Raw genomic sequence first — 288,358 nt, forward strand, 5'->3', positions numbered from 1 at the left:
TCAGTTGGTTAGAGCATAAGTAGTTTGATTATTTGAATAAATTTCACATTGTTTAAATTTTTTATTACAACTGCTAGATGATTCTACTTCCTGGTAAGAAAAGGTATATGCAACACTGACACTATAGAAGCCCAGTCACCAGCAGTTTTTAAAAAGGTGATTACTGTTTTATCAGCTCTTGTGGGCTATCAAGAGAATTAAAACAAAACCTTATGACTTTTAGATAAAAATACTTAGACATGCTGATGAATTATGCAGATTATTAAAATGCTTGATACATTTTATTTTCATTACACATGCCATTCATATCAAGTAATGCTCAGTATGATAAAATTATTTTGGTTGTTTTAAAGCATTATTTCTCAAATCCACCTGATAATAATTAACCAGGAGGCAGGGGAAAGCTACTTGTTTAAAAATCCACATTCTTGAACCCAATCCTCAGATGTATGGATGTAGTCTTCAGGAAAAACTGTTTTAAGATATATGTTATAATCTACAGTTATCAGTTCAGAAGGTGTTGATAGGTTGATCTTGTGCGAAGGTACTGAACCTGCCATCCATATCACGTATAGCAACTAATAGGAAATCAGCTTTCATGGGCCTATTTTTAGAAGTAATATGAAATTTAATTCTATTTTGATAAAACTAAGACTGAAAATAACCACTTGTAAAAATTCCCTTTATGATTGTCACTAAAAATGTATTTTCATGTTTAATATGTTTTTTGATATTTTCAGATTTATAACTACTACATTGAATGGCATGTTGGTGTGCAAAAATAACACATCAAAAAATTTTCACTTTAAATTAGTTAGTAATATTGAAGCACCCACCCTGTGCCTAGCCTTGTACTAACCATTAACATCACATCATTTCAATTCTTTTATAAAAGCATTCTATACTGCAAAATCAATATGATTTCATAAGGTGCAAATAAAAATTGGTGACAGGTTTAATATATTTTTTATCATACCTTACAAGTGGTCTTTGCAAACAGTGGTCAGAGGGCATTAATTTTTCCCTTAGTTAAGCTAAATTAAACATATTCCTTCCTGTCGTGATTATATTATTAAACACCATTATTCACATTTAAAATAATCACAATACTTCTTTGTTTTTCAAAAATAAAATGCAATGTTATCCAAAGCTATAAATTTGAGTTCTTTATTTTATCTATGGTGTTTTAGCAGAAACTCAGGAATATAACATATAAGGGAGATGTTAATTTAAAATTTTCCTCTAAATTTAATATCTATTAACCAAAGCCTAAAGTTTTATATTGTTCATAAGAGAAGAAGCTAGATAAGAACTTTTACCCGTTTAACTTGTCTTTAAGAATAGTCATTTGTCTTTTGAAGGTTTGAAAGTAATTTTAAAAATAAGTAGTTCTATGATAGTTGTTTCTATAATTCTCAACTTTGACAGTAATCAGAATGTACTACATTTCATTTCTGAATAGCTTTTGAATTCATGAAAAATGATTAGTAATTTTATTAAGTTATACATGTTTGAACATTATATAGCTTATTTCTCACATTAGTACCGCTATTTTCGTTTTGCTTCTGTATATTTATGTCTAGCTTTTGTATGTAATTTATCTAGTGTTTATAAAACGTGATTTGTAATAAATGTTGTTAAAATGAAAATGGCTTACCACTAATTTTTGAAGAGCACTTCTATAACATACATTTACTCATACGTGTGCCAAAATTTGACACAATTTTTTAAGGTTAAAAGTAAAATAAAATGACCTAATCTGCCTTATGTTAATGAGAAATGAACTGTATGCAGTGTGTGTGCATGTGCAAGCACACACATGCAGTTGTATGCATACCAGGCACTCTGGGGAAATGCGAAGGAAGTAGAAAACCTATTTTAATCTAAAGGATTTCCAATATAATGCTTCCTTTGCTAAAAGGAGTCACATTTTATTATGATTGGATACTTACTAAGATTAGGCATCTTTCTCTTCCGTATTTAAAAAAAAATGAATTGTGATATACTTTCTTTCAGTATACAAATGAACCTTATTTTTTAAGTTCCTACCAAATTTATCAGCCTTTTGTACTCAACTTCTCCTAGCCTATTAATCAGAAGTACTAAAACTTTAGATTGGTTAGTTTTTAAAATAACATTTATTATTTTTATTTCTACTTATAAAGATTCTACACATTTGGAGCATTGGAAAAGAACAGAAATGCACAAGACAGTAACAGAAATTCTTATTGGATAGTTCTTGATATTTAAAATTTTTCTCATTTAGAAGGGACCTATTTAACTGTTCTCTGTAGGAAGAGAAGGTACTGTAATTTGGTATGATTACTCCTTTAAAACCCATTCTAAAAAATACTTTATCCTTCAAAAGTATAACACTAAAAAGGCCAAACCTCATTTGAATTTTAGTAATGAAAACCTTTTTTGTGAAAATGGAGTCATTCACTGTTGACTTATTTTTCTCTTTTGGTAGATGGGGTGTTTGAGGGGGAGGTAATAAGCCTTTATAATACTTCATTTCTTAGATGACATTTTGGCTCTTAGTGGCAAGCTTCAGCAAGATGTTCAGACATGGTAATTTCTTCCTTTTCTAGTGTTTTAGTGCTTTCTTTGTGAGGGCTGGTTCTCAATTATAAGTAGCATAGGTAGTAGAGAGCTCCAGCATGCTCACCTTGGTTTTGATCCTCCCTCTGGGGCCTGCCTTCACAGTTTCTGTTTAATCTGGTCCACTTGTAATTGGACTAATGAAAATTAACTTGCAAATTGTGTAACAAGTAATTAACTGATGTTTGTAAAGTGCCTTGAAAATAAAATGTACTCTATAAATGTTAAGTATTATTGTGTGAGCAAAGTGAGTATGGTGTTCTTTTAAAGTAGTTCATCTGTGAAGCCATACACCCAGCTACAAATATCAACTAAATAGGGAAAAAGTGTAAGAGGCTGTTAAGGCTTATGAGGGTACTTCAAAAACTTCATGGAAAAATAGAATTAAAGGATAATATGAATCTTTCCATGAACTTTTTTGAAGACCCCTCATAAGTGCAGTTTTCTTATTGATTGATGTACTTGAATTTGTCAAATATAGGTCTGTTAGGTGTGTTAATAGGACCTTTTATACTATTTCACCCTAATCTTCAAACAGATCTTATATTAAGGGATTTTATTTTATTTTATTTATTTATTTATTTATTTTGGCAGCTGGCCAGTATGGGGATCCGACCCCTTGACCTTGGTGTTATCAGCACCATGCTTTACTGAATGAGCTAACTGGCCAGCATGTGATTTTAAATTTTATCTCATTAGAGTCATCAAGTTTTAGGACCGTGAAGGGTCTAGACATTTTCAGTCCCTCATTTTACAGATGAGAAAGAAAACAGAAAGTTTAGGTGGCCTGTCCAATTCACACCATAGTCACTGAACTACAATACTGGCCTCTTGGCTTTCCCCCTCTGATTACCAGGAGAACAAGACTAATCTCATCCATCTCCTCCTATATGAATCCTTTCCTAACACTCTCAGGTAGAAAGGCTCAGTCCCTCCTCCGTGCGTACACGGTACTCTGTATAGATTTCCTAGTACCTGTAACACTTTATTCCATTTCTCTATTCATGCCCCTCTTGCTACTCAAAGTGTGGTCTGTGGACCAGCAGCATCAGCATCGGCATCACCTAGGAACATGTTAGAATCTCAGGCCCCACTCCAGATTTGCTGAATAAGCATCTGCTTTTTAACAAGATATTCAGGGGATTCATATGCACATTAAAGTTTGAGAAGCTCTGTCCCAGACTGTTAGCTCCCTAAGCTCTTGAATCGAGGCTGAGAAATCTTTGTATTCCTAGAGAGTAGCTTAGGGTCTAGTAATGTGATCTGTGTTTAATAAAATTTTTTTTTTTTTTCAATTTTGTTTATATTTTGTCGGGTACAGTGTGTCTTTTCAATACATGCATATCCTGCACAATGATTCACGTAAGGTAGATAGCATAGTTTTGTCCCCATTAGTTCACCCCTAATCTCCCACCCCACCCCTCCCAATCTCTGCTAACCATTACTCTCTACATTTTTTTTTAAAGCACACAAAGATTAACATCCTTGTTGCAAAAAGAACTCTTAAGAATGAATTAGAGAAATCTAAGCAGAAATTTGATGAAGTACATGAGCAGATAAGTCACACACCCCAAAGAAACACATATGGTTAATAAGAACATTTCAGGATCTTGGTTGCAGGTGGGGGCAGGGTTGGCCTGGCCCCCCTCTCGGGATCCTGGGCGTTGGCTGGTACCATTGCTGGCCTGGATGTCAATAAATGTTTCTGATTGGATCACTCACAATCCAGTGTTTCATTCTACCCCATCAGACTTTAGTCTCTTCTGTAATTCCTCCCTTCGTGTACTCTCCTTGATTGGTTTTGGAATAAAAAACATTCTGCAATATCGAACTACTTTTTTTTTTTCTGTTTTGTGTTGAAATAGCAATTATGGTCTCTGCCCACTGGGAAGAGAAGAACTGGGAAGCTTTAAGAACATCAGTGGTGGTCATTTGAAACAGAGATAAGAGCACAACAGTTTCTGACTTAAATTTTCTTCTGATGTGTTTTCGTATTCAAGCTCGTTTTATTCAATTAGGAAACATATTACATAAAGCCTGAGTGATTTGTTGATGCTGGGGCTGAGTTAAAATGAAAAAGCAGTAAGCTGCTTGCTTTGGGCTTGTGGGAAAAGTTAGTCACTTGGTCCCTCTCAGATATGTCATCTTCCCTCTTTACCTCTTGACATCTTCCCACTTCTAGTGTTCAGGGATGATCTTGGGCATCATCAATTAAACATGTGCAGAATTGTCCAAGAAAGTGTTCAGTGTTGCTTCAACTTTGAGGGGGAATATGGTGGTACCTATGGCTTTTATTTCTTTTCTGGAATAAAGGCTTAGTTGTAAATCCAAAATTTGAAAGAAAAGTAAAATACTAAATACACACTCTACCTGTATTTTATTTACTTTAAATGGTTTTTCTTTGTTTCCTCAGTACAAATGCATTGATGTCTTCATATGAGATTTAATTGTAACTTCTTATTTAGAAAGTATTTCTTTGCATGTAGTCAATGGTAGCGGTAGACCAGGATTCAGGTGTAATATTATTACCCCTTTCCCATTACTGTTATAAAGGTAGCATAACACAGAAAAAAGAAAAACATGCATAAACGTGGTGCTTAGATTTTAAGAATTGGGTATTTCTGACTTGAGCCAGTGCTCAGCTGTTTGAAATGAAAAAAAAATTCGGACCTCATTTACACATCTTTGATCAGGTAGGTGTATAATATTACAAATCCTTTGGTGGTGACATGTATTGTGAAGCAAATAAATGATCAAAAGTTATGGCCAAAGATAAGGGCAGCATTTGAAGCTTATATTCTATTGTTCATACTGAACCTAACAACCCTATATATATATATAGGTGCTGTTTTGATTATTCTTATATTAGCATTAAGTATAAGGAAAAATGTAAACCACAGGACACATAGTAGATGCTCAGAATGTTACAGAGCCCTTCCTTCACGCTTAAAATTTGTTTCTATGAGTGAAATTTTTTTTATTAGGAAAAACACATAGTACAAGATCTACTCTATTAAATTTTTAAGCATACAATACTTTGGCGGCTGGCCAGTACAGGGATGCAAACCTGTGACCTCGGTGTTACCAGCACCACGCTCTCCCAAGGTAAGTGTACAATACAATGAACACATTTTTATGGGTAAATATTGCACATTTACATTCCTTCTCCCCCTACCCCATTGACCAAGTATATGTGAAGAGGTACCTCCCACCTTATCAGAAGGGGCAGAAATCATTTAAGTGTAGTTGGGTTTGGGTTTGGGTTTTAAAATGCTGTTAAGATATAGCAGCTACTTATATGTCAGGCTCTGTGTTAAGCACTTTATATATGAAATCTTATTTAATCCTCTCAGCAACTCTAAGAGAGAGAGACTATTGCTCTCTCTGTTTTTATGATTGAGGACATTGATGCTTACAAAAGGTTAAGTAACTTGCTGCCTTAGGTTGAATGTCCCCCCAAAACTTAATCCCCATTGTAACTGTTAAGAGTGGGAAATCCTATTATGGTAATTGAAAGGTGGGGCCTTGAAGAGGTGATTAGATTGTTGTAGTGAAGGGATTAATAATGGTGGTCGGGGCATGGTTTGGAGGGCTTTAAAAAGAGAACCTCTCTCTCTGCTATGCCGTTTTTGCAACGTGATACCCTGCCATCACTGTTGCCACCACCAAGGCCTTCACCAAATGTGTTCCCTGGACTTTGGACTTCCCAAGCCTCCAAAACTGTAAGCAATAAATTTCATTTTCTTTATAAGTTACCCAGTTCCATGTGTTTTTTTCATAAGCAACAGAAGTGGACTAATATACTTGCCTAAGGCCAGAGATGGTAATTTAACTCCAAAACCCATGCTCTTAACCACTCCACTACACTGCTCAGCAATAACAATCGTAAAAATAATAGCAATCATTTATGGAGCACCTGCTATAGTAGCCAGGCACTATGTTAAGTATTTTGCATACATTAAGTCATTTAACCTTCACATCAAACATATGAAGACCCTAGTATCCATTTTGCCAAATAAACAAATTGAAACTTACGTTAGGCACCTCATTTGTTCAGGGTCACATGTTTGAAATTGGAAAGTGGAAATCTATTAAAGGATCTATTAAAGGATGAGATCAATATGGTTTAGGATGTATTTGGCCAAGAGAGCAGAACATGAATCCTGCCCCCATTGCCTGTTTCCAGGAGATCTCAGGGAAATCTATGCCCAGACTATAAAACAAACCACTGGCCAGCTGCCAAAAATAAATAAAAATAAAGCAAAGTCCCTCTTTATGATTAGCTGGGGCTTTGGCCCCAAACTCCAGTGTAGAACTGCGAGGACTGAGGCTGACCCATAGCAATTTTCCTATGCTAGACAGGCATGACAACCCCAAAAGCCCACATTCTAGGCTTGATTTCCTCCACTGATGTGACAAGGCCCTGCCTACAAGTGCTACAGGCAAAAAAATGGAAAGACAAATGGTTTGTTTTGATACCTGGGAGCCTCTACCCCAAGGAATGGCTGCTGCAAAGCAAGGGTGAGCAAAAGGGCACTTCCAGACAGAAGATGGAGACAACCACTTACCTCCTTACTCCTCTGAAAGTTCCACCTTCTGTGACTGTGGTTCAGCCTAGTGTCATGGAGTCTTCTCAGTCCAGATTAACACTCCTTTTAGGTAAGGGGACTTGGGTAGAAGAGATGAGAAATCCTGAACTTCCTGTCCCCTAAAGACCAGCATTACTAGAGCAAATTAGTATATGATCTGGGGTCTAAACTAATGTCTGTTCTTTTAGCCACTATTCCAGAGGGAAGGGCATATCAAATTACCTCAGGGTATTTTTCAAAATACAATTGACCCTCCAGGCAGTTAGGAAGCTTAAACACGGTGACTGTGCAGAGCATTAAAGGTGAAAGAAAAGATCAAAGATGAGCAGAGAAACAACATTCAAATAAGCATGAAGTTAAAAACAACAAAAGCAAAGATCTATTTCTATTAGGAAGCTTAAACATGGTGACTGTGCAGAGCATTAAAGGTGAAAGAAAAGATCAAAGATGAGCAGAGAACCAACATTCAAATAAGCATGAAGTTAAAAACAACAAAAGCAAAGATCTATTTCTATGTACTGATAAGGAGAAATCTTACTGTTAGGTTCCAAAACCAAGATCTGGAACAGTGTACCCACTATGCTACCTTATGTGTAAGAAAGGAGAGATAAGAAGTGTGCATATATATGCTTAATTTTGCATAAAGAACCACTGAGAGGACAAATAAGAAACTAATACAAGCTACCTATAAAAGGCAAGGAGAGGTCACATGTTTGGATCCCTGTACTGACCAGTCCCCCCCCACCACCAAAAAAAAGAGGCAAGGGGAAATGAAGGGGATGGCATCTGTATTAGTCTGTTTCTGTTGCTTATAACCAAATACCTGGACCTGGGACTGGGTAATTTATAAGAAAATGAAACTTATTGCTTACAGTTTCAGAGGCTGGGAAATCCAAAGTCCAAGGAATACATCTGGTGAGGGTCAGGGTCTTCTTTGGTGGTGGCTTTACAGCAATGTAGGGGTCTCACATGGCAGAGGATGGCAGAGTGGAGAAATGGCTCCTCATGTGCTTTCCTTTTAAATCCCTCAGAACCACATCCACAACCATCACTAAACCATCACCTTAATCACCTCTTCAAGGCCCCACCTTTCAATTACCATAATAGGATTTCCCACCGTCAACAGTTATAGTGGGGATTAAGTTTTGGAGAGACATTCAACCAAAGGCAGTGTCAGAAGTGGGAATGAGACTTCTGATTGTTGAATTTTGTAAATATATTATCTGTTTTAAAATAAAAGTTGAAGGTAAAAAACAAAGAAGGTGGTAGAGAGCAAAAGAGAAAACAATGAGAGTGGTAGAAAAAAATCATGGCAGGAGTTAGCCATGCCAGAACAGGCAGGCACCACAGGACCCCCAGCCCAGGCCAGTGCCTGCCACCCAGAGAGGCCTGAGAGCTGCCGGGCCCACATGCCCCGAGTCAGCCACACCAGAACAGGTAGGTGCTGTGGGACCCCCCAGCCCAGGCTAGTCCCCGCTGCCCAGAATTGGCAGTTCCTTCAGGATCCCGGCCAGACATCAGGGTGGAATAAGTGGACCATGATACCCCCTGCCGCAATGACTAAACACCAGAGGAAAGATACCAGAAATATGAAAAATCAAGAAAGTACATCACCACCAAAGGAAAATAATAACTCTCAAGCTCTAGATCCTATAGAACAGGAAGTCCTTGAAATGACTGACATGGAATTTTGAGCAACAATTCTAAAGAAACTAAATGAGATACAAGAAAACTCATTAGACAACACAATGAAATGAGAAAAAATATACAGGACCCAAAAGAAGAAATGTATAAAGAAATCAATGCCCTGAAAAAGAATGTAGCAGAGCTTGTAGAGCTGAAGTATTCATTCAACGAAATAAAAAAACACAACAGAGAGTCTAACCAACAGACTAGAACAAGCAGAAGAGAGAATTTCTGACCTTGAAGACTGGCTGTTTGAAGTAACACAGGCAGACCAGAAAAAAGAAAAAAGAATTTAAAAAACTGAAGAAAATCTAAGAGAGATAAGAGACAACCTTAAGTGCTCAAATATCTGAATCGTTGGTATTCCAGAAGGGGAGGAAAAAGGAAATGGCATTGAAAACATATTCAACAAAATAATAGCAGAAAACTTCCCCGGTATAGGGAAAGTCACATCTTCAGATTCAGGAGGCCCAAAGATCCCCAAACATATTCAACCCAAAAAGGTCCTCTCCAAGACATGTTACAGTCAAACTAGCAAAACTCAAAGACAAAGAATCTTAAAAGCTGCAAGAGAGAAGCAGCAAGTCACCTATAAGGGAGCCCCAATCAGACTAACATCACACTTTTCATTGAAAACCCTAAGAGCCAGAAAAGAATGAGATGATATATTCAAAATACTAAGGACAAAAATGCCAGCTAAGAATACTTTACCCAGCAAGGCTATCCTTCCAAAATGAAGGACAAATAGTATATTTCTCAGACAAACAAAAACTGAGGGAGTTCACTACCACACGACCACCCTTACAAGAAATTCTCAAGGGAGTACTGGGTTTGATACCTGAAAAATAACTACCACTGCCATGAATACTCAAGAAAGAACAAAACCCACCAGTAAAACAAAAATGCTAACAATAAAGAGAAAAAAAAAGTTTATCTTCCACCCCAAGAAACCAACAAACACAGAAGACAAACAGAAAATCAGAAAGAAAGGAACAAAAGATACTTAAGACACCTAAACAAAAATCAATAAAATGCTAGGAGTAAATAAACACCTTTCAATAATAACCCTAAATGTAAAAAGATTAAATTCCCCACTCAAAAGACACAGACTGACTGACTGGATTAAAAAGATGTACCCAACAATATGCTGCCTTCAAGAGACTCACCTGACCTGTAAAGACACACATAGAATAAGAGTGAAAGGATGGAAAAGGATATACCATGGAAACAGAAATGAAAAACTAACTGGAGTAGCTATTCTTATATCAGATAAAATAGACTTTAAACCAAAAACCATAAAAAGAGATAAAGAAGGCCACTATATAATGATAAAAGGATCTATCCATCAAGAAGACATAACAATCATAAATATATACACACCCAATGTCAGAGCAGCCAGATTTAGAAAGCAAACACTATTAGATCTAAAGAATGAGATAGACACTAATACCATAATAGTGAGGGACCTGAATAACCCACTCTCAACATTGGACAGATCATCTAGGCAAAAAATCAATAGAGAAACACAAGATCTAAACAAAACCTTAGACCAATTGGACTTGGCAGATATCTACAGAACATTCCACCCAACAACCTCAAAATATTCATTCTTCTCATCAGCACATGGAACATTCTCCAGGATAGACCACATGTTAGGTCACAAAGCAAGTCTCAACAAATTCAAAAAATTGGAATTATTCCATGTATTTTTTCAGATCACAATGGATTAAAATTAGAAATCAATAACAAATGAAACTCTGGAAACTATACAAACACATGGCAATTAAAGAACGTTCTACTTAATGACATATGGGTCCAAGAAGAAATTAAACAGAAAATCAAAAAATTTCTTGAAACTAATGAAAATAATGACACATCACACCAAAACCTGTAGGATACTTCAAAGCAGTACTAAGAAGGAAGTTTGTCACAATAAATGCTTACATCAGAAGAATGGAAAGATGGCAAATAAACAACCTAACACTTCACCTTAAAGAACTAGAAAAATAAGAACAATCCAAACCCAAAGATAGTAGATAGAAAGAAATTAAGATCAGAGCAGAATTAAATGAAATAGAAACCCAAAAAACTATACAAAAGATCAATGAAACAAAAAGTTGGTTTTTTGAAAAGATAAATAAAATTGACAAACCTTTAGCAAGGTTAAGAAGAGAAGACCCAAATAATAAAAATTAGAAATGAAAAGGGAGACATTACAACTGATACCTCAGAAATATAAGGAATCATTAGAGACTACTATAAACAACCATATGCCAACAAATTTGAAAATCTGGAGGAAATGGATAAATTTCTGGATACACACAAACTACCAAAACTGAGCCAAGAAGATATATAAAATCTTAACAGGCCAATAACAATAAAAGAGATTGAAGCTGTTATCAGAAGGCTCCCAACAAAGAAAAGCCCAGGACTGGATGGGTTCACTGCAGAGTTCTACCAAACCTTCAAAGAGGAACTGATACCAATTCTCTACAAACTATTCCAAAAGATTGAAAAAGAGACAATTCTCCCAAACTCATTCTATGAGGCAAACATCACCTTGATACCAAAACCAGACAAAGATACATCAAAAATAGAAAACTACAGAGACCAATATCCTTGATGAATATAGACGCAAAAATCCTCAATAAAATACTAGCTAACAGAATACAGCAACACATACGCAAAATTATACAACATGATCAAGTAGGATTCATTCCAGGGATGCAAGGTTGGTTTAACATATGCAAATCAATAAATGTGATACACCATATCAGTAAAATCAAACACAAGGACCATATGATCATCTCTATAGATGCTGAAAAAGCATTTGATAAAATTCAACAGTCATTCATGGTAAAGACTGTCTACAAGTTAGGTATAGAGGGAAAGTATCTCAACATAATTAAAGCCATATATGATAAACCCACTGCCAATATCATCCTGAATGGGGAAAAGCTTTCTTCCCTTAAGAACAGGAACTAGACAAGGATGCCCACTCTCACCACTCCTATTCAACATAGTGTTGGAAGTACTAGCCAGAGCAATCAGAGAAGAGAAGGAAATAAAGGGCATCAATATTGGAAAAGATGAAGTCAAACTGTCCCTGTTTTCAGATGACATGATCCTATATATCGAACAGCCTAAATCCTCTACAAAAAAAACTCTTGGAGTTGATAAATGATTTCAGCAAAGTTGCAGGATACAAAATCAACACACAAAAATCAGTAGGATTTCTATACTTCAACAGAGAACATGCAGAAAAAGAAATCAAGAAAGCTAGCCCGTTTACCATATCCACCAAAAATATAAAATATTTAGGAATAAAGTTAACCAAGGATGTGAAAAATCTCTATAGTGAGAACTACAAACCACTGTTGAGAGAAATTAAAGAAGACACAAGAAGATGGAAAGATATCCCATGCTCTTGGACTGGAAGAATTAACATTGTGAAAGTGTCCATATTACCCAAAATGATCTACAGATTCAATGCAATCACCATCAAAATTTCAATGACGTTCCTCTCGGAAATGGAAAAAACTATCCAGACATTTATATGGAATAACAAAAGACCATGCATAGTATAGTGGATTGAATTATGTCCCCCCAAACTCACTGAAGCTTGAATTGTGTCCCCTAAGTTTTATGTATTAGAAACTTCACCCCCACTGTGACTGTTAAGAGGGTGGGAAACCCTATTACGGTAATTGAAAGGTGGAGCCTTGAAGAGGTGATCAGATTATAGAATTAAGCCATAGTGAATGGATTAAAAATGGTGGTCGGGGTGTGATTCTGAGGGCTCTAAAAGAAGAGGAGAGTCTGCCTTTTCCTCGCTCTGCTCTCTCTGCTTCTACCATCTTGTAATGTGAGAACCCTGATTCACTGTCACCACCAGCAGGTGGACTTTGGACTTCCCAGCCTCAGACACTGTAAGCAGTAAATTTCATTTTCTTTATAAATTACCCAGTTCCACGTATTTTGTTACAAGCAACACAAAATGGACTAATACACATAACCAAAGCAATCCTGAGCAAAAAAAGTAAAGCTGGAGGCATAACACTACCTGACTTTAAACTCTACTACAAAGCTATAATAACCAAAACAGCACGGTACTGGCATAAAAACAGACACACGGATCAATGGAACAGAATAAGGAACCCAGAAATCAACCTATACACCTACAGCCATCTGATCTTTGACAAAGGCACCAAGTGTACACACTGGGAAAGAGACTGCCTCTTCAGCAAATGGTGCTGAGAAAACTGGATATTCATATGTAGGAGAATGGAACTAGACCCATACCTCTCACCATATACCAAAATCAACTCAAAATGGATTAAAGAATTAAGTATACATCCTGAAACAATAAAACTCCTTAAAGAAAACAGAGGAAACACTCCAGGAAGAAGGAGTTGGTACAGACATCATGAATAAGACCCCAAAAGCACAGGCAACCAAAGGAAAAATAAACAAATGAGATTATATCAAACTAAAAAGCTTCTGCACAGCAAAAGAAACAATCAACAGAGTGAAAAGACAACTGAGTGGGAGAAAATATTTGCAAAACATACATCTGACAAAGGATTAATATCCAGAATATACAAGGAACTGAAACAACTTTACAAGAAAAAAACAAGCAACCCAATTAAAAAATGGGCAAAAGAGCTAAATAGGCATTTCTCAAAGGAAGATATACGAATGGCCAACAGACATATGAAAAAATGCCCAACATCACTCAGCATTCGGGAAATGCAAATCAAAACCACACTGAGATACCATCTCACCCCAGTTAGGATAGCTAATATCCAAAAGACTGTGAATGATAAATGCTGGCGAGGTTGCGGAGAAAAAGGAACTCTCATATATTGTTGGTGGGACTGCAAAATGGTGCAGCCTCTATGGAAAATGGTATGGAGGTTCCTCAAACAATTACAGATAGATCTACCATATGACCCAGCTATCCCACTGTTGGGAATATACCCAGAGGAATGGAAATCATCAAGTCGAAGGTATACCTGTTCCCCAATGTTCATTGCAGCACTATTTACAATAGCCAAGAGTTGGAACCAGCCCAAATGTCCATCATCAGATGAGTGGATATGGAAAATGTGGTATATCTATACAATGGAATACTACTCAGCTATAAAAAAAGAATGAAATACTGCCATTTGCAATGACATGGATGGACCTAGAGAGAATTATATTAAGTGAAACAGGTCAGGCACAGAAAGAGAAATATCACATGTTCTCACTTATTTGTGGGAGCTAAAAATAAATAAATAAATAAATAAATATACAAACAAATAAAGGGGGGAGGAGAAGACACAACAATTACAATTCCTTGAAGTTGATATGACAAGTGAACAGAAAGGACATTGTTGGGAGGGAGAGGGGTGTCAGAGTAGGGAGGGAGGCTTCGGTAATGGGCCACAATAATCCACCACATTGTATATTGACAAAATAAAAAAAATAAAAAATAAAAAAAATAAAGATTTTACTTCCTTTCTATAATGTCTCCTCTTCCCTTTCTTTAGTCTCACCTGTTGCTACTTCCCCATCATTTAGTAATACCCATTATTAAATGAAATTCAGAGTTGTTATTGTTATTGTCATTGTTGTTTTGAGTTGCAAGATATTTGCTGTAACAGAGACAAGGAGGCAGCAGATCTTACATCGTTTTCACACAGCACGCAGTGAGGGGCAGGATGTCTGATGGGGTGGCTCCTGAATACTAAATTTTTAAGACTTGGGAATGGCAACAAAACATTTCAGTGCCTATGTCTAACATAAAAAAGATTGAAGACATGCGCCTTCATCTAGTTGACCACTTTGACAACTATGATGAACTAAAACCAAGATGACACTTTCAATTATTTTTTAATTGTGGTAAAATATACATAACATAAAATTGACAATTTAAACCATTTTTTTAAGTGTACAGTTCTGTAGCATTAACTATATTCACATTGTTGTGTAACCATTACCACCATCCATCTTCAGAACTTTTTAATCTTCCCCAGATGAAACTCTATTCACTAAACACTAACTTCCCACCTTCCCTCCCCCAAGCCTCGGGACACCACCTTTCTGCTTTCCGACTCTATGAACCTACTACTCTAGGAACCTCAAATAAGTGGAATCAGTGATACAGGAGGTGCTGAGTTTCCCTGGGCTAGGGTTTCAGGACATGCCTCTGGGTTTCCAGCCACTCCCTGAGGTCTCAGACTCCCTCCTCCAAGCTGTCCCCTGGAGGAAAGTTACTGTTGCCAGTTAGACCTATTTTTAGCACCAACAGGGGACTATGAGCCCACAAATGCTGGCTTATACAAATCCAGCAGCTAGGCAGGCTCAATAGAGAGCACAGAACATTCTTGAATATGCCTGGTGCATGGGATAGGGTCTGACCAATGAACATGCTCCAGGAAGTGACTGAGCACGTGCAAGACTAAATGTTACATAACTGGGAGCCACCCTCTTAATTGAATATTCATTAAATAGAGAAACTGCAAAAGCTAAATCCCAGCCAAAGGCAGGATTGTTGCTCACTTTCCTGGAGGCAACCTGCAGTTTGCTGGCTGAGGTGTGTATACTTTACTTTGTATCAAACTTACTTTCAACAAGTGGCTGCTCACTCTGTTGAGCCAGCCTGCACTTTGTACAGAACTTAAAGTATGTTTTTCTTGCTTTTGTGTTAGACTGTTAGACTTGATGTCTATAGTGAACTTACTTTTGTGTTAAACTTGGTGTGGGCCCTGCTCAGTCTCTGGAGCTGGGCTGCACTGTCTCTGTGGAACCTGAATTTCTTATCTATTATATTAAACTTGTCCTTACTTTCTCTCTTTTTTTTTTTTTTTTTAAAGATGACCGGTAAGGGGATCTTAACCCTTGACTTGGTGTTGTGAGCACCACGCTCAGCCAGTGAGCGAACCGGCCATCCCTATATGGGATCCGAACCCGGGGCCTTGGTGTTATCAGCACCACACTCTCCCGAGTGAGCCGCGGGCCGGCCCAAACTTGTCCTTACTTTCTACTGTGACTCTGTCCTTGAATTCTTTCTGTTGGTGGAGTCAAGAACCTGATAAGAGGATAGGGTGGGTTGAGGCCGACTATCAGGCCCCCTGGACCCTACCTCCAGCATCAATACAATATGTGTCTTTTTGTGACTGGATTATTTCACTTAATATACATCTTTAGGATCCACCCATGTTGTAGCATGTGTTGAAATTTCCTTCCTTTTTAAGGCTGAATAATATTCCACTGAGTGTGTATACCATATTGTGTTTATCCAGTGGATGCATTGATGGACATGGGTTGCTTCCACCTTTGGCTGTTGTGAAGAATGCTGCTACGAACATGTCTGAGTCCCTGCTTTCACTTCTTTTGGGCATATACCCATAAGAGGGAACTTGCATGAATAGGGAAGACAGGAAAAAAGTAAGATTTTTGGCAGTGTTAACAATTGAGACTATATTGTAATGCCGTGAGGTTGAACTTTTTCTTAGTCTCCCCAATCTGTTTAGGATATATATGATGACGTTGTTTAGGTTAAGTAGCTTATCTTGGTAAAATTCATTTGTCATAGTATTGTCTCTTTAACAATGTGCTTTTACCAGTTTTTTTTTTACACCAAGAATTTTAAAATAGCTGATATATTGTACCTGAGCAATTTGTCTTTCAGAAATCTATCAAAGGAAATCGTTTTAAATTCAGGTGTTCATTGCAGTGTTATTTATAATAGTCAATAGTGGATTCTACCTAAATGTCTAACCATAGGGGATGGTAAAGCACATTGACAAAATTAAGAATACTATTAGGACATTAAAATTACGTTTATGAAATTTAATCATGTGCTAAATGCTAATTGTGAAAATATATAAAGTTGGATTTACACAAAGATCTCAGTTATACCAGTACATATGTATCAATACTCGGTTAGGTGAGGGGAGGAGGAGGAAAAAAGAAAGAAGATAAAAGATTGGAAGAGAATCTGCTAACATATTAATAAATACTATTTTTGTTTAGTGGCAACATTGATGGTCTTCCTCTTTTTTTTTTTTTTCTTTCGCTTTCAAATTTTCCTCCAATCAACTTGTATTCTTTTCATAGTAAAAAAAGTTTTAAAAAAGAAAAAATCATGGGAATACTTTTCCAAAGACTAGTTATGATTTTTTTTTTTTTAACTTGAGATGGAGTTCAGGGGAAGCAAAATATTAGTGCTTAGAGATGGCTGGAAAGAGATGACCTTTGGATTGATACCATAGACTAGACCTGGGGCCCAGAGAGAAAGATGTTTCCTCAGTGTCTGAGGGAGTTGAGGAAAAACTGCAACTTGATTAAGGGGTAGCGAGCGAACAGATATCAAGTCAGCTGGCACAATTTTATTGCTGTTCACGTGCATTACTCCTCCTTTTTACCACATAAGAATGCTACCAGTGTCCGAACAGATATCAAGTCAGCTGGCACAATTTTATTGCTGTTCACGTGCATTACTCCTCCTTTTTACCACATAAGAATGCTACCAGTGTCAATACCACTTATACTTCAGAAGGGTGCTTGTAAGGGCTGGCCAGTTAGCTCAGTTGGTTAGAGTGTGGTACCGACAACACCAAGGTCAAGGGCTTGATCCTTGTAGTGGCCAGCTGCCAAAAGAGTGCTTCTAAATCTTGTCGAGATGCATAGGTTTTTATTTTTGTTTTGAATCACACTTTGTTCTTCTTGTTAGTGTAGTGGTGAGATAATAAATAAGATTTTAAAAGTCACATCTTGTTCCCTGTAGTATTTCTTGCTGATACTCACTCCCTCGGTCTTTCTTTTTGTTATTTGTTTGACAGCTGGCTGGTACTGGGAACCGAACCCTTGACCTCTGTGTTACAAGGCTGTGTGTGAACCAACTGAGCTAACCAGCCAGCCCCATTCTCTTGTTCTTTAAAATCTCTCCCAACTTGGTTCCTGTGATGTTGAATGCAATTGTCCACCATCTGTGAATTCACTGAGCATTTCTTCTTGGGCCAGGCACTGTGCTAGACTCAGTTTTTCCTACTTCTTTGAGACTTAGTCTCTTTGGCTAGCTCCTCATTTCTTTTTTTCCTCTGCCTTTCCTCTATCCTCCTCTACCTCAGCTGTCATTGTGGTACAAGATTCAGTCTGGAGTCCTCTGTTTTTATCTCTATGCTCATTTTTTTGGGGGGGGGTTCCAGATATTAATTTTAGTTACTTTGAAACAACATAACTTAGTACTAAATGTTTAACAAACATCCATTATAATTGCTAAACTAGGAAATCAATATTATTTGTATCCGACCAGCTATACTAAACTCATCAATTTTTCTTTTGACAAAAGGTAGTAGAAATCCCAGGAAGTAAGGGAGAGACTACTAATTAAAGGCCATGTTTACTAATCTGGCACCCTAATTCCATTTTTAGAACCTCCCAAGCAGCTAGAAGGAGAATGGGAAGAGGTGAAGATGTTGGAAAAGTAAGGGCCTTGTGGCCCCATTTTTGTTCTAAGGCAACACAGGGTCTAGCAAAGAAGAAAATCGCTGAGGCTGGAGATGAAAACAAAAGCTTTTGGTTCATACGGTAAAGGAGGTCCTCAAGCACAGTAATCAGTATATCCAGAAGGCACTGCTCGAGTGGACCTCATGAACTAGGGGGTGTCTTTTTGGCATCCAAGTCCTTTTTGATTTCTTCAAGTTTTTTACCAGGTTTGGTTTGTTATAATTCTGAGCCAGGGACATTCCAACCACATTGCCAAAAGTAAATCCAGGTTAGTTCAGTTGGTTAGAGTGTGGTGTTATAACACCAACGTCAAGGGTTCAGATCCTCATACCAGCTAGCGGCCAAAACAAGAAAAGAAAGGACAAAAGTAAATCCAAGCAGGAACTGGAGCAGGAGGAGGGCACGAAGGGCCGCTGCAGTTCCTGTGTCTTTTCCTTTAGGGACATGAGCCTCTCTCACAGCTTCAACTGTCACTACTGAGCTCAGCAGTTCATCTGACTGCCATTCCTCAATCTTCAACCTCTGCCATATATGTTCACTTGAATAATTAAATAATCGTTCTCCTGGTCTCACCATCTCTAAACTGGATTCATCACATTCCTCCTTCCCAGATGGTCTCCCCGACCTGGCATCTCCATTTCCATCAAGGATATGCAATTATCTCAGTTATACCACTGACATTTTGGGGTCATCATAGGCTGTTCTTTTTTCACCCTGCTAAGAAGCTTTTAACTGGCCCTGTTGAAATGTTTCTCTTCCTCATCCTCCCCTTTTCGTGCCCATCTTCATCAACCTAATGTGTTTCACGGACCCCACAGTTACTATAGCAGCCTCCTCTTTGGGGTCCTCACTTAAGATCTTTTCTGCTTGCTTCCTCCCATGCATCTCACACACTGCAGGGTAAAAGAGCATAGTATTTATAGTCTTTGGAGTTGTTTTGTTATCACTAGTCTTTTATCCTTTTGTGACACTTTCTATTCTGGAACTCTTAAATAATTTACCTCCCTAGCTAGACTGTCAGCTTTCTGAATAATCCAAATGATGAGCACCTTCGGTTTAGGAAAGGGAGCAGTTTCTTAAAGAACAAAAACCACACTGAAAACTGAGCAGCAACTACATGCCAAGTACTTTTCACAAAATTGACTTTGGTATATCCCATAGTGACTATCACAGGACGTTGAGATAAATCAGCAAATATTTGTTTAAAGAACTCAGTCCCCCACTTTAGCCAGTTGATCTCCTTTCATCATCATCAATGACAAGGAGTTTTGGCTGATGTTCCTTTCCATGTCTAGAATCCCTTTTCCCACTCCCACTCCAAAGTTTCGAATTTTGCCCATCCTTCAGGACTGGCTGAAGTTCTACATCCTCCAGGAAGCCACTGACCTCTGATCACTTGGACTAATTATGTCAGAGTTGTAAAGAACAAGTGTAGTCTTGAGAGTCATCAGACCTGAGTTTGACTTACATTCGGCTACATACTCCCTGTGTAGCTCTCCACCAACATGCAATGTTTTAGTTTCCTCATCTGTAAAATGATAGCCATTGCCTGCTTTGCAGTTATTTTGAGTGTTCATTGAAATAAAGTAAAAGTACTAGCACCAGTGTTAGTTCTCCTCTTTAATCATATAAAACCCTGAAGTATTACTTTTCATGTGTCTTATTTTTCCAAAACAACACAAAACGTTCTGTGGACAGACACCAAGACTTCTTCTGTACCCGCCCCTCTTGACCTTAGGCAGCCACATAACAAGTACCGCCTGAGGCAAAAACTAGCTGGATGAGTGCAAATACCAACACGTTTGAGGGCTCTAGTACCCTAATGCCACTAAATCAGTAACTTACTGAATACCTCTTATGAGCTGAACACTGTAGGATGGGGAAGGAGGGTGGAGGGGACTGGGAGCCGGGTCCCACCCCCGCCAGCCCCCTGCAAAGTAACAACATGCTGGTTCTCATGTAACACAAACTCTGAGGTAGGCAACCTGGCAGCTCCACAGTGCCTTTAAGGTCCTAGGCTCGCTCTTCCTGCTTTGCCATCCTCAACATGTAGTTTTTTGTTGTCGTTGTATTTTGTTTTTTGTTTTTTTGTGATGTTAAGATAACTCTCATACCTCTATTTTGACTACATTCCAGGCAGAAAGAATAGAAAAGGTGAGTGGCAAAAGGCCAGCTAGGGCTGTCTCTTTTCATCAGGAACCTCACTCGGTAGACTTGTACTTCCACCTCATTTGCCAGAGCTGGTTCACATGGCCATCCTAGCTTCAAGGGAGTGTGAGCGGGTATTTTTACTAGGCACATTGTCTCCCTGAAAAATTGAGTTTCTGACAGCAAAGAGGAAAAGAATGGATATTGGGTAAGCAACTATCAGTAAGTGTTGCCACATGAAGCTTACAATCTGTTTAGTTTAGAATATACCATAAACAGATGGGAGGGATTCTTTGCCTGACTTGAGCTCCAATGTCCCAGGCTGGGGAGTGCCCCTCCCCACTACCCTGTGTGGGGACCCTCCTTGTCCTGTTTGAACTTTGATATCCACACCAAGTCAATACTTCACTGGACAAACTAAGTTCTTGAGTCAAACATCAAGTAAGGAATATGAAGATATCACCATGTTTGTGCAGTTGCAGATAAATTCTTTCCAAAGTTAGGAGAGAGTTTGGATCCCCTTATTGGCCAGCCGCCAAAAAACAAAACAAACAAAAAAAGTTAGGAGAGGGAAGAATAAAATATGTAATTGGAATCAACTGCTACCTGGAAATGTGTTTTTTAAAACCTCCCCACGGTGCCTGAGGTTAGAGGCATTGCTTTGTCTCCTGTTTTAAAAAAAGCAATAGGATGAGAATGGTATAGCAAATCCTTACGGGAATTCCTGTCTTTACACCAAAAATAGTTGTAATTCTCTTAAACAGTTTGGTTTTATCTCACGGACCTTTTGAAGTGTGTGGTTTATCTTATTTCTTTCCTTCTGACCACTAGAGAATGTTTGACCCATCTAACTTTAAAGACAACTATACTATTCATTTTTGGCAGCTGGCCAGGACAGGGATCCGAACCCTTGACCTTGGTGTTGTAATACGGCACTCTAACCAGCTGAGCTAACCAGCCAGCCCACTATACTATTCATTTTTAATCTGTTTCCCTTTTTTTCTCTTCACTTTCTCTTTTACCTCTTACTCTTCTCTCTCTCTTCTTTCCCTTCTTTACTTTCTCTCTTTTTTCCCCTAGCAACTCTAGTTTATATGTTCATGCTGTATTTAATGAATCTTTATAAGCCACATTAAATAATTTCTGAAGGAAGATCACTTTTAAGTAAATAGATGAATTTCAAAAAACAGTTTAAAAAATGGAGGGAAAAGATTAAGAACATTTCCAAAAGTTTCTTTTTCTTTTTTTTTTTTTTTTGCAACCACTAAGGTCTTCAAAAATTTCTTTAGGGGGATAAAGAGTGAGATGAAATAATTTGGGTCATGTCTCCCAGGGAAGTAAAAATTCCCAAGAAATTTCTGGAGAACTTCAGGAATAAAATTATTACGCACACACACACACAAACTGGTTCTAGTATCACATTGGACATGTGGGGTTTACAGATGGATGTGAATAGAGCATAGAAGGCCTGGAGCAATTTTCATGGGCTTTTGTCCCATGAGGCCCTGGTGCTTCTATCTTAAGAAAGCTGAATACAGAGATTTCTGAGAACTAACTTAGATGATGGTTCCCAAGAGAAACAACTCTCTCCTAGGCCACACACAGTGCAGTTTACTTCTGATATAGAAAATGATGGTTAGTCTCTGAAGTTGAGCATGCTCTGGAATCAGACACTTTTTAAATCCCTTTTAAAATTTCTGATTCAGAAAAATCCAATCTAAAGAGAGAATACAAAATTCAGGGAAAATTAATTTTTTTTCTTAAGTACATGCAGGTTCTGGATGTATATATAAAAGTAAAGATAGTGACTGTATCAGTCAGGATTCCACCAGAGAAACAGAACGGGGGCCGGTGGGTTCGGAGGGAAAAGAGAAAGAGAGAGAGATAGATAGAGATAGAGATAGAGATAGAGATAGAGATAGAGATAGAGATAGATAGAGAGAGAGAGAGAGAGAGAGAGATAGAGATAGATAGAGATAGAGAGAGAGAGAGAGAGAGAGAGAGAGAGAGAGAGAGAGAGAGAGAGAGAGAGGCTAACATGATTGTGGGACCTGGCTAGGCAAGTCTGATATCTGAAATGCTTAGGGCAGGCTGGAGCTTCTGGCACAAGCTAATGCTGCCGCCCACAGGCAGAATTTCTGAATTTCTTCTCCTTCAGGGAAGCCTCAATTCTGCTATTAAGAGCCTTCAACTAATTGAATCAGGGCCCACTAGATTATCTGGATAATCTTCCTTACTTAAAGTCAACTGATTACAGACTTGAGTCACATGTATAAAACACCTTCACAGCACCCCCTAGATTAGTGTTTAATTGGATAATAGGGGACTATAGCCTAGCTATGGTTGACACATAAAACTGACCATTACAGTGACGTTTCGTGTTTCATTTCGTTTTTAACTTCCATCAGTGAACACTTTGTTCTTTGTGAAAATAAATCAGAAGTTCAGACAGGATTCCAAGAAGAGAGAGAGTCAATATTACCTATCAGTGGCCTCAGCTTTAACACATATTTGGTCTATGAAGGGCTTTAACCATCTGGTAAAAGGAAGCTACACTTATAACTCATCCTTTGGGCGTACGCTATTGCCTGATTCCACGAAACAGTTTTCAGCTCATTGGTAAGAAAATTAATTCTTCAATTCAATTGAAATTAAGACTTGAGAAGGGAGGACTTTAAGGAACAGGTTTGTATAGTATTTCATTTGTAAAAATCATTTTCTCAAGCTACAGATGTTTAATGAGTACTGAGCTAAGTTAGTTGGCTATTTCCACTTTCCCTTGGCATAAAAATGGCAGATGCTTTGAAATAATCAAACCTACAAAAGAGTAGAAAACATTTTGTTTTGAAGTGTGCCTGCTGCCCACAAAGGATGTTGGGCAAGTTATTTTCTCTCCAAGCCTCAACTGGCTTATCTGTAAAATGGGAATAATGATTACTATCTTGTGGGTTTGGGGAGGATTAGATGAGAAAATATGTTAAACACTTGGAACACAGTAAATGCTCCACAAATATTGATTTTTTGCCTTTTTCCATGAATGTAGCCTTCATAAGTAAAGTCTTGTGAGTTTTATGTTCTCTCCATTTTTTTGCAAATTGTCTCTATCTGGTAGAATTATTTTAGATATCAATATTATAGCAAAGAATCAAGTGATGTTTTCAGTGCTCATTAATTTACTGTATTGACTACTTATATGTATATAAAGACCATTTTTATATTTTATCATTTCAACTATGAATGCAGATAAAATTGCTGTGTTTTTACAATTGCTTTTTTACTTGAGAAATCATCAATTTTTCTAATTTTATCTGAAAATGTTCTTGTGAGTCATGGTGGTAAGGTTCTGAATAAATAACAGGTGTCACCAGGTTTCATGAGTGCAAAATTGGTGTTATAACATGGTGCTCTAACCAACTGAGCTAACCGGCCAGCCCCTAAGAAATCGTACTTCCCTGACTGGGAAACTAATGAAATAATTTTTGACTGACAAAAAAGGGAGCATATCTTAAATTCTTTTCAGTATCAGACTCAGGTGGCTTGGCAGATGCACAGGTTCTTTTTGTTTTATAGAGTTTTATTATTAATTGTTAATTACACAAATAATACAGAATTTTATCTTTCCTGAAAAATAAATTGGAGATATATCTAAAATCCTCTTCGATCCCCATTCCCCATTGGTAACTATTATTATCAATTTGGTCTGTATCCTTCCAAACTGTTTGTCTATGGATTTACATACATATTACAGTGCACAGACAGATGAACTCAAGTGGAAAGTAGGTATTTCACTTGTCTAAGGAAGATGGGGTCTGTTATTGATTTTTATCATGTGAAATTTGGTGTGATGGGCAAGAAAGAGATTGGAGAGAAAGGAGAAAAAGGAAGGGAGGTCTTGCCAAGAGTAATCATCTACTTCTCTATATTGCTTTGGCCTTTTCACTTTTGTTCCCCTGAGCCCATTTTTGGCAAGTTACGCCACCAAAGTTTCTGCACAATAGCACAAGCAGTTTAAAGATCTTGCATCCAGTTTCATCAACCAATGGCTCAACAAAGACATGAAACAATCCCCTAAGCCTTCTGAAAGTATCTCTCCACCAGAATCCAAGAATTATCGGTTCCATTTTAAATGAAAAAAGAAAAAAAAAAAAAGTTTTGGCTTTAAAGTGCAAACTGAAGTCATGACTCCCGACGTCAAATTCTTTCTGTTTTCCAACTGAAACAGAAAAATCTCTTCGTTAATCATTCCATTAATTTCTTTTAAAATATCAGGTACCTTCAAGTTTCAAACAAGATGACATACACTCATTTCTCCTTGCTCTTCTCTGTTAAGTACAACTAAAATCCCTGAAAATAATACAAAGGTCCATCATAAGGGGACCCTGGAAGGTGGAAAGAGAGGAAAGCGGTCTGGCTAAGAGACCTCGGGACGTGAATGACACTGCGGTGAGCAAACTGGCTTTTCTTTTTATCTTCCATATGTCCCAGACTGGGTGCTGGAGACACCTGCCACCTACAATCTCCAATCAGAACAGACAAAAAGCAAAACAAAACAAAGCCGAAGAAAAACCTGTTCGTTGTGGCCAAAGACCGGGAAAGGACAAAAACTCAGCCCAGTAGAAGAAAAACCTTTTTGCCAACATCCGCCCTACCCAAGCCGAATACGCCTGTGTCAGGTGTCAGCGGAGGCTGAGTAGGGACTAGATACTTCCCGTTTAGTAGCCGCAGGAGGCTGGGGGAGACGCGTTCCTCCCTTCCGTGAGCACCAGCCGAGATGGAGTGGGAGTCCCAGCGGCACCAGGCGGCCTGGGGAAGCTCTTTCCTCCCCTGCTGGCTGCATCAGCCAAGAGCGAACGGGAGCCCCAATCACACTAGGCAGCGGGGGGTGGCGTGCCCGTTCCCCACTGGCGGCATCAGCTGATACTCGGCAAGGAGTCCAGACTGCTATCCCCCACCCAGCAGCAGCAGGTAGCCAGGGTTAGTACTTTCAGCCTCTGCAGGCCTGGCATTTCCCAACCCTCCACCCGGTGGCACCATCAGGGGGACCAAGTGGGGAATCGGATCTTCAGACCCCCACCAAGTGGCAGGTGTCCGGGAAGGCACTTTCCTCTCCCGCCAGTGGTGTCAGCAGAGAACTGCTGGCGAGTCTGGACATCTGCCTCTCCCCTCCCACGAGGCATCAGCAGAGGATGCAGACAGGTAGTCTCTCTCCCCACTGTTGCCATGCCAGTGGAGACTGAGTGAGGATTCTGGACTTTCACCCCTACCTCAGCTCGTGCTCCTCACCCTCCCAATTGGTGAGGGAAGGGATTTTTTAAATCTGCATAGAAAGTCCTGGCAAGACACCTGTCTGACCAGACGGGAAACGAATAAATCAACACGGAGAACTGAACTACAGTGTGCCATACCACTCAGGTTAACAAAGCGACCAGAATAGTACTGCAATTGTCCCTTGACCTTGTTGTCCTTAGAGTTTTAACACCGCCCTAAACAGCTCAGCTAACTGGTCGGCCCCCTGCAAGGGTTTTAAAAATTAAAATGTTATTGGAACCACAGCCCACAAAACTAGGCCAGGAAAACCCAAAAATATGCACACCAAGATACATCCTAACCAACTTCTGAAAGCAGCTAGAGAGAAAAACATACATTACCTACAGAGGAACACTGATTTAAATGATAGTGGATTTCTCATCTGAAACCGTAAAGGCCAGAAAGAAGTGGTACATTTTTCAAGTGATTAAAGAAAAGAACTGTCCGCTCTGAATTCCATGTTCAGTGAAAATATCCTTCAGAAATGAAGGGGAAAAAAGACATTCTCAGATGGCAAAAAATTTGTAAAATTTTCTCTAGCAGACTTACCATTAATGAGTGAGATCCCCACATCAAAAAAAAAAAAAAAAAAAAGAGGAAAGGTCTCAAATTAATCCAGTAAGCTCCCACCTCAAGAGACTAGAAAAAGATCAAAATAAAAAACTCAAAGCAAGCAGAAGGAAGAAAATAACAAAGAGCAGAAATCAACAAAATTGAAAATGGGAAATCAATATATAAAATCAATGAAGCAAAAAGCTGTTTCTCTGAAAAGATCGATACAATTGATAAATCTATAGCAATATTGACTAAGATAAAAAGAGCGAAGACTCAAATCACAATGCCACAAATGAGACAGGGGATCTTACTACATACAGATCCTGCAGCCACTGAAAGAAAAATGAAGGCATTCTATGAAGAACTCTACGCACATAAATTCGACAACTTAGATGAAATGGACAGATTCCTTGAAAACCACAAACTACTAAAATTCAACCAATACGAAATTTATCATCTGAGTAATCCAATAACTATGAAAGAAATTGAATTTGTAATGTAAAAGGCCTTTGAATAAAGAAAGCTCCAGGTCCACATGGTTTCACTGGAGAATTCTACCAAACATTTAAAGAATTAACACCAATTTTATACAATCTATTCTAGAATACCAAAGAGGAGGGAACACTTCTGTGCCAGGAGTCCCCCAAACCATTCCCAGGCTTGATGATTCACTACAAGGACTCACAAAATACAGCATATAGTCATACTCATGGCTATCATTTATTACAGTGTGAGAATACAGTACGAAATCATAAAGGGAAGTCCAGAGGAAACCAGGTACAAGCTTCCAAGAGTCCTCTCTCAGTGGGGTCACATAAGATGTATTAATGCCTCCAGCAACATGTTGTCACAACATGTGTGAAATGTTGTCTATCAGGGAAGCTTGTTAGAAACTCAGTTCCTAGGGCATTTACTGGGGATTGGTCATATAGGTACCCTCTGCTTAGCACTAACCAAAATTCCAGACTCTGAGAAGGACAGCAGGTGTTCAGTATAAACTATATTGTTTGTACAAACAGTTTAGGCACAGTACACAGTTTTAGTCCTAGGAAAGATGGGAACCCTCTCCAAAGCCAATTTCTAGATGCCATCCAAGGACTGCCCTTGCAAGCAGGCCTTTCAAAGGATAGCAGACATGTCTGCTGTGTAAACTCTTTTCTGCACAGCTTGGGAATCAGGAGACTTGAGTTCTAGTCCCAGCATAAATCACATTTATACAAACAGTTTAGGCACAGTGAGCCACTCATCAGTTCTGGGAATGGTGAGAACTCTCCTAAGATGCAAGTTCCCAGATGCCCACCAAGGGCTTGCCATGTTAACTTCTTTTCTGTTCAACTTCCCAACTCACTTTATGAGGCTGGAGCCAATAGTATCCTAATACCGAAACCAGGCAAAGACAGTGCCAAAAAATCCCCCCAAAACTACAAACTTTTATCTTTCTCACAAACTTTGACACAAAAAAATCTGCAACAAAATATTAGCAATACAGAATCCAGCAATGTATAAAAATAATTATACCATGGCCAAGTGGGGTTTATTCCAGCTGTGCAAGGTTGGTTCAAAACTCAATATTCAATCAATGTAACCTACCATATCCACAGGCTAAAAAAGAAAAATCATATGATCATTTCACTTGATGCAGAAAAAATATTTGACAAAATTCAGCATTTATTCATGATAAAAACTCTCAGCAGACTATGAATAGAGGGGTACTTTCTCAACTTGATAAAGGACATGTACAAAAAACCTGCATCTAACATCATACTTAATGGTGAGAGATGGAATGTTTCCCCGTAAAATCGGGAACAAGAGAAGAATGTCCACTCTCACTAGTGTTATTCAACATAATACTGAACACTCTACCCAGCATAATAAGTCAAGAAAAGGGAATAAAAGGCATACATATTGGAAAGGAAGACATAAACTGTCCCTATTCGTGGGCAACATGATTGTCCAAGTAGAAAATCTCAGAGAGTCTACAAAAAAACTCCCAGAACTAATAAGTGAGTTCAGTAAGATCATGGGATACAAGATCAACACACAAAAATTAATTGCACTTCTATATAGTAGTGTGGAAGCTGAAATTAAAAGCACAATACCATTTATAATCACTCTGAAGAAAATGAAATACTTAGGTATACGACTTAACAAAACATGTACAGAATCTGTATGCTGAATATTCTGAAATACTATGAAAGAAGTCAAAGAAGATCTAAATAAATGGAGAGACAGACATTATTGCATTCGTAGACTGGAAGACTTAATATAATAAAGATGTCAATTCTCCCCAATTTGGTCTATAGGTGTAATGCAATTCCTCTCAAAATCCCAGCAAGATATTTGTAGATATAAAATAAGCACATTCCAAAATGTATATGGAAAAGCAAATGACCTTGAATGGCTACAACAACTTTGAAAAAGAAGAATAAACACCATGGTCAAGGGTTCAGATCCAGCCACCAAAAAAAAAAAAAAAAAAAAAAAGGCCAACACAAATATGCCCAACTGGTTTTGATAAAGGTGCAAAAGCAGTTCAATAGAGGAAAGATAGTCATTTTATTTGAGCCATTGGACATCTGTAGGCAAAAATATGAACCTCAACCTCTCAACCTTAGGTTCACATCTTACACAAAAATTAATTCAAAATGAACTATGGGCTTAAATGTAAAATATAAAACTATAACACTTTTAGATGGAAACATAAGAGAAAGTCTTTAACACCTAGGGTTAGGCAAAGATTTCTTAGACATGATGACATAAAGCATGATACATAAATGCAAAAATTGACAAATTGGACGTCATCAACATTAAAAATTTTGGTCTGCAAAATCTCTTGTGAAGAGGGTGAAAAGACCAACTACAGACTGGGAAAAACTTTGCAGATGACATATCTGACAGAGGACTTGTATCTAGAATCTATAAAGAATCTTCAAAACTTAACAGTAAGAAAATGCAATTAGAAAATGGGCAAAAGACATGAACAGACATTTCACCAAAGAGGATAAACAGATTGCAAATAAGCACATGAAAAGATGTGCAACCACATTAGCCATTAGGGAAATATAATTTAACACAACAATGATTACTAGAGGCTGTGAAGGGGAGGGAGGGGAGAAGGTAGGGAGAAGTTGGTTAACGGGTGCAAAATTACAGCTAGGTAGGAAAAATAAGTTCTAGTGGTGTACAGTAGTGCTAGGCATCTATAATTAACAATAATTTATTGTATGTTCTCAAATGGCTAGAGGAGAGGAGCTCAAATGTTCTCTTCACAAAGACATGATAAATTTTTGCAATGATGAATATGCTAATTACACTGATTTAACCATCACACATTGTATACTTGTATTGAAATATAACTGTACCCCATAAATATGTAAAATCAACATTTCAATTAAAAAATAAATCCCTTTAAAACCAAATAAATAAAGCAAAAATAAAACAATGAGATATCACTACGCATCTATTAGAATGGCTAAAAGAAAAATATAATGACAACACCAAATGCCAAAAAAGATGTGCAGAAACAGGATCTCTCATACATTGTGGGTGAGAATATAAAATGGTACAGCCAGTCTGGAAAAGTCTGGCAGTTTCTTATAACCCTAAACATACACTTACCATCTGACTCAGCAATTGCACTCTTGGGCATTTGTCGCAGAGAAATGAAAACTTATGATTACACAGAAACCTATACATGAATGTTCATAGCAGTTTTATTTTTAATAGGTAAAAGTTGGAAACAACCCAAATGTCCTACAATGAACAGTTAAACAGACTGGTACATCCATACCATAAAATACCACTCTTTACAATAAAAAGGAATGAGCTATTGATACATGCAACAACTTGGGTGCAACTCAAGGAAATTATGCTGAGTGCAGAAAAGCTAATTTCAAAAGATATGATTCCATTTATGTAACATCCTTTTTTTTTTTTTTTTTTTTGGGCAGCTGGAAGGTATGGAGACATTTATGTAATGGTCTTGAAATGACAAAATTATAGAGATGGAGAACATGTTAGGGGTGCCAGGGATTACAGTAGGGGAAGAATGTAATTGTGACTATAAAGGGTAGCAGGAGGAATCTTTGTGGTGGAGAAATTATGGTGATTACGAGAATCTACATATGTGGTAAAATTGCATAGAACTGTATACAAGGGTACTTCAAAAAGTTCATGGAAAAATGGAATTACAAGACAATACAAATCTTTCCATGAATTTTTGTTGTTGCTGTTTATTGTTTTTTCCAGCGGCTGGCTGGAACGGGGTACATGAACTTTTTAAAGACCCCTTGTACACAGACTCAGAAATGAGTGCATGTAGAATTGGTGAAATCTGAATAAGGTCTGTGGATTCTACCAATGTCAATATATTGGTTTTGATATTGTATTATAGTTATGTAAGACACTATCATTAGGGGAAAATGGGTGAAGGTACATGGAATCGCTCTGTAATATTTTTTCACAACTTCCTGTGAATTTATAATTATTTCAAAATGAGTATAAGAAAGTGAGGTGAGTCTGAAGGACTTTTGAATATTTTAGACTCACACATTTGGGTATTATTACATAGAACTACATCTTTAATATGGAAAACAGACAAAATACAAAAGAGCCTACATTCTTGTTTATCTTAGAAATGTAAATGAAAATGACTGTATGAGTTCATTGCAATTGTACATGGTACATTTCCAAACCCATTTATTCATTCATTGGAAGCTATTGTTTTACACAATTGTGGGGCTAGCTAAGCCAATCTAAAATCTGTAGGGCCGGCAGTCAGGAAGGGAAGATCAGGAGCAGGCTGGAACCAGTGGGCACAGGCCAAAACTGCCATCCTTAGGGAAATTTCTTCTGTCTCACTTTCTCAGAAACCTCAGCTCTGATTTAAAGGCTTTCCAACTGATTCAGTCAGTCCCACTCAGATTATCCAGGATAATCTCCCTTACTTTAAATCAACTGATTAGGAGCTTTGATTACATCAGCAACATACCTCCACAGCAACACCTGGATTAGTGCTTGAATAACTGGAGGTTGTAATATAACGAAGTTGACACATCAAAAAAGCCACACAACGTCATAAATCATTTGTGCTTGTCATTAAATAAATGCATTCTGTTGATAGCCACCTTGACTTTATTATTATACGTAATTCGAACAGTAACGACGTAAATCAATAGTGGCCGACGAGTTTATGTATGAGAGTTCCACTCACAGAACTTTCGAGTTGGAAGGGGCCATGACATAGCTCGTATTTCAACCCAGCCAAGGCATCTCCACCTCGTCCTCTCTAGCGCTTAGCGGGGCTGCGCCTCCCGGTGCAGCAGCGCGCCCAGCAGGAGGGGAGGAGAACCCACCTGGAGCCACGCGCCGCGGGCGCGGGAGCTCTAAGTGGGCGGGGTTTCGAGGCGGGCGGCCGTAGCAACGGCTCCCAGTCCGCCAGAAGACTTCGCGGCGGGCAGACGGAGGGAACCAGTCCGGTAAGGCAAGCGCGGCCGGCGGTGGGGGGTGGGGGGAGTGGCGGGGGAGGGAGGAAAGGGAAGAGGCGGAGCGTGGGAGCGCACAGTGTCAGGAATACAATAGTGCTCCGCGCCGCCTCAGCCGCCGCCGCCGCCCAACCGCCTGCCCAGCTCTGAGGCCTGACGGGCCGGGCGGGCGAGGCCCGAGGGCGGGAGCCGGTTCAGGCGGCCGGGGCGGGGATGCGGGGGTGCGGAGGGGATTAGGGGGCAGGTGCGAGGGAGGGAAGAGAAGAAAGCGAGAGGTTAGGGGGGCGGTTTCCATCCCTACCGGACTCGCCCGGCAAATTGCCGGGCCCCAGTGTGGAGCCGGGAAGAAGCCGCGACCCAGCTGGTAGGCGCCACGGAGGCCAGACGCGGCGCGAGCGAGGTTGGGGGCGTCGCGCCGGTTGTGCCGCGGGAGTGGCGGCCTCGGGGAGTGCGAGCGGGCGGCGCGGAGCGCAGTGTCCCAACCCGGCCTCACGGCGCTCCGGGTCGCTTCGGCTCCACATCGCGGTCGACTTCGGCGTCCCCAGCGCCTTCGGGCCGAGAGCGTGTGTGGGCTGAGGTAAAGTGCCTGGTGGCCCGAGCGGGGGGCGGGGGCGGACGCACGAGCTCGGCTGCGACTCCCGGCTACACCGGGCAGGAATTGAGCGCCATAACTGGTGTGGCTGTTACCTCCAGTGTCTTCTCTCGGCGCCCCTTCCTTCCCTGTCCTCTGCCTGGTTTCGGGGCTCACGGGGCCAGACCCGTGGCGGGAGGACCTGCTGTGCGCGGCCGCTTGTGGCCGGAGGCTCCCGGGAGCGAGGGGGCGCCCTGGCTGTTTGGCCGTTGGGGACTTGAAGAACCGAATGCCTGGAGAGGGGAGGGCTGACAGTGCGGGGAGCGGCGAGGCACCCCGGAGGGTCCGGGTGCCCACCGTGCAGGAAGGCGGACGCCCCGCGGGCCGCCGAACTTTCCCTCCCCCTCCCGTCATTGTTCGGACGCTTCGGGTCCGCGGCCGCCCAGCTCCGGGCAGCCCTGGGGGTGGGAAAAAGGCTTTGCAAGTCTTTGGGGAAATTTTCCCACCGCTAGGCACGACAAAGTTGTTAACTTTTCTTCAGCTCTCGAGCTCGTTCTATTTCCTCCGCCTTGGGGGCCATAGATTAAAAAAAAAAAAAAAGCCTGCAGTCTTTTTCTCCCGCTGTTCAGAGTAGAGCCACAGCTTTGCCGGAGTCTGGCTTTAAATTGCACGGGGCAACCTGCGTTTATTATTTGTGAGGAGGGAAGTGGGGGCGGGATCTCGAGTGACTGACCCTAATGGTGGTATGTGAAGGCATGTTTAAAATTTAAAAGTTTATATCACTGATGGAGCCCTGGGACATACGTAGCTCCTAGGGATTTGGCAAGAAACTTGTTCGGCCGCTTCTCTGACTTTCTAGTTGCGAGGAAAATCCATGGCTCCAATTAAGCGCGAGGGGTTTTTTTTTTGTTTTGTTTTTTTGTTTTTGTTTTCCGTGAGACGCGTTTATCTGTGAAGCTGAGGATGAGATCCCCACCGCCCCTCCACCGTCTGACTGTAAAAAAAATCAAACCCGTGTTAACGGTGATTGCAGTGGCCTGGAAGGAAAGGCGACCTCAATCCCTGTATTCAGTCTGATAAAGATAACTGTCTGCTGCTCTCCAAACTAGGAAAATAATGCAAAATAAGTAAAAACAGGTTGCACATCTTTGTTTAGTTTAAGCAACCCAGAATCCACATTCCCAGAGTAGTTCTCTTGTCAGCACCATGCTCTAACCAATTGAACTAACCGACCAGCTCTTACTTCTCTTAAATACCTTCCCTGCAGCCACTTCTTGTCAGCCTGGGGGTAGGATTAGGGGTAACAGTTGGGATGAGAGAGAAGTCGGCCTGAATAAAGCATTGGGGTTTCTATTTATTTTAATACTTTCATACATCTGTAACTACGGGAATGTGAATCCTGGTCTCTGTACCAGGATTAGTGTAGTTCTCATGTGATGACTTTCTAGATAAGTAAAAATAGATTTTTTTCTTTTTTCTTTAGACTAGGAGTATTCCACCTCCATAACGTATCACTTTCTCTTTCATTTAATGTGAGCTGTGAGCTTAAATACTCGAACTGTAAAGGATAATACTCTCTCTTCAAGGATTACCTGAGACCTTTGGGAAGTGCTTCTCAGTGCCCAGCACATATTGAGCTCTCAACCAGTGTTAGATACCCTCATTGCCACCTTTTTTTCAGTTGTGCTCTTCTGTACACTTTTGTTTACTAGAGAAGAGCTCCTAACCCACTATTGTTGCCTTGAAACAGTTCTCTGCATTTTCTGTCCAGTCAATTCTGGAATATTCAGGGGTGCAGGTCTGGCTCTAGAATCCACACTTTCTGTCTTCCCTCTTTTCTGAGTCATGTTGCTCAGCCTTGGCAATGTGGTGTGAATCTTGGTCACACATAGGGAAAAGTGGAGAAGGGCCTCCCACTCCTCCCTGAAGTGTTTGTGATCAGTTGGGAGTCAGGAATGACTTGGAAGCAGCCTTGAGGTACCCGTGACCCACCTTCTGACCTGTAGAGGGGTTTCCAGGAGCAGGACAGGTGATGGTATAGGGCTGAGAAGTATGGGTTGGTGAAAGTTAAAATAAAGAACAAAGGATGTTGAGGGCTGGTGGTTTTAGTATGGCCCTCTCCTTTAATAATGTTTGACTTTGGGCCGGCCTGTGGCTCACTCGGGAGAGTGCGGTGCTGATAACACCAGGGCCACGGGTTTGGGTCCCATATAGGGATGGCCAGTTGGCTCACTGGGTGAGCGTGGTGCTGACAACACCAAGTCAAGGGTTAAGATCCCCTTACCGGTCATCTTTTTTAAAAAAAAAAAAAAAAAAAAAAAAGTTTGACTTTTCCCTCTCTTGTGTTCCGCCACCCATAACAACCGGTTTCTCCCCTAAGCTACATAAAGCCATCTTTTCTTTTCGCCCACTTCTTTGAGGTCTCGCTGGAACGAGGCAAATATTTTGGGGTAAATGGGGGAGGCAGGAGGCATCAGGTGTTTGTGAAGACATGGCATTACAGAAGGCTCTTATAAGCCTTGATTAGGGGTACAGACAGCTGGGCCAAAAATGAGGTTGGACATTACCATGGGACATAATACACCTACCTCCTCACGGAGCTTACATAAAATAGGAGCTGAGGAAGATAGTGGACATATGCTGGCTTACCTTATGAAAATCTCTCATCAGGGGATAATTTACTATGACCTTTACTTACCTCACCTTATAGGTGAGAGGTGGGTGTTGGGTGACTCTCCTGAAATGGGGACACTTGAATGGCTCACAAGTTTCTGCTGTTCCAGGTACAGTGCCTGGGAAAGCTGAAGCATTCTGGTTTGCCAGGTGGGGAAAATCTAGGATGAATGGGTAGAAGTGATGAACAAATAATAGGGTGCTAGCAAGTGGTCATTACAGATCAAGTAACTACTGCTTTAAGTTTTGTTTTCTCGAATCTTGGCGACTCACCAATGGTTGTTCTTTGCCTCCTCCTTGTAGGTCTTTCCGTAGACAATAGCAACAAAGCTCTTACCATCAGAACTGCTTCTATGCTTCTCTTGGGGGAGAACAAGAAAGAAGGGTCCTGGGAAAAACTTGCCTAATCTCATAGCTAGCCTTGGGAAAAGGAAGGTAAGAACTCCGAGGGTAACTGACTGAAGAAAGTAAGGGGCCTGGGGTAGGGAAATAGTACTGGGGTTTTCACCAATAGGAGACACCAATGAGTTCATAAACACTCTTCAAGTAGCAAATAATTTAATCTCTGCTCCAACCCAGAAGCCATGGCCAGGCCCTGCTACCCAAGGAATTCCTTTTCCCTTGATACTGGCTGATAGGCCAGGAAACCCGAGCCTGAACGTGTTTTTTGGGACGGCTGACAAGAGATTATGGTACCAAATGTCCAGTACATTAGACCTTGTGTGGTGGAATCTCCTGGGAAACTTATTATTATTCCTGGATTTTAAAAACTTATTTTGATATAATACTATAATTATAAAAATGTTGCAAGAATAGTACAAAGAATTCACAGTATTCCCAAGGTCATCCATTATTAACAGTTTGCTCTCACTTGCTTTATCATTTGCTCCTTCTGTTTCTTTTTCCAAACCATTTGAGAGTAACCACTGAGAGATTGGTACTTGTCAAGGGCATACTGTTATGGAGAGTGGCTTTGGTGCAGCCACCTGGTATAGCAGAACATTGGTAGTAAAGGAGAGCCCCAAAGGTAAAGTCTACCTAGAGCTGTGAATTACATATTTGTAAATCATGTGGACTTTAGTGCTAGATATAGAAATCACTGTCAGTTGTAAAAGTGGTTAACATACCCCCCCTTCTCACTATTCTTGTCAAGTTTATTTCTAACTGTACCAGACTTTAATACTGTTGTGAAAATTCACTCCACTCCCCAATTTTGCAGCCATAATATATTCACCAACATTTTTATTTAATTCACTCAGCAAACATGTATTGAGTGCCTTCTATTTGCTAGGGATATAACAGGTGAAAGATATTCATCCCCTTAAGAGCTCTGGTAGAAAGGAAGTAAGGAATTTTCTCATAGTCAGGGAAGAGTGCTCTGCTGAAGTGGTTTAGAGGAGGTGATGGGAATACCAGCCCGGTTAAGAATCTGAAGAGTAGATATCTAGGAGTTGTTTAAGATGGATGTAAATATGAAGATCCATCTTCTCTGAGACCTGCTGATCTTAGATGACAAGGTTCATAAGTTAGGGAAGCCTTTGGTGTCATATACCTAGCACAGGCTGTGGAGTCGGGCCAACTTGGATTTGAATTCTGGTTCTACCGCTTGGCCAGTAACTTAACTTCTCCATGCCTCAGTTTCTTCATCTGCTAAACCACATCTCTGAGGGTGATAGTGAGAATTAATGGAGTCAGTAGTTTCTCTGTAAACATTCATTTCATCTTCCTCTACAAAAACACAGTGTGTGGGGAAATAGCATGAAAAGTATTGGGTATTAAGGTGGGGGGTCCAAGGGGGCATTTCTGTTTTTTTAACAAATATCTAATTGCTAATTGTACTAAGAGCTATGATGGAGATTACCATATGGGATAATAATAACAACAGCAATGATTTGTTAACCATTTCTTATGTGCCAAGCACTGTGTTAGGTACCTAACATAGAATGTTTCTATGAGATGTGAGGCTCAGAAAGGTGAAGCAAAGGTAACTTGCTCAAGGTCATGTAGCAAGTAAGAGGTGAATGCCTCTGTGAGGGAGACCAGCAGGGTGCTCTGGGGTCTCAAGAATGAGCAGTAATAAACAAGGAAGAAGGTAAAGAGAAGGGATTGCCAGGCAGAGGGAATAGCAGGTGTTGTGAGGGCACTGAGATGGGAGAATGATGTGGAAAGGATCCACAGGGGTTTGGCTAGGACCTGGGGAAGGAGATGAGGTAGGCAGGGAAAGATTGACAGGGCCTTATGGGATCTCATTAAGGAGATTGTGTTTTATTCTAAGGACAATGGGAGGCTGCTGGAAGGTGTTTTTAACCTTTTCTTAAACCACAGCAATGTGAGTGAGTGTGTTTAATCCAGAAAAGTGTCTAGTGAGGCCTAAACAAAAATGGTTTAAGAGAGTCATTTCCCCTTCAGTGTCCCAACTTGCGATCCAATAGAGGCAATGTTTCTGGCCCAAATGTGTTGATCTTCAACAGTTCTTACTGCCCACCATAAATATAGCTAAAAAGAGTTGCTGTGATGCTGGAAGAAACTTTAGAAATGCTTCTGGAAGGAGATTTAATTAGGCTCATACATCTGATGCTTTTTAGGCTGCATTAAGGGAGTTTTTTCAGCTTTCACTGAACCCTGTCAAACGGGGAAAAAAGTAGAATTGGGAGAAAAAGTAATTCCTGGAAACCTGAGTTGTTCAGTGTTAGACATGGAACTCTTGACTAATAAGGCTTTGGTTTAAATATGTCATGATAAAGATACATACTTCAGTGACTAAATGGAAGTTTTTAAATGTTTTTTTGTATGTATGTGCCATCTGTGATGGCAGACAGCACATTTGTGAGAATCTGGGAAGACTTAAACATTTTTTTCAATACTTATCTATTTATTTATTCTCATCCAGATACTGTAAGTTTTTCTGCTTGAAACTTTTTCTTATGTACAGAGTAAACTTCACAGGAGAAAAACCAGTGTTCTCTTCCCCTTCCCATATGTACTGGGCCACAAACATATTTACTTTTAAGTAGCCTTTTTGGGGAGGAGGGTGGTTACTTGATGGCTGGATGATTTAGAATGGCCTCACCCACACATCTGGTGGTTGGCAGGCTGGTTGGTCCGAGAGGTCCTAGGCTGGGATGGCTCACCTCTGCTCCACGTGGTCTCTCCTCCAGCCGACTAGTTTGGACTTGTTAACATGGTAGTCTCAAAGTCACAAAGAGTAGTAAATGAGAGCAAACGCCAGTGCACAAGCACTTTTCAAGTGTCTGCTTGTGTCACATTTGCTATTGTCCCATCAGCTAAAGCACAGAAGTGCTTCCATGGCCAAGTCCTGGATCATTGTGGGAAGGGACTATTCAAGGGTGTGGATACAGGAGAAGTGAAAATATTGGAGCCATTTCTACAATAATGCATAATAATTAGTAATGAATGTAAGCTTTTAACCTTTGATAAGTTTTGTTAAACACCCATGCATGAATGTGGTGCATTTTAGAGACTAAGTATGATTGTGCTATTAGAAAAACCTTCTCTTTTACCAAGTGTGGAACAGAGTGATGGTTTTTCTAGAAGTAAGCCAAAGGGAGACTGGTTTTGGATGTAGATATTCTTATGAGTGGCTTAACTGCTCACGCATCTTGTGTGTCTGTTACTGAAGAAACCTCTTGATTTCCTCAACCTCCTGCTCAAGCTTTATTACCAAAACCCTAGTGTACTTGACTGTGCTAGATTTTATAGTCAAGCAGAACGACTGTTATTTGGGAATCCACCACCACCTAAGACATGAGAGAAACATTTGCACCTTTTCCTTGAAACCTTTATGTGATTTATATTTTTTACCTAAGAGAAGAAATCCATATTTGGGTATTGTAATAATGACAAATGATTCTTTGTAGATACGTTTTCTTTGGTCAAGATTTAAATATTTCCCTGTGGTTGCAGTGAAGAATCCAACATTGTACTGTGAAGTGAGTGGCTAGGAACCACCGTTTTGGGGCATCAGCCTGTGACCGTTGTTCATGAAGATCTGAGTAACACTTTTCACATAATTGAAATATGTTCTACAACAGCTTGTGGCCTGAAATATATTACGTAAAAATGCAACTGGACCCTAGGAGGCACATGTGGGAAACCGAGTACAAGGCTCATTTTCTACATCTTAGAGATGTACATTCCTCTGTAAAATTGCCTGGTGATAACATCTTAGCTTCCTTTCTTTCCTCCTAAGATAAAAATTAAAAATGAAAAATCCCTGACATTTTAAAAGTCAAGGACTTGGAAAGAGCCATCAAAATTTATTTGTTTTGGGGTTTTTTTTTGGTTTATTTTATTTTATTTAGCATTCAAAATTTATAAACATACATATCATTTGACCCAGCAAGTACTTCCAGAAATTTATTCAACAAATATTTGCATGTTAATTGGAATATTGTTTGTAATAGCAAAAGATCTATGTGACAGTTGAGGCTCGATTATGTAGTGGAATATTACACTGATGTTTCTTGATCTCTTAAGCTGTACAAAGTGAAAAAGAAGCAGAACATTGTGTGCCACCATTTATGTAAAATAGACAGTGAATGGGTGCAATAATATGTACATTTTTGCTTATATAGACATAAAATGTTTCTGGAAGGATATTCAGGACACTGATACTTTTGGGGCATACATGGGTAGGGAATGAGAGAGAGACTTTTCACTGCATAAACTTTTATATATACCTTTTTAACTATAGTCCTGCCTTTTCCAGAGTGTCATATGAGTGGAATCATACAGTATATAGCCTTTTTTTGTCTGGCTTCTTTTACTTGATTCATCCGTATTTTGTGAATTAATAGTCTGTTTCTTTTTATCACTGAATAGCATTCCATTGTATGGGTGTACCACACTTTATTCATTCACCTGTTGAAGGACAACTTGGTTGCTTCTAGTTTTTTGGTGATTATGAGTAAAGCTGTGGTAAACATTAGTGTATGGGTCTTTGTGTGGACATAAATTTTCCGTTCATTTGGGTAAATACCTAGAAGTGGGATTGCTCAGTCTTGATTTGACAGAAGATCTGCCAAACTATTTTCTAAAGTGGTTCTACCATTTTTCATTCCCCACCAGCATGAATGTGAAGTATGTGTTGAGGTTCATTTTCCTGCATATGGATGTCCAGTTGTCCCAGCACCGTTTGATGAAAAGACTGTCCTTTCTCCATTGAACTGCTTTTGCACCCGTGTCAAAAGTCAGTTGACATCTTGTATGGAAGCTGTTTCTGGGCTCTCTGTTGTATTGATCTCCGTGTCTATCATTTTTTCATTAACATACTGTCTTGATTACTATAGCTTTCTAGTAAGTATTGAAATCAGGTAATATGAGTACTCTGGCATTTTTCTTTTTCAAAATTATAGTGGTGACAGAGGATATCTTTAACTTGTTCCAATCTTTTTTTTTTTTTTTTTTTTTTAAAGATGACAGGTAAGGGGATCTTAACCCTTGACTTGGTGTTGTCAGCACCACGCTCACCCAGTGAGCAACCGGCCATCCCTATATGGGATCCGAACCCGTGGCCTTGGTGTTATCAGCACCACACTCTCCCGAGTGAGCCACGGGCCGGCTCAAACTTGTTCCAATCTTGAAAAGCATTCCATCTCTCACCGTTAATTATGACGTTAGCTGTAGAGATATTTTGTTTTGTTCTCTTTTTTGCATATACCCTATTTTGTAGAAAAGTGTCGTTAACACTGGGCCTGAGGCTGCTACCTTTAGAAAGCTTGCTTACTAGATTGGCCCTTGGCTGGTGTCTGGGTTGGCTTTTCAAACATTTTTAAAAATGAAAGATTATATTCTACCTTTATTTATTCCTTTTCCAGTGCTCTTCATTTCTTTATGCTAATCCCAAGTTTCCCACCTAAATCATAAACTTTCTGCTTGAAGAATTTCCTTTAACATGTCTTTTAGGGTAGATCTCCTGGCAGTTAACTCTGTTTTTGTTTGTCTAAAAAAATTTTTTATTTTTCCTTCTTTTTTTTTGGCAGCTGGCCAGAAGGGGGATCTGAACCCTTGACCTTGGTGTTACCAACACCATGCTCAAACCAAGTGAGTAACCAGCCAGCCCCCTTCTTCACTTTTGAAGAACATTTTTGTGGGATATAGAATTATTGGTTGACGATTTTTTTTCCTCTTTCAACATATTACTCCATCATTGCCTTGCTTGCGTGGTTTCTGATGAGGAGTGTGCTATAATTCTTATCCTTGTTCCTCTATAGTTAATGTGTCTTTTTTCCTCTGTATACCTTCAGGATTTTCTTTTGATCTTTAGTTTTCAGTGGTTTGAAAGTGAAATGCCTAGGCATGACTTTTTAAAATTTTTTTCATATTCTGCTTGAAGTGTGGATCTGAACTTCTTATATCTGTGGTTTCTATCACTAATTTTGGAAGGTTATCAGCCATTATTTCTTCAAGTAAATCTTATGCCCCAATCTCTATTTTTTTTTCTTTTTCTGGAATTCCAGTTGCAAGTATGTTATATTGTTTGTTATTGCTCCATAAATGTTGGGGTTTTTTTTGTTGTTGTTGCTGTTTTACTCTTTTGTCTCTTTTTGTTTTAATTTGTATGGACCTGATCAATAAACTTGATCTTCAAGCCCACTGGTTCTTTCCTTGGCTGTCAAGTCTACTGTTGAGCCCTTTGGTGTTTTTGTTTTGTTTTGTTTTGTTTTGTTTTGTTTTGGCGGGGGTGGCTGGCAGGTATGGGGATCTGAACCCTTGACCTTGGTGTTAACAGCACCATGTTCTAACTAAGTGAGCTAACTGGCCAGCCTGAGCCCATTGCTTTTTTACTGTGTTTTTTATTTCTAGTGTTTCCATTTGATTCTTTCTTATAGTTTCCATCTCTTTGCTGAAGTTATCTGTCTCATGTTGCATGTTATCTTCCTTTTCTATTAGAGTCTTTAACATATTAATCATAGTTCTTTTACATTTCATTTCTGATAGTCCCAACATCTGTGTCATACTCATTCTGAACCTGATGATTGCTTTTCACTTGTAGGAAAGCACTTGGAGTGTTTTCTTGCCTTTTGTTATGCCTCATAAACATGCTGAAAGCTGAACCTGGGCAGGAGATGCTGAAGTAAATATTTGATATGTTTGGAGAAGAACATGAGTTTCTTTTTGCCTTTAGTGTGAGGATTTTTGTTAATCTAGTCAAGAGTTGGCCTATGTTCTATGTTTGTTTTTGCTGTGGACACCAGAGATTTCGTTCTTTTTGACTTGCATTGGGGTTTTCCTTTGTGCTGCTTCCCAAGAGCTGTTTTTTACAGCTCTCCGAGTGTTATTCCACTGTTACTAACCACATAGCTGGTTTGCCAGGTGGTGGTTGGTAGGGGAGGAGGGAGTTCTCTGAGCTGATTAAGCCTCAGACATAGGCAGGTGCTGGAACCTGGTTTTTGAGTGTGTCCTTGATAAGATTTTCTGTTCCTCCTCCACAGGTGGTTTCTTTTTCTTTTCCCCCTGTTCCTTTTCCCCAGCTGTAGTGGATATCCACGAGTGTTCTCAAGCCATGGGTTTTAAGTCTTTCCCCCTGAAGATGAAGCCTTTTGTTCTGTACTAGAGATAAAGGAAAGGGGTCTGGGTGGGTTTCAAAGTGGGTGCTGTTCTCCTCAGCCAGCCAGCACCATGGTGGGAGTTTTCTCTGAGATTTTCCTTGATCCTCCCTGTGAGAGCTTGGTGGGATTCCTGTAGGAAAAGCTTATGAGGGTGGGAACCCCCTATGTGGAGCCCAGGAGCTTCACGCTCTCATTCCAGCCCATACTCTGGCCTCCAGTAATTTGTCAGAATTTTTAGTTTAATCTTACTACGGGCTTATATGCTTGGATCCTGAATCTCCTTGTAGGCACCTGTAGTGCTTTGTCCTGTAACTTCAGTTCTCTGACAGCTCCAAGAAAAGTAGTTGCTTTTTAGTTTATCTAGCTTCTTTCTTGGTATAAGGGTGGAAATGATGACATCCCAGTGCTTTCACATGTCTGAGCTGAAACCTGAGTCCTAATGTAAGTTTTAATCTATATAAATGTCTAATGCATTGCATGGCATAGAAACTCAGTACAGATTAGTTTTCCCCATTTCTTTTTCTTTTTTTTACCCCCTTGAATTTTATAATTTTGTAAATGGCTAGGGAGCCAGGAATAATTTATTCTGATTTGGGTTCTGTCTGTTTTAGGCTTTAAAAACCTCTATACCACTGGCAGTATGTTATATGTTTGTCTTGCTCTCTTCCAGAATTCTATGTATGCCTTTGTAATTACTGAGCACATTATTAGCACTCAGTAATAATTTGCCTCATTCGAGGTTAGAGCATGATTTAGTTTATCTAGATTATAGGTTTTGTTAGTGACCATGCGTTTGTCATTTTTGTTCCCCACACTGCCAGGTGCAATTCAGTTCAGCAAACATTTGTTGAGTGCCCACTGTCCTATTAGTGAGGCAGTAGGTATTAAGTAGGGTATGAGCCTGACCTGATAAGTGGAGTCACCAAGAGGTCCCCAAAGGTAATGGAAGCTCTGTGAGGTTAGGATATTGCAATTTGCAAACTATATTCATGTCAATCTAGAAAGATTTTTTTATTCTTTTAAGAATTCTATTTTTAATTATACCAGTCAAACATGAATGAATTTTAATAAAAATTGTAGAAAGAGCCATCGTTGTGGTATTTTTTTGTTTGTTTCTTTTTTTTTTTTGGCGGTTGACCAATATGGGGATCTGAACCCTTAACCTTGATGTTATAGCACTGTGCTCTAACCAACTGAGCTAACCGCCAAGCCTGTTCTTGACATACTCATTCTGTCCACATTCTCCTTCCCACGTTTAATTTTGATTGCTTATTTTTGTTTTACTGTGCAAATTGCTATATGAAATATCATGCCATCTAATTTAGTGAAATGCTTTTATTTTTAAAGAGATAAACACTCAAATTCATTTAAGTTTTAAGGAATGTTTACTTAAAGAGATGACTGTCATTATTCAGTTTGAACGTGTGGCCTGATAATGGTTCTTTGTTTCACATTATAGTGTAATTATTTTGATTTTTAAGTCCTATTGTTAGTGGTAAGTGGAACTGTTATAGTAAGTGTGTATAGTAAGTGGGAAGTACAGAAATTAGTACTGGCCAAAAAGAAGAGGACCTATTGACTTAAAAAAAAAAGTGTACAGTAAAATGGACTTTTTTGGTTGTATATGGTTCTGTGGATTTTAACACATACATAGATCAGTGTAACTACCACCACAGTCAAGGTACATAACAGTTCCATTACCCAAAAAACTTCATTTGAGTTAGCTCTTTAGTTATAATCTCTTCTTACCCCAACCCCTGACAGTCACTAATCTGTGCTTTATCACCATAGTTTTGTCATATTGAGAATGTCACATAAATGGAGTCAAACTGTGTATACTATTTTGAGTCTTGTTTTTTTTTTTTCACTCAGCATAATGCTTTTGAGATTCATCCAAAGTTGTAGTATGTATCAATAGTTTATCCCTTTTTATTGCTGAGTAGTATTCCATTGTACAGATGTACCACAGTTTAATCATTCACCATTCAAGGGTATTTGAGTTGTTTCCAGTTTTTGGTGATTATGAGTTAGAGCAGCTATTAAAATTCATGTGCAGGGCTGGCCGGTTAGCTCAGTTGGGTAGAGCACAGCCTTGTATCACCAAAGTCACAGGTTCAGATCCCCGTACCTACCAGCCATTAAAAAAAAAAAAAAAAAAATTCATGTGCAGGTATTTGTGTGCACAAAAGTTTGCATTTATCTAGGGTAAGTACCTGGGAGTGAGATTGCTAGAATTATACTACCATTTATGGTAAACTAGTTATCTAGAGCTTGAATGCTAGAAGGGATAGAGAAGCAGAGACCCAAGTTTGAATCCTGCTGCTACTTTTTTACTAGCCATGCAGCCTCGAGTGAGTTTAACCCCTATGTACCTCAGTTTCCTCATCTGTAAAATTAAGTTGTTAATAACCACTAGGATTGTTGTGTGGCATGAATGGTATATTAAGGATAAAATGCTGAGCAATGTCTGACATACTGAATATATTATGTCATGTTTAATAGAACCCTTTCTTGTCTTTGATTAATTAAAATGGAGAAATTAAGTAATCCATAAGTGTGATATGTTTGGTAGGCAAGCCTTCAAAGCATGCTGTCTACAGGAAAAATATCAAAACTTGTTCTCTGTGGTTCAAAAGTTTAGAGACATAGATGTATGGGAGTCCTATATAACATCCAAAGGTTGGCCCAGATGTCCAATTTTGATGGTTTGACTTGCCCTCCCAACAATGAAGAATCATATTCACCAAAAATTGAGTGCATTGCTAATATTTCATACAAGAAGATGGAAAAAGTAGCTCAGAATCAGCTAACACTCATTGAGTGCTTGCTATATACCAAGCCCCAGGCTAGGTATCCGTTAAGTGTATAAACCTGAGTAACTTCCCACAAAATGAGTAATTTGTGTAATCACTAGCCTTTATTTTTACACTTTTTTTTTTAAAAAAAGCTAACCGTTGGCAACACTGATAAGGCCTGATTTCTTAGAGCTCCCATGATGTGAGAGCCATCTATGATTTCTCAAATTCCATTTTAAAATACATCTTTTTATAGGAAATCTCTCCAATTTTGAGGAGCACGTTGAGAAGGGAGTTGGAAAAACTCATTATGCCCACTCAAATCTCTCCTAGAGCACTGTATCATTAGAAAATGCAACAGAGATCCCTTTCTTGCATAGCTGCTGTATAGTATGGTCTGGCTCGCTCAGAGCAGGCACCAAGGGCAGAGGGTATGCATTTTCCCCTGGAGAGTTTCCCCCATCCTGTGAAGTATGAACTGAGGGCCACGCAGGATGAAATCTAGTATGTGCGACAAGGAACCTAAATGTCCTTTCTTTCTTGTCTGTTATGTTTCTTTCATTTGTATGTTTTCACATGACACAATCTCTGAGGACAGTTCTTCACTTGGTATTTCAGGAGAACTAGGTGGAACAAAGTCTCGAGCACGTAGTCTTAGGGATGTCATCTCTGGACTCTTTCCCCACTGCCTCCTCTTCCCCCACACCACCAACAATCTAACACTCATATTTACATGGAACCTTTCGTCACAACTGGAGCATCCTTCCCTCTTTGCCCTGCCAATCCTTCCTGGGCCAGTTCTTCCAAATTCCTGCAAATTGTATCTCAGCAGGAGACACCACCACCCCCATCCCAGTCTCCCAAACTCTACTCTTTTGGACATCATCTTTTACTCTTTATTCCCTCATCAAGTCCTGTCTTTTCTATTCACTTTGGCATCTAATGCCATACTTACTCTGTGACCTATTTTGTATACACATGACGTACATGACTTGAAGGTATATAATTAAACTGCCACTTGCAGAGTGGTAGGAAACCCTCAAGTTCTTTACCTCTTATCTCCCACAAATACTTGAATTGCTGCCTACTATTCAATTGACAAATCAAACATCAATTCTCATTTTGTATAAAAACAATTACATGTAATAAGTTCTAATGGCCACGTAAGTCCAGTGGAAAACAATAGTTTGGAAAAGAAATATGCATTTTGCAGACTTTCAAAAGAAAACTACTTTTCCATACTGCCACTGTGAAAAGTGTGGCTATACTGTCTGCCTAAGCAGAGCATGGCTTCACGGTGTAGATTGCAGGCAGCTTTTCCCTGACTCTGTCATGGTTTCTAGCCTTCCCCATGATTCTTTGTCCACTTACAATGTTAAAGAACACCAGGAATATTGTCTTTTCAAATATAGACAGAACTTTGACTGTATCCTACTTGTCTTACATGAAATGCCCATCCTATACAGGAGAGGGATGCATGTGTGTGTGTGCGCGCGCGCATGTGTGTGTGTTATGAACCTAAATTTAGTTCTGAGATGACTAATTTAAATCCAGAAGAAGCATTTTTTTTATACTTATAAATAAACCTTCCTGCAAAAGCTCTAATCATGCCCTTTACCTCCTTAAGGAGAATCTGTATAGGCAACTTGCCTTTAAGGAAACTGTCTCTAAGCTGCTTTCTTGCCATGATCTCTGTACCACCACCTTCCAGGTCCAATTCAACTTCCTTACAGACTGCGATTCAGAAACATGCAGCCTCTAAGGACCTCTTCTCTGTACCCTCATCCCCACCCCCTGCCACACAGTAGGCAGTGTCCGTACTCCTGAAAGAGAGCCTAGCAGTCAAGGTTCCTCGCACCTAGTCAATAACCTTTCCCACCATCTTTACCTTTTACTTCTCAAATTTTCTTTTCTACCCACTGCATCCAAGCATGCATTCACTAGAGTCTAAACATACCATGAGTCATCCTGTCCCCGTCTGTACTGCCTCTGTCTGGAGTGTTCTCCACGTTCCTTTTTTTTTTTTTTTTGGTGGCTAGCCGGTAAGGGGATCTTAACCCATGACCTTGGTATTACCAGTACCATGCTTTCCCAAGAGAGCTAACTGGCCAGTCCCCTCCACATTCCTCTGGGTTTGTTCCATCCCATATGTTCATTAGGACTGCTTAACAGCTCATCTTTTTCATCTTGATGATTCCTCCCACTTCTGAAGGCCCCACAGGACTAAATGTGCTCAACATTCATCTACGCAAATGGGATGGTGTGGTAAAGTGCTCAACGGTCTGAGTCCTTTCATCTCTATATGCACACTCCTTTACAGTGTGACTTTGCAGTTCTTCCTGTCAAGAGATGGAGTCTGTTTTTGTACTCCTTGAATCTCTGCTGTCCTTCTGTCTTGCTTTGGCCAGTAAAATGCAGCATGAGTAACTTTGAGTGACTTCTTTTTATTTAAGGAATTTATTTATTTTTTAGTTGAAATGTATTGATTGTATATATTAATGAGGTACAGAGTTATATTTCAGTGCAGGCGTACAATATGTAATAATCAAATCAGGATAGTTAGCGAATCCATCATCACAAAAATCTGTTGTTTCTTTGTGATAAGAACTCCTCTCTCCTAGCCATTTGAGAACATACAATAAATTATTGTTAATTATAGATGCCCAACACTACTGTACACCACTAGAACTTATTTTTCTTATCTAGCTGTAAGTTTGTGTCCATTAACCAACCTCTCACTATCCTGCCTCCCCCATCCTCTCCTCTTCCCAGCCTCTAATAACCACAGTTCTACTCTCTACTTCTAAAAGTTCAACTTATTATTATTTTAGCTCCCACATATGAGTGAGAACATGCAGTATTTATCTTTCTATGCCTGACTTGTTTCACTCAGCATATGTTTTCCAGGCTCATCCATGTTGCAGCAAGTGACAGGATTTCACTCTTTTTCATGGCTGAGTAGTATTTCATTGTGTATATGTACCACATTTTCTTTATCCATTCATCTGTCAGTGGATATCTAGGTTGATTCCATTTCTTGGCTATTGTGAATAGTGCTGCAGTGAAGATGGGAGTGCAGATATCTCTTCAGTATGCTAATTTCCTTTCCTTTGGATAAATATCCAGCAGTGGGATTGCTGGGTTATATGGTAGTTCTATTGTTAGTTTTTTCAGGAGCCTCCATACATTTTTCCATAATGGCTGTACTAATTTATATTTCTGGATGACTTCTGAGCCTAGATCCTATAGCTTCCCTATTCCTCCCTGGTAACCCTGAGGCAACCATGTGAACAATCCCTAGCTAGCCTACATGGGAGAAAGAGATTATGTGGAGAGAGAGGCCCAGTCAACAGCTAACCATCAGTCATGTGAGGGAGGCCATCTTAGAACATTCAGCCACAGTCACATTGCCAGATGACTATAACCACATGAGGGACCTTAGGAAAGTCCAACAGAACAACCACCCAGCTGATTCTAGCCCAAATTGCCAACCCACAGAATTGTGAGCAAATAAAATGGTTGTTATTTTAAGCCACTAAGTTTTGGGGTGATTTATACAGCAATAAGTAACTAAAAGGGCAGGATTTGTGCTGCTGTATCCCAGGACGTGGAGGGCATGTCCACAGCAGGTTTTCAGTACAAGATTGTTTATGGGTCATTGTCATTGTGGTGTCACTCTCACTTTGCTTAATAGACAACCAAGCTTCCCAATCCTCACATCTCTTCCTGGCTCTGACAAAGTTCAAAGCGTGGTCTCAACACATTCTTCCAGAATAACACCTTACAGTTCTTCGTTGCTCTACTGGACCAACATTTATCCATTTGCCTCTGTCACAGCCTCATGGCAGTTTGTACCCCTCCTTCAGCTCCGTGTTGCATTCCTCCAACTTACACTTTTTTACTAACTCTTTGTGGTCAACCCATTGACCACCTCCATGCCGTAAAGCTGTTCCCAACTTCCCAGTCGTCCGTCAGCTCTAAACCCTCACTACCTGAATCACATGTGCTTATAATTGGGACAGACCTTAGAGATTGTCTGGGACAACCCCTTCCAGTTATGAATGAATGAAGGAAGACTCAGAAAAGAAATAATACTAATAAATGGCTTATTCAAGCTCACATTATGGCAGTTTCAAGACTAGAGCCCACATCTCATATAGGTTATTATGTAGTGGATTGCCTGTTTTGTTGTATCTCCTGCTTGGTTCATGTGTGTAAAACTGTCTGGATGATTAAACTATGAAAGTTCTTGGAGGCAAGCATAATACCTTTTACTTCTTTTGCCTTTTCACATTCCTCTCCTAGTCCCCAGCAACTACTAGTCGCATCAGTAGTCAATAAATACTTACAATTGACATTTAAAAAGCAGTTATGCTTGGAACTATTCTATGTATTGTTTGTGGTGGTAATTACAACTGTATGCAGTTGTCGAAACTTTAACTGTGCATTGAAAAGAGTGAATTATGCTTTACGTAAATTTTTTAAATTAAGGTATCCATTCAAAGCAATTATGCTGATGAAATCTGTTTACTTGATAAATGTGGCTAAATGTATTGGTAATATGTTACTGTGTGAAAAGAAATTTGGCCCTCTGAAAATAAACTTGCACATAATAGGCATTCAGTACTGTTAGTTTCCTTCTTCCTTGCGCACAAATGCTTCATGGTCACCTGTCAAGGCTGCTAAAGAAAGCATTCTTGTCCTAGGAGATTTCTAGATCTCAGATGATTTCTAAGAGCCTATGCTTGGTTTAAAAGGTAAATAAATGTCTGGGAATGCTTGTGCAAAGTAAAAATATATGTGCTACCACACTAGTCTAAAAGATGGCCCCCTAGGACCTTAATTTTACTTTCAAAGACTTAGATTCAGATACAAAATAAACCATTAGTCACCTGTTAATAGAAATTATTTAACCCTTAAGAATAAGGTAAAAGGATGACTGAATGTCCTTTCAGTGTTATACTGGAGCATTGACTGAGAGGCCCATGGAGAGATTATTTAGTTCTCTAGGAGATCGCATCTTTGGCTCATTGTTCACTAATGATTGGGGTCTAGACTTCTTCAAGTAACATTTTAACTTACAGTTTTGTCTGATAGAGATGCAAAAATTTCTGTTTGGTAGAAGAAATAATCCTAAAGACTACAGATTAATTTTCCTATAGGGCATAACCACTTTTCTATCTAATTTAGTAATCTTATTCTAGCATTCCTACTTTTGATGCCTGTATATACTAAGTCGCCTGTATATACTAAGTCTCTCAAATATTCCTTTTTAAAATTTTTTTATGTTTTCAAATATTCTTTGCTTTGCATCCTGTTGATTTCCTCACTGATAAGTTAAATAAGTCTTTGGCATGCATTCATTCTGTATTTGTATATGAGTCATGTTTTTAATTTTGAAAATTATATTTTGACACCCTAACATCCTACAACATTGCTTGTGGGTCATGCCCTATCCTGTATAAAATCCCTGAAATCCACTACTTATTGCTGGTTTTGATGCTGCTGTATCAGCACCTTGAAATACGATTGTGATCATGCTAGTACCTGAAAAGGTCTTCAGAGGAAAAAGACTGGATACCTCTGCAGGTACTCAAGAACATTGCAGAAAGACTTTCTGGAACTACTCTCACAAAATGAGAAACTGATGTTCCTATCATGTTACTGTTCTATCTATAAGCCCAGAAGATGACATTAAGAACCGTTGTTTTGGGAGATCCAGGGCAAACAGCGCCCTTCTTTCCTGTCAAACACTATTCCTATAATCCAATTTTGCTAGTAATGGCCATAAAATAACTGTATTGTAGCAATAAAAATTGATAAACTACCAGCTGCCTCAAAAATCTAATAGCTTTGGCAAAATATACTGAAGCTCATGATATAGCCTTCTTTTCCCTAATAGGTTTTATTTTAACACTTTCCTTTTCACACTAGTGAACAGCATAATCAAATCAACAAATTCAGTAAATACCCAGTTTGTTGCAGGCACTGTGCTCAGCCCTGTGTACTTCCACCTGCCTCCACTGCCAGGCAGTCTCCACTAGCAGTCAGTGTCAGTCACTGATTTGCAGTTGTCCAGGATGAAAATGGAGAACAGAGCCCAAACAGAGGGTTGCAGTATGCCCTGTCAGCACCCAAAGGACTCAAAATGGAGTCAAGCAAAAGAGTGGATCTCTTTCACTTAATAAAATCTTAGTTATCTATAAGACCAGTGAATATTACATACAAATTTGAAACATCCTGAGAAACACGGAGAACAAGTTAAAACAGAGTTCACTTACGCTGGTATTTATAAATATTCTGAGTCAGCTCGACAACTTTGTTGAAAGAAGCATAAAACAAATATCTTACAATAAAAATGCAGACTCAGAAATAATCCAGATATGGTGTCCATTCATACAAAAAGACCAAAGTGCCAACTTTCCATGGAGCATAGAGAATCTTCTGCAGAGGAAGTCTGAACCAAAGTTCTAAAACATCAGGGAGGAGTGGGTGGAGTGGGTTGAGGATATGGAACAGGAGTGGAAAAAATTTTTTCAACCTACCTTTTTCCTGGTGATTATTTAAAAACAAAACAACCCCCCCCAAAATCTCTCTTTAATGTTGCGCAGTAAAGTGATTTTGAAAAATTAATCAGTTGGGCACGCTTCTGCCCAGTGATGTAGAGAGCTGGAAGGAGCATTGCTCCCATCCTTACAATAAAAATAAAAAAGAAAAGCCAGACTAATTTCAAATTCACGACTTTTATTGAACCCGTCAGAGAGAAGTATTTTGCCCAAGTAGTTGAGAGAAGTATTTGTCAAGTATTTTGCCCATTTTTAAATTGGGTTGTTTGTTTTCTTACTGTTAAGCTTTTGAGAGTTGTTTTTTGGTTTTTCGTTTTTTCTCCCAACATTCTGGATAAAAATCCTTGGTTGGTTAACTGACTTCTCAGCAAATATTTTCTGTCTGTAGCTTGGCTTTTCGTTGGTTTAATGGTGTCATTCACGAAGCAAGATTTTAATTTAAATGAAGTCCAATTTACCATTTTTTAAAAAGGATTTTGCATTTGGACTCATTTCTAAGAACCCTTTGATTAACCCTAGGTCATGAAGATTTTCTATGTTTTTTTTCTAAAAGTTTTGTGGTTTTATATTTACGTTTAGGTCTCTTTTTAAGTTAATCTTTGTAAATGGTATGAGGTTTAGGTGGAGGTCTGTTTTTGTGCATATGGTCTTTAAATTGCTTTTGTATCTACTGAAAATCAGTTGCTTATATTTATGTGGGTCAATTTCTGGACTGTCTTTTGTTCCTTTGGTCTATGTTTTTATCACTTCGACAGTACTACTTTCTTGATTACTATAGCTTTAAAGTAAGTTTTAAATTCAGTTAGTGTGGTTCCTTTTAAAAATTGTCTTTAGATATTCTAGTTCTTTTGCTGTTTTTTATAAATTTTAGAATCAGTTTGTCTATATTTACAAAAAGTCCTGTTGGGATTTTTTTATTGGAATTAGGTTAAATCTAATGATAAGTCTAATGAGTTTGGGAGAATCAACATCTTTAATATGTTGAGTCTTCCATCACATGAATTTGGTATGTTTTCCATTTATTTAGATTTTCTTTGTAGTTTTCAACATACAGACCCTGTACATGTTTTGTTAGATTTGTACCTAGGAATTTAATTTCTTTGGAGCTATTGTAAATTATTTTTTAAAATTCAGTTCCCAATTGTTCATTGCTAGCATATGGAAATATGATTGATTTTTGTGTTGACCTTATATCCTGCTACATTGCTAAGCTATTAGTTATAGGAGGTTTTTTGTTTTTTTTTTTAATAGATTCCCTGAGATTTTCTAAGCAAACAATCATGTTGTCTAGGAGTAGGGATAATTTTATTTTTTTCTTTCAATATGTATACTTTTTGTTGTTTTGTATCCCTTATTGCACAGGCTGAGACTTCTAGTGTGATGTCAGATAGTAATCATGAGAAAGGACACTTTTTTTCTTGTTTCACCTTAAGTGTTTTACCTTTAAATTCTTAATCAAGAATTGAGGAAATTCCCTTCTATTCCTAGTTTGCTGAGAGTTTCTATCATGAATGTGTGCTGAATTTTGACAAATGCTTTTGTCTGCATCAATGGATATGATCATGTGTTTTTTCTTTTTTTAGATTTAATATGGTTGAGTACATTGATTAATTTTCAAACACTGAACCTGCCTCTCATTCCTGGGATTCCCCCCTTGCTTGTGGTGTATTATTTTTACATATTGCTGTTAGATTTGCTAATATTTTGTTGGGGATGTTTGCTTCTATATTTATGAGGGATATAGGTCTATAGTTTTCTTTTTTGTACTGTATTTGTCTGGATTTGGTTGGGGCTTCATAAAAAGATTTGGGAAGGATTCCCTCCTGTTCTATTTTCTGGGAGAGATATTACAGAATTGTGGGGTTTTTTTCTTTAAATGTTTGTTGGAATTTGCCAGTAAAACCATCTGGGCCTGGACACTTCTTTTAAAATTGTTTTAATTCATTTGGTTAGAGCAGGGTGTTAGTAACACCAAGGTCAAGGGTTCAGATCCCCATACTGGCCAGCCACCAAAAAAAATAAAACAAAACAAAACCAATAAATGAATAAAAAGGTTTTAAACTGTGAATTCACTTTCTTCAGTAGATATGGAAATATTCAGGTTATCCTTTTCATCGTCAGTGAGTTTTTTGCAGTTTTCAAGGAATTGGTTCCTTTCATGTAAGTTGTCTAATTTATGTGCATAGTTGTTCATAGTATCTGCTTATTATCCTTTTAATATCTGCAGGATCTGTAGTGATATTCCCCTCTTTCACTCCTGATATTGGTCATTTGAATGTTTGCCCTTTCTCATTCATGCTAGAGATTTATCAGTTTTGTGGATCTTTTCAAAGAGCCAGCTTTTGGTTTCATTGATTTTTCTCTGTTGTTTTTGTTTCAGTTTCATTGATTTCTGCTTTATCTTGATTATTTCCTTTATCTGCTTGCTTTGAATTTATTTTGCTTTTCTCTTTCTTTCCCTTAGGTGGAAGTGTAGAGTATTTATTTGAGACCTTTTTTATCCCTCTAAAAGAGCATTTGATGCTATAAATTTCCCTCTAAGCCCTGTCTCAGCTGCAGCCAACAAATTGGATTATGTTGTATTTTTGTTTTTCTTCAACTCAAAATATTTCCTAATTTCCTTTGAAACTTACTCTTTCATTCATGGATTACTTAAATGTATGTCATCTAATATTCAGGTGTTTGAAGCTTGTCCTTTTGGTTGATTCTGTTTTAATTCATTTATGGTCAAGGAACATATTCTTTATGATTTCATTTCTTTTATATTTGGAAAGATTTGTTTTATGACCTGGGATATGATCTATGTTATGAAAGAATACGTATTGTGCTATTTTGGGGTGGAATGTTCTATACATGTCAGCTCATTTTACTTGGTTGATGATGGTGTTCAGTTCTTATATATTCTTGCTGATATTCTATCTACTAGTTCCATGTATTAATTAGAGAGGAGTGTTGAAACCTCCAAGTATATTGGACTTTTTTTTTATTGTGGCAAAATACACATAAGATATGCCATTTTGACCCTTTTTAAACATACAGTTCCATGGAATTAATTACATTTACAATGCTGTGTGACTATCACCTCTATTTCCAAAACTTTTTCATCATCCTGAACATAAACTCAGTACCATTAAGCAGTAACTTCCCATTGTTCCTTCCCCTCAGTTTCTTGTAACCTCTAATCTACTGTCTCTGAATTTTTTTCTTTTTATTTATTTATTTTTGTAATTGACATGATAATTCTGTATATCTGGAGTACAGTGTGGTATTTGGGTACGTTTATACAGTGTGCAATGATCATATAAGGGTAATTAGCATCACCCAAACACTTGTCACCTCTTTGTGTTGGGAACATTCACAATCCTCTCCATTAGCTGCGTGAAGTTATACAATAATTTGTTGTTGACTATAGTCTCCCTACAGTGCTATAGAACACTAGATCTTATTCTTCTATCTAGCTACAATTTTGTATCCATTGACCACCCCCACCCTTTGCCAGTTTCTATAAACCACTATTTTACTCTCTACTTATGAGATCAACTTTTTTAACTTCCACATATGAGTGAGAACATGCAGCATTTCTCTTTCTGTGCCTGTGCCTGGCTTACTTCATTTAACATAATTTTCTCTAAACTCATCCATCTTGCTGCAAATGGCAGAATTTCATTCTTTTTAATGGCTGAGTAGTATTCCACTGTGTATACATACATTTTCTTTATCCAGTCGTCCATTGATGGACATTTAGGTTGGATCCATATCTTGGCTATTGTGAATAGAACTACAATAAACATGGGAGTGCAGGTATCCCTTCAGCATGTTGATTTTCTTTCCTTTGGATAAATCAAGTATATTGGATTTTTCTTTTTCTCATTTTAGGTCTGACAGTTTTTGCTTCACATATTTTGATGCACTGTTAGGTGTTTGCACATTTAGGATTAGTAATAGTCTTTTGGGTGAGTTAGCCCTTTTAGTTTTATATCATGTCCTTCTGTATCCCTCTTTATCTTTGTAATTTTCTTTGCTCTGAATTCTTTCTTTTGATCAATGTTTGCATCATATATCTTTTTTCATCCTTTCACTTTTCACCTACTTATTATTATTATATTTAAAGTGATTTCTTATACCTAGCATGTAGTTGGGTCATGTTTTTTAAATCTATTCTGATAATCTTTTAATTGGTATATTCAGACCATTACATTTAATGTAATTATTGATATGCTTGGTTTAGGTCTACCATTTTATTATTTCTTTTCTTTATGTAGCCTCTGTTTTTATTTCCTGTTTTCCATTTTCCTGCTTTCTTTTGGGTCATGTGAACATTTTTAGTGCTACATTTTAATTCATCTACTGTGATTTTTTTTAGTTCATCTCTTTGAATATTTTTTGTGGTCACTCTAGGGATTAAAATATACATACTTAGCTTTGCACAGTCTACTTAGAATAAATACCTTACCACTTCAAGAGGAATGCAGAAACCTTACCACCCTATAGGTCTCTTTATTCTCCCCCTTTATCTTATAGTTGTCTTACATATTTTATCTGTACCTATTGAAAATCTCTTCACACATTGTTATCATTTCTGCTGTCAGCCACAAAACATTTTAAAGAACTCAAGAGAAAGAATAGTCTGTTCACCCAAATATTTACCATTTATATTGTTCTTTTATTCCTAATGTTCTAAGTTTTCTTCTGATATCATTTATTAACTGTCTGAAGAACTTTCTCTAGCATTTCTTTTACAGTAGGTCTGATGGCTAGAAATTCTCATTCCTGAAGGACATTTTCACTGAACATAGAATTCTGTGTTGACATTTCTTTTTGTTCCTAGCATTTCAAATATGTTGTGCCACTTCCTTCTGACCTCCATGGCTTCTGATGAAAAATCCACTGTCATTCAAATTTTTGTACCCCCATAAGGTAATGTTTTAGCTGCTGCTTTCCAGATTTTTTTCTTTGTTATATTTAGTAGTATGATTTAAATATGTCTGGACATGGATTTATTTGGGTTTTTCCTGTTTGGGATTTTTCACTGATCAGGCATTGAAAGTATAAGTAGGCTCTAGATTCCAGAATAGACTGGAATAATAATGATAAAAGACTTCTTTTGAAAGTGACTTTGCATCATAGGGACCTGCACATAGTAGAAATATAAATATTTGCCATATATCCCAGATGGAACTTAACATTGATTTAGTAAATTATAGTTGTAGCTTCCGTTTCCTTTCAATGATGTGGAAGATTGTTAGAAATGGACTAAAATGGAGGGAATTGAGCTCCAGAGAGAATAAAATTTTGTAGCTTTACATACCTAGTAAGTTGCACGTCTTGATTTTCAAGTGCTGTTTCCTCTGTAATGTATTGTTATATACTTAGAGAATTTTACCCTCTCCCAAACCGAAACATTAACATAAGTTTATGGTGATGTGCTGGTTTGAAATGTCTACTTTTTATCAGAGAAAGTCTGAAATTTTAAATTCCTTCAGAGAGGCATCAAGTCTTAGTTAAGAGCAAGGATTTTTATTTTTTGGACCGGTAAGGGGATCGTAACCCTTGGCTTGGCATCATCTGCACCATGCTCAGCCAGTGAGCACACCGGCCATCCCTATATAGGATCCGAACCCACGGCATCAGTGCTACCAGCACCGCTCCCTCCCGAGTGAGCCACAGGGCTGGCCCAAGAGCAGGGATTGGCACTCTGTGGCCTGCCAGCCAAATATGGTTCACTACCTCTTTTCCTATAGCCTACAAGCTAAGAATGATTTTTTTGTTTGTTTTTAAATGGTTGTTTTAAAAGAAGAATATTTAATGACATGTAAAAATTATATGAAATTCAAATTTCAGAGTTCATAAGTGAAGTTTTATTGGAACACAGCCACGTCCATTTGTTTACATATCATCTGTGGTTTCTTTTCCACTACAGTGGCAGAGTTGAGTAGTTAGTACAGAGACCGAATGGCCTGCAAAGCAAGAAATAATTAATGTCTAGCCCTTTATAGAAAAAGTTTGCTAGCTCCTGGTTTAGGATAATGTCCAGTGAATTGAATTAGAGTGTCAGTGATTTGAACTGTGTGAAAAGGGTACCTAGAATTCAAACTTTGCTATTTGAGTAAGTATCCTAGGTGGTAAGAAAAGTAGAAGATAAGAGTTAACTGATTTAAGTCCTAGTCTGTTAACATATATTAGACATTTTCGACTCTGCAGCAAAATTCCACCTTATCTGTACTTTTAATATTAGCCCTTCAGATAGGAGAAATTGTTTGGAGGAAAAGCCAGAACCGTTTCTACCTAGCTATTTGAAGAAGATATTTGAAGAAGTTGGAGGCACTTGAGGCCTGAGTGTGAGGGACTCAGGAAGATTTTCTTGGCTAGAGGAGTTGAAGGTCCTTATTTAAAAATCTATGTTTTTCTAGTTATGAGTTGGGCTTTTTACACATCTAAATTACCTAGTTGTCTTTTGGTAGGCTTCTTCTGTAAGGATATTTCTCTGTGGCTAGTGGGAGGAAATGGCTGGTCACTTTTAAATGAAGAAGAAAGCCCAACAAACCAGGAGCCCAGCCTGCTGTTGCCCCTCACCCCTATAGCAGGCCTTTCCTCTGGGTCTGCAGACCTGCCTTGCCAGCTGGCATCAGAAGTCCACTGAGATGTCCATAGCCTGTTCATCTTAGTAGCTTGAAATTGACCATGGTGGGAGATAAGGTACAAATTAGGGCTTTTCCCCCCCTTGGAGAACCTGATGGTAAACATTTATCAGCACACCACTGATACTATTTTCTCTGTCTTTGGATGAGTTGTGTTGGGGGTAGGGGGCAAGCCATCTTCACAGGATTACATCACAAGTGTGGACTTGGACCAGGGACTTTAGTGTTGTAATTCTCGTGTATGATGTCATTAGCATGAGAGCTCCTTTTGGTTCTTTTCTGAAACTGGAGTGTTCTTGTCCCTGAGCCCAGAGGGGTGGGTACTTGAACATTGTCTCTGTCTCCTCTGGCCCATGCTTAGATGGGAACTTCTGCCTGTGTGGCTTTCCTTTTTTTAATCAACTTCAGACTGACCCACCTTTTACTCTCATAGTTTTTCCATCCTAAGTAGAATATAAAGTATAATTGTTCGTTTTACTAAATTGTAGTCATGTTCCAATCCTGCCTCCCTGACATGAAGTCAGACTCACTTTTCTTTGTATCCATGCCATTCCCAGATTAATTTGTTTGGAGTTTTGGGTATTGGTGAGCTTTTTGGTTCCCTATACAGGCAGTATCATGGTTTGCCTCCATAGATGTACAGTCACATTCCAATGTGGATTGACTAGTTTTTCTCTCATAGTAAACATCTGCATTTTGCTCATCTCCAAGTTCTTGAGAGGTACCATGCTGTTTGGTTCATGTCCTGCTAATGTGTCACTCCCAACATGGAGCCTCCATGCCCTCTCTGGACAGATTTAGTTACTATCCTTCCATGCTTCCAGGAAATTTGGAGCCTTCCTTTCTTCCTCTGTTATAAAATCTGTCACCTTGGATTATGGTGATTTGTTTTCCTCTTATCCTTCCATCAGAGCCCTGAGGTCCTCGAGATTATAGATCTTGCAATTATCTGTCCCTGTATCTGCAATACCAACCATGGTGTCAGAACTCTAAATAAATTTGTAGTGTGGATAAATGAATTAATAAGATTCTGTGAAATTAAAGGAGGGAACGTGAAAGTTAAGTTAGTCTGTGGGAAATTTTAAGATCAAGTTCTCTGTCTGAATTCAAATTTTACTCTGTTGATTAAGAATCAGTTCCTGGACAGCCTTTTTGCCCCCTTTATACTGTTTCTCAGCTCTGATGATTGCTAAAGTATGTGAAAGTGTCTTTGGACAGATTCCCTATACAGGAAGGAGCACATAAAAGAATGTCACTCCTGGCCTACAGCTTTGTCCTGGAATTATGTGGGTAAATGAACTAGTCCTTCTGTTTAAAGGATGGTTTCCCCTCTGTGGGTAGACAGGGCCAGCTTCTTTGATGCTAACTCATGAAATTCTGCTTGTGTAAAGGATGCCTGTGTTCTCCTTGCAGTCATTTTGTGGACTTACTTTATTCGCCACAGTTTTGACTTTTAAGTGTTCCTAGTCACTGGTAATGAAGATGAAAGTTAAGTGCCACATGTTATTTATAGTTCAGTAGACAAGAATGCAGAGAGAAAGGGAAGCATATGTGCTAAAAAAGGATAACGGGGTGGTGGTGATAGTGAGCAAAGAGGGAAAACCTTAAATATATGAAGGTACTTCACAAAATTTGTGGCAAGATTCTTATCTTTTAATTCCATTTTTTCGTGAACTTTATGAAGTACCCTCATATGTACTTATAGCAGAAGGGAAAGAATTTAAAATATAAGTGGAACTATAATGTACCTGAAGAAAAAGTGAACAAGTCATAATCTCAAAGTGAACATACCTATTCAACCAGTGGCCAAGTCAAGAAAAAGAACATTACAAGCATCTCAGAGGCCCCATTCCCGACTAACACCTTCCTTCTATCCCAGAGGTTACCAGGTTACCACAATCTTGAATTCTATCACTATAGATTAATCCTGTTTTTGCACTTTGCATAGATGGAGAGAGAGAGAGAGAGAGAGAGAGAAAGAGAGTGTGTGTGTGTGCGCGTGCGCGCGTCACAGTTTTAAAAAAATCTACCCTAGTATTGATGAACATTTCAGGGGTGTTTGCAGTTTGGGGCTATTACATATAGTGCTTTTCTGAACATTCTTTTTCATGTCTTTTGGGGAGCATATGTGCACATTTCTTTTGTATATTTAACTATGAGTGGGGTAGCTGGGTCATAGGGTATGCATATGTTACACCTTAGGTAGATAAGCCTTTATCCTAGTTTACATTCTCACCAGCAGTATATGAGAGATACCATTTTTCCACATCTTTGTCAACACTTGTATTGTTGATGTTTTGAATTTTAGCCATTCTGATGGGTGTTATCTCTTTGTGGCTTTCTTATTTCTTTTTTATTAAGGTATAATTTACATATAATAAAATGCAGAGATTTTAAGAGTACAGTTTGAGTTTTGACAAATGTATATACCCATGTAACCAACAGCCCAATGAAGATATAGAACATTTCTATCACCCCAGAAAGTACTATGTTTCTTTTCAATCGATCCCGTCCAACCAGAGGCAACCACTATTCTGATTTCTTTCACCATAGATTATAGTTTTGCCATAACTGAACTTTATGTAAATGAAATAATACAGCAGATATTCTTGTTTCTGGCCTGTTTTTGGCTTATTTTGCTAAATATAATATTTTTGAGATTCATCCATGATGTCTTATGTATCAGTAGTCCATCCTATCTTATTGCTTAATATTTCATTTTATGAATGTACCAGAATTCGTTGATCTGTTCTCCTGTTGATGGATATTTTGGGTTTTTTGGAAGTTTCATTGTGGGTTTAATTTGTAGTTTCCTGATGACTAATACTATTGAACATCTTTTCATAAGTTTACTGCCATTTGAATATCCTCTTGTAAAAAGCCTGTTCAGGACTTTGGCCATTTTTCTGTTGGGTTGTCTGGCTTCTTATTAATCTGTTGGAGTTCTTTATATAGCCTGGATATGAGTCCAGTTTAGTCTGAGGCCTGACTTTTCACTCTCTTAAATAGTATCCTTTTCACACAAAAAATCTGTACAGGAATGTTCATAGCAGCATTCTTTGTAATAACCAAAAACTGGAAACAGCCAAAATACCCTTCAGTGGCTAAATAGTTACACTTTGGTATATGCATATAATGGAATTAAAGGAATGAACTATTGCTACATAGAACAACTTGGATGTCTCTCAGGAGCATTATGCTGAATGAAAAAAAGCCAATCTCAAAAGTTTACATAGTTTATGCTTTCATTTATATAGCATTCTTAAAAATGAAAATTTTATTGAGGTATAATTTACTTACTACAAAATTCACCTGTTTAAGTATATAATTCAGTACTTTTTAATAAATATACCAAGTTGTGCACCCATCTCCACAATCTGGTTTTTAGAATATTTCCATCATTCTAGTAAAATCCCTTGTGCCCATTTGCAGTTACTCCACTCTCCAACCCCCAGCCCTAGGCAACTACTAATCTACTTTCTGCCTCTCTAGATTCACCTTTTGAGGACATTTCATGTAAATAGAATCATACAATATATGGTCTTTTTTGTCTGTTTTCTTTCATGTAGCATGTTTTTGAGGTTTATCAGTGGTTGTACCATGTATCTATAATTCATTCCTTTTTATTGCTGAATAGTATTCCATTATATGGATATACCACATATTGATTATCCATTTGCCAGTGGATGGACATTTGGGATGTTTCCAGTTTTTGGTTCTCATGAATAATGCTGCAGTGAGCATTCATGTACATTTCCTTGTGTGAACATAAGTTTTTGTTTCTCTTGAGTAGATTCCTAGGAGTAGAATTTCTGGGTTGTGTGGTAAACTTATGTTTAACTTTTAATTTTTTTATTTATTTTTGTCTTTTTCATGACCGGCACTCAGCCAGTGAATGCAGTGGCCAGTCCCATATAGGATCCGAACCCGCGGCGGGAGCGTCGCCGCGCTCCCAGCGCCGCACTCTCCCGAGTGTGCCATGGGCTCGGCCCATGTTTAACTTTTTAAAAGAAACTACCAAACTGTTTTCTAAGATGGCCGAACCATTTTATAGTCTCACCAGCAATTCCTGGAGAATGTAGTTTGTGTGCTTGAAAAGCACATCTATTTGGCCTGTCTTGGAAGGAGTGGTGTGTTTTTTTGTTTGTTTGTTTGTTTTAATTTTTATTGAATCAACATTGATTACATATATTTTGGGAGTTCAACATTGAGATATGTTGATCAAATCAATATTACTAGCATATATATTGTTACAAATCGTAATTATTCTTTATGCCCCTTGTCCAATCTCTCCCCCCCCCCTCTAATTACCCTAGATTTCTTCTCTCCTTCTGAAAGAATAATGGTTACTCTGTTGATTTGTTGCCTAGATGATCTGTCCAAAGCTGAGAGGTGTGATCAGGTCCTCCAATATTATCATAGAGCAGATGCTTCTTCTGTCACTCTGAAACGGGCTTTGTAGAGAGAGACATCCTCTTCTTTTCTTTATCTCTGTTGGTGACTCTCCTTGTGTCAATGCATTCCAGTGGCTGGTGGACCATCTGCGTGGTGGTTGTGACGTCTAGCTGCTTTTCTGATGGCCATGGTTATGGTGGTGGCTGTGGTGGGCCGACCACATGGAGGTGATGTTTTTGGCATGCTCCTTGGTGCTGGTGCTGTGCCTGGTTGTGGGGAGTGTCTGGTCCCCAGATCCATGCCTCAGGTCCACGAGCAGGCCCCAGGTGCTGGCGTGGTGTGCCTGGATGTGTGAGGGGGGTCCAGTCCCCTTCTCCATGTCTTGGTTCCCCGGGCAGGTCCCGAGGTGCTGGCATGGTGTGCCTGGTTGTGGAAGGGGGGGTCCGGTCCCCAGCTGTATGCCCTGGGCCCCTGGGTGGGCCCCGAGGTGCTGACGGTATACCTGGTTGTGGGAGAGGGGTCCGGTCCCTGGCTCCATGCTTCACGTCCCCTGGTGGGCCCCAAGGCACTGGTGGTGTGCCTGGGCCAGAACTAAGTTTTTGTCCTTTGCTTACTTCTAAAACGGAGGAACTTTCTGTGGGAACCAGTACTTGAGCTGTGTGGTTGAACTAAATTGCTGCTTTGCTGCTGTTTCCCTAGGGAAGGCTTTTTGTGTAGCTCAGGGTTTAATGGTTGACCTTATAGGTACTTCCGGCTCTCCATAGACCTGGTGCACCTGGGTTGTGTAGAAGCTCTGATCTAAGCCTGAGTTTTTTCATCAAACTGCACCCCCATGCAATTCTGCATTCCCGAAAAGTTTCCTCTGAGTGGTCCTGCACTGATTGGGGGGCAGATTGGCTGTCCTTGCTGTGTCCCAGTGTTCTCCCGGTGGGCCTGTCTCCCCCACTGCCCATGCTCCAAACACTTCCCATGGGACGAGCCCTGTGCCAGTCCCGTGCAATGACTCACCAGCCTCTGAATGGCTCCCCATTTTCAGCTGTGTTCTGGCTCCTTGCTCCTGCGTGGGTCCATGGGAACCCTATTAGTGGTCTTGCTGTCCTGAGGGCCACCAAAGCTCTCTTCTCCCCTGCTGCCTCCAAGTAACTCCATCTGAAGTTCACAGCTGCAGCTTCTGCTGGCTCCTGCTCCATGCGCTCAGCAGCTGGAGCCTTAAAGTGGCTGTGGCCCAAAACACTCAGAGCAGTTTTTTCTTTCTCTCATCGTGGTTTCTCCCACCTTCATGAACTCCATAGGTCTCTTCTCCTCCTCTTCCTCTGAGCGCCAGTGGCCCCAGCTTGGCTGTTACATTTTTATAGTTGTAAATTGGTTGATTTTTGGGAGAGAGTGATGCTAGGGACCGTCTATTCTGCCATCTTGACCAGAACTCCCTTGGAAGGAGTGTTTTGTAGATGCCAGTTAGGTCTGATTTTTTATAGTGTTGTTTAAGTTTTCTATATTCTTGCTGATTTTCTCTCTAGTTCTATTATCAAGAATGGGATATTAAACCCTCTCTTAGTGTTGTCTATTTTTTCAGTGCTTTGTCTTCACTATTCAGCAGTTTATGATGTGTCTTAGTGTGGATTTCTTTGTATTTATTCTGTTTGATGTTCTATGTTTCTTGGCAGTTTTCAACTATTTTTAAGTATTTTTCATTATCACACACTTTTTCTTCTCTGTGTTGGATTCCAGTTACACAAATGTTAGATCCTTTATTGTTGTGCAACTGATCCCTAAGGCTTCATTACTTTTTCCCAGTCTTTTTTCTTTCTTTTATTTAAATTGGCTGGTTCAAGGTGGCTCCGTGGCGCAATGGATAGCGCATTGGACTTCTAAATTGGCTGGTTCATTCATCTGTCTTCAAGTTCACTGCCTCTTTCGTTTTGCTATTGCGTTCTTCTAGTTAATTTTTATTTTGGTTATTTTATTTTCCAGTTCTAAAGTTTACATTTGGTTATTATTTATATTCTCTCTTTATTTTGCTGATACTTTCTATTTTAACTTTGAATAGTGTTCAAGTTTGGTGATTCCATGAGCATTTTTATAATAGCTGCTTTAAAGTCCTTGTTAGATAATTTCAACGTTTGTGTCATCCCATGTTGGCATCTGTTGTCTTTTCTCATGTGACTTGACATTTGTATGGTTCTTTGTATACCATGTAATTTTGGATTTTATCTTGAACAGTTTGAATATTTGGAGACTCTGGATCTTGTTTCAGTCCTCCAATGGAGAATGTTGATATATTTGTCTTAGTGGCAGTCAACCTGGGTAGGTTCAGACTGCAGGTTCCACCTCACTTTCTGTGGGCTGTAATTCCAATAGGAGTATCAGTTCAGTATTTGATGCCTTTGCAGTGCTATTCAGATCTGTACCATGTGTGCCACCCACTGGTCAGTTGGGACTGGATGTTTAACTCATTTCTCAGTCTTTGATATACTAAGTAGGATCAAATCCACAGATGAGCAGGTAGGGATGATCCCAGGAGTTCATAAGCAGCTTTATGGATTTGCTTTCTTGAGCTCTTCCCTCTTCACTATTTTCCTGGTACTTTCTGCTTTCCTAGGGCTTTCTTTTTTGGTTCTTCAGTCAGAAACCACCCACTTTTGACACCAGAGTCAAGGGTTCAGATCCCCATACTGGCCAGCCACCCCAAAAAAAAAAAAAAAAAAAAAACCAAAAAAACCCACTTTCACAATGCACTGTCTCTGGGGCACAAGGGGAAAGTAGACAGAGAGAGAGAGTAAGAAAAAACAATGGGATTTGGCTTTGCCCTTTTAGAACTGTAGTTCTACCAAATGGAATGGAAGATTTCTCTGAGTTTTTAGCTCCTGCATTCTCCCTGTGCTAGTCATTTTGTTTGCTGCTGTCACAGCCTCCACCATGACATTTTTCTAGGCATGAGAGGAGAGAAAAACCCAGGGGATTTCCCCCCAGTTTCTCTGAGCTTTAGTAGTTCCCTTTTCCAAAAAAAGCACTTTGAGCCAGAACATGTACTCTAACCACACTGTTCACTTTCAAATTTTATTATGTTGAGTTTAGGCCAGAGAATACTAGAGGGAAAAAAGTGGTAAAGTCACTGCCAGTTCAGTTATAGTTTGCATTCTGGTGTTCTTTCCTGATCACCTGCTGTTACGCACTTTTAAGAGTTCTCTAATAGCTGGCTATGCATTCTTTACAGATTTTATAGTTGCATCTGTAGACAGATGAGCGTGTGTGTTTATTCCATCTTACCTGGAACCAGAAGTCTTAACTGATATTTTAATGGGTGTTTTGAGTTTGATAACCCCTCCCCCCAAAGTATTTATATCTCCAAAATAATACTTTCAGAGATGTAGTGTTTGTTGTAGGTGGACAAAAGTTGCTAAGGGTAAGCAGAGGAGCTGCACTATTGACTGAATACATAATAAGCCCCTGAAAAACAGAGCCACTTTTCTGAAGTCATGCATGGTAATCTCATGCAGAAGTACAGTTTTTTGTCCTCATGTAGCATATCATTGACCTTGTTGTGTTCCTTGGCCCTGCCTCTCTGTCACACTCTGTTGCTTCTGTCCTGCTGTTTTCTAGTAACTTTTGCCCTCTAGAACTTCATTCATCATCCCCTTTCTCCTCCCTCCCTCCCCTGTTTGTCTCTGGTTTTCCCCACACTCTTTCCTTCCTAACATTACAGTCTTGCATTTTATCACCAAACTCTTCTGTGGATAAATGCACTGCTCTGTGACATTTTAGGATTTAAGTGCTTGCATTTGAAGGATGGAGAAGCTAGGCTGGGAGGGCAGAGGGCAGGTAATCAGTTTTGCTCATAGAGTAGGGCCAGACCTGTGTCTTTGCAAGGCATTGTGATGGTCTAGGGCTGCTTTTCCAGCATAGTAGGGCTTTTTCTCTCACACAGTATTTCTGGTGGGTAGTGGGGGCCAGGCTGTGTGAAGCCCCAGCACAGCCAGGAATGTGGGTCTATAAAGAAGGTAACATTCAAGCCACACTAACCTCATTATCATGGGAATATATAAAAGCATTGTGGGCTGTTTTTTGGTTGGTTTTGTTTGTTTTTAGTCTTGAACTTTATTAGAAGTAACTACTAAATAACAGTTACTTTTATATAAGTATTTCCTATTGTTAGTTATGTGGTACAGAATCACCGAAGGAAGGGGGCTGGCCTGTGGCTCACTCAGGAGAGTGTGGTGCTGATAACACCAAGGCCGTGGATTCGGATCCCATACAGGGACGGCCAGTTAGCTCACTCGGGAGAGCGTGGTGCTGACAACACCAAGTCAAGGGTTAAGATCCCCTTACCAGTCATCTTTTAAAAAAAAAAAAAAAAAAAAATCACTGAAGGAAGGAAATCCTAAATGGGCAAAGCACATGTTTTTATGTTGCAGCGTGCTTTCAGTATTTTTATAGTGGAAACATGCATTTTTTAAAAACCACAGTGGGCTTCCCGGGTGTCTGTTCAGATCCATCAGGTTCCAGGCATGCAAAGGCTGTTCAACCCATATAACCTTCTGGGTATTTATTAACTATGTACAGGAAAAAAAAACTTGTTAGTACAAAAGGCATGGTACCTTTTGGAAAGAAAATTCTCAGGTACAGCATGTTGTATCATTTGCTCCTATTAAAACCCATTATCTTCTTGGCTGGGAGCAGGGCAGCAGCAGGGTGCTGCCTGAGTTCTGACCCCATTATCTTTGTCAGACTGGCTCTCCTCACGGAACGACAGGTCAGTGATACTTGTTCTCCATTGCTAAGATTTTTATATTTTCTTCTGGCAGTAGCCAAAGCGACTAATTTAAAAGAAAGCACACTCATTATTCTTACTCTTCCATTTTACAAAGAAATGTTTAGTAGGGTGTTTCTGTGGAAATCTCTCTGTGCGATCGATTTGACTTTGGTCCTGGGAGAACAAATAAAAAGTCACAGAAAGTGATTAAATAGGCAGTAATTCTCCAAATAATACTGATTTAATTATGTGCATAAGGTTAACCAAGGCATGAGAATTAAAGGTAGTTTTATTCAAGGCCAGCATAATTCTTGTGACCCCCTACCTATGATAATTTTAGGCTCAATTAAGTAAATTATTCCTTATTGATTGTGAAATAGTCCCAGGTAACACAGTTAGTTCAGGGCTGCACTGAATTCAGATTGTTGCATTATTTTTTAAAGTTTGTCTTGGGATAATTATGCTGCATTTCCCAGAGCATGTAAGCTCTAAACTGAGTGGTCCCAGTCCAAGGTTAACAAAACCTGAGAATTGGAAGGACCTTGGAAATCACCAAATCTAGATGCCTTCTCAGTACAGGAATTCTCTCTATAGTATTCTTTCAGACAGGTGGTTGTCTGACTCCTCACCACTTTTTTGCCCCCAAAGAATACATATTTTTCCTCCATATGTTTTTGAGGCTACTCACTTATCTTTCCTTGATAGGTTGTTCTTTATTCCCAAGCCAACATCTGCTTCTAGGAATTCTCACCATTGTTCCCAGCTCTTCCATTCATAGCCACACAGAGCAAATCTCCTTTGTCCAAAATATTTAAAGCCATCTATTCTCCTAGCTTCTCATTTCCCTTTCTCCCACCTGTGGTCTTTTAGGCTAAAACATTCTTGGTTTTTTCAACAACTTATTTCAAGGATTTTAATACAATGGAAAAATTCAAAGAATAGTATAATGAACACTCATATTCTCTACCAGCCAGAATTATCAACAATTAAGATTTTGTCATATTTTTCTTTTTCTTAAATAAAGAAATTAAAACATTACAGAAATGGTTATTTCCCCTTTGGTCACGTCTTCTACTGTCATTCTCCTCCCTCCTAAGTTTTATACATATGTAGGTAAGTATAACCAATGTTTAGATTTGTTTTGCATCTGTGTTTTAATGTACGTAAATGGTATTATGGATATGTATGTTTTTTCCATACAACAAAGGTCTTCAATCTTTTTATATGTTTTCTTTTTTTATTATTCTATTTTATTTACTTATTTTTTTGGCAGCTTGCTAGTATGGGGATCCAAACCCTTGAGCATGGTGTTATAACATCACACTCTAACCAGCTGAGCTAACTGGCCAGCCCCTTTTCATAAGTTTTCTATTAATCTTTCCATACTATGTATTGTATTGATCATTATATATAACATATTATTATAATGTTTTTGGCTGTCTGCCATTTGGGCATATGGTAAAGTGTAGTTCCTGTCCATTTTGAAGTTAGGTGTGGCCATGTGACTTGCTTTAGTCAATGAAATGTCAGCAAAAGTAATGGGCACACTTCCAAATGGAAGTTTTAAGAGCCAGTATGAGATTTGCCACATTCCATTCGCCTGGCAGATAGAGATGGAGACTTTGACAACTACAATAAGCTGTCCTGCCAACTCACTATAATCATGTAGCATAAGGAATAATTAGACTTTGGTTGTGTTAAGCCGCTCAGATTTTAGGTTCCTTTTGTTACCTTGCCAAACTCAGCCCATTGTGATTGATATGTAGACCTACTTCATTGTTTTTGTCGTTGTTGTTGTTTTGGTTTTTTGGTTTTTTGGGTTTTTTTTAAAAAAACATGACTGGTAAGGGGATCTTAACCCTTGACTTGGTGTTGTCAACACCATGCTCTCCCAAGTGAGCTAACCGGCCATCCCTATATAGGGATCCGAACCCATGGCCTTGGTGTTATCAGCACCACAAGTGAGCCATGGGCTGGCCCCTACTTCATTGTTTTTAACTGCTGCAAAATATTCCAGAGTTTCTACAGACCTCATTCTGTCTAGCCGTTCTCCTATTGAAAGAAGCCTAAGTACTTCCTGAATTTTGCTTTTATCAACAATTCTGTATTGGTCATTGTGCAAATTTATGAGGTTTTCTGGGATATATATCTAGAAATAGGATTGTTGGGTCATAGAGTATGGATATTTTCAGTTTTACAAGATTCTGTTTTTGCTGTTCAAAGTATCAATCAAATTCTCACCCTTTCAACTGTCATTTGTGTTATATGATCCTCAACCTTTTTCTATTCTTGGTTCCCCTCTATGAATGCACTTTTGTTGGTCATTGTTTCTCTATGATACTCAGATTGGAACATGATTGTCCAGTTGTCCAAATGAGGTAGAGATTATGTTTCTGAATTCAGCCCAAAGTTTAGTAGCTGCATCACCCTGTGGTATTTGCTGGCATCAAAGACTGAACTGCTATTATCCTGTATTTAGGAAACAGGTTTTTTGTTTTATTTTGTTTTTTAATTCTAGTGACTTTACATATGTTCTAGTTAAATTTCATCCTGCTTTTGCTTATCATATTAGCTTTTGAGTTCTCCCCTTTCTTTTGATGGATATTATCCCTCCTATGGTCAATAATTCTAGGTTCGTCTATGTTACTTATCAAAGTTTTGGTCAAAACAGGGCCAAGGACATAGCGTCCCACCACAAGACACTTTCCTTCAAATTTACCTGTCTTCAGCCTGGATTATTTATTTTATCAGTAGGAAAATCTTGATAATCCTGATAATCCTGATAATCTTTTGTCAGCTGTCTCCACATATGTTGTACCTATAAATAATTTTCTCATTAAATGAATTGAGTAACTAGAACAGAAAGGAGTCTGGAGTAAATTGGGTGTGTCATGTTTTCAGAGAGCTGTGCTGGCTGCTGGTGGCTACTTTTTTCTTTCTCAAGTGCTTATCCAACCAATTCTTTATTAATCTTGTCTAGACTTTAGTTTGGAGTGAGATTCAAGCTTTTTATTTGTAATGGTTATACCCCTTTGAGAATAAGGGAGGGGCCGAACCTGTGGGAGAGTGCGGCCCTGGGAGCGCAGCGGTGCTCCTGCCGAGAGTTCGGATCCTATATAGGGATGACCGGTGTGCTCACTGGCTGAGCGCGGTGCGGGCGACACCAAGCCAAGGGTTGCGATCCCTTACTAGCCCCCCCCCCCCCAAAAAAAAAGAGAATAAGGGAGATTTTTGCCTCTCTCCAGCCTGTTGGGAGGTCTGGTTTCTGTGAGTTTCCATGAATAAGGTAGTTTTTAGCGTAACAACCAGACTGTGTTCTACTCCCCAGCCAGGGTGTCTTTTCTCCCTGCACCAGAACCAAACCTGTTAGTAATTTAAGGAACTGTAAGGACTCCCAAGATCAGTAGCTCGGGTCATCACCCAAGTTTGCTGATAGTCTCTTTCTCTTGATAGTTAGGCTTGCTGATAGTCTCTTTCTCTTGTTCTTTGGGACCAACCACTTGTCTAATTCCAGTTATGTTTTTGTATGAGGACTCTTAATTACACATGTCAGAATCCCAATTTAAATTAGCCTAAGGAACAAAAAGAGAGTTTACTGGTAAATGAATAGTCCATGGGCTGCTGCCTTTAGGAATGGCTACATCCAGGCACTCATTACAGCCCTGAATCTCCTTCCTTCACCTTTGCTTTCCTCTGATTTGGTTTCACCCTCAGGCAGTCTATCTACAGCAGATGCAGTACCTCTTTCCCAATACTTGTGCCAAAACCCTTTGTTGACTTGTTGATGTAGCCTGGGTCAAGTGCCTTAGACAGAGGAGGTCTGTATGTGTTGGGGAAGGGAAGGTTGCCCTCACCCAGACCACATGGACTGAGAGTGAGCCCTCATGCATACGTTTGCCGAGTGCCCACTATGTGCCAGGCCCTGGAGTTATTACAGCGAACAACACAGGCATGGTCTCTGCCTTCTTAAAGTGTAGGAATGTAAAAAATGGCCTTTTTTTTTTTTTTTTAAGTTTTATTTTGTCGATATACATTGTGGCTGATTATTGCTCCCCATCACCAAAACCTCCCTCCCTTCTCCCTCCCCCCCAACAATGTCCTTTCTGTTTGCTTGTCGTATCAACTTCAAGTAGTTGTGGTTGTTATATCTTCTCCCCCCCCCCCCGGTTTTTTTTTTTTTTGTGTGTGTGTGTGTGTGTGTGTGTGTGTGTGTGTGTGTGTGTGTGAATTTATATATTAATTTTTAGCTCCCACCAATAAGTGAGAACATGTGGTATTTCTCTTTCTGTGCCTGATTTGTTTCACTTAATATAATTCTCTCAAGGTCCATCCATGTTGTTGCAAATGGCAGTATTTCATTCGTTTTTATAGCTGAGTAGTTTTCCATTGTGTAGATGTACCACATTTTCCGTATCCACTCATCCGATGATGGACATTTGGGCTGGTTCCAACTCTTGGCTATTGTAAAGAGTGCTGCGATGAGCATTGGGGAACAGGTATACCTTCAAGTTGATGATTTCCATTCCTCTGGGTATATTCCCAACAGTGGGATAGCTGGGTCACATGGTAGATCTATCTGCAATTGTTTGAGGAACCTCCATACCATTTTCCATAGAGGCCGCACCATTTTGCAGTCCCACCAACGATGTATGAGAGTTCCTTTTTCTTCGCAACCTCGCCAGCATTTATTGTTCAGAGTCTTTTGGATTTTAGCCATCCTAACTGGGGTTAGATGGTATCTCAGTGTGGTTTTGATTTGCATTTCCCGGATGCTGAGTGATGTTGAGCATTTTTTCATATGTCTGTTGGCCATTTGTATATCTTCCTTAGAGAAATGCCTACTTAGCTCTTTTGCCCATTTTTTAATTGGGTTGGTTGTTTTCTTCTTGTAAAGTTGTTTGAGTTCCTTATATATTCTGGATATTAATCCTTTGTCAGATGTATATTTTGCAAATATTTTCTCCCACTCTGTTGGTTGTCTTTTAACTCTGTTAATTGTTTCTTTTGCTGTGCAGAAGCTTTTTAGTTTGATATAATCCCATTTGTTTATTTTTCCTTTGGTTGCCCGTGCTTTTGGGGTCATATTCATGAAGTCTGTTTCCAGTCCTATTTCCTGAAGTGTTTCTCCTATGTTTTCTTTAAGAAGTTTTATTGTTTCAGGGTGTATATTTAAATCCTTAATCCATTTTGAGTTGATTTTAGTATACGGTGAGAGGTATGGATCTAGTTTCATTCTCCTGCATATGGATATCCAGTTATCCCAGCACCATTTGCTGAAGAGGCAGTCCCTTCCCCAGTGAATAGGCTTGGTGCCTTTGTCAGAGATCAGATGGCAGTAAATGTGTGGGTTGATTTCTGGATTCTCTATTCTATTCCATTGGTCAGTGTGTCTGTTTTTATGCCAGTACCATACTGTTTTGGTTATTATAGCTTTGTAGTATAGCTTAAAGTCAGGTAGTGTTATGCCTCCAGCTTTATTTTTTTTGCTCAGCATTGCTTTGGCTATGCGTGGTCTTTTATTGTTCCATATAAATGTCTGGAGAGTTTTTTCCATTTCTGAGAAAAATGTCTTTTGAATTTTGATGGGGATTGCACTTTGGGTAGTATGGACATTTTCACTATGTTGATTCTTCCAATCCAAGAGCATGGGATATCTTTCCATCTTCTTGTATCCTCTCTAATTTCTCTCAGCAGTGGTTTGTAGTTCTCATTATAGAGATTTTTCACCTCCTTGGTTAACTCAATTCCTAAGTATTTTATTGTTTTGGTGGCTATTGTAAATGGGCAGGCTTTCTTGATTTCTCGTTCTGCATGTTCACTATTGGAGAAAAGAAATGCTACTGATTTGTGTGTGTTGATTTTGTATCCTGCTACTGTGCTGAAATCATTTATCAATTCCAACAGTTTTTTTGTAGAGGTTTTAGGCTGTTCGATATATAGGATCATGTCATCTGCAAACAGGGACAGTTTGGGGCCAAGCCCGTGGCGCACTCGGGAGAGTGCAGCGCTGGGAGCGCGGCGACGCTCCCGCCGCGGGTTCGGATCCTATATGGGAATGGCCGGTGCACTCACTGGCTGAGTGCCGGTCACGAAAAAGACCAAAAAAAAAAAAAAAAAAAAAAAAAATTGGGCCGGCCCGTGGCTCACTCGGGAGAGTGCGGTGCTGATAACACCAAGGCCCCGGGTTCGGATCCCATATACGGATGGCCGGTTCGCTCACTGGCTGAGCGTGGTGCTGACAACACCAAGTCAAGGGTTAAGATCCCCTTACCGGTCATCTTTTAAAAAAAAAAAAAAAAAAACAGGGACAGTTTGACTTCATCTTTTCCAATCTGGATGCCCTTTATTTCCTTCTCTTCTCTGATTACTCTGGCTAAAAAATGGCCTTTAATGTGTTTGCAGTGATAAAGGAGGAGTTACTGGTGTTAGAAAGCAAATGAAAGAGTCCTGACCTAGTCTGGGGCAGGTGAGGGAAGACTGCCCTGAGGAAGTGTTGTTCGGACTGAAATCTGACATGAATATGAGTTAGCTATGTGAAATAGGGTAGGGTTATGACGAGCAGTCCTGAGTAGGAGGGTGGGATAGTATATACAGAGTCTTGAAGGTAGAAAGGAGCATACTCCAGGCAAAGAAAAGAGGCCAGGATAGTTGGATCACAGAGACAGAAGTGGGGCAGAGAGGAACAGGTGGGGACAGCACCACCTATGACAGAGCCATCTGTTTTGCAAGAGGTTTGGAAGCCATGCAACGTTTAAGTAGGTAATCAAAGTGATTAATAGTCCTGGTTCATGTGACTAACTCAGCTTAGTCTAGTCAATTAACTAGCCAAGCCCAACCACCTGGCTGGGATTTTTAAAAAGGCATACCACAGTATCTGTTACGTGTCCAAACCTGGCTCAGGCATCACCTCTCCCAGGAAGCAGTCCTCATTGTTCCTTCCTTCTTGCCATTGGAAGAAGAGGGTGGATATTCTTTCATTCCTGTTCCCTTAGTCCCCTGTTTAGAGCACCCTCACAGTTTTGTTTACCCCATCCAGGTCTGGGCAGGACATGTGGGTGCCCAGCGAGGCTAATGATTGGCATCTATGCAAAAAAAAAAAAAAAAAGTGTTAGCAGACCTGACTTTGAAAGGCCTGCTTACAAGGTTGGCGTTGGGCTGGCATCTGGGAACTTGATTTTCAGGAGGGTTCCTACTATTCCCAGAACTGATAAGGGTGGCTCATTGTGCCTCAACTGTTTATACGAGCACTGTGGTTTATACTGAATACCTGCTTTCTTGGAGTCTAGAATTTTGGTATGTGCTAGTCAGAAGGCACCTATGTGACCAACCCCTAATAAAAACCCTGGCCACAGGAAGCTAATGAGCTTCCCTAGTAGACACCATTTCACAGGCGTTGTCATAACTTGTTGCTGGGGAAATTAAGTGTGTCCTGTGTATACACTGGGAGAGGACTCTTAAAAGCTTGTGCCTGGTCTCCCCTGGACTGCATTTCATGAGCCTTTTCCTTTTGCTGATTTTGCTTTGTATCCTTTCACTGTAATAAATCATAGCCATGAGTATCATATGCTGAATCCTGTGAGTCCTCTGAGTAAATCACAGAACCTGGGGGTTGGTCTTGGGGACTGCTTACATAGCACCCTCGCAAGACCATTTTAAAATATTTATTTAATGCTTAATTAAAGGAGAAAGTGAGCCTGGTGAGGAACCAGGGCAGAGAGAGAGGCTCTCTGGTGGTAGCACTGACTCTCCCTTTGAGGCAGTCAGTTTTGGTCCTAAACTTGCACTCTGCGCTCTATTTAACTTCAGTCCTGTGGGGGCCTAGAAGAGTCTGTGAAAATTGGGGAACAATAGAAGGGTTTTACACCAAGTATCATGGTCATATTTGCATTTTGGAAAGAATAAATGCCCAAGAGTCAGGAAAATTTTGTGAGGGGAGTTTGCTTTATCAGATTAAAACTTACAATAAAGTTACTATAATAAAAATAGTGTGGTAATAGACTGGAAATTTTGTCTAACATTCAGATTTCCCAAATTTCAGCCCAAGTTCCTTCATCAAATCTTTACTGAGTTCTTCAGTGGGCCCTGTGAGAGTGAGCATGTGAGACTCAGTTCCTCCTTGGCTCCTTGACTTCTGAGTCAGGCTATGCAAAAACAAGCATCATTTATACTGTCTACAATGGAATACTCTGAACTTGTTTTTAGGTGGTTGTGATCTGTCAGCTGTCAAAGTAGCAATGAGGGGTTCTGAATTCAGCACTTAGGAAAAACAGTAAGTAAACAAAGAACTTTTTACCATTCTCCTGTGAAATGCTGATATTTAAAATCACTGTATATTAATAGTTTAGGAATAGTTTTGGCACTTTTAATTTTATAGTTTTTCAGTTGGTAAAAATGAAATGCTCCTGTTTCCACAATCTGCCACCATTGTTTTGTCTTTCGTTGTGTGTCAGGGGTGGTGTTTCCTAAGGGAAAACTTAATTAGATTGTGCAGTAATCTTCTTGGGGAAATAAAGAAAGCTGGTTCTATAAAATACACGGGATGAAAGATCTTATTAAAAACTTTTGAAGGAGGAAAATATTCTGTGCTGAGGGAACAGAGGTGGGATGATGGACTTTTGCTGTCCCTGTTTCGCATTTCTAACAGTAAGCTCGAAAGCACAGGATCTTCTGACCATTGAAGCTGAAATTATGTATGCAGTGTTTCTCGTGAAATAACATTTACCATAAAAAAAAAAATGATTGTATTTGTACTTGTCTTGGGTAATTCTAAAGATTTCTATACAGAAAATTCTAAAAATGTGAATGCAGAAAGTTCACCAGCTCAAAACACACACAAGCACACAAAAACATTACATTGATTACATGTGTGTGTATTGGCCAATCCCTGAAATGGTGTCTCAGAAGGATTAAAATCAAGCCTCTGTTCTGAGCATGTGGTGTTGGCTGTGGCCTGGGAGTGTGCCAGTTAGTCAAAGCACCTGTGCCTCTTCATAGGGTCTTGCTGCGGCTACCCAGGAAGATAGAGGGGAACTGCCTCACGACTCCTGCCTGTGAGGCTTCTCCTGCTCTGACAAGACACCCCGAGCTGCTGGTCTAGCCATCTGGCTGCAACGCTGGGGCAGGAAAAGCAGAAGAAACTAGAATAAAGTCAAGCGCGTGCACACACATACCCCCACTGCCTCCAAGCCCACGCTGATAGTAATGATCAGAACACCTTTTTGTCAACAACTTCCTCTTGCATTAAATAACACTCAGGAATCCAGGGTGCGATGGCCTATTTGCTGTGTGCAAATGGAACATGGGAAGAAGGTGCTCACATCTGACCTAGAAATTTGAGATGTAGGTGGAGAGACCTAATACTACACTGGGGACCTACAGTCCAATTACCTTGAGTCTGATAAGTGGAATACAACTCCTAAAGGAAACTAGGTGTTTTGAACTAAGATAAAACTTATGAGAGGCTTCATGTATTTCTTTCTTTGTTTATTACTAGTTCTTAAAAGTTCATAGGAATTAAAGTTCTCTAGAGTATGTGAGAGCTTTGGAGACAGAGAGAGAAACAAAAGAAAGGAGGCTTTTCTTTTTTGCTTATTTTTGTTTGTGAGCAAAATCCTGCAGTATTAGATTGAACCATATGAAATTGCTGATATGCAAACATTTTGACCTAAAACCATGGCAGTTTCATCTGTTTTAACATAACGTAAACTAATTTCACCACACAAATGCTTCAAAAATATTCTCAGCTTATTATTGTATTGGGCTTAGCTTCATTGGGAGGAAAAGTTCTCATTCTTACAGAATCTTTATTCTTTATAATAATTTGTGACATATCCATCTCTTATCAAAGTATTGTATTTTTAACTTGGATATTTTTGAGAGAGAATCCCAAAGAAATCCACAACCTCAAAGTCTGCTGTCTAAAATACAATGGCATTGTGATCTATGGTTTAGGTTGGGTGAAGTAGCCCAGAATGTTTATTTAGTTCATTTCTGGCTCAGTTCTTGATTCACTAGGCCTTCTTAGGCAGTCATTAGGCATGGCATGATTTACAAAACAGTTGCTTTTCCAACATTTCATAACCTCATCATTAAAATGCATGTTGGAAGCTAGATTTTACTCACTTGCTCAGAATGTTTTTGGAACTCTCCTTTTGGAATTACCTTCAGAACCATTTATAAGGCACCTGAGGAATTAATTATTCACTTCACCCTGTACTGGCCAGCTGCAAGAAAAAAGAATTTTTTTTCACTTTATTCATTAAGTATTTATTTGAGTCACGTATAATGCCGGGCATTACAGTGGGGTACAGACAGATGACATGCGAGGGGTGTGAACAGAGGCATGCATTCGAGAAAGTACCAGGACGTGTGAGTAGGAAGCAGTAAGGAGCTTAGCTTCACTGGCGAAGAGACTTGTGCAAGGAAAATAAGACTGGAAAGGTGAGCTGTGGCCACATGGTGGAGTGCCTCAGATGCTAGCCCTAGATGTTTGAAATTTGCTTTGTGAGCAGTAGGGAGCTATTGAAGGTTTTTGTGCATTTGGAGTTTTAACCTGCCGGCTAATGACATTAGAATTGGAATTATAAATCAGCCTTGCGATTTCTTTTCCCAGCTTGTTTCTGACTAAAACTGGTTTCACACACCTCGATTGCATGTTCACTTGAATTGACTTGGAATAAAATTTGATTGTTTCCAAAAATCAAATTCACTCTCAAAGGAAAAAATTGCCTCCGTTGGCTTTATTCGAAGAAACATGATATGCCAAAGGAACAGAAGGCAAATCCAAACAAAACATGTATTTTGAGAAATTGCATTGTTGGAATAAACATTTGCTGCCCCAGAGGGTCTCTTGGAAGTCTGCCTGTAATTGGATGTGTGAGTTCTGGTATATTTGTTTTTTAAAAATTACTTCATAGTTTTATGTGTATAATTAATCTTTTGAATTGGTATTTGCCCTGCCTTTAGTGGAGTGCACTGAAGGGTAACACTGGTACAGATAAAGAGGATGGAATTATAACTAAAAAGAATAGGGATTCTAATAGCAATGTTAAGTTGTTATTAAAGAGTTTTGAACTTCAGGAGTGAGGTAGTAGGGGTGCTGTGATCTGTTACTCTGACCTTCCTATGTAACTAGTTGCAGGTGCCACTTATCTCTGGTCTGGGGAGGTACCTTATGGCTGGCTGCCTTGGCATCAGATAGGATGAGAGGCTTGCAGATAGAGTGACACTTGTTATTTGTATGACTATTACTACATGCTTTTTCTTTTGGGTCAGGTACTTGACCCCTCTGTGACCTTGGCATTAGCTAGAGTGTCTTCCTCAGTGGAACCCAGCAATAGCAGTGCCTACTTTGGAGATCTAGCTGGTGCCTAAAGCAATTCAGTGTAGTAGGACTGAGGTATGTGATGAAATTTCCATTCTACAGTTAATCATCAAAAACTGCTTTCCAAATTCTCTCAGTTAACTATTGCTGTATAACTAGCCACTTCAAAAGTTAGTGGCTTAAGGGCCGAGCCCGTGGCGCACTCGGGAGAGTGCGGCGCTGGGAGTGCGGCGACGCTCCCGCCGCAGGTTCGGATCCTATATAGGAATGGCTGGTGCACTCACTGGATGAGTGCCAGTCACGAAAAAGACAAAAAAAAAAAAAAAAAAAAAGTTAGTGGCTTAAAATAGCAATTATTTATTTAGTTCATTCTGTGGGTCAATCATTTGGGCTAGCTGAGCAGTTCTGCTCTTCTCAGCTCTGGTCTCCCTTATGCCTGGGTTAACTACAGGTCAGGAAGGAGCTCTGCTTCTGAGGTTGGCCTGCTGTCAACTGTGAGACAATGGGAGAACTGGGTTACACATCTCATCCTGCAGCAGCCTAGCGCACACTTGCTCTCATGGCAGCTGGGCAGGTTTCTAAGAATGATTAGAAGCATCAAGGCATCTTGAGGCCTAGGCTTAGAACTGGCACAACATCACCTCTACTGCATTCTGTTGCCCTAAGCAAGTCACAAAGCCAGTCCAAATTCAAGGAGCTGCAAAGTCACCTTGAAAGGGCATGGTAAAGAAAAGGGTGAAAAATTGGAGCTGTTTTTGTCATCTATCACACAAATGCAGATTACTCTTCTTGAAGGCTACAGTTACTCCTGAAACGCTTAAAAACTGTTCTATATGTTCAGAGTTAAAGATGGTTCAGAAACAATTAGGAAAGTATTAATATTTGCATGTTAGGACCCTGATGACAGTCATTTTGTGAAGATGAATTTTTCTGAAACTTGGATGCTCTGATACCTGGATGTACTTCATATTTTAAGTCAGTCATTAATTCTGTATCCTTGCTACAAAATTACATGAAGTCCATAAATAGAGGTTTAAAACATGGCTGCAAATTCCTTGACATTCCTCTCATCAGGAGGTGGGGCCTATGTCTCTTTCCACTTAAATCTGGGTGAGCTTGTGTCTAATTCAATACAATAGAGTATGTGCCTTCTGAGGATAAGTCATAAAAGGTAATGCAACTTCTGCCTTGTTCATTGGAACATTCATGTTGGGACCCCTGAGTTGCCATGTTAAGTCCAACTACCCTGAGGCCACCCATGTAGAGACCTCATGTAGGCACTCTGAAGATAGTCTCTGCTAAGCCCAGCCATACCAGTCAAAGGCATCAGATGAGTGTAGAAGCCTCCAGATGATTCCAGCTGTTTGAGTCTTCACAACTGAGATTCCATACATTGTAAAGTAGAAAAAAGCCACCCTCCTGTGCCTTATCTGAATTCCTGATCCACAGAACTTACGAGGTGATAAAGTGGTGGTGGTTTTATGTCACAGAGTTTTGCAGCAGTTTGTTATATAGCAATCAATAACGAACAGCATAAATGAATGGGCATGGCTGTTGTAGTCTAATAAAACTTTATTTATGGATGCTGAGATATGAGTTTCACATAATTTTTACATGTCACAAAATATTCTCCTCGGTTTTTTTTCCAACTATTTAAAAATGTAAAAACAATTCTTATCTTCCAAGCCATACCAGAAATAATCAGTGATCTAGTTTTGGCCTATCAGCTGTAGTTTGCTGACCCCTGATCTAAAAGATCGCATGGTACTTGTAAAATTTAAATTTAAAGTCTTGTGGTCAGGATGGCTCTGGTTTCGTACTTTAAACTCATATCTCCTTTCTAAACAAAGTTATAACAGATAAAATAAAGAATTAGAAAGGCATATCTGTGATCAAGAAAAGATAAATCTCTGGACCAAAACTTGATCAGACCATAAGTAGGGATTGTTAGTCACGGGCCTCTAGTTACTGATGTGCTGGACTTTTAGGTCCAGAAAAAGGATAGAGATGACTGGGAATTGTATTTCTGTAGATAATGGGGATTAAAACATTCAGTAAATGGAGGAAATAATCCCTGACTGTGTGAAGTCAGGAATTGCCCATGAACAGAGGCAGAAAAAGACGTTACTTTTTGTTCAGAGTGGCAGGCAGGAGAGCAGAGAGAGACTCGGGGGCAGGATCAAATGTATTACTGTCTCACTGTCTAAATCTGTACTTTTCTCCCTATTGGTGGGATGGGACTGAGAATCCTGGGAGGAAGTGATTCAATGGAGAGGGTGAATGAAGAGAGAGAAATAAATGTTCTCCAAACCTGCAAACTAAAATTTCAAAGTGGTGAAAACAGTCATCCATATTAGCAACCAGTAAATAAATTCACTCTCAATGAGAATCATTTTATGATGACTGAAGTTTAAGGATTTCAAAGAGATAAAGGAAGAATAATATCCATTACAAAATTTTTAAAAATCGAGCCCATACCTGGCAGGAACTCATATTCTAGTTGGAGATTTTATAACATATAGTATGTGGTTAAGAAATAGTTTAAGTTAATGATAGTGCTATACACAGGCCACTCTTAGAGCATACTGCTGTTGGGATTGTCAAGGTGTGGCTGAATCAGGCAAGGGAAGCTTCCTAGAAGAGGTGATGTGTTTGATTATAAGGATGGGTTTATATGTTTTAATAGGGCTGGCCGGTTAGCTTGGTTAGAGTGTGGTGTTATAACACCAAGGTCAAGGGTTCAGATCCCAGTACTGGTCAGCTACCAAAATAAATAAATAAATAAAATGAGCAATAAAAGTGCTTATAAGGACCAGTTTATATGTTTTAAAAGTGAGGAAGCAAAATAAAAGGAAAGTAAGAAAAGAAAATGATGGCCAAGATGGGAAAGGAACATTGGTTTAGAAGAATATTTTGGAGGTTAACTTGGCAGGATTTAATGATTGGTTAAGTGTTTCAGGGTGAGATAAAGGAAAGAGTTAATAGATTTTTCTAGATTTCTGTGACTGCATAGAGCAGGGTGCCAACTGAGACTCCTAGAAGGGAGGAAGAGGCAGTATGGAAGGGAACATAGTCGCCTCAGTGTTGATCATCTTCCAGGTTGATGTACCTGGTTGGCAAGATTTTTCTTCTTTTCTTTTTGTGTTCTCTTCCTTCCTTTCTCCTTTTCTTTTCTGTTCTTTTCCTTCCCTCCCTCCCTTGCTTTCTTCCTTTCTTTCAAATCTGAAGTTGTACAAAAAGTTTGGACTGCGCGGGGGGACCCTGTTGTGGGAGGTATCAGCATCGGGTAGGGCACTTTGGAGAACCACCATCCTTACAGGACTGTTAGAGGAATTAAAATATGTTAGAGAGCATCACATGGAACCTGAAAAAAGCTTTTAGAAGCCAAGGGAGTTGTTTGAAGAGGGGCAGAGGGAGTGATCAGCATGTCAAATGCAGCATACAGGTACTTAGAGATGAAGGTTGGGAAATATGCACAGACTAGTGACCTTTTTAAGAATTCTGGTGTGGTAGAAGTCAGTTGAGGAGAGACTGAGAGTAAGGAGGGGGAGATATACTGTAGACTACTTTTTGAGGAGTTTGCAAGAGAAGAGAAAGAAAGAAATTGGATATTAGCTAGACAGAAATGAAGTAGGGTCAAGAGATGGTTTGGGGATAAAGCTAGAGAGAGATTTGAACCTTTCGACAGGTACAAATTTAGTATAAAGACAGAGTTTCGAAGTCAAAAGGCAGATTTTTTTCTGTTTATTGAAAATCATTCCTTTGTTTAGAGCTGTCTAGACATTGGAATGGATTGCCTTGATAGATAGTGAGCTCCCTGTCACTAGAGTAGTCAAGTAGAGGTTAGATGTTTTCTGGTCAACTATGTAGAAAAATATATTGGTGAGTCCCTTCAGGAGTTTTAGCCTGTGTTCAGTTCCCAGCAGTTTTCCCAAAGTTGCCTTAAGTATTATAAACTAATGAGTTATTCTGTGGACCTGCCTTGCCTGGCAGCTCTCCAGAGATTTGTTGAATCACTGGGCTAAGTTAATTTATTTGCCTTTGATCTTGAAGGATGAAATTAAACTGCAGATTCTCAGATAAGAAAATACTGAGGCTTAGGGTTTAGAAAAGTTTCATCACATGAACAATCAACCAGGCTCTGGGCTCACAGGTATTTTTTGACAAGGTAGTCACTTTCCACACACTCACAGCAACAATGAATCCTTGTTTTAAAATTTTGGGAGTATTATTTTTTATCTGTCCATCATTTTTGTAAAACATCTTTACTCAGAATAATTAAAATAATTCTGAGATAGCAAGAGAAATGGATAGAGGAAAAATCTGCTTCCTTTTCTCTGTTTCATATTCCTATCTAGATGTTTTTTAGTTTACATAGAATTTTGGTTTTCTAGGACCAAGAGGAGGAAATTAGGTTCAATCCATGCTCTGTAGTCCTCATCTTAGATCTTTTAGTGATCTTTCCAGTTAGCATGTAAAACAATTCAGGGGTAACTTTTGCTGTTTTTTCTCAAATGACTTATCTGTATCCAAATCTGGCTTCCTGTGAGTACTAGAGCATGAACAACATAAATGACTGAACTCAACTAATTCTCAGAAAGCCACATTTTAGTCAGTACTTTCCAACTTTCTCACTCATCTTTTCTTTTTTTTAACAGAGCTAACACATGATATAACTAATTGATTAGAGTTTTATTTCTTAAGTTATGCATTATCTGTTAACCTTTAAAATGCTAATAAGTAGTAAAATGACTAAAATCCAGGCAGGGGAAACTAGAAAATGCAAGTATTGGAAAACAGCTCCCCATTCCCAAAGAAAAACCAGGAACATCAGGTGTGGTGAATATTTATCTTTTGAGGAAAAATAGATACATCCTTGTTACCAACTGACTTGCCTTCTTATGGGCCCACAGATAGTACCCAGGCCTGTAAGTTTTACCTGTTTTTTAGCCTGTTTGCTTCCTTGCTCTGGGAGAGTATAGTAAGTGAAAAACTCACAAGACTACCATAGGTTGTTTTTTTTCTTACCTCAAATTAATACTTTCCAGATATGTTAGGAACATGAATAAACTGTCCTTTTTATCATATACTTGCTTTTTTAAGTTAATTTTTTTTTTTTTTTGAGATAAGAAATTTAGGCAGGAGTTGCGAGAATGGCACAGAGAGCAAACTTCCTGTTCCAGACAGGATGGAGTAGAAACATTTCACTCTATTCCAGTTAAGTATAGTGATATAGGGAGTTTAAAAGTAAATGGATGGAAAAAGATATTCCATGCAAACACCAATCAAAAGAAAACTGGAGTGGCTATACTAATATCAGACAAATTAGATATCACAGCAAAGAAAACTATCAGAGACAAAAAGAAGCACTACATAATGATGCAGAGTGTCAGTTCATCAAGAAGACATAGCAGTCTTAAATGTGTGCGCACCAAGTAACAGAGCTTCAAAGTATATGAAGCAGAACCCAGCACAACTGAATTGAGAAGTAGACAAATCCACAATTATAGTTGAGAACTTCAGTACTTCTCTTTTAGTAATTGGTAGAACCAGTAGACAGAAAATCAGCAAGGATATAGAAGAGATAACACCGGCAGTCGACCAGATCTAACTGACATTCATAGAATACTCCATCCAACAATATACTTACTTTTCAAGTACACACACATTAACCAAGATAGACTATATCTCAGGTCATAAAACAAACCTCAACAAATATAAAAGAATTGAAATCATACAGAGAATCAAAGTAGGAATCAAAAACACTACAGGAAAGTCTCCAAACACTTGGAAACTAAACACACTTCTCACTAATCCATGGTTGAAGGAAGAAGTCTCAAGGGAATTAAAAAAAAAAAAAAATAGACTGCCCTGAATGCCAAAATGTAAATGAAAATACAGCATATCAAAACTTGTGGGATGTAACTTAGTGCCAAGAGGGAAATTTGTAGCACTAAATGCTTATATGAGGAAAAGATGAAAGGTCTCAAGTGAATATTCTAAGCTTCCACCTCAAGAAACTAGAAAAAGAAGAGCAAAATAAACCCAAAACAAGCAGAAGGAAGGAAATAATAAAGAAAAGAACAGACATTAATGTAACTGAAAACAAAAACAATGAATCTAAAAGCTGGTTCTTTGGCAAGAGAGATTCTGACTTAATTGATAATGGGTGCAGTTTGGGCATTGGGATTTTTACAAGCTCCCCAGATGATTCCAATGTGTAATGGGGGTTGAAAACCTCTGCTGGGGAAGCCAAATAAATTTTCTTGGGATTTAACCTGCCATTGGCATCTGTATCCCATACCCTTTCATTTTTCCTTGTGGGCATTTATTTTCACTCATTTTTTGGTGCCCTCAAAGTCAGTACTGACTTGTATGTTAACTTCCATGTCTGACTGCTCCTTTGCAATGGGCATTGCTCTGACCTGAGGTGAACATTTAACAGCAACCCATCCTTCACACCCACATGCACCTTGATTGATCTTGGGATTAACCCTGAAACCCCCCCTCTGATTGGTTTATCACACAATCATTGGTTACTAGTTTTAGGCTGTGATCACCCAAGCCATAGTGACAATGTGTCTGGTGCACTGGTCCTGTGACCCTGGCTCTGAGAGAGCTGAAAGACTTTCTTAGTTGTTTCCTCGTCTGTCCCCTTTCTGGTGGCCAGTGCAGTGCCTGCCCATTAGCACAGTATTAACAGTTGGTATGCGGTGGATTTGAACTTGCTCAGTAAGTTTGGGATTATTTCTGGGTGTTTGACCTTATACGTGAGGCTTACGTGCCTGTTATTACTAAAGCTTGGGATAAAGGTTATTTTTCCTCCTAATAAATTCTGATGATTACTCTAGATCAGATGTTATTATAAATGTTTTGGGGGTACATGTGGGTAAAAATTTCAGTATGGAAGCAACTCAGCAGCAGATAAGACATAATGGAAATCATTTTAAAAAATCATTTCTATCTGGGGAAAGAATTATATATTTCACAATAAAAGCAATTTTTATTGATTTACTTTATTCTTAAGAGGTTTTATCTGCAAAAGGGATTTATGTTTTGTACATATATATCTTTTCTCTTCTTAAGATGTCAAGCCTACGTATTTATCTGGGTAGCTGAAATTTCTGAATATACATACGTAAATTAAAAGGAAAACGTATAGCCAATTTTTAAAAAGTTATTGGAACCCAGGGCCTTTTTTCTTAAAAGGCATAAAGCAGACTTTAATTTTAAAAGGGCTAGGACCATTAAAATCTGTCAAGATAACATTACAGAATAGGCCACTCATGCTAAAACCTTCTAGTGATTTCTGTATCAGCCAAACAGTGGGCTGAGAAATTGCAGGCGGGGGTGGGGGTGTTAGGAGAGTGATAATTCAATTGTATGCTTCCAATTTTGTATATTCTTTCTTTCATTAAAAGAAAGGTTTTTTGTAGTTTAAACCAGAGGTTGACAAAACTGGCCTGAGCCAAATCTAGCTTGTCGCAGTATGGCCACTGAGCCATACAGAATGGTTTTTACTTTTTTTTTTTTTTTTTTTTTGGCGGTTGGCTGGTATGGGGGTCTGAACCCTTGACCTTGTTACAACACCGTGCTCTACCAACTGAGCTAACCAGCCAGCCCTTTATATTTTTAAATGGTTGAAAAATAATCAAAGGAGGAATAATATTTCATGACATGTGAAAATTATATGAGATTCAAATACCAGTATAATAAAGGTTCATTGGAACAGAACCACACTCATTCGTTTACTGTCTATGGCTGCTTTCATGCTACAGTGGCAGATTTGAGTAGTTGCAACAGAGACCATATGGCCCACAAAACCAAAAATATTTCCTATTTGGTTCTTTACAGAAGAAAATTTGCCAATCCCTGGTTTAGACTCACTTCCCAACCTGACCTTCTCATACAAGGTGATTTCTACTCAGGGGCTTTGAAAGTCCCAAATAATTTGTTGAAAAGTCTGTATATTAAAGAGGGTGAGTCTGCTTCCCGGTGACAGGGATAATTGTGGTTGACATACAGATACTTGTCTCAGTGGCAGGAACCTACCTAGGTAAATTTGTATTTTCTTCTTTCTTCTTTTTTCTTTAGTGCTTTTTTGAGGTCCTTGTAAAAGAGTTGACCTCCAGACTTCTCATCTGGCCCCAGGGGACTCGTGAGTCATGATGTGTCTTAATTTTAAAAAACAAACTTTAAAATGCTGAGATGAAGGTGGTCCTCATTTAGGAAGTACAGGAAAGTTTATCTACTTCAGCTTCTAATATCTCTTCTCTTTTAAAGACAAGGATTTGTTGGGAGTGAGGAGAGGCAGTAAAATATGTAGGATATATTCTTTTTCTTCTGATTAATTTTGTTTACTCTGTCTCTAGTTAGATGTTTATGTTTTTAATCACTGGACTACTGAGATGTGGTAGAAATGCAAGGCGAATGGACTTAAAGGGAAGAGTTTTGTTTCCATGACAATGAAGCAGGGATAGACTGAATTGTTTTGTAGAGAGGGATGAATTCTGAGTTAAAGCATAAGGCACTCCGATAGGTCTCAGCGTGGAGAGGGTTAGTATTATTTACCCCAAAGCGAAGATAATCATTTCAGGAAACACATAGCATTCATAACTTCTGTTTAAGTAATAGTGTGGGAGGTTCTTTGCCCACATGGATGGGAATTGACCCTTAAGTATAAAAAAAAAATGTGCTGCCATGGTCTGACCAGTGGCATAACTCAAATGTCTGTCTGTGATAATGACTCTGAAGGATATTTTCCTGAAAGCCTTAAGGGAACTGGACTTTCAGATGCTTCTTTACTTAAAGATTACTTCTAAATACCATTATGGATTTATCCTCCCTGATTTTATCTGTCCTTTTTGAACCTGTTTACATTTTCATTCTGTTACACTTTTTGAGCTGATGAGTTCTCTAAGTTCACTAAGTATTGTTGAAATTCCTGACTTCCTTTTGATAAAATTGCCTTTAGGTTTCAGGGAGTGCCCCTTTGTTACTTAATCACATGGTTGGGTGAATTAAGCTCAAGTTGATCATTTTTGCACTCTTCTTGATGCTTATCGACTTCTGTTTCATTCCTTTAGAGCAAGATTTCTTGACCTTGGCACTATTGACATTTTGGGCCAGATAAGTCTGTGCATTGTAAAGGACTACCCTTTGCCTTGTAGGGTATTTAGCAGCATCCCTCCTGGCCTCTACCCCCTAGATGCCAGTAACACTGATTATTGTGACAATATATGTCTCCAGATATTATCAAGTGTCCCCTCAGGGATACAGTTGCCTTCAGTTGAGGACCACTGCTTAGATCTTTGGCTTTTCTAAACCGCAAAGTTTGTATTTTTTGGACTATCTTTATGATATGGAGTCTTCTGTATCCAATTGATTATATTGTGCTTTGGATTTTTTCCAGCTCTGGTTAATGTCCATCTTGAATGACAGTGACAATTACTTTTATAGTTTCAGTATTTAAGGTCAGCTGCATCATTTGAGGGTGGCATGAGGACAGATACCTTGAAATCTTAAAAGTATGTTTTTCCAGTTGTAAATGCCCTATATGTATACTATAAAAATATGGAGGATGGAAAAAATTGGAAAGAATGTTTTTATCCAGAAATCTACCACTTCAATACAACTGTTAGTAAATTGGCTTATGGCCTTCATTTATTTTCTCTATATTTTATTTCATGGATATAATTTTGCTGTAAAACAAATCTTTAGGGCTGGCTGGTTAGCTTAGTTGGTTACAGCGCAGCCTTGTAACACCAAGGTCAAGGGTTCGGTTCCCCATACCGGCCACCTGCCAAAACCAAAAAACAAATTTTTATATGTTTTTTTCTACTTAATATTTTAGCATAAATGTTTCCCTATACATCTTGTTTAAATGGCTGAATGAAGTACCATAATATACATGTACTTTAATTATTCCTCTTTTGTGTGATAGCTAGGTTTCATCTATTATTTTTATTATGGTATTTTAATGGACATTTTTGTTCATAAATCATTTTCTGTGTTTTAGATTATTTTTCAAAGATGAATGTTGGAAGTAGAATTCCTGGTTCAAGGGGTGAATATGTTTAAAGTAGAACTTTAGATCATTTTTTAAACTGCTGCGTGGCCCCACAGAAGACAGTGAATAGTGGCTCCTTGGACTGACCGTGCACTTCAGAAGTATGTCTCATGGGTATATAGTCGGAAAGGAAAAGGCTGTGTTTGAGTTAATCACTTTTCCTTGCCTGTAGTTCTGTGGGAGTAGTAATGGGGAGTCAGGCAGCCACCAAACCATAGACTTAGGTTCCAGTCCCAAACAATCCCAGTTGGTTTGATTTCCAGACAGTGCTCCTTTAAAAGAGTGTTTCACCCAAGGAAGACATTTCCTTCAGACATTTGTATTTTGCCTGGCTTACAGTCACTGTTAGAATAAATCAGCCTGCTGTTAATCATTGTGGTTGAGATTATAGTAGGTATAAGATCTGAAAACTGCCATGAAATTACTGTTCCCAAGGGTGCAAGGTGAGGTCTGGTGCACATTTCATTTCTGCCAAAACAAAGGAATACTCATTTGTGGGAGATAAGGTGGAAAAGAATGCCTTGTAAAATCTGTACCCTGAATAGAGGACTAGAAAATAAATAGCTGAATAATATACCTAAATGTAAGACATTGAGACACATCACAAAGTTGCTCCAAGACTGCACTATACCTACTTATGGTTTTGCTTAATAAAACATTTTATTTTAAGGTAATTCTTTTTATGGTACAAATAAAAACAATTTATCTGTTTTCCTTTTTTTCCCAAGGAGGTGCTTTGATGATCACAGACCTTATCAGACCTCTTTCGCTTCTAATTCTTAAATGAATTTTTGTGACAGGGATATCACAGAAAACAATTATTTGCCTAAAGCGGTGTATGTTTTCTGGGTGTCATCAAGCATCAGGATCAGCCCCTGGGCTGTTCTGACTTTGAGGTCTACCTTGTCAGCTATATAGAGAGCTAGTCCTTCTATGGGGCTTTTTTTTTTCTTTAAAAAATAATTTTTTTTGACATACAAAAAGCTGTATATAGTTAATGTATACAACTTGATGAGTTTGGAGATAAGTATATACCTGTGAACCATCACCATAACCTATGTCATAAACCTATCCATCACCTCCAAAAGTTTCCTTCCACTCTTTTATTTTTATGATGATTATTATTATTTTGTGATTTAAAAAACCCCACTACATAAAGACCTATTCTCTTAGCAATTTTTTTTTTTTTTTTTTGGCAGTTGGCCAGTATGGGGATCTGAAACTATGACCTTTGTGTTACAAGGCTGTGCTCTAACCAACTGAACTAACCAGCCAGCCTCTTAGCAAATTTTAAAGTATACAATATAGTATTGTTAGCTATAAGCACTATGCTGTACAGTAGATCTCTAAGACTGACCTTACATGGTAATTTTAAAAATGTACCACTTAATAAAAATTCACATATTGTCTTAAGTAGGGGTACCTCGAAGCAGAACCTGAGACAATATTCAGATGTACATGATTTACTGAGGAGTGCTCTCAGGAGAAACCTATAAGAGAGAGAGGGCAGCAGGGTAGGAAGGAGCCAAGTAAGTATATGTATGGTCTTTGGGAAGTCTAACCTTAGCCTGTTTGGGGCAGTGGCAGGGTAGGAGATGGAACAATTATTAGCTGCTGGCTGCCCCTGGGAGGGAGCTGTGAGCCATTAGCAGCCAACAGGCAGCAGCTGGGAGATGTGTACACTAGCTAGGTAAAGGGGATCTGGGTGGGCTCCACAGTGTCTGTTACTCTTTTGCACGTTTACTTTTGCAGGACACTGTGCTAAGAACTGGGGTTAGGAGATGAATGTGACACAGTCTCTGCTTTCAGGTTACTTGTGGTCTAGTGACAAGTATGAAACAAGGTGATGTCCTCACGGAATCACATGGAGCATAGCATATGCAGGATGATTGCGGGAAGCAGGGGAGCAGCCCCTGATGAGACCTGAAAGACTGGAGCCAGAACACTGTGGTTTCATAGGCTATGCTGAGGAGGCTGGGCTTAGAAGGGGCAGCATTCCTGCTGTCATCCCTTCAGCTTCCTTGGGCTTTGGGTTCAACTTGGAGTGCCCATTGCCAACATATCTGCCAGCTCTGCCTTCTGGTGGCCATGTGGTTCCAAGCATGTCACTTTAACGTTTCTGAGCCCTAACTTCCTCATCTGTAAAATGGCTACTGATGATATGTATAGGACTGTTGTTGTGATTAGAGATAATAAATAAAGACATCTAAAGATTTACCATCATGGAATCATTCTTCTGATATTTACTGTTCTCTGTCATTTTCCTACAGTAATTAAAACAGCAGTGGTGTCACAGAAATGGACAGAAAGATCAGTGGACTTTAACAGCCAGCTCTGAAATTAGCTTGCTTTGTTTTCTAAAAATTTGTGGTGACTCAGTTTCTTGTTTCCCAGGACTGGTGTTACTGATATTAGATAATCTGTTTCTTAGGCTCTTTATTGATAATATAAGATTTTTTTGTTTCCATCTATAATTTTTTTTAAAAGCTGTTACTGTAATAGTTTAAAGAACACACAATTTTGCAGATTTTTAAAAATCTCCATCTGTCATGAATAATCGGGTAACTCTTTCATTTAAAGAACAAAATATTATTGAAAATGAAGAAACTTTTATCCAAAGATCATAAGCCCAGAACTTAAAGTGAAAGGAGTATCCCTCTCACAAGAAGTCTAAGACTAAGGTCTAAGACTAAGTCTAAGGTCTTCTGAAACTATCAGGGAGGTGGGGAGAAAGGATCCATGCTCAGTTTACTGAGCTTTTCTGAGAATAAAAGTATTTCTTCTATGGCATTTGTTGTCCTCAGTGCTGTCTTGAGTAATCCATTTGAAGGCTATATTCAATAGATACAGAATTTTTCTATTGCTACTCTTCTTAACACCACCTAAACAGTTCTCATTGGTAAAATGTTTAAAAAAAATTTTTTTAAGGGTTTTTTTTGTTTTGTTTTTTTAGCTTTATTGAGGTATAATTTACATACCATAAAATTCATCCATTTTAAGTGTACAATTCTGTGGGTTTTAGTATATTTACTGAGTTGTTCAACCGTCACCACTATCCTATTTTAGGACATTTCCATCACTCCAAAAAGAAGCCTGGTGTCCGCTTGCAGCCAGTTCCCATTCTCCCAATCCTAGGCAACCACTAATCTACTTCCTGTCTCTATTGATTTGCTTATTCTGGACATTTAATATAAATGGCATTACAATAAGTGGTCTTGTGTGTATGACTTCTTTCTCTGAGCATGTTTTTGCTAAGTTTTTTTTTAACTTGTATTACAATTGTTTTTCATGTATCACTATTGTTCCTTTTTATTGCTGAGTAGTATTCTATACTGTGAATGTACTATGGATTGTTTAACCATTCATTTGTTGAAAGACATCTCAGTTGTTTACAGTTTGAGACTACTGTAAATAAAACTGCTATAAACATTTGTGTGAATATAAATTTTCATTCTGTGGGATAAATGCCCAGGAGTGCAATTGCTGAATCATATGGTAGTTACATGTTTAATTTTTTTTTTTTTTTTTTAATGGCTGGCTGGTTTGGGGATCTGAACCTGTGGCCTTGGTGTTATAAGGTTGCACTCTAACCAAAACATATTTAATTTTTAAAGAAATGACCAAATTATTTTCTAGAACAGCTGTACTGTTTTATATTCCCAACAGCAATGTATGAATAATATAGTTTCTCTACATCTTCTCCAGCATTTGGTATTTTCACTATTTTTAATTTCAGCTGTTCTAAGAAGTGTGTAGTAATATTTTATTGTTTTAATTTGCATTCATTTCCCTATTGGCTAATGATGTTGAACATATTTTCATGTGCTTATTTGCCACTTGTGCTCCTTTTTGGTGAAATGTCTGGGGTTTTGGGGGGGGGGTTGTTTGTTTTTTAAGTGGTTAGCCAGTAAAGGGATCCAAACCCTTGACCTTGGCGTTACTAGCACCACGCTCTGACTATGTGAGATAACCAGGCAGCCCTATCTGTTCATTTTTAATTGGGTCATTTGTTTCTGGATATAAGTTTATTGTCAGATATGTGCTTTGTAATAAATATTACATATGCATAATATGTGTAAATACTTTGTCCCATTCCAAAGCTTGTTTTTGCCTCTTCTTAACAGGATCTTTCTCAGAGCAAAACTTCTTAATTTTGATGAAGGCACATTTTTCTTTGTGAAATCATGCTTTGGGTATCAAGTCTAAGAACTCTTTGCTTAGTCCTAGATCCCAAAGATTTTCTCCTATGCTTTTTCTAAACATTTTACATTTTACATTTAAGTCTGTGATCCATTTTGAGTTAAATTTTGTATAAGTTGTGAGACTTAGGTTGAGGTTCATTTTCTTTTTTTGCCTATTGCTCTAGCATCATTCGTGAAAAAGGCTATCTTTGTTCCATTGAATTACTTTTATACTTTTGTCAAATATATGTTGGGCATATTTATGTGAGAGTATACTCATTTATTTTTTAAGACTAGTCAAGCGCAGTAGTGAGAAGTGGGGAAAGAGTAGAACAAGGAATTCGATCTGTGACTATAAACAGTCAACTGAGATAACTCACCTTCAGACCAGCCTACTCTCTTTAAATAAGGCAAAAAGTATATTAAGATGTGATAGGCAGAATAATGAGCCCCCAGAGATGTCCATGTTCTAATCCCTGGAACCTATGAATATGTTAGGTTACATTGCAAAGGGGAGTTAAGGTTGCTAATCAACTGATTTTAAAATAGTGACATTTTCCTGGATTATGTGGGTGGGCCTGATGTAATCACAAGGGTCCTTAAAAGTGAAAGACGGAAGCAGAAGGGAAGGGTCAGAGAATGAGATGTGATGAAAGAAACAGGATCAAAGAGATGAAACATGGCTGGCTTGAAGATGGAGGAAGATGGCCAGGATCCAGGAAGTGTGAGCATCCTCTAGAAGTTGGAATAGGCAAGGAAATGGATTCTCCCCTAGAGCCTCCAGAAAGAAATGGAGCCCTGTGGACATTTTGGTTTTAGCCCAGTGAGACCTGTGTCAGACTTCTGACCTGCTAAACTATAAGATAATAAATTTGAGTGGTTTTAAGTGACTGAGTTTGTGGTAATTTTTTTACTGCAACCTTAGAAAACTAATAAATAGATATTTTAGAAAAGCTCTCATTAATAATAGGATTTTAAATGTTTGGACATCCATTTATCTGGAAACTTACATACATGGAACATCCCTATGATAGCAGACAAAGTGGTACTCTAGGTAGATTTGTACATTCAATAGGGAATAGTTAGGAAACATATTACTTTCATTTCTATTTAAACTACATTTATTGTGACTTTAAATTACACATTACTTTTTGATGGGAAGTGTTTTGTTGTTGTTGCTATTGTTTTTATTTGTATTTCAGAAGAGTATTTGAATGTCTTAAGTTTTGCATCAAGGAGCCAAACGCAGCTCCCAAAATTTATGTGATGGGAGGCCAATATTCTATTTAAAGAAAAATTCAGTTGACTTTGACTGTAGGACAAACAGAACTTTAATGATCCTGATACTTGTACTAATCTTATTAGTTTTTTTTTTAAATAAGAGCTTTATTAAGCTATAATTCATACACCATACAATTCACTCATTTAAAGTATACAGTGATTTTTAATATATTCACAGATATGAGGATACTTCAAAAAGTTCATGGAAAAATATAATTAAAAGATAATTTGAATCTTTTCATAAACTTTTTGAAGTACATTCATACATGTAAACAGAGCACTTTGAATATGTTATCCCACTGCCTTTTGACTTCTGTTGTTTCTAATGAGAAGTCATTTGTTAATCTTATTGGGGTTTGTCTATTCTTTGGCTTGCATATAGTCTCTACTGATCTATTTCAAGTTCACTCATTTTTTATTCTTCCAGTTTAAATCAATCTACTGTTGAGGCCTTTTAGTGGTAATTTCAGTTACTATACTTTTCAACACCAGAATTTCCATTTGGTTCTTTTTTATACTTTCTATTTTTTATTGGTATTCTCTATTTGACCAGACATTGTCATCATACCTTCATTCTTTAATCATTGTTTTCTTCAGTTCTTTATATGTATATGGCTAATTTGAAATCTTTGCCTGTTATTTTGTTGTTATTTGTTTCTTGCTTTTTTGAATTCTTTGCCTGTTAAATCAACATCTGGTTGCTCTCACAGGCAGTTTCTGTTGCTTGATTTTTTTTGCGAGTGTATGGGTCATACTTTCCTGTTTCTTTGCAAGTCTTATGAATTTTTTGAACAGAATATTTTAGATAATATGTTGTAGCAACTCTGGGTCCTCCTCTCGCCCACAGTTCTTCATTGTTATCTGCTTATTTACTGGATTATTTTATTGAAGTCTGTTTACTCAACCCCTGGCCCTGTGAAGTCTCTGATGCTCCTCAGGGGCACAACCTTGGATATGCCCACCATCACCCTGGAATGAGATTAGTGTTTGAGATTTTGTCTGACCCCAAGAGGCTCCTGCCTGCTATCTCTTTCCCTAGTTCTGTCTGGCATGTTAGCCAGCTAAGGCTTGAACTTCTCCACACTCAGTTGCAAATGTGGTCAGTTTTATTGCGGGGGAGAGTTGGGGCCCTCTATTCTATGGTCTGCCTCTCTCCCGGCGGGAAAAACAATTTCTGAGCCACTGCTCTGGTGCAGGGGATGGAGACAATGGTGTGTTTCCCTTTGAGTGGCAGCCTCAGGTCTCCTAGGTTTGCCTGTCCTGGTATAGAAGCCCCACCTCATGAGTTGGGGTCGGGGCAATCAAGGTCTTAGTATTCTTGGTGGCGCCATATCCTCTAAGGCATATCCTCCATCCCATGATTAGGAGTTGGGTGGAAGAAGCAAGCCTCACATCTCACCACAAAGACCAGGAACTTAGCCTCTGCAACAGGTAGCTGGGGGCAGGATGAGAAATGCTGACATCCTGCTCCTCCCAGGAAGAAAAGCTTCCAACTAGGAGCTGGGGGAAAGGGAGCTCTGTGTTCTTGGCTGCAGCAATCTTATGTGAGATCTCTGTTGGAAGAGGAGATGAAGGGAGTGGGTCCAGGTCCAAATACCACAGACTCTCACTTTACTTACTGAGTTTTAGTAGATTTTCTTGAATAAATGCTTCTTTTTTCGTTGTATGCTCTTAGGACCATTTCCAGAAACTTTAAATGGCTGTTTGGGTTTTTTTGGTTTTTTGGTTTTTGGTTATTTATTTATTTATTTATTTAGGCAGCTGGCCAGCATGGGATCAGTTGTTTTTTTGATCAAAATAACTTTTACCAGTTTCACTGGAGAGTGGATCTGAGGATCTCCTCACAATGTCTTGCCAGAAGTGGAACTCTATAAACTTTTTAGCATAGAGTTGTGTTGCTGTTACTCATAAGTGCTCAGAGTGGCCTTGTAATTGGATTTCTACCTCCTCGGTAGTTTTTCAATAGCTTAAAGGCAGTAGCCCTGACCTTTGTTCCTTGTGAAATTGTGGTAGCCCCTAGTAGCATTTTATGTTGTGACACATACAAGAATGTCAGTCACTGACCACATATCACTTTCTTTTCTAGTTGACATTTTCAGCACTTCCTTCATGACTTAAAATGTTTAACTGTGTCTTCCTTTTTTCTTACATTCTAGTGGTGGTGTGTTCCCAAAAGGGCAGTGCCTCTTTTTTTATCTGTCATTGGCCACACCCAGAGAAGGACACTTGAGCCTTTAGAAGTCTTAATGCAGGACTAGCCAGTTAGCTCACTTGGTTAGAGCTCAGTGTTGATAACACCAAGGTCCAAGGGTTCGGATCCCTCCTGACCAGCTGCCAAAAAACAAAAAGAAGTTTTAGTCCAAAGGATTGTTAGTGCTTCACAACATAGGAGCTTTCTATAACATTCCGTATGTTGTTTTTCTTTTCTTTCTTTCTTTCTTTCTTTTTTTTGTGGCTGGCTGGTACTGGACCTTGGTGTTATCAGCATCACATTCTAACCAACTGAGCTAACCGGTCAGCCCTATATTGTTGTAATTTTAGATTAGACTACCTGTTTAGGAGATGGGGATAGGGAGAGAGTGAGAAAGGGGGACAGGGGGAAGCAGGAAGAAAAGCAGTGTGGTCATGCTTTTAAAGGTGGGCTATGCCTCACTTGTTCTTTCCTCAGCCAACAGTGTCTCATGCCTTTTAACCTTGGCCCTTGACAGCTCTGCCTTCACAACTGTTCTTTCCTTTTCTGCTCCTCCCTTATTGGGGATCCCTGGCTGGTGACAGCCCTGTGGCTGTCCCCCTTTGTTTTGGTGCACAGTGGACATGTAGCCACATCTGAGGCTCCAGCCAGTGCTGTACCACTCATCCTCTGTGGCTTGGCTAAGGCGCTAATGTGTGGCCTCATCCAATGTTTGGCACACTTTGTATTGGAGGATTTGATAGTACCCTTCTCCCAGTACTCTAGGTCATTTGAGAATGTTCTTGACAGAAATTATTCCATTTGTGTGATTTACCTTCTGCTACTCCTGGGATCTGTGGTACAGTGTTGACTGTTTCATTCAGTGTTGTTCTCTTTCCCAGGATGCTCCAGGATGAAACGCCATAGGCCTCTCAGCGGCAGTGACAGTTCAGAAGAGAGTGAGTAGAACCGGCTGGCGCTGTTAACCTCTATATCTATACCCCTCAAAGATTTCTTCTTTGACTTGAGGATAAGCAATTTTATGCTTCCCTCAATGGTTAAAAGATAATGTTTCTGGGAAGGAAAGTGAGGGCATCGTTTTTCTTACTCATTTAAATTTTGTTAGAGAAAGATAAATTAGGTAGAAGACTTGATTTTGTATGGCATACAACATTTTGTTTTTCACTGTTCATTTACTTAAACAACAAAAGTCAAACCTAGTAATGCCTTAACAGAACTTCTCTATAAAGGAAGAAAAGTAGGAGAGCATAAATTGTAGGCTCTGGTTTCTAATTGTGGCTCAAGTACTAAATGTTTGACTGTGGGTCAATCATCATTTGTAAAAGGCAGCAACCTTATTAACAGTAGCCTTTGGGGAAGTGCTGAAGGATATAGATTACTTGCTCCACATTTTTCGTTTTTCCAGTTGTTTTTTCAGATACTTATTCTCCAGGTGGAACATGAGTTGTGTTATTCCAAAATATTTTGAGGTATGATTTCACCAAATCAGATCTTCTCAGCCTTAGCATTGTTGAAGCTTTTACACTCTGGAAGGTCAGCTATAAATGTTAAACTCCATTATGAGGCTCTTTTGGGTGCAGTTTAACTGTTCTCTTCAATGGTATGAGATTTCTGTGGTAATCTCCATCATATCTTTCATATTCTCTTGGATGACATCTAGTTTTATAGCATTTAGTTATGTTAGTGGGTAATACGTCTCAGTATTTTTTTCTAATTATCTTTTGCAGGTCCTTCTACTTCCTTTACTTCTGCCTCAATGTATAGGAGCAAGTCAAAAATTCCAAATGAACACAAGAAAACTGCTGAGGTGAGATCAGATACTCAATTTTTAGATTAAAAAAAGACAGATAGTTGCCTCCTGCCCACGTACCTATAATATCCAGAATCTGAAGATGTGAAGAGTAAAGTATGTGCCAGTGAATAGACTTTTTTTCTGATGAACTTGTTTTCCAGGAAAGATTCCATTTTCTTTCCCCTTTAGGAGAACAATAATCTTCACACTGTGATTTTATTTTGGTTCCTGGCTTTAGAACATTCCTCCCCTAGCTGGGAAGTCAGAGAGCTGTACTTGGGGAATTGGGAATGATCCAGAGATCTTCTGGCCTATGATTGGAAAGAGCTAAGTTAGCAGGCAGGAGATAGTACAGGAAGGGATAGGTGAGGAGGTTGTGGATGGAGAAGGGAAGGACTAGGTTAGAGATCTGGGCTGTGCTCTGTGACGGATCCTCACAGCTTTCAGAGCACTGCTGGCCCAGGAACAATGGGTCACTCTTTGTGCGACTGATCATCTTCTGCCCCAAGGGCAGCAAAGTGCCAGGGTTGCACTTGCTAATGGTTTAATGGATCCTACATACTTTCCTCTGTCTGTGATAATTAAATGATGAGAAACTGACCTTGACCTTGTGTATCTTTCTTTCTTTTTTTTTTTGGTGGCTGGCCGGTATAGGGATCTGAATCTGCAACCTTGGTGTTTCAAGGATGCTTTCTTACTGACTGAGCTAACTGGCCAGCTCCTGTATCTTTATTTCTACTATGAGTAGGCTTCCTTGGCTGTAAAAGAAAGGAAAATGTATTAGTTATCTATTGCTGCATTACAAATTATCAAAAAATTAGTGGCTTAAAACAGCACACATTTTATTATTTCAGTTTCTGTGAGTCAGGAATCTGAGCACAACGTAAGTAGGTTCTCTGTTCAGTCTTTCAAGGCTGTAGTCACTGTTCTGACTGGGATTTGTTCTCATCGGGAGGCTCTACTAGGGAAGAATCACTTCCAAGCTCATTTAGGTTGTTGGCAGAATTCATTTCCTTGTAGCTAGAGGACTGAGGTCTCTGTTTTCTTGCTGGCTTTTGGTGGAGAATCACTCTCAGTTCCAAAGGGCCACTCACTTACACTTCCTTGCCCCATGGCCTTCTCTGTAGGTCCTCTCACAACATGGCAGCTTACTTTTTCAGAGCCAGTGAGGGGAGTGTATTTCCCTCTAGTCTGCTAAGATGGGGTCGTATATAATAAAATCATGGGAGTGACATTTCATCACCTTTGCTATATTCTGTTGGTTAGAAGCAAGTTATAGGTTCCACCTGCCCTCATGGAAAGGGGTTACTTTCCTCATTGGGAGTTAATTTCGTGTGTGTCCACCAGTGAGCATTTCTCCCTTCATACGAAGTTGCTTTTCATTTCCTTTTTTTTTACCAGGGATCTTTCTGGGAGTGGTAGAATATCAGCATATATTTATATGTGTCTGCCATACAGAAAAACTTAGGGAATATTATGTACATAAACAGGAGTGGAAGAAATTTCCTACCTATCCAAAGGAGGCTTTGACTATGGAATGGTGAGAAAGAAAACTTGCTACCTTCTCCTTTAGTGGGACAGCTGACCCTAGGACATAAAGTAACTCGAAGGTCTTGAGGTCTTCTGCCTCCAAGTCAGTGGGAATAGCAGTTGTCAACATAACGTGGACATCATCGTACCTACTTTTCATAGCTACCATTTACTGAAGTTTTATGTATCAAGAGCTTTACATTAGATAATCTAATTCTTTCCTAAATTTAAGCAATTATGAGACTCTAGTTGGACGTTTGTTAAATTAAAATACAGATTCCAGATCCACCTCACCCTGTGACACTGGCGAATTAGTATGTCCAAGGGAGGAACGTGGGATCTGGTTTTTAAAAAGTGACTCAGGTGATTTGTATGATCAGGCACATTAGGAAAATAATATACTCTTGTTTTGTTTCCCCAGTAACACTATAAGGTAGGTACTGTTCTTTTTGCAGGTGATGAATCTGAGGCTCAGAGAAGTTGTTACTTGTCCAGGGTCATAATAGCAGAGCTGATATTCAAGTTTTGATTTACCCTGATTCCTGCTTTATTAACCAGTACAAATTGGATACATTATGCAGGATACTAGAATTGTTTAGTAAACATTTGTTGAAACTTTGGCAGTTAAGAAATATGGGACAACAGCAGTGTTTTCTCATGAGTAATTATAATCAAAGTTTCCGTAATGAGAGGGTAGCAAAACGCAAGAATAGAGAGAACAAATGCCTGGATTCGAACAGGGGCTGGGAACCCAGGCCGTGAGGAGAACATGGAAGGAACCCTTGGTGGAAAAAAGAGAAGTAGAAGCAAGTAGAAATTGGCAGAGGTGACAAGCACACATTGCCCACAGGTGAGGCTGAGGGCAGACTTCAAGGAGTCAGGTGGGACCACTGTGAATTCTTTCTTCCTATTTGGCTCTTGAAACTGAGGCAATATTGCCTTTTGCTGCTTTTGTCAGAACGCCAGTTTATGTCCCATTTCTAATAGCAAGGTATCACTTTTCTGTCAATTTCTGGTTTTCCTGGTTCTACTTGCTGCCCCTGTTTGCGTCAAACAGTGTTTTAAGGTTCACTTAAGAAATGAAAATAATTTCTTGTAATGGGTAAACAGGAACAAAACAAAATTAGACTACATTTTTTTTGTTTTATTTCATAGCCTTAGAATTGAATGGAATCTTCAAGGGCCATCTTAGTCTAGCCTTCTAACTACAACCCATACGAGCCCTGATATAAGAAAACGTATTCCATTTACAAAAAGGAACTCCAGATACTTGTATAATTAAACATAGTAAACTTTTCTCGTATTTCATCTTTTATGTCAATTTCTATTTGTCTGGAATACTTAGGGAAATTGAAGATAACTTATCTTTCTTACTCAATATTTCTGAAAGCTATTGTTTTATCATCTAAAACACTAGTGGTCACCTAGATATAGCCTTGTGGTTTTTTCTAATAAACTTTTTATTTTGTGATAATTTTAGATTTACAGAAAAGTTGCAAAGATAGAACTGAGAGTTCCTGTGTATCCCACATTCAATTTTATTTTCCCTGAATGTTAACATCTTGCATTGCTGTAATAGATTTGTCAAAACTAAAAAAAAAAAACAGTATTGGTGCATTGCTATTAGCCAAACTCCAGACTTTATTGGGATTTCACCAGTTTTTCCATTAATGTTCCCTTTTTGTTCCAGGATCCAATCCAGGGTACCAAATTACATGTCTCCCCAGTCTCTCTGGTCTGACATTTTCTCAGTTTTTTCTTGTTTTACATTACCTCAACAGTCTTGAAGATTCCTGTCAAATATCCTGTAGAATGTTCTCCAGTCTGGGTTTGTCTCATGTTTGTCCTATGATTAGATTGGAATTATGGTTTTGGGGAAGAATACAGCAGAGATGAAGAGCCCTTCTCATCACATTCTATCAGTGAGCCTGACATTTGGTTATTTATAAGGTTTCTCCATCGTAAAGTTACTATTTTTCCCTTTCAATATTCTGTTTTTTGAAAGCAAGTCACTAAGCCTGGCCGACCTTTAGGCAGGAATTAAGCTTCCTCCTGAAGGGAAAAGTTATTTAACTTATATTATTTGATAATATTTTGTAAGGAATATTGTCTCTTCTCCCCCATTTAAAAAAGTTATTTAATTTATTTATATCCATATAGACTTGTGTATATTTATTTTATACTTTGGGTTATAATCCAATACTACAGTAACTTATTATGTTGCTCAAATTGTTCCATAAATCGGTGAAATCATCTCTATTATTTTTCTCTTTTTAATTTCATTGATTTCTATTCTTATTTTTATTCTCCTTGTTTTGGGTTTATTTGGCTCTTTTTCTAAATTCTTGATGTGTGGGTGCTTGCATTATTAATTTGAGATTTTTCATCTTTTCTAATACAAGAATTTTAGTGCTATAAATTTTCCTTTAAACAGTGTTTTAGCTGTATCCCATTAATTTTGATATGTTTATTTTTATTTTCATTCAGCTTAGTGTATTTTTTATTTCCCTTGGCCTATGGATTCTTTAGAAGTGTGTTGTTTCATTCCCAGTGTTCAAAGACTTTCCTGCTGTCTTTCTGTTATTGATTTCTAGTTTTAGTCCGTTTTTGTCATAGAACATAGTCTGTGCTTTCAGTTCTTTTACATTTGTCAAGGTTTGTTTTATGGTCCATGATATGGTTTATCTTAGTGAATGTTCCATGGGCACTTGAAAAGAATATGTATTCTGGTATGATTTGGTTTAAGTCTGTCAGTTTACTATTTGTTTTCTATTTGTTGCCTTTCTTTTTTGTTGTTGTTATTGTTCCTCTGTTTTATTTTCTTTCTTTCTGTGGGTTACTTGAACAATTTTTTAATTTCATGTTGATTTATCTGTAGTAACTTTGAGTAAATATCTTTGTACAGATTTTTAGTGGTTGCTCTTGGTATTACCTTTTAAATACATAACTTACCTATCTACTGATCTCTACATTTTACCACTTTACATGAATATAGAAACCTTACCACCATTTAGGTCTGTTTATTGGCCCCCTCCCACCTTTATAATATAATTTTCTCTACATGCATTGAGAACCACATTAGACAATGTTATAATATTTGCATCAAACTTTATTTAGAAAACTCAAGAGAAAGATAGTCTATTATATTTAACCATATTTGTACTCTTCTTTCTTTATTCCTGATGTTCCAATTTTCCTTTTTTGTTTATTTCCTTTCTGTTTGAAGAACTTCCTTTAGCCATTCTTTTAAGGTAGGTCTACTGTGATAAATTCTCTTGGTTTTCCTTCAGCTGAGAATGTCTTGATTTCACCTTCATTCCTAAAGGATGTTTTTGCTCAATATAGAATTCTGGCTTGATGGTACTTTTCTTTCAGCACTTGGAAAATGTTGTGCTACTCCCTTCTGGCCTCCATGGTTTCTGATGAGAAATCTGCTCTCATTCAAATAGTTGTTTCCTTCTAGGTAATCAGTCATTTATTTTCCAGTTGATTTCAAAATGTTCTTGGTCTTTAGTTTTCAGAAGTTAGGTTATGATGTATCTGGGCATGGATTTCTTTTGATTTATCCTGTTTAGGATTTGGTCAGCTTTTTGAATCTGTAGATTTATATCTTCCACCAAGTTTGGGAAATTTTCAGCCATTATTTCTTCAAATATTTTTTCAGCTCCACCTTCTCTCTTCTCTCCTTTTGAGACTTCAGTTGTGTGAATGTTAGGTTATTTGTTATTTTCCTACAGGTCCCTCAAGCTCTTTTTATTTTTTTCAGTGTATATTCTTTCTATTGATCAGATTGAATAATTTCTCTTCACTGGTTTTTTCTTCTGTTAATTTCATTCTTCTGTTGAAACCTATCCATGAGTTTATTTCAGTTATTGTATTATTTCATTCTAAAATTTCCATTTAGTTATTCTTTATATCCTCTGTTTTTTTGCTGAGACTTTCTATTTTTTTGTTTATTTCAAACCTGGTTGTAAATTTCTCACTGAAGCATTTTTATCACAGATGTTTTAAAATCCCTGTCAGATAATTCTTTTTTTTAATTTTAACTTCTCAATATACATTGTATCCTTTACCCATTCCTCTTTCCCTACACCCTCTCTATTCCCCTCCCCCCAACATCATATCTGTTCACTTGTTTTAACAAGTTTAAGGAATCGTTGTGATTGTTGTGTCTTCTTTTCCCCCACCCTTTATTTGTTTGTGTATGTATGTATGTATGTATTTATTTATTTTTAGCTCCCACAAATAAGTGAGAACATGTGGTATTTCTCTTTCTGTGCCTGACTTGTTTCACTTAATATAATTTTCTCTAAGTCCATCCATGTTGTTGCAAATGGTAGTATTTCATTCTTTCTTATAACACAGTAGAATTCCATTGTGTGGATATACCACAGTTTCCTTATCCACTCATCTGATGATGGACATTTGGGCTGGTTCCAACTCTTGGCTATTGTAAATAGTGCTGCAATAAACATGGGAATACAGGTATCCCTTTGGCATGATGATTTCCATTCCTCTGGGTATATTCTCAGCAGTGGAATAGCTGGGTCATACAGTAGATCTATCTGTAATTGTTTGAGGAACCTCCATACCATTTTCCATAAAGGCTGCACCATTTTGGAGTCCCACCAACAGTGTATGAGAGTTCCTTTTTCTCCACAACCTCTCCAGCATTTATCATTCTGTCAGATAATTCTAACATCTGTGTCATCTTGGTGTTGGTGCGTGTTGTCTTTTCTCATTCCTGGTTTTTAGTATGATGAGCGATTTTCTCTTATACCCTGAACTTTTCTGGTATTATGTTATGAGACTCTGAGTGTTATTTTAAATCTTCTGTTTTAGCAGGTTTCTGCTATAAACAGGCCAGCAGGGAAGAAGGGTGCTGACTCTTTACCACCAGTTGCAGAATTTCTGGGCTTCCTGTTCTAGCTCTGTTATCTCTCTGGGAAGCATGGAGTAGGGGATATCATTACTACTTGACGGGAATGGAAATCCCCTCCGTGTTGCCACCACTGATGGGGGTGGGGGTGTGGTAAGGGGTACCACATTACTGATGGGTGGTGGTGATAGCCCAGGCTCCCTACCCAGTCTGCTAATACCACGTTGAGGAGGAGGGGCGCCTCACGTTGCTAGGTGGGAGTGGATGTGAAGGCCTCTCAGGTGGTGTCCATTGACACCACAGTAGTCACACCTTTTAAAAAAACATTTTTAACATCTTTTTTGAAATAAAATTCCTATAGCATATAGTTCACCCATTTAAAATATATTATTCAGTGGGTTTTAGTATATAGTCACAAAATTATGTAACCATCACCACAATCTAAATTTAGAACATTTTCATCACCCCAGAAAGAAACCTCCTACCCATTAGCACTTAATCCCCAATCTCCCTACCCTTAGCCCCTGGCAGCTCCTCATCTACTTTCCATCTCTATGGATTTGCCTTTTATGGACATTTTATATAAATGGAATCGTACAATATGTGGCCTTTTATGTCTGCCTTCTTTCATTTAGCATGATGTTTTCCAGGTTCATCCATGTTGTAGTGTGTATCAGTACTTCGTTGTCTTATGACCAAATAATAGTACATTGTATGAATATACACATTTTGTTAATCCATTCATTGGCTGATGGACATTTGGGTTGTTTGCACTTTTTGGGTATTATGAGTAATTCTGCTATGAACATTCACGTACAAGGTTTTATGTGGATATGTTTTAAATTGTCTTGGGTAAACACCTAGGAGTAGAATTGTTGGGTCATATAGTAACTCTATTTAACCATGTAAGCATTTGAGAAACTGCCAGGCTGTTTTCCAATGTGGCTTCATCGTTTTTCAGTCCTACCAGCAATGTATGTGGGTGTTTGAAATTTGTTATTGCTATGGACACCAGAGACTTCAAATTCTTTTAATGACCTTGTTTTTGTTTTCCCTCTTGGCTTAGGGTCTTTTTTGTACTTGTCCTCAGAGAGATTCTGTCTCTTGCAGCTCTCCCAGCTGTTAGCCACTGTTATTATCACTGGAGGCTTAAGCATGGTGGTGTAGGGTATGGGGGAGGGACAGCATTCTCTGATCTGATTAAAACTAAGTCTTTGGAGCACATAGTGGTCCTGTGTCTGGGGGTGGGGGAGGTGGTGTTCATGGGTAGAGCTTTTTGCCACTGCCCCCACTCCCTTATCTGCCTGCAGCAGATATCCTCTGGGGTCCTTAGTCTTTGTCCTCAAGGTTCTCCCTCCTATAGATTAAGGATTTTTTTACTTTAGGTAACACAAGGGAGGCTGAGGCTGGGTGATTTTCCCTCTCCCCAGCAGTAGTGAAATTACACCATTGCCCTCATTTGATGTCCTTCTCCTGCAGATGAAGCCTTTTGTTCAGTAAGGATGCCAGCGTACTAAGCACCAGGGACCAGACAGAAGCACTTGGGGAACTTTCTCCAGGTCCCTCCACCTCCATCTTCCCTGCGTGAGCCTATTTTGGTTCATTTGCTGCCTTTCCTGCATTTTTCCTCTTGTAAAGATGGGAGTTCCTTTGTCTGACTCTCCACAGATCTGAGATGAAACCAGAAGTCTTAAGCCTTTTGTTTTTACTAGGAGTTAGTCATTGAAGTGCAACATAAATTATCCTTTTTGGTGGGGCTTAATTGGCTGCATTAATAGATATACTAAATACCAAAGAAAATATGTATCAGTGAGATTCCTGTGCATTTTCCCCCACCACCAAATTATCCTCCAGAAAAGTTTCGTAGGGGTGTATGAATTCCATGTATGGTTCAGGGGCTTTACATATCTTCTGAAAATCATATGCAGATTTTTAAGGGTATGTTCTTGTGTATATTTTTCCCCTGAGCTAGTAGCCTTCATCTGATTCTCGAAAGGGCCTATACTCTTAAAGATTTTTTAAAAAACAATTCTTTAGAAAAAGCACATAGTGCTAGATGACCAATTGGAGTGTATTAAAAAGACTTCATTCTTTCTCAAAAGCCAGATATTTTCACCTAATATTAGTCTGGTCTGTAAAACCTGTCAACCTATCTTAAAGGTTTGAGTGTATACCATCTATAGGCCTGGAGTCTCATTTATTATTATCCGAGACGTTCATAGCAATAGAGTGAACACTCATATATTTTAATTCAGTGGAGAACAGTATATAGCCTTAAGTGTAGAGCCTGTTTACATCATTTTACCTGTATTTCAAACAAGCTTGACTATGGTTTTCTAACCTACAGCAGATAAAAAGTACTAAGCAGCAAATGCATATTTATTGTGCAGAAAAAGGACATCAAGGGAAGGGAGAATAACCTGCAAAGCAAACCTCAAATGCCATCTCACTTGTGAAAATTGACCCTATCTCCAAATCAGACTCAATCGTTTCCTCCCCATTACCTCTGTTTGGTACAGGGTGAGGGGAATAATCCAACTTACCTAAGCAACCCCAATGTACGTTGCTTTATGGTAATTGATGTTTCAGTTGGTATCAGCCCATAGCCATCAAAATGTTCTGTTTATTTTTTATAAGAAACCTGAGAATTATTTTAAACTATTCGAAAAATATTTTCATGAAAAATACTTACATGATTTTTTAAAGTTTTAAATTTAGAAATTGAGTAAGCTTTAATTCATGCGAAAAAAATCAATGCAGGATACAGTGTCTTAACAATACTGGGTACCTTTGTTATTATATGAGAACAGGCTTTAAGGGTTTTAGGCATGGTATTTTTTGTTAAGTTTTCTCTGCTTTTAAGTGGTTGATTCTTCTAGATAATGTGAAAATGTTTTGGGGCATTAAGATTGTATAATTATAGTTAAATCCTTTTTATTAAATGTAGTTACCATCTTTGTAGCTGCTTTGTGCTTTGGAGGTGACACATTAGTTTGTGGTCAGTTATATATAGTTTCAGATTTAAGTGAATATGAATTAAAATTGATCAGTCTCTCTGCTTCATTCACATCGACCAGACAGTATTCCCCTTTGTGTTACAGGAAGTAAATGTTCTGGCTTTTTCCCTGAAAAATATCACACAACGTTTAGACTAGCTGTGCTTTAAGAAACTGCTCACTGAGAGATGTTAATGAGAGCAATAAAAGCCAGAGTTGTCCATGAAGGACATTTTCATTTTGTGGCTCTAGCAGGTTAAGCATTGATGTCCTAATTGAATTCATAGTGAGGCCTTCTTTGTTTCTGCAAGCATCTGAGAGGCCAGATGTGCATACAGTGTTGGACTTGGCATAGCTTCTAGACTGTATGTTAGCCTGTGAATCCCCTCTTTGACCATAAATGAGCAGTTATCTGGTAAGTACAAAGCCTTTTTGTTTCAGGAACTTTTGGGGAAACTACCAGTGCATATAAAATAGGCACACAATTAAGAACTTGTAAAACTTTTCAACTTTATTACCTAGAAAGGTCAGTGTCGACATCCAGATCCCTCATTCATGATCTTTAACAACAAATAGCCATGTTTTATTTTGTAAAGTTTCTGCATTACCTTGTGGCCTCTGGAGTGTTTGTTAAAGTTCTTGAAAGGGCTCTTGCTTGGTAACCCTGTCTTTGTGAGCCAAACCATGCACATTTTAGTTGAGCCATGAACTCACATCTCTCTTACCCCATCAACAGTTACTTTATGGACTGGACAGAAGAACTCAGCCATCAAGGAAAGCTGAGACGATGATGATAGTAAAATAACTGCATCTAACGTTTACTTAGCAATTGTTATGAGCCCAATACTGTGCAAAGCCCTTTATACAAGTTTCACCCATTCGTGAGGTGAGTGTTGAGACAGAATTTAGATAACTTGCTAAAAGCTACCAAGTGGTGAAACCAGTAGACCAATCCAGGCATTTTGTCCCAGAACCCATATTCCTTTCCTTAAAAAATTTGCCTGGTTCAAACATCAAACTATGAAACAAAATACATTCAGAGAGATCTAACTATTATTTCTCTGTCTTCCCTGTTTTCTTCCCCCTCTACAGAGATAACCATTAAGTTTTTGGTTTATTCTTTTATCATTTATTTATGAAAATATTTACAAATACGTGTATATGTGTGCCACTGTATAAAACTTTCATCACTAACCAGAATACGCTGTAGCTATTTTGTTTATATTACCTTAAAAATGCCTTTTCTTATCAGAAGCAGGTTCATGAGATCAGTCTGGTAAATATATTTCATATCACTTTGTAAATATCTGCCTGAGTGCTAAATTTACATTCCCATCCCCTCTTCAACATTTTATGTTCTGCCTCATGCTTAAGATATTTGAGTTCTATAGCAAGGTAAGGCAGATTCTTGTAATCTGCCTTGAGTAAAAATGCTTCTCTAGAAAACTTGGATCTGATGCTGTTTAATCTGGCTAGCTTGTAAAATTAAAATCAGGCTTATCATATGAGTCTACACTTTTTCTCTAAAGGGGAAAGGAAAATTATGAGAGTCAGTGGATTTAGCTTTCATTTGCTTAAGAAAAACAGGTATGAGTTGGTTGGTGTTTTGCAGTTCTGGATTTCCCAGACTTGCCTGTTCTTGGAGGTTTGGTATTTCTGAAGCCATTGGCAAGGGTCAGATTTCATTGGCCTCTGCTTTTATATCTCTTTGTCTATAGTCATCAAGTTACTCTTCTGTTCAGTAAATATGTGTATTAGTTTCCTAGGGCTACCATAAAGATTACCACAAACTAGGTGGCTTAAAACAACAGGAATTTATTCTCCCATGGTTCTGGAGGTGAGAAGTCCAAAATCAGCCAGTCTGCACTCCCTCCAGAGGCGTTAGGGGAGATTCCATTCTTTGCCTCTTCTCCAGCTTCTGGTGGCTCTCCGCATTCATTGATTTGTGAATCAGTGAATCACTCCAATCCCTGCTTCGATGGACACATTTCCTTCTCTTCTGTGTCAAATCTCCCTCTGCTTTTCTCTTGTAAGGACACTTGTCAATGGATTTAGGACCCACCTGGATATTCCACAATGATCTCTTCATCTCAAGATACTTAATTACATCTGCAAAGACCCTTTTTCCAAGTAAGATAACATCCACAGGCTCCAATAATTAGAATGTGGAAATATCTTTTGGGGGGCCACCATTCAACCCACTATAATGTTTGCAGGGTACTTAGGAAACTATATAGAACAGATTTTCATAAGCAGTTATGTCAAGTGTGAAAACATGGCTATGCTATGTGATTAGATGGTGTGATATTATTAAGCTCAAAGCATCATTTTGCAATCCATTGATTTATTTTATAAAAAGTATCACTTGGAAAATAATATTTTAGGATGTTGACAAATATTTGGCTCTAGTATTCTTTCCAGATTTCCCACAGGGTTTCCCACAGCACTGTCTTTCCCCAAAGACAGTAGTGTAGCACAATTGTAAATTGCTACCACTACTTAACCACTGGCTCATTAAAGGCACTCCAGTAATTTTATGAAAATAGATCAAAATGGTGATTGTGTCCCTGAGAACACTTAGTTCTGTGTAAAACATGTTAAATGGATATGTCAGTGATCTCCTCTTACCCACTATATAAAGCATTGTGGAATAAACACCAGTTTTTGTCTCCTGTAGACTTAGCTTTCTCCCTGTATAGCACCCAATTAACTTTAATTGATCAGAATTCTTGGCAGGAAGGTCATTTTGTTGCCACCTGGCCACCATCATATTTAAGGTAGATTTCTTTCTCTATTTGCTCTGGTCACATTATTAAATCTTAGTCTTCCCTAAGTAAAACCAACAAGTATTTGCAGAGTTGTCCCTGCAAAGTAGCAAATGGAATTAGCAAATGGAATGAGTCCTTATTCATTTAAATGACATCATTTGTTTATGTGATAGTTCAGCCCTATACTCTGTGAAATGATGTCAGTTTAAATAGAACTGCACCCACTGAGAATTAATTGATTTATGAGAGCATGCTTTGTGCCTCCAATTTCATGTTACCTCAAACTTGGACAGTGTTTCTCCTCAGAGAACCTTTATGAACATTAAAAGCTAAAATGTTTGGGCCGGCCCGTGGCTCACTCGGGAGAGTGCGGTGCTGATAACACCAAGGCCCCGGGTTCGGATCCCATATACGGATGGCTGGTTCGCTCACTGGGTGAGCGTGGTGCTGACCACACCAAGTCAAGGGTTAAGATCCCCTTACCGGTCATCTTTTAAAAAAAAAAATAAAAAAAAAAATAAGCTAAAATGTTTACCTAATAGCATCTCTTCCTTTGATCTTCTTGAAATGTGGGCACATTTATCTTCAACCTGTAAGTGGTCGTTGGGTTGCTTTCCGAGTAGAGACTAGGTGAGGTATAGACTAATGTATGTATGTATGCCTTTATGTGAAGGTGTATTCCCTCATTTCTTGAATGTTAACTGGGCTTTCATCACTGAAATCATTGCCAGATAGCTTAAGAATTGATTATGTACTTTTTTTGTTTTTGTCGAGGGTTTGATTTTATTTTATTTTTTTAAATTTTATTTTGTTGATATACATTGTGGTTGATTATTGTTACCCCTTACCAAAACCTCCTCCCTTCTCCCTCCCCCTCCCTCCCCCCAACAATGTCTTTTCTGTTTGCTTGTCTATCACTTCAAGTAATTGTAGTTGTTATACCTTCTTCCCCCCCTCCCCCCGGTTTTGTTTTTTTTTTGTGTGTGTGTGTGTGTGTGTGTGTGTGAATTTATATATTAATTTTTAGCTCCCACCAATAAGTGAGAACATGTGGTATTTCTCTTTCTGTGCCTGACTCTTTTCACTTAATATAATTCTCTCAAGGTCCATGCATGTAGTTGCAAATGGCAGTATTTCATTCGTTTTTATAGCTGAGTAGTATTCCATTGTGTAGATGTACCACATTTTCCATATCCACTCATCCGATGATGGACATTTGGGCTGGTTCCAACTCTTGGCTATTGTAAAGAGTGCTGCAGTGAACATTGGGGAACAGGTATACCTTCGACTTGATGATTTCCATTCCTCTGGGTATATTCCCAGCAGTGGGATAGCTGGGTCATATGGTAGATCTATCTGCAATGGTTGAGGAACCTCCATACCATATTCCATAGAGGCTGCACCATTTTGCAGTCCCACCAACAATGTATGAGAGTTCCTTTTTCTCCGCAACCTCACCAGCATTTATCGTTCAGAGTCTTTTGGATATTAGCCATCCTAACTGGGGTTAGATGGTATCTCAGTGTGGTTTTGATTTGCATTTCCCGGATGCTGAGTGATGTTGAGCATTTTTTCATATGTCTGTTGGCCATTTGTATATCTTCCTTAGAGAAATGCCTACTTAGCTCTTTTGCCCATTTTTTAATTGGGTTGCTTGTTTTCTTCTTGTAAAGTTGTCTGAGTTCCTTATATATTCTGGATATTAATCCTTTGTCATATGTATATTTTGCCACTATTTTCTCCCACTCTGTTGGTTGTCTTCAACTCTGTTAACTGTTTCTTTTGCTGTGCAGAAGCTTTTTAGTTTGATATAATCCCATTTGTTTATTTTTCCTTTGGTTGCCCGTGCTTTTGGGGTCGTATTCATGAAGTCTGTGTCCAGTCCTATTTCCTGAAGTGTTTCTCCTATGTTTTCTTTAAGAAGTTTTATTGTTTCAGGGTGTATATTTAAATCCTTAATCCATTTTGAGTTGATTTTAGTATATGGCGAGAGGTATGGGTCTAATTTCATTCTCCTGCATATGGATATCCAGTTATCCCAGCACCATTTGCTGAAGAGGTAGTCCCTTCCCCAGTGAATAGGCTTGGTGCCTTTGTCAGAGATCAGATGGCAGTAAGTGTGTGGGTTGATTTCTGGATTCTCTATTCTATTCCATTGGTCAGTGTGTCTGTTTTTATGCCAGTACCATACTGTTTTGGTTATTATAGCTTTGTAGTATAGCTTAAAGTCAGGTAGTGTTATGCCTCCAGCTTTATTTTTTTTGCTCAGCATTGCTTTGGCTATGCGTGGTCTTTTATTATTCCATATTAATGTCTGGATAGTTCTTTCCATTTCTGAGAAAAATGTCATTGGAATTTTGATGGGGATTGCATTGAATTTGTATATCACTTTGGGTAGTATGGACATTTTCACTATGTTGATTCTTCCAATCCAAGAGCATGAGATATCTTTCCATCTTCTTGTATCCTCTCTAATTTCTCTCAGCAGTGGTTTGTAGTTCTCATTATAGAGATTTGTCACCTCCTTGGTTAACTCAATTCCTAAGTATTTTATTGTTTTGGTGGCTATTGTAAATGGGCAGGCTTTCTTGATTTCTCGTTCTGCATGTTCACTATTGGAGAAAAGAAATGCTACTGATTTGTGTGTGTTGATTTTGTATCCTGCTACTGTGCTGAAATCATTTATCAATTCCAACAGTTTTTTTGTAGAGGTTTTAGGCTGTTCGATATATAGGATCATGTCATCTGCAAACAGGGACAGTTTGACTTCCTCTTTTCCAATCTGGATGCCCTTTATTTCCTTCTCTTCTCTGATTGCTCTGGCTAGTACTTCCAACACTATGTTGAATAGGAGTGGTGAGAGTGGGCATCCTTGTCTAGTTCCTGTTCTTAAAGGAAAAGCTTTCAGCTTTTCCCCATTCAGAATGATATTGGCAGTGGGTTTGTCATATATGGCTTTAATTACGTTGAGATACTTTCCGTCTATACCTAACTTATAGAGGGTCTTTGTCATGAATGACTGTTGAATTTTATCAAATGCTTTTTCAGCATCTATAGAGATGATCATATGGTCCTTGTGTTTGACTTTATTAATATGGTGTATCACATTTATTGATTTGCGTATGTTGAACCAACCTTGCATCCCTGGGATGAATCCCACTTGATCGTGGTGAATAATTTTACATATGTGTTGCTGTATTCTGTTTGCTAGTATTTTATTAAGGATTTTTGCATCTATATTCATCAAGGATATCAGCCTGTAGTTTTCTTTTTTGGTTATATCTTTACCTGGTTTTGGTATCAGGATGATGTTTGCTTCATAGAATGAGTTTGGGAGATTTGCGTCTGTTTCAATCTTTTGGAATAGTTTGTAAAGAATTGGTGTCAATTCCTCTTTGAATGTTTGGTAAAATTCTGCTGTGAATCCATCTGGTCCTGGGCTTTTCTTTGTTGGGAGTCTTCTGATAACAGCTTCAATCTACTTTATTGTTATTGGTCTGTTCAGATTTTCTACGTCTTCACGGTTCAGTTTTGGGAGCTTGTGTGTGTCCAGAAATTTATCCATTTCCTCCAGATTTTCAAATTTGTTGGTGTATAGTTGTTTATAGTAGTCTCGAATGATTCCTTGTATTTCAGATGAATCAGTTGTAATATCACCTTTTTTGTTTCTAATTTTTGTTATTTGAATCTTCTCTCTTCTTTTTTTGTTAGCCATGCTAATGGTTTGTCAATTTTATTTATCTTTTCAAAAAACCAACTTTTTGATTCATTGATCTTTTGCATTGTTTTTTGGGTTTCAATTTCATTAAGTTCTGCTCTGATCTTAATGATTTCTTTCCGTCTGCTAACTTTAGGTTTGGATTGTTCTTGTTTTTCTAGTTCTTTTAGGTGAAGTGTTAGGTTGTTCACTTGCCATCTTTCCATTCTTCTGAGGTGAGCATTTAATGCAATAAATTTCCCCCTTAATACTGCTTTTGCAGTATCGCACAGGTTTTGGTATGATATATCATTATTTTCATTAGTTTCAATAAATTTTTTAATTATGTCCTTTTTTTTCTGTTCTTGAAAGGCAGAATCACAAAACTGAGGTTGCCACAGCCATTTAAGTCATGTTTTCAGGTTGGTGAGCACATTTCTGTGCCCTTTAGTCACTCAGGGGCCCACTGAACCAGAAGATAACACAAGTCCAAGTTGTAGCTGTACCCATAACATCATCCCCTACCTCTGACATTTGAACTTTCCACACAGCTGGGGCTCCCTTCCAGGGAAGGGGTTTGGGCTCTCACTGGGAGCCTCTTGGCTACCACAGTACATTTATCATTCCTGTTCTCCTCACCCCTGAGAAGTTCACTGATAGCCAATAAAATGGATAAACCAGATAATGGAAGGTTAAAAAAGAAAATGAGACTAAGGGCATTTTTAAAAGTTCCTAGTATAAAGATAACAACTAGAATAAAACTACAAACCTTCCTAAATTAAAAAAAAAATTATAGATTAAAAGAACAAAGAATACACATCTGGTAGAGAAAGAAACAAGCATAGCAGATATAACATAATATACATGATTATAAAATATGACAGAGTTGAGACCAAACATATGAGTCATACCAATAAACATGAATGGGCTTAACACCTATTAAAGAAAATGATTTTCATTTTGGCTCACAAAACAAGGCCCTACTATATGTTGTATATCAGAGCTCACCTAAAACAACTCTTCAGAAAGGCTAAAAATAAAGAGATGGACAAAGATATACCAGGAAAATGGAAATGAAATAGCAGCAATAGTAATCTTGATATCAAAGTAGAATTCAAACCCCCAAAACAAAGAAGACTTTTAATGCTAAAAGCTACAATTCACCATGAAGATATACTTCTGAATATTTATGCACTCAATAACACAGCAACCATCTTTATAAAGCAGAAATGATGGGAAATGAAAGATGCAGGGAGGATAGAAACACACCAGTCATAGGAGACTTTAAAACACCTCTTGCAGCATCAGACAAATTAAGTGAACAAAAAAATTAGGAGACAGAACTTCTAAACATAAGCAGTAAGGTAGATCTGACAAATATCTATCAAACTCTACACCTTGATTTTAGAGATAATAGACAATACATCTTCTCAAATGCCTATGGTACATACACAAAAGATGATCAAATATTAAGTCACAGAAAACATCAGTAATTTCTATTAAGTAGAAATGTTATAAACAACACTCTGATCACAATGCAGTAAATCAGAAATTATCAACAAAAACAGAAAGGTCCTTCTACATGGAAATGTAAAAACCTTCAATTAAACAGCTCTTGGGTGAAAGGGGGAAATACAAACTGAAATTATAGATTTTTAAGATAATGAAAATGAAAACATATCTCAGATGTTTGTTTCATATCATATGTTATATGATAAGGAGGCAAACATTGTTCAATCTACTCTTTAAGTTTTTCTACAAAGAAATAAAACACTTTAATTCTCAGTGTTTCTAATGTTTTCATTAGAGTACACTAAATATTCTATTTTTTTCATTTTTCCATATATTTATAGCCAGCAGTAAGAGAATTTCTAATGCTTTGACAAAAATGTTTAAAGGTCACAAAACAATCATAATTTTCCCCATTATTAAGATTGCTTTTCATGGTTTCAGTGTGCATTGTCATTTTTATGGTCCCACACTGCTGTGCACAGTGGGACTATCTGTACTTTGTAGGCCTCTGTGTAAATAAATTTGAAAACCTGGAAAAGACAGATAACTTCCTATGGAAATACAGATTATCAAAACTGACCCCATTAGAGGTAGAAAGCTTTGAAGAGATCAATTTTCATAGAAGAAGTAGAGAAAATTATTAAGGATCTACCCCACAAAAGAAGCACCAGGTTCAGATGATTTCACAGAGACCAGATAGTCACAGTAATTCTCACATTATTTCACAGCTTTAGAAAGGAAGGAAAATGTCCTAATTCCTTTTATGAAGCATACGTAATACTGATACCTAAACATGATAAAGACAATACGTGAAAAGAAAACTACAGATTAATATCATTCATGAATATGATATACAAATAATAAAATATTAGAAAACAGAGTATAATGTACTAAGAAAATGATATACCATGACCAAGTGGCATTCATCCCAGAAATGCAAGTTTATTTCAGTATTAGGAAATCTAATAATATCATACAGTGTATTAATATATCTAAGGAAAAAATTATATATCAATATTTTCATTTACACTGAAAAAGCCTTTAACAAAATTCAACACCCAGTCATGATAAAAACATTAAAGAAAATAGTAACTGTAAGATACTTTCTTAACAATACAAAATATATATACACCATGGTCCTAAACCTAGTGTTTTATTTGATGAGGAAACACTTTCCTCATTAAATTTCCACTAATTTCAGAAAGAAGACAGGCATGCCCACTATCTCCATTACTATTCAAAATATTAGAAGTATTAGCCAATGCAATTAGACAAGAGAAACGAATTCGAGATATAAGACTAGGTAAAGAAAGATGCAAAACTATCTGCAGATGATATGGTAGTATATCTGGAAAACTGGGGGAAATCAGTGATAAACTAAAGCAATAAAAGACTTTGGTAAGGTAGTAGGATATGAAGTTAACATATACAATCAGTACCTTTTATATTAGAGGACATAAACATGCCTGAGGCATGTTGTAGTGTTAGAAAGTAAGGAATTGTTCAAGAAAGGATGGGACATGTCAAAAGAACACAGGCACCAACCTGAAAGAGCTCCCAATGGCCAAAGGTGGAACAACAGTATAACAATACAGACAGTCCCTGGACTTAGAAAAATCGTAAGTCAAACTATTCTACTTTATGATGGTGTGAAAGTGATGCACATTCAGTAGAAACTGTACTTTGAATTTTGATCTTTTCCCAGGCTAGTGATATGCAGTATGATACTCTTTCGTGATGTTAGCAGAGGCAGCAAGCTGCACCTCCTAGTCAACCACGCAATCAGGAGGGCGAACAACCAATACTGTACTCTAAAGTGTACTCTGTTCACTGAGTTACATGAGATATTCAGCACTTTATTATAAAATAGGCTGTGGTTAGAAGATTTTGCCCAACCGTAGGCCAATGTAAGTGTTCTGAGCATGTTTAAGGTAGGCTAGGCTAAGCTGTGATGTTTGATAGGTTAGGTGTATTATATGTATTTTCGACTTAACAGTATTTTCAACTTAAGGTGGGTTTATCGGAATGTAACCCCATAGTAAGTTGAGGAGCATCTGTCATTCTGGATTTTACCCAAAGAATAAGGTAGATATCTACAACTCTATAATGATATAAATAATTGAATAAATAAATGAGGGAGAAGGGACAGATCTTTCTTAGACAGGAATTTCCACTAATAAATGTAGAAGGAGTAATGGAAATAGAAAATAACCGTTAGAATACCACAGTAATAATTGTTGCAGGCAAGATATCCACCAGTGGATGCTAAAATTAGTCCATGGCACTTTGAGGAAAAACAGAATATTTTTATAATTTCAAAGTATCTCCTCCAAGGTATTTAATTACAAAGGGTAATATATAGTAGCCTAACAGTGGAGAAAACCAGCAAGACACTACCTGAACCAAGTGATCACCAGTAATAAGACATAAACATCATAATGGAATGAGAAGGGCACAGCATCATTTCTGTGGTATTCTTGCCAAAAAAATTCATAATCTCAATCTAAACACAAGAAAACATCAGACAAACCCAAATTGGAGGGACATAGTACAAAATACATGACAAGTACTCTTTAAGAGTGTCAAGATCAGCAACATGGATGAGCTTGGAGAAAATGTTAAGTGAAATAAGCCAGGCACAGAAAGAGAAATACCACATGTCCTCACTTATAAGTGGGAGCTATGAAACGAAGAAAGACAGTAATAAAATGTTGAACTTTCAGAAGGAGAGAACAGACCTATGGTTACTAGAGGTGGGAAAGGGGGAGGGAGAGGGGAGACAGGAAGTAACTGAGTAAGGGACGTAAAAAGTAATTACGATTTGTAATGATAAACATACTAATAATACTGATTTGATCATCACATACTGTACACAAATACTGATAGGCAACTCTGTATTCCACAAAAATGTATAAATAAAAATTATAAAATAAAATAAAAGGGGGAAAAAGTGTCAAGGTTGTGAAAGACGAGGAATGACTGAGAAACTGTCCAGATTAAAGGATATTAAGTAGAAATGACAGTTAATTGCAATGTGGAATCCTGGATTGAATTCTGGAACAGAAGGACATTAGGAGGAAAACGAGTGAAATTTGAATAAAGTCTTTAGTTAATAGTATTAAAGCAATGTTAATTTTCTGGCTTAGGTAATTGTACTCTGGTTATGTAAGATGTTAACATTAGAGGAAACTGAAGGATATATGGGAACTGTACTATTTTTGTAGCTTTTCTGTAAATCTAAAATTATTTCTAAATAAATAATTTTTTAAATAAGGTGATGACTAAATAATTATAAGTTATCAGTGGATACTTGTTGCTTAATTTAAGAGAGTTAAGGATTGTTTGTTTTATACAAACAATATAGTAACCTATATTGTTGATTTAAATTCACAGAGCTCAAGAAAATAATTCAGGAAGGACTCCTTTACCCTTTATTAAATCCAGAATAAACTGGCTTCCCTGTCAGTACTTCAGACCTTTCCAAACAGAAGCTGATCTGGCTATTTAGGAAGTCAGAGATGTTTCTATTTTTGGAAGTAGAGAGTGGGTGGAAGTGGTCTTTTTAAGAGGAGAAATTAAATGGTTTTAGTTCCATAGTAATGGTCTTCTCAAGGTATATGCATTATCTTCCAGGTGTACCGGAAAGACCTCATCAGTGCCATGAAAATTCCAAATTCTCGGCACATGAATCCTGACAGCTATTACCTCTTTGTGGATACATGGAAGGAAGAATGGGAAAAGGGAGTCCAGGTACCAGCCAGTCCGGACTCTGTTCCACAGCCTTCCGTCAGGTATTTGCATGTTTGCACCTTTGACTTACAGAATGAATGCTTTCAGGGTTATCTGTGTGCTGCTTGGGGAGAAACTTAGAGTAGCTAATTATATATTGATAATACAAAGTCACATACCATGTTCACCAATTCATTCAGACCAGTGGCATATTGTACCAGGTTATGATAGGTCAGTAAAGTCAAGCTCATTTACTTGGCATAGTATGTGCCCATTCATAGGATGAAACTGAAGTCCAGTCTGAAATTATGATAAGGTTTTGGAGACCAGGATTTCCAAACCTGACTCAACAATCAATAGCATTTATTAATCTTCAAAAAGAAACAGAGCATTAATTAATTATATAATGCCCATGGGAAGTTGCTTCAGTATTGTGGGAGTCTCACTCATAGTGATGGTATCTATAAATAGAGGGCCAAAATAAAGAGTTTGTAAAATGCATAAATTGAGATGAAAGAGGATTACTGGAATAATTGGATTGACTAAAACCACATAGCCTTCATTTACAAAGACTTGAGAAGAAAGATGAAGTAAGAGAGGGCTTTGGTTTTGTGGAAAGAGGAGAGAATGACTTTTTTGTCAGAGGAAGTAGTAAGTTCAGCTCCTCAAAAGTAGTGACTGATTTTGGAAGCCATTTTTTCTTACTGGTCTTTGTGTTCCCAGTGCCTTACACAAAGGCTGGTATGGAATAAAATGTTCAGTACGAGTGAATGAAGGAATGAATGAATAGATTGTAGAGCACCAGATAAAGGTGCTGGTGGGACCTGCTGGTTACTGTGAGAAATTGTAGATCTCATTGTATATCTGTGTATCTCTACTACGTGTTAGGTTCTTAAAGGGCAGAGATAACATCCTTGAATTCTCTGCTCTTAGCACCAGGTCTTTAGGACCTAGTCATGCTCCAGAAGCGCTTGTTGAATTACTTCTAGAAACCTAGGCCATCCCACTCACAAAGAAGCTGTTTATGCTCTGTTAAGGAAAGCTCCACAGCCTTGCTCAACACATGTCCTGAGCCCTCACTAGCTCAATCATCACCGCCATCTGCTGCTTTCTAAAAATCAGAATAGCATCATGAATGAACAAAAGAGTCAGACATTTTCATGTCCTTGCTGTTGGTATTTTTATATATAACTGTTAACAGCCCTGGTGCTGAGCTGACCATCACCATTCCATTGACACTCCAAAGATTGTTGAGAGTGACTAACATCTTGACTTTGGTCTTGTTGGTAAGTCAGTATCAATTGTCTACTCACTGAAGGTGATTTTAATCTTTCAGGTTAAGTGGAAAATATCCCGTGTACCACTTTAGAAATGGTATCTATCTGATGAGTGAGCCATAGATAAGTAGGGTGACAAGAATGGAGCAACAGTTTGGGAACAGTAATTTTAGGGACTAAAAGAGTTAGCTTGTTCTCAAATGAAGAGACATGAACTCCCTAATTCATGAGACTTCAGTGCTCTGATATTTTCTCTGAGGGTTTAATTTCTGAATTTAATGGAAATGATAGTTTTGTCAGCTTCCTTGGATTTCCCTTTTGGCTTTCAATATGAGTCAACCATGTTAGACACTCGACTGGTTTAGGATTAAAACTTTACGTTTAGGGCCGGCCCATGGCTCATTCGGGAGAGTGCGGTGCTGATAACACCAAAGCTGCAGGTTAAGATCCCTATATAGGGATGGCCGGTTAGCTCACTGGGTGAGCGTAGTGCTGACAACACCAAGTCAAGGGTTAAGATCCCCTTAATGGTCATCTTTAAAAAAAAAAAAGAAAGAAAGAAAAAAGAAACTTTATGTTTGGAATACCTAATCTCCTCAACTGCAATTGCTTATAGCAGCTACTCTTAGCTATCATCATTTTGCAGGGGTCAAACTGTGTCTTATGATTTTCACTTTTTGGATTCTGTAGACCATCTTAAAAATTAAATCCTTGCAGAAATAGAAATACTGCAAGTCCTCACTCATAAGTGAGAGCTAAAAATAAATAAATTAAAAAAAAACAGAAGACACAACAATCACAATAATATGTTGAACTTTCAAAAGGAGAGAACAGAACTGAGATTACCAGAGGTGGGAAAGGAGGAGGGGGAGGGAGGGTTAGCAAGAAATTGGTAAAGGGCCACAAAAAATGATTACATTGTGTAATGCTGAATATACTAATTATTCTGATTTGAGCATCACATATTGTACACAGGTATTGATATTCAGCACGGTACTCCACAGATATGTACAATTGTTTCAATAAAAAATTTAAGTTAAAAAAAATTAATCTTCATGATATGAAATAATTTGGAGCATTGATGAAGAATGTTTTTATGTCCTTAATCAAATTTTCGAAATCAAATGAGTTCAATTAACATTTTTTGATGCTATATAAATTCAGGCTTATTTGTTTAGCCCCATGGTGTGAAGTTACTCCCAGACTGGCCTTTTATTAGGACCTAGTCTTAAGGTTTTTTAACAGAGCTTCCTCTTTGCCATCCATATATCCTCTTCAGTAAAATGTATTTCATATCTTTTGCATATTCTCTAATTGGATTCGTTGGTTTTTTTACTATTAAGTTTTGATAACTATTTATACATTTGATTTTTTAATTTTATTATTTTTCTGTCATTTGAGATATAAACCAATCCATTGTCAAATATGTGGTTTGTAAATATTTTCTGCTAGTCTGTTATAGACTGCTTTTTCATCCTCTTAGCAGGGTCTTTCACAAAGTAAAAGTTTGTGATTATGATGAAGTTCAGTATATAGATTTTTTTTTTCTTGTGGATCATGCTTTTAATGTCTTGTCTGTGAACTCCTCACTTTGCCCTTTGTCCCAAAGATTTTCTCCTATGTTTTCTTTTAAGAGTTTTATAGTTTCATATTTTACATTTAAATACATGATCCATTTTGAATTAATTTTGTATAAGATGTGAGGTTTAGGTTAAAGTTCAAGTTATTCTTTTTTCAAAGTTGCTGTGGTTATTATAGTTTCTTTGTCTTTCCATAAAAATTTTATAATAAATTTGTCTATATTTACCAAAAAAACTTGCTAGATTTTCATAGGAGTTGCATTAAACCTATATATCATTTGGGGAAAATTGACATCTTTGTTGAGCCTTTTGATTTTTCATTTATTTAGATTAGATCTTTGATTTCTTTCATCAACATTATGTAGTTTTCAGCAAACAAGTCCTATGCATGTTTTGCTAGATTTATACTTAAGTGTTAAAAATTTTTTTTGAGCAGTTGTTAATGGTATTGTATTATAATTTTGGTTTCCATATGTTCATTGCTAGTACATACAAAAACAGTCAAATTTTGTATGTTGATCTTGTATTCCTGCAACCATGCTCAAGTATTTAATTCTGGCAGGTTTTTTTTTTTTTTTTTTTTTTTTTTTTAAAGATTCCTTGGGATTTTCTAGTAGACATTGTGTCATGGTTTTATTTCTTCCTTTCCAATCTGTTTACCTTTTATTTCTTTTCTTGCCTTATTGCAGTGGCTAAAATTTTTAGAGCTTTATTGAATAGCAGTGGTGAAAGCAGACATCCTTGCCTTGTTCCCAATCTTAGGGGGAAAGCACTCAATCTTTTGATATAAAGTATGATGTTAATGGTAGGGTTTTTACATATGTTCTTTATGAAGTTGAGGAAGTTCACCTCTATTCCTAGTTTGTTGTAATTTTTATCATGGGTATTGAATCTTGTCAAATACTTATTCTGTGTGAAATATCATATGGTTTTTTCTTCATTAGCCTGTTAATATTGTGAATTACACTGACTGATTTTTAAATTTTAAACCAGTCTTGCATTGCTGGAATAAACCTCTTCTTAAAGTCTCGGAGGCTGGAAGTCCCACATCAAGGTTCAGCAGGATTCAGTTTCTGGTGAGGGCTTTCTTCCTTTCTTGCCACCTCCTGGCTGTGTGCTCACATGGCCTTGCCTTGGTACATGTGCAGAGAGAGAGAGAGCTTCCTCTTCATATAAGGCCATCAGTCATATAGTTTAGAGCCCCACCCTTATGACCTCATTTAACCTTAATTTACTCTCTATAGGCTCTATCTCCAAATAGTCACCTTGGGGGTTAAAGCTTCAAAATATGAATGAAGGGGGATGTACCACAATTCAGTTCATAGCACCCAGTTGGTCAGGGTTTATAATTCTTTTTTATATACTGCTTGATTTGATTTGCTAATGTCTTGTTGAGAATTTTTATGTCTGTTCCTGAGGAACATTGGACTATAGTTTCCTTTTCTCGTGGTATTTTTATTTGGTGTTGTATCAGGATAATACTGGCCTCATAAAACTAATTGGGGAGTATTCCCTCCTCTTTTATTTTTGGAAGATATTGTGTAGAATATGTGTCAATTCTTATTTAAATGTTTATTTGTTGTTTTGTTTGGTTTTGTTTGGTGGCTGGCCAGTACAGTGATATGACCTTTCACCTTGGCGTTATAACACCACACTATAATCAACTGAGCTAACCCGCCAGCTCTTATTCAAATGTTCGATAGAATTCTCCAGTGAAACACACTGGATCTGGAGACTTCTCTTTTGGGAATTTCTTAATTATAAATTTAATTTCTTTAATAGTTACAGGGCTATTTAAATCATCTATTTTATATTGGGCGACTTTTGGTGGTTTGTCCTTTAAGGAATTGGTTTGTTTCATTTAAAGTTGTCAAATTTATGTGTATAGGATTGTTCATAGTATTCCCTCTGTTGCTTTCATTTTAAAATTCAGCAATCTTGGCCAGGCTTCCACTTGCAGAAAGATGGAGTAGATGTACTTTTCCCTATGCCTCCCACTAAGCACAACTAAAAATCCTGAGCATTTATATAACACAGACATAAGACTTTGAAAGGTCAAGAGAAGAAGGCAGAACAGCTAGAGTCCTTGAGATCTAAGGAACAACATATATATCTGTGTGTTCCCCTGAGTTTTCTGCTCTCAGACTTGGTGCTGGAGAAACTGGCAACCCAGAGTCACCAACCATTCAAAACTGAAAACAATAAATAAAAATAATAAATAAAAAGCCTTCTCTTTCTAGCCAAATGACCAGAAAGGGACAGCCTATTAAAACAGAAAACTTTTAGATAACACCTGCTCTTCTACAGCCAAATACCACAGAAAACCACTTTGACCTATCCCAGCCTTCTCCCGCAAAGATGGAGTGGAGAGCCTAGACTTCCATCTCAAATTGGCAGTAATGATATACTCTATCTGGGGTTGTCAGAGGAGACTTAATAATCAGAATTTTTACCTCTGCCCAGTGTTAATGAGGTCACTTCTTTCCGTGTGGTGTCAGTGGAGGCCATGCAGGGAACATTAGTAAGGCACTCTTACCAATCCCAGCAAGGGGAGGTATCAGTGGAGGCATAGTGGGGAGCCAGAACTCCCAGCCCCACCAAGCAGCAACAGGGAGTTTCTTCCGTTGGGTGTTGACACAGGCCATATGGTGAACTAGAACTCTTATAACCACCTGGAAGTAACAAGGCAATGTCCCCCACTCTGCCCCTGATCTCCAGCCAGAGTAGTGTCATAGGAAGCCAGCCAAAACCAAAGGTTTAAATAAGATCCAGAGTGTCATAACATAATACCCAAACTGCCCAGGTTTCAATTAAAAAAAAAAAAAAATCACTCATCATACCAAGAGTCAGGAAGATCTCAACTTGATCAAAGACAGTAAACACATGCCAGCACCAAAATGGCAGTGATATTAGAAATGTCTAACAGATTTTAAAGCAGTCATCATAAAAATGTTTCAGTAAGCAATTATAAACACACACTTGAAACAAATGAAAAAATAGTATCTCACTTTCATTCCTGAAGTTGGCAATTTTTGTTTTGTCTCCTCTTTGCGTGCTACAAGTTGGTCAATTTTATTAATCATTTCACAGAACCATCTTTTTCTTGCATTGTTTTTCTATTTTTCAATTTTAAATCTCATCAATTTCTGCTCTTGATTACTTCCATCCTTTTGCTCACTCTGGGTTTATTTTGCTCCTTCTTTCTAGTTTTTTGAATTAAGAGCTTAGCTTATTGATTTGAAACTTTCCCTCTTTCCTAATGTAAGCATTTAGTGCTATAAACTTCCCTCACAGCACTGGTTTAGCTGTCTCAAAAATTTTGATATGTTGTATTTTAATTTTAATTCCCTTAAATGTATTTTTTCACTTCTCTTGAGACTTCTTTCACCCAGAGATAATATAAAAGTGTGGTTTTTAGTTTTCAAGTGTTTGGAGATTTTCTTATTATTTTCTCTGTTATTGATTTCTAGTTTTGATTCCATTGTGATCAGAGAACAATTCCAGTTCATTTAAATTTGTTGAGGTTTATTTTATGGCCCAGGATATGGTCTGTCATGGTATATGTTCCATGGATGCTTAAAAATAATGTGTATGTTGCTGCTATTGGTTGGAGTATTCTACAAATGTCAATTCAATTGATCCTGTTAGTTGATGTTGTTGAGTTCTTCTATATCCTTGATGATTTTCTGTCCATTGGTTCTGTCAGTTACCAAGGGAGGTTGATGTCTCCAACTATAATTGTAGATTTGTCTGTTTCTCCTTAGAGTTCAATCCATTTTAGCTTCACATCTTTTGAAGCACTGTTGTTTGGTGTACATACATTTATTATTGCTATGTTTTCTTGGTGGAGTGACACTTTTATTGTTATATAATGTTCTTCCCCATCTCTATCAATTTGCTATTAAGTCTACTTTATCTGATATTCGTATAGTCATTCTGCTTTTAGTAATGTTTACATCATATATCTTTCTACATTATTCTACTTTCAACCTATTTATATTCTTCTATTTTAAGTGTGTTTCTTTTAGACAGAATGTATTTGGATTATGTTTTAAAATCTACTCTACCAATCTCTGCCTTCTCATTGGGACCATGTATATTTAACATAATTATTGATATGTTAGGGCTTAAGTCTGCCATTTTATTTTTTGTGTCTGTTATGTTTTTTTAATTTCTCTGTTTTCTTTTTTCTACCCTTTTGGGGGCTACCTGAACAAACTACCAGACTCTCCCAATGTGGAATAGATCATTTGAATAGTCCCATAAGTATTTAAAAATTTGAATTTGTAATTTTAAAAATCCCCCTAAAAATATCTCTAGACCCAGATGGTTTCACTAAAGAATTCTACCAGACGTTTAAAGAAATAGAAAGTGATAATGCTAGAATAGAAATTTGAATCAAACATAAATGGAGTTATAGAAGAAATAGCCAACCATACACACTGCTGCTGTTTGAGAGGCTCTAGATTTGCAACCAGAAGAACTCAGTGAGGGCAAACTTATGGACATAAATGAAGAAAGTGGTTGTGATGAAAAGAATGAAGATGTCCCAGAGAAAGTGATGCCAGTGAAAAACTGCACATTAAAGGAACTCTTGGAAATATTTTATAACATTGCAAGCACAAAGGATAAAATGTTGGAAACGGATCCAGACTTAGAAAGGAATATGACAATTTGCCAAGGGATGGAAAAGGTACTTGCTCCATGCATAAATTATACAAGGAGAAGGAGGCAAGTGCTGTACTCTTGATAAGTTTTTACAAAGAAATAAAAGTGTTTTCAATGATTCCAGTGTTTCAAATTACAGTACAGGTTGAGTATCTCCCTTATCCAAAATACTTGGGACCAGACTTGTTTCTGATTTGGACTTTTTTGGATTTTGAAATATTTCATATACATAATGAGATATCTTAGGGATGGGTCACAAATCTAAACATGAAACTTATTTGGGTTTCATATCCAGACATAGCCTGAAGGTAGTTTTATATAATATTTTAAATAATTTTGTGCATGAAACAAAGTTTGTGTACATTAAACCATCAGAAAGCACATGCAGTCAGATGTGGAATTTTCCACTTGTGGTATCAGAAAGTTTCAGATTTTGGAGCCTTTTGGATTTTGAATTTTGGGATTAGGGATGCTCAATCTGTTAAATATTATATTGGTTTTATTATTTTTATTTCCCTGTATATAAGGGTACTTCAAAAAGTTTGTGGAAAAATAGAATTCAAAGATAATATGAATCTTTCCATGAACTTTTTAAAGTACCTTTTTATTTATAGACAACAGTAAGAGAGCTTTCAGTATTTCAATAAAAAATTTTAAAGGTCATTGAACTATCATAATTTTTCTTGTTGATTATTAAGATTGCTTTTCATGGGTTCAGCTTGCGCAGTCATTTTTACAGTACCATACCATTATGCACAGCAAGGACTGCATGTAATCTTTAGTGATAGGAAGCATATCAGTGGTTTTTTTGGAAGGAGACAGGGGATTTAAAATATATGCAATTTGTTGTATGTCAGTCATACCTCAATCATGTTAATAGACGTGAATGTCATTTATATATACATTATAAATATATATATGAACAATTATCACAAATAGAGGTTTGTATAGATTGGTAAGAAAATGTGATAGTGGGTACATGAAGGCACAGCAGTTTGTGATTAGAAAAGAAAAAAAAGACCAAGATGTGACTGTAAGCTACCTAATTGCAGAACCCCTACAAATAGTAGGTTTGCAATAAACATTTATTGTTGGAAGGATAATTGTCCTAAAGGAAGCAAAAAGGAAAATGGGTGGATGTTAATAAAAAATTAAGGGAGAATGAAAATATAGGTAAGAAAAACAAAGATGAGGATAGAAGGGGAAGGGCATAAAAACAAGGACAATTAGAAGCAAGCAATGGAGTATGCCACCTGTGGGCCAGCCCCCCACCCCCACCCACAACCAGGCAAGCAACGGAGCACAGCAAACCCATAGTGGTTAAAGTTCTTGAGGAGGTAGACCAGTGCAGCAAAATACTTACCACCAAGCTCCACTCCCTGGAAGAGAAGTTCCAAAGCAATTAACTTGAGACACAACAGAGAATGTATACCAAATCCCTTCAGAGAAGAAAAGGCATTATATATCAGTCCTGAAAAATGAGCAATTCTAAGAAATATGTCTATCCTGTTGTCTTTCTGTTACTTTCTCTTTCTCAACAATCAATAGCAGTATCTCCCCATTCATCTGGAAGAATGTTATATACAAATATGATGACTCATTTGATTACCCTATAGAGATATGTCATATTCGGTAAACCTCAATCCTTAAAAAAAAAAAACAAAAAAAAAGGATTAGGGAATAAGAGCAAATAGGAATGGCTGAACCTTCCATTTTCACCACTTGCCTTTCTTAGTTTTTTGTTTTGGGATTTTTTGTTTGTTTGTTTTTAATTTTTTGGTGGCTGGTCAAGCCCTGGAACTTGGTGTTACCAGCACCACACTCTAACCAACTGAGCTAACCAGCCAACCCCAACCATTTGCCTTTCTTATTATACTAAAAGTAAAAAGATTTTTTTACTTTCTAAGCAGTGGATTAAAAGAGTTTAGTATTAAGTAAATATACATTACAACCAACAAGTGATGTTATAAATCAGAATAGGAAAGCAGGAGGTAGGAGAATTTTACTAAGTTCCCCAATCATATTAAGTTCCAAGTTTGTCACATGATCACCATGGGCTTCCATAAATGTGCAGCTTGCTTTTTTCAGATTTTTGAAAATTGGGATATAATTCACATACTTTAAGTTTTTTTATCAAGATAGAATTCACATATCATAAAATTAACCCTTTTAAATTATTACAGTGATTTTTAGTATATTTACAGAGTTATGCAACCATCACCACTATGGAATTCCAGAACATTTTCTTCAGTTCAGAAAGAAATTCCACATCTATTAGCAGTTACTACTCACTTCCCCCTTCTTCCAGCCCCTGGCAACCACTGTACTAGTCTGCTAAGGCTGCTGTAACAAAATATGTAGATTGGGTGGCTTAAATAACAGAAGCTTATTTTCTCACAGTTCTGGAATCTAGAAGTCCTAGATCAAGGTGTTGTCGGGGTTGGTATCTGGTGAGGGCTCTCTTCCTGGCTTATAGATAGCCACCTTCTCACTGTGTCCTCACATGACCTTTCCTCTATGTGGGTGGCAGTGGGATCTCTGTTGTCTCTTCTCTTTTTATAAGCACACCAGCTTTATCGGATTAAGGTCCCATCCTTATAATCTCTCTTAACCTTTATTACCTCCTTATAGGCCCCATCTCCAAATATAGTCACATCATGAGTTAAGACTTCAAAATATGAATTTGGAGGGCCAATTCAGACCATAACAACTTACTTTGTTTCCATGGATCTACTTGTTCTGGACATTTCATATAAATGGAATCATACAATGTGTGGCCTTTTGAGTCTGACTTCTTTCATTCAGCATAATGTTTTGGAAGTTCATTCATGTTGTAGTATGAGGGTATTTCAAAAAGTTCATGGAAAGATTCTTATTATCTTTTAATTCCATTTTTCCACAAACTTTTTGAAGTTCCCTCATATTTATCAGTATTTCATTACTTTTTATGGCCAAATAATATTTCATTTAAATTATTACAGTGATTATATGGATATACCACATTTTGTTAGTCCATTCATCAATTGATGAACATTTGGGTTTCCACATTTTGACTATTATGAATAATGCTGCTATGAACATTCTCATACAAGCTTTTGAGTGGATATATGTTTTCATTTCTCTTGGGTACATACCTAAGAGTAGAATTGTTGGGCCATGTCTAACTCTGTCTTTAACATTTTGAGGAACTGTCAAACTGTTTTCCACAGCATCTGTAACATTTTACATTCCTATCAGCCTTGAACGAGGGTTCCATTTTCTCCACATCCTCACCAACATTAGTTATTGTTTGTCTTTTTTATTATAGCCATCCTAGTGGGGTATGAAGTGTATCTCATTGTGATTTTGATTTGCATTTGCCTAATAGCTAATGATGTTGAGCACTTTTTTTCATGTGCTTATTAGCCATTTGCATATTTTTTTCTATTTTCTGAGCCATTCTCACCAGAATGTTTTTTTTTTTTTGAAGAGAGCGTTTCTATTTTATTACAAAGAGAAGAATCTACAAAATTCATCTTTTTTCCTCTCCTATGAAATGCTGTTGTTCAAGCAGCCAGAGTGAATTGTCTCAGTTCACTTAATGTCCCATCACATTCACTTTGGTATGTATATCCTTGACTGCTGAGAATCTGACCCTTTAGTGAGCATGACAAAACACCATTATGTATTTTTTTATTGGTTAATCTCATAACTTTTGTATCAGTGTTTCTTTTGTATAAATCTGTTGTTTTTTTCATAGATTACAAAACTCCTGGAAGTTAAAGAAATGCCATGTAACGGTATGGCTATTTACACTACTGAGAAAGTGTTTAAACAGTTTTTGAAATTAAAAGATAGTAGCTTTATTCTCAAAAGCCATAAATCACTAGCCTATTAGCTCAGCTGGTAGAGTGTGGTGCTGTTAACACTAAGGTCCAGGGTTTGATCCCTGTACCAGCCAGCTGCCAAAAAACAAAACAAAATCAAAAGCCAGAAATTAAAGTGTTTTCTTCTAATGTAACTGCCAAATTTAAACAAATGCTATTGTGAGATGCTATAAAATTCTTTGTTAAAAACCTTTAGCACCGACCAACCAGGAAAATAGTTCTTTATCCTTATGTATTAGTCAGGTTATGCCAATTGTTATAAAAAATAAAAATTAAAAAAAACCCAAAAAGTCTTAGTATCTTAACACACTGAAGACTTTATTTCTTGCACATGTCTCCATCCAGTGCGTGTTTAGGATGTGGATCACCTCTGCTCCACGCAATCATTCTGGGATGCAGGCTCTTTTTTATGACTGGTGCCTCTCCTGAGTCTTTTCCCATTCCCTTCTTCACCCTCAAACTTCTGAATCCATCAGCAGGAAAAGATAGTGTGAAAGGTTATGCAGTTGGGTTTTGAGGAGGCTAGGCTTTGAGGAGGCTTATCCACCCACATGTCATTAACCAGAACTCACTCATATGGCCCACCTAACTACAAAGGAGGCTGGGGAACGCAGTCTTGCTGAGTGCCCAGATGGAAATGGAAACAGGGTTTGGTGAACACATGGCATTTCTCTGCTACTCTTTGATAGTGGGTTTATAAACTCGAAGCTACATGAGCACACAGACCTTATTGGTTTTATTCACCACTGTAATCCTGTGGTTGATGCTATATGATCTGCACTGCCCAGATTCCCATATAGTCTTAGGATCTCTACATGGTCTCTCAGCAGAATAGTCTGACTTCTAACATAGCAGTTCAGCGCTCCAAGAGTGAGTATTCTAAGAGTTAAGGAGTGGAAGCTGCTAGTCTCAAGGCATAGGTTCAAAACTGGCACAATATCACTTTCACCATATTTTATTAAAGCAGTTGCAGGGAGCTTCCAGATTGAAGGGGAAGGAAATAAACTTCATCTCTCAGCAAAAGAAATGTCAAAGGATTTGTGACCATCTTTGATTTATCACAGTAGTAATATTTCTAATGTTTGTATTTGAATTACTTATTGCCTGTAGACAGATTAATCAGCTAGAGAAACTTAAATGCTAATGAAACTGAAGTGTACACCTGCTTTTTATTTATTACCTAATCCACAAGGTTATCAAAATGCTTTAGTATTTTATTTCCTGATGGACTTAGAGAAGTAATTTGGATGTATAGAAATTAATTGACCTGATCCTTGCGTGCTAGAATTACTCTACTCATGCCATAATAACCGAAAAGGGAAAAAAAAGATACAAGAGTGTAGGTAGAACAAATCCTTTCAGAATCTTCTGGTTTTCAGACTAGGTTTTTCCCTCTGTTTCACTGTCCTTTCTGCCGTTCTCCTCTGTTAGTGTAGTGTAGTGTGTGTATGTGGTGATTGAGTAGAGGGGTACAGAGAATTACAGAGCCAGCTTGCACTATAAGTTATAGCTGCTTAAGTGGGTCTGTTGACTACCACGGGATTTTTTGAAAGTTCAACAAATAAAGATGGTGTTAATCCCATTACATGTTTCTACGTAGACTTTGGATGATTTTGACACTAGGCAATAATGAACAACAAACTTAAGATAGTTTTCTTTTAGGTTTTCATTTGTATGTTTTAATCAGTTTCTTCTGTAGCAAGATTCCAATGGAAGAAAAACAATGCTTCATTTTTGGTTGAAAGCAAATATACGTTATAAATTGTATGATACACAAGATTAATGATGTATTTGTGTGTATGTGTATGTGTTTAAAATTATAGATGAATTATTGACTTATTATAAAAGCAAAAATAATCAAAATACAAACATTAACTGGTGTGTATGTTTATACATACATGTATATATAAATAAATGGGTTCATTCTGTAACTTGCTTTTTTCACTAACAATATATCATCATACACTTCTGCATCATGAATGAAACTGAAAGTGGAAATGATTAGATATAAAGGCAGACCCCTATCTTCCCTTAGAATGTAAACTCTGGACTTGGGCTATGAGGAGCAGTACTTTCTTCACTAAACTCCAGACTCAAATATACAACTGCCAATTCAACATTTCCACTTGGATGTCCAGTAGACATCTCAGACTTAAAATGTCCAAAACTGAACTACTGATCTTCCCAAACCAGTTCCACATGTAGTTTTCCACATTTCACTGATGGAAAATCCATCCTTCCAGTTGTAACTCTGTCTCTCCCATTTTTCAGGCCAAAATCCTTAGAGCCCTCTTTGATTTTTTCATTGTCTTATACCCATATTCAGTATATCAGGAGATCCTCTTGACTCTACTTTCAAATTATATTCAGATTTCATATAGTAAGTCAAAGGAAGAATGGCCCCTAGTAACAAACAGGAATGCACATCTGCCTCCCACTCCACTGCTGTATTTGGTCATCTAGTCCTCTCTCACCTCTCCCTACTTTCCTCATCCTACTCTTCCCACACCTCATTTCCCATTCCGTTTTAGACAGCAGCATTCTACCACTCTTCCTTTCAATTATGAGAATTCAGTAAAGAATACAATGTACAGAGCTCTTTCATATACATGTTTATTTTATTTAAAGTTTAAAGCAGTCCTTTTGGCAGTTTTTCTAGTTACTATTGCTGGCAATAAATTGCCCCAAACTGGCCAATTAGCTCAGTTGGTTAGAGCATGGTGCTGATAACAATAAGGTCCAGGGTTCAATCCCTGTCCTAGCCAGTTGCACCCCCACCCCACCCCAAGAAAACAAAACAAAAACAGAAATTGCCTTAACTTAGCAGCTTAGAGCGACTATGTTATCATACTCATGGATTCTGTGGATCAGGAAATCAGAGCACAGGGATGGCTTGTCTCCATTCCACAATGTCTAGGGCCTCATCTAGGAAGACTCAAAGTTTGGGGGTGACTCAGCAGCAGGGACTGGAATCATCTGAAGGCTTATTCACTAACATATCTGTCTAAAAGCTAGTCTCTGGGCTAGGATGATATAAAGAGTACATGTGGCTTCTCTATGTGGTTTGGCTTCCTCATGGCCTGACAACCTCAGCATAGTCAGACGTCTTACAGGTGCTTCAGGTACAGGGCCCCAAGTTGCACATGTTTCTGCAAATCCAGTGAAAGCTGCATTCCATTTTATGACCCAGCCTTGCAGATCTCATAGCATCACTTCTGTTGTCTGAAACCGTCACAAGCCTTCCCTTATTCAAGAGGAGGGGAAGTAGACTTCACCACTTGATAAGCATGTAGCAAAGTCAAATTGTAGAAGAGCACGCGGAATTTGGAAAATACCATCTGTCACAGAGGTGATAAGTGTCCTTTGTTTTGTAGATTGAGTCATGGAGGCTTGGAGAGAAGTGGTCATCCCAGAGTAGCAAGATTAACAAGGGCATCTTGGGAAACTACTCCTAGAGATATTATTATAAGGGGCCACTATCTAGTTAGTTTTTAAGACATTTATTTTAAGCCTTTAAAAAAAACTATGATGTTGTGATATTTATATGTTCCGTTTCTGTAATGTTCACAAATGACTCTAATCTGCTCATTAGGAAATGTAGCGTAGTCTCTACGTGTCAAATATTTAGATTAACTGAAAAGACACAGAGGACTCACTGTGCATAAGACACTGAAGGGGGCCATAGGTCAGGTTAGAGTGGTAGCAGTTTCCTTTTCATTGCCTCCTCAGTGGGACAGCAGTGTCCATATGGACCCGAGGTGGTAGTGTTTCAGCCGCTCTGGCCTACCCTGAGGAATAGGTGAATAGACCTTTCTCTGGAGCTAAGCAGGTGAGGTTGTGGGTCCTTTCACCTAAGGCTAGTCATCTGAAAAGTTATTACAACGTTGTTATACTTACGCATCCAAATTGAAAGCTGCAGTCACCTCACATTAACGAAATTGCTCATACCTTTAGGCTTGTGAGAGTTTACTGATTTGGTCAGCAGTCTGGTGACCATTCAAAGAATGTCTTTGTACCTAGTACAGAAAAGAAAATCACCCAGCGATAATCCTGGGATTTCCTCCAGCTTAGTGGTGTTATATATACTTGAAGATATTAAAGCTTCATTTAAAAAGAAATCCCAAAGTAACATTTTTTTCACTAATTTTACTAGACCTTCCCCTCTATCATTATAACTACAATAATTTCTCTTTGTGAGTTTACCTTAACTTCACCTTTTACCCACATGTTTCCTTGTATTTGGTTTTACTGTTTCAGTATGTAATTTTTTTATTATCATAGACTCAGTCCTTAGATTCAAACCTTTAATTCAAGATACATATAGAAAGACATCGCCGTCATCATTATCAGTATTATAAACTTTTCTCTATAGATTGTATATTATACTTCAATGTAAAGTACACAAAGCATAAATGTATAACTTTTCACTAATTAAACACACGTTTAACTGCCACCCAGATCAAGAAATAGAGCATTTCCAACACCCCAGAAGCCCTCTTTCTGTTCCCTGCCAGTAGCTGACCTCCCTCACCCTAGATAACAGTTTTACCAGTTTTTGGATTTCATATAAATAGAATCCTACAGTTTGTATTCGTTTGAGACTGGGTGGTTTTGTTCATCATTATGGTTCTGAGACCCATCCCTGCTGTTGCATATAGTAGTTCATTAATTTTCTCTTTTGTGCCATATTACATTGTGTGAATATGCCACATTTTATTTATCCATTCTGCTCTTGATATTTGGGTTATTTCAAGTTTTTCTCTATTAGAAAAATGCTGATATGAGCATTGTTATTCCTCTTTTGGTATACGTGTGTACATTTTTGTTGAGTATATACCCAGGAGTGGATTTGCTAGATGATACAGTATGTGTATGTTCAGCTATAATATCTGTTGCCAAAGTGGTTGTACAAATTCACACTCTCACCAGCAGCATATGAGAGGTCTGTTGGCTCCAATTCCTCATCAGCACTTAGTATTGTCAGTTTTGGGTCAGTCTTTTTAAGTTTAGCCGTGGTAGATAATAGGGATTGTGGTTTCAATTTGCATTTCTGTGATAACTAATGAAGTTGAGAACCTTTTAAAAGTTTATTTGCCATCTGGATAGCCTTATTTGTGAAGTGTGTATTTAAGTTTTTTGCCCTGTTTTTAATTGGGTTGTCTTTTTCTAATTAATCTGTAAGAGCTTATTATATATTGTAGATATGTCTCTTGTTGTTTATATGTAATTGCAAATATTCTCTCCTGTTCCATGGATTACTTTTTTACTCTCTTAATTGTGTCTTTTGATAAACAGAAGTTCTAGTTTAGTTTTTCAATCTCTTCCTTTATGGTTAATGGTTTTTGTGTCTTATTTAAAATATCTTGCCTAGGGGGCCAGCCCGTGGCTCACTCAGGAGAGTGTGGTGCTGAGAACACCAAGGCCACAGGTTCGGATCCCTATATAGGGATGGCCGGGGTTAAGATACCCTTACCGGCCATCTTTTAAAAGAAAAAATATATATCTTGCCTACCCCAAAGTTTTTTCTCCTTTGCTGTTTTTCTAGAAGATTAATAAACATATTAGTTTAATTCACAAACATTTATAGTATTTTGAGGCAATTGAGATGAATAGCTAGCAGAATAGTCTTCCTTTTAGAAAAAAATGAATTTTTAAAAAAATGGATATTCTGTAATTACCTTGTAGGCCATGCAGTGAAGAAGCACAGCACATTTAATCTCATATTCTCTGGAGAATTCATTTGTATGTCTTGTCCTTTTCAGTTGGGTTTGTTTCAGTTGGAAGCAGGCCTCTGACAGCAGTTCCCAAAATTTTAGCTTCAAATAATATTTGAGGTTTCTGCATTTTTCCTCAAATATTTGTTGCCTTTGGCTTTAAAAACTCCATATGGTAGACAAATTAAAATGTGCAAATGTGTGTAGTTATTAACTTTTATTCAGGATATGTTATTTGGAATCATAGGGTTTTGGAAGAGTGCTTAGGAGGAAATATTTACATTTATAGGATGGACTATGCCTATATATATTTACATGTATTCATAAGAAAATGTTTATGAATCCTTTTACATTTATAATGACCTAGAGTAAAGAAGCTAGCTCCAGAAACCTTCCAAAGAAATGGTTTTCATTATTTTATGATGAGAGAAAGAGAGAAAAAGGAAGGAAGGAAAGAAAGAAGGAAAAAGGAGGAAGGAAAGAAAAGAAAGAAAATAAATTGCCAGGGAATAATAATAACCTAGATTTCCTCTTGAATAGGCTGACTAGCTCAGTTGATTAGAACGCGGTATTATAACACCAAGGTCAAAGGTTCAAATCCCCATACCGGCCAGCTGCCAAAAAACAGATTTCATCTTGGTTATATTTTCTGATGCTTCATGCAGTATTTAAATCATCAATTGTAGAATTAAGTTGTTGGCATAAAATACTTTTGTTTCTTCCCTTGCTTGGTTTCCTTGCCTTGGGCTTTTGAGTGTCAGGAGGGGTGAGGGAAAGTATGAGAGGTCTTCAAAAACTTCATGGAAAGTTTCATATTATCTTTTAATTCTGTTTTTCCACAAACTTTTTGAAGTACTTTCATATGGGTTTGCTCAGGCCTGCTGGAGAAATTGATACGAGAGTAGGAATCTTTCATTCCATCGCATTACCCTGGCTCAGATTTATGGTGGCTATCATTTATGGTTGGGCTTGAGTTTCTGTAACTCCATGACCTCTTGACCTCTTGGCTTTAACTCATCTGCATAAATAGTGAAAATAATGTCTCCATGGCAGAAAATTATGAATTTGGCTGAAATATATCTTTGATATAGGATCTGGCCATGCCTTTATGCAGATATCACCTCTTCCCAGGTTCCCCCTTCTAAATAAACTTGGTGGCCATTATACCAAGCACAAACAATAGCATAACAATGTTTTATCAGAATGAATGGTAATAAGGACCCAGGATTCATGAGGGTGAATGAAGCATATTGTTAGCAGTGAGTGAGTTCACAGTAGATGACAAAACTGAATTTGTAGAACCATTTGTTTTCTAGAAAGGGATCTGTCATACCTCCCAGAGGGCAAAGCAGGGCATTTACCCAGGGTGGAAAGGGAAAGCATCCAGTTCTACTGTACAGCCTGAGTGCTGTTGGGCCCATCCAGACAGTGCCTGGAATCTATCATTTGTTGATCATTATCAATGTCTTTCTTTTGCTTTTCTAGGATCGTAGCCGAGAAGGTAAAGGAGGTTCTGTTTACCCGGCCCCGGAAGTACATCCGCTGCTCCAGCCCAGAGACTGCAGAGCTTGGCTATGTCAACTTCCTGGAGCTGGCAGCATCTGTGTGCCGCTACGACCTAGATGACATGGACATAGTCTGGCTTCAGGAACTCAATGAGGACCTCGCACAAATGGGTAAGTTGTTTTCTCACAAGTAAGTTGACCTTGACTTGACTTGTGGTTGTTTTTTTTTAAGTTGTCAGGACCCTTTAACTTGCTTTCATCTTGTTGCTTCCTTTCTTTTATGGCCTTTTCATTTATTTTTCTCTTTGATCTTATTTTAATGAGGTATTTCTGCAAATGCATAAATATCTTGAAGTAGAGCAACAACATTTAAATCTGACCTTTTCTTTCCTCATTCACGGTGAATAACACAGATCAGGGGATGGCATGTAGGTTTCACAAGGTTGTTTCCCAGTTCTGAGTGTGAGAATGGTCATGGCTGATTGGACTTCTGGCTAAGAAGGATTCTGAGGCCAGTTCCTCGCCCAGCCCTAAAACGCACTCTGATCAGTAGCAGGTACAGGGGTAGAGGCACCTCTGCCCGGGGGTTGGAGAGAAATTCCAACTTCAGCATTGGGCTGCACCACTACAACTGAGTTTGCTATGACCAGTACCCCTTAATGCTGGGCTTGTCATTTTGCTACCCAGAAGAAGAATGGCAGGCCTAGGACAAAATATTCCCAAAGTAGTCCTTAGCTACCTGCAGTGAATTCTAGAGTTGTCATACAATTTTCAAAAAATAAAATAAAAATGAAGCAAAAATAAGCAAACAATAAACTTGGAAGTAAACATATAATCTTAAAATAAATGTACAGTACCATACCAGCAATACTAGGAAATGCTAGGCTGAAAGGAAACTCATTTTATACTTACACACAGCTCTTTTTCACCTTTTTTCAGTCTAAGTAGTATTTAGATCCAAGTTTTCCTGTGGAACCCACATATGGGTTGTTTTTAGGTCTCCATATGAGATATGGCGAAAGGTGCATTTGATTTCATTTTTGTTTGAGTCACATTTGTTCATTGTTAGTACAAGTGGGTTTTTCGTTCCCTCCCTCCCATTTTTACTTTCTTTCTTTTGAGGCTAGTATATGAATGCACATGAATAAAAAATTTAAATTACACTAAATCCTATTTGGCATGGTAATGGTAGTTATTCTTCCAGTGACCAATCCTTAATCCTTGTTTTCTAAAACTTTTTGTTTTATGTCTTCTCTTGCCCTGCCCTCTAAGAGGGGAGGGGATGGTTAATTTAGGGTAGGAACCATAAAGAGAAAGGAATAAAAGACTGACAGAGAAGGAAAATCAGAGTTTGAGGGCATAATGAAGTGGACTGATGGCTCAATATGTGGTTGTGTTTTATGAAGCACATAGCCTCCACTGACATTATAGTCATTACAGTGCTGCCTTCAACATGAAACCACCTCATAAGGAGATCCCTTTGGTATTTTGTAATTAATTCCCTTTGGATGAATTTTTTTAAATAAAATTTTTATTTTGGAATAGTTTGATTTATAGTTCCCTTATACACTTCATGCAGTTTCAGTTCCCTTAATGTTAACATTTTACTTTACCGTGGTACATTTGTCAAAACTGTGAAAAACCAACACAAGTACATCACTATTAACTAAATTCCAGACTTTACTGGGATTTCTTGGGTTTTTCTGCTAATGACCTTTATCTGTTCCAGAACCCCATCCAGGATACCTACCATATTGCGCTTAGGCTTGGAAGAGTTTTAAAAGCAGAATGCCTTATCTCACGTTCTCCTTTAGGGTGAATGATATTGTAGTGAGACTTATAAGAGCTTAAAAGAAACTTTTTTAAAACAACATTAATCATTTTTTGGTTCAGATTAAGGAATTTTTTAAATGAGTGCTTATTACATACTAGGCACCATCCTAAGCAGTGCAGAAGCATTACCTATCTCAGTCTCACAACAAATCAGTGAGTTTGGTATCATTATCCTTATTTTACAGATAAGAACACTAATCCCTAAAGAGGATAAATAACTTGTAAGTTTACATAGCTAATATGAGGTGAAGTTGAAATTTGAATCCAGGTTTTCATATAACCAGACACTATACTCCTTTACTCCAAAAAATATATATGTGTGTGTAATTTGTCTTGGCTGGAAAAATGAAACATAAGGCCTGAGTAGTTTGTGGTTTCATAAGTAGCCACAACATTAAAAAGGTAGTTTATGTGGTATTCCAAAGTTCCTTAGGATATTTTATGTTACAAATGAAGTGGAATACCTAGGATAAATTTATTTTGGATCGTTTTATTCCTGAGTTTACAAGCTGTTAGAATAAATATGTATGTGCTCTCACAAATCATTAGTCCTCCTAAAAAGAAAAATGCTTAGTTGTTACCAACATCCACCATATGAATCTTTTAATTGAGTTAAATGTGGAAGGCTAACAGAAAATGAAAGTATGGAAGGGAAAAGGAATCAAGAAGCAAAAAAGGTAATTTCAGAATTGCAGTTAGACCTTTGCGAATGCTAATAGGTTTATATTATATTGTAGTTTGCCACTGAAAAATATTACTGGACTTTTAAACAGTCATGTTTGAAAAACCAAATATTTTATATGTATAATCATGTACACGTAGTACCTAGAATTTTCTTTTATGGCTTAATACATTTTTGTATGGAAATTTCCTTGTATAACCATTAAATGTGCTCATTGAAGCTAATTTGCTAAGAATTAATTATTATTTATGTCCAAATAGTTATGTGATTTTAATTATTTTATTATACTTCAAGTTAGATTGTTCAAAATTACAAAGTTTGGTGAAAGTCTTCCCACATTGGGAGTAAGAGAAAATGGAGAGATTTAGGAGGAGACTGGCTAGGATTTAGACAGAAAATTGAAAAGGCCAGTAATATATCTTCTAAGGAATATGTGGAAGGTATTTCTCCTTTAATGTGTCAAACATTAATGTATGATTATACGTAAATGTTAGAGTAGCTCTAGTAAAAGATTCTTTGAAATCTGGTTGTTTTAGAACAGGGAAGGGATGGTTTTATCCTTTAAGAATCCCACCTGCCCCTGCACTGGGCTCACAGTAGGTGATTTGGGAATGACTGACGGGTTGATTGATTGTTTGTATTTCTGTGCAGGTTGTGAGCCAGTTGATGAGAATCTTATGGAAAAGACAATAGAAGTCCTGGAACGTCATTGCCATGAGAATATGAACCATGCTATTGAGACAGAGGAAGGGCTAGGCATAGAATATGATGAAGATGTGATCTGTGATGTGTGCCGGTCTCCAGACAGTGAAGAAGGGAATGATATGGTGTTCTGTGATAAGTGTAACGTCTGTGTGCATCAGGTTAGTGAGAGTGGAGACCACCACTTCCCCACGGCAGCCTTTCTGAAGCTCAGTGATGATCTCCAGCACCCATATCTGGATAGCAGCTTGCATTTAAGGGTAAAGAAAAAAATTTGGTCTGGCCATTCTTCAGTGTTTCCTCTAGAAAAAATACTTCTTATGATCCCCAAGATGACTTTACCTGTTAACTTTGTCCCAAAGGGCTAAACCCAGGTCTTTATTGTGTCACTTTATGCCCAGACCATAAACAAGGGATTGCCTTAATTCCTCCAGGGAGGTCTCCTTGTTGCCTGCCTGGGAGTCTCTCCTCTGCCTTCGAATCCCTGTGGCATCATCGGGTTACACCCATGGTCAGTAACCTTGGTGAGATTACGCTTTCTATAGATGGAAGTCCTGACTTCTTATCCTGGTACTCAAGGCCCTCCTCCACCTCCCCAAAGGTACTGTCCCCAGGAAGCTAGGTCCCACCGCATCTTTAAAGATCACAGAATTTTAGGACTGCAAAGGACTAACTCAATGTTACACACAGTACCAGAGAGGCGAAGTGACTTTACCCAAGCTAGTTCCTTGTCATTCTTTCTACCACACTGCCTTTTTAATTAATAATAATAACAATAATGATATCAACATTCTTTTAAGCTTTTTCCTTTATTTTCCTCACAAGCTCTATGCTCCAGCAAAATAAGGTTACTCAAGGTGCAGTGATGAATATTCCTGACATTGTCCTGTCTTCATGTTTCAGCCACACCCCAATTTTAAAATGCCTTCTTCTACCTCTAGCTATCAAAAATCTATATATCTTCCAAGACCTAGCTCAAATCCTTTCTTGAACTCCCCTGCCTTTATCCTAAATGATTTTTTTTACTTTTCTAACCTGTCATGTGTTTCATTTATTTCATTAATTTATCTAGCACCATCCATGAGCCAGTACTGTGCTCCATGCTAAGGACACAGTCAGTAATGAAGAGGCAGACATGGTTTCTGCCCCCAGGAAGATGGAGATCACAGTTGGGTGTAGAGACTGTAAAGAAATTGCTAATTTAGCATAGCGTGCCAAATGTTTTTGAAGCTGTAAGTCCATGCTGCCGTGGAAATGCATGGGAGGGAGGGAGGTCAGGAATAACTTCCAGGAGGTGGCATCCAAGCTAAATATTAAGAGCCAAGGGGCCGGCCCGTGGCTCACTCGGGAGAGTGTGGTGCTGATAACACCATGGCCACGGGTTCGGATCCCATGTAGGGATGGCCGGTTAGCGCACTGGGTGAGCGTGGTGCTGACAACACCAAGTCAAGGGTAAGATCCCCTTACCGGTCATCTTTAAAAAAATAATAATAATAAATAAATAAATATTAAGAGCCAAAAGGAAATGTCAGGTAAACCAGCAAGGTGTGTTCAGGCAGAGAGGAAAACATGTTCACATGGGGTAGTGAGAGTGGGAAAAGCATGTCAGAGGCAACTCAGAGTGCTTCAGAACTGCAGAGTGGTGGGGAGGGGAGTAAGAAGGCACAGAGTGAGGGTGGAGTGGGATACAAGGGAAACCTGCACAGGACCTTCAGACAAACTAAGGAACTTCGATTTTGTCCTGTCAACCCTGAAGGATATGATTTGTACTTTAGAAAGATCATTCTGGCTGCAAAGTGACCAAAATTGTTACAGTAGATAATATAGGAGATAGGGAGAAACCCCAAGGCTTACAACTTTGTTTTAATTCGCTGGGCCACCTCACTCAAAATTATTCTGTAAACAGTGGGTTTTTTCCTTCACTTATCTATGTCCTCTCAAACAGTAAATTTTGAAAATGTATCTTCACTCTACCGGTTATTGGCATTTGTCACACTTTTAGTGAGAGCAGAAAATCTTTACTATTTAAGTATGAACTTAAGTATCTGATGATACAGGTCCACAATCCCTTCTCTGCAATTCCGGAGTTATAAAGCTCTGAAAACCACATTTTTACTGAAGTTTCGCAACAGAACTGATTTGGGGACAATACTAGATCTCACCAATATGAGGCCATTTATAGTCTTTATCTGTTTTGTGTAAATACTCATATTTGGATAGAGAAATAATAATGTATTTGATTATATAGTACTGCCCGTGGTCCCACTAGAGGGTCAGGAAATATACCATATATATACTGTATTACTTTCCCAAGTCCTGAACAATTCTGAATTTCCTAATGTTTCTTTCTTACCCTAGGGGTTTCAGAGAAATGATTGTGGATCTGTAGTAGGCATGAAGGGAATAGTGCAAAGGTCATCTGTATATATTTTCTATATTTGTCCTTTACAGTTGGGAAAAAATATTAAGGAATTATTTTCAGGTTCTTTGACTACCAAAATTAAATGTAGCATAATAATTCTCCCCAAGGGTATTTCATTTGTTTTGAAAACATATCCTGTAAAGACTATAAATGATGCCCCTTCCTCACATAGAAAGGGATGACAGTAACAACTGACCAGGCTTTGCAGATTGTAAACTGTCATGTATTAAAGCTGCGACATTGGTACCATACAAAATTTCATATAAAAGAGATTCTTCCGATTTGAGTACATTCATTTGAATCCTAAAGAAATAGTAAGGTTAGAGCTCCCTCTGTTGACTGAAAAGTAACTTAAAATGATTTGGAAGATTTGATTTTCTCTTTAACAGAATGGAGACATGTTGAGATCTGAATTTATTAAGCGTGATTTTTCTTCTTTACTGCCACCATGTTATGTTCAGTGTTTGTTCCTCCATGACAAAAATACACTTACAGTTAGCACTTTAGGAAATTAATGTACATCAGTAGACTTTAAATTTTAACAATGAACTTAAAATTTTTTCTTTTAAAAAAATGTGAAAGATAGTCCCCATTGCCAGTCCCTTTATGTGCATATATTTTGTGCTTCTTAGCCCAAATACTGAACACTCAGATTAAGATCTGAGGTCATTTGCATGAAGGCACATGCTTTTATAGTTTTTATATCTGTCGTGTATATAATACTTGACAATGAGTTTAATGCTCTGAAATTATATGTAAAACATGTCAGTGCATGTGTGCATTTTTCCCGAGAGTCTACAGACTTCATCATTTTGTGGTCCAGAAAAAGTTGAGAACCACTGCTATGAAATACAAGCTTCTATGATCTTACAACCATGAATAAGTCTACAAAAGGGCTCAGTAAATGATTTTCTGCCCAATAGAATGGCTAAAAGATAAAGCATATTCCTAGAACTGTCCACTGGCCTCTCTTCTGCCAGTCTGAAAGAGGTTCTATTTTAGGGAGGATGCTTGCTTTCATCCTAGCAAACATTCTGGGCCTCAGAGAAAGAACTTTGAAGGTTAGGAGCCTTATAAAATGATGCCCTGCTGTCATGAGAGCAGCCTAGTTGGGGTCCAGCTTTGGTTCTTGAGCTAAATTAATTTGTTCTACCAAACCACCTACTTGAGCCCAGCATAGGGGGAATTCCAGATAAATCGAAGATAAAAGCTCTGTCCTGAATGAGGAGATGAAACACAACAGCAAAAGTAAAAAAAAACAATACAAGATGTTAACTGTGTAATGGGTGAGGGAAATCGCATGGAGTGCAGGACAGGAGTCGGACAGTGGGGCAGACACAAGGGCTACAGTGACCCGAGCAGGGTTTTTGGAGGGGCTTGGAGTTTGAGGCAGGTTTGGAAGGGTGAGAAAGGTCTGAGTATGCAAAGAGTTGACCATGTAGAACAGGGAAACTGCTTAGACACACGGACATGAGAATTAGAATGTCCAGATATGGAGATCTGGCAGCCAAATAGAGGAAGGGTTGAAGGTGTGAAGGGGAGGAAGAGAATCTAGAAATAAATCAGTCCCAGCATGGCATGATGAGAACTTGGATGGAGCTATTGTGGTAGGGGTAGAGAAGAAGGGCAGAGTCTCAGGGCCACTTTGTAGGGAGGAATAACAAGCACCAGGGACAGTGGAGGAAGGAAAGTGGGTAATATGAGTGCAGGAATTTGGATCTGGAAGGTGAGAAGCATGGTGGTGACATGGAAAGAAGGAGTTTGGAAAAGAGCAGGTTGCCGGGGTTGGGGGTGGATATGATGGTAACTGTTATAACTTGAATCTGAGCTGAGGGTGGATTTCCTGGAGCAGGCAGAGATTTTGAAGGTGCCATGTTAAATCAGTCACTGGTGGTAGGTGTGCCAGGCCACATGGGAAGCCAGGTGTTCCCCCAGGTTTAGTCTCTAATAGTGGAAGTAGAGCAGTAAGGAGGAAAGGGTGAGGAACATTGGGGATAGTGAAGAGGAAGTCTAGAATGTTTTCCAAGCTAATCTCCCACCACCCCCAGTAATTCATTTTATTTTCCAGCTTCATTCTCTAAAGGATTTAAAGCAGCTTCCAGAACTCATTATGGATTATTGTGATTAGTGTAATATTCTATTCAGGATTCATTCACAAGTGCCTATTCCTTAAACCCAAGCAAATAATCCCTATGATTTGCCGAGTGCTTTTTATGCATCAGGCACTGTTAGGCTCTTTATAAACATTAGCTCATTTGCTCCTCAGAAGTTTCATTCTATTTATTTTCTAACACTTTTTCTTGATCACAACAGTGTATGACATGTAGAAGTTGTTCAAGAAGTGTTTGACTAATTATAATTCATAAATCATTGAAAAAGCTTTAGAAAACTGGCAAAAAAGAAAAAAAGTCTGTAAGCCCAAAACTCAGATAACAATTGGCCTAGCCTTGGGGTGTATCTCCTTCTAGTTTTGTTCTGTCATCCTTAAAGTCAGTTCTCCTGGACAGACATGCTGATCGTAGGACAGATGCTAGAAGTTGCTTTTTGATTGTTTTAAAATTACTAAATCCTTGGGCCAGCCCTTGGCTCGCTTGGGAGAGTGTGGTGCTGATAACACCGAGGCCACGAGTTCGGATCCCTATATAGGGATGGCCGGTTAGCTCACGTGGGAGAGCATGGTGCTGACAACACCAAGTCAAAGGTTAAGATCCCCTTACCGGTCACCTTTAAAAAAAAAAAAAAAGAAAATTACTAAATCCTGGATATGAGCTTGTTCGGCTTTATTTCCCTTTCTCTCAAAAGCAGAGGGTACTCTGTGACTGTGTATCAAAACAGACATTGACCCTGCTGAGAAGATGCTGACCATTCTCCCCTTTCCCTCTCATGCCTCCAGGCCTGCTATGGCATCCTCAAGATCCCAGAAGGCAGCTGGCTTTGTCGCTCCTGCGTCCTGGGTATTCATCCACAATGCCTGTTATGTCCAAAGAAAGGTGGAGCCATGAAGACCACCAAGACAGGGACTAAATGGGCTCATGTCAGCTGTGCCCTGTGGATTCCCGAGGTGAGAATTCATTCAGGCCTGTGAGGCCATTTGCTCTGGGGTGCCCCTGTTCCCCACAACGTTCAGATAGACTCAGGCTTAACGTGGAGATGCTTCATACTTGCCCGTGTTTCTGAGGTAACAATGCTTCCTCTTAAGCTACCTCAGATCCTTCTTGGACGCAAGTGAGCCTGTGCTGATTCATTTATAGGTGATACTTCCAATGGTATTTGATAAATTTGTATGAGAGGAGAGGCACAAAAGACCAGGGTGTGAGCAGATTTTTTCTACATAAAGCTTACCTTACAATATCAAATCTTAAGTGTAGAGTTTCATGAATTTTTATACATACATGTTATCTGTAACCACAACTCAGACTGAGACATGGAACCACTCAGAAATAGACTTAGAGCAGCCCAGGAGGATCCCTCATACCCACTTTCCAGTCCCTATTCCTCAAGAGTAACAACCATTTTGATTTCTATCACTGTAGATTAGTTTTATCTGTTTTTGAACTTCATATAAATGGAATCATAACATTATATACTCTTTTCTGTCTGACTAGCACTCCATATTGTGGTGTGTGTCAATAGTTCATTCCTGTCTATCGCTGAGTAGTATTCCATTGTATGGATATACTATTATTTATTTATCCATTCTCTTTTGATGGGTATTTGTGTTGTTTCCAGTTTTAGGCTGTTACGAATAAAGTGAGAATTAGCTCTTTTACCCACTATGATGGTTGCCCTTTACTTTTTGAAGCACTTTTCCACAGCTTAGATTCAACATTTGCCTAAGACCGTCTTTATTCAAAACTCTATTCTTCATTATCTAACCTGGTCCTTCAGTTGCTTATATTTACTGAGGGACTATGTATGCACTAACTTAATTAAAACAGAGCTTCCAGATATTTCTTCTCCTTACTTCTTATGGGCACCCTTTTTTAAAAAAATAAAGCTGTTTGGATATTCCACTCATACCCTCTCTTGTCAACCCCTATCCAAGCCAGCACATTTGTTAGGCAGTTTAATTGTATGACAAGAGAATTCAGTTAATGGGGAGCAAATAATACTGTATCATTCTGTTTTTAAATTTCTTTTTAAATTTAAATAATACTGTATTCATTCTCTTTTTAAATCTCCCTCTCTTTAATCTTAACATTGGTTCCAGGGGAGTTGTTATCTAGTAATTGAGCTCACAGAGTTACACTGAAAGTCCTAGATACATAACTTTTGTATTCTTATGGCTATAGGCATCAGTATTTCAAAAAATATATGAGTGGTAGGTTCTTTTACTCACTAAGAAAATCCAGCTTATAGACATGTCATATGAACTCTCAGATTTTGGGCCTGACCGTGACTGGTTTCTAGAAGCAAATCCTCTAGCTAATAGGGGAGGTTCTCTCAGCTCATAAAAATCTGGAATGTGACTCAGGAAGAGTTCTTTAAAAGTAAAATAATCTTTCTCAGTTATTTGACATTCTCTCATGGTTTCCAGTACCTTTTGGACTCTTGAAGGTCTCTCTGTTTCCTGATGTGGGCAGAACTTGTACTGGTTTGATCATCCTTATTTGACCGTTCTTCACTTTTTAAAGTTGTATCTCTCTTAGAAACTCATGTATATATTTGTTTTTTAAAAAATGAAAACACTTTTTACCCACAGTTGCTTGACCCCTTATTTTCATATGGAAAAGAATTTTTCCACCTTTTCTTATTTTTTATTTATTTATTTATTTAGGTGGCTGGCCGGTACAGGGATGGAACCCTTGTTATATAACACCAAGCTCTAACCATCTGAGCTAACCAGCCAGCCCTCCATCTTTTTTTAAAAGTACTTTCCTTTCAGCACTCTCCCAGAAACTAATTTCAATTTGAAGCTACTTTGGCTGAGGGAGTAGGGTAAGCTGATGGTAGTTATGTGGTTTTAAATACTGATTTAAAAATATTATCATCCTCATTCTTTCTACTTACATGCTGCAATCTCTTTGTTATGTAAATTTGCTGCTATTTTCCAACAATATGCTTCTCTGTAAACCAAACGGGAAGACTTGTCACTGCCTCTGATTAAATGAAATAACAAGGCATGTAGCACCATCTCTAACATATGAAAGGTGCTAGATTTTGTGAATTTTAATTCCTAGTAGCTTTCTTTGGTTCCTAAGTAAAGTCAGTATCTTTGACTCTTTAAGGTAACGGTGCCTAGTCTACGCTTGTGCCCTTTCATCCCACATATGAATTCTTTACATTACTGGAAATGATTGCAGGACTGAGCAGTGGATAGAGACAGGTTTTGTTTATTCTTGGTTCCATATTAACCTTAAGAGACATGGCTTACGTCATTCTTTTCATGTTCTGAGCTTCATGTATAACCTCATTTATAGTTTGTGAAAGGTATCTCTGGGATACCATAGTGCCTTTGCCTTATGGTGGTGTTTTATTTGTAGGTCAGCATTGCTTGTCCTGAGAGGATGGAACCGATCACGAATATCTCCCATATCCCACCCAGTCGGTGGGCCTTAGTCTGCAGCCTGTGCAAGTTGAAGACAGGGGCTTGTATTCAGGTAAGTCCCCATGAGAAGTGGTGGAATGGGCTAACACTAAATTGGCCGGAATTGCCTTCCCAGTGAAGAGTGGCCTGATAACTGAACAGTCACTCACGAGGCTGCTCACTCAGTCCTAGGGCTCTGCCATTGTACAGGCCATTTCTGGGAATCCCTTTTTTGGATGTTGCCTCTGGACCATTTAGCTTATTCTTTTCAGTATTTATAGTGGTAGTTAATCTCTGTCCTTTGCTGCCAGAACTGATGAATTAAGTGAGCTCTGAAGCTAGATGATACCATCCTGGTTGAAAATAAACTATAACTCTAAAACAAAAAGACCTGTGTTCTTGTGTGGCTCACCCACTAATTGCAGGTGGACATGGGTTCCAGAATGATTTGACGACTGTCCTGTTGCTGGACTAAGTAACAACTTTGGTAGGGAAATATGCATTCAAATGGATAAATTCTGGTGGATAGATTTTTGTTGTTTTGTTTTTTCTTTTCTTTTTTTCTTTATTTTTACTTTTTCTCTGGTGGATAGTTTTAGAAGTCATTTTTATAGACACATTGTTACATATGGTAGTGCAAGTAAAGTTTTCTGAGACATCTGGGCACAGGAATTCAGCTGCTTAAAGGAAAAGTAGTAGCCGTTGGGGCACCCAGTAGCAGAAGGGCAGGGGGACGTGGATGGGACTGGGAAAGTCCAGTTACCTCCAGCAAAAACACAAAGATTAATTCTTGATAATCTCGCTTTCCGTAATGTCATTTCACTTTCTATTCCAAACATAAGAAGGTGGCTCTGCTGGCAGGAGGGAAGGAAGGGCTGACCTGCATACAAGCTTCAGGCTAGTTGGAGTTATATTTGCCTGCTGTCCTTCTTCACAGAATGTGGACCATAGAATGTCATAGCTTAGGGACAGTGGCTGTAGGTGTTTTGTGAGATTCCTTGTTGTCTGGCATGACAACATGTTCCAGACTCATCTGGTAGATTTCTTGCTCCAGACCTGGGATCAGCCACTCCTCCAAAATATCCTGGATTTTTTTACTGGAAAGCAGTGGTATTTAAAGAACACAATCTGGGCCCCCATAGGCCTTTTTAATTTTTCAATTCATTTTTACATCTGACAGAATTGGATACATTCTCTTTCCTTTATTTATTTATTTTTTTTCACTTTTTTTTGGCTGATATTATTTATTTTAGCTACAGCACTTTAGCAATCATAAAGAAAAAAATTTTAAAGGAAAACTATTCCCATGGAGTCTGCTACCTTAACACATTGCCTGTTTATGTTTATGTAAGTTCTCTCCTGATTGCTCCCCATGTGAGCCCCTTGAGGACCAAGATTATGCGTCATTCTTCTGTGATTTTCTCCTGGCATGAAGTAGAGTGCTGCCCATCATTAGTGATCAATTAGTGTTTATTGAATAAATTATATCCATATTTTATTGTACCATACATTACTTTGTAATATGTATTTTCTCTACTACAAGATAAAATATTTTCCATGTTTTATTATTATTATTTTGTCACTTTATAATAGCACATTGAATTTATGTCCAGTAATTTACTTATTTTCTTTATTATAGTACCTGCATTTTCTCCCTATTTTTGCTGTTTTAAAGGATGATTTTTACAGTGATTAATAATTGACAACATGGCTGCGGTCAGAAAAAACATTGGCCTTGACTTTAGCAGTCCTGGCTTTGCTTTACAGCCCTGCATTACCACATTCTGCCCTCTGTTAACAGTTATTTATCTGTGAGTTTCATCTTTCCTAGCAGGCTGTAAGCTCAGACCGTTTCATCCTTAGATCCCCCACATCCCAACATGGCAGACAGACATTAAATGTTAGATTGATGGATGGATGATGGATGAACAGATGGATAGATGAGGCATTCTGGAGGTTTCTCATTTGCAGGACAGTGGTTCGTATGTCATTACTTAAAGTCCAGATTCTCAAGTTTTAGCAAATTGAAACTCGTAAAATTTTGATTATAAGGAATTATATTTATTCACCAAATATTTATGCCTAATTGTGTGCCAGGCTTTTCTGTCAATAAGCCAACAAAGAACTTTGCACCATGGAGCTTACATTTTAATTGGGAAAAATAGATAATAAGCAGTAGATATTAAACAGCACATCAGAAGATGGTAAGTGCTGTAAAAAGGAAAGATGTGGAGTACAGTAAGAAGATAGGGAGTGAGGGGCAGGGGGCATGAGTTACAAGTTTAAATAGGATGGTCAGGGTAGGACTCCTTATGGAGGTGACATTTGAGCAAAGACTTGAAGGCAAGAGAAGGGGCTGTGCAGATGTTTAGTGTAAAAGTATTCCAGGCAGAGGGAACAGCCAATGCAAAGGCCCTGAGATAGGAGTGTGTCTGGCCTGTTTGAATGACAGAAAAGAGGCCAGTGAGTCCGGAATGGAGTATGTGGGAAAGAGAAGGTAGAGAGATTACACAGGGGCCTGATTGGCTAGGGCAGGGGTTGGCAAATTTTTTCTACAGATGACTAGATAGTAAATATTTTAGGCTTTGCAGGCCATGTAGTCTCTGTCACAGCTACTCAACACTGCCTTTGTAGCATGAAGGCAGCCATAGACAATACTTAAACAAATGAACATAGCTGTATTCCAACACAACTTTATCTATAGGCACTTAAATTTAAATTTCATATAATTTTTACGTGCCACAAAATATTCTTCTTTTGATTTTTTTCCATCATTTTAAAATGTAAAAACCATTCTTAGCTCTTGGGCCACACAAAAACAGGTAGCCAGCTGCATTTGGTCTGTGGGCCATGGTTTGCCAGCCCCTGGTAAGGGCTTCCAGGGCTTTTAAGATCTTTGGTTTTTACTGTGAGTTTAAGGGGAAGACATTGGCAGGTTTTGAACAGATGAAACAAGATTGGCCATGTACCAATAATTACTGAAGCTGGATGATGGGAATATAGGATTTATTATAGTATTCTCTCTGCTATTATTTAGGTTTTTAAAATTTTTCATAGTATCTCTACTCCCAATTCTTCACTTGGCTCGCCTAAATAAAAATAAATTCCATAGTAAAAGATTAAAAACAAACCCAAAAGAAGGCACTCTAGCTGCTGTATTCAGAATAGACTGTGAGGACAGAGGGTTAGAAATAAGAAAAGCAATTAGAAGGCTATCATAGTAATCCATGAGAGAGATGGTGGTGGCTTTGACCAGAATGGTAGTCCTGGAGGTAGAGAAACAGATGAATTCTGAATGAATGTTGAAGGTGGAGCCAACAGGATTTACTATGGATCAGATATGAGGTGTGAGAAAAAGATGGTAGTTAAGGATGGCTCTAGCATTTTGGCCCAAACAGTGAGAAGGGTGAAGTTTCCATAAACAGAATGGAGAAATCTACAGATAGAACAGGTCTGTCTGGGGGAGAAAATCATGAATTCCATTTTGGACATTTAAGTTTGAGGTGTCTGTCAGATATCCTAGTGGAAACTAGTCAGACTGGCAATTGTCTATGTGAGTCTGGAGTTTAGGAGGAAGTTTTGGACTGAAGATATAAATTTGGGAGTCATTGGCATATATATGAGATAGCTTTAAAGCCTGGACTAGGTAAGATCACCAAGTTGAGTGAGTATAGGTAGAAGGGAGATAAAACAGTACCAAGGACTGGGCCTTAGCATTCCAAAGTTAAGAAGTCAAGAAGAATAGGAAGAAATAGCAGAGGAGACTGAGAAGAAGCCACCAGGGAGACAGACAGAAAACCAAGAGAGGGTAGTAGCCTAGAAACTAAGGGAAGAAAGCATTTCAAGAAGGGAAAGATCAGTGGTATAAAAATACTGCTGAAGTAAGATGAGGACCGCAAATTGACCCCTGAGTTTAGCAGTGTGACAATTGGTGATCTGGATGAGCAGTTTAGGTGGCGTAGAGATGGCAAAAGCTACATTGCCAAGGGTCAGGGCAAAGAAATGGGACATGAGAGGTCTTTAAGGTGGAAGGAATAACACGTATGTGTGTGTACTTGTTAGTGTACAGAACATAACTATGCGTGGAAAGGGAGTGATCCAGTGGAGAGGAAAAACTGCCAACACAAGGTTTTTTAGTAAGTGAGAGAGGATGGGGTGAAGTGTGTGAGAGGAGGGATGGCTTTAGACAAGAACACAGATAGTTTTCCTGGGCAGCAGGCTTGAAGGCAGAGTGTGTTGGTGCAGTTTTAGGTAGCTTTGCTGGTAGGAATCTGTAGAAGTTCTCTTTTTTTTGTTTTTGGCGGTTGGCTGGTTTGGGGATCTGAACCCTTGACCTTGGTGCAGAAGTTCTCTTTGATTGTTTTAATTTCCTCAATGAGGAAGCAAGCAGGATCGTCAGCTGAGAGTGAGGATGTGAGTGAGGTCTAGAGGCTTGAAGACAGAAGACTTGTGAAATAGTTTTCTGGTTTCGGGAAGTGTTGTGTGAGTGCCAGGCTGCATTAATGATCCTCCTGCTCTTGGCGAGAGGGGTTAAACTTCAGGTGATCTTAAATGTGGTTGTATTTTTCTCTACCTTTGTTCTGCTTATATTAATAGTGTGGTATTTGTTTTCCGTGGTTGATAACTGGTTTTCCTGTGGGAAGACAAACCCAAAAAAAATTTTTTTCCCTTTTAAACCACCACTAAGTAAAGCTAATTTCAAACCCGTTAGTAATTTAGCATCTTGCTCCCTGCTAGGAATCAGAAACATAGTAAACAAATACAGTAATTCAGTAGGTGTCAGGCTTTATTAATATTGTTGTTTTATTTGAGTCTTTGTAATGAGGAACACATCTTGGGTATTTTGTTTTATGAACTCGTTATGGAAATTTCTTAACAGTCTGTGAATTGTGTTTATTCTGGCTTCCTATCTCCTGGCAGCGGGAATACTCCTATATCTCCTCTTAATTTGGGAACATCTACTAGGCAAGGATAGAATCTAACACTGACAGATTTGGGATGTAGACTAGCCTGTATCTACAGCCTCCATATCTGGGAACTAGAACCTTTCTGCTGAGCATGAAGGCTACTGACATCCTGGAGCATATCCTAAAGTCTGGGTTCAAATCAGGTGCCCCAGGCAGCTCTGGATTTCGCCTTGACCCTGGACACAGTCTCTCTGACTGCCAGCTTTCCAGAATTCCTGTAGGGTCCTTCTGTATCTTAAGTTCACGCTCCATTCAACCTAGATCCAGATGCTTTTTCAGCCTTCCCTGAGAGGAAAGAAAGAACAGTAGTTAAGAATAGAGCCTTTGGAGCCAGACTCCTGGGGTTCAAATCCTGGCTCCACCTCTTGCTAGTTTTGGGGGAAGATACCTAATGTCTCTGCGCCTTTCCATGTCTATACATGGAAATGATAATAGTACCTACTTAAGGTGGTGAAGAGCTTAGCACAGTACCTAACAGATGGCAAATACTCAGTAAATGTGAGTGGTACTGGTAGTAGTACTTGTTATTTGTTCATACTGTTATTCCTGAGAGACAGTCTGACTTTGCTGATGGAAAGCCGTAGCGTTCATCCAGCCAAACTGAATAGAATCATCAAACATTTGGGGCTCAAGTAGGTGTCCCTTTTAACAGTAGAGAGATGTGGGCCTGTCTGAAGTCACATACAAGTATATTGAAGTCAAGATAAATTAGTAGGCCCCCATAAGTGTACTGTAAGGCTAATTAATGAGTTTGTGAGGGAGGTGAGCTTTTTTAAAACAAATGAAAATCTTCAAGTGGGGAAATGGTAAGTAAGCAAGCACATCTGCTCAGTGACTATTAAAGGTGGTACTAGTGGAGAAAAAAATGAAATGTTGAGATAAAAGGACACCCCCCTCAAAAAAGAGGGAAAGTCCATTAATACCATTCTCATATATTTCAAATTTTATTTGTCAGTACAAATTGTTCCTCAAGACAGTTGTGATCCCTGCCTTCAGGAGCTTATAGTCTGTTAAAGGAGGCCAGATATAAACATGGGAAAGGTTACCTAACACTGCAGTGACATCTCCCCTCAGGCTTCACAGACCCTTAGGGATGAGAAATCAGAAGGGCTGGTGGTCACTGTTGGTGCTAGAGTTTAAATACACAGTGCCTGAAGTGAGTTTTGTAGGCGGCCTTGGACCATTTATGACATTATTTCTGTGACCAAGTTTTGAACAAATTGCTCTGACATCATCCATTTGTCTGTTCATGGTTTATTGAGGATTAAGGGCAACTAAATGGACACTGTCCTGCAGCAGGACAAAAACTGCTGAGGACATATGCACCAGGTCCTTTGCGTTCCAGGCAGGTGTTTTCTGCTGTTGAGGAGGACAGTGTTTTCTGTTTGGGGACAGCAATGTATTTCTTCAAAGAAGAAAGAAGTGCCTTAATTCCTAAATCAGTCTCTGGTGTTCTTTTTCAAGATTTTTATTCCAGCCACCCTATCTGATCCAATTCCCATCCCACAGAAACTCCTTACACACCAAGGTCATGGGTTCAGATCCACATGCCAGCCAGCCGCCACAAAGATAAAAAGAAAAAAAGGAAACTCTCCTTACAAATGTGGATGCGTGGGGTAGCAAGTGAAAATATTTTTTAGGGCCGGCCCGTGGCTCACTCGGGAGAGTGCGGTGCTGATAACACCAAGGCCCCGGGTTCGGATCCCATATACGGATGGCCGGTTCGCTCACTGGCCGAGCGTGGTGCTGACAACACCAAGTCAAGGGTTAAGATCCCCTTACCGGTCATCTTTAAAAAAAAAAAAATATATATATATATATATATATATTTTTTTTTTTTTTTTTTTAATTCTTCCTCCCTTCTACAATTTCTGAGGAATATGTAGAAAATTATTTCCTTTTTCCCCCTTTAAAGGTAAATAAACCACAGTGAGACACCACTTCATACCCACTAGGGTGGCAATAAGAAAAAAGGCAAATAATAACTGTCGGCTAGGATGTGGAGAAATTGGAACCCTCGTGCATAACTGGTGGGAATGGGAATGTGAGATGGTACAGCTGCTGTGAAAAGCAATTTGGTGGTTCAAAATGTTAAACATAGAGTTACGATATGACTCAGCAATTCCACTCCCATGTATATACCTGCAGTTGGAGAGGTCCCCAAGACCACCCTCAAATTCAGTAATTCACTAGGCTCACAGAACTCAGAAAAGCCACTGTACTCATAATTATGGATCATTGCAGTGAAAGGATACAGATTTAAAATCAGCCAAAGATAGGACATGGTCCACAAAAGACCAGGAATGGAGCTTCCAGTTATCACTTCCCAGTGGAGTTGTGCAGATAGTGCTTATTTATCCCAGCAACAACATGTGATAATACACACAGAATATTGCCAACCAATATTGGGAAACCTCACACAAACCTTGGTGTTCAGAGATTTTATTGGGGGTTGGCCACGTAGACACAGCTGACCATCCATGTGGCTGACCCTAGTCTCTGGTCCCTCCAGAGGTTGGTCTGATACCGTGTGGCCCAAAGCCTCCACCTTAAATCACATCATTAGCATAGACTATCTGGCTTGGCCCAAGGCTCCAAGGTAAACAAAGACACTCATCAGGCAGAACATTCCAAGGGCTTAGAAGTTACCTCTCAGGAGTTGGGGATAAAGGGCTAAGTCTTTCTTTAAAAAGTTAATCCTTTACTGCACAGTACGCAAGAGAAATGAAAACATATCCACACAAAAGCTTGTACACAAATTTTCATAGTGGCATTTTTTCATAATAGCCAAAAAGTAAAAACAGCCCAAATGTCCATCAACTGATTGAATGGATAAACAAATGGTATATATTTAAACAATGGAATATTTTTTGACGGTAAAAAGGAATAAAGTTCTAATACATGCTACAACATGGATAAACCTTAAAAACATGCTAAGTGAAAGAAGCCAGACACAAACAGCCACATATTTATTGTATGACTGTACTTACATGAATTGTCCAGAATGGGCAAATCTATAGAGACAGAAAGTAGATTAGTGGTTGCTTAGGGCTGGGGTTGGGAACACGGAGTGACTACAAATGAGCACAAGATTTCTTTTTGGAGTGAGGAAAATGTTCTGAAATTAGGTAGTGGCAATGGTTGCACAACTCTAAATATACTGAAAACCATTGAAATGTACACTTAAAATTAATGAATTTTATAGTATGTAAATTATATCTCAATAAAGCTATTTTTTTGTGTTATTTCAGGGAATGGATGTGATGAGCACACTGTAATGCCTGTGCTGAAGTGTTTAAATACACATGTATAAAAGTTGTTTGTAAGAGTGCTACTTGCTCGCCACAATGCGAACAGTATTATTTCAGTTTAAAAATTAATTTTTTTTTAAATTTTTAAAAATAAAAGCTGTTTTTTTAAATGGGCATAATAATACCTGTCACTAGGCTGGCCAGTTAACTCAGTTGGTTAGACCATGGTGCTGATAACACCAAGGTCCAGGGTTCGATCTGTGTACTGACCAGCTGCCAAATATAATAATACCTATCACCTTAAGCAGTTATAGTGGAAATAAATGACATGGAGGCAAAGGCATTTTGTTTAATAGAATGTACCAGACATGAGTTTTAGAAAAAAGTAAATAGGTATTTATTGGCTCCAAAATTGGGTTGGCATTTCTTTTTTACCACCAAAATATATAACCCTCCAGCTATGAATATCACAGAATGACCTTTTTTGAAACTAGATGGATTTTATGGCAATGTCTGGCTAGTTTCTTAGCCAAGTGGTAACAGAGTACCCAGATAAAAGTATGTCTAGGGCTTTTGTCATCCTCATTTTCATAAGGCTTGTCAAATATGTGGAAGTTGTAAGGACACAGATTTCAGTGTAATGCAACAAACTTTTCTGTTAGAGCTGCCCAAAGCCAGGGTGGGCTGTCTTAAGAGGTTGTAAGCTTCTTGTCAGTGGAAGAATTCAGTAAGTGGCTACATTACCATTTAATTGGAAGGTGGAGGGGGCTATGTGGAAGAGGCAATGGAGGTAGAAAATCAGGTACATCTAGAGGAAGATGAAGCGATAATAAATGTGAAGCTGGATTAGATGATTTTAGAATTATATTCCATCCCTGGAATTCTTTATTCTGCGAAACTAGTTTAAATGAGATCTGCCCCATTAAAGCTTTGACGGTTGGTTAGTATTCTCTTAGGTATTGAATTTCTTAGTCTGAGGAGACCTGTCAGGCTTTGCATTCTTTTTGTCTTTATTCATATCCAAGATCATTCTCTATGTTTAGTTATCAAAAACCCAACACATAGGTACTTGAGCAGTCTGCTCTCCAGATGCAGGATGAGACTTGGCTTTAGCCATGAGAATTCCCACTGTTTCCTTAGAAACAAATTCTTGCTTGCTCCTCTTCCTCTACATAAATATATAAATGCACCTGTGCCTTTTAAATCTTTGGAAGGAAAGCTGTAGCACTATAACTATAACAAATGGTAATTAAGGTTAAAGGTGAAACACAGGAGTACAGTACTCATGGACCAGGTTCTTCCTGCTTTGCCTCCCTATGAGTCCTCACTGTGTGCTACATAGTAATGTTTAATGAATGTGTTAAATCTATGAAGGAATGGCAGAATATTATAAACTTAATTTCAGATGGTCCATAACCATACTGTCTAATAGAACTTTCTGTAATGGCTGAAATATGGCTAGTGTGACTGAGGAACTAAAGTTTTAATTGTATGTAACTTTAATTAATTTAAATTTGAATAGCAACTCGTGGTTAGTTGGCTATCATGTTAGACAGCTCAGCTCTATAAGAAAAATTTCAAGAAGTTAGATTACTTAGATGTTGGGATTCCTGTGACCTTTTAGAACCAGTGGATGCTCTGGCAATAATATTGAGGTTGGTTTTTGTTTGTTTCTGAGTTTGTTTTTTCTTTGATATGTTCAGAAGCATTGTCTGAACAACTAACTGCTTGTTCAATAGCTGATGTCAATGCAAAAATGAATGACACAACTTCTGTCTTTGAGATCTATGGCCAGGGATTTGACCATTATTGTACTACAGGTACAGTGTGGAAAAAGTACCATGACAAAAGCATATATAGGGTGATGTGGGGGATGCAAAGACCAAATCACTGTTTACAAGAGTCAAGAAAGGCTTCTCAGAAAAACTTAATGCTTAAAAGGGGAGTAAGTTGTTTTTTTTTTTTTTTTTTTTTTTTTTTTTGGTGTGTGTATGTCTCTTTTTTCTTTTATTTTCTTTTTTATTCTTTTTTTTTTTTTTTTTTTTTTTTTTAAAAGATGACCGGTAAGGGGATCTTAACCCTTGACTTGGTGTTGTCAGCACCACGCTCAGCCAGTGAGCAAACCGGCCATCCGTATATGGGATCCGAACCCGGGGCCTTGGTGTTATCAGCACCGCACTCTCCCGAGTGAGCCACGGGCCGGCCCTCTTTTTTATTCTTTTTATATCTTTTACTTTTTTTTCTTATTTTGTTTTCTCCCTCTTTCCTTTAATTCCTACAAGCTCTCATTTTAGGCCCAAATTAGGCTCCCTTTCCCCTAACTCTGCTGCCTTGACATATCTTTTCTTTCTGCAGTGCTCGGTGAAAAGCTGCATCACTGCCTTCCATGTCACCTGTGCCTTTGAGCACAGCCTAGAGATGAAGACCGTCCTGGATGAGGGGGATGAAGTGAAGTTCAAGTCATACTGCCTTAAGCATAGCCAAAACAGGCAGAAACTTGGGGAGGCCGAGTACCCCCACCACAGGGCTGCAGAGCCAAGCCAGGCCAAAAGTGAGAAAACCGGCCTGCGTGCGCAGAAGCTTCGGGAGCTGGAGGAGGAATTCTATTCTTTCGTCCGAATGGAAGATGTGGCCACAGAGCTGGGGGTGCCCATGCTACCTGTGGACTTTATCTATAACTACTGGAAACTGAAGCGGAAAAGTAACTTCAATAAGCCATTATTTCCTCCAAAGCAAGATGAAGAAAATGGCCTTGTGCAGCCAAAAGAGGAAAGCGTTAACACTCGCATGAGAATGTTTATGCACCTACGGCAGGACCTGGAGAGGGTAAGGTGACCAGTCGTGACTAGTGTAGGTCACGGTCTTCGTAGAAATGCAGGTCCCATTTCCAATTAAAAAATGGTCAGCTCATTATAGTGTGGGCTTCTGTGTCCTTGCTTATCTTCTGATTTCATGCAGCCCCAGACATTGGGCTCTGCTTAACTTTTGACAGGCACATTCAGGGGATTGGAAGGGCCTCACTTATATGCTCGATGAACTTTGAATTTTAAATAAATTCTCATTTTGTTTACTTTGTATTCACTGTTAAGCCTAAATTGGCTCAGCATTATTTTACTGACATACTTAGGAGACTGCAGGCTGAAGAAAGAGTGAATTTTGTTCAGGAAAGCACTAGGTCAGGGTTTCACAATCTCAGCAGTATTGACATTTTGGGCTGGATAGTTTGTTGTGGGGAATGCCCTTTGTTGTAGGGGGCATTATAAGATATTTAGCAGCATGTTTGGTCTCTATCCACTAGATGCCAGTAAGCACCCCCCACACACGCCCAGTTGTGACAACCAAAAATGTTTTCAGCTGGCCAGTTACTTGGGAGAGCATGATGATGGTGACACCAAGGTTACAGGTTCGGATCCCCGTACCAGCCAGCCCCCACAAAAAACAAAAATGTTCTCAAATTAACAAAAGTCCTCTAGGGGTCAAAATCACCCCTGGTTGAGAGCTACTCCACCAGATAATTCGATTTAACTCATATATTTATTAGGTATCTACTAAATTAGGTGCTGCAGGGGTTCAAAGATAAGTTAGGCCCCGTGTTTACCCTAAAGAATTTTACAATTAAGTATAATTATAGAATTGGCTTTTTTTTTTTTCTCGCTACCAAAATTTGAAAAGGAACTAACAGATTTGGCTCACTTTAAAAAATGTAAGACATACATATATAGCACCTATATTATTACTATTATTGCCAAAACTGTTCTAAGCATTTTATAAATATTAACTCATTTAATTTTAAATGCCTATGAAAAAAATACTACTATTGTCATTCCTATTTATAGATGAATAAACTAGGGCACAGAAAGATTGAGTAACTTGTTCAGGTGGGGAGTATGGGAGAGTGAGGATTTCACCCTTGTGGCTGTGGAAACTTGGCTGAGCTGAAAGTGTGAGCAAAAAAGCCACTTCTAGTCTTCCCAGCAGACCTTTATCCTGCTGGTCCAGCACTCATTAGAAAACTGTACTGGATCCAGCGTTGCCATCTCTTGTACTCAGGGACCTAAAAAGGAAGGCTGCATTGTTAGCCCATCAGTCTTCCCATTCTGGCTGTGCAAATCAATATGGAGCCCATGACACTGCAGGGAGAGTAGGTTTCAGAAGGCGGCTCTGGAACACTTTGCTTGTCCTGCTGATTGATATGAGAACCATGATCCCACAGCTGACCATGCTGTGGAATAGCTCTCATTCTGTTGCTCTTGGTTTCTGGCTTCTCTCCTTCCAGTCCCCAACCCCCACTTGTCTTCATTTTAGCTAACAGTTTCAATCATCAGGTTTGCTTAACATGACAAACATCTCTATTTGCTGGGGATTGGGCTTTCAGGTCCGAAATCTGTGCTACATGATATGCAGGCGAGAGAAGCTGAAACTGTCACACAACAAAATACAGGAACAGATCTTCGATTTGCAAGCCCAGCTTGTTAACCAAGAAATTGATGCAGGTAACCTATATATTAAAAATGTCCTAACAAATATATAGACATTGGTTACATCCTATTTTAATAATTCAAATTTTATGTCAATTGTTCCACTTAAAAATCTTTAAAAATTATTGTCAAATATCTCACTTGCTTCTGTCCAGTCCTGATATAACATGGCCCATTTCACTGTCAACTCATGAGGCAAGAAATCCCAGGGTGGGGTTGGGAGTTGCAGGCCTAGGTCAGATAATCTAGGTCCCAGACAGATATTGGAGGCCATTAGTTGGAGCCATAAAATTATTCTATAATTACCTAATTCATTTAAAAATCGATAGGATAGGATCTAATCACAGTTTTCAGAAACGATTTAATTCCAGGTTTATTAACAATAGTCTATTAAACAAATCCTTACATAGTCTATTAAACAAATAGTCTATTAAACGAAACCTTAGACAGAAGTTAGGAGATCCGGGCCGGCCCGTGGCTCACTCGGGAGAGTGCGGTGCTAATAACACCAAGGCCCCGGGTTCGGATCCCATATACAGATGGCCGGTTCGCTCACTGGGTGAGCGTGGTGCTGACAACACCAAATCAAGGGTTAAGATCCCCTTACCGGTCATCTTTAAAAAAAAAAAAGAAGAAGAAGTTAGGAGATCTGGGTTTTTGTCTTTTCATTATTTACTAATACTTATTGAGCACCTTCTATAAACTACGAACTAAGCTAGAAGATAGAACAGTCAACAAGACAGAATCCTTGCCTGCAGGATACACTGCCCAATAGGTGAGAGAGACAGGTGAGCATAATTACAGTGCCCTAAGCGTGGAGAACTTGGCTGCAATGATGACAGTCATATTCAGTGATACCTGTAACCTCCCTGTGCCTCATTTAACACAGAGGTTGGTGGCAGAGCCTGGGCAACTAGGGGTCACTGGGCAGGGTGTGCAGAATCAGCTCCTAACAAGGACCAGCCATAGAGCAAGACAGACACTCAGAAATGAGGTGTCAGGTAGGCATCAGTGTCTGTGGGGTTTTTGTGTCATGGATCACAGCAGAGTGCTGTAGCAGGAAGCAGCAGGGCTGCTCAGCCACAGGGCAACGGGACAGGCAAAGGAAGGGGAACCGAAGGACAACAGGGAGGAGCCTCTGCTTGCTGAGGAAATTGGCCCTTAGCCATGTGGCTTCTGATTGGTAGGATGCAGCCTCATTACAGCTTGCGGCATCAGCAGGTGGCAGCCCTGGCAGAGATGGGGGCTGTGGGTGTTTAACATGGACCCTTGGGGAACAAATACTACTCATTGGAGCACCCAAGAGCTGTCCTCTCTGTATCTCATTTTTGTGAGGCTATATTAAGGTGATGATGGGCAAAGGTCAAGTCCATATGCAGGGAAGAATTGTTTGGTAGTGCTTTTTTTTTTTAATTTTAGAGCACTCGAATAATAGAGGAGGGTCTGTTCTAACTGTGATTGTGGGGTGACATACCAGGTAGCAGATTGCCAATACTCCCCAGGCCAAGCCCATAGCTGGCCATTAGCAGCAAGATTGTGATTCTTCTCTGCTGGCCTTACCGCTACAAAACCTTCCCCACGCCTCCATGATGGTCATTTGTAGTCAGGAATTATCCTAAGTTAAGGACCTCAAAGTCGCAGGAACCACCCACTGCCACCTCTAATGCCAGGTTAAAACATGTACGCAGGTACTTCAGAAAGTTTGTGGAAAAATAAAATTTAAAAATAATACAAATCTTTCCATGAACTTTTTGAAGTACCCTCATACATACTCTTCACCCACCAAAACCTGTGCTGTTTCTGAGGGTTTGTATTTGACTTGTTAAAGCCAGGAGATGTTGGAGGATAGGGTCTAGAATGTATGTGTTTAAGGCCCATCCTACGTGCTGTGCAGTCCCCCACACATGCACACACACACACACAAATAGGGAGTCCCCTGTTCTAAACCATTGCTAGGGCCATTCTTTTCAGAAATGGAAGGGGTGGAGATGGGACACAGGAGGCAGCACACTAGTCTTTGTGATCATTCTACAGGCTGGAAGAGCAGAGGTGGAGGTTGAGAGCCAGAATGCAACCAGCAGCATTGCTGAATTTGCCATCTGTAGCACTCTCAGCCCTGATCTCCAGTTCAGCTCATCCAGCTGCTAAGCCATGCTGTGCATACGTATCACACACAGGTGCTTGTTTGACACTTGGGAGCAGGAATATGTGAACTCACTCTGCCATAAGCACAGACACCATTATTTAAATCAGTTGTTAAAATGAATCTTTCTTTTTGATCTCAGGACTTCCTTTGACAAGTGTACCAGAAAACGCACTGTTTAACCCACAACCAAGAATTACCTTTAAGTTAAAAACGCCCAGATCAGCCCCAGAAGACTGCAGGAACAGCTCCACAGAGACTGATCAGCGACCCCACTCTCCTGACAGCACCTCCTCTGTTCACAATATAAGGAGCATGCAGGTGCCTCAGGAGTCACTAGAAATGAGAGTGAAATCGTATTCGAGGCATCCACTAGAGAGCAAGAACAACTGTTTGCTGGCCAGTCTCAGCCATTCTAAGAGTGAAGCAAAGGATTCCAGTCCTGCTTGGAGAATTCCACCTTTGGAGTTCTATCATGGGCATTCGCTGGAAAAGCCTCTGGCCCTTCAGGCTCCCTTCCATGGACAGTCCTCCATTGGGAATGGGAAAAGTCAGCCTAATTCCAAGTTTGCCAAATCCAGTGGCCTGGAGGGAAGCTGGTCTGGGAGTGTCACCCAGAAAGACAGCCCTAGTGAGATGTTCTGTGACCAGGAGCCCATGCTCAGCTCCCACTTGGCTAGTCAGGGCAGCTTTAGAAAATCTGCCATGGAACACCTCAGCAGGTCCTTTCAAGAGGCCACCAATATGTGGGCAAGGAACACAGAGGACCAATGCTGTGTGAAGTCACCCAAGAATGTGAGCCCCAAGGAGCAGTTCTGGGGTAGGCAGCTTCTCAGGCAGTCTGCAGGGAGAGCATCATATCAGGAAAATGATGGGTATTGCCCAGATTTGGAGCTAAGTGATTCAGAAGCAGAAAGCGATGGGAATAAAGAAAAAGTCAGGCTAAGGAGAGACAGCTCAGATAGGGAAAATCCTCCCCATGACTCTAGACGGGATTGTCATGGTAAAAGCAAGACACATCCCCTTTCCGACAGTTCAATGCAAAGGTGATCAGAAACTCCCAAGGATAACCCAACTTTTGCCTTTGCTCCATGTATTAGGGGAAACCCATACACCAAAAGGATTCTAGCATATGTTAGGAGGAATTGCAGTGAAAATTTTCCATAATAAAACGGCTTACTCCTTTTGAAAATGTTTTGAGTCTAGTTTTTACAAGCACATTACAGAAATTACAGATTGTCTGGAGGGTTGTTTGTCAGAGGCTGCTGGAGACAGCTGGACCCAGAGTATTTGCTCAGTAAATACTTTAAGGCAGCTTTCCAGTTATATTAACACATTGATGAGTATATGTATTGAGCCCTTGTATTGCTAGTGGATTTGCAAGAGACCACAATTATCAGACACTAAAACTACTTACTTTTGAAGCTACAGCATGTGACTCACAGAGCTCCTGTCTGTAGGACGTTTCTAACTCCCCTGGTATCTGTAAACCCTCTTCAGGGGAGAGACCAGGAGACCACCATCTCAGATACTGTCAAACTCACTACCCTCTTCCTTTGCTTTGCACAAGGTTGAGTTCCTTTCACAGTATCTTAGCTTACTGAGTGAATGCTCCTAACACTTATAAGTGTCCAGTGCCTGTTCCTAGACTTGCTTGTTGGGGACGCACTTGTAACTATTTCACCCAGCTAACAAGCGTAAAAGGCTAACTTGTGGATAGTGTTTACAAAAGTACAAAAGTACTACATCCAAGGAAAATGCTCTTATTCTCTCTTTTTAGGCATTTTTGAAGGATCCCAGAGCCTTTCCCAAAGTGAGACCATTTCTGGGGTATTTGTACCAGGTCAGGGTTTTTGTGTTGTTATTTTCAAGTAAGTTTGACTAAAATACGTTTGGCTGACAGTTTTTGTATACCTGCTTTAATGTTTATAAAAATTTTTATTGAGGTATAATTAAAATATAATGAAATGCAGAGGTTGAGTATTCTTACCTGCTTTAATTTTGAAACAGATTTTTATTGTCAAACAGAATTTGAAAGCATGTGTTTAACACATGGATATAATTTAGCTTTGTATCAACGTTGAATCTGAGGAAATTTCTCAAACAAAAAGGCTGGAGCTATTTTTCAGAAGTTGCTTACACCTTGTTCCCAAACTATCAGCCTTGATTAATTTCTGGGAGGAAGAGAATAATTACATCTTGATGGAGGGGGATAAAAACATGTCTGCTTCCCATTTAAAGAAAGGGAAGATGTTACAGTTTTTAAAATGTGAGGCAGACTATAATTCTCAGCTCTCTTTTCTTCTTAGCCTTAAATTAATATTCTCTTTCTTCTAGTTTGGGAAAGTGTAGTGGAAATTTCAGACAAAAGAGGCCATTTTCGATTTTGAAAGTTTCTTACTGGTGAAATAGCCCCGCTGCAGTAGTTGCCAGTCAAGGCAGGGGCCTCTCTCCAGTGGTTTGGAAAACTCAGCAGTTTTCCTCTTCCCCACTTTTGTTCTTGTAACCTTGGTAATGGGTTCGTTTGCTGTTTGCTTTCTCCTTTTCTGGAAATTTCTGTATTGTGCCTCTCCTTTGGCTACATCTTCAAAATGTTTTGGGGTTTTTTTGTGCCTATGTACATGTGTGAACATGCCATAGCGTGTGTGGTAGGTGTCCTGTACTTTGTGTGAATGGAAGAAGCTATGGACCATCCAAAATGAGGAAGAGAATTTCCTGTATTTAAGCCCTAGGTTTTCGTGCTTTTTCTTTGAGTTCTCCTGGGCTAGATAGTCATCTGACATTTTCATGGTAATGAAATTACAGTGGAGCTGTATTGTAAACTCCTTATGTAAGAGGCCAGTGCAGTAGCCTATGTACTTTCATGCCTTTCAGTTCTGAGTGGGAGGAAAAGCAAACATCGAAACAGTGCTTCAGCCAAATTCCACGTGTAATGCCGTCGGGAGAGTATTGATGACAATATCATTCCAGTCAGGGAAATATAGTTGTAATATTTTTACAGGATTTTCCTAGGTAAATGAAGGAGCCTTCAGTTGTATAAATTTCAATTTTTCCAAACTGTGTTTGCTACATTTTGTTGTTGTTTGAAGTATTACCTCTTAACCTTGTTAATTTTTTCATTTTGTCCTATGTAGTCCAGTTTTCCAAGAAAAACTCAGTCTTTTTTCAAATGTCACCTTTTTACCAACACTTTTTCATTAAATTATGAAAACTGTTAACTACTGTCAGTGTGGCCATTTTTTATTTTGGCATATTGGTTTTAGAAAATCTTCATATGTTTCTTTTATATTTAAAAAATCGTATTCACTAAACAAAACAAATAGATGGTGGAGAGAGAGGTAGGAGGAGGAGAAACTAAATGTTTAGGAGCACAGATTCATGATTCATGTCGATATTGGGGCCAAAGAGAACTCTCTGTACTTGGACACTACTCAGAAATCATGATTTCATCAGACTGGTAAGATAAAGACCTTAGGATCATCATAAAAATAATCACCAGGGAAATGGGTCTTATCTAAAGTGACAAGGTTCAGAAGGCTTAGATCAGACATCACTTAAATATGTATTCTTTACAATATTCCTTCTGTTTGGAGTCACATGAGTATATTAATGTTATAGGGGTTATGTGCTGTCATGGGAGATTTTGAGGGCATTTCAACATTTTCATGATGTTTGAGAAATATACTTGCCAAAAGTCATTGGGTAAATCAGTAACGAAGATAGATAAAAGGTGAGGTTGTTTCTCTCTCTCTCTCTCTCTCTCTCTCTCTCTTTTTACTGGATGACTGTTTTGATGTGGTAAATTGTTAGGTAAAATGCTGGAGAATTGAAACTACAAATATACCCTGTTATAGCCAACAAAAGTTATTGGGTTTATACTAATGTGTACACTTCCAATGGGAGATGAACCTTTCTCTGTGTTGAAGAAACTTTCAAATTCAGAGAATGGACCAGAGAATGCACAGTCCTGGGGGGTTTTCTTCCCTCCAGGTCTTTAAAGTTCTCAGCACGCTTGCTGACTCTTAAGAATTGAGGAAAAATATATGATAGGAGTAGGGCTGGTTGATTAGCTCAGTTGGTTAGAGTGTGGTGTTGATAACACCAAGGTCAAGGATACGGATCCCCATACGGTCCAGCCACCCCGCCCCCCCCCCCAAAAAAAAGATGTTTGGAGTAAAAACTTATTTGCCACTGAATAACTTTCATGTGATATTTTCAGAATATCTTATTTAAAATATAACAAATTTTTTTTTTTTTTTTAATTTTATTTTTTTTAAAAGATGACCGGTAAGGGGATCTTAACCCTTGACTTGGTGTTGTCAGCACCACGCTCAGCCAGTGAGCGAACCGGCCATCCGTATATGGGATCCGAACCCGGGGCCTTGGTGTTCTCAGCACCGCACTCTCCCGAGTGAGCCACGGGCCGGCCCTAAAATATAACAAATTTTGTTAGATTTTTCACAACCTTAATTAAGCCATTTTTAAATTTTATGGAAAGTAGTGATTGTGTATTGATTTTTTTTTTTTTTTTTAAGGTAACTTTTAGTTAATAAAGACCCACTCTGAGGCAGTCATTCCTATGCAGGGAGTTTTGTAACATTCAACCTGGCACTGTTATAGGAGGCTTCTGAGAATTTGGTTGGTTTTACTTTATGGATTGGAACAAATTGCATGACCTGAAGACAGGCTGGTTGTCCTTGAAATGAGTTGGGGTTAGGGAGGCTTAAGCCGTAGGCTGGTGTCCCCTGCCCTATCTAGTCACTGATGAGTTCTTTGACCTGATGCTGCATAAATACATAGGTCATCCTGATAAACTCTCAGAGCACCGGTCATTTCTCATCTTGGTAAGGTGGATTTCAGCATTCCAGCCTCAAGACCTGAACATCCCAAGCTTTAAATTTCTTTCCCCTCCCCTCACTACTCCTTCCACCCACCTTCTCAATTTCAGTTATTATAACTGAATATCAGGTTATAAACAAGCTGCAGTTGGTTAGAGCGCAGTATTATTATAACACCAAAGTCAAGGGTTTGGATCCCCATACAAGCCAGCCAACAACAAAAAAAAGTTATAAACAAGCTGGAAAGATGGAATTGGGCTGTTGAAGCTGTACTCATAAATCACACATGGAAAGGGTCTCATTATTGTATAGTCTCATTGAATTAGTCACTTCAGCCTCAAAAGAGAAAAACACTTCAGGTTGGACAGTTGCCACTTTAGATCTTTTAGCTGCTTAGTGAAAAAAACATTAAATACTTATTCCTGCTTCAGATAAGCCTGGTATATTTACCAGGGTTCTGGTAACAGACCTTTCCTCTTTTCACCCTAACTTTTTCTCTTCTACTTTCCAAAATGATCTCTGGTTAATTCTTCCCCTTTCCCCCAGCTCTGCAAACAGGTGGCCATAGAGGTAAAACCAGCGATGGTGTTCACAAGGCTATTGTTGTCTGTGTGTAGTACTGTAGCCACTCAATCTTTTTAATCAGATTTGCCCACAGGGATAACAATGAACAAGATCAAAGAGGGCTGCCTGCATCTTTGAGACAGAATCTGTGGCAATGTCTTGTCCCTCAGTCCTCAAAGATGGACTGAGAACTAACTACATGGGCAAAGACCAGACAGCTACTTAGGTCTCTTAGGAAAGCCAGCCAAAACCAAATCTCTTGGTAGGACAAGCTAGGAGACTTGTTTGGGACTAGTCAAGTCTTCAAATGATAAAAGCAACAATATTCATTGAGCCCTTATGCAGTGTCAGGCCCTTATTAAGCCTTTTACATGGACTACCTTATATTTGGTTCTCATGACAACCATATGAAGATACTATTAGCTCCATTTGACACGTGAAAAATGAGGCTGAATGGTTAAGACAGTTCAAGGCCCATGCAACAAGGTCAGGACTATAACCTGTGAGGTTGCCTCTACGACTCATACTCTTGGTCACGTTGCTTGACTTCTGTGCCTAAAGATCCTTTTGTAAGCATTCTTAATGAATTTTATCCCTGAAGAAAGCAACCTAAGTTGGGGTTTAGTCATATAGATTCTATACCCCTTGATCCCTGCCATCTTGGACAGAGCTGATTGGACCAAAATTAGTCATCTAACACAAAGGCAAACAGTTTAGAGACTCGTGTCCAAAGAGCAAGTTAATTCACACAAATCTGGATGGGACAGGCCTCAGTAGATCTAGGACCTAGTGAATTTGCCTTCTCCATAACTAGTCTAACTCGTAACTGAGTATACAGTAGGCTAAATAATGGCTCCCCAAAGATATCCATGTCCTAATTCGTGGAACCTGTGAATGTTACTTTGCATGTAAAAGGGACTTTTTAGATGCAATTAATTAAAGTTAAGGGCCTTGAGGGCTGGCCAGTTAGCTTGGTTGGTTACAGCACAGCCTTATAACCCCAAGGTCACAGGTTCGGATCCCCATACCAGCCAGCAGCAAAAAAAAAAAAAAAAAAAAAAAAAACCATGCTAACTCTAACCAAAAGAAAGCTGGAGTGGCTATATTAATATCATACAAGGTGTATTAGTCCATTTTGTGTTGCTATAACAGAAACACCTGAGACTGGGTAACTTATAAAGGAAAGAGTTTTATTTGGCTTACGATTCTGGGACAGCTGCATCTGACATGGACCTCAGGCTGCTTCTACTCATGGCAGAAAGCGGCAGGCAGCCGGCTGGTACGAACAGATCACATGGCGAGAGGAAGCAAGAGAGAGGAAATGAGAGAGAAAGAAGGTGCCAGGGTCTTTTTAAGCAACGAGCTCTCACAGGAACTAACAGAGCGAGAACTCGCTCATTAATTCCCCCCCCCAGGGAGAGCATTAATCCATTCATGAGGGATCCGCCCCCATGACTCAATCAGTTTCCAACACTGCCACATTGTCTTTTTTTTTTTTTTTTTTAAAGATGATGGGTAAGGGGATCTTAACCCTGGACTTGGTGTTGTCAGCACCACGCTCACCCAGTGATCTAACCGGCCATCCCTATATGGGATCCGAACCTGTGGCCTTGGTGTTATCAGCACCACACTCTCCCGAGTGAGCCATGGGCTGGCCCCCAACACTGCCACATTGGGGATCAAATTTCCATGAGTTTTGGAGGGGACAACACATCCAAACTCCACCATTCTGCCCCTGGCCCCCCAAAACTCATGTTCCTCTCAAATACAAAATACAATCATTCTATCCCAACAGTCCCAAAAGTCTTAGCTTGCTCCAGCACCAACTTAAAAGTCCAAAGTCCAAAGTCTCATCTGAGACCAAAAGCAAAAGTCCTTCCAGCTGTGAACCTGTAAAAGTCAAAACCAAATTTATCTACTGCCAAGATACAATGGTGAAATAGGCATTGGGTATACATTCGCATTCCAAAAGGGAGGAATAGGCCAGAAGAAAGGAAAAACAGGCCCCAAACAAGTCCGAAAGCCAGCAGGGAAGACATTATGTCTTAAAGCTCCAAAATAATGTTCTTTGACACAAAGTCCTGCATCCTGGGCACAATTGGGCATCTGGGCCCCCAAAGCATCAGGCAGCCTCATTCCCACAGCTCTGCCAGGCACAGCCCAGTGGGCCACACTAGTGCCTATGGCTTTTCCAGGCTTGCGTTGCATGTTACCAGTGGCCCTGCAGTTTGGGATCCTGGCGGCAGCCCTGCTGCCTTGGCTCTACTAGACATTTCCCTGGTGGGGGCTCTCTGTGGGGGCTCCAACCCCACTTTTCTGCTCAGCATTGCTCTAGTCGATGGCCTCTGTGGTGGCTCCACCCCTGCGGCAGGTCTCTGCCTGGGTCCCCAGGCTTTTCCATACATCCTCTGGAATCTGGGTGGAGGCTGCCATGACTCCATTGCTCTCACATCCTGCCGGCCTGCAAACTTAACACAACTTGGAGGCCACCAATGTTTCGGGCCTCTACTCTCCAGGGCTGCTGCACAAACCACACTTGGGGCTGCTTGAGGCAGGGCTGCTCCAGCCAGAGCAGCTGGGATGCAGAGAACAGGTTTCCGAGGACAGCTGTGCCCCAGGTCTGTCCTCTGGGACAACTCAGTCCTTCTAGGCCTCAGGGCCAGTGATGGGTGGGGCACCCTTCCAGACTTCTCAAATGCCTTCAGGGCTTTCCTCTCATTTTCTCTGCTATTAGCATCTGGCTGCCTCACCGCCAAGATAATGTCTTTAGCAACCAGTTTATCTGCTTCACCCTTGCATTGTTCTCCAGCTCTCTGCTTCTTTACCGCACAGCCAGGCTGCAAAGTTTCCAAATCTTTATGCTCTGCTTCCATTTTAAATTCTGGCTTTACATCATGCCTTTGCTACATAACTCAGAGTAGGCTGTTAGAAGTAGCCATGTAGCGTTCTTAATGCTTTGCTGCTTAGAAATTTCTTTGGCCAAATGCTCTGGTTCACAACTCTTTTAAGTCCCACCTTCCACAAAGTCCTAAGGCATGGACACAATGCAACCAGGTTCCTTGCTATGGTGTAGCAAGGGTGATCTTTTGTCCAATTCCCAATAAGTTCCTCATTTCTATCTGAGACCTCATCATCTGCATGGCCTTTACTATCCACATTTCTATCAGCATTCTGCTCGCCACCACATAAGTCTCTAAGACATTCCAAACTTTCCCTTGTCTTTTTCCTCTTCTTCTAAGTCCTCCAAACTCCTCCAACCTTTGCTCATTACCCAGTTCCAAAGCTTCATCCACATTTTCAGCTATCTGTATAGCAACACCCCACTCCTTGGTACCAATTTTCTGTTTTAGTCCGTTTTGTGTTGCTATAACAGAAACACATGAGACTGGGTAATTTATAAAGGAAAGAGGTTTATTTGGCTTACAATTCTGGAACAGCTGCATCTGGCGTGGACCTCAGGCTGCTTCTACTCATGGCGGAAAGTGGCAGGCAGCCGGCGGGTATGGACAGATCACATGGCGAGAGGAAGCAAGAGAGGAAGCAAGAGAAGGTGCCAGGGTCTTTTTAAGCAACGAGCTCTTGCGGGAACTAACAGAGTGAGAACTCACTCATTACTCCCCCCTCCCCCAGGGAGAGCATTAATCCATTCATGAGGGATCCGACCCCATGACTCAATCAGTTTCCAACACTGCCACATTGGAGATCAAATTTCCACATGAGTTTTGGAGGGGACAACACATCCAAGCTCCATCACAAGGGTAAATTCATCAAGAGAACATAACAGCCCTGAATGTTTATGATCCTATTAGCATAGCTTTAAAATACATCAAGCAAAAACTGATAGAACTGCAAGGAGAAATGAACATATCCTCAATTGTAGTTTACAGCTATAATTAATAGAACAAGTACACAGAAAATCAGTAAGGGTATAGAAGATTTGAACAAAACTATCAACTACCTAGACTTAATTGACATTTACCACTCCACCCAACAAGTGCAGGGTACACATCTTTTTCAAATACGTATGGAACATTTATCAAGCTAGACCATATTCTGGACCATTAAGCAAGTCTTAATAAATTTTAAAGGATTCAAGTCAAAGTATGTTCTTTGACCACAGTAGAATGAAATTAGAATCAATAACAAAAACATCTCTGGAAAATCCAATTGCTGAAACTAAACAACATACTTCTAAATAACATGAGTCAAAGAAGAACTCAAAAAGGAAATCAAAGTATTTTGGACTGAATGAAAAAAACGTAATAGGTGAGATGGCACTAAAGCAGTGCTTTTGAGAAATTCTATAGCACTGAATGCCTATATTAGAAAAGAAGGGTTTGGGGCTGGCCAGTTAGCTCACTTGGTTAGAGTGCGGTGCTGATAACACCAAGGTCAAGGGTTCAGATCCCCATACCAGCCAGCCACCAAAAAAAAAAAAAAAAAAAAGGATAATAAGGGAATATTATGAACAGCCTTATGCCAGTATATTTGACAACAAAGACAAAATAGACAAACTCCTTCAAAGATACTACCACAGCACATTCAAGAAGAAATAGATAACCTGAATAGCTCTTTATTATTAAAGAAGTTGAATTTTCAGTTTAAAACTCTCTTATGAAGAAAACTCCAAGCCTAGATGACTTCACTGGGAAATAATAACAAACTTTTAAGGAACAAATAATAGTAATTCTACACAAAGTCTTCCAAAAAAATTGAACAGGAGAGAATAGTTTTCAACTCATTCTGTGAGGCCGGAATTGCTGATACCAAAACCAGACAAACATGTAAGAGAACTACAAATGAGTACACCTCAAAAAAATAGATGCAGAAGCTCTTAACAAAACTTTAGCAAAATAAATCCAACAACATATCAAAAGGATAATACATCATGACCAAGTGTGATTTATCCCAGAAATGAGAGGTTGATTAAATATTTGAAAATCAATGTAATGCACTATACTTTAATAGGTACATGAAAAGCATTTGACAAAATCAACTATCTGGGGCTGGCTGGTTAGCTCAGTTGGTTACACTGCAGTGTTATGGATAAGGATTCGGATCCCTGTACCGGCCAGCCACCAAAAAAAAAAAAAAAGAAAATCAAATATACATTACTGATAATAATGCTCAGCAAACTAAATAGAAAGGAACTTCCAGAACCTAATAAAGGACATGATAGAGTTTGGATATGTTTGTCCTCCCAAAACTCATTTTGAAAGCTGATCCCCAATCTGGCCATGCTGAAAGATAGAGCTTAGTGGGAGGTGTCTGGGTCATGAGGGCTGATCCCTCATGAATAGATTAATGCCCTGGGGGGGGTTGGGGGAGGTGGCAAGTAAGTTCTTGTTCTGTTATTTCCCAGGAAAGCTGGTTGTCAAAAGGAGCCTGGTACTCCCACCCGCTTGCTTCCTCGCTAGCCATGTGATCTCCTTGCACCTGCCGGCTGCCCTGCTGCCTTCCACCACAAGTGGAAGCAGCCTGAGACATATACCAGGCCCATTTTCTCCAGAATCATAAGCCAAATAAACCTCTTTTCTTTATAAATTACCCAGTCTCAGGTATTCGGTTATAGCAACACAAAAATGGACTCATACAGGACATCTGTGAAAAGCCTACAGCTAACGTCATAAGTAATGGTGAAAGACTTAATGCCTCTCTCCCTAAGATCAGGAATATGACAGTGATGCCTATATTCACCATTCTCTTCAACATTGTATTGGAATTTCTAGCCAGCTCAATAAGACAAGACAAAGAAATAGAAAGCATCCTGGTTGGAAGGAAGAAATACAACTTTCTTAGTTCACAGATGACATGATTATAATCTATGTAAAAAATCAGATAGAATCTACAAAAAAAAAAAGCTACCAAAACTAGTGAGTCTAACAAGGTTGAAGGATAAAAGGTCAATTTACAAAAATCTGTTGTATTCTATATGCTACCAAGGAATAGTCAGAAATCAAATTTCAAAAATCACTGATGATAACATCAAAAATTGAAATTCTTAGGTGTAAATCTGACAAAAGATGTGAAAGATTGCACAGTGACTTCTACAAAAAATTGCTGAGAGAAATAGAAGACCTAAATAAATAGGGAGATACACCATGTTCATGAGTCAGAAGATTCAATATTGTTAAGATGTCATCCCCAAATTGATCTATAGATTCAACGCAATTCCAATCAAAATCACACCAGGTTCTTTTTGGGGGAATGACAAACTGATTCTAAAATTCATATGAAAATGCAAAGGACCTAGTGTAGGCAAAACCACTTGACACAAGAATGTAGTTAGAAGTCTGATGACTACCAGATTTCAAAACTTATTATAGGGGGCATGCCCTGGCAGTTGCCCACAGGACACCATGGCATCGTCTGCCGATGCGCATAATATGTGAACTTTCAGGAGAGAACAAATCTATGGTTACTAGAGGTGGGAAAGGGGGAGGGAGGGGGCTTAGGGAGAAATTGGGTAAGGGGCACAAAAAATAATTACAATTTGTAATAATGAATATGCTAATAAAAAGACTTATTATAATGCTCCAATAATCAAAACAGTGTGGTATTGGTGCAACAATAGACAAATAGATCAATGGAACAGAACAAAGTTCAGAAGTAGACCCATACATATACCAGCAACTGATTTTCAACAAAAGTGTGCAGGTAATTAGTGAAAAGAGGATCATCTTCAGCAATCCTCTTCCAAAACAAGTGTGCTGGAACAATTGGATATCCACATGTAAAAAATAAAACTGAATTTCAACTCATACTTCACATGATATGTAAAATTAAGTTTTAAAATGGATCAAAGACCTAAATTTAAAACCTAAAACTATAAAGCTTCTAGACAAAAACAAAGAAAAAACCTTTAGGACCTTAGGTTAGACAAAGATTTCTTAGATATGACACCAAAAGTACTTTCCAGAAAAGAAGATATTGGTAAATTGGATTTCTTCAAATTTAAAAACTGCAACTTTTTGAAAGATGTTGTTTATAGAATGAAAACAGATATCACAGACTGGGAGAGAATTTCAAAATAATTATGCTGAGCCAGGTAAAACAATACATACTGTATAATTCCATGTATATAAAAATCTAGAACATGAGAAATAATCCAGAGTGACAGAAAGCAGATCAGTGGTTACCTGGGGTTTAGCAGCAGGGAGGGTGGGAGGGAGGGATAAGAAAGGGTCAAGAGGAACCTCTAGAGGTAATAGATATGTTCATTATCTTGATGGTGGTGGTAGTTTCAGGTATGTATACATATGTCGAAACTAATCAAATTACACTTTTTAAGTACATACAGTTTATTATATGTCTATTATATATCAATAAAACTATTAAATAAAACTTTAAAAAAGATTTCTTCCTCAGTTATGTCTTTGTGTTCCTAAGAACTGCTTAAATTTCATTGAGACAACTAACTATTCAAAAAAGAAACCGAGAAAACAATCCCATTTACAATAGCATCAAAAATAAAAAAATACTTAGGAACAAATATAACCGAGGTGAAAGATCAGTACACTGAACCTATAAAACTTTCATGAAAGAAATTGAAGATACAAATAAATGGAACCATACCCTGTGTTCATGGATTCGAAGAATTAATATTGTTAAAATGTTCATACTACCCAAAGCAATCTATATATTCAATGCAATCTCTATCAAAATACCAATGGCATTTTTCATGGAAATACAAAAGCAGTCCTAAAATTCATATGGAACCATAGTAAACCCTGAATAGCCAAAGCAATTTTGAGCAAAAAGAACAAAGCTGGAGTCATCACACTACCTGATTTTAAAATATACTACAAAGCTATAGTAATCAAAACAGCATGGTACTGGCATAAAAATAGACAAATATAGACTGATGGAAAGCCCAGAAATAAATCAACACATTTGCCATCAATTGCTCTTTGACAAAGGTACAAAGAACACACAATGAGGAAAGGACAGTCTCTTCAATAAATGGTGCTGAGAAAACTGGAAATCCACATGCAGATGAATGAAATTAGACCCTTATCTCACACCATATACAGAAATCAACTCAAAATTTATCAAAAGGCTTAAGCATAAGCTTTGAAATTGTTAAACTACTAGAAGAAAACATAAGGGAAAAGCTTCTTGACATTGGTCTGGGCAATGATATTTTGGATATGACCCCAAAAGCACAGGCAACAAAAGCAAAAATAGACAAAATTGGATTACCTCAAACTAAAAATCTTCTGCACAGCAGAAAAAACAATCAACAGAGTGAAGAGACAGCCTACCAAATGGGAGAAAATATTTGCAAACCATACATCTGATAAGGGGTTAATATCCAAAATATGTAAGAAACTCAAACAACTGGATAGCAAGAAAACAAATAATTTTAAAAATGGGCAAAGGGGGTCCCAGCAGCTAAGGTCATGGGAGGAGTGGCAGTGGCCAGGCAGCCCAGCTGCGTGAAGGCTCTCTGCTCGCATCCTTCCCACTGCCAAGATGCCCAAGAGGAAGGTCAGTTCAGCCGAAGAGGCAGCGAAGAAAGAGCCCAAGACCACATGTGAAAGGTTGTCAGCTAAAACTGCTCCTGCAAAAGTCGAAAGGCAGCAGCAAAGGATAAATCTTCAGACGAGAAAGTGCAAACCAAAAGGAAAAGGGGGGCAAAGGGCAAACAGGCCGAAGTGACTAACCAGGAACCTAAAGATTTACCTGCAGAAAATGGAGAAACTACAAATGAGGACAGTCCAGCCTCTGATGAAGCAGGAGAGAAAGAAGCCAAGTCTGACTAATATCATATACGATGTCTTATCAGAGGTCCCTGTTACCCCTTGTACAATCCAGTGGAATATTTTTTATCAACTATTTTGTAAATGCAAGTTTTTTAGTCGTTCTAGCAACATTTTTAAGAAGGAGGGAATCCCACCTCATCCCATTTTTTAAGTGTAAATGTTTTTTTTAAGAGGTGAAATCATTTGCTGGTTGTTTATTTTGAAGGGACAACCAGAAAGTAGTGGAATATTGAATTATGGGAGGCTTTAACTGTCCTGGGTGTCAGCTTAATAGTCCATAGACGGGTGGTAGTTTTTATATCCTATGATATAAAACATACTAAATGGCAATTTGGAATCACAGCCATACATTTAATGTGTCTTGGACACTGAAAATTACTTCTATTCCCATGTTGTTTTTAGTAGAATTGTCTCTTAAAGAAAACCACTCCTTAATCATCGCTGTCCCTCTCAGAATTGTGTGCTGTCTGTAACATCTTTGGTCGTGGTAGTCCACTTTTCCTAATAATTTTCTTACTGTGTTGTGAATGATTGAAAATTTGAGTATGTAAGGCCGGTCCGTGGCTCACTCGGGAGAGTGTGGTGCTGATAACACCAAGGCCACGGGTTCGGATCCTATATAGGGATGGCCGGTTTGCTCACTGGCTGAGCGTGGTGCTGACAACACCAAGCCAAGGGTTGAGATCCCCTTACCGGTCATCTTTTTAAAAAAAAAAAAAAAAAATGTGAGTATGTAGTGTATATGATATTGTGCATGGATAGGACATAAGTAGCAGCTTGCCAACATCTGAGATACTGGCTCTAGATATCCTCTTAAGGAAAATTTGCCTCCAAATTTGAAGCTGGAAGGTCACTGGAATAATTTTTTTAAAAAAATCACAGTACATGGCTTTTTAGGATTTCAGAATGTACATTAAGAATTGTACACAAATTGAAATGTCTGTGTAATGACCCTCAACACAACCAATAAAATCTCAATTATGAAAAAAAAAAAAAAATGGGCAAAGAGCCTGAATAGACATTTCTCAAAAGAGGACATACAAATGGCCAGCAGGCATATGAAAAAATGCTCAACATCACTAATCATCAGAGAAATGTAAATTAAAACTGCAATGAGATAGCACCACCTCACACCTGTTAGAATGGCTATTATCAAAAAGACAAAAAGATAACAAGTGTTGGCGAGGATGTGGAGAAAAGGGAACACTTGTACACTGTTGGTGGGAGTGTGAATTAGTACAGTCATATGGAAAACAGTATGGAGATTCTTCAAAAAGTTAAAAATAGAACTACCATGTGATCCAGCCATCCCGCTTCTGGGTTATATATCCAAAGGAAATGAAGTCAGTATGTTGAAGAGACACCTGCACTCTAGTGTTCATTGCAGCATTAGTCACAGTAGCTGAGATATGAAATTAGCCTAAGTGTCCATCTACAGATGAATGGGTAAAGAAAATGTTGTTTTATATCTATATAATATATTATATTATATTATATATGTATAAAATATGGAATACTATTCAGCCTTAAAAAAAAAAAAAAAGAAAGAAATCCTGTCATTTGCGGTAACACGGACGTACCTGGAGGACATTGCGCTAAGTGAAATAAGCCAGACACAGAAAGACAAGCACTGCATGATCTCACTTACATGTGGAGGGGAAAAAAGCCAAACTCATAGAAGCAGAGGGTGGAATGATGGTTTCCAGAGCGCAGGGGGAGGGAGAGGGGGAGATGCTAGTCAGAGAATACAAAGTTTCGGTTAAGAGGAACAGTTCAGGAGATCTATCGGACAGCATGATGACTATAGTTAATAATAATGTACTGCATACTTGAAAATTGCTAAGAAAGTAGATCTTAGACGTACTCAACCACACACGAAATAACTGTGTGAGGTGATAGATATGTTGATTAGCTTGATTGTGGTAACCATTTCACAATGTATACTTACATCAAGACATCATGTTGTCTACTGTAAATATATACAATTTTTATTTGTCAGTTATACTTCAATAAAGCCGGAAAAAGATAAAATAACATTTTTTTTTAAAGTTTCATCAGCCCGGAATCAGGAGGTTTTATGCAGCCTCTGGTAGGTAATGGCTGCCTTCGGTCCTGCTCCAGAGACACAGGTTGCAGGAGTACCATGCTTACTGCCTGTGAAGTTCTCATAGGGTCTTCTGAGTCTGAAACTGCCACTCTTCTATACTGAACACCTGCTTCCTTCATGTTTTTCTACTAACACGTTCTCTACCTGGCACAATATCTCTAGGGTCAGCTTGAAATTACCGTGGCCACATTGGGGAACTTGTGAAATGAATAAGATTGTTCATTTAAGAGGTACCTTTAAATAAAAGAAAAAGAGGTTCCTTAAAACAAAGAGGGAAGCGCTCTCTCTCTGCTTCCACCATCTTGTAATGTAAGGCCCCTGGGTCACTGTTGCCACCACCAGATGGACTTTGAACTTCCCAGCCTCAGAAACTAGCACATGCATCACTGCCTCCACGTCTCCCCCAGATGACCTTCCAATGAACGGTGTCCTGCTAATGGTACAAAAAGTCTCCTACAAGTGGAACCATAAGAAAGGGACAAGGAAATGTGGAGCAAATCAGAAGCAAAGGATACCCTAAATGGTTGCAGGAGGGACCCAAAAGAAAGGGAGACCAGAATTTCCCCAAGCCCCACCGGGCAAACTCTGACAACTTGACACTCTTCTTTTCCTTGCTCCCTGACCCCTTAAAAACATGCCCAGACCCTGCATCAGGGAAACAGACGTGTGCTTGCCTCCGGTCTCCTTGCTGGTCTGTCGTGCACCAAAGCTTTCCTCTCACACACACACAAAAAGAACAAAGAGGAGAGAAACCCTCATTAGGAGATTATTATTTTTGTCTAAAAGACAAATTCTTTTTTACTTTTTGTAAAATAGGAAACTCTCTGCCACCCTTGTTTGCACATTTCAAGGATTAATGAGTGGTAGTTTGGCTTTTTTGTTTGCTTTCTTTTTTCTTTTGTGGGTGGCTGATATGGGGATCCAAACGTTTCCGTGACCTTGGTCTTATAAGGCTGTGCTCTAACCAACTGAGATAACTGGCCGGCCCCTGAGAGGTAGTTTTAGAATTCTTTAGATTGATAAAATTGTCAAGGGTCCAAGTTATTGTCTAAAGCAGCTGCAGTCCATCTCTCCCTTCCCCCACCTACTGTGTTTGTCCAGATGGGTTTTCTACGTCTGTATGTTCTTCCCTGTCCTTCAAAAAGTAACATAATTCGCCTTTCACAATAATAATTTCATATTTATCTGAAGCTGACTCCCTCTCCAGTTTTTTCTGTTCCTCTCCCTCCCTTTTACCCCTTTGGGAAACTTTAAAGATTAAGTGATCAAAAAAACATTCAGTTGTTAGTGTACGCTCTAGGAATATCTAGTCCAGATAAACTGTCAAAAGAAGGAAAGAAAAAGTTAGTAAACTGTTTCTTTTCGTGGATACCAAAAAGTGTATTTACATAATAAATAGCCTTTGTTATTATAGTTATGAGAAAAAAGAAAAGAACTTAATTCCAAGACAAAGAAGAAGTTTTGATATGACTGAGAGTCTTTAAAAATTAGTTTGCCATTTACAAATAATGTCAGCACAATATTTTGGTTTGTACAAAATCAGGATTAAATTATTTAAACTTTCTAAATTTTCTACACTGGTTTTATGAGTTATTATTGTTTCTGTAACTTCAACTCCACACACACACACACACACACACACATATATGTAATTTTTATTTAACAACATGAACAACTAAATGAAAACAACAGATGTCTTTTTAAAGAGTTTAATTTTATGAAATTCTTAAATTGCTACAAATCATAAGAATTTAACATGTTAGCTACAATCAAAATTTCTATATCCTCACTAACTTTAAGACTTTAGGTAAAAGATTAAATTAATTAATAAATACTCTTTGGCCAGATTAGAAACTGATCGTTTCTAAGTAAGAAACAGGTACAAAACACCAGTCACCAAACATAATTTTGTTTTTGTTTTTTTTTTTTAAAAGATGACCGGTAAGGGGATCTTAACCCTTGACTTGGTGTTGTCAGCACCACGCTCAGCCAGTGAGCGAACCGGCCATCCCTATATGGGATCCGAACCCGGGGCCTTGGTGTTCTCAGCACCGCACTCTCCCGAGTGAGCCACGGGCCGGCCCACCAAACATAATTTTGTATTCTTATTTCCTAGAATGGCACAGTCCTTACCAACCCTAAATTTAGGGAAAGTACAGAGGACTAATGGAATTCTAAAACCACAATTACCAAAGCTCTCAGAAACCCCTTGAGCATCCATGGCCTAAAATATTGCCATTATCCTTGATGGCAATAAGGTCTGTCCCCTCTAGGATCCACAAGTTATCTCCTTTAGAGTTAATCACAGGTTTCCCTATGCATTTGGAAAGTATTTCCAATCCTAGACTTTATCCGGTCACAAGCCGATATGGGACTCATACGGTATCTCCAGCTTTATCACCAACAGGTGCGAGCTGCTTTTTCAGCCCACCTAAGCAACCTCGGCATGACCTCAAACTTGAAGGTTTGGTTTTCTGAAAAGACATCAGAGAAAAACTGCCCTTGAGGGCTGGCCTGTGGCTCACTCGGGAGAGTGTGGTGCTGATAACACCAAGGCCACGGGTTCGGATCCCACATAGGGATGGCCGGTTGCTCATTGGGTGAGCGTGGTGCTGACAACACCAAGTCAAGGGTTAAGATCCCCTTACCGGTCATCTTTTAGGAAAAAAAAACAAAAAACAAAACTGCCCTTGAGCCTCCATGGAAAAGACCTTATCAGGTACTGTTAAAGGACACAGCAATAAAATTCTAAGGTAGCAATACTTAAGTTCGTGTTTCCCAACTTAAAAGACATACATCACTTTATCCTAATTACTGGCCATCCATTCCACCAGGACACTTTAATCCGAGAATCTTAGGAACCCTCAGAAGCCGCTGACTGCAGAGTGGACGGCTTCAGCCCAAGGTGAATTTTCTGATTCCCCAGCAGCCTGTTTCTTTCCCTTTGCTCTGCCCCTCGGCCTGCCCGTGGTTGTACTGCACACTCCAGAAACCAACTGAAGGCTCCTCGGTATGTTTTCCCTTATCTTCACGCTGTGACTTTTGACCCCTTACAGCCTTCTCCCACTTAAGTAAGGACAGAGCACTCAGATGGGTTTTTCTCAGGTCATAGCTACTGCTCTGAATTTAGCTGTTTGCAGACAAAAATGTAATCATTCTTCCTTAAATGATTTAGAAGGTACATTTCCTTCTGCAGGCCCCCTCTATTCTTAAGTTTCCCTCACAGCATTAATCCCAAACTTTGGTCTCATAAAAACTGATCCTTGACCTTAGGTCAACAGAATATTTCTGCTGGGGTCATTACCACCCCATTACCAAAACCCAGCCCAGCAGGAATGGGAACTGGGGGCTGGCCTGTTCCTCACTCTACAGAGGGGTGCTGATAACACCAAGATCAAGAGTTCAGATCCCGTACGAGCCAGCTGCACACACACCCCCCAAAAAACAAACGGAATGGAAACTAATATTGGGGCTTTGCCTGCCTTACAAATACTTTGTCGTCTTTGGAGTCACTCTAGCCTGCTTTTCAGGAACTGTTGAACTCCACTCGAGGAGTCTGCCCATTTCAAGGGACATAGACTTAGCTCATGTGAAATGATGCTTATATTCCCAGTAGAGTCTGTGGTCCATTAGGGTAGCATTTCTTATGTGGACATCAGACTTACATCCACCTGCCGCACAGTAAGTTATCCAGTATATTTGGGGTAATTGTTAAAGACTTTCGGAGATTTAAAACTACCATCCGGTTGTTAAAAAAATAAAATAAAAATGAAAAAGTAAAAAATAAAACTACTGCCCCTCCTCATGTTTCTCTGAAGAGGAAAGCACAGGCTAATTTGGATAACTCCCAGGAAAGAAAACTGACTCTTCCTGCATGCTCTGTGAGCTGCTGTTCCCACATGCTGAAAAGTGATCCAGAACTTGTCTTTGACCCTAGCAGATGCCAAAAATGACACAACTTCTGCTCTAGAAGCAACCCCCCCCCCCCCAAAATAGTTACAATTCATTAGCCAGAGGGGTTATGAGTAATCTTGTAATTTGATTTCCTTTGGCTAGCCAAGGGGGAGTTTATGCTTTAGCAAACCCTTCTTGCTGCACCTATATAAATACTACAGATCAGGAGAATAGCCTTTGACGAAGCTAAAAGAAAAAAACCTCCTAGATCTCTACAAGAGACGATTTGGCCTTTGGGATGCTCCCATTGCCTGATTGTCTAGGCCCCTGTCCTCAGGATCTATGATGAGGACTAATCACCAGCTTGTTTCTGGTAATTGCCTATGTTGCATTTGGCCAATGTATCCTGTCCAGAGGCTTAAATGCCACTGCACAGCCATTGTCATGTGACAGGATGCAACAACTCACCCTGCAACAAAAGGAGCAGGAGAGACTAACCCCAGTCCTAGAACAGACAACTTTCTCTCAACAATGGTGAAGATCCAGAATGTCTTCAGTTCATGTCCTGTGGCCTGACTTCATCTGACCTTGGACAAAAGGGGTGAGTGAGAAAGAAATGCAGCCCTTGATACCCGGGAACTGTCATGGCCTTGGTGTTCCCCTGCTGAACAAGAACAATTTCAGAGATCACCAGCATCAGACGGAACCACTCTTTGACCGTGATGGATCAAGACAAAAACAAGACTAATATAGATATTGTCTGAATCCCAAAATGACCAAAACATCACCCAATCCTGGTTCGTATGAGTGAATGTTGCTTCTTTACCAATCGCTCCATTCTGCTCGCCTTCTAAATAAGAATTAAGATACCTACTCATAGAATTACCCTTACTTTCTTTTCTTTTCTTTTTTTTTTTTTTTTGTCTTTTTGTGACCGGTAAGGGGATCGCAACCCTTGGCTTGGTGTCGTCCACACCGCGCTCAGCCAGTGAGCGCACCGGCCATTCCTATATAGGATCCGAACCCACGGCGGGAGCGCCGCAGTGCTCCCAAGCGCCGCACTCTCCCGAGTGCGCCAAGGGGCCGGCCCAGAATTACCCTTACTTTCTGACAGCATCCAATCCTTGGACTCTACCCCAAATCACCAAATCCTCTGATCAGTTCTTTTTTTGCTTTTGTGGCTGGCCAGTAAGAGAATCCAAACCCGTGACCTAGGCATTACCAGCACCACACTCTAACCAACTGAGCTAACCATCCAGCGCTGTAATTGGCTCCTTCTAACACTCTGTTACTGAGATGTCCTACGGTCCACACGGTGTGTGTTCTCCCTCATTGCAAAGAGTCAGTTAATCCAGATTTGTTTGACTGGAGGTAATTTTTGAATGAAGGGGATTTTTTGTTTTTGTTGGCTGGCTGGTATGAGGAACTGAACCCTTAACCTTGGTGTTATAACACCATGCTCTAATCAACCGAGCCAACCGGCCAGCCCTGAAGGGGATTTGTGTTATAATAAAAAATCCAGGACTTACCCTCTGAGAGCTCTTCATGTAGCAGGAGAGACAGACAAGCTAACTGTTCTCAGTATGAAGAGTAGCGTAAGAGCACATAAAGACAGGACACTGTAAGAGCAACAGGTCGGAGAGCCAGGTGGCTTCCTGGTGGAGCAGACACTCGGCTGAATCTTAGGTAGGAGTTAGCCCAGCATTGGATTAGGGTTTGAAGAAAAGTGTTCTAGGCCGAGGGAACAGCAAGTTCAAAGGCAAGAAGCAGGGGCTGACCAGTTAGCTCAGTTGGTTAGAGCGTGGAGTTATAACACCAAGGTCACAGGTTCATTGGGATTCCCACACTGGCCAGCTGAAGGAAAAAAAAAAAAAAAAAAAGGCAAGAAGCAGGGTATGTGGCTAGAACATGGCAGAGGTCAAGCAGGGACTACCAGCAAGTTTGAAGGGCCTTGTATGCTCTTGGGTCCATCGAAGGGTGGTACGATTTGACTGTATTTTATAAAGATTCAATAACCACATACTGTGAACAAAGTTAATAAATCGACATCATTTGCCTCCAGATGCTGAGGATACAACCTCACTTCTGTAGTATTGCCAAAAAGACATAGCCTGAATTAACCATGAGGAAAAATCAAACAATCTCAAATTAAGGGACATTCTACATTTTGAACTCCAAAAATGTCGACGTCATGAAATAAAGAAAGGCTAAGGAGCAGAACGCAGTGCTTTACCCTGGATTGGATTTGGAAAAAAAATACTTTTTTCCTTTTTTTTTTTTTTTTAAAAAGGTGACCGGTAAGGGGATCTTAACCCTTGACTTGGTGTTGTCAGCACCACGCTCTCCCAAGAGAGCCACGGGGCGGCCCACTTTTTTCCTTTTCTTATGAAGAACAGTAGCGGGACAGTTGATGAAACCCAATGAGATAAGACTGTCTCAACGATAGTTGCCTGATTTTGGTAATAGTGCTGGGGTTATATAAGAGAATGTCATTATTTTTAGGAAATGCACACTGAAGTATTTAGAGGGAAAGGATCATTATGTCTGCAACTTACTCTCAAACTGTTTTCAGAAACTATATACATATGTAAATGAGAGAGAGAAGGGTAAAGCAAATGTGGTAAACTGGTAACATTTGGGGAGTCTGGGTGAAAGGTAATCATGAATTCTTTATATTATTTTTGCAACTTTTCTGTAAGACTGAATTTTTTTTTTTAATGAAGCTACCCCTCCCTGCAAAAAAAAAAAAGCATATAATCGAACAGCCTGTGTGTGCCAGCTCTGTGGTGGGGCCTGGGAGGTGAGGGTGGATATGGCCATCCCCTGCCTCACAGGACTCATTTTGGCAGTGGATCCACAGGGGTGAGCCAGGGCCTCCAAGGAGATGACAACAATCAGGCTGAGAAATGGCCTGAATGAATTAAGGCGGCACCAATATACTCACAAGGATATTGAAGGGACAATTCTATGATCTGGTGACTATCTGGACTTGAGTTAGGGAACAAGAAAAGTCTAGTGAGGTGTCTGGGTTTCCTGCATGGCCTACTGGTTGCACCAAGGTCCCCTTCACCAAGACAGAGCACGCAGGAGTTTTGTGGAGAACCCTGTGGTAGGGTTTGAGCAGCGAGGTGGGGCTGCCGAGGGAGGGTTAGGTCTCCAGGCCTGTAGCCTGGTGGAGGAAGCTGGGCTGAGACAGCAGTTAGGGAGTCACCAGCATTGAGGGGACAGAGAAGCCATGGATGGAGAAGAGGCTTCTTAGAGAGAGGGCACAACCAGACCCCAGAGATCCCCAACATCCGGAGATCACAATCCCACTCTTCACCCCACCCCAGAAAGTGTCCTTTAAGTTCTTATGTTTAACTAATGGCTTGGGCTATTTGCCAGATTTTTCCCAGCTGGATGTGTGGCTTTGGGAGTGTTCTCACTTTGTAAACTTGCGAATGGGGATATGGAGAGAAGTCGCTCCCAGGGGAAAGGGAAAAAGCTTTGAGGTGATAAGTGCTTGTTATTCGAAGTTACCAACCTTACACTTAGAGCTGAGGTTGCTCCATTTCCTGCTTGGCTCAAGCTTTCTTATGCTTTTGCGTACTAATTTCTGGCCCTTCCTCCTTAGTGAATTAAAGAGTATTAGAATACCGAAATGATTGGGATCTGAGTGTACTGAGGGGTTTTAGGATAGTCCAGATGGCAAGAAAGGGGCACTAGATTGAGAGATACAGACAATGAGGGAGTATAGACCTGGCGTTCAATACGCACAACGAAGTGTTCAAATCTCAAGTGTGCACAGGGTGATTGTTGACAGCACACACACCTGTGCAGCTCAGACCTCCGTTAGGGTACAGAACGTTTCCATCCCCCAGAAAGATCCCCTTTCCCCTTAATGTTAATCCCTGCCCCCAGCCCCAGGGGCATGCACCCTTCTCTGTTTACCTCCCTCCCCTGCTTTTTTAAAAGATGTTTTGAACTTGAGGGTTATTTAGAGAAGTATGCACGTCAGGTGGCAGCAGCAGGAATACCTTTAGGCTGTCCATGGGGACTGTGAAGCTGAGTGCTGCTTAGGGTCGTTTACTCCATGTAATTTTATTTTATTTTATTTTATTTATTTTTTGGCAGCTGGCTCCATATAATTTTTAAATCAAATTAAATAAAGCGTTTCCTCTTCCTCACCAAAAACGTTTTGCAAGACTTGGCCTCCAGACGTCAGAGTCGTCTTGACTAGGGGCAGGATTTGTTTAACCGCTTTGTTCTTTCCTTTTTAACCTGTTTGTGTTTAATCAAAACCGTCCCAATCTCTGTTAGGCATTTTAACAACTTTTTTGTGTTGTTGTTTAAGTAAGATAAACTTTAGATGCCCGTCCAAACTCCAAAGCTCAGGTTCACTGGGCCCTAAGCCTCTACCCCCACCCCCGTCCCTGCCCAGGGTGGCTTTGCAGGGTTCTAGAGCCGCGGGGGAGGAGAGGCGGGGTACTGCGTTGGAGGCGGGGAAGGGTGTGCAAACAGGGTCGCCAGTCTCCACTCGTCCCCAGGCCTGCGTCCATCTACCTGCAGAGTCGCTGTGTCCCTGGCACGATTTCTCCTCCCCGAACTGCTGCCTGACCTTCCAGACGCCACAGGAGTTGCCAGCCCGGTGAGTGCCCAGGTCGGGCCGGCCTCCCTGCCCCCTCCCGGAGAGGAAAGGCTCTGGCGACAGCGGAGCGGGACCCGCTCGGCCCGGTCTCCCGATCAGCGGTAGCGGAAGGAGACCGACTGCCCTGTGCCCTCCCGCTTGGCCGGGAGGGCTGGTGCGCGCTCAGCAGAGACCCGCGCCGGGGACGAGGCGGGCCCAACCTCCAGCTTCCCGGGGCCTCGCTGTCGCCGTCGCCCGAGGCCGCAGCGGCGCTACCAGATTGTGCAGAGGCCCCTCACCCGCACAGGTGCCCCAGCAACAACGCGGGCACCTGACGCCCGGTTCCCGCTCCCCGCTGCCCAGCGGGACATTTGGCAGCCCCCGGCTTGCACGACGGAGCGCAGGGTTAAAAGTCTCTCTTGCTAAAGTCCTGAGTCTGATCTTGGGCCTTATCTAAGACTGATAGCCTGAAGGCCTTTGGAGTCTGAACCAACTTTTTTCCTTTTTTTGGCGGTTGGCGGGTGTGGAGATCAGAACCCTTGACCTTGGTGTTATAGCACCGCGCTCTAACCAACTGAGTAACCGGCCACCGCTGAGCCAATTTTTAATAGCCAATGAACATTCCAAATGCTACGATGCTGGCAGTCAGTATTTGAGACAGGTTTACGCTGCTCTGTTTCTACAAAAAAAAAAAAAAAAAAAAAGCTTATTGAAGGAAATATTAAACCTATTTTCCTTTTCCCCCTTCTATTCATTTGCTCGCCCCGTGTGCGGGACCGCTCACTTCAAAGCAGATACCCTCCCAAGAGGGATGAAAGTGCAGACGATTTGTATCATTACTGGAAACCCCCCTGCTCGGGGCAGAGTCGAGAAAAAGAGAAGGTTGCTGAAAGTCGCCTGGGTGTCCGCAGGTGTCTTTCCTCTCTCACATGGGATTCTTATCTGATCTTTTTTTTTTTTTTTTTCTGATAATTTTTCTTTTTTCTCCCAATGCACTGGTCACAATCTCTGGCCTAAAGTCCCAGCATGGAATGTTCCTTGCCTGTGGAATTCAAGACTCCTTGCCAAACTGGTGCAGTCCCTTCTTAGGAAGCGAGAGAAAGCTCAGAGGCTTTCAGTTCCTACAAGGGCTCTTAGACCATGTCCTTTTCTCCACCCATTTCATTGTCTGAATTTGAAAATGGATGTTCATTCTAATTCAGTGTGTTATCACTGGTGAACATACTCTGAAAAATGCAGTTCAGAGAAAAGCAGATCAGGAAGGCTCTGGCCTCTGAACCATCTTAGAAAGGGATCGCTGGCACCAACAGATGGGGGCAGGGAGCACAGGAGAAGGTGACCTGCAGACACCCAGAGGGGCCATTGACCAATGAGTGAGCTGCCCGCCCCTGACCCACCCTGGCGCCCAGGGTGCTGCTGACATAAAGGCCAGGTCTGCACTGTCTCAACAGTGGTCACTAGCTCCAAGGTATGATTGTTGGTGGGTCACGTTTTCTTTTTTTAAAGCTAGCTTGATAAAGTCACAGCAAGTTGACTGAAGATGCCTCATGTTATCTCCTATCACCTCTTCCTTTTTCACACTAGTCTCCTCCAGTCACATTGTGTATCTTGTTCTGATTAGGGGAAAGTGTGTCTGGCCTTTCCAGTTCTAGTCAAATAGCCGGTGTTGGGATCTTGTCAGCGTCCTAAGTCAGGTGTTTTACTGACTCTGCTCCATACGACTACATTTCATTCTCTCTCTGTTACCTTCAGTAGGTCTCCCCCATGACAATGTCTTCCATTAAGATTGAGTGTGTTTTGCCCGAGAACTGCCGGTGCGGTGAGTCTCCAGTATGGGAAGAAGCATCCAACTCTCTGCTCTTCGTAGATATTCCTGCGAAAAAGATTTGCCGGTGGGATTCACTCACCAAGCAAGTGCAGCGAGTGATCGTGGGTAAGGCTGAAGGCTGGGCTCAGATCTGCGCAGTCAGCCACCTTTTCCCAGCGGAGGGGTGGTCACCCAGTGTTTGTCATTACCCTGGGACCTTCTGGTTAAAGTATACTGAATATAAACACCAAGGTCAAGGGTCAGATCCCTGTACCAGCCAGTGGCCAAAAAAGAAAGCTTACCAAATATGCTTTAAAACTCTTTGGATTGCTGTGCTCTCTGGGTCCACACCCCATGTCCTCCCACCTTCACTTTGCTCTTCCTCCTTAAGTGAGGGGCAACATTCTCAGTTTTGTTTTGACGCCGGGCACTCCGGTATTGATCTTTCCATAATACCATCAGATAACAGCACTGAAAGTTGTAGCCCAGCGGAGGCTATCTATCTTGGGTCAGGCCAAGACTTTAATTTTCAAAAAAAAAATATGTATGTGTATATATATATACACATACATATATATATGTGTATATATATATATGTATATATATATTCACATATGAATGTGAAAAGAAGAGCTTTTGGATTTATAAGGCCTCAACCAGGACTATCTTTGGTCACTGCACAAAATAGGATTCATGATGGAATTTCATGTGCACTTGAGTGTGATTCCATTTATGGCCATGTAATTTCCAGAGAAGTGGTTTATCACTTTCCGTGGCCCAAGGGTTGATGGGATTTTCGATAGAAGTTTCTTGTTTTCATTGTTGTGTTCATGGGAAGAAATACCAGGAATTCCTCTAAGCTTGGGATAGATACCCTCTCTCTCAACTTGGAACTGGGGACTTCAAACTTTTTTTTTTTTTTTTTTTTTAAAAGATGACCGGTAAGGGGATCTTAACCCTTGACTTGGTGTTGTCAGCACCACGCTCACCCAGTGAGCAAACCGGCCATCCCTATATGGGATCCGAACCCGTGGCCTTGGTGTTATCAGCACCACACTCTCCCGAGTGAGCCACAGGCCGGCCCAAACTTTTTTTGTTTTTAATGAGAGAGAACAGCTTTTTAATTCACCCCGGAAACTGACTGTGACTGGAGGCAAAGTGACTGTGACCTCTGAGGGTAGAGTGGGGATGGGGACCCATCCCCTTCCCTAGTCTCTCTTTTCCAGCATGCACACACACCTACCCCTAATTGTAAAGCACCCCCCCCAAACCATGGAAAGGGCTTGTGGTGTCAGCAGTAGCTTGGAAAGCTACCAGAAGTCTCAGGCCACAAGTTGGGGTCCCTGATGAGAGTGTGACCCTCCTAATAATGTCCTGCACGTTCCCTGGGATGCTCAATGGCTCCAATCAATGTCAGAGCAGGGCTTTGAGCTAAGAGCTGCTCCCAGGGGGCCCATTGTCTTATACTGAATAGGCGCTTAGGAAATGTTTTCAAAATCAATTCTGATGCATTTATTTCCTGTGACTGCTCACTACGGTAAGACATCTCTACACTTAAAAATTATTTTTCTGGGCTGGCTGATTAGCTCAGTTGGTTAGAGCGCGGTGTTATAACACCAAGGTCAAGCCGCCCTGGCCAGCCGCCCCCTCCCCATCAAAAACCCCCTTTTTTTCTTATGCATGGAAAAATATTAAACCCAGAAAACCTAAACTTTAAAAATACAGAATATACATAGTAATATAATGAAGAGATGTGATTGTGCTATCGCTGTATCTGCATTTCTATTTATTGTTGTTACCGTGCTTACTTCCAAAAAGGATTTGAGAAACAACTTTGAATTAAACACATACAAAATAGAGCCCTTTAAAAAGGACAAGTCTGGTATTGGAGGAGGAGAGAGATGCCACAAAACCTAGTTGCTGTAACTAAACACAGTTTGTGTCTAAATTTCCTGGAGGTCTGGCAAATTGAGCATTTCTTGCTCCGTGACTACTGCCCTGGTGCCCCTAGATTAGGAGCCCCTCATTTGAACTGGACGTGGCACCGAGCCCCACGGTATTGTGGCTGCTGTGGTTTGACTTCTCTGCTTCTCCCACTAGACTGGGGGCTCCCAGAGGAGTTGGGTTTTATCCACCTTTCTATCCTTGCTGCCCAGAACAGCACACAGAGTTCATGCTCAACAAATACGCTCAGTTATGTAGTCTTCACTATTCAACAGAAGGAAGAAAGCTTCCGCTGTCAAAAGAGCTGGGCTCTTTCTCTAAGAGATGCCAGGTGGCACGGTGGCCTCCTCGTGCTGCTCGGCCAGTGGACTGCTAGCTGCCTCCTAACTGCTGTTTCTGCCTCTACAGATGCCCCAGTCAGCTCTTTGGCCCTTCGCCAGTCAGGAGACTATGTCGCCACCATTGGAACAAAGTTCTGTGCTTTGAACTGGGCAGATCAATCAGCAGTTGTCCTGGCCACAGTGGATAAAGATAAGAAAAACAATCGATTCAATGATGGGAAGGTGGATCCCGCCGGGAGATACTTTGCTGGTATGATTTATCTTTAGCACCCACTTACTGAGCTTTGGAGGAAACACTATGACTTAGAAAGTTCTCAGTGCTGTAGTGGAAAAGGTGTTATTCATAATGGGTCTTGGGTTCTTCTTTTATTATTGCCTGAGTAACTTGTATCACACACACAAAAAATCTATGGGAAAATCTTCCTAGATCTTCTTTTCAATTTCCGTCTCTAGCAGAGACTAAACTCTGTATGATACTTTTGTGGTTTAAATGAATTTTAAATGCAGGGGTTTTATTGCTGATGATGTCTAAATTGGAAATCATTTCAGATTTACAGAAAAAAATGTAAGAATAGTACAAACAACTCCTGTACACCCTTTGCCTATCGCTAACATTTTGTTCTACTTGCTGTATCATTTGCTCTCTATTTATGAGGATACTTCAAAAAGCCCGTGGAGGGCTGGCCGGTGAACTCAGCTGGTCAGAGAGTGGTGTTATAACACCAAGGTCAAGGGTTCAGATTCCCTTACTAGCCAGCCACACACACAAAAATAAATAATAATAATAAAAGACTGCATGGAAAAATCGAATTAAAAGATATGCAAATCTTTCCATGCACGTTTTGAAGTACCTTGTATATCTAAACATATTTATCTCCAGAATCATTTGAGAATAGATTGAATATATATTACGTGCCTTTATCCCTTAAAATACTTCAGTGTGAATTTTCCAAGAAAAATGATATATATCTTACATGACCACAGTATAGTTATCAACTTAAAGAAATTTAACATTGATACAATAATTTTATCTAATGTACTGTCTATATCCCAGTTGTCAATTAACCAAATAATGTCCTTTATAGCATATTTTTCCCTCCAGTACAGGATCCAGTCTAGGATCATGTATTGCATTTTATTGTCATTATCTCTTTAATCTTTTTTAATCTGGAACATTTCCACAGCCCTTCTTTGTTTTTTATGACATTGCCATTTTTGAAGAATACAGTTCAACCCAAACCCCCACCCCGCTTTTTAAGTGAACATTCCTCCTTTTGTGTTTGTCTGATGTTTCCTTGGGATTAGATTGATGTTAGGCATTCTTGGCTGGAATACTGTGTAGATGATGTTCTGTTCTCCTCAGAGCATGCCATCTGGAGGCATACGATGTCCATCTGTCCCTCACTGCTGATGATTAATTTTGATCACCCAGTTAAGGTCCTGTCAGATTTCTCTACTGCATAGCACTTTTTTTTTTTTTTTTTTTTTTGCAGCTGGCTAGCATGGGGATCCAACCCTTGACCTTGGTGTTATAACACCATGCTTTAATCAACTGAGCCAATCAGCCAACCTTAATTGCAATTTATAAGTAATGTGTGTTTGTGAGTTATCTATTTCTGAGTAACAAATTATCCTGAAACTTAGTAGCTTAAAATAACAAATGTTTATTATCTCACATAGTTTCTGAAGATCAAGAATCTGGGGGCAGCTTCACTGGATGGTTCTGGTCCAGGCTATCTCAGGGGGTTGTGGTCATGCTGCCGCCCGAGGCTGCAGCCTCAGAAGAGGCCGGATTCTCTGAATGGGCCTGGAGGATCCACTTCCAAGCTCATTCATGTAGGAGGTGGCAGGAGGCTTCAGTTCCTTAGCACGTGGGCCTCTCCATAGGGCTGCTCAGGACATGACTTCCCCTAGAGCCAGTGATGAAACAGGGAGAGAGAGAGAGCCCAAGATGGAGGCTATGGTCTTGTTATAACCAATCTTGGAAGTGACATAGCATCACTTTTGCCATTTGCTATTGGTCATACAGACAGTGATGGAGAGGACTACGGAAGGGTGTGAATACTGGGAGGCAGGGACCATTAGGGGCGATCTTGGAGAGGCTGGCTACTACTCAGGGAGATTCTTTAAGTACATGCAAATATCCTGGTCCTCATCAAAACTTCTCCCTTAGGATTCATTGATGATTCTTGCTTGAACCAATCTTTACTATGATGGCTGCAGATGCTTATATATGGCATTAAAAGGATTTCAACTATAGTTTTAAATTAGGTAGTACATTTCAGACCTATTTCTCATTTACCTCCCATGATAACAACCCTATGTTACCAAAGGTGATTCTTCATCCCTGCTATTTCCACCTCCCACAGTCCCCTCACATGGTTGGCCATGCTGTCCTGGCTCCATTCACTTTCAACATGGCAGGCAGTTGAGGTCTGAGCAGCTGACTGTAGATTGTTCCCCATCGTCCTGGACTTTACACAACCACAGATATCAGCCAGGACAGGCTGAAAGATTAAAGATGAGGATCCATTAGAAGCCCTTCTGCCAGTAACTTCTGCAGGATAAAGAAATATGATTGAATGCTTTACCTCCTAATGAAATTGATTTTCTCTCTCCCTTCTGGCTAGAAGTTTACAGTTCTGTGGCAGTTTATGAGACAAAAATAAAGATGTTCTCCAAGGCCTGAGTTCCTAATTGGGATCTCTGGGCTGTCATAAGACCCCTTAAAATTGTAGGTATCATTGTGAGTGTCCCTACTGATGGCATGGATCTGCCAGAAGCACTCAAGAACCTTTTTCTAGAGAGAAGTCCTAACTCTCAGCAGGTGCTCAGAGGTGTCCCAGGCCCAGAAAAGGGTGGAGTCATCTGATAGTCTAGATGGAGTCTCAAGGCTTGAGCTGTCTGTGCTCACTACCAGATAATGAAGCATAAACCAGAGTTCTAGGTTATTCTACCCCACTAAAGAAGAGCCCTTTCCAAGCAGCAGGGGATTCATATTCACGTTCCAGGCATCTCTTTCTGGAGGAATATTCATTAAACAATCCCAGCTGTCCTATAGCAGGAAACTGCTGAGAGCACATCCTTCTCCACAGGAAGGGAGGACTTACCCCAAATTGCTTGCTATTCAGGCTTCCCATTTTCAGTCTGTTTTCCTCCTCTAACTCGCTCTTCTTTTAGAAGGAGTATGATATAGTAGATGAGCTTTCCAGGTTTTTCATTATTGTCAAATTCTGCTCTGTCCCCTGAGATCAGACTCAAGTCTATCTAAGTGAATATTGAATAATGATTTTAGTGACCGAAATATTATTGCTTTGTGTTGCTTCACCCCCCCATGCATTTGTCACCCCTCTTCCCCTGGGTGACGGAGATGCAAAGGATTACTCAAAGCCCATCTCTTCTGAGCAGTGAGAGAGCCCAAAGTGGTTAATCTCCCGCCGGAACCCTCAAGCAAGGGTCAACCCTTCCTTGGAAAATTAACTCTGAGTTGGGGTTTTCTTCCTGCATTTATTTTCCAGACCAGGAAGTTACAGGAAGAGACATAGGTGGGATTATAGTTTAACAGTATAGGCTGGTAACTTTCAGTGAAACAAGCCAGATGACATTCCAGTAAGGCCGTTAAGTGGTCCTATCAACACAAGCTTGGTCTTAGCAAACATTCCTTCTCCCACCAGCAATTTTTCAGTATCTACACATATCAAGCAGTAACCTGTCTGTCCTTGAGCCAGTAACCTTGCTGTGCCACAAATCTTTATCTTACACCAGAAACATAGCCTGAGGAAAATTTCCAGTCCTCCACAAGGTCAATATTTGAAACTACAAGGCTTTGGAAAACCAGGCCCTGTGAGGTACATATGCTTTATAGTATATTCCACAAAATATTACATATGCATTTGAGAAGAATGGATATTCTGCTGCTGTTGGGTAGAGTGGTCTATAAATATCAATCAGATCCAGTTGGTTGATGGTTTCTGGTTCTTCTATATCTTTTTTGATTTCCTATCTACTTGTATCTGTTACTGAGAGAGATATGTTGATAGTCTCCCACTATAATTCCGGATTTGTCTATTTCTCCTTTTGGTTCTGCCAACTTTTGCTTTGTGTGTTTTGAAGCTCTGTTAAGTACATACACATTGAGGATTACTATGTCTTAGTGAGTTGACCATTTTCAATATACAGTACCCCTCTTTGTCCCTGAAATCTTTATTCCCCTATATGTAATGTGTCATTTTTCTTTCATTGCTTTCAAGCACTTTTATTTGATTTTAGTTGTCAGCGATTTGATTATGATGTGTCTATGTGTGGGTTTCTTTGGGCTTACCATGTTTCAGATTTGCTCAGATTCCTCAATCTATAGTTTTGTGCTTTTCACCAAATCTGGGCAGTTTTGAGCCATATAATCTTCAAATATTGTTTGGCCCTGCACTCTTTCTCCTTCTCTAGGAATCGAATGACATATTAGCCCTTTTGTTGTCCCATGAATCCCTGTGGCTCTGTTCCTTTTTATTCTCAATCTTTTTTGTCTCTGATGTTCAGATAGGATAATTTCTATTAATTTATCATCAGGTACACTGACTCTTTCCTCTATCATCTCTATTCTGCTATTGAGTCTGCCCAAGTGAATTTTCTTTATTTCAGTTATTTTATTTTTCACTTCTAAAATTTTCATTTGGTTATTCTTTTTTTTTTTTTTTTTTTTTTTGATGGCTGGTAGGTATGGGGAATCTGATATTTGGTTATTCTTTATTTCTTCTACTTCTTTGCTGATATTTTCTATTTTGAGTTTTGTTTCAAGACTGTTTATAATTGCTGATTTGAGTTCTTTTTGAGCTACTTCAGTTTTTGTCAAATAATCCCAACATCTGTGCCATCTCGTTTTCGGCATCTTTTGATTATGTTTTCCTTTGTGAGTTCAGATTGCCATGCTTCTTTGTGTTGCCAAGTAATCTGGGGTTATATCTTAGACATTTTTGTTTTGTTTTGTTTTGTTTTTTACAGAGGCCAGTACAGGGATCGAACCCTGGACCTTGGTGCCTAGACATTTTGAATATGAGGTTATGAGACCCTGAGTCTTGTGTAAATCCTTTGGAGAACGTTGTTATAGTTGTCTTGGAAGGCAACGTATATGTTTAGGTTCAGGCCACAAGTTCCAACTGCTTTCTGTTGGGTGCTATTAGGATCTGTCCCACATGTGTGCCAATCGGTGGTCAGTCTGGGACCTAGAAGAAGTTCTATCCATTGGCTACACTCTCAAAGTCTTTGGTATGCTCACTGGAGTTGGATCCATGCATGTGCAAGTTGGGGGGATGAGCCTAGGAGATCATTAACAGCTTTATGGGGTTGCATTCCTGAGTAACTGTCTCTCCACTATCTCTCAGGACTTTCCAGTTTCCTGGAGCTCTCCTTTTCTTTCCTCTAGCCAGAAACCATCCATTTTTGTACTTGGGCTGCCTCTGGGACCAAGCAGCAGGAGGACAGAGAAAGAGAAAATCTAAGAGCAACAGCGTTTGGCTCCACCCTTTTGAAGCTACAGCCTCACCAAATGGAGAGGAATGTTCCCTTCCCTCAGTTTTGATTCCTGTAGTCTCCTGTTGCTGGCCACTCTCTTTGCTGTTGCTACTTCTGCTGCAGAACTGTCTAGGGACTAGTGCGTGAGAGAATGGAGAAAAAGGAGTGCGAAACAACCCAGGGATTTCCCCCACGCTCACTGAGCTTCACAAGTTTCCTTTTCTGCACCTGCAGCCAGGTCTAGAGGGTTTCCTTGCATCTCTGTCTGCACCGCAGTGCACGAGTCCAGATTTCAGGCCGTATTGAGTTCAGGCCGGGAGATATTGGAGAAGAAAATGAAGAACTCACCACCAATTAGGTGCTTCAAATTCTGCTGCTCTTGCCTGAGCTGCCTGCTGCTGTTTACTTTTCAGAATTCTCAAAGAATTCTGGGCCATGCATTTTTATCCAGGTTTTTTTTTTTTTTTAAAAAGATGACCGGTAAGGGGATCTTAACCCTTGACTTGGTGTTGTCAGCACCACGCTCACCCAGTGAGCAAACCAGCCATCCCTATATGGGATCCGAACCCGCGGCCTCGGCGCTCCCAGCGCCACACTCTCCCGAGTGAGCCACGGGCTCAGCCCTATCCAGGTTTTATAGTTGTGCTCAGTGGGAGAAAATGAGTTCGGTGCATCTTTACTCCTTATCTGGAAGCAGAACCTCTCAGCATAGTTTTAATTTGCACTATAAGCAAGGTAGTTGTCATTTTAAAACATATAGGACCCAGATTGGGATAGTATACTAATTTCCTTGATTTAAACACTGGAAAGGATCCCTGGTGAGAAAGGGTGGTGTGGTGCATGGGGAGAGGTGCTATGGGGCTGAGCTCAGGGCTCTTTGGTTTTTGTAGGCACCATGGGAGAAGAAACAGCCCCGGCAGTTATGGAGCGGCACCAAGGGTCCCTGTACTCCCTTTTTCCTGACCACCATGTGAAAAAGTACTTTGACCAGGTGGACATCTCCAATGGTTTGGATTGGTCCCTAGACCACAAAATTTTCTATTACATCGACAGTTTATCCTACTCCGTGGATGCCTTTGACTATGACCTGCAGACAGGACAAATCTGTATGTACTTTTTCATTATTTTTCTCTGTACTCTTGGTATTATTTTCATGTGTCTGTGACTAGTAAGGCACCTCTCCCTCAACCCATGTGATAATGTCCTTACTTGTCAAATAGAGAGCTTTCCAATGTTATTCCGATATAGTAATGATTACACAGACTTGACTATGCCGCCAGTCAAACACGGTTAAATATGGCCATAGTTGGCATAATATGGATAGACCCTTAATCCTTTTCCTTGCCACCATCGCCAGAAAAGGGCTCACTGTAAAATGGATTGTGTTCTATCGGGAAGTGCCTAATGGCAAATAGTATACAACTGAATGGGTTTTTATAAAAAAGCAGAAAATTAGAGTTTTGGGTTGATATTTCTTATTTGTACTTTAATTAACCACAGGCAGGTACTCAGAGGAAAATCAACAACCTTTCATAATGGAAAAGCAAAAACCATAGTTGCGGGTTATCCAACTCCATCAATGTGCTTTAAATGAGCCATAGCTGGAAACTGGGAGGGAAGGAATTATTCAGAACAATTTAGAAGAAAGTTCTTGAAACTGTTTCATGAAAAGTGCCAAACCACAAGAGCAAAACCAATAATAAAGATGGCTTGGCTACAGATTGGGAGAAAATATTTGCAAACTATACTGCTGACAATGGGTTAATATCAAGAATATATAAGAAACTTAAACAATTCAACAGCAAAAAAACAAACAACGCAATTGAGAAATGGGCAAAGGATCTTAATAGACATTTCTCAAAAGACATACAAATGGCCAACAGGCATATGAAAAAATGCTCAACATCACTAATCATCAGGGAAATGCAAATCAAAACCACAATGAGATATCACCTTACTCCAGTTAGAATGGCTATTATCAATAAGACAAAAGAAAATAAGTGCTGGATGTCGAGAAAAGAAAACACGCACTGTTGGTTGGAGTGTGAATTAGTACAGCCATATGGAAAACAGTACGGAGGTTCCTCAAAAAATTAAAAATAGAACTACCATATGCTCCAGCAATCCCATTACTGGGTATATACCTAAAGGAAATGAAGTCAGTATGTGGAAGAGATACCTGCACTCCCATGTTTATTGCAGCCCCATTTACAATAGCCAAGATATGGAACCAACCTAAGTGTCCAGCAACAGATGAATGAATTAAAAAACGTGGTATACATACACAGTGGAATACTATTCAGCCATAAAAGAGAATGAAATCTTATCATTTGTGGAAACATGGACTTGGAGGTCATTATGTTAAGTGAAGTAAGCCAGATACAGAAAGACAAATACTACATTATCTCACTCATTTGTGGAATTCAATATAGAACAGTGGTTATCAGAGGGAGGTGGGGGGGGGACAAGGAGAGAATGACCAACAGGTACAAAATTACAATTAGATGGAAGGAATAAGTTCTGGTGTTCTATTGCATAGTAGGGTGACTATGGTTAACAGTTAAGTTTTGTATATTACAGAATAGCTGGAGGAGAGCCTTTTGAATGTTTTTACCACAAAGATATGATAAATGCAGGAGGTGATGGATACATGAACTACCCTAACTTGATCATTATATAACATATACATGTATCAAAACATCAGATTGTACCCCATAAGTGTGTACAGTTGCAATGGGTCAATTAAAATAAATAAAATTTGGGGAAGGTTCTGGTCAAGATGGCAGAATAGACAGTCTCCAGCATCACTCTCTCCTACAAATCAACCAATTTACAACTATAAAAATGTAACATCAGCCAAGCTGGGGCCGCTGAAGCTCAGGGGAAGAGGAGGAGAGACCTATGGAACTCATGAAGGCGGGAGAAACCAAGATGAGAGAAAGAAAAAACTGCTCTCAGCATTTTGGCCCATGGCCGCTTTAATGCTAGAGCGCATGGAGCAGGAGCCGGCAGAAGCCTCAGCTGTGCTCTTCAGATGGAGTTACTTGGAGGCAGCAGGGGAGAAGAGGGCCTTGGTGGCCCCCAGGACAGCAAGACCACTAATAGGGTTCACGTGGACCCACATAGGAGTGAGGAGCCAGAACAACTGAAAAAAGGGAGCCATTCAGAGGCTGGTGAGTCATTGCAAGGGCCCGGCACAGGGCCCGTCCCATGGGAAATGTTTGGAGCATGGGCGGTGGGGGAGACAGGCCCACCAGGAGAACACTGGGACACAGCAAGGACAGCCAACCCACCCCCCAATCAGTGCAGGACCACTCAGAGGAGACTGGTTGGGAATGCAGAATTGTATGGGGTGCAGTTCAATGAAAAAACTCAGGCCCAGATCAGAGTTTCTACACAACCCAGGTGCACCAAGTATCTGGAGAGCCAGAAGTACCTATAAGGTCAACCATTGAACCCTGAGCTGCCTAAAAAGCCTTCCCTACGGAAACAGCAGCAAAGCAGCAATTTACTCAACCACACAGCTCAAGTACTGGTTCCCACAGGAAGTTCCCCTGTGTTAGAAGTAAGCAAAGGACAAAAACTTAGTTCTGGCCCAGGCACACCACCAGTGCCTTGGGGCCCACCAGGGGACATGAGGTATGGAGCCAGGGACAGGACCCCCACCTACAACCACTCACACTGTCAGCACCTTGGGGCCTTGCCCAGGAACCCGAGGATTGGAGCTGGGGACCGAACCCCACTCCTACATCCAGGCACACCACCAACAGCTCAGGGCCTACCCAGGTACCCAGGACTAGCAGCCAGGGACCAGACCCCCTTCCCACAACCAGGCACACCATGACAGCACCTCAGGGCCCATCCGGGGGCCCAAGGCATGGACAAGTGGACCAGAACCCCCTCCCACAACCAGGCTCACCACACCAGCACCTTGGGGCCCGCCTGGGGACCTGGGGCATGGAGAAGGGGACCAGACCCCCCTCCCACAACCAGGCTCACCGAGTCAGTGCCTCAGGGCCCACCCAGGGACTGGACCCCCCCGTCCCACAACCAGCACACCTCACCAGTGCCTTGGGGCCCACCTGGGGACCTGGAGCATGGAGAAGCGGACTGGACCCCCCCTCCCACAACCAGGCTTACTGCACCAGCACTTCGGGGCCTGCCCAGGGACCTGGGCCGTGGAGTAGGGGACCGGATCCCCCTCCACAACCAGCTCACTGTGCCAGTGTCTTGGGGCCCATCCGGGGACCCAGGGCATGGGGAAGGGGACCAGACCCCCCTCCCACAACCAGGCACACCATGCCATCACCTCGGGACCCACTCATATGGACCTGGGGTATGGAGCTGGGGATCGGACACTCTCCACAACCAGGCACACCACCAGCACCAAGGAGCATGCTAAAAACATCTCCTCCATGTGGGTGGCCCACCACAGCCACCACGATAACCATGGCTGTTGTGAAGGCGGCTAGACACCACAACCACCACACAGATGGTCCACCAGCCACTGGAGTGCATTGACACAAGGAGAGTCACCAGCAGAGATAAAGAAAGGAGGAGGATGTCTGTCTCCACAGAGCGCATTTCAGAGTGATGGAAGAGGCATCTGCTGTATGATAGTATTGGGGGACCTGATCACACCTCTCAGCACTGGACAGATCATCTAGGCAGCAAATCAACAGAGTAACCATTATTCTTTCAGAAGGAGAGAAGAAATCTAGGGTGATTAGAGGGGGGAGGGAGAGATGAAGGGGGAGGGGGGGAGATTGGACACAGGGGCATAAAGAATAATTATGATTCGTTCCAATATATATGCTAGTAATATTGATTTGGTCAACATATCTCAATGTTGAACCCCCAAAATTTTTATAATCAGTTTTGATTCAATAAAAATTTAAAAATAAATAAATAAAAATTTTAAAAATGGCTTGGTAAAAAAAATTACAAGACTCTCCATGCAGATTTAATCAGAGGCAAAATGTTCTAGTACAGATGTTTTGCTTTGAAATATGTAGTGCTCTTTTTTTTTTTTTTTTTTTTTTTTCTCTTGGTGGCTGGCCGGTATGGGGATCCAAACCCTTGACCTTGGTGATACAACACCGTGCTCTAACCAACTGAGCTAACTGACCAGCTCTGTAGTGCTCTTTTTTATTACTGGTTTTACCCATTTTCCCCACACATGGTTTTAACATTTTTTTCCATCATACCTCAATCTGATTACTGTAGTGGCCTGGATTTTGTAACGTAAAGTTTGTCTGTATTTTGATGTTTGTTTTTTATATACTGTGACTCCCCCTTTTAAGGCCAGCCAGTTGGTTTTGGAATTCCCCCCCTTTCAGAAACAATCTCTTCTAGATTTTAGTGTTAATTTTGGAGCACTCAGTCAGGCAGAAGAAGAATTCATGTATCTCACTAGTTTTTGTGCCTGAAGTGTTCACGTGGCATCCTTAAGTTGCCTTATAGATCTTGGAGTTAATCAAAGTAGACATTTTTGTAGCCAAAACAGCAGAGGTCTAACCACCGTCTGAAGTGTATCTGAGATGGGCATGCAGGGAGGACCTCAGTTCAGGTCAGCCTCAAAAATAACTATTGGTATTTTATTAAGAATTCTCCTTTCTTTTTTCTTTTCTCCTCCTCTGAAAGCTTAGACAGATGAGCCTCTACCCAAACTAAAGAGAGAGAATCCACGCCCCCAAAGGATTGATAAAAATCCTATGTTCACACGCTAAACACTGGATAAACAGAGTGATCAGCATTTATAGTGAGCTCGAGAGCTCACTGAATCTCAGTATGAGTGGCTTACTGTTTTGTTGTGTTTGAAGTTTTGTTTTTATTTTTGTTTTTTAACTACAGCCAACCGCAGAAGTGTTTACAAGCTGGAGAAAGAAGAACAAATCCCAGATGGAATGTGTATTGACACTGAGGGGAAGCTCTGGGTGGCCTGTTACAATGGAGGAAGGGTGATTCGTTTAGATCCTGAGACAGGTAGGCCCACAGCAAAGTGAAAAATGCCTGCCATGTCTAGAAAACACCAGACACTAAGGACCGGGGAAACCTCATTACTGATAAAGTTAGAAATATATATATTCAGTGGTCTCAATTGGACGATTTTTGCAAGAAAGACCAAAGGTATAGCCCGAAATTTATAGTCAGCATTTCTTTTCCTGTGGAGGTAAGTCATTTTGCTCAAAATAAATTGTCAGGGAAGGTAGGTTAAATACATGGACAAATTCTGACCTCCGCAGTCTTCTTAGAACTTCCCTATAACTCCACAAAGGGTCCAGAAATGTTGCACAGGTTGGAAATTGCTAGCACTAAACTTTAAATAAAATTTTTGGTAATCTAGGGAAAAGACTCCAAACTGTGAAGTTGCCTGTTGATAAAACAACTTCATGCTGCTTCGGAGGGAAGGATTATTCTGAAATGTATGTGACCTGTGCCCGGGACGGGTTGGACCCTGAGAGTCTTTTGAGGCAACCTGAAGCTGGTGGGATTTTCAAGGTGATACGGCTATTTCTTTTATTTTGGAGGTTGGGTAGGGTATGCTCTGTTAAGTAACTGAGTGACTGGTACTTTTGCATACTTCCAAAACACTATTCTATTTAGCTTGTTAAGCTCATCAAGCTAGACTTAAAAACATTTTATTTGAACTTTCTAGACTGTAAGTTATCTGAAGTCCAAGATAATGTGTTTAGCCTACTTGGTACAGTACTTAAAAATATTTTTTTTGCTTCAGTAGTATTTGTTGAAATTCTTCAAATCAGTAGAAAGAACTTGGAAAACCAGCGTTTGAAACTTGCTTATGAGACTACTTGATTTTTTTTTTTTTTTTTTTTTTTTTTTTTGTCTTTTTCGTGACCGGCACTCAGCCAGTGAGTGCACCGGCCATTCCTATGTAGGATCCGAACCCGCGGCGGGAGCGTCGCCGCGCTCCCAGCGTCGCACTCTCCCGAGTGCGCCACGGGCTCGGCCCGTACTTGATTTTTTAATGTCCAGAATATTTTCTAGCTTTTAATATTTTTTTGGCAACAGAACAAACACTGATGAAAATCATAGACCTTTTGAGCTGAAGAGATATAGAAAGAGAGAGAATCCACCCCCCCCAAAGGACTGGTAAAAATCCCATGTTCACATGCCAAACACTGGATAAATAGAGCGATCAGCATTTATAATGAGCTTGACAGCTCTCTGATTCTGAGTATGAGTGGCTTACATACTTCTCACCTCAGGTGAGAAGATGATAGACATAAATTCAGTTTTAAGCTCAAGTTAGTTGTAAATGGTTGCTAGTTGGATTATAATCTATGTGAATTACTGGTTTGGACCATAAATACCTAACCAAGTAATTCCCTTTTATGATAGGAAATAAAACAAGGATGATAGGTGGCTAAGTATATTATTATAAATCATAAAAATGCTTCTGAAGAATACTTTTGAATTGCCCTTTGTCAGAACTTTTCTCTTTTCTTATTTCAACAGATAACTGGCCTGGGGGTCAAAGGAATTGCCCCCTATCCTTATGCGGGATGAGTGACAGGTCTTTCCTGCTAGAGGAAGCTTTGAAGACACCTAGAGAATTCTGGTGCTGAAATTTTAATCTAGTTAGAAAAATGAAGCAATGGTATTGTTAACAGGGTTAAATTTTAATTTACAATTTTTCAAAGATAGAGCCTTTTTAACAGGGTAGGCCTTCTGTAAAAAGTGCTATAGAAAAGCAAAGAATTGCTCAACTGTCAACCGGCCTCTTGATTCTTTGCAAAATGCTGAATGTGGGGTGGGGGGATAGGAGACCTTACTTGTTCTTTATTCTGCATTCCATACTTAATATATTTAAAGCTTAAAAAAACTAATAAATAGTAACCTGGGAATGACTGATTACAATTACATTCTTTTGTATTTTCATGATAATCTTATAAAATATGCCATGATGCTAACCTACCTTGATATTACTTTTCCTATATGTTATTTTACAAACTAAAATACTGCTGGAAGATGACTCAAACACTCTGGCAAAATCCAAGGTTCCAACTGCCACCTAGTGGATATAAAAGTAATATATCACTTTGGAAAGTATGCTTTAAAAAAAAGCTTTAGTGAGTTTTAATTGGCCTTCCATATGTAAAATGTACAATTTGACAAACTTGTCATATATATACATTTATGAAACTAACACCACAAGTAACATAATAAATCTGTCTACTACCGCGAAACTTGCCTTGTGTCCTGTTGTAAGCCTTTCCTTCTGCCCCTCTACGTTCCTGTCCCCCATCCCCAGGAAACCATTGATCTTCTTTCTGTCACTATAAATTATCCTTAAAGTTGGGTAGTGTGATTTCTCCAACTTTATTCTTTTTCAGAATTGTCTTAGCTATTTTAGTTCTTTTGGCCTGCCATATATATTTTATGATCAGCTTGACTATATCTACAAAAAACCCAAACAAAACCCTGCTACAATTTTAAATGGAATCGCTCTACATCTCTAGAACAATTTGGAGAGAATTGGCATCTTTACTATTTTGAATCTTCCCATCCATAAACACAGCATGTCCCTCCAATTATTTAGGTTTTCTTCTATTTATTTCATTGGCATTTCGTAAGTTTCAGCATTCAGATCTTGTACATGTTTTGTTAGATTTATATCCAAGTATTTCATTTTTTGGAGCCATTATAAACGTTATTACTTCTTATTTTTTGTTTCCAATTGATCAGTGCTTGTTTATAGAAGTATGATTGGCGTTTGTAGTTTGATCTTGTATATGATAACTTTGCTAAGCTCACTTATTAGTTCTAATAATATTTCTGTAGCTTCTCTGAGATTCTTTGCATATGTAACCATGTCTACTGTGAATAGAGACAGTTTTATTTCTTCCTTTTCAATCTGTATGTTTTGGGCTGGCTGGTTATCTCACTTGGTAACACCAAAGTCAATGGTTTGGGTCCCCTTACCAGCCAGCCACCAAAAGTCAAAACCAACGTGTATGTTTTTATTCCTTTTTCTTACCTTATTGCACTAAGAATGCCAGTACTATGTTGACTAGGAATAGTAAGAGTGGATATCATTGTTTCGTTCCCAATCTTAAGAGAAAAGCATGCAGTCTTTTAGTCATTAAATATGTTAGCTGTATGTATTTTTGTGAACGCCCTTTCTTGGGTTGAGAAAGTTCCCTTCTAGTCTAGTTTGTTTAGAGGTATTTTTTTTTAAATCATGGATGTATTTTGTCAAATGCCTTTTCTGTATTTATTGATGTGATCATGTGATTTCCCGTCTTTAGATTGTTAATATGATAGATTCTTGCATTCCTGAGATAAACCCTCCTTGGTCGTGGTATATTATTATTTTTATATGTTGCTGGATTCTATCTTTTAATATTTTGTTGAGGATTTTTACATTTATGTTCGCGAGAGATATTGGTCCCTAGTTTTCTTTATTTCTACTCTCTTTTTCTGGTGTTGATATCAGGGTAATACTGGCCTTATAAAAATGAGTTGGGAAGTATTAACTCCTCTTTATTTTCTGGAAAAGATAGTGTATAATTATTATTTATTCTTTAAATACTTGGCAAAATTCACCAATGAAACCAGGTATTAGTCAGTTTCTGTCGCTGATAACAAAATACCTGAAACTGGGTAACTTATAAAAAAACAATATTTATTGCTTACAGTTTCTGAGGCTGAAAAGTCCAAAGTCCAGGGAACACGTTTGGTGAGGGTCTTCCTTGGTGCTGGCTTCAATGATACAGGGTATCACATTGCAAGATGGTGGAAGCAGAGAGACAGAAAAAGCTCCTCATGCACTCTCCTTTTAAAGCCCTCAGAACCATGCCCACGACCACTACTAAACCATCAACTTAATCACCTCTTCAAGCCCCACCTTTCAATGATCATAATAGGATTTCCCACCCTCTTAACAGTTACAGTGGGGATCAAGCTTCTAATATGTAAAACTCAGGGGACACAATTCAATCTACATCAAATCACTTGCACCTGGATATTTCTTTTTCAGAAAGTTTTTCTCAGTTGGTCAGAGCACAGCCTTGTAACACCACGGTCAAGGGTTCAGATCCCCATACCGGCCAGCTGCCAAAAAAAAAAAGAAAAGAAAAGAAGGTTTTTAACTTTCCTTAATAATTATAGGACCACTCAGGTTATCTACTTAATCTTGGTGAGGTTTGGTAGTTTTTGGCTCTTGAGAAATTGGTCTTTTTCATCTAAGTTGTCAAATTTATGTGTGTAGAGTTGTTTATACTATTCCTTATTATTCTTTTAATAATGTATGTGAGTTTTGTAGTGATATACCCTTTTTTCCTGATATTGATTATTTCTGTCTTCTCTTTTTTCTTTGCCAGTCTTCTTAGAGGTTTATCAGTTATATCGATTTTTTCAAAGAACCAGTTTTTGATTTCTTTTTTTTTTCCCCCAACCCTTCATTCATTTTTTGGGGGGGTTGTCAATTTTATTGACTTATCGTCTTATCTTTGTTATTCCTTCTGTCTGCTTTACTTGGATTTCTTTTGCTCTTTTTCTGTCTTCTTAAATTGGAATCATAGATTATGGATTTGAGACATTTGTTCTTTTCTAAAACAGCATTTATGCTATAAATTATCCTCTCACCACTGCTTTCTCTGCAGCCCACAAAGTCTGATATATTGTATCTGTATACTTGTTAAATTCAAAATATTTTCTATTTTCCTTAGAGACTTTTTCTTTGACCCATGGATTATTTAGAAGTGTGTTGTTCGGTTTCCAAATTATTGGAGATTTTACTGTTATCTTTTGGGTATTGATTTCAGATTTAATTCCATTATGGTCAGAGGGCATACTTTCTATGATTTCAATTGTTTCAAATTCATTAAAGTTTGATTTATTTTCCAGGTTATGGTCTGTCTTGCTAATGTTCTATGTGCACTTGAGAAAAATGCGTATTCTTCTGTCATTGGATGGAATGTTCTGTAAATGACAGTTGGATTCAGTCAGTTGATGGTGTTGTCCAATTCTTCTATCACCTTCCTGAGTTTTTGTCTGTTCTATTACTGAGGAAGAAGTGTTGAAATCTCCAACTATAATTTTCGATTTGTCTATTTCACTATTCAGTACTGGCAGTTTTGGGTTTGAATACTTTGGAACTCTGCAGTTAGGTGCATACACCTTGAGAATTGTATGTCTTCTGGGTGAATTGACCCTTTTCAGTATGTAATATCTTTCTTTATCTCCAGGAATTTTCTTTGCTCTAAGGTCTAATTTGTCCAGTTTTATTTTGGTTCATGTTTACATCTTTTTGGTATATCTTTTTCCATCCTCTTACTTTTAAACTACCTGTCCCATTATATTTGAAGTGAGTTTCTCATAGATAGCATATAGCTGGGTCATTTTTAGAATTTCTGACAATCTCTGTATTTTAATTGATGTGTTTAGACCATTTATACTTGGCATAATTATTGATGTGTTTGGATTTAGGTCTGCCATATATTATTTGCTTTCTCTCTCTTTTTTTTTTTTTAAAGATGACCAGTAAAGGGATTTTAACGCTTGGCTTCGTGTTGTCAGCACCACGCTCAGCCAGTGAGCAAACCGGCCATCCCTATATGTGATCCAAACCCATGGCCTTGGTGTTATAAGCACCACACTCTTCTGAGTGAGCCACGGGCTGGCCCTACTTTCTCTTTTTTTCATGTTTATCGTTCCTCTGTTTCCCCTTTCCTGCCTTCTTTTGGGTTATTTGAACATTTCCTTGTTTCTTTTGTGATTCTGACTGTATCTACTTATATAATTTTTTTAGCGACTGCTTTAGGGATTATAAAATACAGAATTAACATTTTGTAGTCTATTTGGGATCATATTTTACCACTTCAGTTGGAATGTAATACTCTGGTTTCTCTTCAGATTGTATAAATCTTTCGCCTTTTACTTCAGTTGGAATGTATAAACCTTGCCACTGTATAGGTTCCTTTACCCTTCCTTCTTCATGTTATATGTGTGTTATATACTATATCTATTTACTTTGAAACCATCAGTGTTAAATGTTTTGCTTTTAACTGTCAAGCATGTTTTAAAGAACTCAAAAGGAGAAGAATAGTCTATTGTATTTACCAGGATATTTACTATTCCTGTTCTTCCTTCATTTCTGATGTTCCAGGTTTCCTTCTTGTATCCTTTTTTATTGTCTGAAGAACTTCCATTAGCAATTCTTCTAGAACAGGTATGCTAGCTACAGATTCTCTTAGTTTTCTTTTATATAAGAATGTCTTTATTTCACCTTCATTTCTGAAAGCCTTCTTTTTTTCTTTTGGTGGCTATCTGGTACAGGGATTGAACCCTGGATCTTGGTGTTATCAGCACCTGTCACCTCTCTCCCCCTGGGTGATGGAGACACAAAAAGGATTATTCAAAGCCCATTTCTTCTGAGCAGTGAGAAGCCCCGAAGAGGTTAATTTTCAATGAACCCTCAAGAGAGAGGCTTTCCTCTCGGGAAAATTAACACTGGACTGCGATTCTTTCTCAGTATTTATTCTCCACGCCAGAAAGTTACAGAAAAGGAACATAGGTGGAGTTATGGCTAAGTATAGTTTAACAATAGAAGCTGGTAACATCAGTGAAATAACAAAGTGACATTCCATAATGCAATTAGTAAAAAGTTGTCAGTCCACCAACAAAAGCTTGTTCTTAGCAAACACTTTCTTTCCCTACAGCAATTTCCTTAGCATATTTACATAACAATCAAGTACCTTTCTTAACATATGAATCAGTAGGTTAACCTGCACCAAGGACATCTGTCCTTGAGCAAGCAAGACTTTAGCCTGGGGAAATTTTCCTGTCTTTTGCAAGCTTAACATTTCTGTGTAATTTTTAAAAGTTAGGCTATACCTGAAACTACAGGGCTTTGGAGGCGAGGCCCTGTGATATACATTTGTTTCATTAACGTTAGTGCTCTCTACAAGCACCACCCTCTAACCAACTGAGCTAATCAGCCAGCCCCTGAAAGCTATTTTCACTGGATTTAGAATTCAGGGCAATATTTCTTTTCTTTCAGCCTTTCAGCAGTTTGAAAATGTGCCATTTCTTTCTAGCCTTTATGGTTTCTGATGAGAATCCTGCAGTCATTGAAATAAATCATCATTCCCCTACAGGTAATGAGTCATTTTTCTCACTGCTTTAAAGATTTTTTTATTTTGTCTTTAGTTTTCAGCAATTTGATTATGATGTATCTGGATGTGGATTTCTTTGGCTGTATACTGTTTAGGGTTTGCTCACCTTCTTGAATCTGCAGGTTTATGATCTTCAAGTTCACTGGTACTTTCCTCTGTCATCTCTATTCTGCTACTGAGTCCATCCAGTGATGTTTTTAAAATTTTGTGTTTCAGTTCTAAAAATTCCATTTGGTTAGTCTTTATGTCTTCTCTTTTCTATTCCAATGTTTTCCATTTTAATATTTGTTTCAAGAATTTTCGTGATTGCTCATTCAATTATTTTTATAATAGTGGTTTTAAAGTGCTTGTCAGATAATTCCAACATCTGCATCATCTCATTCTTGGCATCTGTTGGTTGTCTTTCCCCATTTCAATTGAGCATTTCATTGTTCTTTGTATGCTGAGTAATTTTGGATTGTGTCCTGGACATTTTGAATATTACATAATGAGACTCTGTGTCTGGTTTAAATCCTATGAAGAATGTTGACATATTTGCTTTCACAGGAAATCTATATGGTTAGGTTCAAGCCACAAGTTATACCTTGTCTTTTGTGGGTGTGGTTTCAATGTCAATTCAGTTTTCACAGGCTTGGCAGTGTTATTTGGGTCTGTCGCATGTGTGTACCACCCAGTGGTTACTCTGGGACTTGGATGGAGATCTAGCATTACCTCAGTTTTCAGTCTTTGGTATGTTAATCAGGATCCAATCCATGCACATGCAGGTTGGGGGCTGGTAAAAGCAACTCCATAAAGTTTATGAATTCCTGGACTCACACCCAACCTGCAAAGGCCTTTTCACTGGAGTTGTCCAGGGAACATGGTACATCTGAAGCCCCAGGCTGGCTTCTTCCTCCCCACCCCCAGCCCTCACTGCAGTCCCCTAGTTGTCTGATCTCTACTTGGTTCTTTCCCATTCCCAATTCTCAATTGAGGGAGTTCAGAGAGCAACAGGGCTCCAAAGACAGTATGGAGGTCTTTATCGTGGACTCTCAGGAGGCCAGGGATGATCAGAAGCCTAAAATAGGGCACCTCCCTTCCCACCAATACATCTGGCTAGCCTCCTAACCTAGTCACTTCCAGCCCATTCTTCAGTTGAGGTAAGTCAGAGAGTACTGGAATGGCTGAGGAGCTCCAGGGGGCATGGTGGAGTGTTCCAGGAACTCTGAGGAGGAGATCTCCAGGAATTGCGGGTGATCCCAAGCCCCCAGTGTGGCTCTCCTGCCCTCTCCACGTCCCCGGGACCTGCGAACTTAATCTAGTGGGACACAGGCTTTAGCACTGTTCCCCAGAGGTGGAAGCCTCCCCCGTAACAAACATTAAATCCACTGCACTGAGTCTTTTCTGGCCAATTGCCTAAATGGCTATCTAGTCAACCAAACTTCTAAAAAGGACATCTGGTTGACAGTGAATCAAGACATCTTGTCAACCTGTAAACCCAGACTTAAGGCCAACCCCCAAATCAGAAAATCTTGTCAAACCACAAAGCAAGCCATCTGGTCGATCTGACTTAACTAAAGACGATCTGCCATGGTTCTTGAGGATTCCTGCATATTCTGCTAGGCATGCTAAGAATGCAATGCCCTGACCACACTTTACACAGGCTACTTCTCAGCAAGCTCCCTTGACTAATGAGGTGACATCTCCTTCCACACAAAAAGCAGGCTTGTTGCTGCTCATTATAAAAGCAATGAATACTATTTTGTTATAGCAGCAAGAAAAGAAAGGCAATGAATCCCCCACACTCAATGTTCTGCTCCTATAACACAATTCACTATGTGTGCAGGCATGCATCTAGGCCCACCTGCACTACCCCTTTGAGACTTTGGGGGCATGGGGAACCATGGTGATACCTTAGCTACTGCTTTTGCTGTGAATAGTAAAATTCTTTATTTCTGATAGAGAGTCTCATGTCTTCTGCTTGCATCCACGATGAAACAGGACAGCTTGTTAGTAGGATAAAGTATCAGACCTTTACAGTTCTGGACATTGACCCTCACCCATCAGACATTGAGTCCAAGGTCCTCGGGCCACGCACTAACACCAGACTCCTCATACCAGGCACTAAGTCCTATCTTCCCCCTGCCAGTTACCAACTTTCAACTTATGCTGCCAACTACCACTTCCCCAATTTCCCCTCCAGAGGCTAACTCCACACTAATAGCTCCGGAACCTAAATCTCACTTTTTGCTTGAGAGACTAAGTTCCAACCTCTCCCTCCAGAGGCTGAGTCCTGACCTCTCCTGCCAGAATCAAGTTGGAATCTCTACCTCCAGAGGATAAGTCCCAACTTATGCCACCAGCACTAGGTTTCCCAATTCCCCCTCCAGATACTAAGTCCTGACTTCAACTCCAGAGTCTAAGTCCCCACTTCTTAGTTCTGAGTTGACGTCTGTAATTTTCTCTTCAAAGGTTAAGTTCCAACTTTCACAAGCAGTCACTGAAGCTGTCTAACCAGCCAGCCTCAGCCTGGGCATTTCATGACTCCATTACTCATTCAGGAGAGAAAGGGAAGGGGAGGGACTGGCAGAGGTAGCCCTGGAGACTTCCAGAGAGGAAGTAGAACAGACTCTAGAGAAAGCAGAAGCAATAAGAGGTGCTGAGCACCAACTCCACCCTGCCCCCCGCCCCATGGCTGGCTGGTCTTTAGATAACCCAGCCACCTGGCAGCCCCATTTCTCGGGTGGAGGAGTTTGGGGAGCAGTGAGACTGATATGCGACAACCCCAGGAGCCAACACCAAGGGTGCAGGTGCCTTTTAGGAAGGTCCCACTGGGGAACATAGGGGAACCCAAATACCAGCACATGCTCCCCCAACAGAGTTGGTTAGACATGCAACCTGAACCTGGGCACTTGGCGGCCCCATCTGTTGGGCAGGAAAGGAAAGAGTTCAGGAGAATGGCACAGGTCAGCCCTAGGGTTCTCCATGGTGAGTAGAGTGGCCTTTCAGGATGGGCACTACAGGAATCCAAAGCCCCATGAACCCCCCCCCCGCCCTCCACACACACGCACCCCTCCATGCAAACAGCTGGCTTTCCAAAAACTACTGGGGATTTACAGCCCAGTTTGTCATGCAGAGGAGGTTGGGGAGTGGTGGAACACCATGAGATGACCCCAGGGGCCAATGTGCACGGTGCAGAAAACTCTCAGTGAGATCTTCTGTGGAACAAGGGCTATTTGAAACTCCATCTGGGCTCTACCCTCTTCAGCCAGCTAGCCACCTGACATTATCCCGGTCACTCTCTGAAGCTATGGTCTGAAAGGTTGATTGACTAGCTCAGCTTGTGTCTTGGGTTGAATGTCCCCCCCCAAACTTAATCCCCATTGTTAACTGTTGAGAGTGGGAAATCCTATTACGGTAAATGAAAGATGGAGCCTTAGGTGGTTAGATTGTAGGATCATGCTGTAGTGAATGGATTAAAAATGTTGGTAAGGGGCGTGGTTTTCAGGGCTTTAAAAGGGGAGAAGGAAGAGTCTTTCAGTCTCTCTGCTCTGCCATCTTCTGCCATGTGAGACACCTATGGTACTGTCACCACCAAGGCCCTCACCAGCTACATTCCCTGGACTTTGGACTTCCCAGCTTCAGAAACTGTAAGCAATAAATTTTGTTTTCTTATAAATCACCCAGTTCCAGGTATTTTGTTCTAAGCAACAGAAATGGACTAAGACAGCTTGACTCTGGAAGCCAGATTGACTTAGCCCCCAGGGAGGTCTCCACCTAGCTCTAGCAAAAGCCCCAGATCAAGCTTCTCACACCTCAGCAGGCTGTTTTTCAGCCCTGTGGCTTTCAAGCCCCAGTTATCAGCAGATGAGGTCAGAGAGAAGTAGGACAGGTTTGCTAGTCCACTGAAGGCTTACACAGAGGATAGCCTTGCTGGGCCCCCAAGTTCCTTCCTCTGCAATCAGTGACACCAGCACCGGCAGCCCCTGGGCCTCTTTGAGGGATGACCTGACATCCAGGACTGTCTCTACCTCCAGATCAAGCTCCTCCAACTGCAACAGGTTAATGATGCTACTTCAACCCAGTGACTTCCCAGCTCTCAGCTGGGAGAAGTCAGGTAGCACCTTGGAATGACTTGATGAGCCCCTGAGGGCTTCTACAGTGAAGAAAGAAGCCTTTTAGGGGGGATTACAGTAGAATGGGGGCCATCCAAAGCCTGTGCTTCTCCATCTGCAGATAGCTGTCTGTCTGACATAGTCCTGCCTGGCTGTTCTCCAACCCCCATTCTTTTTTTTTTTTTTTTTTTATGAATGTCTGGGATGGGGATTTGAACCGATGACTTTGGTGTTATAAGGCTGTGCTCTAACCAACTGAGCTAACCAGCCAGCCCCAAACCCTGTTCTTGGGGAGGTCAGGGAGGAGTGGGACCAGCACTAGAAGACCCCAGGGACCTGTGCAGAAGGTACAGAAGCTATTTGTGAGGGATATCTCTGGGAAGTCTGTGGAGACCAAAACAGAGGGTTCAGAGGCCTTTTAGAAGAGGTCTTCTGGCTTCCAGTCAATATGGTAGAATAGACAGTCCCCAGTGTCACTCTCTCTCACAAATCAACCAATTACAACTATTAAAAAGCAACGACAGGGCCGGCCCATGGCTCACTTGGGAGAGTGTGGTGCTGATAACACCAAGGCCACGGGTTCGGATCCCTACATAGGGATGGCCGGTTAGCTCACTGGCTGAGCGTGGTGCTGACAACACCAAGTCAAGGGTTAAGATCCCCTTACCAGTCATCTTTAAAAAAAACGACAGCCATGCTGGGGCCGTTAGAGCTCAGAGGAAGAGGAGAAGAGACCTATGGAGTTCATGAAGGCAGAAGAAGCCACAATGGCAGAAAGAAAGGATAGCACCCATCATTTTGAGTCCTGGCTGCTTCAAGGCTGGAGCTGGTAAGTGTGCAGAGCAAGAGCTGGCAAAAGCCATAGCTGTGCCCTTCATATGAAGTTGCTCAGAGGCTGCAGGGGAGAAGAGGGCCTTGGTGGCCCCCAGGCCAGCAAGACCACTAACAGGGTTACCATGGACCCACACAGGAGCGAGGAGCCAGAACAACAGAAATAAAGAGCCACTCAGAGGCCAGTGAGTCATCTCAAGAGAACGGTGCACGGCCCATTCCATGGGAAGTGTTTGGAATGCAGGAGGTGGGGGAGACGGGCCTACCAGGGGAGCATTGGGGCACAGCATGGACAGCTGATCTGCCCTCCAATCAGCACAGAACCACTCAGTGGAGACTGGTCAGGACTATAGAACTGCAGGGGGTACAGTTTGCTGAAAAGACTCAGGCCCAGACCAGAGTTTCCACACAATGCAGGTGTACTGGACCTCACAAGATCCGGAAGTACATACAAAGTCAACAATCAAAACCTGAGCTGCACAAAAGGCGTTCCCCTGGGAATCAGCAGCAATGAAGCAATTTAGCTCAACTACAGGGCTCAAATGCTGGTCTTCACAGGAAGTTCCTCCATTTTAGAAGTAAGCAAAGGACAACAAATTAGTTCCAGTGTAGAGTTTACGTGGTGGGAACAGCGAGTAATCCAACACAGAACTGAAAGAAAAAACAAAATCTCCACAGATGATAGACAAAGTTTGATATTAACTAGTAAAGGTCTAACACCACCAAAGAACACCTATAAAACAAAGAAGGACCAGAAGCCCACTGGGCTCCCAAGCCAGAAAGTGGGGGAGGGATGAGGCCCTCAGCCAAGCCCCCCCTGACATCTGCAACCAGCCCAGAGATGACCACCAAGCCACTGCAGGAAGCACCTCAGGTCCTGAGCCAGGGCAGTGGGGGCCAATGGCCTCAGCCATGCCCCACTCCCCAACATCCACAGCCAGCCCAGCAAAGACCACCAAGCTGCCACAGGAAGTGCCCTGGGATCCCAAGCAGGGGCAGTGGGGGGCTGAGGGTTTCAGCCACACCCCCTGACATCTGCATCCATTCTAGCAACAACCCAGCCACCACTGGAAGCCCCCTAGTCTCCCCTGACAGAATGAGCCCCCTGCTTCTCCCTCTTCCTACCCTATTTCCCTCCCCCTTCCCCTCTCCTTTTCCACCCCAAATGCTCTGCAACAACATCTTAGCATGAGGCATGGAGCCAGGGGGAGCCAGGGGAAGCCGAACCCAGCTGCAACCAGGTAAAGAACACACCAAAAACACTGTGTCCACACGAGTAGCCCACCATAGCCACCGCAACTGCCATGGCCGCTGCAAAATTGGCTAGTCTCTATAGCAGCAATCACAGCTACTGTGCAGATGGCATGCCAGACTCTCAACTACATTGACACAAGGAGAGACACCAGCAGAGACCAAAAAAAAAAAAGAAGGAGAAGAGTTCTTCTCTCTCCACCAAGCACACTCCAGAGTAATAGAAGAGGCATCTGATTTACAATAGGGGAGGACTTGATCACACCTGTCTCAGTACTGGACAGATCATCTAGGCAGCAACCAACAGAGGAACAGTTAATCTATCAGATGGAGAGAACAAATCTATGGTTATTGGAAGGGGCAGGGGGAAGAAGAGGGGGAGAGGGATAGTTTGGATAAGGGACATAAGAATAAGTATGATTTGTAACAATGAATATGCTAATAAAAAATAAATTTTTTTAAAAAAGAAGAGCTCTTCCATGGAACCAGGGTGATCCAAGCCCCCAGGATACGTTCCCCCAATCCCAATGGTAACCAGATAGTTAACCAATCTCAAGGAGGGAACTTCCTGGCTTTGTTTCTAACCCTTACCTAATCCTGACCCTGACCCTGAAATTGAACAATTGACCTCAATCTAAACTTAACCCTAACACTGACCCTGACCATAAACATGACCCTCACACTAATCATAACCCTAACCTCATTCTAAACCTGACTATAAACCTTAACCCCAGGGCCGGCCCGTGGCTCACTCGGGAGAGTGCGGTGCTAATAACACCAAGGCCCCGGGTTCGGATCCCATATACGGATGGCCGGTTCGCTCACTGGGTGAGTGTGGTGCTGACCACACCAAGTCAAGGGTTAAGATCCCCTTACCGGTCATGTTTTTAAAAAAAAAAAAAAAAAAAAACCTTAACCCCAAAGCTAACCATAAGTTAGATCCTAAACATTACCTGATCATGACCTTGACTCTGACCCTAATCCCTAACCTAACCCTAAACTTGATCTTTACCCTAAACATATCCCTAACCATGAACCTAAACCTAACCAGAACACTGACCATGACCCAGAATATGACCTAACTCTACACCCAACCCTAATCCTGACCCCAATGCTACCATTAAACACAACCCTAATTTGGACCCTGACAATAAGCTTGACTCATCCTGACATTGATTCTGAAACTGACTAACTCTGACCACAAACCTGACCTTCTCCTAATCCTTATCATGAAATTAACTTTTTCTTTGATCCTGACCCTTATCTTGATCCTAAACCTAACCATAACCCTAATACTAACATTATCCCTTTACCTAACCTTAATGCTGACTTTGTAGGAAAATGTGTTCTGATCTTGTTTTCACATATACTGTTTATAATAATAAGATTTTCTCTAATTAGCCATAAGAAGTTACTTTTGAGAAGAATGTGTTATTTTGAAATTGTTTTCACTGAGCTTGTCCTTACAAATACTGCAGTGTTTTATCTAAATGTACACAATGAGGGCCGAGCCTGTGGCGCACTCGGGAGGGTGCTGCGCTGGGAGCGCGGCAACGCTCCCAGCGGCCGCGGGTTCGGATCCTATATAGGAATGGCCGGTGCACTCACTGGCTGAGTGCCGGTCACGAAAAAAAAAATAAATAAATAAAAATAAAAAAATAAATAAAAAAATAAATGTACACAATGAGAAGTTTCTTCAGAAGAACAGGGTGTGATGCTGAGCACATTTTTACTTATAATCCTTAGATTCATCTGAATTTGCTCTAATTTTCAATTTGGTTTCCTTGGCAAAGAATATGAGGTTCCAAGCTTGGTTTAAAACATGCTGCTTCTTTTCATCTAGTTTTGCCCTAACCCCCAAGGGGAAATTACTTTTGAAAAGAATGTGTGATTCTAAGCTTTTTTCCACATATATTGCTTAATTCTATCTACAGTTGCACAAATCACCATATGCAATTATTTTTTAGAACTATGTGTGATTCTCTGCTTGTTTCTACATGTATAGCATAGTTTCATCTTCATTTACTCTAACTCTCCATAAGATATTTCTTTTGAGGAAAACTTGTGATTCTAAATACATTTTAAAATAAAGCTCTTAGTTTCACCTAGATTTACTTTAACTCACTATAGTTGATTTAGAAAATATATGATTCTAAATTATTTGCATATAAATTGTTAGTTTCACTAGATTTATTACTTTAAAGAAGAATATGTGATTCTGAGCTTGTTTTTGCATAAAGTACTTAGTTTCACTTAGATTTACTTTAATTCAGTTAAGAATTTGTTTTAGGGCCCAAGTCATTTGAAAGTAAATTGCTTCGTCTTGTCTAGATTTCTTCTAAGTCATAATGAGAGCTTATATCGGAAAAGAATGTATGATTCGGTTCTGCTTCCACCAAAGGTGGAAGGGAGCAGATTTACCCTCCCACCTGAAACAACCAAAGAAAACTGTAAAATGCATGAAACAACAGGTTTTAAGCACTGGATAGCAGGCAACCAAGGACTGAGAGATGGGAAACAGACAAGGTGAGGACTTATGATTTCCCAATTTACTGCCTTGAGAAAGTGTTCAGGACATGGCATAGGGTGGGGGAACTGAGTTAGAGCCCACCTGACTTCTTGAGTTGTGAATTTGGAGCTGAGACTCCTGGGAGATCAAAACAGCTAGAGTTGATAGAACAGAATGCCATAGATCAGGAACAAGACAGGAATATGCACTCTCACCACTTCTCTTCAATATTGCTCTGGAAGTTCTAACTGGTTTTACCAGTGAGTTCTACCAAACATTTAAAACCAGCCAGCTGCAAAAAAAAAAAAAAAAAAAGTTAAGGAAAAAGCACCAATCTTATTCAAATTTTTCTGGAAAAGATATCGTAGACCTGAGATTGCATGACTAGTATAAGAAGGAACTTATTGTATCAGAAACAATTTTACATGAAGGAATTTGTAATTTTTTTCTAGGCAAACTCATCTTTTCCCACAACCTCAACTACCATCCACTTCTGAACATGCATCCCAGGCCTCTCTGCACAGCCCCAGGCACACATATCTAATTGCCTACTAGATATTACTAATGGAATATGAAAATATATATCTCTCCAGAATATATTTTTTCTGTCTACAGGAGCTCCATGAGGGCAAGGACTTTGCCTACTTGTTCATACCTGTATATTCAGTGCTTGAGATACATACTAGGTGTTGGGAAAATAGAATGGTTTGGTCAGGACCCTTGCCTCAGGTCCAGTTGGGTGTGGTTCAGCACATCCTTTGTAAGCAAATTGTGTGTGTGTGTGTGTGTGTGTGTGTGTGTGTGTAGTTAGTGTGCATGCGTGCCAACCTACCTTTTTAGTTTTGTTGCTATTCTTGTGTTCTTCAGAGTGTGTGAAGCTGGCTGACAGTCTAGTGCCCTGGGCAGCTGCTGCCGTGAGTGGCCATCCTTTCCAACCTACAGCTTCCAAGGACCTGTTTGCTGGTTACCTAGCTCATAGACCTGCATGTAAGGGGTCTGGTGACCCAGTCTGGCGTGTGTGGGGTCTGGTGACCCAGCCTGGCATGTGAAGGGTTTGTGACCCAATCTGTGAATGGGCTTGAGGGGTCTGTGAGCTCCAGACCCAGCCCTAGCTAAACAATGACATCGTGAGGAGGATTAACAGTGCTACAATTGGCGATGTCGGCAGGATTCTGACATTAGCTTAGCCGTAGTGCCGCAGTAGGTGACTAAGAGTTTAGAATTATTTATGAAATATCTTCCCACAAAGAAAATAGTAAGCCCAGATGGCTTTACAGTCGAATTCTACAAAACATTTAAGGGACAGATAATTCAGCATGTTTTAAACTCTTACAGAGAAGAGAAAAAAGAGGATTAAGTCCCCAATTCGTTTTATGAGGACAATGTATTAACTTCCAAGAGCTGTCATACCACAAACTGGGTGGATTATGACAGCAGAAATTTATTGTCTCATAGTTCTGAAGGCTAGAAATCCAAAGTCAAGGTGTTAGTGGGGTCACACTCCGTCTGAAACCTGTAGCAGAATCCTTCCTTGACTCTTCCTAGCTTCTGGTGGTTTGCTGGCAGTCTTTGGTGTTGCTTCACTTACAGCTGTATAACTCCAATCTCTGTCTTCACCTTCACATTGCATTTTCCCTGTGTATCTCTGTCTTCTCATGGCTGATGTCTTATAAAGACACTAGTCATATTGGATTAGGAACCCAGCGTGGCCTCATCCTAACCAATTCCATCTGCAACAACTTTATTTCCAAATAAGATCACATTCTGAGGTACTGGTGGTTTGGATTTCAACATCTTTGGGGAGAAGGAGGAGATAAAATTCAACTCATAATGGATAGCATGATAAACAATAAAGAAAAATTTCAGGTTTATCTCATTCATGAACACAAATGCAAAAATTCTAAATGAAATATTAGCAATACATAAAAAGGACAATATATCATAAACAAGTTGGGTTTATCCCTGATACAATTGATACAGAAGGTGCTTTGGATTTCCCTGGGCTTGGATTTCAGGACATACCTCTGGGTTTCCAGCCACACCCAAGGTCTCAGGTCCATCCTGTGAGCTCTCCCCTGGAGGAAAGTTACTGTTGCCAGTTAGACCTACTTTTAGCACCAACCTTGGGAAAATGAGACCACAAGGAGCTGGCTTATGCAATCCAGTGGCTGTGTATGCTCAATAGAGAGCACAGAGTATTCTTGAATATGTCTGATGCATATAACTGGGAACCACCCTGTATTAGTCCTTTTTTGTGTTGCTATAACAGAATACCTGAGTGTGAGGAAAATGGAGTTAGTGTAGTCAGGCCCTCTCGCCTCATATCCAGCTGGGTATGATTTAGCACATCCTTTGTAAATAAGGTGCGTAGGAGTAGAGTTAGTGCCACTATTGTGTGTACACTTTCGGTATGGAAGGCAGCGGCTCTGAACCACTGGTCTGCAGAGGTTGCGTCTGAAGAATAAAGCATGTCCACTTTGCCAGCAGCTCCTCAGTTTTTCTTTTGACTCCCTGGCTCAGGACCTGCACAGGATGGGGAAGAGGGGTCTGTGATCCAACCCTACACTGAGACTGGGTGATTTATAAAGAAAAATGAAGTTTATTGCTTGCAGTTTCTGAGGTTGGGAAGTCCAAAGTCCATCTGGTGGTGGTGACAGTCACTCAGGGGTCTCACATTGCAAGATGGTGGAAGCAGAGAGAGCAGAGAGACAGACAGACTCTCCTCTTCTTTTAAAGCCCTCAGAACCAGCCCCTGACCACCATTTTTAACCCATTCACTACTGCACGGTCCTACAATCCAATCACCTCTTCAAGGCCCCACCTTTCAATTACCATCATAGGATTTCCCACCCTCTTAACAGTCACAGTGGAGGCTAAGTTTCTAATACATAAAATTTGGGGGATACTGATGGATCTTGGATGTGACAAGTGCCATTTTGCACACAATAAGCACAAAATAGTCACCAGCCCCTCCCTTTGTAAGAAACCTCATGATTTCTGAGAAACAGAAACCCTTTTGCTTCCACAAGGGCACAATTCTCCACCCTGGTCACATAGCTTCTGCATTAGCATAATGCCCCCCCTTGATTGTATCAGCCAGCCCTTGGTGCCCTATATAAGCTCTACCACCCCCATACCTGGTGCTGTCCTCCACTTTGAGTGCAGCCTAGCAGATTCTTTTCCTTTAATAAATCTCGATCAGTACCTGGCATTTTGGCTCACTTTCTTTCATTTCAGTGCCAAAACCTGGGAAGGGTTGATTGGCCCTTAGCCACCCTTCCCAGACCTGCCAAACTGGGTGCCTCCGGGACTCTCTCCTTTAGCCATTTCAGACCAACGGATCCAACATCAGCCTCAATTCAGGGTGAGTCAGTAGGTCAGTCCTCTCTTGTCACGGGTTCCCCCGACTCGCTCTCTCTTGCTACTTCTTGAAGCACAGGTGCCTGGCCAAGGGAACCCCTCTCATGCCCCCCAGCTATTGGAGGATGCTCCTCTGGCCGGTTGGTGGCTTTTCTCTCAAAAAGAAGGTGCACAGCAGAGAGGATGCTCTTTGTTGGCACTCTTCTTCTACTAGGACTGCCTATTTCCTTTCTCGCCCTTCACATGGGATCCTCACAATCCAAACCTCCACGCTCTATGCCCTTGAGATGTCTCCTGGCCAATTTACCCCTTGGCCTCCAGGGAGACACTAAACCTAAACATCTCATTTTCTACTGTATTCCATGCTCTATGCCCTTGGGCTGTCTCCTGGCTAATCTCTCGGCCTCCAGGGAGACATTAAAACTCAAACGCCTTGTTTTATACTGCAATCAGGTCTGGCCTAAATACAAACAAGACAATGGATCCTAGTGGCCACAAGATGGCACTCTCGATTTAGATACTCTCAGAGAACTAGACAGCTATTGTCACCTAAATGGCAAAGTCAGAGAGATCTCTTATGTTCAAGCCTTCTTCTATCTCTGACAACATTCTTCTCTCTGTCAAAACTGTCCTACACCTCAAATTCTCCTATCTCATGCCCAACGTCCCCTTTCAGATTTGGATCAATCTTCTCATCCATCAGACCACTCTGCTCCCTGACCACCTCCTTATAGTCCAGATCCTTCACCAGCCCCTTCATCTTTTCCCTCTCTTCCCCACACCTGGTCTCAAGACACTCACCCTCAACCACCCAACCTCTCTCCTTCTCCCCCTTCATCAGGTTACAACCCCACCTCAGCTCTGGCTCCTTTATATCCGCCTCTGTGAAGTGGCTGGGATGGAGGGAATTGTCCAAGTCCATGTCTCTTTTTCTCTTTTGGACCATTCCCAAATCAAAAAATGACTGGGATCCTTCCAGTCCTACCCAGACACATATCCGTCCCCTGAAGACAGGGAGCAGGTCTGGGTAATGGCCCAACAACAGGCAGACGAGGTGCATGCTCAAAATAACAGGCAGCCTGTGGGAGCCATTGCTGTACCTCCCATGGACCCAAATCGGGACTACCAGGCTGGCCATGGGGATTGGGATCTCTGGGATAACATACTTGATTCATGGCCTCCAAAAGGCTACTCACAAGTTGGTCAATTATGACAAGCTTAAAGAAATCACACAGAGGTCCACTGAAAATCCAAGTGAGTTCCTAATCCACCTCTCTGAGGCCCTACATAAATACACACGTATAGATCCAAACTCCCCTGCAGGCATGGCCCTCTTACACTCTCATTCATTACCCAATCAACCCCTGATATTACAAAAAACTAAAAAAAACTTGGGGATGGTCCAAATATGACCCAACCACACCTCCTCAATGCAGCTTTCAAGGTTTTTAACAATAGAGAGCAGGAGGAGAGAAAAGATCGTTACAAAAGAGATCAGGCCAAATACCAACTCTTGGCTAATGCCATCTGTGGCTCACACACTCCAAAGCTGGCTGACTCTAGGGGCAAGCCACCTGGGAACTGCTTCAAATGTGGTCAACCGGGCCACTTGTAACCCAGCCCCCCTCCTGGGCCCTGTTCTCACTACAAACAGCCAGGTCACTGGGGGAGTTGACCGTTCCACTTGCCAGAGAGGGAGTAGCCCAGTCCCCAACCCACAGCCTTTGGCTTTATGGCCATCCCTACCGGAGCTGCTTGGCTTTGCCCAGGAGGAGGACTAATGATGCCCAGGGCCCAAGGACCCCACAGAGATCACCACATGTGAGCCCAGGGTAACTCGCCTCAAAGCAGGTAAGCCGATCTCTTTTGTCATCAATACAGGGGCCACTTACTCTACCCTTCCTAAATATGCAGGGCCAACAGCCCCATCCTCCATCACAATAGTAGGGGTCATGGGATCAGAATACCACCCATGGATCACTCAACCCCTTTCCTGCACCCTACATCACACCCAATTCACACACAAATTCTTAATAATGCCTCAATGCCCAACCCCCTTACTGGGACAGGACATTCTTTTCAAATTCAAAGCTACTCTTTCCCTAAACACTTTAACTCCAGCTACAGTACTCCTGTTACAGGTTGCCCCAGACCTGGCCCCTGAAGCTTCCACCTTCCCCTCCCCCTCGGACAAGGCTAATCCCTAGTATGGGACGCTTCTTCTCCCTGCATTGCTACGCACCATTCCCCTATCCTTGTTAAGTTGCAGAAGCCCTCTTTGTTCCCTAATGTCCCACAATACCCCACTGCTAACAAATACCTAATAGGCTTAAAACCCATCATACACAAACTCTTTTCTTCTCATCTCTTACGGCCTACCCACTCATCACCTTTTAATACACTCATCCTTCTAGTTATAAAGCCTAATGGCTCAAAGCATTTAGTTCAAGACCTCAGGGCCATTAATGTGGCTGTTTTATCCATAACCCCAATTGTTTCTTGACCTCAAAGATGTCTTTTTTTCTATCCCCTTACACTCATCTTGCCAAAACCTGTTCACTTTCACTTGGACTGATCCTGACATGCACCATTCCCAACAACTTACTTGGACAGTACTACCTCAGGGGTTTCAGGATATCCCCCACTTTTTTGGCCAGGCTTTAGCGCAAGACTTATCTGAGCTCCCTTTCACTCTAGTACTTTAAAATACAATATGTGGATGACCTCCTCCTTTGTAGCCCCTCCTATGAGAATTCACAGGCCCACACTGTTGCTCTCCTTAATTTCCTGGCCTCCAGGGGATATCAAGTGTCCCCCAGCAAGGCCCACATTTCTTCTCCTTCAGCTACCTATTTGGGAGTCCACCTCATCCCCAACACCAGAGAAATAACAGTGGCTAATTTCTGAACTCCCTACTCCCACCACAAAGGGTGAAATCCTTTCTTTCTTGGGGCTTGCATGGTATCTTCACCTATGGATTCCTAACATTGGTGTGCCAGCAAAACCACTTTGTGAGGCAGCCAAAGGGGATCCTGCCGTTCCCTTAGATCTCACAAAGCCCATTCATTCTCCCTTCCAGTGATTAAAAGCAGCTCTCCTCACAGTCCCAGCTCTATCCCTCCCAAACCTATCTCATCCTTTTATCCTATACGTCACCGAAACCCAGGGATTGGCAGTCGGGGTTTTGGGAGAAGAGGCAGGAGATATTTTCTCCCCAGTTGCGTACCTCCCTAAACAATTGGAGACCACAGCCCGGGGATGGGCCCCTGTTTACAGGCCTTGGCAGCAGCTGCCCTTTAGCACAAGAAAGCTCTAAACTAGCTTTTGGACAACAAACAGTCAAGACCTTCTCAGCCATAAGGCAAAGCCTACAACTTATTCATCTTACTTCCATTGAAAATTCCCAGTTCTCCTTTAAACCTCGCCCTCCCTTAAATCCAGCCACTCTCATCCCAAAACACTAATGACCCTTAGAACACAATTGCATGGAGGCTTTAGACCTCTTTAACACATGCTCTCGCCTCAGAAATCATCCCTTGTCTTGGCCTACCCACCAGTCACTCACTCGCTTGTGAGCTGCCCCCTGCAAGCCCACAGGCCTCAGCCCCTTCGAACTTATGTATGGTAGACCCTTCACTCTCTCTTTCCAGCTCATCACCTTTAGGCCGGTATCTCCCTACTCTTTTGCTCATTAGGGATCTTCTTAGGGAACAGGCCAACCTTCTATTACCTCATCCTTTCCCCACTGCCCCCTCAGACTTTAAACTGAGCCCGGGACAGTAAGTGTATATTAAGATTCGAATCCCAAAGCCCCTCTCGCCATGTTGGGAAGGGCCTTATACAGAACTTCTCACCACCCCCATGGCAGTAAAGGTGCTAGGAAAGGCCCCTTGGTATCACCTATCCTTGGGAAAACTAGCACCTGAGACTTTACCCAAAGAATCTGTTAACACCAAGCCAGAGGGGTCCCTCTGCTCAACCCCCAATCCAACATCTCCTCACACTTTATCCATTTTACGACCCACAAAACTGAAACTCTCCAGGACCTCCCCTCTTCCCCCAATCCCAGAAGAAGGATGATCTTTCCCCTGGTGATTATCCTCTCAGTCCTGCAGGCCCACTTCACGTCCTTTGCACAAGAGCTACTCCAAGACTGGTCCTAACCTGCTATCACAAGTTTGCCATCATGGGACATGATAAGTATACGCCACCCCATGTCCCTAACCTTTATTATACTATCTGTTCTAGTACTTGCTACAGGATTGGCCAGTGCTGCCCCAAAGGAGTGTAATTATAGAAGGATTTCTCCTGGCACTCCTTTACCTCCTATTAGTAGGACACTTCTTAGCAATGTCATTGTGGCAATGTGCCCTTTAAATTCTTTTGGCTCCCTAACCCTTCGCATCCTTCCTGTGTTTTTCCTCCTATCTCAAAGCTCCGCCTTACCTGGGACATGGAAGTTCCAGGTCCATAGGGATGATGCAGTCCCCAGCGAATCAGACTGGTCCCCAAGTGACTCATCTGTCTCCCACTTCACGAGAAACTTTTTGTGGTCACCCCCCTCCCTGTCGATGCAGCCTGCAATGTTTCTACAAACGTCTCTTCACTGTCCTCTAATCTCACCTCAGTGGGGACTGTCAGCGTTGTGTGGGGCCTGCCCACACTCTGCCTTACTAGCCCCACCAAATGCTACCACTCACTTACCCCCTCTTCATCCACGCCCTAAAACCAGAATATATTTCCTTTGTAAAACTACGTTATCCTGTTGCCTGCCCCCAAATGCGATTTCTTGCATATTCGTTTGGCTCCTCCCTGACATCACTGTCCAGACAGATGGAGGGACGGAGACGGGACTGGGACTAACCTCGGCCTCTCCAACTCAGGAAGTGCCCCTGCTCCCATAGGGCACTAATTGTACCTTTTTTAATTGGGGCAGGGATCCTTCCTGCAACTGGGCCTGGCATAGCGGGCCCTGCTACTGTCTCTCAATTCTATCAAAAACTCTCAGAAGAACTAACTATAGATAGCATCTCCTCCCTCCAGTGACAGGTCACCTCACAGTTGCTTTACAGAACTGTCAGGCACTTGACCTCCTTACAGCTGAGAAGGGAGGCACCTGCCTCTTCTTGGGGGAGGAATGCTGTTATTACGTAAATGAGTCCAGGGTGATCCAAAACAACTTAAGCCATTTAAAGACAAGCATTGATCACCGACACAAAGGGTTACAAAACACAAACACACCTGGGGGGTGTCCCCAGTCACTGAATCCTTGGATACCCTAGCTTGTGCCCCTACTAGGACCACTAACTGTGCTGGGACTCATCCTACTCTTTGGTCCCTGTCTCTTTTGGTGTTTCTCTAATTTCTTGAAGGAACAAATGCAGGCTTTCACCAACCAAAAGGTCGCCAAATTGTTCCTTTGAGGAGGATATCAGCCCCTCAGAATCAGTGACCCTTCCCCGGAAGAATACAGCCTCCCCACAAGAAACCAATACCCCGCCATCTAATTGTTTTACCTGCCAACATAAATCTTTTATTTTTTCCATATCTTCACCCATCTCCAGCAGTAAGTAGCTTCAGAAGAATGAGACCTTTGCCCCTTTATCCCTTCTCCTTATACTTAAAAGGTGGGAATGATGGATCTTGGACATGACCAGTGCCATTTTGCACACAATAGGCACAACATAGTCACCAGCCCCTCCCTTTGTAAGAAACCTCATGATTTCTAAGAAACAAAAACCCTTTTGCTGCTGCAAGGGCGCAATTCTCCACCCTGGTCACATAGCTTCCGCATTAGCATAATGCCCCTCCTTGATTGTATCAGCCAGCCCTTGGCACCCTATATAAGTTCTACCTCCCCCTCACCTGATGCAGTCCCCCATTTTGAGGTCAGCCCCAGCTGCCTTTCACTTTGAGCACAGCCCAGCAGATTCCTTTCCTTTAATAAAGCTTGATTGGTACCCGGTATTTTGGCTCACTTTCTTTCAGATACAATTCAAGCTTCAGTGAGTTTTGGGGGACATAATTCAATCCACTACATTCCACCCTTGACCCCCCCCAAAGTCATCTTTTTCACATGCAAATATGTTCATTTTATCCCCAAAGTCTTAACTTGTTTCAGCTCAGAAGTCCATAGTCCCATCTGTGAAATCAAAACAAGTTATCTACTTCCAAGATACAATGGTGGGACAAACATACAGTACATATTCCCATTCCAAAAGGGAGAAATAGGACAAAAGAAAGGTATAACAGGTCCCAAACAAGTCCAAAACCCAGTGGGGCAGGCATTAAATCTCAAAGCTGGTGAATCACGTACCTTGACTCCATGTTCGATGTCCTCTGCATGCTGGTGTGGGGGTTGGCTCCCCAATTCCTTGGGCAGCTCTGCTCCTATGGCTTTCCTGGTTGCAGGCCACACTTCAGCTCTCCCAGGCTGGGGTTTCATTCTGGTAGCCACAGATCTGGGGTCACCATGGCAGCACCACTCTCATGGCTCCACTAGACATGGAGCTGATGGGGTTTTCCTGCTGCAACTCTGACCCCACATTTCTGCTTGGCATTGCTCTAGTGAAGGCTGTCTGTGGTGACTCTGCCCCTGTGACAGATCTCTTCCTGGGCCCCCAGGACTTTCCATACATCCACTGAAAACAGGGTGGAGGCTCCTAAGCCTCTACAGCTCTAACATTCTGCCGGCCTGCAGACCTAACACCACATGGATACCACCAAGGCTTCCAGCTTGTATTTTCCAAAGCTGCAGGTCCAGTCACACCTGGGGCCAATTTAACCACAGCTGGAGCAGCCAAAGCAACGAGGGTGCTGGTGCTGGAAGCAGCTTCCTGAGGTGGCCCTGAGCAGTGAGCTTTTTGAGGGTGCCTCAGGCCTGTCCCCCAAGACCATTCTGTCTCCCTTGTCCTTTGGTCCTGAAATAGAAGGGTTGGTCCCAGAGGCTTCTGCAATGCCCTCAGGGCCTTTTTCACCTTCTCTTGATAATCCTATTCTTTTGTGTTAATCTTAGCACCGTTGAATTTTTCTTCTAAAAGTGCTCTCTGCTTCTCTACCACATGGCTAGGCTACAAATTTTCCAAATCTTTACACTCTGCTTCCCTTTTAAATTCTGTCTTTACCTCATGGCTTTAATGCCGTAACTTAGTGTAGGCTGTTAACAAATAGCCATGCAGCTTCCTTAATGCTTTACTGCTTAGAAATTTCTTCTATCATATACTTTGGTTCATGACTCTTAAGTTCCAACGTCCACAAAGTCCTAGGGCATGGACAGGATGCATCCAAATTCCTTGTCATTTCACAGCAAGGGTGATCTTTGCCCCAGTGATGGAGTTTGGATGGGCTGTTCCCTTCAAAACTCATGTGGAAATTTGATCCCCAGTGTGGCAGTGTTGGAAACTGATGGAGTCATGGGGGTAGTTCCCTCATGAATGGATTAATGTTCTCCCTAGGGGAGGGGGGATTAATGAGTGAGTTCTTGCTCTATTAGTTCCTGTGAGAGCTGGTTGTTTAATAGACCCTGGCAAAATAAATAAATAAATAAATAAATAGACCCCGGCACCTCCTCCCTCTTGCTTCCTCTCTCTCTTGCTTCCTCTCACCATGTGATCTGCTGTACCCAGTGGCTGCCTGCCACTTCCCACCATGAGTAGAAGCAGCCTGAGGCCCATGCCAGATGCAGCTGTCCCAGAATCATAAGCCAAATTAACCTCTCTTCCTTATAAATCACCCAATCTCAGGTATTTCTGTTATGGCAACACAAAATGGACTAATACACCCAGTTTCCAATAAATGCCTTCTTATTTCTATCTGAGACTCCTTAGAATGGTCTTTACAGTCCATATTACTATCAGCATTCTGCTCGCCACCACATAAGCAGTCTCTAAAACATTCCTATCTTTCCCTCGCCTTTTTGTCTTCTAAACTCCCACCAGCATCTAGATTTTTCCTAGCCTGTACTTCTCACTTATTCCAGTCTCTCCTCAACACCCAGTTCCAAAGCCACTTCCACATTTTCAAGTATCTGTTATAAGCAACATCCCACTTCTGGTACCAATTTTCTGTATTAGTCCGTTTCTGTTGCTATAACAAAATACTTGGAACTGGGTGATTTATAAAGAAAAATGAAATTTATTGCTTACAGTTTCTGAGGCTGGGAAGTCCAAAGTCCATCTGGTGGTGGCAAAAGTGACTCAGGGGTCTCACATTGCAAGATGGTAGAAGCAGAGAGAGAGAGACAGACTCTCCTCTTTTAAAGCCCTCAGAACCACACCCCTGACCATTATTATTAATCCATTCACTACTGCATGGTCCTACAATCCAATCACCTCTTCAAGGCCCCACCTTTCAATTACCATAATAGGATTTCCCACCCTCTTAACAGTCACGGTGGGGGCCAAGTTTCTAATACATAACACTTGGGGGACACAATTCAAGCTTCAGTGAGTTTTGGGGGACATAATTCAATCCACTACACACCCCCTTAATTTAATAGTTATTAGATAGAGAAACTATAAAAGCCAAATCCCAGCCAAAGGTGGGGTTGTTGTTCACTTTCCTGGAGGCAACCTGCATTTCGCTGGCTGAGGGGGGTGTACTTTACTTTGTATTGAACTTACTTTCAGCAAAGCAGCTGCTCATTCTCTCCAGCCAGCATGCACGTTGTACTGAACTTTAAGTATGTTTTTCTTGATTTTGTGTTCGACTTGGTGTCTGTAATGAACTTCCTTTTGTGTTAAACTTAGTGTGGGCCCTGCTCAGTCTCTGGAGCTATGTCGCACCCTCTCTGTGGAACCTGCATTTCTAATTTATTACATTAAACTTGTTCTTACTTTCTACTGTGACTCTGCCCTTGAATTCTTTCTTGTGGCAGAGTCAAGAAACTGGTAAGAGGACAGGGTGGGTTGAGGCCAACTATCAGGCCCCCCTGGCACCCTCTGACATCACAATGTTGTTTTAATATTTGAAAATTGAATAATGTAATTTACCATGTTTGCAGATTAAAGGAGAAAACTCTTGTGATTGCCAAGACACAGAAAAAAGCATCTGACAAATTATAAAATAAAAGCATCTGCTTTTAGCATCCATTTATAATTAAAAAACAAAACAAAACAAAAGAATCTCTCAGCAAACTTTTTAGCCTGATAAGGGTCTCTACAAAAAAATATTCTCCTCAATGGGAAATATCAAAAGAGTTCCCTTTAAATTGGGAAAAAAGACCAGGGTTCTACATCAATATTCCTATTCAGCATCATACTGAAGATTCTAGCCAGTTTGGTGAGACTAGAAAAAGAAATACATTCATGCATTGCTTAATGACAGGGATGTGTTCTGAGAAATGCATCGTTAGTCAATTTCGACATTGTGGGAACATCACAGAGTGTAATTACACAAACCTAGATGGTATCGCTTACTACACACTTAGGCTATGTGGTACAGCCTATGGCTCCTAGACTACAAACCTGTACGGCATGTACTACTGAATACTGTTGACAATTGTAACACAATGGTAAACATTTGTGTGTCTATTTTTTGGCAGCTGGCTGGTATGGGGATCTGGTATTTATGTATCTAAACATAGAAAAGGTAATGCATTGTGCTATGACATTACCACGGCTACGACGTCACTAAGCAATAAGAATTTTTCAACTCCATTACAATCTTATGGGATCACCATCACATATGCGGTCCCTCATTGACAGAAACATTGTTATGCGGGGCATGATTGTAAAAGCATCAGGGTGAGTGGTCTGTGGGGATCAGTGATTGTGGTGGTGGGGGGGCATCTGTCAGGCTCCAGTCAAGAGCTCAGGCTGCAGGATGACAAGATTAAAAAATTCCCAGATACCTACCTGGGCTAAAAACCAAGAGGTCTGTCCTAGGACTGTGTCCATGCTGGCCTTTCTCTGAGTCAAACTGTGAACCTAATAGGACACATGGAGATCAGGTTTGCCACAGAGGGCTGGCTGGTTAGTTCAGTTGGATAGGGTGCAGTGTTACACCACCACGGTCAAGGGTCTAGATCCCAGTACCGGCCAGCTGTCAAAAAAATAAAAATAAAAGATTTGCCACATAGAGTGGGGGTGGGGAGGGAGGGAGGGTGCCATGCAGCAAAGCCGGTTCCCATCCACACTGTCTCCCCCATCCTCCAAGTTCTGAATTTATAGGGGTGTATCACAGTTTGTTACTGCCCCTACTCTCCAAAATCTTTTATGGTCTTATACTAGGGACATGCTGTGGATTTTTCACAATAATACTAGGATATTGTATATATTATTACTGTATGTATTACGTATTATCTCCATTTTATAGATAAGGAAACTGAGGCTCAGAAGGAATCAGAAACTTAACCAATGTCATACTATATTAGTAAGTGGTAGGGCTAAGTACCATATGCAGGAAGGTTTTGTTTTGTTTTGTTTTTGTGTGTTTTTTTTTAAATGCAGGAAGGTCTTAATCTAAAGGAAGACTATTGCCTAAAAAAATCCATTTCAGGGCCGAGCCCGTGGCGCACTTGGGAGAGTGCGGCGCTGGGAGCGCGGCGACGCTCCCGCCGCGGGTTCGGATCCTATATAGGACTGGCTGGTGCACTCACTGGCTGAGTGCCGGTCACAAAAAAAAAAAAAAAAAAAAAAAAATCCATTTCAATACCTTCCTGAAGACCCATTCCCACCTGCGATGTGGGGCAGCTCTGTTTCCCACAGGGTCCTCCAAAGCCTGCAAACACGGTTATCCTAAATAATGGAGTAAGTCTCTCTAAAAGAATAATGGGGAACAGGGCATTGCAATGGGAACACATGTGCAATAGTAAACTATGTGCGTATTCAGGGAGGTAAATGAAGACAAAGATGTTTAAAGGAAAAATGATGCAGGATTACATAATCGTTTGGGGATAATTATCTTTGGCTATAAGCATCAGTAAGGGTGACTCCATTCCAAGTTTGGACGGGCAATTGCTGGGCAAAAGTATCTTTTCGTTGAGATTGTGATGGCCTCTGTGCAAGATTTTGGCTTTGCAGAGTACTTCATGATAATTACAAAAAAAAAAGTCTGTTTGGCAGCTGGCTGCTAAGGGTGTCTTTGTGTTAATTTTTATCAGGCACTCATGCCTGAGAACCCTCCCTTCGTGGCCTTCCCCAGCTCTACTTGTCATGGTTTTGTTTTTTTCTTTTAACACAAGCAACTCCATTTTGATTTTGACAACCTTCACAACACTAATAGCCCCAATCACTGACCCTCAAAAAAACCCAAAAAGGAACCAAAGAAACCACAATCGGAGTGTCACTCATCACTGGCACCACGGCCCCTCTCCCAATGATCAATAGCCACACATCTTCCATCAGGGACCTCACAGGCCTCCAATCACTAATTACCTCAGGACTCAAATCCTGGGAGCCACATCCCTGACACCATTGGCAGCCAATCGCTATCTTCAAAAACTGCCAATGGCCAGACTATTGGAACTGTCAGAGCATGAAGAAAAATCCCCCATTATTGACTGTCAGGATTTGTGAAGGGTCTGAGACTTTACTCTCTTACAAGCTAGCAACTTTTATAGATGCTGACAAAAAACATGAGACTCCTGGTGACCTAATCACCTCCCAAAGGCCCCACTTCCTAATACCATCACCTTGGGGGTTAAGTTTCAACATATGAATTTTGAGGGGACACAAACATTCAGTCTATAGCAGGTATCAAGCACTTGTAGCCCAATCACTAAACATGGCATAATCCGAGGCCATTCAGGTGTGAGGAGAAGCAGGTGAATTTGAACCAGTCAGATCTAAACAAGTTCATGCTGGTCCATGTGTTTGTACAAGTATGAGGGAGGCCTGTGTTCAGGAGCTGCTTTGGCGACATCTGGCACAGCAGACTAGTTCAGGAGCAGCCAGGTTCACATGAGTTTTTCTGTTTTTGTCACCCATGGACAGTGATGACAAACCTGGCTACGGGTCAGATTGCCAGGTGCACCTGCACTTGATTCCAGCAGACCACACAATTGTTTTGTCAGGCTGCAGTGCTTGATCTAGGGGACAAAGAGAGCATTCATTGTCTCTCCATCTCGTACCTCTTGGGGTGCTCTCCTTCCACGTCTGTAAAATCAACGCATCCCGTCCCAGTGCCTATAACTTCATTTTTTTCCAATCATCCCCTACTTTCACCAAGACTTTTCATCAAGAAGAGTCAGTTACAACATGGCCAAAGGCATTTTTATAAAATTTACAAGGATTTTTCAATCTTGGCCAGTATGGGCTGCTGTACGGAAACTGGGTGTGCAGTGTACTCAGTAAAGTGGTCATTATCATTCTGATTGAGGATGACGTCCACCCAACAAGAGAATCCAGGTGACCGAACCAGCATTCACTTTAAATCCCCAAGGCCCCTTTTTGGCTGGGCTACCACCCAGAGTGTTACCAACTAGTCTAGCCTGGGATTGCTGTTAGAGAAAGAAAAATACATTATGTCAAGGAATGGCCAGGGCAGGATCCTGAATTTTCAAAATAGGTCTCTATAACCCAACCCTTTTGTCCTGACCATTATCCAGGAGGTATCCAATAGGAGATGATCTCATTCTGGAGACAGCCACGTTCTGTGACCAGACTACCTTACTAAGGCTTATGGACCGGGAGGAGATGAGAAAGGTAGGTTCTGAAATCCTTTTGAGTCCACTTTTGAGGAGGCCATTTCAGTGCTCAGCAATATCAGATATCTGCCAATAGTAGGGAGCATGGAATGTCTATCGAACATTTTGACTATCAGCCCATTGTTGGGTGGCCTTTGTCACAAAAGACACACCAGACTGCAAATGATCTGCGTCAGAAACATAGAGTCCTTTACTTTGTGCCCAGTTCAGGGGACAATGGCAGTGATCTGGCAGTGCAGGCTCCATCCATTGCTTGATTGCAGAAGGTCTCATCAGAGACCATAGTCCCTTACTATGGACATCTAAATGGGTGACCCAGACTGACCTCAACCACTAACCATCCATTACTGATCCCCACAGAACCCCATCATTGTCCCCAGAACCCCTATCACTCACCCCAGAGACCATCTATAATAAATAGCCCACTTCCATTGTAGCCTCGCAGGCCCTAAAACCGCAAATCAAGTTTCAATCCTATGCCAACTCCCCACCCCTAAGACGGCCTTTTCTGGGGCTGCTTTTTTTTTCACAGGTGCTGTGAGGTCGCCGTTTCTGTACAGCACGGAAAACCTAAGCTGCTCTAAAGCCATGCTTTCAAACTCTTTAAAGCGTCATAGCCTTTTAAAAAATAGACAAGTTGGGGGTGGGGAACTACTGGCGGAACTTGAGTTTCCTCTTTAAGCAAAACGAGGGTCAGTGAAGGCCAAGACCCCGCCTTTCTGCAATCAGTTACTCCGCCCCTAGCTCAAGCAGACATGCTTACTGGATGATAAGCGGGTCGGTCAAAGCAAGAACCTACCCTCCACTGCCAAAAGACACGTGCTACTAAAGGGCCCCTTGGTTCAGACGTTCTCACTGGTTGGAAACGCCATCAATCAAGTCCCAATCCCCGCTCCCTTCGCACGGAAGAGCTGCGGGTCCACACGCCGCACCCCAGACTAGGTAGCCTTGTCAATCAACCCCCATCCCCTAAAGCAGCACACCCGGGCGCCTCAGGGCAGGAACACGAGATCCTCCCGCCCGCCGCGCTTTCAGCTGTGGAGCCCGCCCTCTAAAGGTGTCAAAGCTGCTCCAAGGAACAGCTGATTAACCCAAGGCCTGTCACTGGCCCACAGATCTGTCACAACTGACTCCGCCTCTTTCCGGACATCTATTGGCACAGAGACAGGCGGGCTTGGAAAGAGGCTCCGAGCCCATCCCAGCTTCTCTTTGCTGGTCCTTTTAAGGTGTCTTGTTCTGTGCCCAACGTCACCCGGAGGGGAGGCAGTGAGGCATAAAGAAAAATCACTATTTGTAACAATAATATGCTTATAATAAATGATGATAATAATAATAATAATAATAAATTAATTAATTAGTTAATTAAATTAAAACCCTCTTATATGTACACTTATAGAATACTAAGGTCTGGTAGGGGATATCTTTTAAATAATTAATAGTAATTGTTAATCATTAGTAATTAATTAATAACAATTGATTAAAATAAGATGGAAACTGATAAGAAATTCTGTTAAGTGCTGTGTTATTTTGTGTTATATCTTCTAGTAATATACATTATGTATTGCATAGAAATGTGATTGTCTCTTGTTCTTCTTCCTCTAGCTGGTTTGTGAGAAAATTGTGAACTATTTATTTTGCGGAGAGGTTTCAATGTCTACCATTTGCTGACTGCTTATATGTACTAGGAACAATTCTAAATGCCTTTTAGATGTTATCTCAATTAATCCTCACAAACAGATACCTTTATCTGTAAGTGGCAGGTCTAGGATTTGAACCCAAGCAGTCTTTAGTTTTTATCTTATTAACTTAATATTGCTATTTTACTTTTATTATTCTATTTTTAATTTTTTGGCGGCTGGCTGGTACAGGGATGCAAACTTTTGACCTTGTTGTTACAAGGCTGTGCTCTTACCAACTGACTAACCCACCAGCCCTGAGCCCAAGCAGTCTTAAAGACTGCAGTGAAACAGTGCTTTGTTGTTCTCTAGTGTAAAATGGGGGTAATAATACATGTAAAGCGATTAGGACATATAGTTAGCTCTGACTACATGTCAGCACTTATTGCTATTATAGCCTTGTTTAAGGCTCTTAGCCACCCTGTGGGTTAGGTACTAACATGATCCCCCTTTTTTACAAGAGGAAACAGGGTCTGAGAGAATAGGTCATTTACCCGAGGCCATTCAGTTGGTATGTGGTCTAGCTGGGCTGAAGTTGTGGTCACTTTCCTGCTATAAGCCCTTCCCAGGTTCCACATCTTGGTGCGTCAAGGCTTTTGATTCATAAAATTTAAATATATTTTGAAAAAACCACATACACACACACACACACACACACACACACACGCGTGCGCGCGTGCCAAGCCCTGTGTGATCTGGCCCCAACCCACCAGTCCTGCCTTAGCCTAACGAGTTTAGGGTTTTTGATGGTTTCCTTCCTTCCTTCCTCTCTTCCTCCCTCACTCCTCCTCCCTTCCTTCTCTCTGTCTTTCTCTTTCATTAAAATAACAACTTAATTTACTTTTTAAAATTCCTGATAGCATGACCATAATTAAAAGGACAACACAACCAATGCACTTGTGTGTGCTATGCGATGGGGGGAAAAGAACTCAATAATAAATGTGGAGAATCAATAATAAAGAGGAATTGGGAGGGGGACTGGAATTTCATTTCATTTATTTTTTTGTTGCTGGCCGGCACAGGGATCTGAACTCGTGATGTTGGTGTTCCAACATCTCGCTCTAACCAACTGAACTAACCGGCCAGCCCAAATGGTCTTTTTTGGGGGGGCGGGGGAGGCTGGACGGTAGAGGACTGGAATTTTAAATAAGGAGTCCTCTTTGAAAAGTTGATGGTTTCCAAAGACTTGAAGGAGGTAGGGAGTTGAAAAGAGAATAAAAAGACAAAGCTACAGCATTTCAGAGCCACAAGAGGTATACCTCTGGTTACACCTGGTGGTATTCATCAATGGCCGCTCTTTTCCTAAGTTTCAGCTGGGACCTTAGATCCTCATTTTGACCCTGGCAGTTTCCCAGACCCTCTCTACCTTTGAGACAACTGCCTCCAGGAACCCTTCAGCTTTTCTGATAACGACTGCTAAAGGCCCTGCCTGGCTGAGTTTTTTAAACCTTGTCTCCAGGAAAAACCACTTTCAGTACCTGATCCAAAACCTTGCAGTAGTGATTGCTGGGGTTCCAAAACCACCTTCCATCCACAATTTGAACATTTGTCCACAATTCCCAAAACCATGGTTCCCAGAGTCTCATTTTTTTAAGGGCACTTATTAAAAAATTTCTGTGATCACTATATTAATATTAATGAGGATTTATTTATCCAGCCAATATTTACAATCAGCTAATCTGTCTCAGACAATGTTGTAAGCATTCAGATTAATCCTGTCAACATTCTTATGAGGTAGTTAATATTGTTAGCCCCAGTTTACAGAAGATGAATAGGGGCATAAGGTCATGCATTTAATATGGAGCAGGCTGAGATTTGAACCCAGGCAGTCCGGCTCTAGAGGTTGTGCCCCTAACTACCATGTTAGACTGTCTTGAGATCTTGGCTCTTGTTTCAAGGTCTTCTCTTCAATTAGACACTTCCCTCAGATCTTTCTCAAATGTTATCCATGAAGCCTTTTCCCTGCCCACTTTAGCTAAAATTTCACACACACATTCACTATACCCTTTCCTGCTTGATTTTTCTCCTCCACACTTGTCACTATTGTATTATATATTTTACTTATTTATCTAGCAATTATCATTACCCAAAATTGTTATTTGTTCTTTAAATTTATTATCTGTCTCCAAGAGGGCAGGGATTTTTGCCTGTCTTATTGATTGCTGTATCCTTGTCACCTAGTAGGAACTTGGTAAATATTCGTGGGTTGAATGAATGAATAAATGAGCAAAGGCATGAATGAACCCTTCTTTGCCCTTATGTACAGGTCATGATTGTTGACTCCCAGCTGCCCTGCCTGGATCCTGGCCCTTCAATTGGCCCTGGACTCACTCCTCTAACTCACACGCAATTGACCTCTGATGTATTGGCTCTGCTTACAAATACTAACATTTAAAATTGGAATTTGACCACCTCAGGTGGAATTTCTACTGTGAAAGTTTGCCCTCAAGTGAATTCTGCTGAGTTGATTTAATTGATCAATGCCATACAGTGGTACAGTTCACCCAAAGCCAGGGCTGGCGGGTTAGTTCACTTGGTTAGAGCGTGGTACTGATAACACGAAGGACAAAAGGTTCAGCTCCCTGTACTGGCCAGCCACCAAAAAAAAAAAGTTAACTCAAAGCCAATTTTTGCCGTTTTCATTTTTCTGAAATTATTTTCAGTGGGATTAATTTTCTGGCTAATTTTTACAGTGATGATTTAATTCATGCATCACTTTTCTTATCTGTGTCAAATTTAAGCAGTAGTAGTTTCCCTCATATACCTCCTTGGCCTCGGACTGCTCTTTGAACATCTCGGGCACGTTCTTGCTTCAGGGACTCTGTATTGGTTGTTCCTTCTGTCAGAAATGCTCTTGTGCCTGTGTAGCTCATCTCGCTTCCTTCACCTTTTTTTCTTAAATAATCACCTTTTCAACAAGGTCTAAGCTGACTACCTTGTTTATTTATTTATTTATTTTTATTTATTTTTTTTTCAAAAGATGACCGGTAAGGGGATCTCACCCCTTGGCTTGGTGTTGTCTGCACCAAGCTCAGCCAGTGAGCTAAACCGGCCATCCCTATATGGATCCGAACCCGTGGCCTTAGTGTTATCAGCACCACACTCTCCCGAGTGAGCCACGGGCCGGCCCATGACTACCTTGTTTAAATTCAAACTTCTTCCCCCATCCCAACTCCCCAAACCCCGCTACCAGCTTTATTTATTTATTTTTGCAGCAGGCCAGTATGGGGATCCCACATACTGGAGCTATAAGGCTGTAGACTTTATTTTTAATTTAATACACACTTATCACCTCCTAACATACATATAATGTACTAATTTATTGTGTTGTTTATTTTCTGTCTCTTCCTGCTATAATATAAGCTTAATGAAGGCAGGAATTTTACAATTTTTTGTTCCCTGCTGAATCCACATCTCCTATAACAGTGCCTGGCACCCAGTAGGCACTTCAATATTTGTTGAATGACTATCTCTTTGCCATTCTGAGCTTTATTTGTGGCCAGTTCCCACCAAGTCTAATATTTCAGGATCAAAATTTGCATTCCCACATTTTGCTGAGAACATTGGATCCTTCCATCAATTTTCCCTCAATACATTCTCAAGTTTACAGTTTTAGCTACTTTAGTTTATTCTGTGGTGTTTATGTCTATCAGTAATAGTTGTTGTGAATCTGGTAAGATATTTTATTTCCTGGGTATACTAGTCTGCTTCTGTTGCTTATGACAGAGTACCTGAAACTGGGTAATTTATAAAGGAATGACATTTATTTCTTACAGTTTTGGAGGCTGGGAAGTCCAAAGTCTAGGGAACACGTTTTGAGGGCCTTCTCCTGGGTGGTGACTCTACAACAACTTAGGGTATCACATGGCCAGAGAATGGTATGAGCCACCCACCAGAATGGCTTAAATGAAAAAGATGGGAAATGCTGAGTGTTGGTGGATTCACCACTGGGAAAGTGTAGATTGGAAACGGCATAATTTACCAAAGCTGATCACATCTACCCCACGACAGCAATTCCGTTCCTAGGTATATGCCCAAGAGAAATGAGTGCCAAATGTCCACCAAAAGATGTGTACATGAATGTTCATAAAATTATTGTTATTTGGCAGCTGGCCGGTATGGGGATGCAAACACTTAGACCTTGGTGTTATAACACCGCACTCTAACCAACTGAGCTAACCGGCCAGCCCAAATTATTCTTAATAGCCCTGAATAGAAAACTACCCAAATGCCCAGCAACATTAGAATGGATAAAGTGTGGTCCATTCACACAATGAAATAGAATACAGCAATGAGGAGGAAGAAACTACTAATGTATGTGTCAACATGGATCAGTCTCACAAACATTGTGCTGAATGAAAGCTGGACACAAAAATGTATGATTGCGCTTATAAGAAGTTCAAAACCAGACCAAAGTAACTTACGCTGCTAGAAGTCAGGAGAGTGGCTACCTTTGGGGTTTCAGGGGGTTGGAGAGGATCTGAAGGGAGCTTCTGGGTTTTGCTCATGTTCTGTTTCTTGACCTGGGTGCTGGTGACATGGGTGTGTCTAATTTGTAAAAAGCAAAGGAGACTTGTACACTTTTTTGTACATACATTTTAATTCAATGGTTAAAAAAAGAAGGCATCCTCTCTTCTGGTGATGGATATGCAATTACCCTGATTTGATCATTACATATTACATACATGAATCAAAATATCATGCTGTACCCCATAAATATGTAAAATTATTATGTGTCAGTTAAGAAAAAAAGAGGTAGCCTATGTGATGGGAAGAGGAAGGTGGCATTGTTAGTCAGAGTAGGGGGGGCCAGGGCATGCATTTTAGGATTTAGTCTAAGTGCAGCCTCTTGTTTGACCAGAATGGAGGTTTCTTGAGAGCCCGGAGAGGCTGATGAGGCAGAGCATAAGAGAATGGGACGTGTTTACCCCCAGGGGCTGTAGGTCTGAAGGGCATGGATGGGTAGGGGATGTCATAGGAGGTAACCACACCAAATATCTCTCAAGCACATACTATGCCAATCACTGCTCTAAGTGAACAGAACATATCTGAATGCCTGCCTTTCTGGAGTTTACATCGTGGTAGGAAGTAAGTAAGGGGAGGTTTATCATAGGGAGTATTTCTCCAATATACTCAGGTACTTGGAGGCTGGAATAACATGCCCCTTTAATTTCCATAGTCCCAGTAATGCAGGTTGAAGGGCAGAGAGCTCCCTTTACAGATTAGTACAGGTTGATAATCCAAAAATGTTCCAAAATCTGAATCTTTTTCAGCATCAACATGACACCTTCAATGGAAAATTCCACACCTTGACCTCGTGATAGGTTGCAGTCAAAACACAGGCACACAAAATTTCATGCACAAAATTATTGAAAATATCTTATAAAATTACCTTCAGGCTATATGTATTAGGTGTATATGAAACAAATTAATTTTGTGTATAGACTTGGGTCCCATCCACAAGAATCTCATTATGTATATGCGAGTATTCCAAAATCTGAAAGGGTCTGAAATCCAAAACACTTGTGGTCCCAGGCATTTCGAGTAAGGGATACCCAACCTGTATCTTCTGCTTTGGGGCCTCCCCCGAGGTTGGGAGACTAGCCCCACAAGGAAGCACTTGGGATGACACTCCTCACTTACAGGAAGGCCCACATGGACATGGCTTCTGCCTTAGCCATGTATAAATGGACAAGGGCTCCTCCCAAGACTCAGAAGCGAGGGGCAGGGTATCACCTTTGGTGGTGGGTCCAGCAGGCCAGATTTTCTTCTGGAAGCTACTGACTGGGGGCTCTTACACCCTTTGAAGCCCCAGGCAGGGACAAACACATAGATAGTAGCAAAGAGTATGTGACATGGAGATTTGAATGTGTGAGCTGTGGAAGGTGGGCCACCAGAGAGGACAGAGATGCCAGGAGCACGAAGGGAAGTTCAGACTTAACAGAGACTCCCTGGAAAGAAACAAAGACAACCAGAGCCAAAGCCAGCCCCCTACTCCATCTACCAGACTGAGAGAGATAGAGACCCTGATGCAAGACAGCCTATTCCCAGAGAGAAAGAAAATTGGGCGGGGGGGGGGGGGGGGGGAGGATACAGATGCATATGCATGCACACACACACACAGATGTGTATCTTGAGTTAGAGACCACCCAGATTTTTGGCAGAAGGGAATAGAGAGGCATCCAGACTCACCAAGACACAAGACAGAGGCAGAAACTCCAAACCCCAGAGAGAAGCAAAGAAGGAGGGAGACAAACACCCATATTCAGTAGTAAAGCCCTGCTCTGACCCACTACCCTCAACCGCCGATCACCTCAGCCATCTTCAAATGTAGGAAGTCCCAGTGTGGTAGCTTGTTTCTGAAGATGTTGCCATCAAATTCTTCCTATATGCTACATCCCCATTCAGAGGAGCCCCAAACCACCATATGAGAAGCCCAGGCTATTCTTCTGGAGAAGCCATATGGAAAAAGACCAGTGCCAAACATGGGAATGAAGAAGCCCTCTTGGACATCCAGTCCAGGTAAGCCTTCAGATGACTCTAGCCCCAGCCACCATCTAACTGCAACCACTTGAGATCCCAAGAAGAACCACCTCACTGAGCCCAATTAACCCACAGGACCATAAAAGATAATACTGAATTGTGGTTTTAAGCCACTAAGTTTTAGGATGTTTGTTATATAGCAACAGATAACCAGAACACCCAGGAAAGGCTGCAGTGGTCTTTTTAAGGCTTCTGACACCCCCACCCTATGTTCCCTTTACAATAAAATCAATACTACCCAGTCAGATTTTCAGTCTCTTTAATTAGGTGCTCTGAGGAGAGGACAGAATGGCAGGCAGGGGGTGGGGAGGGTGCTGCTTCTTGAGCCCCACTCAGCAGCTGGTCAGTCCTCATCTTCCAGTAGCTGGATCTTGCTGGGATCAAAGCAGTTGGATTCCATGAGGGGAAGGCCATTGGCCTCTCGATATTTCACAAGTCTCTCGGCTTCCCGGCGGGCCCATTCCTGCATCCTGGAGGCAGTGGTGGTGAGGGCAGACATGAGGGAACCTTACTAGACACCAATCCCCCATTTCAGCTCCCCATTCTCCCATGGTGCAGGGACAGGATTCCTGGCAAAGTCCACCCATGCCTTTGCCCCCTACCATCCCACTCTCTCAGACACCCCATGCACCTGTAGTCAGGCAGATAAGCCACAAAGGTGCTGCCAAGGACCAGGACAATGGAAAAACCAAAGAAGAAGACAACCCGCATGTTCCAGATGTCCAAAACAGGGTCCTTGTCGTAACCGTGGGAGTCTGGGTTCTGTGGAGAAGGAGAGATCAATGAGAGCTTCCTGCTGCTCTACAAAGCTTTATGTTGGCTCTGCATAATGTGGTCTCCAATCTCACATCAGACCAATCTCCCCTCCCTCACTAAATTCCACTCTTTCTATTCTTAGGACAGGTCAAGCTCTTTCCACCAAGGGGCCTTTCCACTTGCCCTCTGCCTGGAAAGCCTTTCCCCCAAATCTAATCATGGCTGGATCCATCTCCTCATTCAAGGTTTTGGTTTCATCAAACTCTCTTAAGTAAGTATTCCCTAGACACCTTATCTATTAAGTTGAGCTATAGGAAACTGCTATTTTTATAGATCAAAAATGGTTGAATATTTATAATTTCTTACAGTTCAAATAAAATAGCTCCCTATATCCACTTATCCTGCTTGACTTTCTTTCTAGCATTTATTTACCAATAGCACTCCCTATTCTCTGTATCGCATTATCTTGTATTTTTATCTATTACATTACTCTGTATAATCGTTTTCTACTATTTTACATGTTTATTTTCTGTCTTCCCCACTATCACATAAGCTCTATGAGAGCATGGGCTTTATCTGATTCCCACACTGCTGTATCCCTAGGGCCCTGGACTGCGCCTGGCACACAGCAGGCCCTCAATACATATTTACAGAATGAACGAATAAATGCATAAGCATCCTATATATCCAATCCTCTTAACCAGAGTTTAGTATTGATGAAGTACTTATTACGCACCAGGTCTTTTCACATACATAAACCTCAGAATATCTCAGTGAGGTGGAACGTGGCAATAATAAAGACCTTCTAATGTTGAGTACTTACCAAGTGCTAGCTGCTGTTCTGAGCATTTTGACTCATTTAATTACATGAGGCAGGTGTAGTACTAAATTTCTTTTCCCATTTTACAAAGAAACTGAGGCACCAAGGGGTAAAGCTACCTGCCCAAGGTCACACAGGTGAGTAACTGCCAGTACTTGGAGTCCAACCTGGGTTGTCTGACTTCAGAGTCTCTGCAATTAACACAGCACAGCAGACCTGGTAGCCTTAAGTTCAAGTACGATTCCACCACGTATTTGGTTATGTGAGCTTAGGCAATCCACTTAACATCTCTGTGCTTCAGTTTCCTCATCTATAGAATGGGTATAATAGTGCCTACCTCAAAATCGGGTTGTTTTGAGGATTAGATGAGTTAAGGTATGTAGTGTCACAGACTGGCACTGGGTAAGTGCCCTATCAGTATTTAGTATAACCGTTGTTGTACTATGTTGCTTCTAAAGTGTTTTGAGCACTGCCCACATCGTTTGATTTCTCTCGGCAAAAAAAGGTCAACCCCGCCTCTGGCCCTGGACTGAACATATCAGGGGACAAAGGAGAAAAACAAGCTAGGCAAAATTCTCAAGTCTTCGATGACTTCGCCAGCTGCTCAATCCTCAGCCGCCTAAGAACGTCCTCTACTGTGCCCGGTCCGCCGGCCCCGATTGACCCTTCCAGCGTCCCGTTCCCTCTCCCTCTCACCTTCTCATAGAGGTTTTCGTCCTCGGACTCTGGGTCCTCCTGCCAGGGTAAGGTCGGTTCCGGCGGCCGCTTTCTCGCCACAGCGGAAGGGGCGACCACAGCCCTGGAGGAGCTGGATTCCCAGCGAACGCGGGCAGCCGGGAGCCCTCGCGTCGCCGCTGCAGCCAAAAGGCGGCGAGCGCTCACACCTAACACCCCAACCGCCATGACAGGTTGAGCGGCAGGGTCTCATGGGCGGGAACGGAAATGCGACTGCGCGCAGCTGCGGTTGGTCTGCACGCGACAGTTGTCGCTCCGCCCCTGCCGCAGTAAATAGGTCCCGAGTCCGATTGTTTTCAAACGAGGTGGTGTTGAGGAGCCCTCTTTCCCTTCTGCTGTCATGACCTCACGGGACCAACCATTCTCTTTTCCTCGCTGTCAGGCTGAGAAATTTCTTATTGATAGGTTTGCTCATTTTATTGACAGGATGAAAGCGGTGACATTTGGGTGGATACAGTTCCCGGCCAATCGCCCAGAGGCTTCCCGTGCCCTTTGAAGAAAGAGATGGAGCTTCCGCTTGTCTTTCATCTTCAAAGGAAGCCAAGCTTCTAAAAAGCGGGCCTTGCCGGATTGGCCAATAGATACTCTCGTCGGCTTGCTGGGCGTTCGCACCACAGGAAATGGGAGGTGGCAAACGCTTACCAATCAGAGGAGGCAAATGCTGGCCGGTCGCGGGTAGCGGCCAATAGACGAAGACGGCCAGAGCGCGCTCCCTCGGTAGGTGGATGGTGGTCGAAGCACCGGCTCTCTTCTCGTCGCCATTTTGTGCTGGTGATTGCGGCCGGGTTGGGAGTAAGTGGCAGTGAGTTTCCCGGGGAGGGTAGCGCGCTTGTCGCTTCTCCCCTCCCCCTTCTCCCTTCTTCCTTCAGCCTCGGATTTGGTTGTTGCGCCGATCGGCTCCGACTGAGCTGGGAGAGTTGGAGGAGGTGGCGGCAGGCCGAGGTGATGTCTGGGAGCCCTCGCTTGACAGCCCGGGCCGAGAAGGTGAGCGACGCTGGTCGTGGGGGCGGGGTAAGGGGCCAAGGGCGGGGGAGGGGTGCGTATAGGAGGCTTGAGGGCGGAGTGCGGGCCGGGGTATGCGCGAAACCCGGAGGTGCGGGCACGGCTCAAACCCAGGAGGGGGTTGTCTTTTTTTTTTTTTGACTGTGAATGTGTGAGAGCGCGCGAGCAAAGGCGCTTGCGCGACTGGGACACGGATGGGTGCACGAGGGTTGGGGGAAGGGAGGGACGGGTGGGAGTGGGCTACTGTGTCAGACTGTGTCTGCTGCACCGAACTTTTATCCATGGGGAGGCGGGTGTCTGCGACTTTGGTTTTTATCCATGGGGAAGGGGATGTGCTGGCTGCTCTGTTGTTTTGGTCCTTATCTATCCACGGAGGAGTGTTCTGTGGCTCTGGTCTTTATCCTTGGGATTTGTGTCTGTGTCTCTGGTCCTTATCCATGGAGGGGCTGCCTTGTGACTGGCCCTAACCCAATTACTGTGTGGGGAGGGAGGGTAAGGAATGTGTGTAACTTAGCGCCCCTTCTTTGGGGGAGTTTGTATCTGTGTCACTGACGCTCATCCATTGAAAGGGAGCTAAGTGTGTGATTATGGCCCTTACTGAGGGTTCCCTCTGTGATTTTGGCCCTTAGTTATTTGGAGCTCATGTCTGTGACTTTGACTCCTTTCTGTTGAATGCCAGTATGTGACTCTGGTCCCTTTGCCACAATCTGTTGAGGGTTTTATATCTGGCTCTGAGCCACTGGGGCCCCTGCTTGTGATTCTCTTACCCATCTGAGAGCAGATAACTCTGGTTCCCTGGGGATTGAGGAGGAAGAGAAAATTGGTGTGTGTACACGGAGGAAAGGTGTGGTAGCAACCTAGTGTTGGGCAGGTGCTGTTACCGCCTGGCTTTACCTGATTCCTGTTCAGAGGGTGGGGCCTGAAGATTCTAAGATATATCCTGGAATATTTGGGCTCAGAGCCCTGGGGAGAGAGCCACCTTGGGACCCGGCTGCACATAAGAGACAGGGCTTAGGACTGACCCAGTAGCCATGTGAGGGCAGAGGCTGTGTTGGCCTCCAGCCCAGGGAGGCAGCAGCTGTCTCATTGCCAAGTTAGCCCCTTAACACACCCCCCAAGGGCCTTCGTGGTCTCCTGCTGCCTTGTAGGGGGCACCCAGCATCTTATTGGGAGGATGAAATGGTACTTTGGGGCCCATGGAAGGAGCCTGGTAGGTGCCTGGGACTCCCAGTTGTTGTGAAGTCTTGCTTCCGTGTCTAATGTGCCTAATCTTAGGCAAGTCATTTAGCACTGGGAGTCCCCTCCTCCCCAGCAGGCAACCCCAGGCTTGAACTTGTCTACCAGTCTCAGATGGTAAAGCCCTGATCCCACAGTGGGTGGCCCCACCAGGTCTCTGCAGGATGCCTCCTGTCAGATGAAGGCCTTTGTGTTTTCTAGGGCAGTGGGCTCTAGCCTCATGTTTGTGGAGAAAGGAAGGAGCAGGCCAAGCAGGGGCTGCCTTCCCACTCTGATCCACAGGAGCACTAGGAGTTGGAAAACAGTGACCCTGGACTGAGCCTTGAGGGTTTCTCAAGGAGTCCCTCTCTTCCCCAACTGCCTTGACCCCTTTCTTCCTTCCACTCTCCCCAGAGTCCCTGCAGGAGGCATCACCCAGACTGGCAGATCATGGTGGCAGCAGTGGGGGTGGCTGGGAAGTGAAACGGAGCCAGCGGCTGAGGAGGGGCCCCCGCAGCCCCCGCAGGCCCTATCAGGACATGGAGTATGAAAGACGGTGAGTTATCCACTCCCACCTCTCCTAAGCAGCCTAGGCTTGTCCCTGTGTGAGAACTGATCCAGGGAGGTACAAGGAGATGGCTTCCAGGCAGAGGAAACAACGCAGCAGATGATTGGTTTCTTTTCAGCAGACGTATTTGACACCTGTTGTGATCCGGGACCTGTGTTAGGCTCTGGGAGTGCGGTGATGAATGAGACAGATAAGACTGTAGCCTTCTCAGTACTGGGTCTCATGTGGGAGACCACACAGTTTACAGGTGGTTACAAAACAGCTGGATGGGTACCATGGTTGGGTGTGAGGGTGGGAAGGGATGAAGAGAAAGGGAGGAATTGAGGCTGATGCCCAGGTTTCCAGCTTGGGTGACCCAGATAGGTATGTGGTATCATTCGCCAAGGTGAAGGCAGCCACTGCAGGAGGAAGAGGAAAGGCAAAAGCCGAGGTCAAAGTCAGGGCTGTAGCCTGAGCTTTAAGGGATGTGTGGGAATGGTGCCTTCAAAGTCAGGAATTTGCCCAGGACAAGTATGGGACAAGCCAGGTCAGATAGTGGGAGACTCCAGGGTGGGCTGCATTTGGCATGTACTTGTCTTGGAATGGATACTCTCGTACAGTTATTTTTTTCAACTCTGGTATGAACAAGAAGCAGTTGGGACACTGGGTAAAATACAGAGGTCTTGGGTAAAATAACGTGATCCTTCGACATCCTGTTGGATCACACCAGAAGATTTGGAAGCAGGCAATCTATCCATGACATTTTAAGATTGCTTAGGAAAGCAGACCTAACTCTCCCAGAAAGCCTCTATTGAGAGTCAATAGATTTATAAAACATCAGGGAAAAAATAATTTTTAAAATGTCTTACAAAAAAGGTTTCTTCTATTACCACTTCTTTTAAAAATGTAGAATTATAATATTTTGTTTTCTGAAAAGTGAGCCCAAATTTGAGATGTGGTCATCATCTAGTGTTGTTCAGTCTTGACTTTTTAAAAAATGTCTTTTGAAAGGCATTCGATTTTGGATAATATTCACTAGACATGTTCTGTGACCATTTCTGAGTTTGAGTAGGTGACATACTTGCTTCAGACTTTATCACCAAGTAAAGCCACTGGCTTTCTTTTGGTTTTTAAAGGACCTCAAATGTAGAGGTTTGAGTTGATCAGACTTTCCAGTTAAAGGTAAGTTTCTGTCATTGGTCAGCACAAGGCCTCCTCTTGCTATGTTTATTTTTTTGTTTTTATTCCCAGTTCATACCTCTGTGGGCAGCTGCCCTGTGGTATTTGATATATATCCTTCTAAAATATGTAGGTGTTTTTGGGTTTTTTTGAGTGTCTGTGTTTTCAATGTAACAAATGGCATAGTGCTAAACAGTCTTTGTTCTGCTTCCTGAACTTTGTATTTCTCAGTGCTGCATTTTTAAGATCTGTCTGTATTGCTGTGTGTATTAGTGCTTTGCTTCTAATTGCTGCCAAGGGCACCATGGGATGTGCCTACTGTATTTTACTTAATGATTCTCCCAAGGGAATCTTCATTTCGATGTGCTAAAATCATCACTTTCTTGCCTTATCATTTGTGCTTTCAGAATCTTCTCTTTTCCTATCCTGGATCATATTCTTTTACTCTATAGTTTTACCTTTTGCATTTGGGTCTTTAATTCATCTAGAGTCCACTTTTGCATATGGTATAAGGTAGGTTCTGGTTTTATTTTACTTCGTATAGTTGGCAGTTTTCTCAGTACTGCCTCCTAAATAGTCCATTCTTTCTCTATTGATTTGTGGTACCTCATCTGATTTCAGTTTCCCTTGTGTATATGGATCTGTCCTGAGTGATCTAATTAGTTCCATTGGTCTATTTGCTTATTCTTGTGCTAGAACCTTACTGTTTTTATTATTATGACTTTATAGAATATCTTAATAGCTCCCTTTATGTTCTTATTTTTCAATGTTGATTTAGCCATTTGTGGAACTTTATTCTATATAAAAAGTTTATCATGACCCTCAAAGACACTCAGCAAGAATTTTGATCAAGATTGCATTGAATTTCTGTATTAATTTGGGGAAATTGTCATCTTTGTAAGTAGTCATCTCATCCAAGACCTGTATGGATAATATTTTAAAATTCATTCAAAGGGCAAAGAAATCTCAATAAATGAAAATATATGTCCTGTGTATTCTTTGTTAAAGTAATCCCTAGGTATTTCAGTACTTTTCGTTGACATCTTTTTTTAAAAAAATATTTTTTATGATGCTATTTGATGGTGTAGAGGAAAGCTGTTAATTTCTGTAAGTTATCTTATCCTTCCTGTACTATTGCTGTACTACTGTTGTACTATTATTATTTCTAATAGTTCATTGTTGAGTCTGATGGTCTTTCTAAGTAGTCAATCATGTTGTATGCAAATTTATCCTGTTGCTTCTTATTTCTTTTTCTTATAGCATTGCCCAGGACTTTTAGTACCATGTTAAATACAAGTAGTATTAGTGATACTGGGTGCACAAATTAAGATTCACTTTGGCTAGTTGTGACAGAAAATCCAAAGAATGATGGCTTAAACAAGATAGTTTACATTTTTTTCTCATGAAAGCAGTCTGCAGATAGGCAGCCAGTCCAGGGTTGATAGTCCAGAGCTGATAGGCAGCCCCTTCTGCATAGCCATCTTCAGCACATGGCACTCGAGGCAGCAGGAGAAGGAAGAAGGGAGTAAAAGGGCATGCCTTCTCCTTCTAAGAACACTTCTTGGAAGTTTTATGTGATATTTCTATTTACTTCCCATTTGCCAGAATTTAGCCACATGGTCAATATTCTGGATAGCCATGTGCCCAGCTAAAAACACTGGGAGTTATATAATTAAGACTATTGGGGGCCAGATACAGTGGGCATCTTTATTTTGTCTCTGATCTTAAAAGGAATGTCTAAAGTTTTTCTGTTAAATATGACATGTGCAGTAAGTTTTTAGAATGTAGCCTTTAATAAATCAAGAAAATTCTCTAATCTTAGTTTGCTAAAAGTGATCATAAATGAGTACTGAACTTCATAATCATGTGATTCTTTTTCTCCTTTTGCCCACTAATTTCATAAATTGCATTAAATTACATCCTTGGCATTCATGAGCTATGCCCTACTTGATCATGGTATGTATGTGTATGTTTATAACTTCTTATTTTGAAAAAATTTCAAATTTACAGAAAACTTGCAAGAAAAAGTATAATGAGCTCCCATATATCCTCTACCCAGAATCACTAATGTAAGTATTTTGCCACATTTGCTTTATCACTCTGTATCGACACACACACTCACACACACACACACACTCACTCAACTATTATTTTCTGAATTATTTGAGTTAGTGGCAGACACGACCCTAACCACAGTACACTTATCAGGAAATTTAACAATGATATAATATTTTTATTTTGTATAAAGCCCATATTCAGATATCGTCAGTTGTCTTGCTAATATCCTCTATAGCTGGTTTTCCCCAGTCTAGGATCCAATCCAAGATTACAAATTGCCTTGAGCTACTTTGTATGTTTAGTCTCCTTTAATCTGGGTCAGTTATTCAATCTTTCTTTGTCTTTTTTTGACCGTGACATATTTTAAGGTCAGTTGTTTTGTAGAATGTTTCTTAATTTGGGTATTTCTAATGCTTACCCATGAATTTTGGGCAGAAAAGTTAAGTGACTTGTGTATTTTTTAAATCACTGTTAGATTTAATTGGCTACTGTATTTTTTAGGATATTTGCATATGTGTCAGTGAAGTGGTCCTATAATTTTTTTTTCCGTATTTATCTGACATCGGAATCATGGTAGCCTCATGACATGAATTGGGCAGCCTTTGCTATTTCTCTTTATTGGAGAAACTTGTATAATAATTAGCTGTACCTTGAAAACTTGGTAGAACTCACCTTTAAAAGCATCTGGGCCTGGGTTTTTGATTACCATTTTGTCTTTTCTGCCAATTTTGGCACTTTATGTTTTATAGAAATATACTCATTTTGTGGAGGTCCTCGTATATTGTGATTCAGTCCAGCTTCCTAGAAATGCATTATAAAAGAGGCCTATCTTTGAAAGGTGTATATTCAGAGTGCTCTGTGGCCAATTAAAAGTATCCCTCACTATCCAAATATGTTCCCTTCCTGAGTTTAGATAGCAACAGTTCAATACCTCAATTTATTTGGTTTGGATCCTGGGTGTAAGAGAGGTCAGGATTTCATCTGAAAATTTGTTCACATGTGTTCAGTTCTTGAATTCTTTTTTTTTGGTGGCTGGCCGGTATGGGGATCCAAACTCTTTTACCTTGGTGTTATAACACTGTTATAACTCTAACCAACTGAGCCAACTGGCCAGCCATCAGTTCTTGAATTCTGATAGCTATAATTCACATAGTGAGGGATACCTATAGTAAACAAACACGGGGAGAAAATATTGATTGTATGAAAATCCTTAAAAGTACTCAGATCACTGATGATTTCTTGTCTAGGCATTTATCGTAAGGAAACAATTTGGGTTCCCTGCTGGACTTATGGGGACAGGGACTTCATTTTGTTAACAGCTGTATCCCCAGCACCTAGAACAGTGCCTACACATAGCACATGTTACTTTAATACTTGCTGAATGAATAAATGAATGAAAAACCCATTATAAAAGTTGGAAACCAAAATGTCTGGAAACATTTTTAAAAGATATTTTCCCCATTTGTTACTTATCTTTTAACTTTATGGTGTTTTTACAGTTTTTTGGGTGGGGGTAGCTGGCCAGCAAGGGGATCCAAACCCTTGACCTTGGTGTTATCAGCACCACACTCTACTGAGTGAGCTAACTGTCCAGCCCTGTTTTTCCAATATTTTAGAATGAAATATCAAGTATATAACAAAGTTGAAAGAATTTTATAGTGAAAACCTATATACCCATCCAGTAGATTCTACCATTAACATTTTACCATACTTGCTTTATCACATGCTTATTTCCAAGTTCGTGGGTTTTTTTTACACCCTAGATATTTTTAATTTTTCCAAAGCCAGATTTATCCATTTTTTCTTGTATGACTTCTGGATTTTGTCTTGCTGAGGAAGATCTTCCCCATTCTTGAGGTGATAAATTTTTTTCCTATGTTTTCTTTCTAATTCTTTTTTTCTAAAATGAAAAAGATTTATACATTGTATTATGTCAACACAGTCCATGGGATCCATCATCCTTATGTAGCTCACATAAGGTCCCAACAAGACTTAATCTTCACTATACTACAGCTCCAAGTCACTCCACGTCCCACCAGACCCTGTCCCCCCTCTCCATGCATCCAACATGGTCCTCTTTCTAATATTTTTGTGGTTTCTGTTTGAGGATTTAAATTTTCGGTCCATCTGGAATTTATTTGGTATAAGAAGTGATAGATAACAACTTAATTTTCTTAGGGGTCAGCACATTTTTTGCTGTAAAGGGCCAGATGATAAATATTTTTGGCTTTGAAGATCATACAGTCTCTGTTGCAACTATTCACCTGAAAGCAGTCATAGACAATATGTAAACGAAGGGTGTAACTGTGTTCCAGTAAAACTTTAAGGTGACTGGATTTGGCCCACTGGCTATACTTTGCTTATCCCTGGGCCAGATAGTTATCACAACTATTATTTATTGACTAATCAATTTCCCCCCTGTTAATTTACAACCTTTGGCTAATACTAAATTTCCATGTGTGCTTTTGTGTTCTATGGACTCTATTCTGTTTCACTGATCTGTCCATTCACGTCTTAATTGATCTAGCTTTATAATGTTTTAATACTTGATACAGCTTTCTCCCCTTGTTAGTCTTTTTTCTTTTTTGAGGCTAGAACTACATGCCAAAGTTTTTTTTTAAATAGAATTTTTCTGACTGAGTTGTTTCTTGTCATTTGCTGTTTTAAACAGTACTGTAGTGAACAACATTTTTACATATGTGCAAGTGTATCTGTGTATTAAATCCCCAGAAGTAGAATTGAGGGTATATAGATTTTTAGTTTTGCCAGCTGTTGCCCAATTCCCCTCCACAGTGATTGTTCCATTTTTACTCCTACCAGCAATGTGAGAGTGCCTGTTTCCCATACAGGCTTGCCAACAGAGTTTGTTGTTCAAACATCTGGACTTTTACAAATCTGTTGGGTTAAAAATGTTCTATTGCCAATCTTCCTTACAGAAGAATTCCACATAATATATCTAGATACTCCTCCCTCCAGGAGGCAACAGAGCTTAATTCCCCTTCTCGAGTGTGGGCTGGTCTTAATGACTCACTGCCAAAGAATAGAGTATGGAAAGGGAAAAATAGAAATTTTACAGGGAAGAAACCTGGCAGGCACTGTCTTAATCAGTGGTAAGTGGTGTTAATATCATGTATTCCCTGCTGTGATACAATCAGAATGGTATCTCACTTTTACTGTATGTGTCTCCAAAATAACAAAACAAAACAACCCCATAACCTCAATTCTAATCACGAGAACACATCACACAAAACCAAGTTGAGGGGCATTCTACAAAATATCTGACTAGTACTCTTCAAAACTGTTAGGATCTTAAAAAAAAAAAAAAAACAAGGACTGAGAAACTTTCACAGGCCAGAGGAGACTAAGGGGACATGATGATGAAATGCGGTGTGGTATTCTGGATTAAATCCTGGAACAGAAAAAGGATAGTAGTGAGAAAACTGGTGGAATCCTAATAAAGTCTGTAGTTTAGTTAATTTCTTAGTTTTGACAAATGTGCCATGGTTCTGTTAATATTAGGAGAAGCAGGGTGAAGGGGATATGGGGACTAATCTTTGATCTTTTCTATAAATCTAAAATTATTTCAAAATAAGAAGTTTGACTTCATCGAGACTAGAAACTTTTGTATATCAAAGGACACTATCAAAAGAGTGAAAAGAGCCCACAGAATGAGAGAACATATTTATAAATCATATATCTGGTAAGGTATTACTATCCAGAATATATGAAGAACTCTTACAACAACAAGAAAACAGCCCAATTGAAAAATGGGCAAAGGACTTGAATAGATATTTCTCCATGAAGATATATAAATGGTCAATAAGCACAGGAAAAGATGTAAAATAACAAGTGTTGGTGAGAATGTGGAGAAATTGGAGCCCTTGTGCATTGCTGGTGGTAAAATGGTGCAGCTGTTAGGGAAAACAGTTTGGCAGTTCCTCAAAAAGTTAAACAATTACCATATTATCCAGCAATCCTACTCCTAGGTATATACCCAAAAGAATTGAAAGTAGGGATTCAAACAAATGATTGTACACCAGCATTAATAGCAGCATTATTCACAATATCCAAAGCAACCAATAGATGGAAACGACCCAAGTGTCCATTGCCAGTTGAATGGATAAATAAAATGCAGAGTATACATAAAATAGAATATTGTTCAGCCATAAAAAGAAAAGTCTGATACATGCTAGAGCATAGATGAACCTTGAAAACATTATGCTAGGTGAAGTAATTATACACACAGGGACAAATACATAATTCCGTGTATAAGAGTTACCTAGAATAGACAAATTCATAGAGACAGAAGAACAGAGGTTGCAGGGTAGGGTTGGGAGTTATTGTTTAATGGGTGCAGAGTTTCTGTTTGGGATGATGAAAAGTTTCCAGAAATAGTGGTGACAGTTGCACAACATTGTGTATGTACTTAATGCCACTGAATTAATTATATACTTAAAGATGGTTAAAATGGTAAATTTTATGTTGTGTGTATTTTGCCACAATAAAAAATGATTTAGGAAAAAATATACAAAAATTAAAAATTAAAATTTGTTTAAAAACAGTCTATCCTGTGTAGTTTTTTTTTTTTTTGTCTTTTTCATGACCGGCACTCAGCCAGTGAGTGCACCGGCCATTCCTATATAGGATCTGAACCCGCGGCGGGAGCGTCGCCGCGCTCCCGTCGCCGCGCCCCCAGCGCCGCACTCACCCGAGTGCGCCACGGGCTCGGCCCTATCCAGTGTAGTTTTAATTTTCATCTTTCATTATGAGTGAGATCATCTTTTCACATACAAATCATTTGTATTTCTTTTTTGTACATTCTGTTCATTTCCTTTTCCCCTATTTTTTCCAAGTTAATTGTTTGTCTTCGACTTACTTTGTGATGCTTTTCGTTTTTCTGTTTCTCTTTTTTTCTTAACAGAAGTATTTTATTTTTATATAGTTGAATTTAATAATCTTTTCTTTGACGGCTTGTGGTTTGGGGTCATAGTTTAACCCATTTCAAGATTATAATGAAATTAGCCTGCGTTTCCTTCTTTTACTTTTATGGTTTCATTTCTTCTATTTAAATCTTTGATGACTTTCAAATGTATCCTGGTATATATGTGAAGTATAGTCATAAGATCTTGCACATATCCAGGTATTTATCTTTTTGATGCAGTCGTATTAGGGATCTTCCCATTTTCTAAACAGTGGTTATCTGAATACAGACACGGTATTTATTACTGCATATTAATTTTGTACTCCGCATCCTTACTGATTTATCTTATTATTTGTAATCATTTTTTCAGTTGATTCTCTTACGCTTTGAAAGCATACCCTTGTATCATCTACAAAGAATAATTTTACCTTCTCTTTTCCAGCTTTTAAACCCTTTTCTTTCTTCCCTTGTTTAATTGCTTCAGTTAGCATCTTTAGAATAATGTTAAAAATGGTACTGATAAAAGACATCCTAGTGTTGTTCCTGACCAGGATTGGAATCCTGCTAGTAGCATTCTTCTATGGGGTCTATTTTCTCTTGCTTGCCCATGTTTTATTTTTTAAAATACACATGTATTGGTTGCTTTTAGAATACTTTTTTCGTCATTATTTTTTCCAAAATATAATTGTTGAGCACTTACTGAGTACTAGGCCACTATGCTGAGCTCTAGGGAATACGGTAGTGAGTCAAGCAGGTGTGGTCCCCTCACTTCTTGGAATTCACAGTCCAGTAATTTTCTAACTCATAAGAGAAATGCAAATTAAATCAACTTTGAGATACTTATTTTACAACTAATTGCAGTAGGAGCAATTTTAACAAAAGAGCTGCCAGTGCTAGCAAGGTGACCATGCAGCAGAGGGGCAGGGTGGCACTGTGCCTGATGAGATGGAGAGGGAGAGAGGTTGGCAGGGACCTCCGCCCTCAGGCCCTGTGGGACCTTGGCGAGCATTGTGGTATTGTATCTTGACACTAAGAGGGAGCCTCTGAAGGGAGTGATATGGTTGGGTTTGCTTGGCTTTGCCTTAGAGAACACTCCATTTGGGATTTGGGATGTAAAGACTGAACTGGGGGAGGCCTGGGTAGAGGTGGGGAGACCAGTCAGGGGGCCACAATTGAGGTGCCTGTGAAGGAAGGCTGAAGCATGGGTCAGAGGCGAAGGAGGGATGGAGAGCGGCGGGTTGGATTTGAGAGACGTGGGAGTCAGCTGGCCCCAAGCGAGTGGTAAGGATTTAGGAATCCTTATCTGGGGGCGGAACTGAGGGTCCAGAGGGAGTAGGTGGGTGGGGGTCACCCTTGCCTCTTACACCTTTCAGAAAGGGTGGCCCTCTAATCCCTCCACATCCTTCTTCCCCTAGAGGTGGTCGTGGTGACAGGACCGGCCGCTATGGAGCCACCGACCGCTCACAGGACGACGGAGGGGAGAACCGCAGCCGAGACCACGACTATCGGGACATGGACTACCGTTCATATCCCCGCGAGTACGGCAGCCAGGAGGGCAAGCATGACTATGATGACTCGTCGGAGGAGCAGAGTGCGGAGGTGAGGGCAGGGCTGCTACAGGGCCTCTGTGTCTGCTGCAGCACCATGTGCAGGCAGCTCTCTGCTCCCATGCCTTCAGACTGCTCGGTGGCTTTGCCTCACCTGGAGGGTCTGTCCTCACTTCCTTCTCTGAGGGCTTCTCTCCTGAGCTGGGTCTCCTTGCCTTCCACACGCTTGGCTCTATACTTTGAGGGCCCCTGGCCACTACCTCTTTCCTTTCCTCCCTCTTGTTCACTGTGAGCCCTGTACTGCCTGCTCCCAGCCAGTTGTGGGCACTGTCTCTTCCATGGGACCTGGTGTCTGGGGTTGAGAGGGCAGCCAGGGGACTGGCTATCACCAAGCTGAGCAGCTCTAGAAGGCCAACCACGGGCATTCCCAGTAGTGACATGGCCCCTAGACAGAAGGGAAGGACCCCTGGTGGGGAGCCAGTTCCATGTTCGGTAGTTACCACCAGTCTGAGGGGTGAGATGTGATGTTCTCCATTAGGGATCCCCCGTCCAAGGGGGAGCAACAGCTTTGCCTTAGGAACACCAGTTTGAGGGGGAAGTCAGGGCCCTCGTCCAAGCAAGCAGGCAGGTCTCCTGGTCAGCAGGGTGGGAAGGGCACTCTTGCAAGCCCAGTGCTGGGGGGCAGGGTGTGAGCTGCCTACTGCCCTCTGGAGGGATTGGTGCAAAGGCCCCCGTGGTGGACCACTAGCTTTGGTGGGGGACCAGGGTGTGAGGGCAGCCAGGCTTCCCCAGTGGCATCTGTCAAGCTGTGCTTGGGTGTCTCCAGCAGCACTGGGAGGGCCCTGGGCAGGGCCATTGGCAAGCATGGGAGTGGAGTTATCTGGTTCTGGCCCTCCTGCAGGAGGGAGGGGTGTGGCCCTAGGCCCAACCTGCTTAGTCCTGGAATGGATGGGTTGGGCAACAACCAAGAACCCAGCAACCACACCCTGTTTTGAGGGAGACTGATGGTGATGGAGGACTGTCCAGGCTGAGGATCGGGGACTGAGAGGTAGTGTCTGTGGTCCCATACCTTTGCCAGTTCCTGCTGGCTGGCTCTGGCCGAGATCTGAAGCTATTTCTATGCCCCCAGATTGGTTGCAGGGCCCAGGCCCAGGCTGGGAACTGTAGGAGACATGTGGCGTTCTGTGGCAGAGGGAACAATTGTGCACATATCAGCTGACTGTCAAGGGAGGAGGGGGAGAAAGTGAGGACAGGGGCTGGTATGCAGATTCCAGGCCATCTCGCCCCAAGGAGGTTTAAGCTGTGTCTCATCACCTGACTTTGGGAGTTCCTCCTCCATGCCAGTACTGCCACCCCTCTCTTCCTAATCCCCAGAGGCAGACCCCAGAAGTCTCCCATGGAGAATTTCCAGCCCCAGAAGGGTTGCAGTCCAGGGCCTACCCACCCTGCGTGCCTAAACCTTTAGCCGGAGCCCGCCCACCCCTGGCTTTCAGAGCCTGCCTACCACAGAGAGCCAGCGGCCAGCCCCTAGGCCCACCCAGACTGACTGCCTGTCTGGGGTCTCTCGTCTCATTCTGTTGGCCAGGATTCCTACGAGGCCTCCCCGGGCTCCGAGACTCAGCGTAGGCGGCGGCGGCGGCACAGGCATAGCCCGACCGGCCCGCCAGGCTTCCCCCGAGACGGCGACTATCGGGACCAGGACTATCGGACCGAGCAAGGGGAGGAGGAGGAGGAGGATGAGGAGGAGGAGGAGGAGGAGAAGGCCAGTAACATCGTCATGCTGAGGATGCTGCCACAGGCAGCCACTGAGGATGACGTACGTGCCCCCCATGGCCCCAGGCAGGCGGCAGAGCAGGAGGCCAGGCTGGGTCTCCTCCAGGGTCCTCAACTTCTCCCCACCCCTCCCTCACCCCCAATCTCAGCACCTTTCATCCCTTCTCCCCCACCAGCTCTTGTGCCCCAGCACCTATCCGTCCTCTATGGACAGGCCCCCTCAGCTCCCAGACTGGAGGGAGGAGTGTCAGATAGGCCGGCTTGGCCAAGGGGTGGCAGCCAGGGGTTTCTGGCAAGGGGAGGTGTGGGAGGGAGAAGAGCATTTCTCCCGCACATTCCACTGGTCATCCGTCCATTCTGCAGGTGTGCATCAAGGGCCAGACACTCACCAGGCCCAGTACTTGCTATTGCTGGTGGCAGAGATGATGCCGGGACCCTGCAACTATGGGGATGCAGGAGGAGATTGGGATTTCTTGACATTTCATTCTCTCCTACCCCCTTTTGTCAGCAGCATCACGTCTCATCACTGGTCTGGCCACAGAGCCTTGGGTAGCTGCTGACAGCCTCCTTGCCTGTTTTCCTTTGTGACATTCTTGCCCTTCCACCTTCCTCCCTTTTCTCCTGTTGCCTTCTCATACAGACTTCTCATAATGAGCCACATTAAAACCCCAAGAGGGCACTGGATACCCTCCTGACTAGTCTCCCTGATTCTGGTCCTTCTTAGTCCATTCCACCCCCTGTGAATTTTTTGATCAGCTCTCCTCTGAAATATGTTGGCTGTCCATTTTGTAGCAAAGAAATCCCACCTGTGTATTTGAGGGCTTCTAAAGTCCAGCCCCCCTGCCCTGTTCAGGGTCAGACAGTAGCTGATTGCTGACATTTGTTGAGGATTTACTGCAGGGTTGGACCACCTGCCAGGTCTGATTTAATCCTCACATTGGCTCTGCAGGGATGGTACTCTTTATGTTCTGTGCTATGGATGAGGAAACCAGGCCCTAAGCAGCAAAGTGACTTTTCCCACTCTCCATAGCCAACAAGTGGCAGAGCAGAGTTGGGGCCTGGACCTGGGAAGCTGGACCCCAGAGCCCACTTTCTTGCTGCTTCCTGAGCTCCCCCTGAGTGTTTGGAGTCCTGATAAGCTCTTGTGTGTGTCTTTTCTTTATATCTTCGCTTGTGCGCGTGTGCATATGTGCACACACAACTAATCTCTTGACTATCATACCTGATGAGGCAGCTGAGGCCCAGAAGTATGAAGACTCCTTCCCGAGAATGCCCAGCATAGGCTCCCCATCTTCCACGAGAGGCTGCACTAACCTAGAGACCCTCCTTACCTGGTCCAAATCCTAAGTTCCTTCTGCAGGTTCCCTCTGGCTTACTTCATCCAGGAAGCTTTCCAAACCCCACGACTACACCTTTTTGTCTCTGCCCTAAGTTACTGCTACACTCATGGTCCAGGGCACATGGCTGGGATTTGCTCAGTCTCCTGTCCTCCCCAGTTTGGTATTTGTGTCATGGATCTCTTTTGATGCAGGCCGGGGAGGGGGGCTGGTAATCCCCTTGCAAAGGACAAGAACTGCATCCCAGCTTGCCTGGCTTTGTGGCTGCCACCAAGGCCATTGTCGGATCGCCCTGCCCACAGTTCTTGAGTTGCTGGCTCGCTTGCTGTCATATTGTTTTCCATGCCCCGAGGTTCATCTTGCTGCCATTCTTTACCCTGCACTGTGCCCCTTTCTTCACTTAACTCACTTTCTGCAAGTCTGGGGCCGAAAGCTGAGGCTGGGTGCTGCTGGGTCTGGGGCTGTTGTCACTCAGGGCAACAGCTCTGAAAGAGGCAGAGGAGACTGTGCACATTGCCAATGACCCCTCGGGGTCCGGAGGCCTCCAGTGACCTCAGACACCTAGCAGCCCCCGTGTTGAGCCTGCACACTCTGTATCTCCCCGTACAGATCCGTGGCCAGCTGCAGTCCCACGGTGTGCAAGCACGGGAGGTCCGGTTGATGCGGAACAAATCCTCAGGTGAGCTTTTGTTCCCAGTGCCCCCCCCCTTCCGCTGGCCAGCCTCAGCCTCCGATTGCCCTCCTGCCTCTGCCTTCTCCCTTCCCCTCCCTCCCACACCTTCCTGCCACAGTCGGGAATGGGCAGCTTGGGGGGTACCCCTTCTTCTCTCCCTCTCCCTCCCCCTCTTCTCACAGCTCCAGCCGACAACCTCTTCCCTGGGGCTGTCGGGGAGAGGCTGCAGCTCTGAGCTGAGTGCTCCCCTGGGGCAGGGCCAGGGCCAGAGCCAGGCTCCAGGGAACCTCCTCTTTGGGGCTCTTGAGTATCTGAAATGGTAAACGCCCCCCCCCCCAACACACTGCCTTCCCTCTCCTTTTTTTGCCTTCCTCTCCTCCTTGCTCTCCCCTACATTTTTCTGGTAACAGTATCTGACCAGAAAGTAGGTCTTACATGGCCCCACCCATGTGTCCCAAGAGGGGAAGCAGGGTATGGCTCTTATCCAAGGGCACATCCCAAGGAGCAGCCGGGACTTTCTGGCCTCGCCTGTTCCTTCCCTCCCTCCTGCAGGCTGCTTGGAGCTGGCCTGAGGTTAGCAGGGTGGTGGTGGGGGGAGTTGTCTCTGCAGGACCTCTGCCCAGGCTCCCCAAGGCAGGCACAGTGGGGCCTCACTCTGCCTGGGCTTCTCTCTCCATCTCTCAGTCTCTCTCCTCCCCACACCTCCATCTCTCTCTCCCTTGCCCTCCTCATTCCCCCTTCTTCACTCTTCCTTTCCTCCTCTTCCCATATCCCCTTCTCTTTCCCTTTTTCTCCCCCCCATTATATCATTCCATCCCCTTTTGTGCATCCTAATGGTTATTCTTTTGGAGTTCAAGCATGCCCCCCAAGCCTTCCCTGTGTATCTGCCTCTAAAGAAAATGCTTTCCTGAGGCCGCAAGCCCTGAATGCCTTTCCCAACCCTGGTCAGGCCTGGATTCTCTCTTGGTGGCATATAGGTCTTGCTCTGCTTCACCCCAACTAGACCACACACTGACAGATACTGGGTCTCTCTCCTCAAGGAGGTGTCCCATGTGCAGCCCTCTTGATGGCCTTGGGCACTTCTCCCAGGCACCCACCAGTTCTTACCTCTAAGGTTCTTCCGGCCAATCCCGGCTGCCATTCTCCTTCTGGCTAGGAGGACCTGGACTGTTTGTGGCTATAGTCTCCCCCCCCGTGGCCCTGAGGGAGCTCCCTAGCAAGGCCCACCTCTCTTGCACTGTGGTGAGGCTGAGGTGAGATTGTGTCCCAAACCACCCCATGTTGGGAGCCTTCCTAGCCTCACGGAGCAGGCTAGCCCAGCTTCTCTTTTGCTCCTTTGATTCAGCACCTGTTACAGGACCCCTCCTGGGTGTCCCTGGCCTTGTGCTGGGCCCGTCATTGAGTTAGGTATTCTGGCCCGTGTGGAGCCAGCAGCCTGCCCACCTTCCTCCCTCTTTCCTTCTCTGGAGACAGATCTCTCTCTGTATCCCTTTCCTCCCAGCTGCTTCTCTCCATCTCTGTCACCCCAGGCTGGCCAGGCAGCTCTCCCTGAGTGAGCCCTGTCTCTGTCTCTCTTCCCAATTGGTATATGTGTCTCTTCCCTGACCCTGACCTCACTCCTACTCTGTTTTCCTCCCTCCCCCTTCCCCCTTTCCTGCCTCTCCTGGCCATCTCCCTTGCCTCCCACACCCACTAGTCTTTATCTCTCTGATTGCTTCTTTCTCTTCCTTTCCTCCTTTCTCCTCTTCCCCTTCCCTCTCTGCCCCAGTCCTCTCCCCTCGGGTCCCACCCCCGGGAACGCCGTGTGTCCAAAGCTGTTGACTAACCCACTGCGTCTGTATCTGAATGCTGTCTCCAGGTCAGAGCCGGGGCTTCGCCTTCGTCGAGTTTAGTCACTTGCAGGACGCTACACGATGGATGGAAGCCAATCAGGTTGCTTTGCCGCACTTGAACCCCCCCCCAAACAAATACTACTTTGTAATCGAGCGCTCCCCATCGCCTGATTCTTATGGACACAGTTCCCTGCCCTGTGGCCCTGTGTTCCATCCCCCTGCCCCCTCTCTCCCCCTTCCTGTCCCTCACTATCTCTTCTTCCCATCTCTCGCTACCCCACTGGGCTTCCCATCCAGAGCCCACACTCACCACTTGCCCCTCTGCCAGGTACTAGCGCTGCCCCTCCACCTCTCCCGGCTGAGCTTTCTGAGAAAGAGTTGCCGGAGGGGGGGGGGCGGTTCTTTCACCCACTCCCCAGGGGGCAGGGTGGGTCCCGGGGGACCACCCTGCTCTGGTGTTAGCCAGAGCCAGGACTCCATTCCACGCTCAAGACCACTCAAAGTCCCACCACTGGGGAGCTTAGCTATGGGCGCATTAATTAGCAAGACCCGTTTTGTCAGCCCTCTCCCTGCATGTGAATTTGGCCCTTTGATTTCCATGCAAGGGACAGAACTGCTCTGTCGATCTAAAGTTCCAGTCAGGTGTGAGAGTTTCCTTAATACCATGGACTCACTTCGCTCTCCCCTGCCCTTCCCACTGCACCTCCCCATCCGCAGGATGCACCGCTTCAGGCAGCTTCTCAGCCAGGAGCCCTGTGCTATCAGGAATGGAGGGAGCCTGCTCCCCAGCCTGGCAGGGGATCCTAACCCAGCAGCTTTGGGCCGTTCTGAGACCCAGTGATCTGCTCTGATCACCCACCCCTAGCCCAGATCACTGGTGTAGGGCACTGAAGAAAAGCTTCAGGGGAGGAAGGGGCACATGTAGTGCAATGGGGGGTTCCGGCAGAGGCAGCCCTGGGGTGAGTTCTGCAGGGTCGCTAGGTTAGTGCGATGGGCCCAGGACCCAGCCAGCCATGGGAAGACGGCCTCATGGCAGGAACTTCCTTCTGTTAAATATGGCTCTTTCTTTTTCCCCTTCTCCAGCACTAGTGCGCGTGCGCTCTCTCTCTGTCTCTCCCTTCCTCTTCTTCTCCTCCCGGTCTCCCCTCACCCCCAAGTGTAGCCTGTGTAGTGCTGGCCCTGGGTGTGGCCTGGCAGTGTCAGGGCCAAGTGGGGGGCTCTCCCCACTGTCTGGCAAGTGTTGGTCAGCTGAGCACTGTACGCCTGGTGGTGTATGTCCACGTGTGTGCGTGCGTGTGCGCAGAAAAGCAGCGAGCAGCTGCGCCCGAGAGCTGTGGCGCTTTCCCTCCGTCCCTCCCTCCCCTCCTTCTTCCCTCCGTCCGTTCTCCGACCTCCCTCCGTTCCCTGTCCCTCATCCATCCAGCTGAAGGGCTCGCTCACTTTCTTCTCCTGTGCTGAGACGGTGCGTGGGGCACTGCTGCCTGGGCCTCACTGCACTCTGCCTTTTCCCACAGCACTCCCTCAACATCCTGGGCCAGAAGGTGTCAATGCACTACAGCGACCCCAAGCCCAAGATCAATGAGGACTGGCTGTGTAATAAGGTACAGGGGCGGTGGGCAGCCGTGGCCATGGATAGAAACAGCAACAGCAGTGGCGGTAGCATCTCGCTCTGGGGCCTGTGAGGAGGTGTGGGTGTTGAGGCCTGGCACAGCTTGGGTAGTCACCATGCCTAGCCAGCCAGCCATCTGCCAGCCAGCTAGCTGTTCACAAGCATATACTGATGAGTGTTCACTCAGTGCTAGGCTCTGCCCTCCTAAAACACAGTCTTGCCTGGAATCCCAGGAGACTTTAAGGAACTATTTATGTAAACAGCTCATTTGTGACAGTGTAGGCATAATGTGGTGTGTAGAATGTGGCCTTTGGAGCCAGATGGAAGTTAGCCTATCCCAGATCTGCCTTGATTTTGGTCAAGGTGCTTAGCCTCTCTTTGCCTCACTTTCTCCACCTCTGGAATATGAAAACTAATAATAACTGTCTCCAAGGCTTCTGGAGTTAAACTGTGTTGGTGAGAGGGTAGAATGACACCTGGCCCACAGTTACCAAAGTCTTTGTGTTTGCTGTCATCATGAAAGAAAAGCACAGAGTGCCCTGAGAGCCCATATCAGGTGACTCAACCTTGAAGAGCACTCTGACAAAGCCGTGTCAAACCTGAGACTGGAGGGTACAGGATGTAGGTTTTGTAGTCACCTCCATATTGCTTAAGAGGAAGCTGAGGCTCAGAGAGGCAGAACCATGCGTGAGCCATGGCTGTGACTTGCTCCTGATCACAAGAACCACAGGTGCCACGGTGGCTTCAGGTCTGCCCTTGGGGCCGCTTTGCAATTCCACGGCCCCACCTCCCACAGCCATCTGTCAGCCTGAAACCTAATGGGGAGACAGAGCTTGTGGAAGCCCTGACCCCCTCCTCAAGTAGCCGTCTGCCTACTCGGGGGGTGCGGCATCTTTGTTAAAAAGAAAAAAAAGTCCTAGCAGAGGGCAGGTGCTCAACCTCTGGAGAGGTAGGGACAAAGTGATAGTGGAACATCATCCCTCCTGTGTTTTCAGATATTCCTCGAAATCAAGGAATTTTCTTAGACTCCTTCCCCTCCTTTATCCCCTGCTTCCTGTTGGTCATCAGGTCCTGTTGCTTCCATCACAGAAATGCCACCTTCCCTCCCTCGCCATTCCCGCTGCTCATGCCAACCCTCACGCCTTCTCACCCAGTCGCCATGGAGTCCTCTCTGGTACGCTGGCCTCTTGCCTCTTTCCCCTGCCTTCTCTCCTGTAACATTCCTGAAACTCAGCTCCCACCATGCCCTCCTTCTCAGCTTCGAACCCTTAGCCACTGTGAGCTTGAGCGTAAGATTCTCTGTTACCTGGCGTCATCTTCCCTCCCCAGTCTCAGCTTTTGCTTCTCCCCTTACCCTCCTACACCAGCTATGGAAAATCCATTGTTCCCTCTGCTAGGAATCCCTTCCCAGCAAAACTAAACAAAACTAAACTTCTGGGCACCCCAGATCAAGCATCCCTGCTTCTGTGCAGCCCCCCACCCTGACTGTCCCCAGCCGAGTAAGCTGCGCCCTTCTTGGCCCATTCTCCTCCCTGAACCCCTGCAGGTGGGCAGTCCACACAGACTGATCTGCCCGTCTTTGTGCTAAATCTGCCTCCTTGCTGTTAGGCCATGAGGGCAGAGGCCATGTCCTGGCCACATGGGACAGGCCTGGCACAGAAACAGTGCTTAGTACCTAACTGTGGAACAGAGATGGGTGGAGCTGGGGGGGTGGTCTCTGGAGGGTGGAACATCCAAGGGAAATTTCTCAAGAGTAGCAGGATCCAACCCAGTCCTAGAGATAAAAGAGAGATGGGGGTCTGGCAAGAGGATACTGGCTTCTAGGAATGAAATATCGAAGGTTTCTTTTGAATAGAGGTGCAAGTTTTGAGAAGAGGAACCTGCTAAAGGGATTTGGGGGTTGGGGGTGGTGGTCCTGGGAGTTGGTAGCCTTGAGGAGGCAGAGGGAGGAGAGAAGGCAGCAGTTGTAAATGGAGGGAGGGGAGCTGTTGTTGATTCTTGAGCTGAGGAAGTGCCACTGAGGACAGATTAGAGACCGTGTAAAGGGAAGACTCACAGAACTGTGAATGACAGCAAAAGTTCCAGAAGGCCCCTGCTACCCCTAACCTTGGGACCTTCCCTCCTGGGGCATTGTGGGGTTCCCTGGCGGATCTCTGGATCTAAGTTTGGAGGGTGTGATGGAAAGCCCTGCTCCCTCTGATGGCCTGGCCTGTGCCTCACAGTGTGGAGTCCAGAACTTCAAACGCCGTGAGAAGTGCTTCAAATGTGGCGTACCCAAGTCGGGTAAGGCCCGCATACCATACCTCAGAGTGTGGGGGTGGGGAGGAGGGGAAGGGGTCAGTGCTCAGGGCATGGAATGGGGAGGACGGTGACCAGCAGTGGAGCCTCCCCCTTTGTCACCAGCCTGTCTCCCACTGCTCCCAACAGAGGCAGAGCAGAAGCTGCCGCTCGGCACAAGGCTGGACCAACAAACACTGCCACTGGGCGGACGGGAGCTAAGCCAGGGCCTGCTCCCCCTGCCGCAGCCCTACCAGGCCCAGGGAGTGCTGGCCTCCCAGGCCCTGTCCCAGGGCTCAGAGCCAAGCTCGGAGAACGCCAATGACAGTGAGTCTGTTCCTTCCTTCTGCCTCTGTACCCAGGGTGTCTGGGCGGGGCTCACCAAGGCCAGGGAAATGGTGGTGAGCAGGACTTTGTCCTCACAGAGTCTCTGCCTGGTGGGGGGCTAGACCCGTGATACAGGGAGAGCGGGGGTGGTGGGGGAGCAGCCTGACTGACTTCAGGAGTGTGTTGGGAAGGTTCTCAGTGGATGAGCAACCAGGCTGGCATCTGGACTGACCAGATGCAGAGTTTATCCAGGAGGGGGGAGGAAGCAGCAGGTGCAGAGGCACGGAGGCCAGAGGAGAGGGAGCAGGGGCCTCCACAGGGTGGGCTGGAGCTGAGTATCGGTGCCCCCTAATGCTGAGCCCCTCCCCACAGCCATCATTTTGCGCAACCTGAACCCACACAGCACCATGGACTCCATCCTAGGGGCCCTGGCACCCTACGCGGTGCTGTCCTCCTCCAATGTGCGTGTCATCAAGGACAAGCAGACCCAGCTGAACCGTGGCTTTGCTTTCATCCAACTCTCCACCATCGTGGTGAGGGCGGCACAGGGGGGGGCCGGGCAGCCAGGGTCCCGGCCCCCGGGGTGGGGAGGAGGGATCCTTCCCCCAGCCCCCTCCCCTGCGCGGCCCCAATCCTGAAAACGGGGCAATGGAGCCGGGGGCCTCCCCGGGCCTGACCCTTCTCTCCCTGCTGCCCCTCCTCCCACAGGAGGCAGCCCAGCTGCTGCAGATCCTGCAGGCCCTTCACCCGCCGCTCACCATCGACGGCAAGACCATCAACGTGGAGTTTGCAAAGGGTTCTAAGAGGTCAGCCCCACCTGTGTCCCTCTCCAGCTTGCCCCTGGCCTGGGGCACCCACCTCCAGGTCTCCCATCTCATTCCCAGTCTCTGACATCCTCCCCCAGGGACATGGCCTCCAATGAAGGCAGTCGCATCAATGCTGCCTCTGTGGCCAGCACTGCTATCGCTGCAGCCCAGTGGGCCATCTCACAGGTACTCAGACCCCCTCTGCCTGCAGCACCCAATACTTGGGCTTTCTCAACCTTCCTGCACCCGCTCTGTGAGCAGGAGGGCTGGTTTGCTCTCTGCGGACACAAAACTCCCCTGCAGTGGCTGGTGTGGGCCCCTTTCTGCTGCTCCCTGCTCTCTAGACCCCCTGGTACATGCCTACTCCGTCCCTGCAGTCACCTCCCAGGCACTCGTTTACAACACTGTTGTGGTTGGCGTTGTGTTTGGTGGGGTTTTTTATTGTCCTGAATTGGTACAGTATATTCCATATTTCATATATATGTAATGTATATATCACAGTTCCTGAATAAAAAGGAATTTATAAGTGGTTGAAGGATAATTGGGAGAAAAGAATAAAGAACCAGGAAGGTGGTGGTTTCCTTGGTCTGACACCCAGTACACGCACCACACACACCATGGTCGGCCCTGGGAGCTTGGCATGTGTCTTTTTTTTCAATCTTGTTTTTGTCACTGCCCTGTTCTTTTGTGCCTGGGCGCCCCTCACATTTCATTTGTCTTAAGGATGTGTGCTTTTCTGTCAGATAGAAACATTAGCCCCATGTGTAGGACAGATGCTTCTAGCAGGTTCTCTATCCCCTGTGCCCCTTTCTGTTCTACTGAGCCCCTTCCACCTGCCCCTCAGGCCTCCCAGGGTGGAGATGGTGCCTGGGCCACCCCTGAGGAGCCACCAGTTGAGTACAGCTACTATCAACAGGATGAGGGCTATGGTGGCAGCCAGGGCACAGAGTCCTCCCTCTATGCCCATGGCTACCTCAAGGGCACCAAGGGCCCTGGCATCACTGGAACCAAAGGGGACCCAGCTGGAGCAGGTGAGCCTTGAGCCTTGGTGGGGGCCAGCAGGCATGGAGTTCCAGGTCCCACCATTCAGAAGCATTCTCCTCCTTCCTTTTCCCTTCTTACAGGTCCCGAGGCTTCCCTAGAGCCCGGGGCAGACTCTGTGTCACTGCAGGCTTTCTCCCGTGCCCAGCCTGGTGCTGCCCCTGGCATCTACCAACAGTCTGCAGCTGAGGCAAGCAGTAGCCAGGGCGCTGCTCCCAATAGCCAGGTGAGTGAGCTGTAGCAGTGTCCTGGGAAGGCAGGAGGGCAGGCAGGGGGCAGCCTGGGTAGGCAAGGGTGGCATTGGCAGACACTGAGTCCTCTGCCTGTGTCTGCCGTATGACCAGTCGTACACTATCATATCACCCGCTGTACTCAAGTCTGAGCTCCAGAGCCCCACACATCCCAGCTCCGCCCTACCACCGGCCACCAGCCCCACCACCCAGGAGTCCTACAGCCAGTACCGTGAGTAGCTGCAGCCGGTGGGTAAGGGGTGGGGAGTTCTTAACAAAGCAGGGAGGAGTGTGACCTCTCCCCCCTGCTCCCCGCAGCTGTCCCTGATGTCTCCACCTACCAGTATGATGAAACATCTGGCTACTACTATGACCCCCAGACTGGCCTGTACTATGACCCCAACTCCCAGGTGATAGGGCAGCCCGGGTCGGGGGCAGCTGACCCTGCAGGTCGCCTTCCCAAGGTCTTCCCTCATGCCTCCTCTCCCCACCCGCCCCTAGTATTACTACAATGCTCAGAGCCAGCAGTACCTGTACTGGGATGGGGAGAGGCGGACCTATGTTCCTGCCCTGGAGCAGTCCGCTGATGGGCATAAGGAGACGGGGGCACCCTCAAAGGAAGGCAAAGAGAAGAAGGAGAAGCACAAGACCAAGACAGCCCAACAGGTGAACACAGAGGGTCCAGCAGTGACTGTGTCATCTCTGCCATCTGTTGCTGAGGGGGCTGGGGTGGTGGGTGGATGTGGATGTGGGTAGTAACTGCTCCAGACAGATCAGGCCCCTGGTCCAGCTCCAGTCTTTGCTACATGGCCTTGAGCCAGAGTAGTATCCTCGGTACGTGGCAGGGCTGCCCACCTGTGAGGTGAATTGTGCCATCCAAATGAGTCCTGTCAGCTTGCCTCTGTCCCCTAGTGGGAACCTCACATGCTGCTGGTGGATGTACAGGCTGAGTCTCCCTTACCCGAAATGCTTGGGACCAGAAGTGTTTCGGATTTTGGATTTTTTTCGAATTTTGGAATATTTGGATTATACTAACTAGTTTAGCATCCATATTCCAAAAATCCAAAATCCTCCAATGAGCATTTCCTTTGAGTATGACCTTTGTGTGTCAAGTCAGTGTTCAAAGAGTTTCAGATTTTAAGGGCCAGCCCGTGGCTCACTCAGGAGAGTGCGGTGCTGATAACACCAAGGCCACGGGTTTGGATCCTATATGGGGATGTCCGGTTGGCTTTCAGATTTCAGATTTTTGGGTTAGGGATGCTCAACTGCTTATGTATCCCAGAGAAATTCTCATAGGCCCATAAGGGGGTGGGCAGGCAAAGAGCCATTGCAGTGTTCTGTGGTAGTGGGCATCTGGAGGGAACCTCAGTGTCTGTAGAGAAAGGGTATGACAGTATGGGTGTGACATTTAGAAGCAAGCACTAAACATCCCTGGTGAGTTCTAAAAATGGTGGTGTGCACAGGGGGAGCCTTGGAATATGGAAGATGGCATGGCATCATGCATGTAAATTAAAATGCAAACAAATACTCTATGCATTTTAGAATGCTAAAGTGGAAGCATGCTGCAGACGTGACGGTGTGGGTGCCTGTCAGAAGGGGCCACAGCCAGAGAGGGGTTTGATGAGGAGCACTGGGGACTTGCACTGCCACCTCTCTCACTTTCTGCTTGTTCTGTCTCCAACTCCTGTTGTCTGCCTCCTTTATGGGCCAGCCACCGTGCCCAGACTGCTTCTGTCACCTGTCATTGCAAAGCAAAGGGGGTGGGACACGGGGTGGGGGCATTCAGAGATGAGGTCAATAGGGGCCAGGGTGCTGAGTGCCTCGCAGGCCATGATCATCAGTTTGGGTTTATTCTTGGTGTGATGGGGAGCTAAGGAAGGGTTTTAAGGTGGGTGTTGGGGGGAGGGAAGGTGTTTGTAAAAGAGTGTTATGCTTTGAGAGAGCGGCAAGGGTGGGATCCCAGAGGCCGAGTGAAGCCTGTTACGGTAGCTCAGCCTTGACAGACATGTAGGCGGTCAGCCCAGGCATGAGGCAGCAGGGCAGGAAAGGTGGTGGGCTGCTGTGAGTGCAGTGGGTCGATGGCCCCAGCAGCTTGAGGCTTCTGGAAGCCTCACCCCCACCCTCACCCCCAGATTGCCAAGGACATGGAACGTTGGGCCCGCAGTCTCAACAAGCAAAAAGAAAACTTCAAAAACAGCTTTCAACCTATCAGCTCCCTGAGAGATGACGAAAGGCGGGAGTCGGCCACTGCAGATGCTGGCTATGCCATTCTCGAGAAGAAGGTCTGTTGTGGCCATCCATCTGTTTTCTCCCTTATGATCTTGTCATTCCTCCCTGGAGTCCCTGAATTTCTGTGTCCCTCCACCCCAGGGAGCACTAGCCGAGAGACAGCACACCAGCATGGATCTCCCGAAATTGGCCAGCGATGACCGCCCAGTGAGTGCCTGGGGCAGAAGGAGGCAGGGAACTCTGATCTGCCCAGGCCTGACCGCCCACTCTCACCCTCACCAGAGCCCACCGCGGGGGCTGGTGGCAGCCTACAGTGGGGAGAGCGACAGTGAAGAGGAGCAGGAACGTGGGGGCCCCGAGCGGGAGGAGAAGCTTACTGACTGGCAGAAGCTGGCCTGTCTGCTCTGCCGGCGCCAGTTCCCCAGCAAGGAGGCACTTATCCGGCACCAGCAGCTCTCGGGGCTCCACAAGGTGACGGGTGAGGGTTGCCTGGGCATCCTGGCACTTGGCCCACCGCAGCCCAGCCACTTCACTCCTTCTTATCCCCCTTGCAGCAAAACCTTGAGATTCACCGGCGAGCCCACTTGTCGGAGAATGAACTAGAAGCACTTGAGAAAAATGACATGGAGGTGAGGTGTGACCCATTTCTGGACTCCATCCCCTCTGTTCTTTCCCAGTTCCTATCCCTTCAGGGAGCCGGAGTTCAAGTTCCTTAGCCAGGTACAGCCTGACTGCCATCAGTCATCTCACATCCTATCCCCACAAGGCTTCACAGGTCCCCCACTCTGGTTGCTTGCACCCATCATGTGCTGACCCTCAGGACCTGGGACCTGTTAGCTAGATTGAGCTCCCTGTGGGACCCCACCCCTACCCATGCCCATATTTCCTGAAAACAGTGACCAGCTCTCCAGTGCTCATACACACATACACACACACACACAAACTTTCAGCAAATGAAGTACCGGGACCGTGCAGCTGAACGCAGAGAGAAGTATGGCATCCCCGAGCCGCCAGAGCCCAAGAGGAGGAAGTATGGTGGCATATCCACAGCCTCCGTGTGAGTGCTCAGGGCCAGGGGAAGGGGCCTGGGGCTGGAGGCCAGCTGCTCACTGATGTACACTGTCCCCTGCAGAGACTTTGAGCAGCCTACTCGGGATGGGCTGGGCAGTGACAACATTGGCAGTCGCATGCTCCAGGCCATGGGCTGGAAAGAGGGCAGTGGCCTCGGCCGCAAGAAGCAGGGCATTGTAACACCTATCGAAGTGAGTCTCGCACGATCCCCATCCCTGTCCCCCAGTGCTTGCCACCACGTCCCCCACCAGCCTGACAGAACCTGCCTCCCTCACACAGGCCCAGACACGGGTGCGGGGCTCTGGCCTGGGTGCGCGGGGTAGCTCCTATGGGGTTACCTCAACTGAGTCCTACAAGGAGACACTGCACAAGACAATGGTGACCCGCTTCAACGAGGCCCAGTGAGCAACTGCAAGAGTGACTTCTGTATATGTTGGGTGTCCATCCCCAGGCTAGAGAAGATGAAGTGTTGGGTAGTGTGAGGGAGGCCCTGTTCCTATCTGCCAGCCCACTCCCCAGCCAGAGAAGTCCAGACCAAATCAAACTTGGAGTTAGTTGGTGACTTGTTGGAATATTGGGCTGGTATCATGTTTTTTTTGTAATAAAAGTTAAAAAGTCTGCATCTGATATCTCTTTCTCATGCCCTAGTGTGGTTTGTGGCCCACATAGACATGGGGACACAACAGATGGACAGGGGGCCTTGTCAGGGTGAGTGAGTGGCAGTAGTGGCATTCATAGTGTCTGGCACATGGTGGCTACTAGAACATGCGGTTCTGGCCTGTGCCCCAACCCACAAGATCCTGGTCATGTCCCCTCTCTCCCTTGTTGGGGTCCAGCAGATCATGTTGTACCAGAAAGTCCAGCACCACCAGGCTTGAAATCCCCTGGGTCAGAGCCAAGACTGGGAACTCCTCCCCCATTCCCTGTCCTCACAGCACCCCAGCTGCACTTGGTCTGCAGTCCCAAAGCTAACCTCTTGCACTGTGCCATCCCTGGGTCTTAGGACAATGCCCTCAGGCCTCTCCAAGTAGAAGACAACGGGCACTCAGGTACCAGTTGACCTGTGGCCTTCTACATGCTGATGACCCCAGAGGGGTGGAGATAGAGGAAGCTCAGCCTACAAATCCCAGGTCCCAAGGGATGCCCCTGGGAGGATCCTTCAGGTCCACCCTCGTCCCCATCCTTTCCGTGGCTATTACCACAGCGCCCCGCCCTTCCAGTCACTGCTGACAGGTCTGCAACCTGTGATTCCTAAAGATGTGCTTCTGCACAGAGGTTGTGGATGCAGTAGAACACCAAGCTGGGGCTGCCGTCTTCTGGACCTCAGTGCTGGGCTGTGAAATGGGGCCAGGAAACACCCACTTCCCCCACATACATGCTCATGAGACGAGAGGGTGGTAGGGAGGTGGTGCTGGAAGAGCAATTGGTGTGAAGCTCCTCACCCATTTATTAATATGCACTGTGACATCACCCTGCAACAGTTGTGGGAGGTGGCATTAGAAAGAAAGGGGCCCCTAGAGGTGCGGTAGTGCTGATCTAGGGTGGAGGGTGTTGCCCAGTCAAGGGAGGGGGTGGGAGAAAAGAGAGGGAAGGGAGAGAGAAAGGAAATAGGAATAAAAGGAGGCTACTGAGCCTCAGTCTCAGGATGGGTGTGCTTTGTACCTGAGATGACCCCACATTCCTTTCCATCTTCCCACCCCAGGACACTGCTCCCAGATGCTGATACAAATACCAACATAGGTGAATCTCACAAACATGTTGAGTGACAGAAGCCAGACACAAAAGAGTACATACTGTATGATTCCACTTATATGAAGTTCTAAATGAGGCAGAACAAATTTACGATGATAGTAGTCAGGCCAGGGTTGAGGTGGGGAGGGTGTTATTCACTGGAAAGGGTTGCGAGGCAGCTTTCTGGAATGATGAAAAGGCTCCATATCTTGACTGGGTTGCTGGTCACATTGATGTATACCTATGCAAAAATCCTACAAGCTGTATAATTAAAATCTGAGCATTTTATCATATGTAAATTATACAAAAAGTTGGAAAAAGACCACCAGAACAAACCTCAAGAAATAGAAGGATATACAGTCGGACTTCTGTATCTGCAGGTTCTGCATCCTCAGATGCAACAGCAGATATAAAATGTTAAAAAAAAATATAACAATATAAAATACAAATAATACAATGTGACAACTGTTTACATAGCGTTTACATTGTATTAAGTATTATAAGTAATCTAGAGATGATTTAAAGCATACAGGAGGATGTACATAGGTTCTATGCAAATACTATGCCATTTCATATCAGGGAGTTGAGCATCCTAAGATGTTGGTATCCGAGGAGGGTGCTGGAACCAATCCCCCTGAGGATACCGAAGGACAATTATAATGAAGAGCAGAAACTGATGAAACAGGAAGCAAAAAATGACATTAATAAAAGCAAAAGCAGAATCTTTGAAACAAAAGAGGAAAGTCAGACCTCTGGCAAGACTGACCAATTAAAGACAGAAGATGCAAATGCAACAGAGCTTTTGAAAGTAATATATCTGAAAGTCTAGATGCAATGAATATGTTCCTAGAGAAATATAAAATGCCACAACTGTTCAGTAAAGAAACATTACTTGAATCACGCAATAAGTAATAAATCAAAATGGTAGTCAAAGCTTCCCTCTCCCCACCAAAAAAAAGGGCCCGGATGGGTTTTATTGGTGCTTCCTACCTAATTCCCAAGGGACAGTTAATTCCTATCTTATAAAAGTTGTTCTAGATATTAGAAAAAGAATAAAAGGTGTTTTTAAAAGAATTTTTTTTAGTTTTATCTGTAATTTACACATAATAGTTGTACATATTTATGGGGTACAGTGTGATGTCACCATACACATATACCTTATATAGTGATCACATCAGGGTAATTAGCTTATCCACCACTTCAAACATTTATCATTTCTTTGTGGTGATTAACATTCAAAATCCTCTCTTTTAGGGCAGGCCTGTGGCTCGCTCAGGAGAGTGTGGTGCTGATAACACCAAGGCCACGGGTTCGGATCCCTATATAGGGATGGCCGCTTAGCTCACTTGGGAGAGCGTGGTGCTGACAACACCAAGTCAAGGGTTAAGATCCCCTTACCGGTCATCTTAAAAAAAAAAAATCCTCTCTTTTAGCTATCTTGAAATACACGATACATTATTATTAGCTGTAGTCAACCTACTGTGTAATGGAACACCAGAATTTATTCTTCTTATCTAACTGTAACTTTGTACCCTTTGACCAACCTCTCCCCATCCGCCCCTCTCAAAAGATGTCTATTTTATGAGGCTATTGTAATTTTGATCCCTCAAACAGATGTGATAAAACAAGAAGAGAACATTTCAAGCCCACTTCACTTACACCTGTAGATATGAAAATCCTCAATAAAATATTAGTTAATGATGGAGTTAGAAAATCTATGGATGGTAAAACTAGTGGGTTAAGTTTTGCTGAGGAACACGATATTTACATAGATTCAATGTATCTCCCCATTAGATACTTCATAATTCCAAGGGAGAAAATAGTAACTTTACAGGAGAGAAACAGCAGACACCATCTAAATGAAGGGATCAGTATTAAAGTCATATGCCACCTGATAGGTTGAAATGAGAAAGACACAGCATCGCCTGCCTCTGTGGTCTTCCTACCCAAGATGCAGAACCAGAATCTAACCATGAGGAAACATCAGACAAACCAAAACTGAAGGACATTCTACAAAATTACTGGCCTGTAGTCTTCTAAAGCGTCAAGGTCATGAAGGTCAAGGGAAGGCTGAAGAACCATTCCAGACTGAAGGAGACATGCCATCTGAATGTTCAAACGTCACCTCCTTAATGAGACTGCCCCATTTAAAATCCCCAACCCTCCCCCACCACATTCCCTATGCCCCCTTTCTTGAGTTACTTTTCTCCATAGCACTTCTCAACTTGTAACATACAATCATGGATCGTTTAACAACAGGATCGGATCCGAGAAATGTGTTGTCAGGAGATTTCATCATTGTGTGAACATAACACCACTTACACAAACCTAGATGATACCACCTACTTACTACACACCTAGGCTATATGGTTATAGCCTATTGCTCCTAGGCTACAAACCTGTACAGCATGTGACTGTAACTGAATACTATAGGCAATGGTAACACCATGGTAAATATCTGTATCTAAACGTAGAAAAGGTAATGCCTTGTGCTATGATGTTACAAAGACTACCACATCTCTAGGCCATAGGAGTTTTTCAGCTCCATATAATCTTATGAGATCACCATATATGCGGTCTGTCATTGACCAAAACATTATTATGCAGTGCATGACTATACTATATTTTTTCCTTATTTATTTATTATACTTTATAATACTTTCCTATAAATTTTATAATAAACCTTACTTATTATACTTTCCTTATTTTTTTGGCGGCTGGCTGGTGCAGAGATTGAACCCTGGACCTTGGTGTTATCAGCACGATGCTCTGACGCTGAGCTAATCGGCTAGCCCTTCCTTATTTTTTAATATTGTTTGTCTCCCTCACTAGAATGAAGCTCCATGAGGGAAGAGACTTTTGTCTGCCTTGCTCATCACTGTGTCCCCAGTGCTTAGAACAGGGTTTGGCACATGCCAGACCTTGGAAGCAGGAATAAATGCACACAGTACAACTGTCTGAATCACACATCCTCAAGACTCCATTTTAAAATGGCTAAGGCTTGGGCCGGCTCATGGCTCACTCACTCGGGAGAGCGTGGTGCTGACAACACCAAGTCAAGGGTTAAGATCCCCTTACCGGTCATCTTTAAAAAAAAAAAAAGGCTAAGGCTGGCGGGTTAACTAACTCTGTTAGGGCGTGGTGTTGATAAAACCAAGGTCAAGGGTTCAGATCCCAGCACCAGCCAGAAAAAAAAAAAAAAAAGTCTAATACATAAAGAGTTCCTAAAAATCCATCCCCCTAGGGATGGATTTGAATGTGAGGCTGTGAATGAATGGGCACGCATACATTGCTGGAGGCAATGCAACTCTCTGCTTGTGAAAGTCCAAATCCTGCCTCAATTACTTCTACTGATACATTTGAAGACAAATGAAACTCTCTGCTTGTGAAAGTCCAAATCCTGCCTCAATTACTTCTACTGATACATTTGAAGACAAATGTTAACATGTCCAAAAAGTAACTCCTGATCTTGCCCCACACCTGCTCCTAATGGAGTATTTCCCATGTTTGTTGATAGCAACTCCATCCCTCCTTCCAGCTACTCAGGCTGGAGACCTGGTGGGGGTCAGCCATGACTCCTCTCTGTTTTTCACACCCCACATCTGATCTCTCAGCAAATCCTGGCATCTTTATCTCCAAAATCAATCCAGAATCTAATTCCTCCTCACCACTTCCACTTTCACCACCTTGGTCTGATCCTCCATCATCACTTCCTGGACTCCTGCAGTAGCCCTTCCACTGTTTCCCTGCTTCCACTCTTCCCCCTACAGCTTTATTTTCTCTCCATACGAAGGGTCTGGACTGCTTATTCTAAAACATAATTTATATTATGTGATTCCCCTGCTTAAAATCCTTCTGTGGCTCCCCACAGATCTTAGAATAAAAACCAAACATCTCAGCCTGGCTTACAATACCCTACCTGACCTGGCCCTGGATCTCATCTCCTGATGCTCTCCCTTCCTCACTCCTCTCCAACCATACAGACTTCTATGCTCTTCCTCAAATGGGCCAAGATTCTTCCAACCTCAAGGCTTTGTACCTGATGTTCCCTCAGCCCAGAATGCTTTTCCCCCGTGTCTACACAGGGCTCACTTTTTCACTTCGCATTCCCTCAATGCTCACATGCTCCTCCTCAGAGAGGCATTCCCTGGCTACTTTAGATGGGTTATCAGGCAAGGTCTCTCTGAAGTGATAAATAAGAAGGAAAAGATCTGAGGGAAGAGTGTTCTTGACTATTGCAAGAGTAGTCAGTCTCCTTGCTATGTCCCCAGTGCCCTGCAGTTAGTAAGTGCTCGATAAATCTTTTTTCAAATAACAAATGTGGAGGTCGTTGATAGGATATAAGATAAAGAATTTGGGGTAAGGTGATAAAGGCATTTTCTGTTAAATACCTTTGCTGAAACATTACCTCAGTGAGGTGATGTTCAGTGAGGTGATGTTTGAGCAAACTATCCAAAATTGACCACACTGTTAAAATTGCAACTTGTCTCCATAAATTTCCCCTTACCTTGTTCTATTTTTCTCCATAGCATTTAGCAGTTGTCATATCTATACCATATATATTTACTCATATATTTAACTATGTAATATATATTCACACAATATAATATACATAACATTTTTAATACAAGATTATTATATACTAAGAGATGTAAATTGTTTACATATTGACACTATCATGTTATATAAAACATGTCCTGTAAGGACTACATTTTATTATGTTATTCATTTTATTGTATCTAATTTATATTATGTAGTCACAGCTATTATATACATATTTATATGTGAAACTATACTTTTTACTTATTCGTTATGTTTATGGTCTACCTCTCTCACTAGAATATCAGTTCCATGAGGGCAAGGAAGAATCCCCAGCACCCGGCCCACAGCTTGAGCTCCATAAATCTCCCCCCCCCCCCCGGAAATCTCAAATGAACAAACTCGTTTGGCCACCTGAGCCTCACTCTCCCCATCTGTAGGATGGTGATGCCTTTCCATGTGGAGGCACCACCACGTTCCATTCCCTTTTCCTCCGCCTCCTCACCCCCTACCACCCCACCCCCACAGCACGGCTCCCGGAATTCCACACCCCAGGCTTACATTTTCCCATATTCTGGCCGCTGATTGCCCACCACGTGCACCAGGTACTAGCCAGACAGGACTACCACCTCCAGCATGCCTCGCGCGTTCGGGACGGACCACAATTTGTAGGGGAATCTGAGTCTCAAACGGGCACCAGTGGCGCGGGAGCAGGGGCCGGCTCCCCTCTAGCATGGCATCTGTGGCACATCCCAGACCGGGGATTGGGGGAGCCTCCAAGGCCCCGCGCTTCCGAGCTCCGCGCAAACTCTGGCTCCTCTTGTACGGCGCAGGTGGTTTTCTCTTCCGTTGCCCCGTGGCTTCGGTTCATCTCCAGTAGAAAGGCGAAGCTTCCGCCCGGCACAGGGGGTGAGCTGGAGCATCGTGCCCCCAAGCCCCTGGACAGCATTTGGAGGAGGGCGCTTCCCTAATCCCAATTTTGGAGATCCCCTAATGGGCGTCTTTGTAGGCACCCAGCCCGGGGTGGCATTTAGGGGGTGTCTGCTTTTGAGGAGAGCCTTAGGAGGAGGCGTTTGGGGACCCCGGGGGGGGATTTGGACGTCTGTTTGGGGGAGTATCCGTCGGAACCAGGTTTATACCCCTCGGAGGCAGGGTTTAGGGGGGTGTTTGGGGAGACTCTTAGGGTCCGTGTGTGGGAACTCTGTCTGCGGCAGGATTTGGGATGTTCCCCAAGGGGAAGGCGAAGTTTGAGGTTATTAGTCAAGGAATATGGGGAGTGCTTGTTTCAGGACGGGTCCTGGTGATAGCGGCAAAGTCCGGGACCGACGTGGCATTGTTGGAGGTATCTATAGCCTTTGTGACCTCTGGTTCTATGATGAGGTTCCCCCCCGCGCTTGGCTACTCGGGACTGCGAGACTGCACGCGTCGGGGCCCACATGTTTTTAGGAGAGGAGCCCCCAGCTCAGACTAGGAAAGGACGCCGGAGCCCTCTCTGCTATGCTCTTCCTGAGCGGACTGAGTGCCACGAGTCTTGGTTGGCTGCGGCTTCATTCATTATTCATGAGGAGGCGGGGCTGCGGTGGGAAGCAGATTTTTTTCCTCTTTAGCACCTGGTCCACTGGAGGTATCGGCTTGTCAGTTACTCACCAGAGGGCGTATTGGCGTACAGAAGGGGTGTTCTGAAGTCTGCCACGCAAACTAGAGATCATTGATTATTCATACGGTGTAGCGCCCCGAGTTTTCAGTGGCTTTTCTAAGGGCGCTGTACATTATTTCATGAGTGGCGTGGCTTTTACGGCTTCATCTGCACGATCCGCGGCCAGCTTTCCCTTACAGGTTCTAGGGTTTAAGCCTTGTGTCTAGCGAAGGGATGAGGCATTGTTCATTTCTTATGGCCCAGTAATTCCAGATTATCAACTGAGGCTCTGGATTCAAATCCCATTGATCCTTGTCAGTTGTGTGATCTTTGGCAAATCTTTCTGTGAGCCTTAAAAATGCGTATGAGGATAATGGTAAGAAGATTAAGGCTGGCCGGTTGTTAGCTCAGTTGCTTAGAGCATGGTGCTGATAACACCAAGGTACAGAGTTCGATCCCTGTACCTGCCAGCCTCCACCAAAAAGAAAGAAAAGAGATCTTCACAACCGTCTCAGGAGGTAGGTTAGGAAACTGGGACTCAGGAACACTAAGTAATTTGCTTAAGGTCACACAGTGAGTGGCTGAGCCAGGGTTCAAATCCAGTCAGTCTAGTTCCAGAGTTTGTAGTTTTAACCAAATGCCATAATGCACCCCTTCCTCCACCAATTTAATCGTACTACTACTACTATTAGTCATATAGCATTTACTATGTGCCAGGCACTTATTCTAATCCTTTTCTACATATTTACTCATTTCAACTCCATCACAAGGTAAGTTACTGTTATTATTCCCATTTTGTGTGTAGGGAAACAGTGGCCCTAGTTGGGGCTTTCCCTAGTGGCTGTGATACCCTCACTCATAACTAATTTTGTATTAATATAAATATATGTTTACGTGTGGCCTTTATATTAATATATAATATTTTAAAGAATTGAACAGTGCCTTGTGCCAGCACAGTTCTATAGCTCATTCCATAATTGGTATTTTCTGACTTTCACAATACGTTTCACCTCTGTGAGGTGGATGAGTTCTACTATCCTCATTTTACAGTTGTGGAAATTGAGGCACCTGCCAAAGGCATGTAGTGAGTCTGGATTTAGTTGGACCAAGGCAGCCCTGGTTCCTGAGCAGTTAGTCGGGGGTGGGGAGGAGGGGCCCCATTCCCCCTGGCTTTCCCCTATGGCTCTGAAGCGTCGTTTTTCATTATTCGTAAACAGGAAAGCGTGGCCATGTTGACTTGTCTATAGTATAATCCCTATTGCTGGGGAGAGGGCTGTCCTGAGTGTTTCTGTCCATCCAGCCTCATGCACAATTCATGAATTGGGTGGGACCTTTCTTGACTTCTCTGAATCTCCAGGTTGAGCCGCTGCAGCACCATTATTCATTATTCAGGAGCCAGGGGAGTGCGTTTTCCCTGCAGTAGCCCCATTTCCCTGCTCACAGGGTATTAGATGCTGCAATAGGCGTGCCTGCCCCTTTTGTTCCAGCCCACTAGGCGTCATGCATTATTCATAAATAAGATGTGGCCTTGGTCTGCTTGGCTTCCGGGCTTCTGCAGTCATTCATTATTCATGAGCAGTGGGGTGTGGCTTCCATGTTTTAACATCTGCTTTCCGGTCGCCTGGTCTCAGTCAACCAACCACACGACTTAATGCATAATTCATAATCAGGAAGCGAGGCCTTGAAATCCTTTCTTGGTTTCTATGACAGCCTAGCTGCAACAATTTATTAATTATTCATATTCCATGGGGCGTGGCCTCTTGTTTTACCTGTTTTTCTAGTTACTGCCACAGTATCCACCAGGTGGGGCTGTTCCCCTTCCTACCGAACGAGTCCCAAATTCATTCATGCATTATACATGATTCATGATGGGCGCGGTTCGCCTGCATCCGGGTTCCCGGGGGTGGGTCCCAAGGTTTTGTTCCGGCCTTGGGCTTAGCGGCCGCCATCTTGTGTTGCCGGCTGGGTGAAGGAGGTGGCATCGACGACCATAACCACAACGGCCGCGGGAGGAGAAGGCGGCGGCGGCGGCGATTCTAGGCGGCCCAGGCGGCAGGGAGGAGGAGAAGGAGGAGGGTGGCGGCCGGGCTTGGCTTTGGCTCCTTGAGGAGTTGGCGGCCGCGCGACCCGGGGAACCGGCATTGGTAACAGCCTTTCTCGGCACCTCGCCCGGGGCGAGGGGTTTCGGGAGGGGCCTGGGCCAGCAATGGGCCCGGCTGATGTCGGGGCGGGCGGCGGTGATTCGGATACTAGGGATCCGTGGAGGAAGGAGGGGGGCAGATCGTGGGGTGGCGTCGATATTTCCCATCCAGGACCACTCCACTCCCTCGGGCTCCGAAATCTGACCTTGGGGGCAGAGCCTGGGGCTCCGCTTTTGCAAACTCAAGCTCAGCACCCTTAGTCAGGGACCTGACCGCGTCCCGAACCTTCTATCTCAGATCAGAACTCCCCCGAGTCTCCAATGGAGACTTGCCCGGTATCAGCGTTGTTGGTCAAAGCCCTTCATCGTTGTATGCCTCTAAAGACCTGCCTCAGAATCTCCCTGGAGACACTTCCTAGCCCCTCAATATTTGCCTTCACGGCTTCCGAGAAGGGCCAGACCTCGGGCAGGGTCCATAGAGCCTTCTCTAGCATTTTCCATCAGGACCTGCCCCCACCCCCACGCGTGCGCGCGCGTGAGCACACACACGCTAGCTCCTCTAAGAGCTTCCACGAGGACTAGCCCTGTGAAAGGCCATTTGTGCCTGGCCTTCCTATCGGAGACCCCTTCCCCAAATCTCAGATCTCCCAACCCCACCCTGGCCCTAGCATCTTCGTCAGAGACTCTGAGCCCAACATTTCTATTCAGAGAGCCCCCTAAGCATCTGCCTTTACAGACTTCTTCAATTCCAAGAATCTGCCTTCCCTTTAGAGACTATCCCTACTTTTAGGCAATTCTCCCTTTTTCATGTTCCCGCTATTCTGTTCAGAGAATACCCCCACAGGTTTCAGCACCTTCCCCAGCAGACACCCTTAACCCTGGGTATCTTCCCTCAGAGCCTCCCAAGGGGACCAGACACCTGGAGGAACTGTTTGAACACATAATCTTCTGTCAAAGATCCCCTGCCAGCATCTGCTCTTGCTTCTAGCCCCCTAGAGACTCGCCTCCCCAACCCCACCCTCTGCCTTCAGGGTTCTAGCTTCTCTTTTCACAGATTCCTTAACCTCACATTAGGACTCAAATCCTTTAAAGGTGCCCAGCATCTTCAGTTAGAAGCCCCAGCTTCTGCTTTTAGCCTTGTAGGACCCCAGTATCATTATCAGATATCCCTTTCCTCAACAGGCCCACTTGTCCTCCATCAGAGTAGAAAATCCTCAGTTTCTATTCTCAGACTTCCATGGGGTCCAGCATGATTGTGTTAGAGAAACCCAACCCCACCTGGGGACCTAGCCAGTTTTTGCTTACTAACCTTTTTAAGGCCTGGACTATCTGGGCTCAGCTTCCCCTTTCCACCTCCTCAGCAGCTGTGGTACCTAGCATGTCCTGTCAGAGATCGACATAGAGCCTGTGGACACCTTTAGAAGTTACTCCCCAAAGGTCTGTTTTCAGAGGCTTCTCCCAGTCTCCTGGGACTCTAGCATCAATGTCAGAGACATCTCTCCCACTGCAAGACCCCATTATTTTTGGTGAAAGATTTCTGTCTGATACCAACATCTGTCCCCAGAGATCCCTTGGGCCCCAGCATCCTCCTGATGGAGAATACCTCTCCCCCAAGACCCCAATATCTTCCTGCAGCCTCCTTGGACTCTAGAATCCCCTATCCATTCCCTGTGCAGCTTCCATGGAGCCAGCAACTGCTCTCCTACCTCCTTGCAGCCTCTGGGGGCCTCCACTGCAATATCCCCACCCTTCCCCAAGAGGTCCTTTTCCAGAGACCCAGATTTGGGTCTTTCCTAACACCCTTGCCTGGCCCACTACCCCGTGGGACTTCTAACATCCCCTTTTCCATCTTCCTCAGAGCCTCCTTGGTCTCAGACAACCACTTCTTGATTCTCCCCTCTCACGCTCCCAAGGGCGTCTCAGTTAACCCCATCCAGGAAGCTTGACAGGTCCCAGCATAACTTCTCTGTGCCCTAGCTTCTCCACCTTGATAACCTGACTCTGGGCCTGCCCCCTCTCAGACCTACTCCAGGACTCCTCCCTCAAACTCTTCTGGTTTGAGGATGGAGAATGCTCAAGCTTCAAAATCATCAGTTTGGAAACCTAAGGTATGTTTTGAAACTCTATAAGCCCCAGTTCAGCTTTGCCAAACAATTCATGGTAGGTGTATTCTAATAGGGGTCTGAGAAAATGTTGAGGGAGAAAGGGTACAGATTATTTTTTGCTGGGGTTATGGAATCTTTAGCTCCTCTCTGGGGTTTCTGCCCCAGACCCCTTCTCCTTACCTTGAGACAGGGCTGTTCCAAATGTTTGCAATCAAAATCCACTTTTTTTTTTTTTTTTTGGTAGCTGGCCGGTATGGGGATCTGAACCCTTGACATTGGTGTTATTGAAATCCACTTTCGAACAATCATTCCCTAACCTGCTTAGATCTGGTACTAGCACTAGGGGCCCAGAGGTAAAAGATCCAGATGTTAAAGTGCTCTCTGGCCCTGGATGATCTCTGGCTTAGGGAGTTAGGAGATAGTGTCCCAAACAAACGGACCAATGACAAGACAAGGAGATAACTAAATAAGGGAGGCCACTGTAGGTGCCCAGGGAGGAACTCATGTCCACAGGTCACTGAGTTCTGACCACAGGCCTCGCCTTCTTTAGCCCTCCCTACAGCCCCTTGAGGATAGTGTTTTTTTTGTTTGTTTGTTTGTTTTGTTTTGTTTTTTTTAAAGATGAGCAGTGAGGGGAGCTTAACCCTTGGCTTGGTGTTGTCAGCACCACGCTCACCCAAGTGAGCCAAACGGCCATCCATATATAGGATCTAAACCCGGGGCCTTGGTGTTCTCAGCACCGCACTCTCCCGAGTGAGCCACGGGCTGGCCCATTGAGGACAGTTTCAGTTGTCTCAGCTCTTGGAGAAAATGGGGCTCAGAGGAAATGAGATCCCTACCCTGGGTCAGAGAGTCAGTAAATGGAAAATATGATTTGATTTCTTTGTCTCCCTATTAACTCATCAATCCTCTTCCTACCCAGGTTGGTTCTTAGCATTCCCTGCAATTCGACCGGCTGACTCAGGGGCCCTAGCCAGCCTCCTGCTTCCCCTCGTTCTCCTTCCCTTACCCCTCATCTGTTAGCCCTCTGGCCTGGGCCCTGAGCTGGGTCCTGACTCTATTCACCCAGGAGGCATTCGACAAACAGTCCCCCACCAGTTGCGTGACTCTGGGCAAGTGAATGGAGTTCTTTGAGCCTTTGTTTTCTCATTTGTGATGTGGGCATAGTGTTGCCTGGTTCATGGGCATTGTTAGGATTAGACAAAGCCCTTTACCCTGTGATTGACAGGCAGTGAGCTCTTGGTAGATGATAGAGAGCACTTGTCATTGTGGTTAGCGCTAGAGTGTGACAGGTGCCAGGGTGGAATCTTAGATACTTTGGGGGTACTTGCTGTGATTGGGTATCAGAAAAGGCTCAATGTAGGAGGACTTGCGTGAACAGGAGACTTGGGTGTAAGTAAAGGCTCA

The 288,358-nt window shown here is 41.4% G+C and overlaps 5 protein-coding genes and 1 pseudogene across 14 annotated transcripts in view; 5 read left to right on the forward strand and 1 right to left on the reverse strand.

Moving 5' to 3' along the window:
- The first annotated feature begins 32,128 nt into the window (after positions 1–32,128).
- Positions 32,129–166,100, forward strand: JADE3 (jade family PHD finger 3). Of its 4 annotated transcripts, XM_063083551.1 has the most exons (12): positions 32,129–32,444; positions 35,415–35,546; positions 97,753–97,809; positions 98,599–98,678; positions 119,679–119,836; positions 138,365–138,555; positions 141,551–141,762; positions 146,917–147,084; positions 149,507–149,623; positions 160,124–160,594; positions 162,144–162,261; positions 164,532–166,100. In XM_063083551.1, exons 3-12 carry the CDS (start codon positions 97,764–97,766, stop codon positions 165,437–165,439), a joined length of 2,469 nt encoding a protein of 822 aa, XP_062939621.1. In that variant the 5' UTR covers positions 32,129–32,444; positions 35,415–35,546; positions 97,753–97,763; the 3' UTR covers positions 165,440–166,100. The 4 variants fall into 4 exon arrangements, with proteins under 4 accessions (XP_062939621.1, XP_062939622.1, XP_062939624.1 ...); XM_063083552.1 differs by lacking the exon at positions 35,415–35,546; XM_063083553.1 differs by lacking the exons at positions 32,129–32,444; positions 97,753–97,809 and having other exon boundaries at positions 35,497–35,546.
- A 12,166-nt stretch (positions 166,101–178,266) lies between these two features.
- LOC134366662 (non-histone chromosomal protein HMG-14-like) lies at positions 178,267–178,556 on the forward strand (annotated as a pseudogene).
- Positions 178,557–189,050: 10,494 nt separating this feature from the next.
- Positions 189,051–206,871, forward strand: RGN (regucalcin). 2 transcript variants are annotated; one of them, XM_063083914.1, is made up of 7 exons: positions 189,051–189,184; positions 190,916–191,096; positions 193,323–193,505; positions 199,654–199,869; positions 204,617–204,748; positions 205,110–205,264; positions 206,243–206,871. In XM_063083914.1, exons 2-7 carry the CDS (start codon positions 190,928–190,930, stop codon positions 206,291–206,293), a joined length of 906 nt encoding a protein of 301 aa, XP_062939984.1. In that variant the 5' UTR covers positions 189,051–189,184; positions 190,916–190,927; the 3' UTR covers positions 206,294–206,871. The 2 variants fall into 2 exon arrangements, with proteins under 2 accessions (XP_062939984.1, XP_062939985.1); XM_063083915.1 differs by having other exon boundaries at positions 190,919–191,096.
- Positions 206,872–245,057: 38,186 nt separating this feature from the next.
- NDUFB11 (NADH:ubiquinone oxidoreductase subunit B11) lies at positions 245,058–247,596 on the reverse strand. The gene is made up of 3 exons (XM_063083221.1): positions 247,088–247,596; positions 245,447–245,577; positions 245,058–245,285 (listed from the first exon to the last, which is right to left on the reverse strand). Exons 1-3 carry the CDS (start codon positions 247,292–247,294, stop codon positions 245,159–245,161), a joined length of 465 nt encoding a protein of 154 aa, XP_062939291.1. The 5' UTR covers positions 247,295–247,596; the 3' UTR covers positions 245,058–245,158.
- A 110-nt stretch (positions 247,597–247,706) lies between these two features.
- On the forward strand, positions 247,707–275,427 carry RBM10 (RNA binding motif protein 10). 3 transcript variants are annotated; one of them, XM_063083219.1, is made up of 25 exons: positions 247,707–247,918; positions 247,996–248,110; positions 249,758–249,899; positions 259,464–259,647; positions 261,181–261,411; positions 263,315–263,384; positions 265,237–265,310; positions 266,725–266,811; positions 269,042–269,102; positions 269,247–269,423; positions 269,796–269,956; positions 270,132–270,229; positions 270,328–270,415; positions 271,074–271,260; positions 271,354–271,496; positions 271,615–271,732; positions 271,819–271,910; positions 272,002–272,166; positions 273,633–273,782; positions 273,871–273,936; positions 274,012–274,200; positions 274,284–274,358; positions 274,680–274,786; positions 274,862–274,991; positions 275,080–275,427. In XM_063083219.1, exons 3-25 carry the CDS (start codon positions 249,883–249,885, stop codon positions 275,203–275,205), a joined length of 2,796 nt encoding a protein of 931 aa, XP_062939289.1. In that variant the 5' UTR covers positions 247,707–247,918; positions 247,996–248,110; positions 249,758–249,882; the 3' UTR covers positions 275,206–275,427. The 3 variants fall into 3 exon arrangements, with proteins under 3 accessions (XP_062939289.1, XP_062939290.1, XP_062939288.1); XM_063083220.1 differs by lacking the exon at positions 247,707–247,918 and adding an exon at position 248,336 and having other exon boundaries at positions 248,072–248,137; XM_063083218.1 differs by lacking the exons at positions 247,707–247,918; positions 247,996–248,110 and having other exon boundaries at positions 249,800–249,899; positions 269,796–269,953.
- A 9,212-nt stretch (positions 275,428–284,639) lies between these two features.
- The window catches only part of UBA1 (ubiquitin like modifier activating enzyme 1), a 19,827-nt gene continuing 16,108 nt past the window's right edge, over positions 284,640–288,358 (forward strand). For 3 of the 4 annotated variants that reach the window (XM_063083111.1, XM_063083114.1, XM_063083113.1), the window contains exon 1: positions 284,640–284,850. Coding sequence is in view for 1 of the 4 variants with exons in the window: in XM_063083112.1 (XP_062939182.1) it covers positions 286,910–286,954 (45 nt within the window). In the remaining 3 variants the exon portion in view is untranslated. Of the gene's footprint in view, positions 284,851–286,823; positions 286,955–288,358 lie in introns of all 4 variants that reach the window. The other variant, XM_063083112.1, reaches the window with a different exon arrangement.

The sequence above is a fragment of the Cynocephalus volans genome, chromosome X (assembly GCF_027409185.1).
Source record: "Cynocephalus volans isolate mCynVol1 chromosome X, mCynVol1.pri, whole genome shotgun sequence".
Classification (NCBI taxonomy): Eukaryota; Metazoa; Chordata; class Mammalia; order Dermoptera; family Cynocephalidae; genus Cynocephalus; species Cynocephalus volans.

Excerpts from the sequence above, each read along its gene's own strand:
- RGN (XM_063083914.1), top strand. The coding sequence starts at position 190,928 with ATGACAATGTCTTCCATTAAGATTGAGTGTGTTTTGCCCGAGAACTGC. Across the intron at positions 191,097-193,322 it reads AGTGCAGCGAGTGATCGTGG|ATGCCCCAGTCAGCTCTTTG; the intron begins GTAAGGCTGAAG and ends CTGCCTCTACAG. Across the intron at positions 199,870-204,616 it reads CCTGCAGACAGGACAAATCT|CCAACCGCAGAAGTGTTTAC; the intron begins GTATGTACTTTT and ends TTTTAACTACAG.
- NDUFB11 (XM_063083221.1), bottom strand. The coding sequence starts at position 247,294 with ATGGCGGTTGGGGTGTTAGGTGTGAGCGCTCGCCGCCTTTTGGCTGCA. Across the intron at positions 245,578-247,087 it reads ACGAAAACCTCTATGAGAAG|AACCCAGACTCCCACGGTTA; the intron begins GTGAGAGGGAGA and ends CCTTCTCCACAG. Across the intron at positions 245,286-245,446 it reads GCTTATCTGCCTGACTACAG|GATGCAGGAATGGGCCCGCC; the intron begins GTGCATGGGGTG and ends CACTGCCTCCAG.
- RBM10 (XM_063083220.1), top strand. The coding sequence starts at position 248,072 with ATGTCTGGGAGCCCTCGCTTGACAGCCCGGGCCGAGAAGGTGAGCGAC. Across the intron at positions 265,311-266,724 it reads GATGGATGGAAGCCAATCAG|CACTCCCTCAACATCCTGGG; the intron begins GTTGCTTTGCCG and ends CTTTTCCCACAG. Across the intron at positions 274,787-274,861 it reads GGCATATCCACAGCCTCCGT|AGACTTTGAGCAGCCTACTC; the intron begins GTGAGTGCTCAG and ends TGTCCCCTGCAG.
- JADE3 (XM_063083551.1), top strand. The coding sequence starts at position 97,764 with ATGAAACGCCATAGGCCTCTCAGCGGCAGTGACAGTTCAGAAGAGA. Across the intron at positions 98,679-119,678 it reads AACACAAGAAAACTGCTGAG|GTGTACCGGAAAGACCTCAT; the intron begins GTGAGATCAGAT and ends ATTATCTTCCAG. Across the intron at positions 147,085-149,506 it reads GTGCCCTGTGGATTCCCGAG|GTCAGCATTGCTTGTCCTGA; the intron begins GTGAGAATTCAT and ends TTTTATTTGTAG.